This window comes from Idiotropiscis lumnitzeri, chromosome 14 (genome assembly GCF_059441095.1).
Source record: "Idiotropiscis lumnitzeri isolate Australia: NSW breed Sydney's pygmy pipehorse chromosome 14, RoL_Ilum_1.0, whole genome shotgun sequence".
Lineage (NCBI taxonomy): Eukaryota > Metazoa > Chordata > Actinopteri > Syngnathiformes > Syngnathidae > Idiotropiscis > Idiotropiscis lumnitzeri.
The window spans coordinates 933,198-1,186,963 of record NC_142404.1 but is presented as its reverse complement, the minus strand read 5'-3'; the positions used below and the strand labels follow the sequence as shown (position 1 = coordinate 1,186,963).

The window sequence follows — 253,766 nt, the reverse complement described above, 5'->3', positions numbered from 1 at the left end:
TAGCCGAATGGCCCTGAGGTTTTAAATTAAAAAATCAACAGCCTACAATTAGCCACCTTTCTTTTGTACATACAGTCATTACCAGCCAGATTAGCGGTGCTCACTGCTCAGAGAGAGCCGGCTAGCTCCCTACAATTTTACAACTGAATGCAAATCCATTTTCCATGCCTACTATCATGTACTGCAGGGTAATTATAATAGGATGAGAAATCCTATTTCTTCTGTAGTCAATACTCAAGTTGTCTTGTACCAGACATTTCTAAGAGACTGATTTGCTTCCAACAAACAACATAAGCAGTCACTGCATGAGTTTTTAGTTTACGTTTTTTTCTGATTGTATATTTATTTTTAATATGGGTCTAAGTGTTGTGTAGAAGGCTTTGCTACAGTTGAAGCTGTTGTGCTATATGAATAAATATGCATTGTATTGGATTTATTTATTTAAAAATTTTTTTTACAGTAGTTTGACCTGTTTTGCTGACAGAAAATATTGGTCAACGAAAATAAACGATTAAAAATACATATAAAGATAGATGGACTTGGTAAAAGTGTGGTGCAGTCTCAGACTTGTATGAATGGACACAGAATGCTGCTTACTGAATGGACACAGAATGCCACTTACTTGCCATCAGGAGAAGTGATGCCACCGGCGGCCATCTTAAAACCTATATTGATTAAATATAAGCTCTATAAAAAGCAAAAAAACTTTAAAGGAATTTAAAAATCACCTACTTCCTTTGGAGTTTAGAGTAGGGGTTCTGAGACTTTTTGTAGATCTTGGGCTGTTACATGTACCTTCAGCTTTTTAAGCGTGTTGATTCGTACAAGCAGGGCTGCTTTGCAAAAAAATTGTTGGGACATTATTGAGTCATATTTGTGAAATCACACAATAACCCAAATGAACATTGAAGCTGCTGTCAGGCCTGATGTTGTTGCTAAGTTTCATGGGTTTTTGTACAAGCTTATACCGTACAAAATAGTATTTTCTTGGCGAAAATAACATTGCCCTAGCAACAGTTTTGCGCGTCAATGCACAAGCTTCCTGTTGCAGCATCATAAAGGCGAAAACACTCTTCCGATTGAAAGATTGTATTATGTTAATAGTATTAGCTTTAGCAGCTGCCAGGATGGCCAAGTGGTCTAAGGCGCTGCGTTCAGGACCCAGTCTCCCCAGGAGGCCTGGGTTCGAATCTCGAATTTCCCCATTGTGGGACTAATAAAGGCAATATTATTTACGTGGCAGAATGTCAATCATTAACAGGTTCATACTTCCTACAGGTGTGAAGCTTTTATTAATCAAAAGCATTTATCAAATGAAACCAGAAGTACCGTGCACAGTAATGAAATGTGATTGTGTTTGCTGATTATTTTATTATTCTCATATGATAGATTATATTACTGAGGTTGAAGGTGTTTAATAACGTAGACTTCATGAATTGCACTCCACATTTGCAACGCACACACAGTCAGTCTGCATGTAACAACAGACGATAAACAGCACTTCATAGACACAACAAAATTGATAAAGAACATTTCCCACGTAGACAGTAGATCTAAAGACAACAAATTTGGCACTGGAGTGGTCACTAGGACGCCATTGAAAAAACATTTTAAAGACACAACAATTTGAGATCTGATTACAGACAAGATTGCAGGAGGATGCCAACCCTTGGGATAAACCGTGGAACCAGATGCGAACCGGCCTTGGGATAAACCATGGGACCAGACGGGAAACAATCTTCCAGATGAGAATCAACCTTGGGACGACCTGTCCTTGGACTTGGACCCGTGTGGTAGGAGGGAGCGAGGAAGACCGATTTCAACCAACATCTTCGACATGAACTCTGAGAGAGAATATGTGAGGGCGGCAGTTTAGAGAGCGTAATTTCTCGACTGCTTCCAACCATGGATGAGGGTCCTCGCGAAAATAAGAAAATCTGCCCAGTTCTGACTTTTACTATTTTCCTGAACTCTAGAGAATTGCAGACACGTCGTGAACAAAACTTGGATCAGTTGTTTGAGTCTTTATTTGACTGTTTTCCTCTAATATAAAAATGAACATGTACATTTAGTTAATTAAAGGTTTATTCCCTAGTAATTCACATTTATTTGGTAACTAATTCCAACACATCAATTGTCTGCCGCTTATCTGGGGTCGGGTCGCGGAGGCAGCAGCTTCAGCAGGGAAGCCCGGACTTCTCTCTCCCCAGCCGCGTTTTCCAGCTCCTCCTGAGGGATCCCCAGGTGTTTCCAGGCCTGCCAGGGGACATAGTCTCTCCAGTGTGTCCTGGGTCATCCTTGGGGTCTCCTGCCAGTGGGACATGCCCGGAATACTTCACCAGGGTGGCAGAACAGAATGGAATTGGTGACCTTCCAACGGACCCTCTCTCCAGCACCCCTGAATAGACCTTACTAGGGAGGCTGAAGAGTGTGAATCCTCTGTAATTGGAACACACGCTCCGGCCCCCCTTCTGAAAAAGAAGCACTACCATCCAGGTCTGCCAATTCAGACGCACTGTCCATGCAATGTTGTAGAGGCAGAAGAGTTAAAGAAAGCAAATATACTTTATTCTAAAAATGTGCAAAATGATGGAAGACTTCACGAATATGCGTATAATTCTTGCGCCTAGTTAACCATCATCATCTGGGAATCAGAAATTTCCAACGGCAAAGCATTGCCCTGCTCCATTGGTCGAGGGCCACCTCAGTTCTAGGCCAATCACAGTCAACGACAAACTGCCAAGCTGCTCTTATTGGTAAACGCCCAACTCTGCTGCTCCTTCTTTACCGCTGCGCTTTGAAACTTTATTCAGCGCGCATTTCAATTGGGCAAAGACGTACATTCTCACACATTCTCTACTTTGTGTTGAAGTAACCAGTGAATTTCACCATTTTAGTAAGTGTCCTTAATACATTATGAGCGAGGCATGTTTATGGACGGCCCGAATGTACATATTGAAAAAAAGTAGCCTACTGCAGTTTCGGTTGCGCACACGATTAAAATGTGGTAATACCAACATAATTTTCTGCTCTTTTTTTCTCCTAAATTCGAAATGAAATTGATATGTTAGTTTAAAAAGAAAATGTTAGTTTAGCACTGAAAATCAGGTGCATCTGATGTAGCTACTGTTCATGGGCGAATGAACGAACGCAAACGTATGAATTTCTGAATAAAGTACTTCAGTTTCGGGTGCACACAATTAAAATGTGATAAAACAGAGGTAATTTTCTGCTCTTTCCCCTCCCAAATATTGAAATGTTAGTTTAATGCTGTAAATCAGGTGCAACTGATGTACATGTCTGAATTAAGTAAATACAGAGGTTCCAAAAGTAAGGTATCTTACGAGGGCACATGAATGAAAGTCACGTATTATATATTTTCAAGGCAAAGATTAGAAAATGAACCCAGTTTAACACATTTTTTTCATGTGCAGAAGATGTATAGTGGTGGGGAAAAATGTACTGTTGATAAAAGTAAGTTGAAAAGTCATAGGAAGTGTTATGACCATGTCTGTCTGTATGTGGGGGTGTGTGTGGGGGGGTGCGCGTGTGTGAGAGTGACAGTTTCTGTGGAAAGCAATGGATTTCATGCCGAACTTTGTTTTTTCTACCTCATGCAGAGAAGCATTTGCAGCTGCAATGCACTGCTGAGGCAACAAAGCTGGCTCAAGCGTACAAGTACTGAAGAATTGCATTATTGTATCACACTCGTATCCTATCCAGTTGGGGTGTAAAAAAAAATAATAAAAAAATTAATTTCTGTCATTTGTGTAACATGCCACGCGATACAATGACAAAGTGTTTGTGATCGCAAAGATGCAATTTTGAAGTGGACGGATCCACCTCCTTTGTTGTTGTAGAGCAGTGGTTCTCAATTATTTGCTGTCACGCCCCCCCTACCGAGAAGAAAACAATTCGCGCCCCCAGACCACCATATTTTTTTACATTTCGTGCTAATGTACATGTTCTTTGTTTATTAATGTTAGATTGTCAATAAAATATCCCTTAACAAAGCTAAATTGATAAAAAAAATATCATTTTGATAACGATTATTGTGAGGATCTCAAAACTCAGTACTGTTGTGAAAATATTGATGAGATGGTAAATATTTATTATACGTTTTTGTTTAGTTTTTTTTAACTTTATTAACATGAACAAACCAAAGAGTTATTAATACATAATATAGAAAAGACAAAAAGAGCCAGGGGGATTTTAAACAAAAATTCTATATGAATAACATAAAGCAACAGTTTTAATGTTTACTATTCGTTTTTTTTAATGTTTACAATATGTCTGACGTCGAACCTCTTTGTTGTGATGTTCATTTCAGTACTCTCACCATTACAGTACTTTTATCATTGTAATATCTTTATCATTGCAGTATTTTCAATCATTCAGTAGTTTTTATCATGACAGTGTTTCCCCCTCTGTATAATGGACAGGCATTAGGAGTGTTTCCTTACACTAGATACGTTTATACTGTGTATATTTGCATGCTTTTTATGAATGTCTGCTGCTAATGTTACACATTAACGGCTACATTACGCCGCCGACTCTGTGTGATCTATATCTTTGCTGCTGTAACACTTCAAATTTCCCCATTGTGGGACTAATAAAGGACATCTTTATCTTTAGCCATTTCCGTGTTCCAGCCTGAGAGCGTCTCCTCAATTGCTAACGTCGCCGTCGTCTTATTTTATATTTAAGCTGTGTTTCATGCATGTGTCCGAAACCATTACTATGAGTAATTCCAACAGCTCTTCCATCAACATGCCTTTTAGAAGTAATGACAAAATTGACACCTAATGCGGACTGCATTGCTTGGAATGATGTGTACGCTGCGATTAAGGCAACGAAAGATAAGCCAATCTTTTCTACCGATGTGGCAGTGGCTAACTTTACTTGTGTTAATCTCACAGGAACACAAGTGGTGTAAGACAACTGTACTCCAAGCAGGTACACTACTGCCACGCAGCGATGTGTGGTGGTGGTGCGGGGTACTAAATTATTTGATTCATTAAAGGACGCAGTTGGAACTTGTGCATTGGTGTCACTTCTCTTACTAGTGTCTATTTTTCCATCCACAGCAAGGGATATTCAAAGAGCAGTTGAAGCCCACGAATTCCCCTATTATTACGCCAGGAAAAGACGAAGTGCTTCCTGGAGGGATGGTGATGTGACCTATTTGGATGCAATTGGCCAACCAAGGGGCGTGCCAGATGAGTATGAGTTGGTAAATCAAATCGCGGCAGGGTTCGAGTCCATTCTTCTTTGGATTACACCGAATGGGAATGTGGATCGAATAAATTACATACACTATAACGTGCGAAGATTGGGGAACTTCATTGAAGAAGGATTTATAGCTATTAAAGAACAAATGGTCCTACGTCGTCCTTCCATCTGGGGTGACGTAAAATTGGTCCAAAAGAACAATTGGCAGCAACATCACTCATGGCATTTCAAAACCGCATCGCGGTGGACATGCTGTTGGCAGAGAGAGGAGGGGTTTGCGCCATGTTTGGGGACGAATGTTGTACTTTCATTCCTAACAACACTTCTCTGGAAGGGTCCCTCACAAGAGCCATTGCAGGCTTGCGCACCCTGAAGCAAAAGCTGAAGGAACACTCAGGTGTGACTACCTCTGCATGGGATGAGTGGTGGAACAAAACGCTTGGTAAATATAAAAATATGGTATTTTCTGTAATGATTTCTATAACAATGTTCAGCTCAATCCTTGTACTGTGTGGATGTTGTTGTATTCCCTGCATTCGCGTTTTGCTTTTCCGATTTATCTCAACAGCTCTCGCTCCAGCAAATTCCAAACGACAGGAAATATATCCTTTGATTAATTACAGAGGTACTGGTGATGGAGGAGACACTGATGACCAAGTTGATGACGACGACTGAATTTACCTGGGAGATACTATTCGTTAATCCAAAACGCTCAAATACATTAAAAATAAACAAAGAAAAATAGAGGGGTTTACATTTGCTATCAAGCTAATGATTTGATGGAATTAAATCTTTGGAAATTCCATTGATGATAATATTTGGGGCAAATGTAGAATAAACAGGGGGGAATGTTAGAATAATATTTGGAGGTTATTATACATTTGCCATGACGCAACTTTATTTCAATACATGGTGCACATATCATGTTGCAAATTAGTGGCGTGGACTATGCTTGAGTGTTTACAGTCAGAGTGGAGGTACAGGAGGACATCTCTACTGCAGAGAGGTGCCTGCAATTGGCAGGGCGGTGGCACTTCTTCAGAAGTGAGGATGAAGTAAACAACGTCGTGATGAGTCCTGATAAAGAAGTTGGCCTCAAAGTCTGAAGCAAGCAACATCGTGCTAGGTCCTGATAAGAGATGCTGACATCAAAGTCAGCTGCGACCCACGACGGCACGCTCATGATAAACCGGGCTAAACCAGCTTTTGAGAAGACGAACTGTACTACCCTCTAATGTAATCTGATTTCTCGAAGTGTAATCTGATTCCTCGATGTTATAAAAGGGAATGTATGAAAAACATCGATAAACAGAAGGGAGATGAAGTTGCCAAATAAACTTTGTTAACCTTTCTGTCTCCACTTGGGCTGCGTGTCTCTCCTTTCAGCTATGAACCCTATATGTCAAATTGGCGAACCTGACACAATACAACATTTCTGTTCATAGCTGATGGCTCTCCGCCCAAACGCGGTTCGAGTCAGACTTCTGTTAAAAGTCGAGCATACATCGAAGCAATTCATTTTAGTGATTAGCGCGCTTAGCGCTGCCTTGCTCGCCTCCTCATTCCCAACGCTACTTGTTTGCGGAGTCGTTTATTTGTCATCACGTAGCTTGTTGCTTCTGCTGTGCACGGACTTACATATAGTTCAAATAAAGTCTGTTCTGCTGCGGCGGAAGTTAGCTTGGCGCGGTGCATTTAAGTAGCGGCGCAAGAAATCACTTCCGGGTCAACGAGCGACAGGGCGACACTTTTTTTTTTATCAGTACTGTGTGACAGGGCGACACTTTTTTTAAACCAGTGCCGCGTGAACTCAGGGCACAAACAGCTTTGACAAGCTCAAACTCGCGTTGTCTGAGATCGCCTTTTTCTGTCCCAAAACTATGCAAAAAAACATTGTTCCCCACTATTTGAGAATCACTGCATTAGAAAGATGTGGCAATTGTCCTGTGGAATTTGCATTACAAAATATTATTAGAAAAAATGCTGACTCATCTTAATTTACATAATGTTGAAAGGCAACATGCCAACGTATAGCAGCCATTTAACTAGCTGATATAATCACTCAACATGTTCGGCGCGCTCCACTATTTGAGAATCACTGTTGTAGAGTAAAATCTGTTGTTACTATCACCTGCAAGAGAGCTGTGCGGGTGAAGGAGGAGGGCGTTGTAGCATATGGCCGTAAACCAAACTGCTACAAAATGTTACAGCAGTGTCGCAAAGTGAGAGCTGAGTGAACGTGTACAGTGGTTACGGGAGTAGAAAATAAAGCATTGGCGAAACAAGTCGTCGTATTCAGATTCTCAGAGACAACATTTTGGTGACGAGGATGAACTTTAAATTTGCCCTCGCTCCTCACACTTCCCGGTGAGCCGCCAGTCCCATGGTCCCACTGGTATGACTCTTTTACGACGTATCTAGCGGCGATTGGACTAAACGAGGTGAGCGATGCACGACTAACGGCTCTGCTAGTGCATAACTTAGGTAGCGAGGGAGAGCGCTTTTTTTGTACTCTGACCTGCACAGACATACGCAGACTGAGTCACCTTATTGGCTGGACTTTTCGCTGCTCCGCAGAGTGTTATAGTCCGGCGGATTACCTTTCGCCAGCGACGCTAACACTCACTTGAGCTGGTACATCACTGCGTCGCCGACTTGCGGTGCTTGGCGAGCCTCTGCAAATTCGGCCGGAGATCGAGATGATTCGTGACCAGTTAGCAGAGCACACGATTCATCCTAAGCTACGAGCGAAGCTCTTACGTTCGCCGGATGAGCTCAAGCTGTCGATGGCTATGGAGATGGCGTTCCAACTCGAGAACGCAACTCAGTTGGCAGCGCGGCTCGCGGATCCCAATCCACCCACCGCTTCACGCTCTCTTGCACTGGCACAGACTGCCACCCCAACAGCACAACTCTCAGACTCTGCCTCCACCTTCGACGGTGCCGAGGTGAATGTTGCCGGACGTTAAGGGGCTGTCACATATAGACCTTGCGCCAACTGTGGCTCTACCTCATACCCTACACGTGCACCTGCTTGCAAGGCCACCAGACAAAGATGCCAGCGCTGTGTGACGATAAACCACTTCGCTGGGATGTGCCGCTCTGCTCCCACATCCACAAACTCTTCATTCCATTCACCTGGCCGGTCGAGCCCAAACACCATTCACTCCGTGGGCTCCTGCTCCAAGCCATTCAAGTGGTGCACAGAGGAAATGGATGGCGTGTGCTTGCCACTCCTGCTCGACACTGCAGCTTCCAAGTCTGGACTGAACATGTCCACAGTTAGACGCCTTTTTCCACTGTTCTCCATTAAGGCCAACGCCAAAGACCTGTTCGGGTATGGTGACACTAAGATTGACATGGTGGGCACCGCCACCTTTAGTGTGCGCTACAGCTCTAGGACTCTCCCTGCATTCACCTTCCAAGTGTCCTTTTATTGTGCCAACCTCTTGGGCTTTGATTTGTTTTGTGCACTTGGTTTCTCCGTCACGGACAACATGGGCTCCAACATCCTGATGGTGACTACATCCTGGCAGCACCGTTGGCCCATGTTCTTTACAGGATTGGGCTGTCTCACTGCCTTCAACCACCAGCCACTTATTGACCCAGCTGTGCCCCCCGTGATCCAGCCTCTTCGCTGACTGCCCCTCGCCCTACATGATGACATCTCAACTGAGATACAGAAACTCCTTGATTCTGGCATCATTGAGCGGATCCACGCATCTCCATGGATTTCAAACCTGGTGGCAGCGAAGAAAAAGACGGGTGGTCTGCGGCCCTGCATTGACTTCAGGATGGCAAACAAAGCAGTGACCTGACAAATACCCACTGCCCACATGGAGGAGTTCGCTGCCAAGTTCCATGGGTGTACTGTATTTACAAAACTGGACCTGCGCCAAGGTTACCTACAGGTTCCCCCCCACCCTGAAAGTCGTAACCTTACAGCCTTTGTGACCCATATGGGGGTTTTTCGCTTCGGCCTCAGCTCTACACCCAGCTGTTTTCAAAAGATCATGTACACCATCTTTGCAGGCATCCCAGGTGTGGTTATGTAGCTGGATTACATTGTGGTGCATGAGGAGACGTGTGATCTTCACGACGAACGACTCTCCAAGGTGCTCGAATGTGCTGGTCAGCCACAACCTCACACTCAACGGGGAAAAGTGCATCTTTGTGGTGCCAACTATTGAGTTTGTGGGACTTCGTCTGACCACTGATGGCCAGAGTCCGCTACACTCAAATGTTGATTCCATATTGCACCTCCTAGAGCCCACATGCCCTGCGCAGGTGGCCTCCTTCCTGGGCATGACAGCTTAAGCTTTGTCATTTTCCAGAGGTCGAGGGTTTATCCTTTTACCGCCTCTGGGGTGCCGTTGTGTGGGCGTTGTGTAGCAATTGGTCGCCTAAGCTTAACAGGGAGCACCTCGAGAAGGTTTGCTACTTGCTCCCCTGCGAGAGCCTGTCTGCGGGAAAAGACCTCCCAAGACGTCACTGGGCCACGCTCAACCGCGCACGAGCCAAGGTTGGCAAGACTGGGGATAACCTAGTCAAGTGGGGCCTCAAGAACAGCGCTGACTGCCCGTGCGGAAACCCCAACCAAACGATGGCCCACATTCTCCAGGATTGTCGCCTGAGCAGCCCGTGCACAGACAATGACCTTAAGCTAGCAAATAACACCGCTCGTCAATGGCTATCAGTATGGAGCGATAAGATATGATGATGATGATGACAGCTTTCTACTTACGCTTCATCCCCAACTACTCTGATACTACTGCGCCACTGCGTGCCCTCCTGAAGCAGGACACCCCATGGTCATGGACACCAGCATGATCATCTGCCATCCGCCGACTAAAAACACAGCTCACCTCCCCACCTGTACTCGCTCATTTTGACTTGCGAAGCCCCACATTTGTGACCTGTGACACACCTAACATTGCAGTTGGGGCTGTGCTATTCCAGCTCCATAATGGGACTGAGCACCTGGAAGCCTTCGCGTCGAGGTCGCTCCCCTCAGCTGAACAAAGGTACTCGGTTGGGGAGAGGCAGGCTCTAGCTTGTGTTTGGGCATGTGAGAGGTGGCATATGTACCTGTATGGACGGCACTTTACACTCTGCACAGACCACAAGGCCTCACGGCCTTGTTAGATACAACTGGATCGGGGCACAAGTCGCTGCCGCTGTATAGGTGGACTGAGCGACTGCAAACATATGATTTCAACTCTCAGTTCACCCCAGGGAGGGACAATGTGGTGTGCCTGATGTTATCACGACACATAACGGGCCTCAGTTCATCTCAGCAGACTTTGCGGCTTTCACAGAGGGGAGGGGGATAAAGCATATCAGGACCGCCTTGTAACAGAACCCTAAAAAATGGACTAAGAGCACACCTCACAGATGGCCTTCCCTTTTCTTCTGCACTCCAGGGCACTTAGTTGCATTACAGAGCAACGCCACACACCACAACTGGAGTATCCCGAGCTCTCCTCATGCTGAGACATGAACTGCAACTTCCCCTCGACCGCCTTCGACCTCCAACTAAGGCCACTCCAGCATCGGAAAGCAGAAAGACCCACAAGATTAAGCGTCTCATCTAGCAGTCTACCTGGTTTGCTCATGATGGGCTTCGTTCTAGCATTTGTTTTGTGTTTAGTGTTGTTGTTGTGTTGTAGTTTTCCAATTTCCATTAAGAGGAGAGGTGTAAATGAAGCATTTGGCCGTAAACCAAACTGCTACTCAATGTTACAGCAGTGTCTCAAAGTGAGAGTTGAGTGAGCGTGTTACATCGGTTACGGGAGTTGAAAATAAAGGATTGGAGAAACAAGTCGTCATATTCAGATTCTCAGACACAACAGGCGTTGCTTGTGTTGTGCGTGGCATGGGAGACCGAGTGTGTAGGCAATTGGTGCTAAGTGAGACCAATCTCCAGTTTGGCCAGTCCCGCGGTCAAAGTTTCAAATGGCTCCTGAGCCATGACGTGGGCAATACGTGCATGGTCTTGGCTACTCACCAGAAGGAGCTTGAGAGTGGCGACACATCGAAGTCACCCGTGAAAGCCACTAAAGATGTCCTGGCATCTTACGCTCACCACTTCCCGTAAATGTCCGCTGCCATCCGGCACCGGATGCTGGGGGGTGCCGGTGGTCAGGGAGCTGGATGTGCGGCTGTTGGGATGGGAGCGTTTTCAAAAGAAACTTACCCTTTTCAATATGGGGAAGTTGGGCTTGTCTGCCTCGCACATGTACAATTTAAATGCGTACATAATTGGAAAAGACAATGAGGCAAAGTACAAGGTGGTTTTTCCAATTGCATTTAACGACTAACGCCCAGCCACCCACAGTTCCGAATGAGCCCCAGATTGTTGCCAGGTGCATCGGGTACAAGTCAGCAGCTGATTTGTTCGAACCATCAGAATCTTTGCTCCTCCAAGCTGCCGTGGAAGTGGAGTCTCCGCGTGAGTGACTTGAATTTGTCCGTGGGAGAAAAAATAAAATGGAGTGACAGAGAAATTGATGTGAGGACTGACTTTATTTAAATTTGATGATTGACTTGATTTAAATTTGAAGCACAGCTGCCTCATCACCTGCAGTGCACGATGCCCCCATTGTCTTGTGGGTCCGTGGCAACGCGTTCACCCGGCCACAGCTCCCGGCACCAAAGCAGCAGCGGCTCCTCCCAAAGAGCTGGCAAAGCACTCTGCCAGAGAGCGAAGATGAATGGGTGCATTTTTTAAGGGAGGGCAGAATGGAAAAGCCGTCCTCACCACTCAACTACAGCTCTGGTGGGAGCCCCCCAACTTGCCAGCATATTTTACGCAGCCCCCTTCGTCACATAGGATTTTTTTCCATTCCAAATTCTTTTTGTGGGTGCCATACAAGATGTGAGGGCTCAAACTGGCCTGCCCCAACTGCAGCCACCGGAAGACTCTTTGGTGATGACGACCTCTGCCTCTCCCCTCGTCTTTCTAGACTTGCCTGTGACAAGGTGGTGCTTGCACACATGAAGATGCACACAATGGGCAGCAGTTCCTCTCTGTTGGGTCACCAGTCATGACTCCATCCCACCAATGCAGCCGCTGCCTGGCGTGCCCTGGTTCCTGGCGGCATACTTGAGGGAGGTGCTCCCCATCCTCACGGACATCAAGGCCCGTCTCACGTCCATCTTCGGTAACATTTTGAAGTTAATCTCCACTAATAAGGTGCATTGTTCACTGACCATACGTACGGTCTGGGGTGTGTTTGTGTGTGTGTTGGCGTGTGTGCGTGCGTGTGTGTGGGGGTGTGTGTCACGCTGACGTCGTGCATGTCTTCTCTTGCATATGACGAAGTAGTTGGCAGGGGAGGCTGCCGGAACAGCCGCCTGGGTCACAAACGTGGGCAATGAGTACGGCCAGGTCCTCATGTCGGTGCTCACAGCGGCGCAGGACGAAGGGCTTTTGGTCATCGCCGACATATTGGGTCGACGATACAGGGACGCAGAAAAGCCACCTCCCGAGGTCCAGTACGTTGACCGCAACTGTCGGGAATTGCAAAGTAAGTGATTTTTGCGGCAGGCCTGCCCATACTGTTACATTTGTGTATGCTGTAAAATGGACCCAGTAAATAATGGCAGATGTAGACATCAATCAAATAGAAATTCATTCAAGCAAGGGGGAGCATGTCGGACACGAGTAAGAAAAAATAAGGAGAAAAAAGCTACACTTAATGAAATAAAAAGAGGAATCAGCCGCTGAAGTGATTGTGGCAGGCAGGTGTGGAGGAGAATGATGTGGAATTCCTCCGCTTGCAAACCCTGTCGGCGGAGTCCCAGGGTCTCTTTGACAGTGTGCCTGGCAGCCGGAAGTTATCTCTCTCTCTCTCTCTCTCTATCTCTTTTTCTCTCTCTCTTTTTTTTTAACGCAGGAAGAGTGTGGTGGGTCGGGTTTAGGGGGGCTCGGGCAAGATGTTTATTGTTTACAGTTCTCTGCCAGTTCCAGCCAGGCACGCCTCCGGCTTGAGAGGGCGTCGGCTCCTGCGCACCTGCTGCTCATCAGCAGTAATCAACACCAGGATAAGACCCAGCCGCACCAGGAGCCAGACGCCGGATTATCCCGTTTCCTACGTGGTATTGGCTCATGTCCCTGCACGCTGCAAGTTCGCCCGATCGTCTCGTCGCTCGTTCCCGTCTGACTTCTGTATCGTCTTGTTCTCCCTCCAGCCGTCCAGTGCCCGTCCGAACCCGAGCTGCCCGTGCCCATCTCCGCGTTCCTGATCAGCGTTCGCCTCGCCTGCTCTCCCCCCACCACGCCACTCGCCTGCCTCTTCCGCGCCGCTCCCGCTGCTTCTCCGCCAGCCCGCCTCCCGCTTCCAGCGCTCGCCGTCTCCCCGCCTGCCAGCCAATCGCCGTTCCCGCGGTCGCTCCCGACCCGCCGCGTCGCTCCACTCCCAGCTCTCCGGTGCCGGCTCCCGATCGTGCTGCTCCCTCACATCCTCATTCAATAAATCCTATTCACATCACCCCGATCGCTCTTGGGTCCTTTTTCCCCAGCTCACGGTTCCCCGAACCGCAGCAGAATAATCCGGCCACTCCAATGGACCCAGCGACCCCGGATCCCCTCAAGGAGGTGCTCGCCCGCCAAGAGGAACAGCTTGGGCGCCATGAGAGGATGTTCCAGGAGTTTACGGACTCTTTACAGGCACTCCACCGCCAATTTACGCACCTCTTCACCCAGGTGGGTTCACTCGCTCCCTCCTCCTGCTCTCCCGGGGGTTCGTCCCCGGCTCCCCCCGCTTCCGTGACGTCACTCCCGGTCAGCAGGGAACCTCATGTTCCCCCGCCAGAACCCTACTCCGGGGATTTAGGCTCTTGCAGCCAATTCCTGCTTAGCACCTCGCTTGTCTTCGACCTGCAGCCCCTTAGTTATTCCTCCGACCGGGCTAAGATCGCCTACATGGTCAACCTGCTCCGCGGTCGCGCCGCCAAATGGGCTACGGCATTGTGGGAGGCTTCATCGCCAGCAATGTCATCTTACCCCGAATTCTGCCAAGAGCTGCGGCGCGTGTTTGACCACCCCGTAAAAGGACGCGAAGCGTCCCGGAGGTTGCTTCTTCTCCGACAAGGCTCCCGTTCGGCAGCCGAGTTCTCCGTCGATTTTCGCATTCTGGCTCACGAAAGTGGGTGGAACGAGCCCGCTCTCCGTGAGGTCTTCCTTAACGGGCTGACCGACTCCCTCAGGGACGAACTGGCTGTCCGCGACGAGACCTCCTCCATGGAGGAACTAATCGTCCTAGCCATTCACGTCGACAACCGTTTACGGGACCGGCAGGTCGACCGGTCGCGGCGCCCGACCAGGCCAGTCGCACGTCCTGCCGCGCCCTGCGCCGAGGCCAGCCCTCCCGGTCCGGTCCAGCCCCCCGCGGGCCCGGTGGAACCCATGCAGTTGGGGAGGACCCTTCTGGACCCACAGGAGCGTCAGCGCCGCCTGGCCCAGCAGCTGTGCCTTTACTGTGGCAACTCCGGACACTTCCTCGCCACTTGCCCCGCCAAGCCAAAAGATCAGGCTCGTCGTTGACCGAGAGCCCAACGGCGAGCCTTCTCGCATCAGCTACGGGCTCTTCCCCCCGGATGTCGGTTCCTGCACGAATCCTTTGGCGACACCAATCCTTCCCTGTCCCGGTTCTGGTCGACTCGGGAGCCGATGGGAGTTTCCTGGATCTTGCCTTGGCGCGGCAATTAGGAGTCTCCATCGAACCTCTCGCTTCCTCCCGGCGGGTGGTGGCGCTGGATGGACACCTGATCGCCCAGGTCTCCCAGCAGACCACCCCCCTGACCCTCATCGTGTCCGGCAACCACCGAGAGTCCATCCAGCTCTTCATCATTAACTCACCCCAGGTTCCTTTGGTGCTGGGGTTCCCGTGGCTCCAAACACACAACCCGGCCATAGACTGGAGGAGGTGTTCCATCACCGGATGGAGCGAATTCTGCCACTCTCATTGCTTGCGTTCCGCGGACCCGGCTCCTTCATCTCCGTCTCCCGCTCCTACCCCTCCCGACGTCTCTTCCGTGCCCTCCGACTACCACGACCTCGCCCAGGTTTTCAGCAAGGACCTCGCCCGTACCCTTCCTCCCCATCGGCCCTACGACTGCGCCATCGACCTTCTCCCTGGGGCCCCTCTTCCCAACAGCCGCCTGTACAATATCTCCAGACCGGAGAAGGAGGCTATGGAGACCTATATCCGTGACTCGCTGGCCGCCGGGCTTATTCGGCCCTCCTCATCCCCCCTGGGAGCTGGGTTCTTCTTCGTAAAGAAGAAGGACTCCTCGCTTCGCCCCTGCATAGACTTCAAGCCCCTCAACCAAATAACCATAAAAAATAAGACCTCGCTTCCCCTCATCGACCCCTCCTTCGAGCCCCTATGCGAGGCCCAGATCTTTTCCAAGCTGGACCTCCGCAACGCCTACCACCTGGTACGTATCCGAGAGGGCGATGAGTGGAAGACGGCGTTCAACACTCCCCTGGGGCACTTTGAGTACCTTGTTATGCCTTTCGGGCTCACCAACGCACCAGCAGTTTTTCAAGCCCTGATGACAGATGTGTTTCGCGACATGCTGAATCGTTTTGTGTTCATTTACCTGGATGACATCCTCATTTTTTCCCGCTCTCTCCCAGATCACCACCGACACGTCCGTCTAGTTCTCCAGCGCCTCCTAGAGAACCGCCTGTTTGTAAAACCCGAGAAGTGTGAGTTCCATGTTCCTTCGGTGCACTTCCTGGGGTACATCATCGCCCAGGGACAACTCCAGCCTGACCCCGCCAAGATCCAAGCGGTGGTAGATTGGCCCACGCCCGCCACCCGCAAGGAGCTGCAGCGTTTTCTGGGGTTTGCCAATTTTTACCGCCGCTTTATCCGTAATTACAGCAAAGTGGCCAGTCCTCTAACCGCGCTCACCTCCACGTCCACCCCGTTCCAATGGACTCCGGCGGCGTCTCACGCTTTCGCCCTTCTCAAGGAGGCCTTCACCAGTGCTCCGGTGCTCAAACACCCCGATCCCTCCCAGCAGTTCATCATCGAGGTGGACGCTTCCGACACCGGAGCAGGAGCCGTCCTCTCCCAACGGGATCCCGTTTCCCAGAAGGTTCACCCCTGTGCCTTCTTTTCCAGGCGCCTGTCTCCGGCCGAGAGAAACTACGACGTCGGGAATCGCGAACTGCTGGCGGTGGTGTGGGCTCTCCAAGAGTGGCGACACTGGTTAGAGGGCACCACGATCCCCTTCCTTGTGTGGACAGATCACAAGAACCTGGCCTACCTGCAGTCCGCCAAAAGGTTGAACCCTCGCCAGGCTCGTTGGTCCCTTTTTCTAAGCCGTTTCAATTTCACCCTCTCGTTCCGACCCGGTTCCAACAACGGCAAGGCCGATGCTCTCTCCCGCCTGTTCGCGCCTCCCGCCAGCCCTGAGACGCCCGAACCCATCCTGCCCGCCTCCTGCCTCCTGGGTGCGGCCGCCTGGGAGATAGAGCAGACCGTGAGGGACGCCCAGCAGCAGCAACCCGACCCTCGGCCTGACCCCTCCGACCGCCTGTACGTACCCGACGCCGTGCGGTCTCAGGTTCTCCAATGGGGGCACTCGTCCTCACTCATCTGCCATCCGGGCGTTACCCGCACCCTACGGTTCCTACAACAGCATTTCTGGTGGCCCAGCATGGCCAAAGACACCCGCGAATTCGTGTTGGCTTGCTCGGTCTGTGCCCGAGGTAAGGCCTCTCACTCGGCTCCGGCCGGCCTCCTCCGTCCCCTGCCCATCCCAAGCCGTCCATGGTCCCACATCGCTGTGGACTTTGTCACCGGGCTTCCCCCCTCCAACGGGCACACCGTCATCCTAACCATCATCGACCGTTTCTCCAAGTGCGTACACTACCTTCCCCTTCCCAAATTGCCCTCCGCCTTGGAGACGGCCAAACTTCTTACCCAGCACGTTTTTCGACTCCATGGTATCCCGGTAGACATCGTCTCCGACCGTGGTCCCCAGTTCTCGTCACAAGTCTGGCGAGAGTTCTGCAAGCCGGTGGGTGCCACGGCTAGCCTCTCCTCCGGCTACCACCCACAGACAAACGGGCAGACCGAGCGAGCCAACCAAGACCTGGAGGCGGCGTTGCGGTGCGTGGTGGCCCGTAACCCCGGGTCATGGAGCGAGGCCTTGCCCTGGATTGAGTACGCCCACAACTCCCTCTCCTGCGCCGCTACAGGTATGTCCCCATTCATGGCCTGTCTTGGTTACCAACCCCCTCTGTTCAGAGAACAGGAGCACGCCGTGGCTGTCCCCTCCGTCGAGGAACATCTCCGTCGGGTCAGAGGAGTCTGGGCCGAGGTAAAAGCTTCGCTCACTCGTGCGGCGCAAAGGAACAAGCGCCTGGCCGACCGCCATCGGTCCCCGGCCCCAGACTACAGCCCCGGCCAGATGGTTTGGCTCTCGTCCCGCGACCTTCCGCTGCAGACCGAATCACGTAAGCTGTCGCCTCGGTTCATCGGTCCCTTCCCCATCGATAAGATTATCAACCCGTGCTCCGTCAGGCTCAAGCTTCCCGACTCCCTGAAAATCCATCCCACTTTTCACGTCTCCCTGCTCAAACCTGTCTCTTCCAGCCCTCTAAGCCCTCCGACCATCTCCCCTCCACCCCCCCTGATTATCGACGATCACCCGGCATTTACGGTCTCCAAGGTGCTGGATGTGAGGCGCCGAGGGAGGGGGTTCCAGTATTTGGTGGACTGGGAGGGTTATGGCCCAGAAGAGCGCTCCTGGATCCCTCGCAAGCTCTTCCTGAGTGATTCCCCGATCCGGGACTTCTATGCCTTACACCCGGATAGACCGGGTAGGACGCCAGGAGGCGTCCGTTGAGGGGGGGGTACTGTGGTGGGTCGGGTTTAGGGGGGCTCGGGCAAGATGTTTATTGTTTACAGTTCTCTGCCAGTTCCAGCCAGGCACGCCTCCGGCTTGAGAGGGCGTCGGCTCCTGCGGACCTGCTGCTCATCAGCAGTAATCAACACCAGGATAAGACCCAGCCGCACCAGGAGCCAGACGCCGGATTATCCCGTTTCCTACGTGGTATTGGCTCATGTCCCTGCACGCTGCAAGTTCGCCCGATCGTCTCGTCGCTCGTTCCCGTCTGACTTCTGTATCGTCTTGTTCTCCCTCCAGCCGTCCAGTGCCCGTCCGAACCCGAGCTGCCCGTGCCCATCTCCGCGTTCCTGATCAGCGTTCGCCTCGCCTGCTCTCCCCCCACCACGCCACTCGCCTGCCTCTTCCGCGCCGCTCCAGCTGCTTCTCCGCCAGCCCGCCTCCCGCTTCCAGCGCTCGCCGTCTCCCAGCCTGCCAGCCAATCGCCGTTCCCGCGGTCGCTCCCGACCCGCCGCGTCGCTCCACTCCCAGCTCTCCGGTGCCGGCTCCCGATCGTGCTGCTCCCTCACATCCTCATTCAATAAATCCTATTCACATCACCCCGATCGCTCTTGGGTCCTTTTTCCCCAGCTCACGGTTCCCCGAACCGCAACAAAGAGGACGTCATGGGGCTAGACGGCAAAAACTGGTGCAGCTGCACCGCAACATGTTTGTGACACATACCCAAGTGTTGAAAATAAAAGCCATGTGGCAGAAGCTGGCTGACCACAACAAGGCTCCTCCTGCGGCCCTTCCACCACGCCAAAAGACGCTTGCACAAGGCCACTTCAAAGCATATGCAGGTGTCCGCGCGTGCCGAGCATGTAGGTTTCCAAAGGGTATGTGGAAAATGCCAGAGCCGGTCTGGTCCTATAATGTGACAGGATCTCTGTGTAGTCTCTTCATTGGGAACGGCACGGAAGAGGCACCCTCCCCACGTGCCAGCAGAATGGTGGAGGCCATCTTCATGGACCTGTGCAACATCCACAGACAGATGTACGCATCAGTCGCTGGGGCCTGGTCATGTGCAACTACAGCTGCATCAGAGACCTCTGTGGTAGCAAAGAGCTCCTGGTTGCGGTTCCCATCTACCTTGTCACGGTTGACCACCGGACCCTCACTCAGTGCTGCGTAAGACTCTCTTACTACCGGCATCACCAGGCCGAGGACAAGCCTTTCAATGGCCATGTATTTGTTTCTGCTCAGGCACAACCAGAGGAGCAAGAAGGCGAATGCTCTAAGAGTGTGCGCGGCGATTCCGGCCCCAGCGGCGATCTGATGGCAGTGGACCACGGCCACGCCCTTGATGAACGCCCCAGTGCTGCCTCAGGAGCAAGTGTTTCAGCTCCCGGCGGTCACTTCCGGCATGGCGATAACGGTGAGTGGGCCTATCATGCTGGATCTTTTCTGGGTGCTGCATAAACCTGTGGGGTCCATTTCTGTGCCTGCTGCTGTCTCCACCAGCGCCACAGAATCAGAATCAGAATGCCCTTTATTGTCATGGTAGTCAGTGTACATCGAGATTGGTTACTCCATGTTTTTGCAGAAGTGAGTGTAGGCCTGATAGTAAAACCTATTTCCATTTCGTAATTTCTAATAATAACCTCTGCAGTATAGATAGTGACTCTTTTCCTGTGCACCATGCGGTCACTGACTAGCGCGCCCACTCCAATTTGTTCGCTGGCCAAAGCGAGAGTGACATGAGATGGGAAATGTTTTCTGCAGGTCTGTCGTTGTGTTTTATCACTTAAAATAACATCAAAGACTCTAAACCAGTGGTTCTCAAATGGGGGTACTTGAAGGAACTCTAGGGGTATTTTAAATAAAGTAAACAAACTTGTAAAAATCCTTACAAAATAATTATTGAATTAATTAAATGTTTCAGTTAAATACAAGGAAATAAAACAAATTTTATTGGTGAGGGGGCCTAAAAATTAAAAAATTCATTTGTATGTTGAACAACAACAACAGTGCGAAGTGCAGCACAACTAACAAGCTAGTGAGTTGGTTACCTCCAATTTTAAGCCCTCGTTTTATTCTCTTGAACTCAAGGGGGGTATAAACATGAGTGGGGGTGCTGGACCAAGTAAGAAGACAAAAACGTATCACTTTAATATGTAATGGGAGGAGGAGTTGCTTTTCACAATGACATTCGAAGTTCGTTTGCCTCATTTGCCAGTCGACCATTGCAATACCAAAGAAGGGAAATGTGGTGCGGCATTTTCGGACTGTTCATGGAAAATATGATACAGACTTCCGCCAAAAAGCGAGCTGTGGAAGAGAAAGGTGAAGGAATTAAAAAGCCAGTTGTCAGGACAATAATCATATTTCAGTCTACATACATTGTACAAAAAACTCTCTCTCCCCCTCTCTTTCTCTCTCTCTCTCTCTCCCTCCCTCCCTCCCTCCTAATCAATGATTAACATATCCAGTAAATCTCAACCGACTAAATGTAATAATTGACATTCTGTCCTGTAAGTGTTTAAAATAATGCCACTAATTGTATTACAATGCATCACTACAAAATTTCCATCGATCTAGGCGAAACGTGCAACTGGGCTGCTTTTTTGAAAATTTCTTAGGGGCAGTAGCTTTAATGAATAAAACATTGATGATTTTGCAAGGCCTGAGTGGGTGGAAAGTTTCATGATTTTTAACACTTATTTAGTATGTCAAAATAAGCATTGTTTTATTGGCGAACTATGAGTTACCACACCCACAGCTTTTAGCGAAAAATCACAAATTTCGTATTTTGACATCATGAAGGCCTAAATAGTCTTCCGATAATAAAACTTTGAAGCCTCGCCTCCGTCATATAGTATTTGAAAAACTAAAAAAAAATGTCCCAGTGTTTGTCTCAGGTCTTAAGATGCTACAACCAAAGCTTGAAGTCATTTGGATGAATCTTCTAGAATCAGGTTGAAAAAAGAATGACCCATGTAAATGTGCAAAAATGGGCCAAAATTGGACATTCACAAATCCATAACTCACTACCTGTTCATTTTAGATGGTGGCTGTAATGGCCTTTTTTTATGTCTGGGATGCTTCACGTGCCGACTAATTTTATCAGGCCTAGAACAAACGTACCGGGATTGTGTTTTATTGTTTGCACCGACTTTAAAATATCAAATTTTTTCACCAGGCCCGATGAGATAGCAGTTTTGTGAGTTTTCGTGCATATTTAGCGTGCCAAAATTACGATAAAGGATCGGAAAAATAATATTAATATAAGAAAAAGTAGAAGGATTCCTACAGAAACAAGAGGGACCTCGCAGCGGTCACTGCTTGGGCTCTAAATAGAGCTGCAATCAGCTAAAAAGGGCCCTCGCAGCCCTAGCAACATTGGGGCACTGGCACATTGGAATTGTAATTTTTGGGGAAAATTACATACATCCAAAAAAAACCCTGGTTTTGATAAAATATAATGCCTATAAAAAGGCCAAAATTTTGAAAGGAAATTAAAAATGGCCTACTTAAATTTGAGTTTAGAGCAGGGCTTCTGAGGCTTTTTGTAGATCCCAGGCTGTTGCATGTGCTTCCAATATTTGCTGGAGCTTGTTGACGTGTACATCCAGGCTGCTTGGCTAAAAAATTGTCAGGATGTTTTTGAGCAATTTTTGGGGGAAATCACGTAATAACCTAATGGAATATTAACACTAAGACCACCATTATTTTTCACATTCCTAGCATTGCCGTAGCTGGTCATTTGACTAACCCACCATGAAGGGAGGGGTGTGTCGGGAATAAGGCGAGCTATTGTTTTGGCAACTTCTATTAGCCCCAAAAGGAAGGTGTGAAAAGGCAGTGAGCCACATTTGTTATACAAAATTTATTGACCAGAATTTAGCCAAACTTGCATTTGTGAAATGTTCCCCCTTCCCGGTCCAAGCCTGAGCTTCCTAAGTTTTTCAAATATAATGTTTGACTTCATTTACAAACATACAAAAATTAGGTCTCTGATTAGTATATTGTGGCAGTCAAAATGAGCACAGACGACTGACTGTAATCACGTCTTTATTCCAAGACTGCCAACAAGAGAATAATGCACAATCACAAATTTGCGCCCCAAAAAATTTATGTGGTCGCTGCTCGGGCTCTAATAATAATAATATTAATAAATGTAAAAAATAATAATATTAATATAATATAATTAATACAAAAACAATAGGGACCTCGAAGAGGTCGCTGCTCCGGCTTAATACTACTACTACGTGGGATCGAGTCTGGCTCTGGCCTTCCTGTGTGGAGTTTGCATGTTCTCCCTGTGCCAGCATGGGTTTTCTCCGGGTACTCCGGTTTCCTCACACATTCCAAAAACATGCATGGCAGGTTGATTGGACACTCTGTATTGCCCATAGGTGTGAGCGTGACCATGGATGATTGTTTGTCTGTGCGCCCTGCAATTGGCAGAAAACCAGTCCAGGGTGTACCCCACTTACTGCCTGAAGACAGCTGGGATAGGCTCCAGTGCCCCAGCAACCATTGCGAAGAGAAGTGGAACAGATTATGGATGGATGGATGGATAAGTTCTACAAAAACAATAGGGACCTTGCAGCAGTCACTACTTGGGACCTAACAATAATAATATTTCCTACAGAAACAAAAGGGACCTTGGTATTTGCACGTCTGGCTTCATGTACATAGGACAATGTCCATTAGAAACAGATATTTCTTTATTTTAATTTTTTTTTATGCCTAGCCTAATATGTGTAGTTCTTGGGGTGTTACATATGCCTTCCAATTTTCACAGATCTACATGAAATGGGGAACCAGGAATGCTTCATTACAAATTTGAAGGTGACACTACTGATCTTTTTTTTGGAAAATAGTTCAAGAAATCTCTGAAATATTAATTATAATTCTAGGTCTATTGTGTGTGCAGTTTTCTGATCTTTCGCCCAGGTTTAAAACGTCAAAAACAGTATTTGTTTTCACTGTATACACTGCATCGCCATGACAAAAGCGTAAGACTAAATAAAAAGATGTCAATAACTTCATCTTAAACACCTTTAGTTTAATTATGAAATGCAAAGTTTGATGGTCTGACCCATCATATAGTCAGACAAAATTCAGACAAAGATTTCAATTAGTTTTCACCTTAAACATCTTTAAATTAAGCACACAAACCTTGAAGACTATTGAATAAATTCTCTAGGAGGAGCTAAAAGATGACCTCTATGAAGGGCCAAAAATAATAAAATAAGTCCAAAAAGGAAATTCAAAGTGGTGGATTTTCTGTCAGGTTTAGCACATGGCTGTAAAAGACGTTTTTGTAGGTCTTAGACTGTTACATACACCACCTAATTTTCATAGTGCAAGGTGAAACATACAACCCAGGATCCTTTGGGAAGAAGGAATTATGAAACACAAAGTTTGATGCTCAGACCCCCATTGCGTAGCCTTTCGAAAACGTAAAATATTTTTCCCTACTCTTGACCCAAGAGTTGAGAGTTGAGTACAACCCAAGTTTGAAGACATTCTGGTTTACTGTTTTGGACGAGGGGGCAAAAGTATGAGCCCGTTAAATGTGCAAAAATGGGCATAAATACTTATAATTCACTTCCTATACATGTTAGGGCTGGGTACCAAATGTTTTATGTACGTCTGAGGGTCCTATACATGCCTCCCAATTTTCATTGCAGAATGTCAAACTTTCAGAGGCAAGGCTTTGATGAACCTCCGATTCACCATTTTAGAGGGCGCTGCAGACCCATTTTCTAGTACTCGTGTATCACGCTGACAAAATCTAATTTTTTTTTTTTGCCAGGCCTAATGTGTGAGTCAAGTGTGGTGAGTTTTGCGGTCGCTGCTCGGGCCCAAATAATAATAAATATAATTTCTACAAAAATAATAAAAGATCCTTGAAACATTAGCTGTTCGGGCCGTATTTTTACGTCCAAAAGATGTGCTGTATCAAAGGGCGCAGCACCAGTTGAGGGTGCTATTTCTGTCTTTGATACTTGGACTGGGCGCGCCGCGCTAGCTCGCGCATGCTAGCTCGTGCGCATGCTAGCTCGTGCGCATGCTAGCTCGCGCGCATGCTAGCTCGCGCGCGCGAGCTATCACTCATGCAAACAGCTGTCAGCACCAGCACCTCAGCTCAGACAGATCAGAGATGCCATGGCAACACATCAAATGGAAAACCTCAGGGGAGGGATTTCCCTGGTCACCACACTCCTTAGAGCAGGGGTCTTCAATCCTGTTCCTCGAGGTTCCGGTGTCGTGCTCGTTTTCCACCTCTCCCTAGTGCAATCGTTATCTAGCTTCTACAGACCTTGCTGATTAACTGATCATTTGAATCAGCTGTGTTGCAGCAGGGAGAGATGGAAAACCTGCAGGACACCGGGCCTAGAGGAACAGGATTGAGGACCCCTGCCTTAGAGTCACGGTTACAAATCAAAACCAAAAATATCTCTGATCAGCACACAAGCAAACAATGAAACAAAGAAATAAAATTAACACTAAACATGCATCTCTCATGCCATTCATATCCCCAAAAGAAATAAAAATAACACAAAAACAGTACTTATGCATTCTGGGAGCCTCAGCCAATCAGATGGCTGGTTAGAGCTATGTGAGTGGTGTGCTTTGGGCAGTGTTTTTTTTTTTTTTTGCAGTCTGTTGTCTTAACCTGTGATGTTTCTTGCTTCCAATAACATGAATGATAAGACAGACTACGACACTGTGGACAGCTGCCCCTTTGTCCAGCTTTCTTCTGCACCATCACCCAAAAACTTTTTCACATAATGTATTTGTCACACTCAATTCGAAGCATAGATCTCTCAGCACATTGGCCAGCAGGGTGTGGTAACATGCACTATGCAATGCCCCGAAGGGATCAGGCTCAATGGTCGAGAGAGTTGCTCAGTCTATACCAGGCATCACCAAATGGCGGACCGGACCCATGGCCAATCTATGATGATTTTTTTTCAGGGTGCATTCGCAAACGGCGCTGCAATTCTAGTTAATACGGAAAAGACGTCATTGATTTGAGCCAATCAAAGCTTTTGTTTACGATCCACTGCCAATGGCGCAGCAGACCGGAAGAGAGTGCTGCTGACAGTATGCCTTGCTAAAAAGTTAGCGAGGTCGATGCGTCTTGTTTTAAATGAATGGACGGAGAAATTTAGTTTCGTTCTGGCTGCAGCGAATTCAAAACCAGTGTGCATCATATGCTCTGAAACCGTCGCAACATTGCGAAGCGCCACTACGAAACAAAGCACCGCCCTTTTGTGCACAGTTATCCGCTGACGTTTGAGGTGAGCGCACGCAAAAACATCGAACTTCGAGTGCAGTACAACAGATTTTTACATTTTCGTTTACATCCCAGCGGCATGCAAACAAATATTCAGTAAAAGTATCATGGATTTTGGGGAAACATAAAAAAACGTTCAAGTGATGGGGAAGTTGTGAAGCAGTGCTTAAATGCGGTTGCACAAACATTATTTAAAGGAAAACACAAAGCCCAGATGTGTGAAATAATCTACCAAATCCCAATGGCCCTGACTCCGTTCCAACCCAGATTTAAGTCACTGGCAGGGCAGTCACAAACTCTTTTTTCTCATTAAGAGAAGTTAAAAAAAATATTCAAAAGAAAAAGTGGTGTCAAAGCTCATTTTGAATTAGTTTTTGATGAGGACAGCCATTTTTATTGATTGTGTACTGAACTTGTTGACCTGGTTTACTTGGATAATGAGGCTTTCCGTTTTTTTTAGGCTGATAACTCTTTGATTTAAAAAAAAAAAAAAAAAAAGGTAAAGGATGTTAACTCAATGCTTAGCACTTGATATATTTCTGCAGGAGATATTTTACTGTTTTTTTTCTGGAAGTGGCACCCTTAAATTCCTGAAGCCACATTTTCTTGAATGTGAAATAAAGGCCTTATATTTGTTTGACTGGCAAAGGTGTTTAATGGGAACATTGCTAAATATTTAGTATATGAGTGCACTCTGTTGAAAATGACTAAATATTGAAACTATATAAAAATGTGAACATGGGCTAGACATTTCGGGAAGTTGGACTTTGGTTCGGACCTTTTAATTGGAAGAAATTTTCGTCGTGGACCTCTGTGACTTTTAATTGAATACCTCTGGTCTATACAATAGGCGCGTCGCATGACAAGGTGCCTGGTTTGTTTTGGGGGAAATTTGGGACTTTGAAGTGCGCCTTATGGCCGCGAAAACATTCGGGACCTCGCAGTGGTCGCTGCTTGGGCCCTTAACATTTTTAAAATTGTAGGAACAAAACAGTAAATACATGAATCAATGCGTGCCGAACCGCAAGTATGCAGGGTTCCATTGTAGTAGAGTAAACATAATTTAAATATACTATGTGAAATTCTAAATTCCCCTCCCCCCAAAATCATATTTTTAAAAATATTAGACCCCCGATTTATTATTTTAATTGCAAATTGAGCAGAGGACCCGCGGTCCGCCCGTTGCCCTACTCTAAGACATGGTCAAAAAAGGGTGATCCCTGTAAATACAAACTAAACTAAATTGGCTGAAATTGTACATTCCCAAAAAAATCAGCGCTCACTTCTGTGCACAAATGGCTTCTGATGACTCATTTGCATACATCTCAGGATGCTCCCAATTTTTGTAGCCCTAGGTTTGGGATATGGCTCCAAGAGACATTTTGTAGGTCATGGGCTGTTTCATGTCTCCCAATTTTCCTTGAGCTTACGTGAAATGTACAGCAGCTGCTTCGTTAATTATTTGTAGGGGGCCCAAATGAGCCTTTATCGATCTGCAATGAAGCTATAAAATATTTATTTGCCTGGCCTCATGTTTTTGAAAAGTTTTATGAGTTTTTGTGCATATTTAGGCCTTCTCATCCAAAGAATACTGATAAAGATAAAAGATAAAGATGTCCTTTAATAGTCCCACAATGGGGAAATTTGCAGTGTTACTGCAGCAAAGATATAGATCACACAGAGGCGGCGCCATAATGTAGCCGTGAATGTATAACATTAGCAGCAGACATTCATAAGAAACATGCAAATATACACAGTATATACGTATGTACACAAATCCCCATGTATATACACACTTACATCCCACAACATATACAAGTGTAAGGAAACACTCCTAATGTCTGTCCATGGTACAGAGGGGAAATAAATAAAAACGCTGCAATGATAAAATAAAAAAAATAACTGAATGATAGAAAATACTGCAATGATAAAAATACTGCAATGGTAAAAGTACTGTAATGGTAAAAGTACTGCAATCATAAAAAAAATACTGCAATGATAGAAAATACGACAATGATAAAAGAACTGCAATGGTAAAAGTACTGCAATGATAGAAAATACTGCAATGATAGAAAATACTGCAATGGTAAAAGTACTGTAATGATAAAAATACTGCAATGATAGAAAATACTGCAATGATAAAAGTACTGCAAGGGTAAAAGTACTGCAATGACAGAAAATACTGCAATGATAAAAGTACTGTAATGGTAAAATGACTGCAGTGATGTAAAAGATATTGCAATGAAAGAAAAAACTGTAATGATAAGAATACTGTAATGGTAAACAAAATACAGCATTGGTCACTATTTAAGTACAGCATTGGATAAAGCACAGTAGTAGTGTGTACTGCATCCTAGGACTGCACAATTGCACTAATGCCCGCCCGTTTGTAGGCCTGACCTAATGTTCTTGTTAAAAAGTCTGACAGCAACTGGCAGGAAGGAGCGGCAAAATCTCTCTTTTGTACAGCGAGTGTGTAACAGTCTATCACTGAAGGAGCTGTGGAGTGTTCTCAGAGTGTCATTGAGTGGGTGGGGTGGGTTGTCCAGCATTGATGACAGTTTCAACGTCATCCTCCTGCCCCCCACTGAGTCCACAGAGTCCAGGGAGCAGCCCAGGACAGAGCTGGCCCTCCTCACTTGGTTGTCCAGTCTCTTTTTGTCCTGGCCCGAGATGCCTCCTGCCCAGGAGACCACTCCATAGAAAATGACCGATAACACCACCAAGTCATAAAAGTTCCTGAGGAGTGTCACCTGAACGCCAAAGGACCTCAGCCTCCTGAGTAGGAAGAGTCTGCTCTTGCCCTTCCTATAGAGAGCGTGTGTTGTCGCTCCAGTCCAGTTTATTGTTCAAATGAACACCCAGGTAAGTTGAGACCCTCTCAACATCTGTTCCCTGGATATTCACTGGTGCAGGTGGAGAGTGCCGACGCTTGCAGAAATCCGCCACCAGCTCTTTGGATTTCCGAGCGTTGATTTGGAGGCGGTTCTGCTGACACCAGTCCACAAAACCCTGAGTAACCCCTTTGTACTCCGATCGTCACTGTCAGTGATGAGGCCGACAATCGCAGAGTCATCAGAGAACTTCTGCAGGTGACAGGTAAAGAAATTGTATTTGTAAGGCAAAAACAATTAATTCCTTCATTTACAAAGTCCTCCACTCTTGTAGCTGCCCGAGCTCTAATGATATTAACTAGAGCCTGAAGCCGCTATCGAGGCGCTTCACAGGCCTAGCCACATTGGGGTAATGGCACAATCGAGGTCCATTAAAAATGAAGGAAAATGCAGATTACATATTCCAGGCTCCTAATAAGTACCAACAAAATTTTTTTATGTGTTTTGGAATGAGAAAAAAATACATTTTACTGTTTCTTACTTACATACAGGAATAAAACCAAGAACTTATCCGTTCATGAGAAGGAGGCGGCAGGTGGATTGTGTGGGTGCAAGGCAGCAGCAGATGTACACTTGTTTTTGTGATTATTGTGGCTTGTCATTGTTCAAAAACACAGAGAATAAAAAAAGATGCAACATTGAAAATGTGTTGATATTTTTATACATATGGTGCAGGGTCACTAAATGCCTGGATAATTGTTAACTGGTGTAGACAGTTTCTTTTTTTCAAGTCTGTCCTGAGTTGTAGCAAGTGGTCACGACTGTATAGCCTGTATAGTCACATATTCCCTTATATTTTTTATTCCCAACAAATTTCCCAGGACAGTGGACACTGCAGACAAGTTAGTATGTAATCCTACCCCTGTACTGAGAAGGAGAAGGTTCACTTGATCCTGACTTCAGGCACTCACCAGCTCAGGTGTCCATTTTTATGGACCTGCATGCCGAGTGGCAGGAGAGGCAGATAATAGATCTGTATTGGAAAAGAAACACATGGTGGGAATAGCCACTAGAAGAGTACAGTTCAATTTGGATTGTGTCACAATGATGAAGCCCTTTGCCCAGATCAGTAAGTGTGGACATTTAGTACATCTCAAAGTGCTTGTATTTGTCTTTCCTTTTCTTGAACATTTCTGGTGGTTTATCTCTCTTTGTAACATATGTCTGAACAGTTATAACCATTTAGAACCCATTCCTCCTTAAGTGATATTTATTTTTTACAGATCCTGAAAACAACACCACTGTGAATGAAACACCAACTCTCTCAACAGTAAGAATATCAAATACAGTGTTATGTAAAGAAATGCTATTCTAATTCAGCAAAAATTACACGATTCATTTTTTAGAAGTCATGGTATTGTAATTATTATACAGATAATATTGCACCAGACTTTTGCTTGAGAGGGATTTCATGCACTCAAATCATTAAACTATTTTGTGTGTCTACAAGTTTTTGAACATTGGTCAGTAATGCCCGATATTTCTAGTTTGACCAGTTTAAAGTTGCATCACGGTCATTATAACTTTGAAACTAAATTGACTCATCTAGAAAGTGATGTGCTACTAACTAGGTTGCACTGATCAATTTTCCATGGCAACAGCTGGTGTAAAAGTAAACCTATAGCGCACGCACACACACACGCACACGCACAAACGCACGCACACACCCCAACACACACTCACACACGCACATTTAAGCCAAATTCAAACACTGTACCATATTAGCTGGACATCTTTAGCATATCTTCTCAGAACAAAACACCCTGCTCAAGTTACCACTGGGTCTTGCAAACAACATTGCTGCAGTGTGGGGCTTGCGGGCAGAACTAAATGTACTGTATAAGTTTAAAAATACCTTTAAACATGACTCCATTTAGATCGTATTCAAGGATCAAAGGAAACTATTTGAACAGTCTTTGAATTAAAATATACTTAATATTTGCTAATTTTACATTCATTCCAAAAGCATTCCAGGACATGTTCATTATTTACGCCGTAGTACTTTGTCCGTCAAGCTGCAAGCAATTTCCCCTGAGCAGGTAAACTGCCGGAATCGTACTGAGCCAAAATCGATTCCTTGTTTTTTTTTAATTTTTTTTTTTTACTTTGTATCCCGCTTCGCTTAATCGGATGCATATCACTCTCCTCCACGGTCATTACCGCTCTTCTTCATTTGGATGACATGATCTACAGACCTAAATGTAAATGAATGGATTTTAAATATTTCACAATTTCTGTAAAACATGTCGCCAATTTGGATCCGATCATGGCGGCGCAGTTTAAGTTTTTCCGTTGTATGGAGTGGGAACTGCTTGAGTTTGCACTACTCTGGGCAATGCATAAATTTCCGTATATATATATATATATATATATATATATATATATACATCCATTATCTGTACCGCTTCTCCTCACAATGGTCGCGGGGGGTGCTGGAGCCTATCCCAGCTATCTTCGGGCAGTAGGCGGGCTACAACCTGGACTGGTTGCCAGCCAATTGCAGAAAATACATAAACCAACAACCATCTGCACTCACACTCACACATGGGGGCAATTTGGAGTGACCCATCAACCTGCCACTCATGTTTTTGGAATGTGGGAGGAAACCGGAGTACCTGGAGGAAACCCACGCAGGCACGGGGAGAACGTCCACTTGGCCTCACAGTTTTGAGGCACAGGGTTTGATTCCGGCTCCGGCCTTCCTTTGTGGAGTTTGCATGTTCGCCCCGTGCTTCCATGGTTTCCTCCGGGTACTCCGGTTTCCTCCCACATTCCCAAAATATGCATGGCAGTTTCATTCAGCTTGATTGGACACTCTAAATTACCCCTATGTGTGAGAGTGAGTGCAGATGGTTGTTTCTCTCTGTGTTTCCTGTGATTGGCTGTCAGTGGCGGGCCGTGTATTTCATACGTAGGCCTTCAGTGAAGTCCTACTTAGTCCGACTTAAATAAATCCCCCTCATATTACCATCATTTATGACACCACGGCTGGAGAAATAATGAACAGAAAGACACACACTACTGAGCGAGTGTTGGATGACCTAGCTTCTTTTGAAAAGTCCGACTTGAAAAGTCAGACTTAAAAATGGCGTCGCAAGTGCATCTGCAATCAAATCCACAATTTTCCCTCCTTCAGCCATTGTGGTTTAAAAAAATAAAGAATATATTTCAGATTTTCGAGCGGTCGCCAGTTACGACTTTCTGTTGTGTTGATTCAGCGTAACGCTGCCCCCTCACAAGTGAGTATCCAATCACAAGACACGTTCTTCACTTTCAACGTAAGGCCAGCGAGAAGGCTTACTGTCATCAAATCGTGATCCGATTGGCTATCGCAATTGTCTTATCAACGGGAAAAGTGCCCTTGAGACACGGAACAGACGCCCGCACGATTGGACCTGAAGGCCTCGGACGAATAGTGCGTGCTACTGGTATCATGAAATCTGCCTGGCAGCATGTGGTATCTGAATTCTTTTTTTTTTAGAACTTGTATTTTATTAAGGGTTTTTCTTTACAACAACAGAACATTCACACAATCATATGCATCCCAAAATACAATAGTAAAAAGGTCTCTAAGGTGATACAGTCATTACCAAATCCAGTCTCCCTGTCTCCCTACGCACCGGTAATCGAAAGTATTTACCGTGATCCAAAAGTGGCACAACCAAAGACACACCATAATGCACCCAAGGCACAACAAAGAGACGAGGGAAAAAAAAGAAAAAAAAAAACAACATTGCCTATTCCTCCATTTGTATTAGATCCTCCATAGGGCCCCACATCTTTTTGAAAGTATTTAGTTGAAGCCTCAGCAAATAAGTTATTCTTTCCATTTTTGAAGTTCTCTCAACTTTAAAATCCATGAATCAAAGGAGGGTGGATCTGTTCGCAATCATTAATAATAATAATTTGCCCTTTATTAGTCCCACAATGGGGAAATTCGAGATTCGAACCCAGGCCTCCTGGGGAGACTGGGTCCTGAACGCGGCGCCTTAGACCACTCGGCCAAGATGTTGTGATACACTTCAGAGCGGCTTCAAAAAAAATATTCAAGAGGTATTTTGCTGCTCTTCCCTGCATCCCTGGTGGTGGAATTCAGAGTATGGATTTATTATTTTGGGAGAACCTGATTTATTGCTTCATATACACCGTCCCAGAAACCCTGTATTTTGAAGCATGTCCAAAAGACATGCGTGTGATTTGGCACCTCCGTGCCACAGTGTCGCCAACACAAGCTAGGAACATTCGGGTTCATCTTTGCCACAATATCTGGTGTCCTGAAATATCTACAACATATTTTCCATTTAAAATCTCTCCATGTAGTCAGGTGTGCCACTATCAACCTCTTTCCACTTTTCATCCGACACAGCCCGTACCGCCTCCGCCTCTCATCGGTGTTTTGCCTGAATGGGCTTATTTTGAGCCATTAACACAAATATCTTGTATAATTTTGCAATAATTTTATTGCCTTCGTGTGGTTTTTGGATTTGAATTAAGAATGCTTCTGTTGGTAATGGATCTGATATTTTCCCCATTCTTTATGGCATATCAAAAAAGATTGTATTTGCAGGTATCTAAATAAATCACTTTTTGGAAGTTGGAACTGACTCCATATCTGTTCAAATGACGATAATTCCCTCTTATCAACCAACTGATGTACATAAACAAGGTCATGTTTTGCCCTTTTCGAAAAGCCCATATCAAGGCTAACTGGAGTGAAGGATTTCAAATACCTGATACTAGCCAGCGCAGAAATCTAAGTTGGTAACTTAAAAGCGACTCTAACCCTCTTCCAGATGTCAAGCATGGTTTTGGTCCATCTTGCCAGGCCCTCAACCTGAGTACCGATGAATGGCAATGCTTGTAGTGGTACGGAGCACATAGATTGTTTGATGCCCACCCACCTTGTATGCGCGTCGTTTTGCATCCATATAGCCAGTGCTCTTAATTGTGCCACTCAAAATACAATTTCAAATTAGGTAAATTAAGTCCGCCTTCTTCCTTCACTCTTTGAAGTGTTTTATATTTAATTTTAGGGCGTTTCTGTTGCCATATGAATTTAGAAAAACATTTATCCATTTCTGCAAATTTTGATCTAGGAATTCCAATTGGTAACATTTGGAATACATACAAAAACCGAGGCAGGACATTCATACGGACAGCTTCAATACGTCCAAAGAGGGAAAGAGGCAACGCTGTCCATCGGTCGAGATCACTTTTGACAGTATTAATTATTCTGGCATAATTCGCCTCGTACAGATTATCCAGCAAAAGTGGAATATAAATCCCTAGGTATTTTATGACGTCTTTTGGCCAACGAAAGCCACTTTACCATTTTAGCTCTGATGGGATATTCCCCAGTACGCCCATAGCCTCCGTTTTATCTACATTAATCTTATAACCAGAATAATACCCATATAGTAATATCTGATTCATGAGACGTGTAATTGTAGTGTGTGGCTCAGTCAAATATGAGGACATCATCCGCATACAGGGATATCTTATGTACTTCCTCACCTATTGATACTCCTTTTATATCCACATCGTCTCTGATAAGTTGAGCTAGCGGCTCGATACTAATGGCAAAAAGATGGGGTAACAACGGACACCCCTGGTGACATCCATGCTCCAAGTTAAACCTTGCTGACCTACACCCATTGACCCTAACAGCTGCATGTGGGGAAGAGTTAATTATATCAATCCAGTTTATGAATTTGAGACCAAATTAAAATTTTTTGAACCTATGCATTAACTATTTCCATGATACTCGGTCGAATGCCTTATGGGCTTCTAATGATAACACTGTTGTCGTGATTTTACTCTGTTTTTGGTACAATAACACATTAAGTAACTGCCTCAAGTTGTTACCGTAGTGTCTACTTGTAATGAATCCAGTCTGATCAGGGTGACTATTCTCAGTTATTATATTGTTTAACCATTGTGGCAATATAGGTGTCAAAATGTGGACGTCCCCATTCAGCATTGACAGGGGTCTGTACGAGCCACAGTTAGTAGGATCCTTACCATCTTTGTGTAGTACAACTATCGTAGCTTCTGACCAGGATGGCGCTGTTGTTTTAGTTTCTAATAAATGATAATAAGCGTTCAATAAAAGGGGAGTTAATTCTTCTTGAAAACATTTGTAGAATTTGTTTATAAATCCATCTGGTCCTGGGCATTTATTATTTTTAAAGGATGAAATGGTCCGTTTAATTTCCCAATCCTGGATTGGTACATCCAGAGCCCTGACTGCTGTTCCAGTTCGCTCAGTTTTCTCTATATCCTGTAAATACTGTGCTATTTTTTGTGTCGTCGGTGCAGGTGTCAGTGTTTTGATAGAGCAATTTATAAAAGTTTGCAAATACATCGGCTATTTCCTCAGGCTTGACCACCACTTTAGTTCCCTCTTTGAATTTATGTACGGTATTAGAAGAACCTAAAAGGTTAAAGTCTACTCAGACTCAGAGGTATTCAATTAAAAGTCACGGAGGTCCACGGCGAAAATTTCCTCCAATTAAAAGGTCCGAACCAAAGTCCAACTTCCCTTAGTGTCTAGCCTATGTTCACATTTTTATGTAGTTTCAATATTTAGTCATTTTCAAAATAGCGCATTTATACACTAAATATTTAGCAATATTCCCATTAAACACGTTTGCCAGTCAAACAAATATAAGGCGTTTATTTCACATTCAAGAAAATGTGGCTCCAGGAACTTAAGGGTGCCACTTCCAGAAAAAACTGTAAAAAGTGCTAAGCATTGAGTTAACATATTTTACCTTTTTTTTTCTTAAATCAAAGAGTTATCAGTCTAAAAAACGGAAAGCCTAAATATCCAAGTAAAACAGGTCAACATGTCAAAATGGCTGTCCTCATCAAAAAGAGCTTTTACACCACCTTTTCTTTTGAATATTTTTTTAACTTCTCTTAATGAGAAAAATGAGTATGTGACTGCCCTGCCAGTGACTTAAATCCGGGTTGGAACGGAGTCAGGGCCATTGGGATTTGGTAGATTATTTCACACATCTGGGTTTTGTGTTTTCCTTTAAATAATGTTTGTGCAACCGCATTTAAGCACTCCTTCACAACTTCCCCATCATTGAATGTTTTTTTATGTTTCCCTAAAATCCATCATACTTTTAGTTAACATTCGTTTGCATGGCGCTCGGCTGTAAACGAAAATGTAAAAATCTGTTACACTGCACTCGAAGTTTGATGTTTTTGCGTGCGCTCACCTCAAACTTCAGCGGATAACTTTGCACGAAAGTGCGGTGCTTTGTTTCGTAGTGGCGCTTCGCAATGTTGCTACGGTTTCGGAGCATATTATATTATAGCCAGAACGAAACTAAATTTCTCCGTCTATTATATTTAAAACAACACGCATCGACCTTGCTAACTTTTTAGCAAGGCATGCTGTCAGCAGCACTCTCTTCCGGTCTGCTGCGCAATTGGCAGTGGATCATAAAAGATTTGATTGGCTCAAATCAGTGATGCCTTTTCCGTATTAACTAGAATTGCAGCGTCCACGTTTGTGAATGCGCCCTGAAAAAAAATTCATCATAGATTGGTCATGGGTCCGGTCCAAACCATCTGTTGGTCCGGATCCGGACCGCGGTCCGCCATTTGGTGATGCCTGGTCTACTCGCTCTATTCCCATGTTCATAATACTGCTGCCTAGTAAATCTGAGCCTTCCCTCTACCTTTTCAGATAATAGCTCCTGGAGTTCCTTAGAGCTATGCTAAGTTCTGTAAAATGATTAGGTGACAATCCTTGTTTGTGTTTGTGTTCCAACACTTTAATTTTCTCCTCTTAATTCCATTTATTTAGAATTTTTTCCACTTTTTTGCCTTAGCATAAGAAATTATTCTTCCTCTTAAATACTCTTTTGTGGCGTCCCAATCCTTAAATACGCTTTTGCGCAGTCCCACAGCACGATTGGAGAGGTACCTGGAATATTATTGGTATCTATATAACTCTTGAATTTGGTTTTAATTAATGTAACAAAGACCGTATCATTAAGAAGAGAGGCATTTAATATCCATTGCTTTAAAGTTGGTGTCAGATCTAGATCCCACCGAAGCATGACTGGGGCATGATCTGAAATTGTGATGGGCATAATACTTATATCTTCTACTCCATACAATTCAGCTTCAGGAGTAAAAAAAATAGTCAATCCTTGTATATGAGGCATGTCTATTGGAATAAAATGTAAAATTTCTCTCTTTAGGAAGTTTAGTAAGATGCTTAAGCGTTTTCCCCATTTTTGTTATGGAAGTTTTTGATGGAGGTTTCTTGTCTTGTGACATCACACAGTTAACATCTCCACCCAAAAGCAATCGACCAAAACTATGCTCTGCAATCCGGTTAAATATCGATTTAGGGGCATACATATTAACAAAGGACACTTCTATACCATCTAGTATCCCATTCACTATTATAAATCTGCCCTCCTCATCTTTATGTATTGATGTTTCAATGAAATTAACTTGTTGATGTATCAATATTGCCACGCCTCTTCTTTTTCTAGAGCTATGAGATGAATAATACACTTTATCGGCCCTGGATTTCTTTAATTTCTGGTGTTCCCCATCTGGTAGAAGTGTTTCTTGTAATAGGGCTACTTGACATCTTAAGTGTTTGAGCTGTAATGATATTTTCCGTCTCTTAATTGGGCTATTCAAACCCTCACATTATAGCTCATGGTTATCAGTGGGCTCATGGTTTAAGAATTAGTGTTGTAACAATAAGGCGTAGTAGAGATTGCTTGGGTCTGAGACATGCCAGTTATAGTGGGCCAAGTGGGGTGATATAATATAGCAACCACATATGGAAAGACAACACAAAACAATTTTTTGTATGCATAGGAACGCTCCATTATAAAAACATTTGCACTTAAGATGACACCATAGTACATTAAAAATGTAGGATTTGTTGGCCGTGTATGTCACGATCCGTGTCTGTCATGCCATGTGTCTTTTGTTTTGACAGCTGTGTGGGCGTTCCTCCAGCGAACGTCTCGGGCCGGGCCATCAGCAGCTGCGAGACACGCCCACCAGCTCCACACCGGACTCCTATTCACGCACTGATTGCACGCACTATTTAAGACACTTACACTGACTCCCCAGCGTCGGATCGTTATCCCACATCGCTCATGTTCATGTTCCACGTTCTAGTTCGCTCTATTGTTAATGTGTATCTTGTTACTGCGTTTTTGTGTTTTCGTCTCCGCCAGCTATTGCTCAGTGCGCTTTCTGTTTATCACTTACCTGATTGGATTCCCCTTACCCTTGTGCAGTAAGCTATTTGCGTTGTTTCTTTCTCTTGCCTTTTGCAAGTGCTTTTCGTTCCTCCGTATTGCCTTTTGCGTCCTGGTGTGAATCCCCACCAGCGCTTTCTGTTTTCCCTCGTCGATAGTTATTTTTCATTGTTGCTATAGCCGATAGCCCCGGCTAGTTCACGATTGTATATTGGAGATTGCCTATTCTAATTATTAATAAATATCTTTGTATCACCTATTTTCTCGTGTTTGCGCTTGGAGAGTCCTGCTCCATCCACCAGCGTTGCTGGTGGATCATAACAGTGTAGACAATAATAGGGCGCAACACACAACATAAGAAGAAACTTGAGCATGAGGAATGGGGAAAAAAATGGGAAAAGTCCCTGTTGGAGCAGTTTTTTGAGTAATGCAATATGGCAACACCACCACTAGGGCAATTGATGACGTCAGCACTGGTTGCGCCCATATATCAATAACAAATGCAGCACAGGTGGGGGAACGCTGGTGGGATACCGTTTTTCAATCGCACTTACTCAAGACGCATTACTTAATATACACGAACTTGGTGAAGATAGAAAATGGTATTATATATTGATTACTGCTTATGCGCGTATGTTTTTTATTTTAAGTTAGGAAGACCGTAGCCATTTATTTATTTAATTTACTTGACCTCACGGCATGACATCTGTACTGAAATGACTACGATTAAGACTAACCCTTGACTGCTTGACGTCACATACATAACCACACATCAACATCAAGACCAGTGAAAACAAGCGAACAACATCGCAACTTCAATCCATTGTGAGTGAGTGCGCATTAAAAACTTTCTTTCACCAGCGTATCATTGAAACAGGCTATAAACAAAGTTAAAAAACGTCTGAGAAGAAAGCAATTGACGAAAGAAATAAAAGTTTGAAGACGGAACGCTGTCGTGTGGATAGTGGAGTGGTCGCTTGGAATGATTGATTGTTTATGAACAAAGTGGATCGTTTAGTGGTGATGATTTAACCAAAGTGGAATGAATTGACGCGACGCATTATTGAAACGCATGCAGTTGACATACGCTTAGAGGTAGATTTATGACTTATATTGTTTTTTTATGTCAACAATAAACGGTTGGAAATGTTAAACGAGGCACAAGTGAACGTAAACATTACAAACTCCTGTATTAACTTTGCCGATTGTATATAATGATAGAGACGCTATTCTGTGAACAACAACCGAGCCAATCAAGTCACTGTCACATCAACCGCTGCTTTGTTGATATAGGTTGCGTGTACGCATATTCGTGAAGTTAACACAATGTCTCACACCAATGAGAATAATGGCAATCTCAACCAAACTGTTGGAATTTAGGATATTAATAAAGGCAGAACCCAAAATGACATCGTTAAATGTCTCGCCATTGAAATGGAAGAATTTGATCCCAATTATTCTGACACTGATAAAATGGCAGGTGACAAAAATAAGACATCACAACCTGAGAAAGTGACCCCCAAACCAGTCGGACATGGGAAAAGAAAACCCAAACTAACTGAGAAGGCTCTGAAGAATAAAACAGAGGGACTAATAAAACATAAATCTGCTAAATATAGTAAATTAACATCAAAGATGAATTACATTGAGTCCATTATGCAAGTAGGATATGATGAAATCGAAATAATCACCCAATCATACAGCAATTTCAATGAAATAACTAAAGAATTTACAACCATTCAAAAAAGAATTTATGAATTGCTCAAAGAGAAAGAAAAGAGATGTGGATCACACACATTGGTACCTGCCCAAAGCTGCTTAGCTCCGTAAAACAATGGCTGCAAAAGGCAACAACAGTTGAACAGTGGGTGCAACAAAGTGCAGAATTTCCTTCTAAACAACAACAACATCTGAAGAAAGCAAATGGACAACAAACACAGTCCAATTGTGAAAAGGAGAGTCAGGATTCTTGTGTGTAGTAGTAGTAGTTTCGTGTGGTTTTCACACCTCCTGTCTCATCCCTGAAAGCCAATTCCATTTTTGAGGTGTGTAGTCGAGAGCAAGTTTTAACGCTTGGTTCGACCACCAGGGTGAGATTCCTCTTAGTCAGGCCCCCAGAGTGCTAGCTGCACTCCAGGCAGCCGCTCAAGCCTCCACACGACGGCAGCGTGGGAATCTCGGTCGTGGAGGATTCTTGTGTGTCACTGGGAATGATGAGCAAATTAGGGTGGGATACCAAAAAGAGCAAATGCAACAGCTGCTCATCCTCAACCAGGTGCACCGCTGAAGTGGAGAGAGCTGCACTTTTAGTCCAGGTTGAAGGTTTAAAGAAGGCACAGGCCCTTGAACGAGATGAAGCTAAATTAAAGGCGAAAAGAGAAATGTTGGTTCTTGTAATGCAACTTGCTGCTGCAGATGCAAAACTCAAAACCTACGAGGTCATGAGTTTAAGTGTAAAGGGCAACAAATTAAGGCCAAAGAAAGAACTAGAACTCCATTATGGTAATGGCGAATGGGATATTGATGACGACAGTGTTACGGAATCTGACGATGTTGATGATGTATATGACAATGATGATGATGAGCAGAGTGGAAAATCAGGTGGGCAACCACAACCATTTGATTGTTTTAACAGGACCAGGCCTCAAACACCATTGTCCACACACAGCAAACCCACCAATGCCAGGCTGACCCAGAAACCAACTGATTCCAGTTCAGAGCTATTGAAAAATAATGCAAAAGCAAAACGAAACAACCAAAATGCTAATTAAAGAGCAGAGACTTTCCACTTTACCTGCAAAGGAGCTCACAATATTTAAGGGAGACCCCCTGCATTACCATACATTTATACGCACCTTGGAGCACTCCATTGAAAGCAAAACAGACAATGCTCGTGATTTATTACTCTTTTTGGACCAATACACAGATGGTCAACCAAGAATACTTGTACGAAGCTGCATTCATATGCCACCAGCCCAAGGAGATGGAAAAGCAAAAAGACCGTTTCAGAGACACTATGGAAGTGATATTCTCGTTGCATCAGCCTACCAAAGGAGAGGTTTGAACTGGCAGGTGCTTAAATCAGAGGACTGCTTGGGACTGAGGGAATATGGTTTATCCCTGCGCAGTTGCGCAAATTCTTGATTTCCGGTTCCGGCGCCGCGCGAGTGGCTGCCTGTTTACAGCAGCGTGGCTCACTATTGAGCCTTTTTCGTGTGTTTTTTCCCTTTACCCTTTTTTATTTTATTTTTACCTCACCTCAGCAATGGACATCCAACTTGCGGTGGTTTTACTACTGTTGGGGGCTGTTTTTTGCGCGATCGTGTCCGGAGACGAAACTCGGAGCTACGGATCGATCGTGTACACAAGAGATCAGCTGTTAGCACTCCGTGCTAACCCCGCGTGGGCTCCCGGAGCGAGACCCGATATTCCCCGCGAGCTGAGGAGGAAGAGACGGGGATGTCGTGCGGGGGCTAAACGCCAGGCAAGGAGGAGACGATATCACCCCGTCCTCCCGTCCGTTATTATGGGGAATGTTCGATCACTCTCCAACAAAATGGACGAGCTAACAGCGCTAACCCGGCACGAGAGGATTGTCCGGGAGGCTAGCTTGCTGGTGTTCACGGAGTCGTGGCTAACAGAGCTAACGCCGGACGCCGTCGTGGAATTGGACGGCTTCCAAATACTACGCGCGGACAGGACACTGGAGAGCGGTAAGAGAAAAGGGGGAGGGCTGGCTGTGTTTGTTAATGATAGATGGTGTAACCCTGGGCATATAACTGTTAAGGATCAACTTTGCAGTCGGGACATTGAGATGATAGCTGTTAGCATGCGTCCGGTCTCTTTACCGCGAGAGTTCAGTCATGTGATCGCGATGGCGGCGTACGTGCCTCCCTCTGCTAATGGTGAGACAGCCTGTGATGTACTGAATGCAGCTGTGAGCAGGCTACAAACACAGCACCCAAATGCCTTGTTCCTTATCTCTGGAGACTTCAATCATGCTTCTCCTTCCTCCTCTCTGCCTTCATTCACACAATATGTAACATGCCAAACCAGAGACAATAAAATATTGGACCTCTTCTATGCCAACACCAAGGAGGCGTACACGTCACTGCCCCTCCCCCCGCTGGGCAAAGCTGACCACAACTTGGTTGCTCTCCTGCCTGTGTACAAACCTCTCGTCCGCAGGCAGCCAGCTGTGACACGCACAGTTCAGCGATGGTCCGGAGAAGCCGAGGAGGCCTTGAAGGACTGTTTCAACACAACTGTGTGGGAGGTATTCAGCGAAGCTCACGGTGAGGACATTAATGGTCTAACAGACACAGTTACAGACTATATTAACTTCTGCATGGAGAACACCATTCCCACCAGGACTGTAAGATGTTTCTCCAACAACAAACCCTGGATCACACCGGACATTAAAGCTCTCCTGAAGGAGAAAAAGAGAGCTTTTGTTTCAGGCGACAAGGACGAGCTGAAGAGAGTGCAGCGTCAGCTGAGAGGGAGGATCCGAGAGGGGAAAAAGTCCTACAGGATGCGGATGGAAGAACAACTGCAGCGGAACAATGCCAGGGATGTCTGGAGGGGCCTGAAGACCATCTCAGGCCACGGACAAGCAGGTAAGACCCAGAAGGGGGGGGGGCCTCAGTGGGCAAATGAGTTGAACCTATTTTTCAATAGGTTTGATCAAATGTCTGACCCCGCTCAGGCTTCCCTGATGCAGCCCCCACCCACCCCTCCTGCCACTGCGAACAAGACCCTCTCTCCCCCTCTCTCGCCCCTCTCTCTCTCCACAGGCTCCAGTTCCCAGCCTCATCAGACAACCACCACTTCCTCCTGCTCAGCCTTTTTCCTCACAACATCTCAGGTGAAGAACCAGCTGAGGAAGATGAAGGCGAGGAAGGCGGCAGGCCCAGATGGGATCAGCTCCCAGCTCCTCAAATCCTGCGCAGACCAGCTGAGTGGAATCGTCCAGCACATGTTCAACCTGAGCTTGAAGCTGGGCAGAGTCCCCCAGCTGTGGAAAACATCCTGCCTGGTTCCGGTTCCAAAGACACCCCATCCAAAGGAGCTCAACAACTTCAGACCAGTGGCGCTGACGTCTCATCTGATGAAGACCCTGGAGAGACTGGTCCTCGTCCATCTGCGCCCCCTGGTCAGCTCCTCAATGGACCCACTCCAGTTTGCATACCAGCCTGGCATCAGTGTGGATGATGCCATCACCTACCTGCTCCACACTTCACTCTTCCACCTGGAGAAGGCGGGGGGCACGGTGAGGATCATGTTCTTTGATTTCTCAAGTGCTTTCAACACCATCCAGCCCGCCTTATTGGGAGACAAGCTGGAGCAGGCGGGAGTGGCCCACCACCTCATCACATGGATCCACGACTACCTCACAAACCGGCCACAGTACGTGAGGACACAGGACTGTGTGTCTGACGTGCTCCTCTGCAGCACGGGAGCGCCGCAGGGAACTGTTCTGGCTCCCTTCCTGTTCACCCTCTACACCTCGGACTACAAATACAATTCCACAACCTGTCACCTGCAGAAGTTCTCTGATGACTCTGCAATTGTCGGCCTCATCACTGACGATGACGATCGGGAGTACAGAGGGGTTACGCAGGGGTTCGTGGACTGGTGTCAGCAGAACCGCCTCCAAATCAACGCTGGGAAATCCAAAGAGCTGGTGGTGGATTTCCGCAAGCGTCGGCACTCTCCACCTGCACCAGTGAATATCCAGGGAACAGACGTTGAGAGGGTCTCAACTTACAAGTACCTGGGTGTTCATCTGAACAATAAACTGGACTGGAGCGACAACACAGACGCTCTCTATAGGAAGGGTCAGAGCAGACTCTTCCTACTCAGGCGGCTGAGGTCCTTTGGCGTTCGGGGAACACTCCTCAGGAACTTCTATGACTCGGTGGTTTCATCAGTCATCTTCTATGGAGTGGTCTCCTGGGCAGGAGGCATCTCGGGCCGGGACAAAAAGAGACTGGACAAACTGGTGAGGAGGGCCAGCTCTGTCCTGGGCTGCTCCCTGGACTCTGTGGACTCAGTGGGGGGCAGAAGGATGACGGCAAAACTGTCATCAATGCTGGACAAACAAGCCCACCCATTCAATGACACTCTGAGAACACTTTACAGCTCCTTCAGTGACAGACTTTTACACCCTCGCTGTACCAAAGAGAGATTTCGCCGCTCCTTCCTGCCAACTGCTGTCAGACTTTTTAACAAGAACATTGGGTCAGGCCTACAAACGGGAGGGCATTAGTGCAATTGTGCAGTCCTAGGATGCAATATTAACTACCACTGTACTTTCAGCCAAGGGTGTACTTAAATATTGACCAATTATGTATTTTGTTTACCATTACAGTATTCTTATTACAATACTTCTATCACTGTAGTATTTCTACCACTGCAGGATGTTCACTATTACAGTACTTTTATCATTGCAGTACTTTTATCATTGCAGTATTTTTCTATCATTGCGGTACTTTTACTATTACAGTACTTTTACCATTGCAGTACTTTTATCATTGCAGTATTTTTCTATCATTGCGGTACTTTTACTATTACAGTACTTTTATCATTGCTGTACTTTTATCATTGCAGTATTTTTCTATCATTGCGGTACTTTTACTATTACAGTAGTTTTAACATTGCAGTACTTTTACCATTGCAGTACTTTCATCATTGCAGTATTTTTCTATTGTTGCAGTACTTTTACTATTACAGTACTTTTACCATTGCAGTATTTTCTATCATGCAGTACTTTTCTATCATTTCAGTACTCTTACCATTACAGTACTTTTATCATTGCAATATTTTTATGATTGCAGTATTTTCAATCATTCAGTAGTTTTTATCATTACAGCGTTTCCCCCTCTGTATAATGGACAGACATTAGGAGTGTTTCCTTACACTTAGATACGTTTATACTGTGTATATTTGCATGCTTTTTCTGAATGTCTGCTGCTAATGTTATACATTAACGGCTACATTACGCCGCCGACTCTGTGTGATCTTTATCTTTGCTGCTGTAACATCTCAAATTTCCCCATTGTGGGACTAATAAAGGACATCTTATCTTATCTTATCTTATTCTATGGCAGATGTAAAGGCCCTAAATGACTTAAACACCACCACTCACCTACGCACCGTAGTTTCAAAGCTTCCCTTTAAGCACAGGGATAAATGGAGAAGTGTAGCCTTCGAGTACCAAGAACGTACCAAAGCCAGAGCCAAGTTCAAGCAGCTGGTAAACTTTGTTGAAAAGCAAGCAAAGATGGCATGTGACCCGACATTTGGGACTATCCAAGACACTGCCATACCACAACTGAAGGATGAAAGGAAAAGGTCCCTCCTAAAATAAAACCTGTCTCAACGGCATACAAGAGCAGCTTCACCGCCATGGCAACCGAGGAGTCGGCTCAAGGTCAAGCCCCAGACCTAGCATCCAGAAAAGTATGTCTGTACTGTAAAAGGAACCATGCAATTGAAGACTGCGAAGAACTGACTAACAAAAGAGGGAAGACAAAGTTGAGTCCATTAAAACAAATGGTATCTGTTTTGGCTGCATGAACAAAGGTCACATTAGCAAGGACTGCAGAAAAAGACTCACCTGCAAAATCTGCACATTGAAGCATCCTACAATGCTACCCATTGAAAGGACAAAGACAGACGACAAGCAAAAGACACCAGCCGCAGGTACAGATAAGACACCAACAGCAGCCAGTGCTCCTGTGTCTTTAGAAAAGCACCTTCATATCGGGGCCGGTGACACTCAGACACTCGCCATTGTTCCTCTTAAGGTGAAAATGTCAAACAGCAATACTTGTGTACAAACGTACGCCTTTCTGGATCCAGGTGGCACAGAAATGTTTTGCACAACTGCTCTGCAAAGATGACTAAATGTCAACGGAAGGAAAACGAGAATTCTATTGAAAACGCTTGGACAGGAGAAGACGACAACTGTGGAAAAAATCTCAGACCTTGAAGTTTCCAATGAAGAAAATGACTTCATAAAGCTGTCAGCAGTATACACCCAAGATGATATACCTGTAACAAAGGAGCAAATTCCAACATCGGAATCAATGAAGGAATGGGATTACCTTAAGGAGGTGAAATTGACCCGTATTGATTCCAATGTTGACCTTCTGATTGGAACAAACTCGCCTAAAACCATGGAACCATGGAAGGTAATCAACAGCAGAGACGGTCCATATGCTGTTCGAACTAGATTAGGATGGGTGGTTAATGGACTTCTGAATATTTGCAATAGCATAGATGATCAGCCTCCAGAGATACACAGTCATCGAATTTCAGTAGTGAATTTAGAAGATCTCATGAAACAGAACTTTAATCACGACTTTCCTGAAAAATCATATGAAAAAAAGGCAGAAATGTCCATCCAGGACAAAAGGTTCATGGACATAATGTCCTCCTCGGTTGAAATGAAGAATGGACATTACTAGAAAACCAATATTTTTATGCCTAACAACAAAGAACTGGCGGAATGCCATGCCCGGAGCTTAAAAAACAAGTTGCGGAGAGATTTGCATTCTCACCAAAAGTATAAAACATTTCTGTAAGAAGTCATCAAGAAAGGTCATGCGGAACTTGTGCCACAGGAGCAGTTGGTGCTGGAGGAGGGAAAGGTTTGGTATCTTCCTCTCCATGGTGTGCGACACCAAAAGAAGCACTAACTGCGAGTGGTTTTTGACTGCTCTGCCCAGTTCCAAGGTGTTTCACTTAATGACGAGCTGATTCCAGGACCAAATCTCACTAAGACATTGTTAGGAGTACTCACTCGGTTCTGGCTAGAGCCATTTGCATTGATGGCGGACATAGAAGGGATGTACCACCAAGTCTGAGTGTGCCCAGATGACGTAGATTTTCTTAGATTTTTATGGTGGCCAGGTGGGGACACCACAAAAGCCATTACAGACTACAGGATGACTGTACATTCGTTAGGCGCGACATCCTCTGCAAGCTGCGCCAGCTATGCCTTTAAAAGGACGGCTGAAGACAACAAGGAGAAGTTCTCTAAGGAAGCTATCGAAACAGTGGCGCACAATTTTTATGTGGATGACTGTTTAAAGTCGGTATCGACTGAAGCTCAAGCTACAAACTTATGTGAGGAGTTGACCTCCCTCTGTGTACAGGGGGGATTTAGACCTGCCAAATTGGCTTGTACCAGTCAGAAGGTGCTGGCACACATACCAGAAGTTGAACGTGCCACAGAAGTATTTTGATTTGGACAAAGAACGCTTACCCGTTGAACGAGCCCTTGGGGTTGGATGGAGCATTGAAGATGACTTTTTTGTGTTTCGTGTCTTCTTAAAGACAAAATCATCTACCAGAAAAGCTATCCTTTCCATTGTATCCTCAGTCTACGATCCGATTGTGTTCCTTGCTCCTTTCACATTTACCGCGAAGTACATTTTGCAGGAACTGTGCCAACTGAAGTGCGGCTGGGATGACCCAATACCCAAAGCCTTTGAGCTGAAATGGCAACAGTGGTTGGCGGGTTACAGCTAATGGAGAACTATAAAGGTGGAAAGGTGCATCAAGCCGAGAAACATCACAGAAATTACTACGGCCCAGCTCCATAGCTTCTGTGATGCAAGTGAGAAGGGTTATGGAGTTGTGACTTATCTCCGACTTACCACCCCTGATGGCGTTATACACACAGCATTCCTCTTCGGGAAAGCAAGAGTAGCACCCCTAAAGAGGATGACAATACCACGGCTGGAGTTGACTGCAGCCTTGCAGACTGTCAGGATTGATAAAATGCTGAAAATTGAGATGCAGATCCCACTAAAAACATCAACATTTTGGACAGACAGCACTTCTGTCCTGAAATATATAAGGAATGGCATGAGGAGATTCCATACATTTGTTGCCAATCGCGTTGGAGTAATCAGAGAGTCAACTGAGTGGACTCAGAGGCGATTACATTAACACTAAAGCCAACCCTGCAGACTGTGTCTCCCGTGTTATGACCGCCAAAGCTTTTTTGAAGCTAAATACCTGGGCTAAAGGACCTCTGTTCCTACTTCGTGCAGAGGAACACTGGCCACACGATCTCGTGGACATTGGGTCAATCCCCAAAGATGACCCCGAAATCCGGGACTGGAAGGCCACAGCCAATGTGATACTGACATCAGAACCAAATGCGACTCATGGGCTCTTTCATCATTTTTCAACGTGGGCCAAACTCCAAAGGACAATTGCATTGTAGCTGCGTTTAAAGACATTTTTACAAAGTTTGAAAATCAAAAGGAAGGAAATAACTATCACTGTTCAAACAAAAGAGAAAACCAAACAAAGCAAAAGCTCATGATAGAACTTGAGTTGAAGGCATTGAAAGATTCCATCCGAGCACATAAACTTGCCTTGGAAGACCTGAAGTCAGCAGAGATGGGTATTGTGCAGTTTTGTCAAGAACATATGCAGAGGAAATCAAGGCCTTAAAGCATATATGTCAAAGTCAAGGCCCGCGAGAGGAATTTATTTGGCCCTCAGGATGATATTAATTTATTATTAGAACCGGCCCGCAGGCCGCTGGTGTTTCATGGGCGCCAAAACTACATTTCCCATAATGCAACTGTGGCGTGCTGAATAGGAGATGGGAAGCATGCTGTGCAAGGCCGCCTCATTTCATTATTCATCAGCAGTGATTATCATAACCTCGCCTGCGTTGTGTGCGAGCAGCGTGGGTCACTTCCCACTCAGTGACGGTGTCTATGTCTGCCCTGTGACTGGCTGGCGACCAGTTCAGGGTGTAGTGCGCCTTTCACCCGTAGTCAGCTGGGATAGGCTCCTGCACCCTCCCGCGACCCTGTACAGGATAAGCGGTGTGGATAATGACATGATTATCATAACAGCAAGTGTCAACTTTCAGATACCCATCAAAAATGCAGCACATAGTTGTGTGAACAACTGTTTTCTTTAATGAAGCTGAACAAAACATCACACAGAAGTCGACTTACAGCTGAACACCTTCACTCAATCATGAGGGTATCCTCAGCTCAGAGCCTGACCCCAAACTTTGATGAACTTGTACTAAAGATGAGACACCACCAAGTATCATCCTGAGCCTCAAACAAGTGAACATCACTGCAATAACATATTTAGATTATTTTACTAAGTTAAAATAAAAAAAGTTAAATATAATTAAGATAAATATTAGTTTTCATTGCACATAAACTTAGAAGAAAGTGTTGTTTTTCTCTTATGAGTGGATTTTTGCACTTTATTTTGTTTTTACTCAGGCAGAGTTAACTCAGTTAAAGTTGAAAAGTTCAAGTTAAATATTTGTTTTCATTGCACGTGTGACTTTTCTTTGAAGAAAGTGTTGTTTTTCTGTTATTAGTGGCTGTTTGCACTTTATTTTGTTTCAATTCAATTGTTTTAAAAATATTTCAGTTGGGTGACTGATAAAAAGTAAATTTAGCCTACTTTTGACTTTTCATTTCCCTGAGAAAATAGACTGATGGTGATTTGAATAATACCGCTTCATTCATTTACTGTGCATGTTATAAGGATTTTATAAAGTTTCTTTTGTGCCTGTTGAAAATTAAAAATTATTGACAGAGCCATAACAAAATATTGCTTTATTTGTCCGATCCAATCATATAGTATTATACATGTTAGGTTTTCAGTACGTTCAATTAGGTCCACTTCACTATGTGTGATAATTTTTTTTTTTTTTTAATGAACATTCGATCAGTCCAGCCCTCGGCTTCTTGGCAATTTTTTAATTTGGCCCCCTGTCTATTTGACTTTGACACCCCTGCCTTAAAGGATCAAGTAGGAGCATCAAATGTCAAAGCTCAATTTTCAAGCTCGACCCACTGCCTAATAAAGGCATATTGAGAGTCGGAGGATGACTAAATAGGCTAGCAATGCCAGAAGGCATGAAGCACCCAATCCTTCTCCCAAAAGGACACCACATGTCAAGACTCTTGATGGAATATACTCACAGACAAGTAGGGCATAGTGGGAGGAACCACACGCTATCAGTCTTGAGACTGAAATATTGGATCCCCTGTGCCAAAGGTCATCAATGACTGTGTAGTATGCAGGAGGCTTAGAGGCAGTACTGGTGAGCTCAAGATGGCAGACTTACCAAAGGACAGGATTACTCCGGATCTGCCACCATTTACTAAAGTTGGAGTTGATTATTTTGGCCCCCTTGAGCTCAAGAGTGGTAGGAGCATAATGAAATTGTATGGAGTCCTCTTCACATGTTTGGCCAGCCGTGCAATACACCTTGAAGTGGCCCATTCGCTTGATACAGATTCTTTCATAAATGCCCTCAGACGTTTTGTCGACGAGGTCAAGTGAATGAACTTTGATCCGACAATGGGACTAATTTTGTCTCTGCTGAAAGAGAATTGAAGGAAGTGATTGGGGAGTGGAATCAGGATCATATCACCCAAGCCATGCAGCAAAAGGGCGTAAAGTGGACCTTCAATCCCATTGCCGCTTCCCACCATGGATGCGTGTGGGAAAAATTAATCAGGATGTTGAAAAGGACTTTGCTTTCAATTACAAGGCAGCAAATTCTGGATGATGAGAGCCTCGTCACCGTCATCTGTTAGGTGGAAGCCATCCTTATGTTTGCAATTCAATACGACATGCAATGGTCTTACAATAAAATAAGCAATCACTAATAGTACCTTCTGCCCATCTATACTGTGTATTCAAGAATGTGACGCTTAACATAGACTCCCAATCTTCTGTCATTAGTGACAATTACAGATAGGAAGGAAAAAATACAAAGTAAATAACTAGAAATACATAAATGAAAAAATAATAATAAAATATAATGGACAGAAAATAAGAAATATTAATAACAAAAAACTATTTACTATCTGAACGACTTTTAATCCCATTGTATATATATGTAGAAGAAAAAAAAGAAAGAAGAAAAGTAAATAAATACAAAAAAATCCAACCACAATGCATTGTACGATAGCAAAAAAACAACGAAAAAACACTTTACTAAGTGTAACTGATATGACCACGTTTAATATCCTTTGGCTACACGGTACCTTCAGATTACGCTTCAGTCCCAGAAAGGATGGTATGTAAGGTCTGTATGTAGGCCATGGCCTTGGCAGGATCTCAAAACTCTCGGCTCTCATTCTTAAAAGTAATTTAAAATCTAGCCGGGTAGAATAATCCAAAACGAACATCACGGTGTCCTTGCAAAGCACTCCGTGCGTCTGTAAATGTGGCTCATGCTTTTGCCACTCCATTGGTAAAGTCCGGAAAAATATAAATCCTTTTGCCATCATAAATCAGCGGTGCTCGCTCTCTAGCTCTTCTGAGGATGTCCATGGCGTTTCCATCTAAGTGGATTTTAGCGACAATCACCTGTGGTCTATCAACTCCTGGCTTACGGGGTGTGGATGTTCGATATGAGCGGTCAATTTTCACATCCTTGTCCAGCTGGAGAACTGTTTTAATAATTTTAGACACCTCATTTGGAGTACTGGAGCTTGGATATTCATTAATGCCCACAATGCGAATATTGCCCCACCTCATTCTTCCTTCCATATCCTTGTTCTTTTCCCGCAATGATTTTATCTCGCTCTGGAGCCCATTTACCATAGTCTTCAGCTCAGTTATTTCCTCCGACCAAGAAGACATGTCAACTTTCACCTCTTGGATGTCAGTTTCAACCCTTCAAACCGAGTGCTCATTACACTGGCAACATTAGCCATTTCGCCTTGCGTAGACTGGATCTCAGCTTTGAGAGTGGCGAAATCACCCGCCAAGGCATTTTTAAGTTCTTCTCTTATGATTTGCGTTATGTTGCTGCTTAGCGACGTTAATATCTCGAGTTTAACATCTTCTACCACGTCCGCCTTCGCCGCCGGTCTCTGAGAGATGCCATTATCTGTCTCGGCAGCTTGTAGTCTTGTGTTGGGCCTTTTCGGCTTATCGCTAGCGGCGTCGTACTTAAACCTCTGGAGTTCCTCCACCATGTGTAGAAAAATTAGCCACGGGATCCAGTCCGTTCACGTCCAAGGTCATTGAAACACAAATGTGGGCATCAAAGTAACAAAGAAAATGTCGATTTAAAGTGTGAAATGTCCGAAAGTCTGCAGGAGCATTGAAACACACAACCTTACACCATCCTAGCTCCACCCCCCCAAACTATCTGAATTCTGATTGGATAAAAACTCTAACCTAAAAATTAAACACTCGGATATAATATGACATCAATTTGAAGAATACAGGGTGACCCAAAAAAAATGGGCCCCAACTTTAATTAGGCCCCGTTTCTTAGTGTTTTGTCCGAATGAAATGAAACTTTGGTCAGAACTAGTTTATTATATTCAAAATATCACATCAAAACACTAAGGTCTTTGGCCTTTTTTTCTCCGTTCTACAGCATATGTTCTAGATGGCCTCCATTTAGCACCTCAAACCTGTCCCGAGATTGGCTGAAAGTGAACTTCGGAGGCCGACTGATCAGTCTCAAGACTGATTTTGAGTGGGCACCCCATAGCCCGGACCTAAGCCCCCCTGATTTTTTTCTTTGGGGTTATCTTAAGGACACAGTCTACAGAGGGAAACCCAAAATCATCACGGAACTCAAGAAAGCCATCAGGGAGGAGATGAGAGCCATTACCAATTCAGTCTGTAAGAACGTCATGGACAACTTCGTGCTGTGCCTCAAGAAATGCACGGAGCTAAACGGAGGCCATCTGGAACATATGCTGTAGAACGGAGAAAAAAGGCCAAAGACACTCGTGTTTTGATGTGATATTTTCAATATAATAAACTAGTTTTGACCAAAGTTTCATTTCATTCAGATAAAACACTAAGAAACGGGCCCTAATTAGAGCAGAGAACGCCTTGACCGTCCGCCACCAACTATCTTCTTCTTCTTTTCCTTTCGGCTTTTCCCTTCAGGGGTCGCCACAGCGAATCAGTTGCCTCCATCTAACCCTGTCCTCTGCATCCTCTGCTCACCCACCAACTATTTTCATGTACTCGTTAATTACATCCATAAACCTCTTTGGTCTTTCTCTAGGCCTCTTACCTGGCACTTGGAAACTCAGCATTCTTCTGCCAATATACTCTCTATCGGTTCTCTGGAGTTGTCCAACCTCTCTGACTTTATCTCCAAAGCCCCTAACATGTGCTGTCCCTCTGATGTACTCATTCCTGATACTATCCATCTTGGTCACTCCCATCTTAATCTCTGCCACGTCCAGCTCTGCCTCCTGTCTTTTCCTCAGTTGCACTGTCTCCAGACCAGACAACATTGTTGGTCTCACCACAGTTCTATAAATCTTTCCTTTCATTTTAGCTGAAACTCTTCTATCGCACATCACACCTGACACTTTTCTGCACCCGTTCCAACCTGCCCGCACACGCTTCTTCACTTCTTTTCCACACTCAACATTGCTCTTGACTGTAGACCCTAAATACTTAAACTCGTCCACCTTGTTGGTCTCATTTCCCTGTAAACTCACTCTTCCTCTTGGGTCCTTCTCATTTATACACAGAATCTCCATCTTGCTACGGCTAATCTTCATTCCCCTCCTTTCCAGGGCAAACCTCCAAGCCGCCAGCTTCTCCTCCACCAGTTCCCTGCTCTCGCTACAGATCACAATATCATCTGAAAACATCATAGTCCATAGAGATTCCTGTCTAACCTCGTCCGGCATCCTGTCCATTACTATAGCGAACAAGAAGGGACTCTGAGCTGATCCCTGAAGTAGTCACACCCTCACACCTACAGCACACCTCACCACTGTCTTACAGTCCTCCTACATGTCCTGCACCACTTGACCATACTTCTCTGCTACTCCAGACTTTCTCATACAAAACCACAGTTCCTCTCTGGGCACCCTGTTATAAGCTTTCTCCAGATCTACAAATACACAATGCAGCTCCATCTGACCTTCTCTGTACTTCTCGATCAGCATCCTCAAAGCAAATATTGCATCTGTTGTACTCTTTTTTTGGCACAAAACCATACTGCTGCTCACAAATGTTCACCTCTGGCCTCAGTCTAGCTTCCACCACTCTTTCCCACAGTTTCATTGTGTGGCTCATCAGCTTTATTCCTGTAGTTGCCACAACTCTGCACAAAATGGGCACCAGCACACTTCTCCTCCATTCCTCAGTCATGATGATGATGATGATTTTTATTCAACATACAAACAGAACAAAAATGAATATAGTCATAAATAAAATATTTAAAAGGAAAGAGGAAAAAAATAAATGTCATAAGCACATGTCTACATGTTCAATAGGGAGTAGGAAAAAGTAGAGAGTTTATCTAGTCCTACCCCCTGTTCTCAGTGCATTTTTACTTAATTTAAATTAATACAATAGATCGTCCATATAAAATCTAATAATATATAATGATACATTACACTCAATGTTATTCAGAATACAAATTTTACGATTTAGGCAATTTACTTACATTTGATTTATGTAGTTTTTTTGTACTTTGAACATATTTTTGAACACAAGTGATTTACACCTTTTCAGGTCCGTTTCAAAATCATTCCACAGAATAACACCTTTTACAGAAACACACCTATGCTTAATGTTTGTTCTTGGTTGTTTTATTTCTACAAACTTGTGCCCCTTAAGTTGTAACAACTATCTCTCATTGCGAACAGCTTCTGAGTATTGCAGAAGATCATGTTATGTACTTTATACATTATTTGCGCGATTTTAAATTCAACAAGATCATAAAATTTCATAGTGTTTAATTTGATAAATAATGGATTTGTAGGTTCATTACATTTTTGATCGAGTAATAATTCTGATTGCTTCTTTTTGCAGCTTGAAAAGAGCTAGAGTGTTGCTTTTATAGGCATTTCCCCATATTTCTACACAATAAGTCAGGTATGGTAATAATAGTGAACAATATAATGTGTATAGAGACTTCTTATTTAGTACACCCTATGTTTTATGTAAGATCCCAATAATTTTTGACATTTTATTTTTTACATTATCCATATGTGACTTCCAGGATAATTTGGCATGTCAGAAATCAGAAATCCCTTTATTGTCATTGTACAGTAAGCAATGAGATTAGAGAGCTCCCCCCTCCAGTGCAGTACAACAATATTTAATCAAATATATACACTAGATAAATAAAATAATAAATAATGAGAAGGAAAATAATACGTAATTGGATAAATAAAACACATTACGTTGCTGTTCTGCAAGGTAAGGGTGGTTGTGTGTGTGTGTGTGAGAGTTCAGAATGGAGATGCCTCTCGGAAAGAAACTGTTTTTCAGTCTATTAGTCTTTGATTTGATGCACCTGTAGCGTCTGCCAGAGGGCAACAAGTCAAACAGGTGTGAGTTCGGGTGAGTATTGTCTTTGACTATATTGAGAGCTCTGCTGAGGCACCGGGTGGTGTAGATGTCCGACAGGGAGGGGAGAGGGCAGTCAATAATCCTCTGCGCGCCGTTTTGACTGTCCTCTGGAGCCTCACTCAGTCTGCCTAAGTGCAGCTGCTGTACCAGGTGGAGACACAGTAGGTCAGCAGGCTCTCGATGGACGAGTGGTAGAAGGCCAGCAGCAACTTCCTGTCCAGGTTGAATTTCCTGAGGACTCTCAGGAAGTGCAGACGCTGGTGGACCTTCTTTACCACTGTTGTGGTGTTGTGTGTCCAAGAAAGGTCATCGGAGATCTGTACTCCCAGGAACTTGAACGTGTGGACCCTCTCCACACACACGCCTTCGATGCAGAGGGGGGGCGGCACCGTCTTGTTCCTCCTGAAGTCGATGATGATCTCCTTTGTTTTTGCAATGTTGAGTTGCAGTCTGTTGTCCTCGCACCAAGCCGTCAGTCTCTGGACCTCCTCTCTGTAGGCTGTCTGGTCACCTTCCGAGATCAGACTGACCACTGTCGTGTCGTCAGCAAACTTGACGATGGTGTTGTTACCGTGGGCCGGGCTGCAGTCGTAGGTGTAGAGGGCGTATAGGAGAGGGCTCAGCACGCATCCTTGAGGGGAACCGGTGCTCAGCGTACGGGTGGAGGACGTGTACGGGCCGAGCAACACTGTCTGGGGTCTGTTGGTCAGAAAGTCCTTAATCCAGATGCGTGTGAGGGCAGGGAGGCCGAGAATGTCCAATTTGGCGACGAGGATGTCCGGCATGATTGTGTTGAATGCCGAGCTGTAGTCCACAAAGAGCATCCTTGCATAGCTCTGCTGTTGTTCCAGGTGGCCCAGCACAACATGCAGAGCAGTGTTGATGGCGTCCTCAGTGGATCTGTTAGCCCGGTATGCAAACTGGTAGGGGTCCAGAGTGGGAGGAAAGCAGTCCCTGATGTGCTGGAGAACCAGCCTTTCGAAGCACTTCATGATGACTAGTGTGAGAGCAACAGGACGGTCGTCATTCAGTTGGACGGCGGGTGACTTTTTGGGGACAGGAATAATGGTGGACGTTTTCAAGCAGGAGGGGATGACTGCTTGAGCCAGGGAGCGGTTGAAGACCCTGCAGAAAACATGTGACAGTTGGTGGGCACATGCTCTGAGGACCTTGCCTGGTATTCCGTCGGGTCCAGTAGCTTTCCTGGGGTTGATAGCCAGGAGCGTGCGCCTCACATCGTGTTCCTCTACGGTGAGTGGGGGGGGGTTGAGGCATGAAGTGCGGGGGTGTGACGGTTGGGGCTAGTCAAAGCGAGCAAAAAAGCAGTTAAGCTCCTCTGCCAGCGATGCACTCGGGTCTACAGAGGTCGTGCTGCTGCCTCGGACCTAAACACCCAGAATACCCAGAATAAGACCATCGTGCGAATGGAAAATGCACTGGTTATTTGGATCCATGATTGTAGGGCGAAGAAAATCAGCCTGGATGCAAACATAATCCGAAGTAAGGCTAAATCTTTGTTTGATGCTATGGTGCCTGAGGGTGGTGACGACGACAACGTTCAAGATGAGGAAGAAGACGACGGCGACGAAGATGATCCTCTGCCTGGTACCTCAAGCCAGACTAGCCCACGACGACCACGTACGACTTTCGTTGCCAGCAAGGGCTGGTTTGATAGATTTAAGAGGCGAGTCGGACTAAAAAGTGTGTCGTTGTATGGAGAGGCAGCCTCTGCAGACGAAGCAGCAGCGAGGAATTATGTTGAGGATGTGTTTCCGGAAATTATAGAAGAAAATGGCTATGTCCCGGAGCAAGTCTTTAATATGGATGAAACAGGCCTCTTCTGGAAGAGGATGCCGTCCCGAACATTTCTTTTCAAGGAAGAACTTCTAAAGACAGGTTTCAAAGCTCACAAGGATCGAGTGACTCTGCTCATGTGTGGCAATGCTGCAGGATTCATGCTGAAGCCCGGCCTTATCTACAGGTCACAGAATCCTCGAGCATTGAAAAACAAGAACAAAGCCTTACTGCCAGTGTGCTGGATGTCCAATAAAAAGGCATGGATCACCAAGGCCCTCACACTTGATTGGTTCCTTAACTCTTTCATACCACAGGTAAAGCTTTACCTGGCTGAAAAGGGCCTGCCCTTTAAAGTGGTTCTCTTCATGGACTGTGCAGGAGGTCATGCAACTGATTTGCATTATGAATGGGTACAGGTGGAGTTCCTTCCCCCCAACACCACTTCCCTTTTACAGCCCATGGATCAGGGGGTTATTAGGGCCTTCAAAGCCCTCTACACTAAGTCAACAATGGAGGGTCTCATCTCCTCCTTTAAAGAGACAGACGACACCTTCAGCATCAAATCTCATTGGAAGGACTACACCATAGCTACGTGTCTGGCTAATATTCAGAATGCCCTAAAGGACATAAAAGAACAGACACTCATCTCCAGCTGGAAGAAATTGTGGCCAAACAAAATCACTCATGACTATGAGGGTTTCACGCCGAACGAAATCCATCACTCTGCCGTTGATGAGGCTGTCAGGCTGGCTGGTTGGTGCAGACTGAAGGCTTCTCGGATATGACGGCTGATGAAATTACAAATCTCATCGACTGCCACTCAAACCCACTGACAGAGGAGGACCTACAGGAAATGACCAAATCGGCGAGTGAGGAGGAAGACGAAGCTGAAGAAGGTGGCCTTACATTGCATAATTTACAGGGCCTCTTCAATGTTGCCAAAGACCTCCAAAAAAGGGCCAAAGAAATGGATGATAACATGGAAAGAGCCGTCGAATTCAGCAATCGTATTGATGACGTCATGGCTGTTTATAGGCGCATCTTCATCGACAAAAAAAAACAACGTTCACAACTCCCAATAACGATGTTTCTTACGCGCAAAAAAACAGCAGAAGATCCTCCTGCAGCCGCTACACCGCCTCCTGCATCCCTTACGCCACCTCCTATAGCCGCTACACCGCCTCCTGCATCCCTTACGCCACCTCCTATAGCCACTACGCCGCCTCCTGCAGCTTCTCCTGCATTGTCTGCGGCGTCATCCGAGGAGCAGTAAAGCTCTTCATGCCCCTGTGCAGTCATTCATCGTTATTACCTCATCGTACTGCACAGGTCTTTTCATCAACTACGCTTAGAAGAACTTATTGTAAGAGGTAAGTTAAATGTTGTTTTATTGTTTGATTGTTTAACACGAATCTCTCTCTCTCTACACCCATATTCTATATGGGATGGTACAATTTTATTCATGTACAGGTATTACTGTAATCTTAAACCCCCAGAAATAGAAATTATAAATGTTAATTTGTTGCGCAAAACGACGGACTAATTATGTTAGCTAATTGTAGTGTTTGCTTGTTTTTGAAAGCTGATAACGATAATTGGTTGTTTGTAAGTAAATTGTTCGGTAGAACAGTGTTCCAGACCCTCAATTGTTATTGTAAACAGACAACATATTTTACAGGTTTTTTTTGTTATAACATGAATTTCACTCTCTCTCTCTCTCTCTCTCTCTCTCTCTCTCTCTATATATATATATATATATATATATATATATATATATTCTTTTTTTTTTTTAAACATTTCTGAAGGTGCGCCGCTACTTCGCGGATTTTCAGTTTTCGCGGGTGGTCTCGGCCCCCATTAACCGCGATAACCGAGGTACTACAGTATTTGACCATGACTAGAGAGTGTTTTGCATGTGGACATATTATATTTTATTGTATTGCATTTTTGTAATTGTATATTTCTGTCAGTTTTTCACCCAAAAATTTTGTTCATCAGCGATGGATGTGAAAAATAAAAGCTGTTGAAGGTAAATTCGACAAGTCTTTCTGAATTTGGAAGAAAACCTTTCGGAGCAGTTACAAAACCCATCATGCTACATACACCAAACATAAATGTGTTAAATTTGACACATTTTAATATTGGTGACAAATTGTGCTGTCAGGCGATTAAAATATTTAAACATGATTAATCACATTTTTCATAGTTAACACTTAGTTAATCACACATTTTATTCATTTACTCTATATCTTTGCTGCTGTAACACTTCAAATTTCCCCATTGTGGGACTAATAAAGGACATCTTTATCTTTATCTTTAAATTAATAACAATATTAATTAATTATTAATTGTAAAAAAAATCCCTCCCATTTTTTGCATATTATGTATATAATTCAATATGTTATTGAATTGCAATACCTTTAATATATGAGAATTGATTTTTTTGTTTTTATGCAAATACTTTTTTTTTATTGAAAAGACAAAGCATTGGATTTGACTCACACAAACAAAGTCACATAAAACAGCCTCGCAACAGCCTTTCTAAGGGATCAAATATGAGTAATATAAGAAATCTAAAATGCCAACAAACTGCAAATGAAATGGGTCACAATAATGGCCTGTCATACCTACGTAGTTGTAGTTACTGAGAGAAGTCCAGTAATCACCGGTGAGCGCGACTGCTTCCGCCTTCTCCGCTTCCTGCAAGTCTTGAATATGGGATGCAACAGTGTATCTCGAGGACAATTCGTAAGTGCAGTCGTTGGACGCAATGCGAAGTATTTCAGCCAGAACTTCGTCCTCCATGATGCTAACACGCAGTGGCTACCCACTTAGCCATGGCTTCGGTGAGTCTCTTTTTAGTTGACCCATCCACCGGTTTCTGACACAAATTATCCATGGATGCCTGGGGTTGATAAGGGGCTGGAGAATTGGCATCAGCGGTGTGCTTACTGCAGTCAGGCCAGCCTCCACTCGTGCATACTTGAGTTTCACAGCTTTTATTTTGAAGGTGGCCATCAACAAGCGCTTTTGGCACATTACCGTAATGCACCGTGTTGCACAGTATTGAAAATAAGAATGGCGGCTGGCTTGACTGCAGTGTGTGCTTGGCCATCAAATGGTGTTTTAAACTGGACGTGCCGGGATGGTAGTTGAGTTCACGATGGCAATACATGCAAATGACTTTACTCTTATCAATGACATAATTAGGTAACTTTTAAAAAAACCTTGCCCATCAGAATTGAATTTGCGTCATTTTTACCACTCCCATGATGCTTTTAGTTCTATAAACCCGCGTAAACGGTGGTATGACAACTGTTTTTGATAATTTCATGGAATATGTCACTTTTAAATTTGTCTGAACAAGCAAAAAATTTGTTCATTAGTTGCATTTATAGAACACCTGGTCCAGCATTGATCAATTTAATATGAAGCTTTTTGAATTGTATGAAAAAAACAACGACAAGGTGATTGTTCTTTTTGTGATGATTTCAATTTTGATTTGTTGAAATCAATCAATCATTCCAATGATTTTAAAACCTGGTAGAAAAACTAAGAAGAGTGCAACATTGCCAATGTTTATATAACTTGTGGAAGATAAAACATGGATTATTAGTGACCGTGTGACCATTTACCAGTTTGTGTATCGCAAGCAAATTCCAATGCATTTTTTCTTTATACAAGGAAACCATAATTGAATTTATAAATGTGCACCTTTTTACTTTAAAATAAATACAACATAATACAATACTATACAACTTCATGCATATAGCTCAATTCCCAACAGCTGGAGCTGTTACAAAGCACTTTACATACGGTGCAATACAAATTATTAGAACACAAATTAAAACACGTCTTAATATTATTTATACTTAAAAATGTTATTGTTTTGTTCCCCCCAAAAATAATCAATTAAATTATTGTGGTTTCAATTATTACTAAAATTATGATCATTTTATTTTTCATAATGGCACAACCCTATTTGGAGTTACATACGATTGCAACATACTTCGTAGAGGTCTCTAAAAAAAAAGGAACGTGTATGACTCTGATGTAAATTATTTATGTCTGGATTAGGGTCTGAGTTAACCTCCGTTCACAAATAACTTCATTGTTAAATCTTACTATTACAAATACAACACCATTACCTGTCACCTACGATCAGGAGTACAGAGAATTTACTCAGGGTTTTGTGTACTGGTGTCAAAAGAACTGCCTCCAAATTAACGCTGTGAAATCCAAAGAGCTGGTAATGAATTTTTGCAGACATCGGCAGTCTCCACCTGTATCAGTGAATATCCAGTGAACAAATGTAAAGAGAGCCTCAACTTCTGTGTTCATCTGAGCGATAAACTGGACTGGAGCGACAACACATTATCTCTATAGGAAGGGTCAGAGCAGACTCTTCCTACTCAGGAGGCTGAGGTCCTTTGGGGTTCACGGGACACTCCTCAGGAACTTTTATGACTCGGTGGTTGCACCGGTCATATTCTATGGAGTGGTCTCCTGGGCAGGCGGCGTCTCGGGCCGGGACAAAAAGAGGATGGACAAACTTGTGAGGAGGGCCAGCTCTGTCTTGGGCTGCTCTTTGGACTCTGTAGATGCAGTGGGGGGCAGGAGGGTGATGGCTAAACTGTCATCAATGCTAGATAACCCATCCCACCCCCTCCAGGGATTTTCTAACCGCACAGCAGAAAAGATGGACACGTATGATTAAGAAACATTTGACTTGATATAAATCCACTCTATTCATACATTCTTATAGCTTGTCTAACATGAGATAGATGCAGACGGTATGCTCCTTTTGTATCACAAGACAGACAGCAGAAGTCAAGTCTTTCTCTTTGTTTGAAAATTGGCTTCAACGACTACCCATCTGTGAATTTTTTTTTTTACATTATTTACTTTAGTATATTGAAATAGCCAAGTATATATGTAAATGAAAAAATACTAATCAGACACCTAATTTTTGTATGTTTGTCAATGAAGTCAAGCAATATCCAGGAGATTCAGGGAGAATGAGGCTGGGATCAGGGCATTAGGCTACAAGTTAGGCTTAACCCAGGGTGTCAAACAACTGCCCGTGGGTCGGATCAGGCCCACAAACGGGTTTAATCTGGCCCGTGAGATGATTATGCAAAGTATAAAACATTTTAATTAAACTGCTGTTCCAATTGTGTCCACTGGATGGCACAATAGCAATTGCATACCATACTGTTAGCATTATATGCTTTGTCAACCTCATACCCCAATATGTCGTTGCCAAAAAAGATAAAAGTGGACATAAAGTGCAAGAAAAATGGTCGTCCTCCTATTTTTTCACAGACGTGAATGGGAAAGCATAATGTTTGCTGTGTTTACATGTTGCAGTGCTGAAAGAATATAAGCTTTGTCGCCACTATATTAGTGTTCATGCCGACAAATATGACAACTTTCAAGGACAGCAGAGAAAACAGAAGATGGATGAACTGTTGTCTGGTCTGAAGAAACAGCAGTCTGTTATTACTCACAGCCAAGACACCAGTGACGGTGCGGTGAAAGCTAGCTAAAAATAAAACGCAGTGGTTTCAAAACCATTTAGTGCAGTGTTGTTTTTGGCAGGGGTGGCACGGTGGCTCGACTGGTTAGCACGATGGCCTCACAGTGAGAGACAGCATCGGTCGTGGGTTCAATGCCGGCTCCGGCCATCCTGAGTTGAGTTTGCATGTTCTCCACGTACCTGCGTGGGTTTCCTCCGGGTATTCCGGTTTCCTCCCACATTCTAAAAACATGGCAGGTCGATTGAACACTGTAAATTACCCCCATGTATGAGTGTGAGCGCAGATGGTTGTTCGTCTCTGTGTGCCCTGGAATTGGCTGGCAACCAGTTCAGGGTGTCCCCCGCCTACTGCCCGAAGATAGCTGGGATAGGCTCCAGCACCCCCCGCGACCCTAGTGAGGAGTACAGAAAATGGATTGGATGGATGGATGTTTTTGGCAAGCATTTTAGATTTAGTCTTAGTCTTAGGCATTTGGATGAAAATGCTTTTTAATTTTCGTCAGATTTGCTCATTCCTATTCATGATAGTTTTAGTCGAGTTTTAGTTGACAAAAACTCAAAAACGTTTGTCTAGTTTTTGTAAATTTATTAGGCCAAAACTCCAAAAGGTTTTAGTCCATTTTAGTTTAAAAAAGGCATTAAAAATTTCCACCCAATAGCAAAGACTTGATGCACTATTAAATATTATGCATTACAAACAGATAACGTAACAGTGCAATCAATAAGCCGAGAAACAAAACGCTTTATTTGGCAACTATTGTGACTTTATTTCACTTACCGCAACATAAAATAAAAATGTTTTAACAACACAGACTTGTAGTAGACTTGTTCTGTAGTACAGTAGCACAAGTACAAACTATTAACCATATGACTTGTTTACTTGTACCATCTTGCGGAAGTTGCCTTGCCTTTACTGTCGCCATGGTCGGTCAAAGGAACGCGTGTCAGTGTGTATGGCGGAGACGAATGACCGCAGATATGTTCGTGCGACACTAGTATTTGTGACAGGGCATGCGCGGCGCATGCGCCTTGTGTGCTGTCCCGGTGGTGGGCGTGCCCAAATGAAGGATAGGTTGCACCAGCATTACATTTTTTGAAAGACAGATTACATGTACAATAGGAAGGGATGTCATAAATTTTGGACATCTGACGAAATCTGACGAACCTCACGCTAACAATTTTGTCCCATCTCGTTTCGTCAACGAAAATTTCATGTACGTCACGTTAGAGCTGGGCGATATGACCTAAAATGAATATTGCGATAAATTGAGCAATTTAAATAAATAAATAAATGCACGATAAATTCCCCCCGTGGACCAAAATCAAAATAAATGCAGGAAATGCATATTAACTGCTTTTTTTTTATTGACCAACTGGTACACGTTACTTTCAATGTTTTATTGACCAACTGGTACACGTTACTTTCAATGAAAAATAAAAGTACAAAAATCATTAACATTCCAAATAGCTTGCTTTGCATGACTTGAACAATGTCACAAAGAACAGGAAAAAACGGTACCTCTCACAAAATCTTTTTCTGCAAATAGATTGCGCCGAGATGCTGTAATGCCATTTGCAAAGGCCTAGATTTGTGTAAAGGTATCTTGTAAACAACATAAATAATGCCATGTGCAAAGGAGCTAGTCACCTGTAAACAAAATGCTAAATAAAATGAAAAAAATTGTCAATGGAATGCCAATGCCAAAGAAACAAGTGTGCTTCATCAGGAAAATGTGCCGTCTCGAGTACTCTTGTGCACAGTCGCCACTTGTCGTCTATGTAATGCACATTCAGGCTCAAACAGGGATCCATGTTGCGACTCGACCACAAGTCGGATGTGGACGCAAAATGCTTGACATGTCTACGCTCCCGTCCCGATGTTGTCCATATCGGGATGTGCGGTTTGCGACAAATATTTTCGTACCTCTTGTCGGCTACTTTCATGAGGCGTTTAAATCCTGTGGTCTCCACTGTAGCCAGAGGAGCTATATCTTTAGCTATGTGCTCTGAGACGTTCTCTCGTATGGTGTCGCCCTCGTTATGGGCTGTTGTCACTTGTCAAACCTTGCTTCTCACTTTAAACTTTTTGCACAAGCCCCAAGTCAACAGCATGGTTGTGTTGTGGGTGGTGAAAAAGAAAAGGTTGGACCTGCTGTTTCGGGTGCTTACGACACACTTTGTAGTTCATGTTCTTTTTCTCAAACATCATCTTTATGGAACCCAAAACATTTCCAAACGACAGATGTCGAATTTCTTTTCGGGACAAGCGCGACAGGAACAATTTCAACTAATGTTACTTCGTCTTCGGCCATGTCAGCCGCTTCTGGATTTGAATCGCCAGCTACGAACGCGTCTTCTGTTTACTTTCATGTTCAGATGGGTGGAGTCACATGACTACACGCGCTGGAGCTGTCTTAAAGGGGCATGAACATCGCCGCAGACAGAAAATACTTTTCTTTTTCTTTTTTTTTTTTTAGACACCAAATTTACCGACATGGGCAAAATGATGTCGGTCATCATAATACATCTCGATAATGGTAAATTTTTGGTTTATCGCCCAGCCCTACGTCACGTCATCTTTTCGTCATCTAATAACATCGTTTTGCTCGTCATTGTCTCGTTATCGTCATGAAAAAAAGGGCCGTTAACAAAATATTTTCGTCATCATCATTGACGAAGACAACACTGATTTAGTGAGGGTAAATTCATAAAAATATGCATGGTGAATCATCGGAGATTGTGTGCCCTGAAAAGCAATAAGCTTTTGCAAATAGCCTGACAAGAAACACCATCGCAGACAGGATTTCCCATTTTTTAGTGCATTCGGACTGCCAGTTAAAGAACAATTGCCTTTTCTGTTGCAAATGATGAAAGCACGGGCATTGCAGATGTTGCACATTTGGCCATTTTTGGAGTTGATGACACAATGACGGTCCTCACTTTAACTCTTGTGGTTGGCTTGCACATTGGAATGGATGCAAAATCATTTATTGCATGTTATTTGTAACCATGAAATCAAAATGCCGCAGATTAAGATGTTGCAAACTACAGGGCTCTGTATGCTAGTGAGCACACAGCACATCAATTACTACGTTTCAATTACATGTTGTCTTTTCCATGACAAATGTTTCGTTGGCACTTCATATATAGTATAAATAAAGACTGATTTCCCTTATTTATTTCTGCTATTTTAATATGATTCTTTTAGGAATTGAAAGCTGGAACATCGGAAGAACGAAAGGCCTCCAGTATCGAAGTGGTTTCTGTGATAGAGGAAGACCTTCCCACTGTTAAGACACCAAACACAATAAACATCATATCCTTGGGTATCTTAAATACTGGTTCACTTTCTGACAACTTCAGAAATCCTGCAGACTCTCAAATGGCATCATGTCCAACCATGCCAGTCACCAAGGTTCAGCCATTTATGAATGGTAAGTACTAATCCAGTGGCAAAGAATACCAAAATATTTGTACATTGTTAAATGTACCACCCACTGGGTGAATGACAGCTGGGTGGAGTTCCTCAATGCACTGGATGTTTTAATCTGTTCTGGTTGGCACGGTGCCTCTAGATGGCAAAAGGTGGGTGGTCCCCCACTTAAAAAAAGTAATCAGGAAGTCATCATTTCTCCGAGTAAATTTTCAGTTTCAATTTTGAGGTAGGCTTCATTAGGCAATGATCTTTAACCCTCACCCAACCGCACGTTAAAATATACGTGTGAACTGGCTGGAATGAGTATAATTTCCACTAATCTGAGAAAATAATCTTCAAGAAAATCTTGTAAATCTAGGTATCTGTATCAAGAGGACCCAGTTGAGGTTTCTTAGGCACCTGGTCAGGATTGCTTCTGGAAGCTTTTGTGGTGAGGTGTTTTGTCCATGCCCCCCTTGGACGAGACCCAGAGGAACACTGCAAGGCTTGAAATGTTTTTTGTTTATTCGCAGAGCAGTTTTGTGAATCAATTGCTTAATTTGAGGAGCGACTTTACAATTCTTTGGGCAATTTGGGAAGTTTGTTTTGCAGGTTAATCCTAGGGAACTCAAGCAAGGGTTTCATTAATTAATAAAAAAAATATCTTTATATTAGCAACAGTTTTTATTATTATTAAATTATTAAATTCACAATCTATGGTAGCAAAGCATTTTCTTATTTAGGAGCAAAGCTATAATAATAAAAACAAAAAGATATGATCTACTGTTGTGTAATTTTGAGAACAGTCAAAATCAAAACTCAGGACTGAATTGTAAAAGAAAACAAATAAAATGGCAAAAAAATCCTAGCAGAAAATTACTGATATTGTAAATATTTTATATCATAAGAATGCAATTTTAACCTTACAAGCCAGTGTTCGTTGCCAACCTACGGCGCTGCGTTCATTTCGAGTTCAGAATCTGTATAGCGAGTAAATTTTCAAAGAGTTCATACACTTACTAATTTGCCTATTTTACAGTTCCAAGTTGAATGTTCTCCACTTTAACATGGTCCGGCCAGATGTCTGTGAAAAGTGGACTTGATTACCCAAGCACTTAATTCCGGTGATAAACGAAGCTCACTCTTAGGTATGATTAGCAATCGGCATGGCTTCTCCCTTCATTAGAATGCTACTTTTCAGAAATGTAGCTTATTCGCTGGCACAGAGGTGATGAATACTGAGCTCAGAGCAACTCAGTAACGTGTTTAGCCGCAGCAGTAGCTTGCTGAAGCTTGTTGCTAGCTAGCAGTTGCAGCATAAGTAGAACTAGCTGTGCCACAACCTCTGCCGATCCAGGGTGGGTGATTTGAGCGACACAGCACCGCAAAGCTTTTTTTGATGTCTTGGAGGTTGATTCTCAGTGTTGAAATTCAGTGTGATTTAATGACGCACGAAATGCTATTTGCCTCACAAACTACGATGCGAGAAAACTGTTTCTCAGCTGGTCAGGGAATGTCTCAGAATTTACTTGAAGAGCTGGACAAAGTTGTGGTCGGTCTATCTGCTAAAGCCTACCCCACTGAACGGTGGACTATTGTGAGTGTTTGAGAAGGCAACGAATATTGCTTCCTCATCAGGGTTCATGCAGGGTCGCAAATGGTCACTAAAGGGCCGCCATATGTGCGCATGCACTTTTCTTAAAATAAAAAAAAAAAAACACAAACTTTTGCCATATTGGTGAATATTTTTGCGAACATTTGCAACAGTGAATCCTGACAAATTCTTACATGAACCTGCAATATTCTACCTTCAACATCAATCGTAATTGTTCACCCCTAGGTGGAATAGGGCTTTAGAAACAGAATCACTTTTATTGGACAAGTATGTAAAACGCACAAGGAACTTGTCTCCAGCAGTATGAGCTACACTAGTATTATAGTAACAAGGAACTATGATAAACAAAGACGTGAAATACAAGTATAGAAAGTGTTTCCGTAATGTAAGGGTATCATTGTGCAGTAGTATGACAGCTGTGCAACAATTTGGAGAGTCGTCCGACAAGAGATAAAATGATCAGTGGTGCTACCACCCTTACCATGCAGAACAGCATCGTGATGTGTTTTTATATACCCTATTCAGTATTATTTTCCATTGCACTCTCTTATTTATCTAATTTATATATTTGTCTGTATTATTGTTGTATTGCCCTGGAGAGGGGAGCTCTCTAATCTCGTTGCACTCTTGAGTACAATGACAATAAAGGGATTTCTATTTCTAATTCTAATTCTAATTCTAATTCTATACTTGCAATATTATGATGGTTGTGAATATGATATTGACAATCGTTACATGGCGATAGGGAAGAAGCTATTTGAATGTCTGCTGGGTTTGGTGTACATGGTTCGATAAAGATAAAGATGTCCTTTATTAGTCCCACAATGGGGAAATTTGAGGTGTTACAGCAGCAAAGATATGTTGCCGTTAATGTATAACATTAGCAGCAGACATTCATAAAAAGCATGCAAATATACACAGTATAAATGTAGCTAAGTGTAAGGAAACACTCCTAATGCCTGTCCATTATACAGAGGGGGAAATGCTGTAATGATAAAAACTACTGCGGCCACAAAGGGAGAGGACGTCACTTTCGGCGCGACAGGACGTCACTTTCGGCGCGACATCTTTTCCTCCGCTTTTATCCACCGGGCGAGTAAACGCAACTATGGTTTCGTGCACCACCACATGCAACACTTGCACCTTTCTCATGGAAAGACTCTCCCTGCTAGAGGGACGTGTCCGCCAGCTAGAGCAGAGTAATGTGGTAAGCGTAAACGTGGCGGACACGACTGTTAGCACGGGTTGTAGCCAACCTGCTAGTCTGTTTAGCATTGGCCGTAAACGGCTTGCTAATCGCGGTGAGCCTGTTAAGACACATAGCAGTTCCATTCCACCTCGGTCTCATGGCTCCCGCACCTTAGTGATAGGTGACTCCATTACCCGCAACATTAAGCTTGAAAATCCAGCCACAGTAATGTGTATTCCTGGGGCCAGAGCACCCGACATAGAAGCTAATCTTATGGAGCTAGCGCGCAAGACACCTATACACCAGCGCTGTGCAAACAACGCTAGCTATTCAGATATAGTGATACACGTTGGCTCCAATGACACTAGGATGAAGCAATCAGAGATCACAAAGAAAAACATAGCAAGGACTTGTGATCTCGCCAGAAAGATGAGTCGGCATCGAGTAATTGTCTCTGGCCCCTTGCCTGCGAGAGGCAATGATGAGAGGTTTAGTAGATTATTCTCGCTAAATAAGTGGCTGGCTAGTTTTTGTAGTGAGCACGGACTGCAGTTTATAGATAACTGGCCTTCTTTCTGGGGCCGACCCGACCTGCTGAGGATGGACGGCCTTCACCCTAACTGGGAAGGCGCCATCACTCTTTCTAGAAACATAGATTATTGTTTGAGCCTTCCATGACTATTCATATTAGAGCAGGTCGGGCTGCAGGCGAATAGTGAGCCTGTAAGGAAGGGTATGGAGTCTGTAAGGCTAGAGCTAACTAGCGCTATGCTAGACTTAGACAACACACATAGCTTTTCTTCTAGATTTGAGCGCTACACACCATACGCTGGTAGATCTCATACTGATATAATTTCTACTGAGGTGGCAATACATGATGGGTTTAAGCATTCCTCCTCGGTCGGTTTTATTGACGACGAGCCGTTCTCTCAAAATAATAGCACTCGAAAGCTGGTAAATAACTATCGGATTCCGACCGTCAGAATTTCTCGCCGCGTTTATAGTCGCTCGAGGTACAATCCGGGACCTAGGCAAGGCAATCTCCTTAATATTATGACCAGGAGTCCTGTTGCGCGGAATAACTTAGATAGACCTATTTTACTGAAACTCGGTTTTTTAAATATTAGATCGCTTTCATCGAAAGCCTTGTTAGTTAATGACCTTATTAGAGACCATAATCTTAACATGATTGGTCTTTGCGAGACCTGGTTAAAACCAAATCAGTTTTTACCGCTAAATGAGGCTTCGCCTCCAAACTTCGTGAGCTCGCATGTTGCGCGCCCTCAAAAGAAAGGCGGGGGTGTAGCCCTCATTTCCGAATCTAACCTAAAACTTAGTCCTCGTTTTAGCAATTCCTTTAAAACATTTGAAGTTCTCATTATGCGATCCTCAGCCGAGCTGCCGTTTTATCTTGCCGTTCTTTATCGTCCACCTGGCTCTTACTCCGGCTTTTTAGATGAATTTTCTGAATTCGTAGCTGATTTAGTAACTCATGCGGATAATATACTTATCATGGGCGACTTCAACATTCATATGAATCTCCCGTCGGAACCACTTACGGTAGCGTTTCGGACAATCATTGATATGTTTGGTTTCACGCAAATAATAAATGAAGCAACGCATATAAATGGCAATACGCTAGATTTGGTATTAACCCGAGGCTTAGCATCTTCAAAAATAATTGTATTACCATATACCAGTGCTATATCTGACCATTACTTTATCAAATTTGAAGTCTTGGCTCACTGTCATCGTTCTGACCATAATCAAAATTATAGCAGCCGTAACATTAGCTCCTCAACCATCGTTGCGCTCTCTGAGCTACTCCCTTTAGCAACTGCTTCGTTTCCTAATTATATTGGTACGATTGATGATCTCACAAACAACTTTAATGTCGCTTTGTTAAATGCGCTTGACTCCGTCGCGCCTTTAAAAACTAAAACTCGTCCAAAGAGGCTTACTCCGTGGTTTACAGAGGAAACGCGCGTACTGAAACGATCTTGTAGGAAGCTTGAGCGCAAATGGCGTGCGACCAAACTTGAGGTCTTCCGTCAGGCATGGTGCGATAGTTTACTAATATACAAAGAAGCGCTTAATTTAGCCAAAACTAATTATTATTCTAGATTAATTGTCTTACATAAAAACAATCCTAAATATTTATTTGATACCGTAGCAATGCTAACGCAACAGCGACCAACCTCGGATAGCTCTTCCTATTCAGCTCACGATTTTATGCAATTTTTTACTCAGAAGATAGAATGTATTCGTGATGAGATTAAAGACACTGTTCTTAAAATTCCGTCGAATTCCGCGATAAATTGTGTTAATAGGGACATTAGGGCTGATAACTGTCCGATAACCTTATGTCAATTTAAAAAAATATCTCTTGAGAGCCTAACAAAATTGGTTAGTGCGGCAAAACCGACAACTTGTGTGCTCGATCCGCTTCCTGGCAAACTAATTAAAGAACTGTTTACGACCCTAGGACCGTCTGTTTTAAATATAATTAATCTATCACTTACCACGGGTGTAGTACCAGCAGCTTTTAGGACCGCCGTTATCCGACCGTTACTTAAGCAACCAAACCTTGACCCAGAGAGTCTCATCAACTATAGGCCGGTTTCAAATCTTCCGTTTATTGCAAAAATTCTTGAAAAAGTCGTAGCGCAACAACTTAATGAATATATGACTGTTAATAATCAATTTGAACCTTTCCAATCGGGTTTTAGAGCCGACCACTCTACTGAGACGGCCCTTGCTAAAGTTACTAATGATCTTCTCATAGCTATGGACGCCGACACCTCATCAATATTACTCTTACTCGATCTTAGTGCCGCTTTTGATACCGTTGATCATAACATATTATTAAAACGCCTTGAAACGTGTGTTGGCATTTCAGGTTCAGCGCTTTCTTGGTTTAATTCGTATCTGTCGGAGAGGACGCACCGTGTAATTCATGGCAATACGACTTCGGATCTTTGTAAGATCATATGTGGAGTTCCGCAGGGATCGGTACTTGGACCTCTATTGTTTAGCATCTATATGCTACCGCTTGGTGATATTATACGGAAATATAACATTAGTTTTCACTGTTACGCTGATGATACGCAATTATACATGCCGTTGGATATAACGAATCCCCGCGACTGCTATAAATTAGAGGCGTGCCTTGCCGAAATTAAACAATGGATGTCTTTCAATTTTTTGCGTCTTAACTCAGATAAAACCGAGATGCTCATCATTGGACCAGCGCGTCATCGGTACCTTTTCAAAGACACCACTCTGAATATCGATAAATGTAATATTATCCAAAAGGATTCAACAAAAAATCTCGGTGTTATATTTGACGCAACTATGTCTTTTCAAATGCACATTAAAAATATTACTCGAACTGCGTTTTTTCATCTGCGTAACATTGCTAAAATTCGCCCAATTCTATCAACGTGTGACGCGGAAATCTTAATCCATGCGTTTGTTACATCTCGCCTCGACTATTGTAACGCTTTGCTCTCGGGTCTCCCCATGTCGAGTATTAAAAGTCTGCAGTTAGTTCAAAATGCAGCAGCTAGACTCTTAACTAAGACGAGAAAGTTTGATCATATTACCCCGATATTAGCCAATTTGCATTGGCTTCCGGTCCACTTGAGATGTGATTTTAAAGTTCTGCTACTTACTTTTAAAATATTGCACGGCTTAGCACCTTCTTATCTCGTTGACCTCGTGGTACCATATGTTCCGTCCCGAAACCTTCGCTCACAAAATGCTGGTCTTTTAGTGATCCCGCGAGCCAAAAAGAAGTCCGCAGGTTCTAGAGCGTTCTCTATTCGGGCACCAATGCTTTGGAATGCACTTCCCTCAGATATTAGAGGCGCCACCTCAGTAGAAATGTTCAAAACACTATTAAAGACGCATTTATACTCTTGTGCATTTAGCTGAAATATTTGTTGGCCTGTTTACTGCCGCTTTTTTTTCTTTTGTTTTCTTTTCTGCCCCCTTTTCCCCCGGCTGGGGGATTAGGTGACGGTGACCCACTAGGAAGTTTAAGGCATTGACCAACTGGGCATGCACCTGTTCCAGTGATGTCGTCTTCCTGCAGCGCGACATTTGATCAATTTATTTATATACTTTAGCATCTAATTTAATTATTTGTTGGCCTGTTTACTGCCGCTTCTTCTCTTTTCTGCCCCCTCCTTCCCCTGCTTGGGAATTAGGTGATGGGGACATGCTTTGAAGATTACGGCACTGACGAACCGGGAAGGGACCTGCTCTGCCGAAGTCGTCTTCATGCAGCGCCTTTTCTGATTTCCTTATATTTCAGCACTTCATTGAACTACTTGTTGGCCTGTTTGCTATTTCTGTTCTTTCTTTTCTGTTCCCAATTCCCCGAATTAGGTGATGGCGATTCACTTGGAAGTGGCTGTACTGAATTTACACCAACTGACCGGTACAAGATCGAAGGCTCATCTTCGGATATGCTGCCATGGATATTACGGCCCTGGATGAGGACCCACTCCACTGAAGTCATCTTCCTGCAGCACTTCATTCAATTGACTCTTATATTATCTCATCTATTATTGCATAGCATCATTGTATGTGCCAAATGTTGCCCAGTTGGCATCCATTGCAGCCTGGTCATCCTGGAAGGGGGATTCCCCCATCTGTGGTCCCTTCTCAAGGTTTCTCACTTTTCCCCTAATGAGGTTTTGTGAGTTTTTCCTTGCCCTCCTGGGGGTTAAGATCGGGGATGTCGATTGTGGCTATGTAAAGCCCTTTGAGACTGTCTGTGATTAAGGGCTATACAAATAAAATTGACTTGACTTGACTTGACTACTGAATGATTGAAAATACTGCAATGATAAAAATATTTCAATGATAAAAGTACTGTAATGGTAAGAGTACTGAAATGATAGAAAAGTACTGCAATAATAGAAAATACTGCAATGATAAAGGTACTGTAATGGTAAAAGTACTGCAACGATTGGGCCTGCCCGAGGGCAGGAGCTGGAATAGGTGGTGGTCAGGGTGTGGGGGGTCCAGGAGAATTTTCTGTGCCCTTTTCTTGGTTCTTGAAGTGTGTGAGTCGTCAAGAGTGGTATTGGTGCATCCATAATTTTTTTTTCCACAGCCCAAGCTGTCCAATAGATTTTTTGTGGCGGCACAGAACCAAATTGTGATGGAGGATCACAGGACTGATTCGTTGATTGCTGTGTAGAACTGTCTCAACAGCTCGTGTGGCAGGCCGTGCTTCTTCAGCAGCCTCAGGAAGTACATTTGTGTTCAAATTTCCTGCTAATTCATATTACACCATATGGAAAGCGCTTTGTTACAGCTCCAGCTGTTGTGAAATGCGCTGTATAAAGTTGTATTGTATTGTATTGTACTGTATTGTATTGTATAATTTACTGGTCTTAATTCAGGATATAGTTGATGTTGTCCTCCCAATTCAGATCCTGAAAGACTGTGATTTCCAGGAGCTTGCAGGTCTTGATGGTTGACACAGAGCAGTTGGACAATGGGAGGGGCAGCTGTGGGGAAGCATGTTTCCTGAAGGCCATGATCATCTTTATAGTCTTCAATGTGTTGATCTACAGGTTGTTTTGGCTGGATCATTGCGCCAGTAGCTCCACTTTCTGTCTGTACACAGACTCATCACCATCTTTGATGAGGCCGTTCACTCTGGTGTCGGCTGCAAACTTCAGGAGTTTGAGAGCTGGGTCCTTTGAGGTGCAATCATTCGTGTAGAGGGAAAAGAGCTGTGGAGAGTGGACGCATCCTTGCGTGTTGATCATGTTTTGTACCTCCCAACCTCACACAGCTCCAGGGATCTGTTGAAAGTCCCTGTGAAGACCCGAGCCAGGTGGTCAGTGCAGACTTTAAGGCAGGAGGTAGACACCCCATCTGGCCCCTGTGCTTGAAGAGCCGCCTCACGTCCTGTTCGTTCACCAAGGCCGCGGTAGAATTATGGGCTGTGAATGAGGTAATTTCTGGCAGTGAATTAGAATAAGAAATCAGAAAGCCCTTTATTGTCATTGTAGTCAGTCTGCAACAAAATTAAAGATCATAGAGATTAGTTAAAGATTAAATAATTAAATAGAAAATAAATACAAAATTGGAGAAATAAAAACATGTGTTGCGGTTCTGCAAGGTAAGGGTAGTAGTGTGTGAGAGTTCAGCACGGAGATGGCTCTCGGGAAGAAACTGTTTTTCAGTCTATTAGTCTTTGTTTTGATGCACCTGTAGTGCCTGCCAGAGGGCAACAGGTCAAACAGGTTTGAGCTCGGGTGAGTATTGTTTTTAATGATTTTCAGAGCTCTGCTGAGGCCCCGGGTGGTGTAGCTGTCCGACAGAGAGGGGGGAGGGCAGCCAATAATCCTCTGGCTGTTTTGATTAGTTCTCTGGAGCCTCACTCTGTCCGCCTCAGTGCAGCCGCCGTACCAGGTAGAGACACAGTAGGTCAGCAGGCTCTCGATGGACGATTTTTATTTTTGCTTGTTATTGCAGAATGAGCGGAAGGTCTTTGTTGGAACACACATTTCCTCACAGAAATTGATATATGATATTACAGTGTCGGTTGATTCATCCAGGCTGCAGGAAGTTTCAAAGACACCCGTCAGTGCAATCCAAACATTCTTGTAGTGCCAGCTTTGTTTAATCAGTGCATCATTTTTTTTTTACATGTTTTCTACCCAGTTTTGCTCATTTGAATCTGTACCTGTATGTTGGGATTAAGTCTATGAAAGAGAGCTCAGACAAGCCCAACGTTGCATGGGCAACAGACCAGTAGGAGTCTCTAAGTGTTCTATAGCAAAGGTCCGGAGTGCTGCCTTCTCTGGTGAAACAACCAATGAGCTGAACTACTCTAGGTAGTTCATGTTTTAGTTCAATTCATCCAGGTTGATGAAGGGTGATTCTGTGTGCATTACTCAACTCAACTTAACTCAAATGTACTTTAAGACCACCAAGTAAGTAAGTGAGTAAATCAAAAAACAATGAACAGTACAACAAATTAATAATGAAGACAGTAAAAAGCACCAAAACAGTAAGTAAGTCATGCTGAGGCAAAAGCCAAAGAATAAAAATGTGTTTTTAGAAAGATGGGAACCCCCTGCTTCCCTAGCATTTTGCTGTAGGTCAATCCAAAGAGAGGGACTGGCAATAAAAAAGGTTTGATCCCCTCTAAGCCTTCGCTTACTCCTCAGTACCTCTATTAGCAACTGGTTCACAGACCTGCGGAATGTGCGGAAGGGTGGAGGAGCTCAGAGAGGTAAGGTGGGGCAAAACCATTAAACGATTTGAAAGCAAATCATGGAATCTAAAAAATAACTCTAACATGTACAGGAAGCCAATGAAGGGAATGTATTCTTTGGTTTTTGACTCAGCATGAGACTTAGTTATTTACTTAGTGTTTTTGTGTTTTTTTTTTAACGACTTCATTCTTAATTTATGTTATCATTTGTTGTTGTATGAATTGCTTTTGCTCCATGTACAGTACTTTGTATACAGCGGTGGTGTCACGGGTTGAGGAACCGTAATGGAGAGAGGAAAGGAACCCAAGAGCAACCTGGATATGAGATGGAATTTTATTTGTGAGGAAGCGGGTCCGGAGTTCTGCAGGGCAGGCGAGGGGGAGGTAGACGCGGCGGGAAGCAAGCGCAGGCAGCGGGTCCGGAGGGCGCAGGTCGGGCGATGAGGTGGGAGACGCGGTCTGGTCTTCTCGGGAAGGCGGTGGTGTCACGGGCTTGGGCGGGCAGGAAGAAGGCTTGAGGAAGCACATAAGAGAACGGAGTTATTACGAGCACCAAGGACAGCGCCAACAATGCCAAGCTGTGTCATGCAACTGCGGCCAAAGTACCACGGGTATAACGGGATAATCTGGCGCCTGACTCCTGGCTGCGCTGAGCTTTTATGCTGTTGCTGATTGTGCTGATGAGCTGCAGGTGCCCGGCGCCAGAACTTACAGGGGCGTGCCTGGGCGTAGGACCAGGAAGTTGCCCAAGCCCTGCAAGACAAGTCATAGACTCCACCAAACATTAAAAGCACAGGACATCACAGTACCCCCCCCCTCAATGGACGCCTCCTGGCGTCCTACCAGGCTTGTCAGGGTGAGCCGCATAAAAGTCATTTAATAACGTATCATCCAAGAAGAGTTTACGAGATATCCATGACCGCTCCTCCGGACCATAACCCTCCCAGTCCACCAGGTACTGGAACCCCCTTCCCCGGGGCCTCACATCCAGCACCCTGGAGACTGTGAAGGCAGGGTGGTCGTCAATGATCCGGGGGGGTGGAGGGGGAACGGCCGGAGGGCTAAGAGAGCTAGAGGCGACAGGCTTGAGGAGAGAGACGTGAAAGGTGGGGTGAACCTTTAGTGAGTCTGGGAGCTTAAGCCTGACCGAGCATGGGTTAACAAGCTTCACTATGGGAAAAGGACCAATGAATCGGGGAGTGAGCTTACGTGACTCGGTCTGGAGTGGAAGGTCACGGGATGAGAGCCAGACCATTTGTCCGGGCTTGTAGTCAGGCGCTGGAGTTCGATGAAGGTCTGCCAACCGTTTGTTTCTCTGTGCAGAACGGGCAAGAGACGCCTTAACCTCCCTCCAGACTCGCTTGACCCGCCGGAGGTGTTCTTTCACCGATGGTACAGCCACCGCATGCTCCTGATCCCCGGAAAGTGGTGGCTGGTAGCCAAAACAAGCCATAAAAGGGGACGTGCCTGTAGCAGTACTGGAGAGGGAGTTGTGGGCGTATTCGATCCAGGGAAGGACTGAACTCCACGACACCGGGTTACGGGCCGCCACACACCGTAGCGCCGCCTCAAGGTTCTGGTTAGTCTGCTCGGTCTGTCCATTAGTTTGCGGGTGATAACCAGAGGAGAGACTGGCTGTGGCGCCCACCGCCTTACAAAACTCCTTCCATACTTGCGACGTGAACTGGGGTCCTCTGTCTGATACAATATCCAGTGGAATGCCGTGGAGTCTAAAAACATGATTTACCAGGAGCTTGGCAGTGTCCAGAGCAGTGGGTAATTTGGGGAGGGAAATGTAATGCACACATTTGGAAAAGCGATCCACGATGGTGAGTATAACACTGTTTCCTTCGGAAGGAGGAAGGCCAGTGACAAAATCTAAGGCGATGTGGGACCAGGGTCGGCTCGGGATGGGCAGCGGACGCAGCAAGCCAGATGGAGGTATGTGGGAAGCTTTTCCCCGGGCACAGACAGAGCACGCTAACACGAATTCACGGGTATCCTTGGCCATGTTGGGCCACCAGAAGTGATCTCTGATGAACCGGAGAGTCCGAGACACCCCAGGGTGGCAGGTGAGCGTGGAGGAATGCCCCCACTGAAGCACTTGGGACCTCACCGCATCTGGGACAAAAAGGCGATCAGAAGGTTCTGTCCACCAAACATTAAAAGCACAGGACATCACAGGTGGTTGCTTTATAAATACAGTCGAGTTGAGTTAATTCAAGAAAGATTTTAACTGCATATGCACTACGTTTCCTCAGATTTTTTTCAATAAAAGGGAGCTTGGAAATGGGTCTAAAAATTTAACAGTACTTCTTGATCAAGGCCAGGTTTCTTGAGCAAGGGTTGCACCACAGCATGTTTAAATTGTTGGGGTACTCCACCAGAAGACAGACTGCTGTTGATAATGGCCAAGACCGACTTACGAATACTTGGGAGAACTGCCTTAAAGGGACGCTTCAATGGCGTTAACATTGCTACTTATATAATGAAACATCAGGACTAAAATGCCCCCCAAAAACACTCCGTAGTGATTTGCAGGCTTTTTATGTGATGAGATTTACGACAAATTGGCACACCTTCTTTTGAAGCTCGGCTTGTTATTTTTTCTGGTTTCAGCATCTACGTCACAACAGGGAGGCAAACGAGTAATATTGCTCAAACTGTCACTTCCGTTGTCTAAAACGGCGACCGATCGGCACTAAAATGCAAATGCACATTACTACTGTTGTCCACTTCAACCTGTGAAAGTATAAAAGCATTCTGCACAATAGTTTGGAGTTATTGACATCAAACGTGAGCTCATGTGATCACCTCCACAAAATCAAAAATACCGTGCCGATCGATTCTCCACTTACACAGGCTGAAGCATCCAAAAGCAACAATGCCTACACAAACCCCAAGTAGTTGTATTTTGGATATTTAGTGACGCTAAAGTCAACTCTGCCGAGACAAAAGTTCCATGACGCGGTCTAACCTGGTGAAGACGGTAAGTGTTGCGTTGGTGCGTTCCATGAGCCATGGAAGCACAGCACTGCAGAACCTGCAAAGGTTTTGTTGATCCTTGTGAGGAGAAGAAGTTCATTCATCTTGTTTGGCAGAGAACATAGGTTAGCAAGATAGATCGATGGGAGCGGTGTCCGAAAATCATGCTGTCGGAGATTGACAAGCACACCGGCTTGTTTACTCCCTTTCCAGCGTCTCCATAGTCCGTGTAGTGTAGCCATAGTTTGTGTAGGTTGGTGAAAAATGTCAGAGAGTAAACTCCCTAATGCTTAGCAATTCTTCTCTCATGCAAGCAAACGGCGTAGGATCACAAAACGCAAACGAAAATGACAAAAACAAAGACAATATTAGAGATGGTCGCCTCGGAGATGCTCACGTGACGTGACCCTGAACAAGCTAAAGAAAATGTGTGAAATAACAAAAGCACTGCTGACAGAACACATTATCTCACTGAAATATCCTCCATAATCCCCAATCAGGAGGTGACACCAGCTGCAATTAGAGCATGCTTTGGTTGGGTTGTGTCAAATGTAAATTCATTCTTTGCTGACAGGTTGACATTGACCTGAATGGTACCTGTGTCTTTGCAATATTTCCTGGTTTTAGAAAAGGGCCTGAATCAGCTGAAACAATAATTTCCCTGTTTTAAAATGTATTTACACATCAAGTCTTCAGAGTTCTGCTTGTCCAGATTACTTTGCTATTGGTATGCAAAACAACCCATCAAGCAGGTGAAGAGTGATTAAAATTACCAGGAGCACTTTTTTTCTTACGTTTGTGAACCAAGGTAAAAATACAGCAACGTTGCTGTAAATCATTTGACATTGGGTTAATATACAATAGTTTGAGCTTGATCTAAACCAGGGGAGTCAAACTCCAGTCCTTGATGGCATGTTTTCCATCTCTCACACCTGATCCAAATGAGCAGGATACTTATCAGGCTTCTTCAGAGCTTGCTGATGAGCTGATCATTTGAATCAGGTGGGTTGCAGCCGGGAGCGATTGAAAGCATGGAGGAAAGCGTCCCTCCAGGACTGGTTCTTGACTCCTCTGATCTAAAAAAATAACAGAGGCACATTCAACTGTTCACGATAGCAAATGTGATCCAGAAATTGTACAAAACCTGTGTTGTATTAAAAAAGTTGTCATTCTGTGTGTGTGTACGTTTATTTCTGAGGGTAAGCCATACAATAAAATACAACTTTGTTTATATTGCGCATTTCACAAAAGATGGAGCTGTAACAAAGCGCTTTGTTGCATTGCATTTTTTAATCCTAAAATGCAGAATTTGAGTGCTACTCATTTCTGATAATGATGTTGAGCCACTCACCTTGACTGATCAGTCTGTCACTGCTGGGCGTCCGTTTTGTGTTGACTAGACAATGACGGGACTCTTTTAAAAAAAGACGGACCAAGCAGTGAAAGAAGTGGATTTTTTGTGCGTCAGAGTAATCGTCAGTAATGGGGCAAGTCCCGGCAAACCTCTTTGAGGGTCGGATGTGTGACTAGATGTACTGACAGATCAAATAACAGACTGCTGGACTTCCAACGGACTAACTGATGGACTGACCAACTCTACGATTACAATTCGGTTCGGCTTGTAAAAATGACGGACCTGACGAATGACGGACGGGTACCCAGGTTGTGATGAATGGCGGACCGGCAACATTTTGTAAAATGCCCACCTCTGGTTTTGTGTATACAAACTTTGGGGTGAAACATTTAGCTTTTTGTCAATATATAAGGAGAGAGTGTTTACGGTTACTTTTTTGTACCCAGTAAAAGACTCTGTACCTATACTCTTTCAACAGAGGGTGATTTGGTGAAAGGCTGGAAAGAAAGACTACTGGCCCATCGCATGAAGTTGATAATTGCAACGTGTATCACAATGGTCTTCATTCTTGCTCTTGGTATTGGCCTTGGAGGTGAGGAACATGATGATGGTCTACTTCTTTACTTCTTCCATTTCAGGTTTTCAGATAATCATTTAAAATAAAAATTCTCAGTTTTAACAATTCTTCTTATAATTAATGTATTATGATTCTTCAATAAGGAGGAGGAGGTACAATGCCGTTTTATGTCCAAATTTGATTGATGATCTCCTTAATGACCCGGAGGTGACATCCCCTTACCTCAGCGTCAGAAGTTGATAATTAATGATGGGTTCACATCCTCATTGAATGATAAAATAGTAAATACACGTTCACTTGTTTCGTTCTGTGGGACCTTCTGCCAGTTTTTTTTTATCTTTAATGCATGCTACGCTAATAGTAATTTCCAGAAGACTTCATAATCTCAGTTGAACTATTTAATGGACGCCAGAAGGGGAGCGACACACCCGTGGAGCCTTATCTGCGAGATTGAGGAAGAAGGTCTAATTCCCTTCTCCAGGATTCCTACTCTTATACTCTTGGCTGCCGACCCACAAGGAGGCGATTCTGCCTAGCCCATGTGTCAATGTGTGACTCTATGGCCTTAACTGAAACTGAAGTCACCTAAGTGTGACTTTTTTTGGGTTACTTTCTGCAAAAACAACTCATAAAGTTGGGTCAAATTGGTGCATCGGTCCATTTTTTTTACCCTAAATTGTGTTTGTAATACAACTGTTTCTAGAGTGTAACATTCATTGGCATGCCCAGTGCCACCGCCTCTGGCAGGTGTAAACAATGCATCATTGGCTTGTGATTATACTGCAATAACCCATGTTCGTCACTAGCCACATAGAGGATTGTGGAATTACTGTATGAAGTTTGTATATGTTTTTTTATATTTTTAAGGCCGAAGCAGGGAGCACTGCAAGGGCACTATTGTTTTCGTAGAAATTATTATTATTATTAGGGCCCGAGCAGCAAACGCTGCAAGGACACAGTTATTTCCTTTGCAATTATTATTGTTCTCTGTAAAGATTCACATTTTTGAGGAAGTAAATGTGAACAAAAACTTACCAAAGAAACAAAAGCACACACATCGTGGCTGGCAAACGATTTGTCATTTAATGTCTCCATACACGAGTACAAAAAAAATGGGTCTGGAGCGCCCCCAAGAGTTTTACCGGAGAGGTTTGCCCTACGGCTACAAAAACTGGGAGGCACCTATTTCACCCTCATATGTACATGAAAGACTTCTGCGTACCCATCCCCTAACATGTACGGGAAATGAGTAATGAGTATTTGGAAGTCCATTTTGACCCATTTTTACACATTTACTGGGGGCATACTTTTTCACCCATGTCCTAGAGTACGCTGTTGCGATGACAATGTGCCATTTGCAAAGAAACATAATGCTGCTTTTGAGGTTCTAAACCGAGGCGAAATACCTTTACACACGTCAGGCCTGGCAAAACCTTTTTGATTATATATATTTCTTGATCGATGCGCAAGAACCCCAACGTGCAAATATCCCAACGTGCAATTACCCCAACGTGGACATTGTTGCGAAGGCCTTAGCTGCTTGCAGCTCAAATTAGCACTTGAACATTGCATTTTTCCCATATTCAAAATCAGCATTGTTTTATTGGTGGACTGCGCATTGCCAAATATGAGATATATCTGGGTAACCACTGGTGGAAAAACATTCATTTATTCTCTGGCCAAATTTTCCTTGATATAAGTAATACGTACAACCAGGTTGCGTTTTTAAAAAAATATTCATACGGGGCGCTAACCTGCCATCTTTTAAAAATTGCACAATTAGCAAGTAAAATATTAATGAGTTTGCCAGGCCTGATGTGTGTGCAAGTTTCACGAGTTTTTGTTTATATTTACAACCTCGAAATCAGCGTCGTTTTATTAGCGAACTGTGCAAAGCCGCGCCCACAGCTTTTCACCCAAAATTCGAGCAAATATGAGGTTGACCTTGTTAACTTGCTCGGAGAAAAACTAGGTTCAGGGTGTAAAAGAATGACCTCTGTAAATGTGAAAAAATTGTCCAAAATTGGACATTCAAAAATTCACAATTCACTTCCTTTTCATTTTAGACCATGGCTGAAGACGACTTTTTTTGTACGTCTCGGGGTGCTACACGTGCCTGCCAATTTTCGTAAACCTAGGTCAAACAGGCCGGGATTGTTTTTCATTTTGCCACTCTAGGTGGCACTACAAAGCCATTTTGTTTGCGTCGCTTACAACTTCAAAATATCAAATTTCTTGCCAGACCCGATGAGGACTGCCAAATTTGGTGAATTTCTGTGCATGTTTAGGGGGTCAAAAATGCAATTGAACGCGGAGGGAAAAAAAAAAAGAGAGAAAAAGGCCATCCCAGCCCTGGAAACGTTGGGCTACTGGCATGTTGGAAATGTGATTTTTTTTGTATATGTGTATATCAGAAAAAAAAACAATTTTGATCAAATATCATCCATAGAAAAGGCCAATATGCCTACTTCCTTTTGAGTTCCTTAGACTTTTTTTTAGATCCCGGGCTGTGCCTCCAACTTTTGCTGGTGGTTGTTTACACGTATAAAAAGGGCTGCTTCACAAAAAAATTCTAATGGCGTAATTGAGCCATTTTTCATTTTTCAAATCACACAATAACCTCAAATACCAATACTGCATTTGTTGCATTAAGTGTTTATTTTTGTACCGTATTTTCGCAGTCATAGGACGCGCTGCCTCAAAGGGCGCAACACCTGTTGAGGGTGCTATTTCTGTCTTTGAAGCACACACTGGGCGCGCCGCCTTACAAGGCGCTAGCTCAGCTGCTTTTAGCATAGCAATAGCTCGGCTGCTCAAGGCGCTAGCTCAGCTGCTTTTAGCATAGCAATAGCTCGGCTGCTCAAGGCGCTAGCTCAGCTGCTTTTAGCATAGCAATAGCTCGGCTGCTCAAGGCGCTAGCTCAGCTGCTTTTAGCATAGCAATAGCTCGGCTGCTCAAGGCGCTAGCTCAGCTGCTTTTAGCATAGCAATAGCTCGGCTGCTCGAGCTGACTCAGCCCATGGCAATTCACTTTGCATCAATACCATAAGCAATCGCCACATTTCAAAGACAGTTACCATGATACCATTGACAATCGCTATCATTAACAATGAGTCTAACCAATAATAGGTATCATGGCAATAGTCTATGTCAGGGGAGGGACTTCACTGGTCACCACACTCCTTAGAGTCACGGTTTCAAAAAAAAAAAAAAAATAAAAAATAAACTCAGCATACAAGCAAACAATGAAACAAAGAAATAAGATTAACACAAAACATGTATCTCTCATGCCATCAATATACCAAAAAGAAATAAAAATAACACAAAATGATATTGTGAGGAACGCTGGGAAGCGGTGTGGGTGGACTCTTAAATCGCAAACAAGGGAAAATATGGTGGAAACAATATTTATTGTGGCCGGCAAAAAACAATTGGCAGGCGATAGGCAAGGAGAGTTGCTATCAGAGACAATAGAGGGTCTATACTTACAGACGTCGGGAGACGTGAACGAAAAACGCTGGGGGAACAATCTTCCCCCAGGAAAAGCAAAACGAGTAACAAAGGAGCTTGCAACGCAAGAAAACCGAAAACGAGAATGTCCTTCCTCCAAAGGGTAAGGTTGAATCCAATCATCGAAAAAACACAAAGCGAGCCGAAACGTAGCTGTAGAAATAAACAAAGAGACAACAAACACGATCAACACACGGAGCAAAGTTTGGCAAAGACTATAGCAAGGCACAAGGCGAGAGCAAGTAGGTCAATAATCCGACACGCAAGTGTGCGTGTCGGAGGCTTAAATAGTCCACAATTAAGTGATGATGGGTTGCAGCTGGGGAGTCTTGTGAACGCGTCCGCTCGCGGCCGCGTCGCCGAGCAACGCGCCGTCGACCACGCCCACTCGGCTGCAACACAAAGGCACGATCGTGACAGTACGCCCCCCCTTAACGGACGCCCCTTGGCGGACTACCTGGTTTCGTTGGGTGGGCGTTGTGGTTATCTCGTAGTAGAGATGGACACATGATCCAGGAGCGAGGGATCCATTGCCGTTCTTCTGGGCCATAGCCCTTCCAGTCGACCAGGTACTGAGTCCCCCTTCCCCTGCGCCTGGAGTCCAAGATCTCCTTCACCGTGTTGACCGGGTCGCCGTCGATGATCCTAGGAGGTGGTGGTGGGGCGGCGGGCGGCACCAGCGGGCAGGTAGGGGCCGGCTTGATGAGCGAAACGTGGAACACGGGGTGTATCTTCATGGTGGGGGGTAATTTGAGGCGGACCGAGACCGGGTTGATGATGGCTGCGACTTCGAATGGGCCCACGTAACGTGGCCCAAGCTTGCGAGATGATCCAGCCAGATTGAGGTCTCGTGTAGACAGCCATACCTTGTCGCCGATTTGGTAGCCCGGGGCTGGACGGCGGCGACGGTCAGCGATGCGCCGGTTCCGCTGCGCGGTGCGTGACAGGGCGGCCCGAGCCTCTTTCCATGCCCGGTGGGCTCGCTTTAGATGCTGCTGGACCGAGGGTACCTCTTCAGAACCGGGTTGGGACGGAAACAGCGGAGGTTGGTACCCGTAGGCGGTCTGGAATGGCGATCGACCCGTTGCTGAGGAGATCAGGGTATTGTGAGAGTACTCGATCCATGGCAGGTGATCGACCCAGGTGGCCGGCTGGTCCATGCAGACGCAGCGGGGCGCGGACTCAAGGTCCTGATTGGCGCGCTCCGATTGACCGTTGGTCTGCGGGTGGTAGCCTGAGGAGAGGCTGGATGTCGCCCCGAGGCACTGGCAGAACTTCTTCCACACCTTGGAGACGAACTGCGGGCCTCGGTCGGACACCAAATCGTCGGGGATGCCATGGAGTCGTACCACGTGTTGGACCAGCAGGTTGGCTGTTTCGAGGGCTGTCGGGAGCTTAGGTAGCGCAACGAAATGGGCGGCCTTGGAGAAGCGGTCCACTATGGTCAAGACGACAGTGTGCCCGCGGGAAACGGGCAAGCCAGTGACAAAGTCCAATGAAATGTTGGACCAGGGGCGCGCCGGAACGGGAAGCGGGTGCAGTAGGCCCGCTGGGAGCTGGTGCAACGCCTTGCTGGCAGCGCATGGTGGGCAGGCTTGTATGTACGCCGTCACGTCCTTTTTGAGCGACGGCCACCAAAAGCGTTGGGCGATCAGACCCAGGGTACGGCGTATGCCCGGGTGGCAGGCCAATTTGGAGGCATGGCCCCACTGGATCACCTCCGCCCGGTCTCGAGTCGGCACGAACAGGCGCCCGGAAGGACACTCCGCTGGGGCTCCACTTTCTTCCTGAGCCTCTCGGATTCGCCGCTCGACCTCCCATTGCAGGCCCCCCACCAAGCGATGACTGGGCACCACGCTCGCCGGCCCCTCCTCGTCTTCCCAGGCGTCGTGGATGCGTGACAGTGCGTCGGGCTTGGTGTTGCGTGCCCCCGGCCGGTAAGTCATTGTGTAGTTGAAGCGGCTGAGGATCAAGGCACACAGTGCCAGCCGGGGGTTCAGTCTTTTCATGTGGCGAATGTATGACAGGTTCTTGTGGTCCGTAAAAATGATGAATGGCTCCTGGGTGCCCTCCAGCCAGTGCCGCCATTCCTGCAGGGCCAGGATCACGGCCAGGAGTTCCCGGTTGCCCACATCGTAGTTGGCCTCCGCTGGGGAGAGGCGGCGAGAGAAGAAGGCGCAGGGGTGCAGACGTTGGTCGACCGGGGACCGCTGCGACAGGACGGTCCCCACTCCAGAATCAGAGGCGTCCACCTCTACATTCATTCATAGCTTATCAGCCCATCTTTCCACCCAGCGAATGGCAGTATCGGTGGCATCTCGTAGGTCTTCTTCTGAGCACCTTGGGCCTGCTGGGCAGTGTCGAAGCAGATGGTCGAGGGTTTGGATGGCTTCGCCACACTCGCATCTTGCGGAGTCGGCGAATCCCCATCGGTGCAGGTTGTCTCCCGTCTTGGCAACCTGAGAGCGCGCTCGATTGAGCGCGACCCAATGTTTCCTTGGTAGGTCTGAACCACGGGGTAGGTGTTCAGAAGGGCTAGGTACACTGATGTTCTGGTACTCGTAGCTCTCCTGCCACCTGGTGTTACGGTAGTTCGTAGGTGTCCTTGCACCAAGTTCTCTAACGGTGTTGAAGCCACGTCGTGAAGGCAGTCTTGCTTCGATCTCCTGGTGACCGAACAGAGGGTGACGATGGTCGTCGAGCTGCTTCTGACGTTCGATTTTACTAATTGTCTCCCTGCGGATGTCAGGAGGGGCTATTCCTGATAGAGAGTACAAAGCCGGGAGTGGTGTTGACTTTAAAGTGCCTGTGATAACACGGCAGCACTTATTCAGTTCAACATCGACCTTGGAAGCGTGACTTGAATGTGCCCAGACTGGTGCACAATATTCAGCGGTGGAAAAACACAGTGCTAAAGATGATATGCGCAAAGTGTCTGCATTTGCACCCCACTTAGTGTTGGCTAAGATGCTGACTAAGTTGTTGCGAGACGATAACTTTTTTCGCAGCTTGGACACATGTTCGCTAAATGTTAGCGATCTATCCAGAGTCACGCCAAGGTATACTGGGAATTTGGTTTTCTTCAGGGGGACCCCGTCCCATTTGATGTTAAGCTCTCGCTTAGCGAGATAGTTCTTTAAGTGGAATGCGCAAGATTGGGTTTTACCGGGGTTGGCGTTTAGAAAATTGTCCCTGTAATATTGTGAAAGTTGTGACAAAGCAGATGTCAGTCGCTCTTCAACAACTTCAAAGGTGTTCGCCTGTGTGGCAATGCAAAGGTCGTCGGCGTATATGAAACGTCTGATGTTCCGGAACTCTGGCTGGTCATTTGTGTACAAATTGAAGAGCGCAGGTGCAAGCACAGAACCCTGGGGCAAGCCATTTTTCTGATCACGCCATCTACTTTGTTTTCCACTCATCTCGACGAAGAAACGGCGGTGTTTCAGGAGAGACTCAATAATCTGAACGATGTTCTTGTTCTTCATGACTTTCGCCACTTTAATCATTAGTCTCCTGTGGTTGATTGTATCGTAAGCGGCGGAAAGATCGACAAAAACTGCCCCAGTGATCTTACCCTCCTGGAAGCCATCTTCAATGTACTGTACCAAGTTTAGTACTTGGCCACAGCAGGATCTTCCAGCTCTGAATCCGGCTTGGTCACGAGAGAGGTGTTCCTCAACTGTCGGAGTTATTCGTGAAAGTATCAGACGTTCATAAACCTTGAACAGGATGCATAGCAGACTAATAGGCCTGTAGCTCGATGGGAGAGATGGATCCTTCTCTGGTTTCAATAAGGCAGATACCTTTGCCTTACGCCAGATCTTCGGTATAGTCTTGGTGGCTGCGCAGTTGTTGTAGAGGGTGCGTAACCACTCTTGCGTCTTGTCACCAAAGTGTAGGATCATATCAGGAGATAACCCATCAAGACCACACGCTTTGCCAAGCTTAACATGCTTAATTGCATTAATGAGTTCATCTGGGGTGAATGGGAAGAACTCCTCTGTGCAATTCTCCATCGTCAGACGCATATCAGCTTGCATAGCCTTTAGGTATGAGCGTTCACGGGTGCATGGTTTCCCATTCAATAGTAACTGTGTTGCTACCTGGTTTGGTGTTACTTGCGCACACCGCTGCTCAGGTTGCGAGTTACTATTAAGCTTGTTGATGGTCTTCCAAGCTTTTTTGCTATTATGCGTCATATTGATTGATGTCACAAGATTTTCCCATCGTTCTTTCCTTGCCTCCCCTAAGGAAGTTAGTAGGGATTCACCGAGGTCGATGGTCTCAGCGGCGAACGGGTCATTTTCGTATGCTCTATTATATTGAGCATAGAGTTGTTTTGATGCATCATCAAGTCCAGGGACATACTGCTTAAAGTATCCTCTTGGGATCTGTTTCTTTGCTGTACTCCACACCAGAGAGGTGAAAGCATCGTAGTGTGAGGGTTCAGCTAGAATTACATCAATTTGGGAATCGAGATCTTGCGTGAATCCCTGCCAGTTGGCTCTACCGTAGTTGAACCTCATCAGTGGTTTCGACTCGATAGGTTTAACCACTGGCGAGAGTTCAAGGACAAGCGGTCGATGTTGAGACCTGGGGACTGGCTTACCAAGGGATTTCTTAAATATGTTCTGGTATCTTGACGACACAAAGGCGAGGTCGGGGTTATACCCTCTTTTCCACCTTGCGCTATGGAAGGATGGTTTATCCTTAGCTGAGTGGAGGAGAGAGAGATCGTTTGCCAGCGCCCACTCTTCAACTCTCTCACCGTCTGAGTTGTTAGAGGGGTAGCCCCAGGTGGTATTGTGACTGTTGAAGTCTCCTATAACAACACACACCTTGTCATCAAGGTTCGTATTGGGCCAGCAAAAGGGTGTCGGTGGAGGCTTATACACAGAGAAAACTCTGATCGAGTCAGTCTCCAGCATCAAGACCTCAACTCCGTTGATTGAGAGGTTATCACTTCTTTTTACAAGCAAACAGTCGCGCACAAAAATTGCACTACCGTGGGTCTGGCTTTCTTGAAAAATAACAAGGTGCATCCCATTTATCTTTGCTGGGGTTGCCGCCTTGTGCGTTTCTTGGATGCAGACAATGTCGGCATCCATCTGGGAAATCAGTTCAGCCTTTGCAAGGGACATGCCCTCCGCGTTGAAGCTGATAATTTTTAGCTTCGACATCTCAGCGGTCGAGGGTCGATCCTTTTACCACCGCTGGATTTTTGGATGGAATGAGATTGTAGCAATCGGTCTCCGGTTAAGGATTACGAGGGACACCACGGGAAGGTTTGCTACTTGTCCCCCACCTCTACAACAAAGGGGAGATCGGTGTTAGGGTGGTGCAATACGGGTGGGTTTGTGAATGCCTCTTTTAACCCCGCGAACGCCCCCTCAGCTTCCCTGTCCCAGGCGAAACGGACCTTCGTTGAGGTGAGGCGAGTGAGCGGCAGCGCCCGGCGGCTATAGTCTTTAACGAAGCGGCGGTAGAAATTCGCGAACCCTAGGAATCTCTGCAGCTGTTTGCGTGTAGTGGGCACCGGCCACTCCACGACGACGCGCGTCTTGGCCGGGTCGGCCTTTAATTGCCCGTTCTCTACAATGAAGCCTAAGAACGAAACCGAGGTCTTGTGGAATTCACACTTTTCTGCTTTAACGTATAGTTTGTTTTCCAGGAGTCGTTGTAAGATGGATCGCACATGGAGGTGGTGTTCTTTTAGGGACCGAGAGAATATAAGGATATCGTCCAGGTAGACAAAACAGCGAACATTGAGCATATCTCTGAGAACGTCATTAATGAGGGCTTGGAACACCGCGGGTGCATTTGATAAGCCAAAGGGCATGACCAGGTACTCAAAATGTCCAAGTGGGGTTTTAAACGTGGTCTTCCACTCATCCCCTTCTCTAATGCGGACCAAGTGGTACGCGCTGCGGAGGTCTAATTTGGAAAAAATGGTTGCGGATTGCAGAGGAGCGAAGTCCGAGTCCAGGAGGGGCAGTGGGTAGCGTTTTTTTACAGTGATCGCGTTTAGTTCCTTATAGTCTACGCAAGGGCGGAGGGATTTATCTTTCTTTTCCACAAAGAAGAGCCCGGCTCCTACCGGAGATGTGGACGGTCTTATCAAACCCGCAGCGAGGGACTCCGATATGTAATCCTTCATAGCCGCCTGTTCGGGTTGCGAGACCTTGTACAGCCGTACCGACGGCAGGACGGGGTCGGGCACTAAGTCGATCGCGCAGTCGTATGGGCGGTGCGGCGGGAGCGATTTGGCTCTTTCTTTGCTGAAAACCGCGCGGATGTCATGATGAATGCTAGGCACGTTTTCAAGCTCGATTTCTACCTCGGGGACCGACCTGGGCCGCACGCCCTCCCCGGCTGACCGTAGGCAGTGCGCGTAGCAGAATGGGCTCCAATTCTGGCGGGAGAGCCGGCTCCAGTCGATGACCGGGTTGTGTGCGGTTAGCCACGGGATGCCCAACACGACTGGGGCGGACCTGGCGGGCATGACAAAGAACGAACGCCTTTCGATGTGGTTGCCCGACAATTTTAACGTAAGGGGTTCGGTCAGCCGTCGGATGTCGGCCAGCACGCGACCATCGAGGTCATAAAGTTTCTCCGATTTGTTGAGCTCGGTGACCTCACAACCGAGTTGGGACACTAAGCCCGCGTCTATAAAGCAGTCATCGGCCCCGGAGTCAATCAGCGCGCGAATCTTAACACTCCCGTTAAGCCCTATGATCTCCCCGTCCACCTCAAGTCTCAGGGGGGTCCTGTCCCTCCGCCACGCTGGCGGGCTGTTCTTGCCGGGGTCCTGGAGCCGCGGAGGTGCGTCCCGCGGACTCACAGTGAGCGGGACGGCGAGGGGATGACTCTCGGCGGGCGGCCATCTCCGCGCACTCTGCTACTCGGTGTCCCTGCTGACCGCAGTAGAAGCACGCCCCTGTGCTGCGCCGGCGCTGCCTCTCTCGAAGGTCCGGACGTCGCGGAGGCTCGTCGGCGGGCGGCCACCCGGGGGACCGGGTGCGTGGATGGGTCGAGCGGCGCTGCTTCCACGTCTGCTCTCGAGGGTGCTCCCGCGACGCCAGGCGGCTTGCCCCCATCTGCATGGGCTCGTCGGCGGGCGCAGGTTCGGGGAACCGGAATCGCGGTGGCTCGGCGCGACGCTGCTCCACCCCTCGCTCTCGACGACGCTCTCGCAGGCGGTTGTCCAGACGAATCGCCAGGGTGATCAGCTCCTCCAGCGTCTCGGCGTCGTCGCGGGCTGCCAGCTCGTCTTTGAGGGCCGGGTTCAGACCCCTCCGGAAAACGGACCTCAGGGCGCAGTCATCGAAACCGCTCTCCGCTGCTCGGGTGCGGAAGGTGATCGAGTACTCGGCAACTGACCGTGAACCTTGGATACAGTCCAGTAATTCCGCTCCGGCCTCCTTCCCGCGGATCGGGTGGTGGAACACTCGTCGGAACTCGTTCAGAAAGGTGGGAAACGAGGAGCGGATCTCGGGACGCGCGTTGCTCACGGCCATGGCCCATGCACTCGCTTGACCAGTCAGGAGGCTCATCATGAACGCTACTTTCGAACTGTCTAGCGCATAGGTTAGGGGCTGCTGGTCAAAAATCAGCCTACAATGATGAATAAATGGGCCGCAAAGCCCGGGCTCTCCGCCGTAGCGGTCGGGATGAGCCAAGTTAGGCTCCTTAACCGGGTAACCTGGGGGCGGAACCCCGGAAAGGGGATCGACCGGGTTGGGAACCGGCGAGGCAGGGTGAACTGGGGTACTCAGTCGGGCCCCTAGGCTCGTGAGTTGCTGGGCCAGTTGGCCGACCGCGTCGCGCAGGGTCGCGAGCTCAGTCGCCTGTTGGCCCACTAGGCATCCTTGGCTGGTCAAGGCATAAAAAATTTTCTCCTTGTCTGCAAATCCATGGTCGGATTATTCTGTGAGGAACGCTTCCCAGCCAGGGCTGGGAAGCGGTGTGGGTGGACTCTTAAATCGCAAACAAGGGAAAATATGGTGGAAACAATATTTATTGTGGCCGGCAAAAAACAATTGGCAGGCGATAGGCAAGGAGAGTTGCTATCAGAGACAATAGAGGGTCTATACTTAAAGACGTCGGGAGACGTGAACAAAAAACGCTGGGGGAACAATCTTCCCCCAGGAAAAGCAAAACGAGTAACAAAAGGAGCTTGCAACGCAAGAAAGCCGAAAACGAGAATGTCCTTCCTCCAAAGGGTAAGGTTGAATCCAATCATCGAAAAAACACAAAGCGAGCCGAAACGTAGCTGTAGAAATAAACAAAGAGACAACAAACACGATCAACACACGGAGCAAAGTTTGGCAAAGACTATAGCAAGGCACAAGGCGAGAGCAAGTAGGTCAATAATCCAAGTGTGCGTGTCGGAGGCTTAAATAGTCCACAATTAAGTGATGATGGGTTGCAGCTGGGGAGTCTCGTGAACGCGTCCGCTCGGCTGCAACACAAAGGCACGATCGTGACAGATATAGCAATGGCTTCTTGGGAGCCATTAGAGCAATGCCTTCTGGGAGCCACTCAGACTCAGCCAATCACATGGCTGTTTAGAGAGATTTGCATGGCTGTTTAGAGAGATGTGCTGTTATGCTTTGGGCTTTTTGTCTGTTGTCTAAACCTGGGACGTTTCTTGCTTGCAATAACATAAATGATAAGACAGACTACAACATTGTGGACAGCTGCCCTTTTGTCCAGCTTTCTCCCACACCATCACCCAAACACCATAGTCACATAATGTATAGTCATGGTCACTTTGAAGCAAACTGTAAACACTCAAGCATAATCCACTCCACTAATTTGCAACATGTCATGCGCACCATGCATTGAAATAAACCTGCGTCATGGCAAATGTATAATAACCTCTAAATATTATTCTAACAATAGATGTCTTTGGTTTACAACTCTTTATATACATTTGGATTTTTGCCTTTTCTGTTGCTGGTCCTTCCCTATGGAATGACCTTTCATTGAATGTTAGGCAAGCCCCCTCTCTGGGCTTCCCCTTCCAGGATGATCAGGCTAGAATGGATGCCATGTGGGCAACATTTAAAGATAAAGATTAAGATGTCCTTTAATAGTCCCACAATGGGGAAATTTGCAGTGTTACAGCAGCAAAGATATAGATCACACAGAGGCGGCGGTGTAATGTAGCCGTTAATGTATAACATTAGCAGCAGACATTCAGAAAAAGCATGCAAATATACACGGTATATAAGTATAGACACAGATCCCCATGTATATACACACTTACATCCCACAACATATACAAGTGTAAGGAAATACTCCTAATGTCTGTCCATGGTACAGAGGGGAAATAAATAAAAACGCTGCAATGATAAAAAAAAATACTGAACGATAGAAAATACTGCAATGATAAAAATACTGCAATGATAAAAGTACTGTAATGGTAAGAGTACTGAAATAATAGAAAAATATTGCAATGATAGAAAATACTGCAATGATAAAAGTACTGTCACGGTAAAAGTACTGCAATGATAAAAAATACTGCAATGATAAAAGTACTGCAATGATGGAAAATACTGCAATGATAAAAGTACTGTATTGATACAAATACTGTAATGGTAAACGAAATACAGCATTGGTCAATATTTAAGTACAGCATTGGATAATGCACAGTAGTAGTATTGCATTCTAGGACTGCAGAATTGCACTAATGCCCGCCTGTTTGTAGGCCTGACCTAATGTTCTTGTTAAAAATTCTGACAGCAGCCAGCAGGAAGGAGCGGCGAAATCTCTCTTTCGTACAGCGAGGGTGTAACAGTATCACTGAAGGAGCTGTAGAGTGTTCTTAGAGTGTCATTGAGTGGGTGGGCTGGGTTGTCCAGCATTGATGACAGTTTTGTCGTCATCCTCCTGCCCTCCACTGAGTCCACAGAGTCCAGGGAGCAGCCCAGGACAGAGCTGGCCCTCCTCACTTGGTTGTCCAGTCTCATTTTGTCCCGGCCCGAGATGCTTCCTTCCCAGGAGACCACTCCATAGAAAATGATGAAACCACCAAGTCATAGAAGTTCCTGAGGAGTGTACCCCGAACGCTAAAGGACCTCAGCCTCCTGAGTAGGAAGAGTCTACTCCTTCCTATAGAGAGCGTCTGTGTTGTCGCTCCAGTCCAGTTTATTGTTCAGATGACCTCCCAGGTACTTGTAAGTTGAGACCCTCTCAACGTCTGTTCCCTGGATATTCACTGGTGCAGGTGGAGAGTGCCGACGCTTGCAGAAACCCACCACCAGCTCTTTGGATTTTTCAGTGTTGATTTGGAGGCCGATAATCGCAGAGTCATCAGAGAACTTCTGCAGGTGACAGGTGGAGGAATTGTATTTGTAGTCCGAGGTGTAGAGGGTGAACAGGAAGGAAGCCAGAACAGTTCCCTGCGGAGCGCCCATGCTGCAGAGGAGCACGTCAGACACACAGTCCTGTGTTCTCACGTACAGTGGCCGGTTTGTGAGGTAGTCGTGGATCCATGTGATGAGGTGGTGGGCCACTCCCGCCTGCTCCAGCTTGTCTCCCAATAAGGCGGGCTGGATGGTGTTGAAAGCACTTGAGAAATCAAAGAACATGATCCTCACAGTACTCCCCGCCTTCTCCAGGTGGGAGAGTGAAGTGTGGAGCAGGTAGATGATGGCATCATCCACACTGATGCCAGGCTGGTATGCGAACTGGAGTGGGTCCATTGAGGAGCTGACCAGGGGGCGCAGATGGACGAGGACCAGTCTCTCCAGGGTCTTCATCAGATGAGACGTCAGCGCCACTGGTCTAAAGTTGTTGAGCTCCTTTGGATGGGGGGTCTTTGGAACCGGAACCAGGCACGATGTTTTCCACAGCTGGGGGACTCTGCCCAGCTTCAAGCTCAGGTTGAACATGTGCTGGACAATTCCACACAGCTGGTCTGCGCAGGATTTGAGGAGCTGGGAGCTAATCCCATCTGGGCCTGCTGCCTTCCTCACCTTCATCTTCCTCAGCTGGTTCTTCACCTGAGATGTTGTGAGGAACAAGTCTGAGCAGAAGGAAGTGGTGGTTGCCTCATGTGGCTGGGAACTTTAGCCTGTGGAGAGAGAGAGGGGAGAGAAGAGAGAGGGGGAGAGAAGAAAGGAGATAGAGGGGGAGAGAGGGTCTCGTTCGCAGTGGCTGGAGAAGTTGGTGGGGGCTGCAGCAGGGAAGACTGAGCGGGGGCATGCATTTGATCAAACCTATTGAAAAATAGGTTCAACTCATTTGCCCACTGAAGGCCCCCCCCTTCTGGGTCTTACCTGGTTGTCCGTGGCCTGAGATGGTCTTCAGGCCCCTCCAGACATCCCTGGCATTATTCTCCTGCAGTTGTTCCTCCATCCGCATCCTGAAGGACTTTCTCCCTTCTCTGATCCTCCTTTCTGAGCTGACGTTGCACTCTCTTCAGCTTCTCCTTGTCGCCTGACACAAAAGCCCTCTTCTCCTTCACGTGAGCTTTAATGTCCGGTGTGATCCAGGGTTTGTTGTTGGAGAAACATTTTACTGTCCTGGTGAGAATGGTGTTCTCCATGCAGAAGTTAATATAATCTGTAATTGTGTCTGTTAGACCATTAATGTCATCCCCGTAGGCTTCGCTGAATACCTCCCACACAGTTGTGTGAAACAGTCCTTTAAGGCCTCCTCGGCTTCTCCAGACCATCTCTGAACTGTGCATGTCACAGCTGGCTGCCTGCGGACCAGAGGTTTGTACACATGCAGGAGAGCAGCCAAGTTGTGGTCAGCTTTGCCCGGCGGGGGGAGGGGCAGTGATGTGTACGCCTCCTTGGTGTTGGCATAGAAAAGGTCCAATATTTTATTGTCTCTGGTGTGGCAGGTTACATATTGTGTGAATGAAGGCAGAGAAGAGGAAGGAGAAGCATGATTGAAGTCACCAGAGATAAGGAGCAGGGCATTTGGGTGCTGTGTTTGTCGCCTGCTCACAGCTGCAGTCAGTACGTCACAGGCTGTCTCACTGTTAGCAGAGGGTGGCACGTACGCCGCCACCGTGATCACATGACTGAACTCTCGCAGTAAATAGTACGGACGAATGCTAACAACTATCAGCTCAATGTCCCAAATGCAAAGTTGATCCTTAACAGGGATGTGCCCAGGGTTACACCATCTATCATTAACAAACACAGCCAGCCCTCCTCCTTTCCTCTTACCGCCCTCCAGTGTCCTGATAGCTGTCCAATTCCACGACGGCGTCCGGCATCAGCTTTGTTAGCCACGACTCCGTGAACATCTCGTGCCGTGTTAGCACTGTTAGCTCTTCCATTTTATTGGGAAGGAATCTAACATTACCCATAATAACGGACGGGAGGATGGGGTGGTATCGTCTCCTCCTTGCCTGGTGTTTCGCCCCTGCACGACATCCCCCGTCTTTTCCTCCTCAGCTCGCAGGGGATATCGGGTCTCGCTCCGGGAGCCGGCGCGGGGTTAGCACGGAGTGCTAACAGCTGATCTCTTGTGTACACGATCGATCCGTAGCTCCAAGTTTCTTCTCCGAACACGATTGCGCAAAAAAAAAAACCAACAGCGGTAAAACCAACGCAAGTTGGATGTCCATTGCTGCGATGAGGTAAAATAAATAAAACAGGGTGAAGGGAAAAAACACACGAAAAATGCTCAATAGTGAACCAAGCTGCTGTAAACAGGCAGCCACTTGCCGGAAGATATTGATGCATAAAATGATGCTATACAATGTTAGTTGAAATAATGTGGGAGTCAATCAAAGATGACTTCAGTGAAGTGAGTCTTCGCCAAGGTGATCAAAGTAGTAATCTCCATAGCAGTACCTCTGAGGATATGGTCAGCCTTTGATCTTGTACTGGTCAGTTGCTGTAGAATCATAACAGCTACTTCTAAATAAGTCACCATCACCTAATTCCCAAGCCAGGGAACTGGGGGTAGAAAAGAGAACAGAAGTAGTTAACAGGCCAACAGGTAATTCAACAAACTGCTGAAGTATGTAAATAAGTAAATCACATGAAGCGCTGCAGGAAGACGACTACCGTGGAGCAGGTCCCTGCCCGGATGGTCAATGCCGTAAACTTCATAGGGGGTCACCATCTCCTAATTCCCAAGCCAGGGAAGAAGGGGTAAAAAAAAGAATAAAAGTAGTAAACAAGCCATCAAATAATTCAATTGGATGCTAAAGTATATACATAAGTTGATCAGATGAAGCGCTGCAGAAGGATGACTTTGGTGGAGCAGGTCCCTGCCCAGTTGGTCAATGCCTTAAGTTCCATCGCGGGTCACATCACCTAATTCCCAAGATGAGGAAGAGGGGGCAGAAAATAGAATAGAAGAGGCTGTAAACAGGCTAACAAATAGTTCAGCTAAATGCACAAAGTATATAAACAATTTTTAGACGTGTTTAGAACATTTCTATTATGGTGGCACCTCTAATATCTTTGAGTAGTGCATTCCAGAGCAATGGTGGCCGAATAGAAAATGCTCTAGGACAGCGGTCGGGAACCTATGGCTCTCGAGCCATATATGGCTCTTCCGGAGACGTCATATGGCTCCCAGACAGTTTGGAGTTGAGGGGGCCAAAAAAAAATTAAAATTAAATTAAAATATATATATATTTTGGAACTGGTTTTAAAATACTAGTGATAATATTAATAATATTAAGTAATTTAAAATTAGTTTTAAAGATACATTTTAAAATTCAGGGGTGGGTTGCGGCACTTGCAATCCGCCGGTGACCCGAGGATCAGGTCGGGAACCAATCGATCGCAAGTACGTCACGGGTCATTGTCAATGTACGGAAATTAATATTATCACAGATAAAATTTCAACCCTTCAACCCGCTCAACCCTTGTAACAGAAAAGATGGCGAAAAGAAAAAAAGACGATGATTACCGTACATTCCAGGCTGCGTGGACAGAGGAATTTGCATTTGTGGAGAGAGCAGGATCCGCAGTATGTCGAATATGCAATGACAAAATTGCATCAATGAAACGCTCAAATATAAAGCGGCACTTCGATACGCATCATGCTTCTTTTGCATTGAAATATCCACCGGGGGACAGCAGGAAAAAGGCATGCGAAGAGCTGCAACGGAAAGTGCAGACGAGCCAGCAGCAACTGCGTGTCTGGACCACGCAAGGTGACGGTAATTCCGCTAGCTTTGCGGGTCCTTTGGCAATAGTGAAGAGTGGAAAGCCGTTCACAGATGGCGAATATGCCAAAACATTTATGCTTGATGTGGCCAATGAACTTTTTGATGCCTTTCCAAATAAAGCCAAGATAATCAAAAAAATAAGAGACATGCCACTGTCAGCAAGAACGGTTCACGATCGGAGCATCATGATGGCGAATCAAGTCGAGGAAACACAAATTAAGGACATAAAAAAAACCATGCAGCACCAGAAGTCGCATTAAAAGTAAACCTTTTATTATTTTTATTATTATTATATGTTTAAAATACTATATGGCTCTCAAAAAATATATATCAAGAAATAATTTGGTTTTATGGCTCTCCAGGTCAAAAAGGTTCCCGACCGCTGCTCTAGGACCTGCAGACGTCTTTTTGGCTCTCGGGATCACAAAAAGACTAGCATTTTGTGAGGGAAGGTTTCGAGACAGAACATATGGCACCACAAGGTCAATGAGATAGGAAGGTGCTAGGCCAGGCATCACCAATGGCCCATGGCCAATCTATGATGAATTTTTTTCAGGGCGCATTCGCAAACGGCGCTGCAATTCTAGTAAATGCGGAAAAGGCGTCACTGATTTGAGCCAATCAAATATTTTTTTACAATCCACTGCCAATTGCGCAGCAGACCGGAAGAGAGTGCTGCTGACAGTATGCCTTGCTAAAAAGTTGGCGAGGTCGATGCGTCTTGTTTTAAATGAATGAACGGAGAAATTTAGTTTCGATCTGGCTGCAGCCAATTCAAAACCAGTGTGCATCATATGCTCCGAAACCGTCGCAACATTGCGAAGCGCCACTACGAAACAAAGCATCGCCCTTTTGTGCGCAGTTATCCGCTGACGTTTGAGGTGAGCGCACACAAAAACATCGAACTTTGAGTGCAGTACAATAGATTTTTACATTTTCGTTTACATCCCAGCGGCATGCAAACGAATGTTCACTAAAAGTATGATGGATTTTAGGGAAACATAAAAAAACATTCAATGATGGGGAAGTTGTGAAGGAGTGCTTAAATGCGGTTGCACAAACATTATTTAAAGGAAAACACAAAACCCAGATGTGTGAAATAATCTACAAAATCCCAATGGCCCTGACTCCGTTCCAACCCAGATTTAAGTCACTGGCAGGGCAGTCACAAACTCATTTTTCTCATTAAGAGAAGTTAAAAAAATATTCAAAAGAAAAAGTGGTGTCAAAGCTCATTTTGAATTAGTTTTTCATGAGGACAGCCATTTTTATTGATTGTGTACTGCACATGTTGACCTGGTTTACTTGGATAATTAGGCTTTCCGTTTTTTTTAGGCTGATAACTCTTTGATTTAAGATAAAAAGGTAAAAGATGTTAACTCAATGCTTAGCACTTGATATACGTATTTCTGCAGGAGATATTTTACAGTTTTTTTTCTGGAAGCGGCACCCATAAATTCCTGGAGCCACATTTTCTTGAATGTGAAATAAACGGCTTAGATTTGTTTGACTGGCAAAGGTGTTTAATGGGAACATTGCTAAATATTTGGTATATAAGTGCGCTCTGTTGAAAATGACTAAATATTGAAACTATATAAAAATGTGAACATAGGCTAGACATTTCGGGACCTTTTAATTGGAAGAAATTTTCGCCGTGGACCTCTGTGACTTTTAATTGAATACCTCTGTGCTAGATCATGCAATATTTTTTAGGTAAGATGCAAAATTCTGAAATCACATCTCAAGTGGACCGATAGCCAATGAAGAACTTTCCTGTCCTTGTCAGGAGTCTTGCTGCCACATTTTGAACTAGCCGCAAACTTTTAATACTAGACATGGGGAGACCAGAGAGCAAAACGTTACAATAATCGAGGCGAGCTGTAACAATAAATATACAATACAATACATTACAATATAATACAACTTTATTTATATTGCACATTTCACAACAGCTGGAGCTGTAACAACGCGCTTTCCATATGGTGTAATATAAACCTGAACAACTGGGTTTGTCATTTACATCTTCAAATGTAACCACTTGATGACTTCTGGTTTGGCGAGCATGGAGTAGGCTGCGTAGCACTCAAGCTCCCGCTACTCAACTTTATAACCCACATTCCAAACTGCTTTTTGCTCTCCCCGGATTATATTTTTTAAGTTTATTCCGTCATTTGGTAGCACCTCACTTCATGATGCCACCTAATGCTTCCAAAGGGAACGGAAAACACAAGTCGGATGCTGCTGCTGCTGCTATCAGCAGGGCTGACTTGGCTGCGTCGCTAACCGAGCTGCAAAATTCACTGCTCACTGAGTTAAAAAAGTCTTTTGACGAAGTGAATGGGGAGTTGGATGGACTCCAAATGACTGTCAATAGTCATGGCGAGCGTATGGATTCCCTGGAAGGTAATGCCAAATCACTACACTAGCGCTTGGCTAAAATGGAGGATTGCTGTGAAGACTGCTGGCTGATAACACAAAGCTAACGTCGAAACTAACGGACTTGGAGGGGAGAAACAGGAGTAATAATGTCCGTCTTATTGGTCTACGCGGGGGAATTCAGGGTCCACAGCCCTGCAAGTTCTCACAATTGTTTCAGGACGTTTTTGGGCGGGACGTGTTCCCAACACCTCCAGAATTGGATCGTGCTTCGCTCCCAAGCCAGGTGATGATGATAAACCTCGCCCAGTTATTATCTGCTTCCATCGGTTCCAAAACAAAGATTTGGTGGTTCGTGAGGCACGGAAGAGACGTGACTTGACCTACCAAAACAGCACATTCAGGATCTACGAGGACTACAGCCCTGACGTGGTGATCCAAAGGAGGAAATATTGCACAAGAGGGGACTTAAACCTTCATTGTTGTTTCCTGTGCGGCTTCGAATTGTTATCACTGACGGCACGTACAAGACGTTTGGTTCGGTGACTGAAGCTGAGAAGTTCGTCGAAGATTTAAGGGACGTTTGAGCGGTTGGCAATGACTTCTGGACCCTGTGTGACTTTGCTTTTTTCCCCTTCTTTTTAAAATTCTTTTATATTACTATTGTTTTCTTTATATTTTTTCAATTTTGATTTACTGTTTTCATAGTGTAATTTAAACAAGGCATTCAGTTTATCTTTAAGGTTCGATTTTTTTTGGGAGGGGCAATGGCAATATATTTCTTGTGGAATTTAAGTTAATGTGGACTTATTCTTCTTTCTTTTTTTTCTCTGTTTGTCTCCAATTGGAATACTGTTACTTGGTGGGTTTTTGCTTACATTTCATTAAGCGGGACGATGGGATGTTATATAGGTAGAAGCAGATATGGAAGTATTGGTATTAGGTAGAGTAGGTGTGCTGCTTGTTCTAGCAGCTAGTGTAACCTGGGGGTTATGGGGTGGGTTACTGTCACTGTCACTAATGGACCAGCGTGCTGTATATATTTCTTTTTGTATAATTTTTGGTATTCTGCCAGAGTAACTGGGCTACAAGTGGTACACTGGATGTATGTGATGTATCGATTTACCTGCACATATGTTTATATCTATATTCTGTTCCTAGTTTGTTGAGAATGGCTAGTTCAATTAATATCGTTACATGTAATGTGAAAGGCTTGAATCACCCTGTGAAAAGGAAAAGGCTCCTTACACACTTGAAAAATGTAGGTGCCGGAATAGCATTTATTCAAGAAACACATCTGAAGAACTCAGACAATGTCCGGTTGAAATGTGGCTGGGTGGGACAACATTTTCATTCAACTTTTCAAGGTAAGGCCAGATGCTTTGCTATTTTAAAAAGTAGATTTGTTACCAGGCGGCACGGTGGCCCGACTGGTTAGCACGATAGCCTCACAGTGAGAGACAGCATCGGTCGTGGGTTCAATCCCGGCTTCGGCCTTCCTGTGTGGAGTCTGCATGTTCTCCCCATGCCTGCGTGGCTTTCCACCGGGTACTCCGGTTTCCTCCCACATTCCAAAATCATGCATGGCAGGTTGATTGAACACTCTAAATTGCCCCTAGGTATGAGTGTGAGCGCGGATGGTTGTTCGTCTCTGTGTGCCCTGCGATTGGCTGGCAACCAGTTCAGGTGTCCCCCGCCTACTGTCCGAAGATAGCTGGGATAGGCTCCAGCACCCCCGTGACCCTTGTGAGGAGAAGCGGTACAAAAATGGATGGATGGATGGAAATTTGTTACCTTTACACACCCCATAACTATAGCTGATCCATATGGCCGATATGTTATTGTAACCGGGAGACTTGGTAATGTAAATGTTGGCTAATATTTATGCTCCAAACTGTGATGCCCCTAGATTCTTCTCTCGTATCATTAATTTGGTCCCTTGTTTAAATTCGAACATACTCATTCTTTGAGGGGATTTTAACTTGTGTCTGGACTCTGTGTTGAATAGTTCCTCTGTCAGGCCTGGATATGTAATATTTAATGTGCCATCCATGTAAATTCCTTTCTTTCGACTTTCGAATTTCGGATATCTGGCGTTTTTTGCAAGCAATATTCTTTCTTTTCATACCGTCATCAAACGTACTGTCGCATTGATTATTTTTTTCACTGATAATTAATTGACGTCTGAAATTTTATCATGTGAATATCAACCTATAGTGGTATCAGACCATGCACCTCTTTTACTTAAAATTAAGATGCCCGATGTAATGGCTCCCAAACGGCTGTGGAGGTTTAACTCGCTTTTGTTATCAGATGAAAAATGTTTGGATTTCATATCTGGCCAAATTTCTTTATTTTTAGACATTAACATGACACCAGATGTCTCCCCTTCAATAGTTTGGGAGGCCCTCAAACCATACTTAAGGGGGCAGGTGATATCTTTTGTGGTTGGAAGGAGGAAGGCCTCACAGGGTAAACAAAAAGATTTGGAAAATACGATAGCTGATCTAGATAATAGGAATGCACAATCCCCTACCCCAGATCTATGCAAAGAACGGTTGAGGCTTACTGCAGAGTATGATATACTTACATCTCATTCAATTATATATTTGCTTCTAAAAAACGGGAGTAGTTTTTATGAACATGGGGAACGTGCAGAGAAGTTACTTGCTAACCAACTGAAGGGTGCCAGAGCGAAACAAATTATCAATGGTGCGAAAAACAAGGATGGTGTGACTGTCACTAACCAGCAAGGAATGATACATTTCAACATTAATACCTTTATAGCTCTGAGGCTCCATGCGACCCCTCTCTTATTTCGAAATTTTTTTGGGATTTGACGATTCCAACTTTGTCTCCAGCGCAGGTCTCTTCATTGGATATGCCAATAGAGCACCAGGAAATAATGGAAGAATTAGAATTAGAAATCCCTTTATTGTCATTGTACTCAAGAGTGCAACGAGATTAGAGAGCTCCCCTCTCCAGTGCAATACAACAATGATACAGACAAATATATAAATTAGATAAATAAGAGAGTGCAATGGAAAATAATACTGAAGGGTATATAAAAACACATCACGATGCTGTTCTGCAAGGTAAGGGTGGTCTCGTGTGTGTGTGAGAGTTCAGAATAGAGATGGCTCTCGGAAAGAAACTGTTTCTCAGTCTATTGGTCCTCGATTTGATGCATCTGTAGCGCCTGCCAGAGGGCATCAGGTCGAACAGGTGGGAGTTTGGGTGGGTATTGTCTTTGACGATGTTGAGAGCCCTGCTGAGGCACCGGGCGGTGTAGATGTCCGACAGTGAGGGTCATTGCAATCCCGCAGATCTCCTGGTTTGGATGGCCTCCCGACTGAATTTTATGTTGCATTCTCTCAGCAACTAACACCATTTTTCACGAAAGTATGTACAGATTCCTTTGCCAGGGGCGTACTGCCTGACACCCTGAACCTGGCCTGTATAACTTTGCTTCCCAAAAAGGAAAAGACCTTTTGGAATGCTCATCTCACTTCTAAATTGTGATTATAAGATTTTAGCTAAAGTATTGGCCCTTCGTTTGGAAAAGGTTTTGCAGTGTGTTGTATCCGTGGATCAGACAGGTTTTGTGAAGGACAGGCGTGCATTTTTTTTTGGCATTCGTCGTTTATTGAATGTTTTGTACACTCCTTGTCAATCGGACTCTGACTGCCTTATCTCCATGGATGCTGAGAAGGCATTCGATAGAGTGGAATGGAGTTATTTATTCAAAACTTTGCGTTGATTTGGTTTTGGTAATTCTTTTATTTCATGGGTTAAGTTACTGTATACATGTCCTTCAGCTGTGGTATGAACTACGAGTACACGGCAGGGCTGCCCTCTCAGCTCTCTTCTTTTTGTGTTGGCCATCGAACCTCTTGCCATTGCCATAAGGAATAACCATTCTATCCATGGGATTACAAGATATGGCATAGAACATAAAATATCTCTATATGCCGACGATCTGTTATATCTGTCCAGAGCCGGAACAACTATACCGCAATTTCAGGACCTTTTCTCAAAATTTGGGGAAATCTCAGGTTAGAAACTGAATTTGCATAAGAGCGAAATACTGCCTTTGAATATGACTTAAGTGGAATTACAGAACATGTCAGTGCCCTTTAAGATATCTGAGCATAGTTTATCTTATCTTGGTATTAGAGTGACAAGGAACTATTGTGATCTTTTCAAGTGTAATTTCACTGACCTACGACTTAAAGTGCAACAAAATATATCTAGATGGTCACTTCTTCCACTGTCATTGGTTGGAAGGGTGAACATTTTGTCGGTGTAATCATTTCTGTTCAGAATCAGAAATCTCTTTATTGTCATTGTACAGTGTGCAACGAGATCAGAGAGCTCCCCTCTCCAGTGCAATACAACAATAATTTAATCAAATAAATAAATTAGATAAATAAGAGAATAAATAATGTAATGGAAAATAATACGAAATTGGATAAATAAATCACATTACGTCACTGTTCTGCAAGGCAAGGGTGGTCGTGTGTGTGTGTGTGTGAGAGTTCAGAATGGTGATGGCTCTCGGAAAGAAACTGTTTTTCAGTCTATTGGTCTTTGATTTAATGCACCTGTAGCGCCTGCCAGAGGGCAACAGGTCAAACAGGTGTGAGTTCGGGTGAGTATTGTCTTTGACGATATTGAGAGCTCTGCTGAGGCACTGGGTGGTGTAGATGTCCGACAGGGCATCCTATAATCCTCTGCGCCGTTTTGACTGTCCTCTGGAGCCTCACTTGGTCTGCCGCAGTGCAGCTGCTGTACCAGGTGGAGACACAGTAGGTCAGCAGGCTCTCAATGGACGAGTGGTAGAAGGCTAGCAGAAGCTTCCTGTCCAGGTTGAATTTCCTGAGGATCCTCAGGAAGTACAGACGCTGGTGGACCTTCTTTACCACTGCTGTGGTGTTGTGTGTCCAGGAGAGGTCATCGGAGATCTGTACTCCCAGGAACTTGAATGTGTGGACCCTCTCCACACATTCACCTCTGATGTAGAGGGGGGGTGGCACAGTCTTGTTCCTCCTAAAGTCGATGACGATCTCCTTTGTTTTTGCAATGTTGAGTTGCAGTCTGTTGTCCTCACACCAAGCCGTTAGACTCTAGACCTCCTCCCTGCCTCATCACCTTTCGAGATCAGACCGACCGCTGTCGTGTCGTTGGCAAATTTGACGACGGTGTTGTTACCGTGGGCCGGGCTGGAGTCATAGGTGTAGAGGGCGTATAGGAGAGGCCTCAGCACGCACCCTTGAGGGGAACCGGTGCTCAGCGTTGGGGTGGAGGACGTGTAGGGGCCGAGCAACACAGTCTGGGGTCTGTTGGTCAGAAAGTCCTTAATCCAGATGTGTGTGTGAGAGCAGGGAGGCCGAGAATGTCCAGTTTGGAGATGAGGATGTCTGGTATGATTGTGTTGAATGCCGAGCTGTAGTCCACAAAGAGCATCCTGGCATAGCTCAGCTGTTGTTCCAGATGGCCCAGCACAACATGCCAGAGCAGTGTCGATGGCATCCTCAGTGGATCTGTTTGCTCGGTATGCAAACTGGTAGGCGTCCAGTGTGGGAGGAAGGCAGTCCTTGATGTGCTGGAGAACTAGTCTCTCGAAGCACTTCATGATGACTGGCGTGAGAGCAACAGGATGGTAGTCATTCAGGAGGACTGCGGGTGACTTTTTGGGGACAGGAATATTGGTGGAAGTTTTCAAGCAGGAGGGGATTACTGCTTGAGCCAGGGAGCTGTTGAAGATCCTGCTAAAAACATGTGATAGTTGGTGGGCACATGCTCTGAGGACCTTGCCTGGTATTCTGTCAGGTCCAGTTCAACCTCTTGATAATCCAAAGCCAGCTTTTCCTCCAATGTGGCGTAGTGAGCCAGCAAGGTGGCACGCTCAGTTTCGGCTTCATTGTGTTTTTGTGACGATCTTGATGTCATTGCAGAAGCTTGGGATGCTCTTGTTGTTTGGCTTCGAATTTCCTCTTGTCTTATTTCTTTATCAAACTGAGTTACCTAAGTTCCCAAATTCGATAGGGATATGGCTGAGCCTTTGGTAAACCTCAGCTTGGAATTCATCCATGGAGGCCAATTTAGGTTTGAACTTATTCAAGTCATCATCAAATGCCCCCTCATTTTTTAAACCTTTATTTAACCAGGAAAGACCCCTTGAGATTTAAAAACCCCAACTTCATCTCATATCATGAGACGTTCATTCTTGCACGGACTTCTGTGTTTCAATGAATCGCTCAATAATGTCATCCTGCCTTTCTTATTGCTTCGTTATGGCTTTCACACTTGAAAAAGTAAACATAAATGGTGTCATTATGTTCTTGACCATTGAGAAAATTCTAGGTTTTGCCTTCCCATCACAAGTTTGAGTTATTATTTTTTCCTTTATACCTTCAAGGGTAGGTTTTGGAACTCTTTTTTTTTTTTCTTTGGTAGTGGACAATTTTTCTTTAAGATTTAACTCAGTTGAAACACATTTTTTTATTGATTGAGCTTTCATTTAGTTTCATTTTATTCATGCACAATGGTCTTGACTTCAAGTTCGAAAACAAAATTCTAAAATTTGACAGTACATATGGATCAAGGCCAGGTTTCTTGAGCAAGGGTTGTACCACAGTATGTTTAAATTGTAGGAGCACTACACCTGAACACACACTGCTGTTGATTATGGCCATGATCAATTTACCAAGTTCTAGTTGTTGTAATACTTGGGAAAACTTACTTAAACAAATTTGGAGGAACAGAGACCTAAGGGCTTAGTCTAGCAAACCAAATATTCTAAAAATGTCAAACGCATTAATTAAAATTTCTGTGGTCGTGGTTGATAGAATTAGACGAATTTTAGCAATAATGCGTAGTTGAAAAAAATGCAGTTGTCATAAAATTTTATTGTGCATTTGAAAAGACTTAGTTGAGTCAAATATAACTTTTTTTTATTGAATCACTTATCTAATGATTATATAATATATTATTATGATTTTATCTGAGTTAAGAAGCAAACAATTTGAAGGCATTATTTAATCTCAACAAGGCATGCCTCTAGTTTACAGCAATTCCGCCGATTTATTATTTTCAACGGCATATATAATTGGGTAGTATCACAATAAATGTCAAAACTAAGGTTATATTTATGTATAATATCACCAAGCGGTAGCATGTAGATGCCAAACAATAAAGGTCCATGTCCTGAATTGACGCAGGTTTTTTTTTTCTATTGTCCCATCTGGTACATCAAGACCGCCGTTCTACTGGTGCTGATGGGAGCTTTCAAAAATATCACAATATTCCAAGGAATTTCACATGTGACATTACAAAACTCAGAAGCCGTGTTGCCATGAATTACATGGTGTGTCCTCTCTGACAGATAAGAATTAAACCAAGAAAATGCTGAGCCTGAAATGTTATGTTATGTTATTTATGTCATGTTATGGTGGACATTAGTGGTAGCGCTCTAGAATGGTTTTGATCCTATTTTGACTGGCAGAACCTTTTTTGTTTGCCTAGGTTGCCCCTTTGTCGTATGTTGTTCCACAAGGTTCTTTTTTGGGGCCCTTGCTATTTCGTTATACTTGCCGCCCATGGGTTCCATCCTACAAAAACATAGAATTTCCTACTTCCTACTTGCTATGCAGATGACAGTCAGAACTATGGTCCGCTGAGCAAAAAAGACACTTTCTCCTTGATACCACTTTTGACCTGAGTAGAGGAATTTAAAATTTGGATGTCACTTAATTTCCTGAATTTCAATGAAAAGAACACAGAAGTTATGGTTTTTCTGTCCCAGTGGCCCTTCTACTCTCAACCCTGTTGACCTCGGGCCCCTGAAGCCAACAGTCTCAAATTTGGGTTTTAAACTGGACAATAATTTCAAATTAGATCAGCAAATCAGTGCTGTTGCTCGATCCAGCTTCTTTCATCCTAGGCAGATGGCTTATCTTTCTTTCCCAGCAGCACTTAGAAACCGTAATCCATGGCTTCATTACATCAAGGCTAGATTACTGTAATGCACTTAATTTTGGAGATCGCCAGCCTCCCTCATGAGCCTCCAACTGGTCCAAAATGCTGCTGCTCACCTTTTAATTGGCGCTCAGAAGATGGATCACATAACCCAAATCATGGCACCTCTTCACTGCACTTTAGAGTTCAGTTTAACATACTTCTGTTTGTCCTCAAAACTTTAAATGGCCTTGCCCCAGCGTACCTCTCTGAGCTCTTCCACCCCTACGCACCTGCCCACTGCCTCAGGTCTGTGGATTAAATGCTGCTGGAGGTGCTGAGGACTAAGCAAAGCCTTGGGGGATTGTGCCTTTTCTGTTGCCTGTCCTTCCCTATGGATTGACCTCCCATTAAATGTTAGGCAAACCCCCTCTCTGTCCCCTTTTAAAACACTTTTGAAGACACGTTTAGCTTTCGACTCAACATGAGACTGTCACTGTTCTCCTGTTCTTCTGATATGTATTGTACAGTGAACCCCCGGTTATCGCGGTTAATGGGGACCGAGACCACCCGCGAAAACTGAAAATCCGCGAAGTAGCATCGCACCTTTAAAAAAAAAAAAAAAAAAAAAAACGTGTGTGTATATATATATATATATATATACTTCGCACCTATATATAAATATATATAGGTGCGAAGTAGCGGCACACCTTCAAAAATGCTTAAAAAAAAAAAAATATATATATATATATACACACACATATATATATATATATATATATATATATAGTATATATATATACGGGTAGAGAGAGAGAGAGAGTGAAATTCATGTTATAACAAAAAAAATATGATTAAAACGTATTATTTTTTTATTCCCCAGCCATTATTTTTGTATTTATTCAATTACTTCTTTTTGTATTTATTTAATCACTTCGACTTTTACCTGCTGGTACGCAGTCCGGTGTGCCCTGTGAAATGAAAGGTGGCATTTTTCATTTATTTATTTATTAATTTATTCATTCATAACTGACAGCCTCGCGCTCCGCTCACGCACGCCGGTGTCGTGCCAAAGTACTTACCCCCTGCCAAAATCTGTATACCCTGCGCGCACGCATTGTCTGAAGGCGGCGCGATGTTACTACGTTTGTTTTCATTGAAAGGCACGAAGAATGTATGAGTTTGTGTTTTTCATTTGCTGTAATTTAAACTAGGGTTTCCATAAAAGTGGCAGTCTTAGTCGGTGTGGTTTTCAGCACACCATTCGCTACAATTCAACACGTAGAGTAAGCGTTTGGCTCGGGGGGAATTACCTGCATTTGCATTAGTTAGACCAAAGAAATTTCGCAATCAATGAAGCTACCATAAAGGAATTTCAGTGATCAAAACACGATGAAAAGGGGAGAGGATGAGTGAATTGGGCGATCGTGTTTCCAGCGAGATCAAATTAAGTGTCAACATACACATAGGTGGTATCCTGTTAGAGAACACGTAATTGTATTCCAATTGACTGATTTGTTTATTTTTTATAACCACAGATAGCCGCGTCAAGAGTAGCAAAAGAATAAAAAAATAAAGTCACTCGCGTTCTGCGTCGGACTCGAGGTGCATTCATTTACCACTTACGCAGTAGGAAAGTTACCAGGGGGGGGGACTGATTCTGGCAGCCTCTGCCACAATAAGTACCCCCCCCCAATCACAAAAATTTACCCCAACCATCAAGTGACTTATTCTGTGTACCTATTGGATCATTTTGAGTATGTGTGGCAAATTTGAGCAGGATCCCTCTTTTCTAGGCAAAGTTACCAGGGGGGGGCTGCCAGAATCAGTCACCCCTGGTAACTTTCCTACCGCGTAAGTGGTAAGTGGACGCGCTGCGTCACCCGAACATTGCCCAGAAGCAGCAGAAGTGGAAGGAGCAGCTGCCTCCTTTTTTCTTATCTCTCTTGGCCTTCTAAACCTGCAAGTACAACAATTTTAGTCACGCTCCTTAATCCAATCCCATATATTCCTTTTCTGATGTCGTGCAAAATTAGGTACAAAATGTGTTCTACTTAGGCCGATTAGCATTTTTTCATTCATGGACTATTTCGCCTGATGTCTGCCACTGGAAGGTGCACGCCCTTGTGGACGGCCAACTGGAACAGCTGTGTAATGTCGACATTATTGGATGGGTCACTGCCGGAAGTCTCACTCTATTCACGTCTCGCCCTGGCCACATAGACCAGGCCTGTCTCCCCCTTCCCCACCTGAAAGACACAGCAACATCGACCCCAACGGGCCAGAAATATCTGATGCACGGCACGGCCAATCTCACCTGAGGTGTCCCCACTTAGCTGGTGACCATCATGCTGGTCAGCAGGTCTGGCCTCGGCCTCAAGTGAGGACAGTTCCTCTTAAATAAATTTTGTCCCGCTCGTAACTCTGTATAAACCTCTTAGTCTGGTGTCTCCTTTGTAGGAGATTTCAACCAACGTGACCTTTTTACAACGTGTCAAATAAACCAATGTTGACCTTTCTGCTATCTTTACAGCTGTGAGAGCTGTCACTAACACTTCCTTCCCCCTTGGGTAATTACAAATGTCTTATCTTCAAACTTCTTACAAGCACCCAGTATCCTGGCTTTACTAGATTACTGCCCCTGCTGGGAGACAGAAAGATCCTGGTCACTCTAAATTTGCGCCTGTCTTTTGTTTTCCTAACACTTTTCACATATGGTCAGCTAAAGTTGCTTCAACATCTATTTCCCATTTGCTCTTAAATTTGAGGTATTCTATAAGTTCTTCCAAACAGTGTTTTACAATGTCTTAGTCCTAAATACAATGAACTACGATACAATGGAAAATATCAGAATAACATTCAGGGTCATTTGTGTCTGAAATATCTCCTCTACAACAACTTACCCTTGCGTTAAGTGAGTAATTTTCCATAAAAACAGTGCCACTAATTCGACATTAACTTCAAATATCACTGCTGTGGTGCTGTATTATATGAAAAAGTCTGAACACTCCAAGAAAAGTTTGCCCTATCCTTGACTGGGCGTGTGTTATCTAGTCGCGCATCCAATGTGAATAATCATCAAACCTGTGGGGCACATGAACAGGCTAAAGCAACAACTATATTTTAATCTGTACCGTGGACCCTAAATTAGAATATCTCATTTCTCCCTCCTTGTTGAGGAGAACCTCTGGGATGGTAGTGGTGAGGCGCTATTTGAAGCATTCTCTAGCCTTCTGGTCACACTGGTCACATGTCACCTCAAACCTGTGGAGATAACTGGAGGTGTGGCAATTGCCAGTGAGAAGAGACAAATTATCTTCCTTCCAAAACTTTCAGTTTTGCATAAATTTTGTGTAATAACGTCAATCAATCATTCACTTGATGCTTGAATTTAATTACTCCAATCTTTCTCCAAAAACAATTTGAAAATCAATACTCGGGAGTGCAATAGGGATTCAGGTTGATCAGGCCTGTCCACCCATCGCATCCTAAGTACTGTAAGGGCTTGCCGGTGACCTCAAACAATTTTCTGTCCTGAGGCCCGTCCCTTAAACATTCACTCAAACCACATATGCATACAAACACTTTTCTTTCACACTTTCATTCACCAAACAATACTTTCCAATTCCACACAGAGACCCCTCCCTTGGCGCGTCCGCCTTGATTTCACTGAGATTTGTGCTGGCAGATCCATAATTTTGCCTTAATTTAGCCAGCGTATGCCAAAATTTACAACTGTGGGTCTCTGGATTTTCCCATTCACTCCCCGTGAAGTTGTTTCTCCTCTCAAGGACGTAGCTGACGAAACTGCACCTGTGACATCAAACAGCTCATAGATGCGAATGTTAGCAGTCTGGTATTTATGGAATGATGTCATATCCTCTAAAATTGTCATGTCAGCGTTTGCGTCGTACAGTCAAAAAAAACATCTGTCTTCCACCTTTGTCACATTTAATACACATCAGTTAATAAATCATCTACAAAACTATTTAGTCCAACTTTATATTTGGTAAACCAATCTCCAATGGCTAGATATTCCCCTTTCCAAAGATTTTCTTTCAACATGTTCATAGAATGCTTCACTTAAAACTTATCCCAAAACCATAATCCCTTTGCTTAAAAATTTAAATTTTAATAAGATTGTCGCCGCCCTGCTGTTCCTCAGGCATCCCCTGCATGTTTCAGTGTTTAACTTGTGTTCTAATTCCCTGCTAATTTGTATTTATTGTTAGGTTGAATACATATATTTTATCCCGTACCTTACTACACTAGCACTGTAAAAACAAAACTGCTCCACACCTCAATGAGAGGCAGATGCCTGAAGATTAGATCAACGTCTGCAACATCGAGGGGGGGTGCTGAGACACACCTCTGAAACAAAAGGACTGTGACCTTCTTTCGAGAGCACCAAAAGGCATATCTTCCTTTTCAATCAGTTAACGACTGCCATTGATGCCTGTTTTTCCTCTTGTGTCTGAAATGTTTACATGTTCCTGCTGGTGCTTCCCCCCCCGGGGCCAGCACGGGCGTCTCCACACTCCCCTGCTGTTCTCCGCGCACCCTCTCTCTCATTATTCACAGCCTGTTCGATCAATTGTATGGTCGCTGGTGTCATCTGTGAATCGTTATCTTTTGCATCTCAAACCATTCTGCTCCCCCCCCCATTAATGGCGCCGTCGGATCGGGCGGCGGCTCAAACACATACTGTTGCGAGTCTGGCAACTGTGGATAAATGCCTCTCAGACATTCCGTCTTTTCTTCCACTTTTTCAATCACTTCATCCTCTTTCTCTGACTTCCTCCCCCTACTTGGGAACGAGCATCTAACTTCAAAGGGCTGTTAACTCTTTGTTAGAGCACACTCATGATTTTACGATTACACCTCTACCCATTGCCTTCTGTAAAATCTTTCTCACTCTTATTTTTTCCTTTAATTTTCCAAATTCACTGTAGCCTTACCAAAGCCACTCAAACAATCAAGGTATCAAATCACAAACTACAAAGTCAGGAACCACCTATGCTCTTGCAAAGTTTTCTCATGCTCTCAAAAGCTTCATTCAATTATGATTTCATAACACCAATCTTTTTTTCTTTGTGTCATTTCCATCTGTGCATTTCATTCCAGTTACTAATTACAGTTACCTTAATAGAAAGACCATCAACTAAAGTATGAAACATAAAATATTTATTTCTTCAATTCCTCCTTACAGCAGACCCTAATTCTTATCCTTTTCATTTGTTCAAGTCACACCTTCTTCAATACTGCCTGTTTCATCATCCTCCTTTCAATGGAACATTAATTGTTCCTTTCTCTTTTCTTATTGAACTTCCAATCTCTACACTGACACAATTTCTTCTCTTTTCTCTAGCTTTCTTTCTTTCTCTTTTCTTATTTCATCCCTACTTCATGTTTTTCTTCTCTTTTTTATGTTTCATTTTTATGAATTTATCCTTAATCTCCGTGCCACACCCAAGACCACTATCACACTTACTCTCCTTCGCCATCTTGAAATCCACTCGTGTGTGTCCCAACCACTTCTTACGCAGAACAATTTTAGCCTTCACATTCACACAGCTTCCACACAGACACGTAAATCCCAGATTTTAAACCGTGTCCCGATACGTAAATCCCAGATTTTATACCGTATCTTAACCACGAATAGTTCCAAACTATTCTAGTAGGTAAATCCCAGATTTCAGACCCTACTAACGTCCACACTGTTACACTTTTTATTATTTTTTTTTAACTATACTACTTTACTTTTGCGCCATTAATTATGCTAGAAGGTAAATCCCAGATTTTACACCCTAATAGCGTCCAACACTTTTACGCTTACTACGTTCCGCTCCTCCTTCCTCTTATAATTTAGCGTTGCCAATGTGCAGAATTTGAAAGGGTTCTGCTTACCTTGTTTCACTGTGGGCCCAAGAGGAAAGATGGTCGGATGTGTGGCTCTTTTATACTTTATCCTTTCTCAGGTCGTCACCTGGTGTGGACGTGCGAGACCCAGTCTCATGTGGTTTTTCTCGAAGTTCCAAACTTCTTTTACCTCTCATGCATCGCGTCGGCGTCACCATAATTGTTGGAATTTATCTTTAAATCAATGTTAGAATTTAATTTTAAACCAATGTAAACTCAAATTAATAATCTGACTCCAATTTGTGACTTTACCCAACTCTCACTCATCAAACAATATGCGCGCTCGTTCTGCAATAGAAAGGTATCAGGAAGCCGGCATTTTCACACACGAGTGGATTTATTCCTAACACACAAATCTACAACTTGAGTTTGGGTCCCTCTCAATACAGCTCTCTTTGTCTTCGCTGTTCAGCATTAATTTATAGACACAATATGCAAATGACACAGAGACAAAGGCATCCTGGCATGATTCTATTGGCTATGTGTATGCTGCAGTTAACTTTAGCTTGCTTCTCTTGGTCTTTCTTCAAGTGGTGGCCCCTCCTGCTTGTGGCTGAAGGGTCCAGTTTCTTGTGCATCCCTTCCCCCTCGAGGTATCTGTCTGCGCCAGGCACCGACCTAAAACCTCCCAAACCTCACATTCTTTCACTTTCTTTTTCCAACTTCACCAGCCACACACACAGCATTCCACAGAATAACAGTGACACAAGATGCAGGACATCGAATAAAACTAGCCAGGTTTAAACTCTTCCACTCCTTTACTTTCAATGAAAACAAACGTAGTAACATCGCGCCGCCTTCAGTCAATGCGTGCGCGCTCCCGCGACAGGGGACGCAGATTTTGGCAGGGGGTAAGTACTTTGGCACGACACCGGTCCCGAACGAAACGGGCGGAAGTTGTTCCTCTCCGGCTTGACTACCACGCACGCACGCACGCCGGCCGGTCTCCTCCGGAACTCTCGCAAGGCCCCGAGCGAGGCGAAATGTCGCTCTTCTCTGTCCACTCTCTTCTTCGCCCACGCTCTTCTTCGGCGCACGCCGGCCGTCTAACCGCTCCAGCGCCCCCTTGTGCCGCTCGGCGAAACTACAATGCCCCCGAATATCTTTTAGACCCGCGAAGCACTGAACCCGCGAAAGGTGAACCGCGAAGTAGCGGGGTTTCACTGTATATGTCATGTCATGTCATTATCCACACTGCTTATCCCGTACAGGGTCGCGGGAGGGTGCTGGAGCCTATCCCATCTGACGAAAGGCGCACCACACCCTGAAAACAGGTCGCCAGCCAGTCACAGGGCATATTGTATATGTGTTTATGTCGGGTTTAAATGCCCTGACGCCTTTAAGTGACTGAAATAACTTACTAAAGGTGGCTGATCACAAGGGGAAGCAGACATGGCTGTTCATCTTTACCGGTCGACCGAGAGAGAGAGCAAAGCCAGAGAGCGAGCAAAGCCAGAGAGCCATCTTGCTCCTTTCAGCTCCGTGCACTCTCTCTGCCCTAGCTCCTCCCTGCAGCCTCTTTTTATTAAAGCTTGAAGCAAACTCAAAACTTAGCGGACAATGGGAGTCTGCCTCCAGGAAGACAGGAAAACATAAATAACTAATCACCAGGAGAACGGCGCCCAGCTGACAATGGTGGTCTGTTTTAGACTAAACTAATTATCAGAGACTCCAGTAGGCAGGAAATCATAACTCACAGCAAAATAGATACTTATTAGACAACAGAAGCAAAAATGTGTGTGTGTGCGTGTGCTAAAGCATAAATGTCAGTGTGTGTGTGTGTGTGTGCAAACATTAATGATACAAGTAGTATATAAAAACATGATTAGAAATACACAAACTAATTACATAAAGTTACTTGAGGTCATGTGATCCTTAGCCCATCTTACAGTTTGTGTTTTAATTTGTGTTTTAATTTCCCGATAATTTATATTACACCGTATGTGTGAAACGCGCTATATAAACAAAGTTGTATTGTATTGTATCGTATGATCGACGGAGTCAAAAGTGGCACTAAGATCGAGTTAGAGTAATATTGATGAGATGTCATGCGCCACGCCCCATCACACATACTAGTGTCACAGGAACACATCTGTGGTCATTCGTCTCCGCTCGCACACACTGATACGCATTCCTTTGACGGACTATGGTGACAGTGACACGTGCTAGGCTACTTCTCTCTGATAACCGCAAGCTGGTTCTAGTAAACAAGACATATGGTTGACAGAGTTTGTACTTGTGCTACGGTACTATAGAACAAGTCTATGTTGTTAAAATGTTGCTTTAAGTGAAATAAAGCCACAACAGTTACCAAATAAAATGTTTTGGTTCTCGGCTTATTTTGGAGCAATGAGCATTGTTTCCACCGTTACGTTATCTGTTTGTAATGCATAATCCTTAATAGTCCAAAAGAAAGTCTTTGCATTTGGGTGGAAAATGTGTATGCCTATTTTTAACTAAAATGGACTAAAACCTTTTGGAGTTTTGGTCTAATAAATTTACAAAAACTAGACTAAAACTTTTTTTTGCATTTCCATCGACGAAAACCGACTAAAACCTTTTTGAGTTTTCGTCGACTAAAACTGACTAAAACCTTTTTGAGTTTTTGTCGACTAATAGGAATTACTAAATCTGAAGAAAACTAATAAGCAACTAATTTCATCTAAATGACAAAGACTAAGACTAAATCTAAAATGCCTGCCAAAAACAACACTGGTCTGAAGATCGCTGGGAGAGGCTCCAGCACCCCCCCCCGACCCTTGTGAGGAAAAGCGGTACAGATAATGGATAGATGGATGGATGTATTCATTAAGTTGTTGTGCTATGACTTTTTCAAGAATTTTTGCAATAAATGGAAGATTAGAATGTGACTTATAATTACTGAGACTCTCTGGGTCGAGGTTTGGTCGCTTAAGTAGGGGTTGGATAACAGTAGCTCTAAAAGCTGCTGGTACAGTGCCTGTGGTGAGCAATAAATTAATCATACTTGAAATAGAGGGTTTTAGGGTTGTAAACAGTTCTTTACTTATTAGTTTGCCAGGAAGCGGATTGAGCACACGAGTTGTCGGTTTTGCCACACTAACCAGTTTTGTTAGGCTTTCAAAAGATACTTTTTTAAAAATGAGATAAAGTTGTTGGACAGTTATCAGCCAAGATGTCTCTATTAACACCAGTAATTGCAGAATTCAAGTGAGTTTTAGGAACAGTATCTGTTATTGCCTGTTTCAATGATACGCAGGCAAAAGAAAGTTTTAACACGCACTTACTCACCGAGGGTTGAAGTTGCGTTGTTGTTAGTTCGGCTTCAATGGACTTGATGTTGATGTGTGGTTAAGTATAGGTTGTCAAACAGTCAAGGGTTAGTCGTAATCGTAGTCATTTCAGTCCAAAATTCATGTTGTGAGGTCAAGTAAAATAAATAAATAAATAAATTATTAATATCTATTAATTTTCACTTTCTCAGGTTCCAATGTTTTATTTTTGTTGTGTGCCATTTTATCAGTGTTAGAATAATTGGGATTAAATTCTTCAATTTCAACAGCGAAGCATTTTACGATATCATTTTGGGTTCTGCTTTTATTGATATTCTCAATTCCAACCGTTTGGTTGACATTGCCATTATTATTATTATTTGAGCAGGACATTGTGTTAACTTAACGAATATGCATACACGCAATCTATATTGACAAAGTGACGTCTGTTTTGACAGCAACTTGATTGTCTCGTTCGTTGTTCCCAGAACAGCGTCTCTATCTCTATATACAATCTGCAAAGTTAATTCAAGAGTTTGGAATGTTTCCGTTCACTTCTGCTTCATTTAACATTTGCAAGCGTTTATCGTGACATAAAAAATATACAAGTCATAAATCTTCCTCTAAGCGTATGACAACTGCATCCGTTTCAATAATGCGTTACGTCAATTCATTCCGCGTTGGTTCAACGATCACCACTAAACGATCCACTTTATTTATAAACAATCAATCATTCCAAGCAACCACTCCACGATCCACACAACAGCGTTCCGTCTTCAAACTTCTACTTCTTCCACTAATTGCTTTCTTGGTCGTTTTTCAACTTTTTTATGGCCCGTTTCAATGATACACTGGCAAAAGAAAGTTTTAACGCGCGCTCGACCACCATGGGTTGAAGTTCCGTCATTGTTCGTTGCACTTCAATGGACTTGATGTTGATGTGTGGTTAAGTATATGTCATCAAACAGTCAAGTTTTAGTGGTAATCGTAGTCATTGCAGTCCAAAAGTTAATGCTGTGAGTGTTGTGTCTGAGAATGTGAATTGTCAGGTTTAAAATGTCCTGACGCCATTTTTAGACTGAAGGTGGCATAAATCCAGACCAAACCAGTTAGAGTTTTGTTTTTGACCATTTGCGAAGGGGAGAGGGGGCCAGGCAGGAACGAGCGTCCCGCTCTGTTCAAGCCCCTGCAACCTCTGCCTTTTTTCCACCCCCCGCTTATTCGCAACCTAAGCAGACAATGGAGGTCTGTCTGAAATTCTAGCAGGCAGGCAGGAAGCAATCAATCACAGTAGTCAGTCGTGTGTTCCAGTTGTGCGCGTGTGTGCTAAAGCAACAATGTGAGTGTCTGTGTGTGTGTGTGTGCAATTATAACTGATACAAATAGTGTATGAAAACATGATTAGAAATACACAAACTATTTACATATCCTCATCCCATCTCACATTCCCCCCTGTTTGTGGGTTTAAATCATGTCCTTACGGCTTTAAGACAGATCATCATAATGAAATCATACAACAGTGTGGTCATCCGTGGAGGGGCGAAAACCCTCAGTAGGGACAAAATTCCCCTCCTCCCTTCCGGCGTGGAACGAGATTCTCATGGTATGTTGGCCACTTGGGAATAAAACATATAAAAAAAAACTTCAATATACCTAGTGAAAAATAACAAAACTGTCTCCACGCAGAGCTTGTTTCTGCGGCGACTTGATGGAGGCCCTTGCCTTGTTGCAGGAGGAGACAGCCGTCCTTACCTCCCAGATCTTCGTGTGTGGTGTATGTGTGTGCATGTGTGGGGGCAGGGGCAAAAGGGTCCATGTGTTATTTAGGTTTCAGTGTCCAGTTCGAGTTTGTCATTGTCCAGTTCGAATTCGTCATTCTCAACATCAATCAGGTTGTAATGGTACATTTGGGCAACAAACATGCAGTTAATCATGATCTTTGTCATAAAAATAATGTAACATGAACAGACTACACATAACAAAAATGAAAACCATAATTATCCCGATATATTGTCTTTCAAATTCTTCATAGTGGTCATAACATCAATAATTGTTTCATTTTTATTAAAAATTTAAATGCAGTAATGTTCTCCAATCGAGGCTAAAATTTCTTTATGTACGTCATTAATTTCCAAACAATATCTAATCTTTTTGTTCTGTGGCTTCAACATTCGTATCTGTGGCTGGTTGTGTGGTTCTGATGTGCGTGTGGTCCGAGATTGTGACTCAGGTGGGCTCCTGTTCGAGGGATTCGCGTTGCTAGGCCTTTAGCTGGAAACCGGAGAAGCTTGTACTGAAACTGGTGGATCCAGCTGCCAGCCCCGCGACCTTTGCTGCCGTCGGGGTCACTGCCATCATCTGGCGAGGGCCATCTCAGCATTCACTTGTCCCAACGAAGTCGTTTCAGCACCTTGAAGAAGAGTTGGTGTCCCACGCGGACGTGATTTCTCTGTGGTTCAGAACACACTGACCAGTAATTGCGTCTTTTTTTTTTTTGGTCAAAACATGTTTGCCATGTGGACTGGGACCGATGTGCCAGTCGCTTGTGGTTCTGATGAACCTGAGAGTCGATAGGGGATAGTGTCCTTCCTTCGGCTGGCACTATCCTCATTGCTGTGATTGAAACACAGTCTGGCCATTGTCTCCTTTTTTTTTTCTTTGTCTTGATAAGTCTGGCCTTAACAGTTCCATTAGTGCGATCCACAAGTCCTGCAGACTGTATGCACAATGACGCTTTGAGACAATTTTGCAACAACTGTCTCACTTGTTACAACATCAGTCACAAAATGCATCATTTTCACTTCAAATCACTTCTTGAAATTCCAAATGTCAGGATAATTTGATTACACAATACTTTTTCCAACTGTTTTAGCATCATCATATGTTGTCGGAAACAACTTAATGCATTTTGAAAACATATGAATTACAACCAAACAATATTGCATCTCAAACAAATAACACTTTGTCTAAAAAAAGTTTTGTTTTATTTTTTTTGTTGAAAAGTCTGTATGTGGGAACAATTTCATATCATACTTCCCCTCTCTTGACACATGGTTATGCTCGTGTGTCACTCTTATTACTTTTCCAATCAATGAATTAGGCAGCCAGGATTTGCCATCTGCCAATTTGCTGATCCTGTCCTCAGCAATGTTTGCACCTTTGTTCTCCCAATGTGTGCGTTCAATTACTGGTGCCTTTTTCCCTGGCGTGAGATTAAATTGTCAAGTTGATTTGCTGCGTGTGTGTGTGTGTGTATGTGCGTGTGGGGGTGTGTTCATTTTCTGTTGAGTGAATTTTGCATTCGCAAATAACTATTTAGACGTGCTTTATGCACAACTTTTCTTTTCCTGTTGTGGTTTTTAAAGCCCAATGTCGACAGAACGCATGAACATTTATCTTGACTGTCAGTCCACATTGTAACCATACAACTCATACAAGATGGGAAACCCCAAATTTTAATTAGCTCACACCCGCCTACGCTCTTCCTGCTTATCCTAACAATTTCTCTCTTACAAGTTATCTGTTGGTATCACAATGCTAGTACTCCCATCGCATAAAAGTCAGTGTGATGTCAGTCTGTGACCTTGGTTCTCAAACACTTTTACTTCTTATCAGTCTGGAATGCGCACCTGGTCTGTGTTACAAGTCTGAGTTCCTCCAGTCGGGAGGAAGGTCAAGTCGTGGTTTGGTGTTAATTTGGACGGCTCCACAGTCGTGTGGCGCCTTCTAGATGATGCGGGGAAAAAATGACGCTGGGCTGAAATGCACCGCAACTTATCAGTGTAATGTGTCCCTGTGACAATTAGATCGCCCTGCAATGTGAATGTGGTGGAAAAAGAATGTCATTTTTTGATTCCTTAAATCAGCAGTGAAAGCTCTTGATCACACTCTAAGTGGTTCTCTGCCACGAAATCCAAATTGTTGTGACTAATATGCAAATGACTTCATTTTGCCCTGGTTCCTGCAGTAACCCAGGCTGATGAAGTCATTTTTTGCAGTCACTGTTTTGCTCAAATGGCTTATAATAATTTGGTAGTGCGTTAAGATGCTTTGTCGATACAATCTTGTAGTGTATCTTCATAAGTTCCAACATACACAACCCATTCCATGGCCATGACGATACTGTTGTTTTAAAGATTACCAAGGCTTGTTGGACCTTTCTCTGCCACATAAATTACAGCCCTGAGAGGCACTGGGCCTCAACTTTATCTATGAAGGGTCAGGGATTTAATGGGGGTCACCGAAGCGCCCCAAGGAAGGTGTTTACAGAAAAGTGGTCTGGCAATATCTTTTTTCTTTCTTATCACTGACAATGCGCCCCTTTAAACTTTTTACATTTGTTTGAATTCGCCCTTGCTTATTAATTCTATTAAAGTCCCATTTTGTCAGTGTATCACGGCCTAATAAGTAAAACGCATGTTGATGTAGTTATCTTTCTACACACACTTTTTATATGTTTGTTTTTTACGTCACGTGATCCTCCGTTGCTACCACAACTCGTCCTGAAAATTTAATGTTTGTAACAAGACTTACTGTTTCCTCCTCTTTTTTTTTTCTTTTTCCTTCCTTCTGCTCAACACGTTCATGCCTTTTGTGCATAATTTAGAATTTTCTTTTCCATTTTACAAGTTGGCCAATTTAAATTAGGTTGTTTTATTTGAAAAGCCTGTAATTCTCTTTTTTCCCCTTTTTACCTAATCACAAATTTCTTATCACAAAAATGAACATGTTAATTCTATTTTATTTCCTATTTTTCCAATCTTGTGACTCATTTCACTTCAACCAGTTCTACCTTAAAGTGGACAAGTACACATCAATGTTTTTTGTAGTTTCTAATTTCTTCTCTGCTTAAATGAAAATTATAGCCCTTCTAGCCAAATTTTTCCCTGTGTCATTTCTATCTCTGCATTTCATTCCATTTCTGGCCTACCTTAATACAAACATCATCAACTGAAATATGAAATATAAAATATTTATTTCTTCAATTCACCAAAAAGCAGAATCTAATTCCTATCCTCCTTCTCTCATTCAAATGGCACATTCCTTAATCACTAACATCTCTCTCTGACCCCCCTTCTCCTCACTTGGGACCTCTTCACAGAGCTGTTTCTTCAACACGCTCATGATTTACGATCACACCTCCTCCTTGCCTTTTGTCTAACCTTTCCTCTAACTTCTCTCTTTCCCTAATTTTCAAATTCACTGTAGTCTTGCCAAAACCACTCAAAACTATCAATGTGTCTAATCAAAAATTACAAAATCAGGAAACACCTATGCTCTTGCAAAGGTTTCTCATGTTCACTTTCAAAAGCTTCATTCAATTGTTAAGTTTTCATGACACCTACTTCTCCCTTTCTGAAGGAGACACAAGTATACAATTGAGTAAAAACCATCATCAAAATGATATACCTTGTCTGTTGGATCATGTAAGAATACATTGTCAATACTAATCTTTTTCTGTAAATTAATCACATCCCCACAACTTGGGCTCTCATTGTTTTGTTAAAATAAAACTAAGTTCAATTCATGCAACCAACTCAGTGTCCTTCTGGGTACTTCAACTGCTGTTGAAATGGCCCATTTACATTACATTTTCCTGTAGCCCGCTGTGATTTTTAAACACAGCTGCCATTCTGACTTTGTATTGCTCAAAAGTGTCATCATCCTTTCGCTCTTCCCATTTTTCTTTTATCTTTTTTGGGGTCTTTCTTTGTCTTTCCTTGTCTTCACTCATCTTTCTAAACCAGCCTAGGCGTCTGGGTTCAATCTTTTCATAAAACGCACATCAAACTATTTTTCTATCTCTTTTCTTTGAGCCTATCCCATCGTAAAAGTTATTTTTATTTTATTTTCAAATTGGAATATATGTCTTTTCCCCTTTATTGATTTCTTTATGTAAATTTTTGAATTATTTTCCTCAATAAGATCTCATCACTCCTATGTAGCCTTTCGTTGGTTACTAATCATTGATTAAATTTTAGCTTTACTTCATCAATCCTTTTAGCACAATTCCAACCACTTTTATCACTCTCCCTGACATTTAGACACACAGACATATACACGGGCCCACAAAACGACACACACACAGTTCTCAACACTGAACAACTACAAACAATAAGAACATGTTAGTAATAACAGCAACACAATCCATCTTTATCTTTGGCCAATAATAAGTCCTTTAATTCAACTAGTATCTCTCATTATTATGTGTGTGCAGCCCTGTAGGGCCAGTGCAGCCTCTGCCACAAATGCACACTGCCACTTATACGCAGCACATAGAGGTGAGCGCATTTTAGATTCATCTATCTTTTTTGGGGGTTTTCCTTTTTTTTTTTTTATCGATGCAGTTCTGTCTGATCTAGTTGTCATTCTATGTGGCGTTACCTGATAATGTGGAGGTGGGGGTGACTCAGGATACAGGGGGCAGTTGCACCCCCCCTTCTTTACCTTCTTCAGCAACTTTTTTTCATTCTCAATACTGGTCCTGTTTCATCATCCTCCTTTCTATGGAACATTAATTGTTCCTTTCTCTTTTCTACACATTCTCCATCTCTCTTTACATTCCTTCTCTTTTTCCTTTGTTCCCTTGTTCCAGCCGCAGAGAGTCGTTGCGTGGAATCGAATGAGGCAGGAGGGGCCGTTTGTGAGGAGCGGGGAGTGTCATTTTTCTCCTCGCTCTCCAGGGGTGGCATCTCATCGTCACTTGGCTTTTGTTTTAATACCTTCCACTCTCTTCTTACTCTGTTCTACCCACTTTATGATAGCCCTCTGTTGCCTGTCCACTGATTTAGTGTTTTCCCCCTTTCTTATCTTCCTCTTTCTTTTTTCCATCAACGCACTTTTCACTGCTTCGAAATTCGCCGGATCTTTCAGATGTGGCTTAAAGTCATTTTTCTCACCCACTTCTCCAGAAATTGGCAACAATCCGAGTCAGTACCCGTTCATAAACTTAACATCTGAATTTGCTTTCAACTCTTTGGCCACGTTTTTTGACCTATTTTCCGTTGTTGTCTGAAGTCTGTTATCTTTACTCACCCACACATAATCTTTCACACTCATCCACTTCTCTCTCTCTCTCACACAGCTGCGCAGCTCACCATTCACACACACACATACACTTCTCAAGCAGTTTGTTTAACAAAAAAATTCAAATGAAAAAATAAAAACCACAGAAAAATAATGCCTTATTATTCCCTAAATTTTAATGTGAAATTGTGAGTAGCCTTCTCCAAGTCGTCGATCATTTATCTATTTATCGACACAGAGGAACCTTTAATAGACACTACCGTGCTGTCGGTTTGAACGAGTTACGACCTAATTTCTTTTTTTTTTTATAACTCCCTAAACAACACGATCCGGTTTAGACGTACCGCAGGACGTTCTTTTATACTACCGCGTTATCCGTAATGTTCAGTTGAGATGTTTAACCCTGTTTCGAAACGAGTTACGGCCTAATACTATTTGTAACTCCTTGAATAACGCGATCCGGTTTTTCCTCTTTTTTCTTATTAGACGGACCGCAGAACCGTCAATTTACGCTACCGTGCTATCCTTAGGGGAGATCCAGCCTCCCGAGAAGTCCAGCTTCCCTTCAGCTCAATGAGTTATGGCCTAATTCGCTATTTATATAACTCCTTGGACTAGCACGATCCAGTTTCTTCATTCTTCAACCGCACTACTGCAAAACTGGATCAGCCTTGTCTGATAGGGAACCGACATCCGGGCAGACGGCCGCAGCAGGAACTCGGAGGCCCGCTTTCTTTCAATTGGAAAGCGCTGATGTCAGATTCGGTGGCGTCCAAAATATCCAGCGGCGACGAACGCCCGCCCGGGTGTGGCTCCCAGGTTTCGGCACCAAGAAATGTCAGGTTTAAAATGTCCTGATGCCATTTTTAGACTGAAGGTGGCATAAATCCAGACCAAACCAGTTAGAGTTTTGTTTTTGACCATTCGCGAGGGGGAGAGGGGGCCAGGCAGGAACGAGCGTCCCGCTCTGTTCAAGCCCCTGCAACCTCTGCCTTTTTTCCACCCCCCGCTTATTAGCAACCTAAGCAGACAATGGAGGTCTGTCTGAAATTCTAGCAGGCAGGCAGGAAGCAATCAATCACAGTAGTCAGTCGTGTGTTCCAGTTGTGCGCGTGTGTGCTAAAACAACAATGTGAGTGTCTGTGTGTGTGTGTGCGCAATTATAACTGATACAAATAGTGTATAAAAACATGATTAGAAATACACAAACTATTTACATATCCTCATCCCATCTCACAGAATACGGCAACTTGTTTCTCCAACGGTCTTTAGTCCAACAGCCGTAACAGATCTACATATTCACTCAATTCTCACTTTGCAACATTGCTGTAACATTGTGCAGCAGTTTGGTTTACGGCCATATGCTACACCCCCCGCCCCTCTTAATGGAATCTGGAAAACTTCTCAAACAACAATAAACAGAAAATAATGGCTAGAACGAAGCCCACCATGAGCTGAGCAAACCAGGTAGACTGCTAGATTAGCCGCTTAACCTTGTGGGTTATTCTGCTATGCAACAGGCTAAGCACTGGCTAATATCTTAGTATTAAAAGTCAATAACGTAATCGTCCACATAACGAGGTCTAAGTCGGGCACGAGCTGGATGGGGCTCTGGTTTCTCAGGAACTGCTAATTCATCATGTTCATGTCGAAGTCTAACCGATGTTCCAGGACATGTATTAGGAAGATCACAGTTCTTGTCTAAGAGGTCCAGATCTGCTAAGGACCCCCCATTCAAGGGTGTCAGTGATGCCACTCTTCTGTGACCCATCAACATGACGGAAGGTGGTCGATCCTAGTTGGCTGGTAATTTAGATTGGCACCGTCCAGAATGAGCTCAATTTGTGAGAGCGGCTGGGCCGTCGGGTATGGACCCAATCCGACACGGTGTGTGTGGGTCGCTTCTCATCAAACTGCTGCTTCATAGGCTGCTGCTTACCAGCCACCCTGCTGGGCGGGGAGGGCGCCGATGCTGGAGTGGCCTTAGTTGGAGGACGAAGGCGGGTGAGGGGAAGTTGCATTTCACGTCCCAGCATAAGGAGAGCTGGGGATACTCCAGTTGTGGCTTGTGGTGTTGCTCTGTAATGCAACAAAGTGCCCTGGAGTGCAGAAGAAAAGGGAAGGCCATTTGCCAGGTGTGCTCTTTGTCCATTTTTTAGGGTTTGGTTGAACCTCTCTACACCGCCGTTGGCCTGGGGGTGATACAAGACGGTCGTGATATGCTACATCCCCCTCGCCTCTGTGAAAGCTGCAAAGTCTGCTGAGATGAACTGAGGCCCGTCGTGTCGTGATAACATCAGGCACACCCCAAAGTGCAAAAAGAGAGGACAGCAAGTCTGTGACACCTCTGGTCGTGACAAACCCGGCTGGCAGAACCTTGGGCCACTTTGAGTGGAGGTCTGGATATGAGTCCATGGGCTAGTTGGCCATGCTAGGGGTTGCAGAGGAGGAGGCGGGCTTCGACCAGTTTTGCCACTTGTGAGGCATGATGCACAGTCCTTGACCATGGCTTCTTCATCACTGTCAATGCCTGGCCACCAGACCAGTCCGCTGCAGTGTTGTTTTACCCAGGTGTCCTTCGTGAACCATAGTTAGGATACGGGGCCTCAAAGTGTAGGCAACCACAGTACAAAGCCCCCAAGCCACACAGACGTTGTTCCAACAAGAAAGCTCGACCTTAACCCGGGAGAAGGGTGCAAGTTCCTTCGAGAGTTTTGCGGACAGCTCTCCTGAATGTAGGTGCGGAGCTTGGTCAATGAAGGGTCTATTTCAGACACTGCCTGAAGCGCTTGCAGTGAGCCGATAGCTTGGAGGGGTGCGTGCAGCATGAGGATCAGTCCTTGTTCCAAGGTGTCATGGTTGGTGTACGGTGCAGAACTGGCGGTGGCAGGGGAAAGCATGTCCGCCACTACATTGTCCCTCCCTGGGTGTGAACTGAGTGTTGAAATCGTATGCTTGCAGTTGCTCAGTCCTCCGATATAGTCGCAGTGGCTTGTGTCCCAACCCAGTTGTAGCTAACAAGGCTGTGAGAGCCTTGTGGTCCGTGCGGAGTGTAAAGTGCCGTCCATACAGGTACATACGCCACGTCTCAGATTCCAAAACACAAGCTAGCCCCTCCCTCTCCCCAACTGAGTACCTTTGTTCAGCTGAGGTGAGCGATGCGAAAACTACTGGGTGCTCAGTCCCATTATGGAACTGGAATAGCACAGCCCCAACTGCAGTGTTGGATACATCACAGGTCACAAATGGGTCTTTACAAGTCAAAATGAGTGAGTACAGGTGGTGAGGTGAGCTGTGTTTTGAGTCGGCGGATGAAAGACGAGCATACTGGTTATTATCAATTCTGAGAAATTATTGCGTAGTTAAGGTTAGAGCAGCTTTTGTTGTCAAAGCCACGTCAAACATTGAAGTGAATTCAAAATGGCCAACTTCCTGTGCAATTTAGCATAAGGCTCAAAGAGACTTTTTTGTAGGTCTTGGCCTTGTATATACATCCTTTTAATTTGAACATTTCTAGAGGGTGCAAGCGAGCCATATTTTGAATACCGTATTTTTACGGCCATACGACGCGCTGCCTCAAAGGGCGCAACACCAGTTGAGGGTGCTATTTCCGTCTTTAATGCATATACTAGGCGCGCCGCGTTACAAGGCGCTAGCTCGGCTGCTCACGCTAGTTCGCTCACGCTAGTTCGCTCACGCTAGTTCGTTCGCGCTGGCCGCATTCGTGCTGGCCGCGTTCGCGCTAGCTCAGCTGATGCCAGCTAGCCAGGACTCAATCCCATAAAGAATCGCTGCCAGAGGTATCACGCCATTTCATTGACAGATGTCATGAAACTAATAGGGACCACTGTCAATAATAATGACTCTAACCAATAAAAGGTGTCTTGGCATTAGCCTACTAGACAAGGTCAGGGGAGGGACTTCACTGGTCACCACACTCCTTAGAGTCACGGTTTCAAATCAAAACCAAAAAAAACTCAGCATACAAGCAAACAATGAAACAAAGAAATAAGATTAACACAAAACATGTATCTCTCATGCCATCAATATACCCAAAAGAAATAAAAATAACACAAAAAGATTATAGCAATGGCTTCTTGGGAGCCACTCAGCCTTAGCCAATTACAGAAATGGCTTCTTGGGAGCCACTCAGACTCAGCCAATCATATGGCTGTTTAGAGAGATGTGCATGGCTGTTTAGAGAGATGTGCATGGCTGTTTAGAGAGATGTGCTGTTGTGCTTTGGGCTTTTTGTCTGTTGTCTAAACCTGGGACGTTTCTTGCTTGCAATAATATAAATGATAAGACAGGCTACAACATTGTGAACAGCTGCCCTTTTGTCCAGCTTTCTCCTACACCAGGGGTGGGCAATTATTTTTTCCATGGGGCCACATAAGAAACATAAAATATTGTGGAGGGCCGGGCCAAAAGGCTGAACTCAATTCTGCATAATATTAATTGTATTTCTTTTTTAAAACGCAGTAAATAGCACTGTTTTGACAAGCTGGCAAGAGTATATATTAAAGTTAAGCAATGAAACTAAATACCAAATAAACTGAAAAAATGAGGTTGCCTTACAAAAATTTATTCATTCAAATTTCTCAACACAATGGTAGACAAAATATTAAATTTTTTTACTATTTGTGACTCATATTAGTAAACATATTCTGTCACATTCACTTCAAAACACATTTTGAGTTCCATATACTGTTGGATAGTTGTGTAAAGGTTCTGAGCATTTTAAAGACATCACAATATTGTCTTTTTGCACCAAACATTAAGCAAGATACAACATATTGACTGTCACTGAACTGTGATTTTGAGAAAAAGTGTCCCAGTTCATTGTTATCTGGTGCCTTACAGTAACATGCCTACATTTCCGTAATCCTGAAGTCCGGCGTTATCCCGCGGACAAATACGAGTAGCTGGGCTGTGTCGCGGACATCACAACTCTCGTCCAGAGCCAAGGAGAAAAAATCAAAACTTGGCACTTCACGTTGCAGCTGTAGCTCCAGATTCCCCGCAATGTCCTCGACCCTTCTCGTCACGGTTCGCCTGGACAGCGGGACTTGCTCAAATGCCGCTTTTTTTTTCAGGGCATGTTAGTGCTGCCGAGTCTACCAAGCACTCTTTCACGAACTCCCCCTCTGAGAATGGCTTGCTGTTTTTGGCTATTTTGTGGGATATCACAAAGCTGGTCTTGGTTGCTGCATCCCGGGATGCATGAAGCCCGGTAAAAAAGCCTTGCTGCGTTTGCAGCTTAGCTAGCAAAGCTTCCGATGTCTGCGCTCTTTCAGCATCAGTTAGGTTTTTATATTTCTCTCCATGTTTCGTCTGGTAATGCCGACTCAAATTGTAGTCCTTCAATACGGCGATCTGCTCCCCGCAAACTAAACACACAGCTTTACCTCTAACTTCAGTAAATAAATACTTCGCTGTCCAATTTTTGTTGAAAATTCTACATTCGGCATCGCTTTCTTTTTTTAGCCTGAGCGGACATTTTTGAGGGCGAAAGTCGTCTTGTGATTCAATCACGCATTACGTCATTATGTGCAACGCACATTGTGCGGGAATTAAAAAAAACAATTTCAGAATAAAAGCTGTGCAGCTTTAGCCCATGAATGAGGTGAAATTAAAAAGTATGTTTATTTTGAAATTTCCAATTAACCTTACACTCGCGGTCAGAGTCAACCAAAGGTATGTGGCCCGGGCCATACAATGCCCAGGTCTGTCATACGGGCCAGTCAGTGCCACCCGGAGGGCCGGATGTGGCCCGCGGGCCGTGCAATGCCCAGGTCTGTCCTACACCATCACCCAAACACCATAGTCACATAATGTATAAGTCACGGTCAATTAGAAGCATAGATGACTCAGACTTTGACCAGCAGGGTGTGCTAACATGCACTCCGAACAGCCCAGTGAGTAAAAGGGTTGATGGTCGCAAGTGATGCTTAGTCCATATAATGGGCGCGCCGCTTTACAAGGCGCTTTGTTTGTTTTGGGCAAGATTAGGGACTTTAAAGAGCGCCCTATGGCCCGGAAAATACGGTAATTGCACAAGAACCTAACGAAATATTGATGATTTTGCCAGGCCTGATGTGTTTGCAAAGTTTTAAAAGATAAGATAAAGATAAAGAGATTATTAGTTTTTGGTAAGTTTTAAAACTTGAAATTTAGCGTTGTTTATTTGGGAAACTGTGCGAAGACACACCCACAGCATTTTACGAAAAATAACAAATTTCGTATTTCACATTTCTACACTGAATTGTTTAGTCATATTAGAATTTGTAATTGTATTTGTTTCAGCATGAATTGCCATTTAAGATCACACCATCGGTGGTTAATGTGCTTATTTGTCCACACCCATGTAAAATATGCCTCACATTTCCTGCTTGATTTTTTTATTTTTGCCATTGTTTGTGTTCTGTGGTGGACTGTATAATAAAAATAAGACGAAACAACTCAATTTTAATTATTTATAATCATAAACAAACATTCAGGAGTGGGGCTGTCAAACTAATCTTAATTTTTGGAATTAACCAAGTCAAATGATTTGACGCATTTGCATCCCATAATCCCGCACAGAAGTGAGCACAAGAGTGGATAATGTTTCAGTGTTCTCTGGTAATGCGTTTTTGAGAAAATCAAAGCTGTGTTTTTTTTTTTAAAGGGCTCTGATCCCCCACGCTCACGAATCAGCAGCATATTATAGTAAACGGGTCACACCACCCAACACCGAACTAGTTAAAGATAAAGATGTCCTTTAATAGTCCCGCAATGGAAAAATTTGCAGTGTTACAGCAGCAAAGATATAGATCACACAGAGGCGGCGTTTTTTTCTCTACAATTATAGGTCTCCAAATGATATTTTTAATCAATTTAGCTTTGCTAAAGGACTTTTCTATTTATTGACATTAAAGTTTATATTTATGTAAACATAAAATGTACATTAGTACAAAATTTAAAACATTTTGGGGTTTAAAAAAATGCATTTCAAGAATTGCACAAATACACAACTCTAGTTGATGGCAAGCAGTGCAGTAGGTCTTGCCTTACATGAAGCATTTGTAAGGATTGCCACGGTCACAAAATTTCTTTCCTGTCCTTGCATTTTTACAATTATAGCTTTTATTGTTTTTAACAGTATAATGGCATTTAATGTCATGTTTGTAAATGTCACGAATAACTTTTGAAGAAAAACACAAATAAAATCTGCATCGCATCATCAGTCAGAAAAATTCCAATACAATTTCCCCTAAGATTTTCAGCCCTAGCGGACACATGCATGCGTACATGTAAACATTGCAGAATGCAGGTTTGTCTTCTGGGTGGGGAATTACAATAAATAAATAATACAGATAATAATGTGCAGGTAAGGGCGGCACGGTGGCCGACTGGTTAGCACGATGGCCTCACAGTGAGAGACAGCATCGGGCGTGGGTTCGATCCCGGCTCCGGCCATCCTGTGTGGAGTTTGCATGTTCTCTCCGTGCTTGCGTGGGTTTCCTCCGGGTACTCCGGTTTCCTCCCACATTCCAAAAACATGCATGGCAGGCCAATTGAACACTCTAAATTGCCCCTAGGTATGAGTGTGAGTGTGGATGGTTGTTCGTCTCTGTGTGCCCTGCAATTGGCTGGCAACCAGTTCAGGGTGTCCCCTGCCTACTGCCCAAAGATAGCTGGGATAGGCTCCAGCACCCCCCGCGACCCTAGTGAGGAGAAGTGGTACAGAAGATGGATGGATGGATAATGTGCAGGTAGTGATTTGCACTCATGGCGAGAAAGAATTCCAGTTGTACCACACTTGTTCAAGTTTGAATTACCATCCCAACGCAAAGCACATGTTCATTGTATTTATGTATGCATAAGATTTGCTATATTTTGGAGGGATTTCGAATTGCAATTAATTACGATTAATTAATTTTGAAGATGTGATTAACTCAATTAAAATTTTTAATTGTTTGACCGTTCTAGTTGGGAGCCTTAATCGCATATACTTTAAAAGAACGATCAATAGCCACGGCAGTCAGACACCTCATGCAGCGCTATGAATACAATTTAAAAGATGAGAAACAATGGGGGCTTTTTGAGATGCAGGTTCTGGCAAGGCCGACCATCTAATTACATTTGCAGTAAGATAAAATTCGCTCAGTGTAAAACGTACAGATACGCAAAAATATTAATCTACACTTACAACCGTTACATTTGGGCTTTATAGAAAGGCAGCGTGATCTCTATGAGATTATCTTCAATATTCTGTTGTCTGCCGGGGAAGAAGTACCAGTGCCAGGGATTAAAAAAGAATCATTAAATTCAAGAAGGCTGGTGACATCGTAGGACCGAAGACTGAGCTGTTTGGATCAGTGAGGGACTTCTCACCATTTTGGACAATCATTCAGATACTCTCCATGACAGTCTGCACTCGCCGTCTTTTCTGTTTAGTTTTGTTAGAGATGTGCTCTCATATGTGTTGCTACGTTGTTGCATGTATGTTTGTTACGTAATGTTTTTTTGATTCTTTTGTCAGCTTCCACTTACCCGCAGGACTGATTGTGATTAAAGTCCTAGGCTGGCTCACCATCCAACGGGTCTGAGGGTGGTGGGGAAGAAAGTTAAAGTAACCCCTGCGCCCTTTTTTCCTTAAGTCGGCGTCGAGGCAAACTCGACCAGGTTCGCTAACTGCTTTTTATGTATATATGATGAGAAACCGCACAGAATCGAGAGCTGGCGATGCGACCACTCCGTTTTTACGGCAGCTTCGCCTCTGTGAATCTATTGCATTTATTACTGACCTAATTGGTTTAACTGTCCTTATTAGGACCGTACGGATTTGTTTTGATTTTAAGGCGGAGTAAACTTTTTAATTGATTCTTGGTTGTCGATGGTAACGGGCCCCGATGTCACCGAGGGGGGTCCTGGCCGTTCGTTCAATTGCTAAGGGTTGAGTGGTGCGAATGAATCAAATCATAAGAATCACAAAGAAATCAAATACATTTTTTTAAGAGATTTAATATGAATACAAAGACTCATGCGACATCCATCAATTGACATTTCCCTTCCGCCAGTCGCGGGATACAAGAACGGGACAATCCAGAAATATCACAGAGTCACCGCATCCACATCGCGAACAAATAAAACAGTAAGGAAAGAATAGTAAAACTGTGTAAAGTGAGTAAATGCATTTAAATCATTGTCAAATTTCAGGTGAGCTTTCTAAGAGTAATCATTTCCCAGAGTGCCCGGGGTTCGAATCGGCGATAAGGTAAATTTGGGGAAAAAAACTGAAATAACTGGACAATTGACTAGGCTCTCTCTTCTTTTCTAAACACGCATCACTTATATTATTTCTTTTACCTTATCGAAGCTAAGCTTTTTAGAGATGTCCAATTGATAGAGAAAAGATCCATCCCGCCGAGGGATCTAAATCCGAGCCGAGAAAAAACGTAAGTCCCGAAAAAGGGAAAAAAAATGCAAAAACAGAATCCTCCGTCAAAGTGTCCCCATGAAATGCACGAAGAGCCCTTCGTGCTTCTTGGGTGAGATTTATATAGCCCTGCTTCTCCTCAAAGTTTCCATGACTCAGAGTCACGAGTGGAAAGTTCCACACTTCTGGTAGCTTCTCGAAGCATCTTCACTGACTCATACATGTGAGTGGAAAGTACCCTTGCCGAACGGTTCTTTCCCCTCTCGTGATTTAAGAGCAGAGCGTGTCCAATATTTTTATATCATCTCACCCCTAGACAGTGCGTTGACTTGTCTTTCTCCGATGCTCTAAGATCACCAGTTATACTCAAACAATGTAATACTTTATACCACATATAAAATGCAAGCTCAATACATTTGAAAAACATATGATAATACATGTTGTTACATTCTCTCTTTGTAATCAACAGGATATTGAACTTTGTTCATTTCTTCAACATCATGTGTCATCATTAGAGAGTAACAATGCACACAGGTCATATTCATACACAAAGCAGTTTCAAAGCAAAGCCATTTTGTACATCATGGCTCAATAAGGAACTTGATTATCCTACAATAGTTTTGTGTTGTTAGTACATTTAATAGAAAATAAAAACAATAATCATTCCAACATTTAAACAGCAAGTCATCCTGACTATCTGTCTTGTACAAACTGCAAGTCACTCTGACTAACTGTCCAGTACAAACTTCAAGTCATTCTGACTAACTGTCTAACTAAACAGCAAGTCACTCTGACTGACTGTCTAACTAAACAGCAAGTCACTCTGACTAAGTAAACTATGGAGTTTTCCCCAACACACTCATGTTATATGATTCATAATGAGTCATGTGTAAAACATAAATTTATCGTAAGGCATTGACTTTGGTATGTGTGTGTTCTAACTACTTTTTAACAATAACAAGGCCTCTGCTGATCTGGCATACTGGACTGGGCTGAATCGGCGTGCCCTCAGTACTATCAACATCTAGTGTCTATACTAGAGAATGTCTATTAAGGCTAAATTTGGTGACCTTTCTACTAGGTCTTAGCCCAAATCATACTACACTATCCCCTATTTGTCCCATTACTTTACCTGACAAGGCGCATCACTCGACACCTTGTTGCTTCACTTCTTCCACACCGCCAAACAATACAGGTTGTGTGTATTATTCCTCTGTCAATACAGAAATTCTAGTTTGTTGATCCTTATAATAGTCGGACACAATACTACTGCTGCGTAGTACCACGCTGCCATTAGGCTATGGGCCCAGAATCCGACTGAAGTTGGACAAAATCAGGAATTCTTGGACTGTACCACCAGAAAGAAGCCGCAACGTACTGCGAGCGTAACTGCGAGTAAGCCAATGGCTAGCGCAATGAATCTACGACCGACTGAAATGAGTAGCCGCTGGAGTAGACTCCTTTTTGACAGGGATGAGAAAAACTATGACCTGTGGGAGACAACGTTTTTGGGTCACTTAAAATTACAAAGGCTCAAAGACGTGATTTTGTCCAATTCTGCTGAAAATAAAACAGATGATGAGGATGATAAAACAGCCATCATTGAAGCAAAAAATGCCGAAGCATATGCAGAGCTGATACAATTTTTGGATGACAAACATTTATCGCCGGTAATGCTACGAAGACACCAAAAATATGAGAGGACCAGCATCTGCGGACAATGTGATAAAGGCACAAGGACGACCGAGTAGTACAAAAACAGAAAGTTGAGTTTTTTTAAATGTGGCCGAAAAGGAGATAAACCTAGAGAGTGTCAGCGTAAGCAGTGGTGCAGTTTGTGAAAGAACGCCACGCACCGCGACTCAAGATGCAGGCGTAAACAACCTTCAGATAACGCACAAAAAATTACAGACGCCAAAGATTACGCGTAATCCAGCCTAGATGTAACGAATGCACGGATTACTGTTTCTTAGTGTTGTTGGAAAAGAAAGGGCTTTCCCTTTAACTAGCTGCCTGAGATGAAAGAAACTGGATCGAACGACAGCACTGATTTGCTCATCTAATTTAAAATCACAGTCCAGTTTAAAACCCTAGTTTGAGAATGGTGGCTTTCGATAAGATCTCATGGGCCGAGGTCAACAGGGTTGAGAGTAGAAGGGCCACTGTACCTCTGTCTATTTTTCATTGAAATTCAGGTAGTTAAGTGAATAGAAGAGAAAAGAATATCATTCAAAACTCGTAACAGGGCTGAATCCAAAAAGAATCGTAACTGCAAGTACACCTCGTTTTCCAAGATTTTAGAAATAAAAGGCAATTCGGAAATGGGTCTAAAATTTGACAGTACATCTTGGTCAAGGCCAGGTTTCTTAAGCAAGGGTTGCACCACAACATGTTTAAAATGTTGGGGGACTACACCTCAAGAAAGACTGCTGTTGATAATGGCCAAAACCAATTTGCCAATACTTAGGAGGACTTCCCTAAAGAACTGAGGAGGGACAGCGTAATATGGTGAGCCGGATGGCTTAATATAGCAAACCATATCCTCCAAAGATGACAAGGAGATCGCCTCAAAGGAATCTAACACTGTGGAATATGGAACGTGCACAGAGGGGTCAAATGTAGCACTCGAGTTCCGTTGCAGTGCTTGTGTATTTCATGAAACACAAGAGTGACACAGTGCAAGCCACTGAGAAATTCCTGACAGCTGAAAGGCGCTTCCAAATCTAGTTTAGATCGTATTCAAGAATCAAAGAAAGGTATTAGAACAGTCTTTGAACTACATCATATTTGGTGATTTTGCATCAATTCCAAGATATTATTCAAGTAAATATCTGTTACCACCTTCACAAAAAATAGTAGTTGAAAAATGTGATTAATCATGGAATTATTGGTGATTAATTCGTTAAAAAAAATTCATCACTTGACAGCCCTAATATATACACATATATACAGGTATACATACAGTACACCATATAGAATACGGGTAGAGAGAGAGAGTGAAATTCATGTTATAACAAAAAAACCAAATTATTATTAAAACTTATTATTTACGGGGTCCCACAAGGATCTGTGTTGGCGCCAACATTGTTTAACCTATACATATCTGACTACCCGCGAACAGAGTCTCAGAAATTCGGCTATGCCGATGACCTAGCAATAGCCACGCAAGCTGCCAGATTTGAAGTGTTGGAGGAGACGCTGACACGTGATGTGGACGCAATGCACTCCTACTTTCAGAGGTGGTACCTGAAAATGAATCAAACGAAGACTGTGACTTCCGTCTTCCACCTAAACAACCGCCAGGCAAGGCGTGGTCTGGACGTGAAGCTGAATGGGAGTTCTCTTCCTACAGACGCGCACCCAAAATACTTGGGCGTGACACTAGATAGGTCTCTAACCTATAAGGAACATTTGAGAGGCATAGCCGCAAAACTGAGAAAGCGAAATGGCCTGATAGGGAAATTAGCAGGGACAACTTGGGGTGCCTCCCAGGCAGTGCTCAGAACTTCTGCAATAGCCCTGTGCTACAGCGCAGCTGAGTATTGCGCATCTGTTTGGGGGCGGAGTGCACATGTCAATAAAGTGGACGTGCAGCTGAACCAAGCAATGCGCATCATCAGCGGATCTCTAAGGTCCACACCGCTTCCTTGGGTGCCCGTCATGTCATCTATACCACCTCCCTCCCTCCGACGCGAACAGGCAACGCAAAGGCAACACCAACGCATCCGAATAACGGAAGCTGATACACCACTCCGGAAAGTAATGAAGGACGCCCCCCTAACGAATAGGCTGTCCTCAAGAAGACCCTTCTACCGCAGTGAAAAGCTAGACTTCTCAATCAACGAAGCCTGGAGGTCAGAGTGGTCAAACTCTGACACGCGAGGGAGACACTTAGTCGCTGACCCCAGCCTCGAGCTCCCAGGTTTCTCCTCCCTGACCAGGAAGCAGTGGACTTACTGAGACAGAATCAGGTCAGGTCACGGCCGCACCGCTGCAAACCTCCACAGATGGGGATATCTCGACAGCCCCCTTTGCCCACGATGCCACAATCACCCGCAGGATATGGACCACCTTGTCCTGCACTGTCCGATAACATCAATAGCTGGAGGATATGCCACCATTCACGAAGCGGGCACAGAATACAAGGAATGGATTGAGGAGCTACAAATAGAGGTGTAGCCATACGAAACTACTATTATTTTTTTATTCCCCAGCCATTATTTTTGTATTTATTCAATTACTTCTTTTTGTATTTATTTAATTACTTATAATTATAATTATGACTTTTACCTGCTGGTACGCCGTCCGGTGTGCCCTGTGAAATGAAAGGTGGCATTCTTCATTTATTTATTTATTCATTCATAACTGACAGCCTCGCGCTCCGCTCGTGCCCGGGCGGAAGAGGTGCTCCTCTTCGGCTTAATTGTCACGCACGCCGGACCTGCTCCCCTGAAGCGTGTCTCCTTTCGGTTGAACTCGGTTTCATTTCGCCCCGCCCGTGCCCGGGGAAGGTGCTCCTATTCGGCTTAACTGTGACACACGCCCGCCCTCCTCCCCCGGAGCTTCCATTCGGTTAAACTTAGGGGCCGCTTGGCACCGCCCGTGCCCGGGGAAGGTGCCCCTCTTTGGCTTAACTGTGACGCGAGCATGCCCTCCTCCTCCGGAGCTTCCATTCGGTTAAACTTAGGGGCCGCTTGACACCGCCCGTGCCCGGGGAAGGTGCTCCTCTTCGGCTTAACTGTGACGCGAGCATGCCCTCCTCCTCCGGAGCTTCCATTCGGTTAAACTTAGGGGCCGCTTGACACCGCCCGTGCCCAGGGAAGGTGCTCCTATTCGGCGTAACTGTCACGCACGCCGGCCGGCCTCCTCCGGAGCTCTCGTACGGTCCCGAACGCGAGTGGCTGCCTGTTTACAGCAGCATGGCTCACTATTGAGCCTTTTTCGTGTGTTTTTTCCCTTTACCCTTTTTTATTTTATTTTTACCTCACCTCAGCAATGGACATCCAACTTGCGGTGGTTTTACTGCTGTTGCGGGCTGTTTTTTGTGCGATCGTGTCCGGAGACAAAACTCGGACCTACGGATCGATCGTGTACACAAGAGATCAGCTGTTAGCACTCCGTGCTAACCCCGCGTGGGCTCCCGGAGCGAGACCCGATATCCCCCGCGAGCTGAGGAGGAAGAGACGGGGATGTCGTGCGGGGGCTAAACGCCAGGCAAGGAGGAGACGATATCACCCCGTCCTCCCGTCCGTTATTATGGGGAATGTTCGATCCCTCCCCAACAAAATGGATGAGCTAACAGCGCTAACCCGGCACGAGAGGATTGTCCGGGAGGCTAGCTTGCTGGTGTTCACGGAGTCGTGGCTAACAGAGCTAACGCCGGATGCCGTCGTGGAATTGGATGGCTTCCAAATACTACGCGCGGACAGGACACTGGAGAGCGGTAAGAGAAAAGGGGGAGGGCTGGCTGTGTTTGTTAATGATAGATGGTGTAACCCTGGGCATATAACTGTTAAGGATCAACTTTGCAGTCGGGACATTGAGATGATAGCTGTTAGCATGCGTCCGTTCTATTTACCGCGAGAGTTCAGTCATGTGATCGCGGTGGCGGCGTACGTGCCTCCCTCTGCTAACGGTGAGACAGCCTGTGATGTACTGAATGCAGCTGTGAGCAGGCTACAAACACAGCACCCAAGTGCCTTGTTCCTTATCTCTGGTGACTTCAATCATGCTTCTCCTTCCTCCTCTCTGCCTTCATTCACACAATATGTAACATGCCAAACCAGAGACAATAAAATATTGGACCTCTTCTATGCCAACACCAAGGAGGCGTACACGTCACTGCCCCTCCCCCCGCTGGGCAAAGCTGACCACAACTTGGTTGCTCTCCTGCCTGTGTACAAACCTCTCGTCCGCAGGCAGCCAGCTGTGACACGCACAGTTCAGCGATGGTCCGGAGAAGCCGAGGAGGCCTTGAAGGACTGTTTCAACACAACTGTGTGGGAGGTATTCAGCGAAGCTCACGGTGAGGACATTAATGGTCTAACAGACACAGTTACAGACTATATTAACTTCTGCATGGAGAACACCATTCCCACCAGGACTGTAAGATGTTTCTCCAACAACAAACCCTGGATCACACCGGACATTAAAGCTCTCCTGAAGGAGAAAAAGAGGGCTTTTGTTTCAGGCGACAAGGACGAGCTGAAGAGAGTGCAGCGTCAGCTGAGAAGGAGGATCCGAGAGGGGAAAAAGTCCTACAGGATGCGGATGGAAGAACAACTGCAGCGGAACAATGCCAGGGATGTCTGGAGGGGCCTGAAGACCATCTCAGGCCACGGACAAGCAGGTAAGACCCAGAAGGGGGGGGGGCTTCAGTGGGCAAATGAGTTGAACCTATTTTTCAATAGGTTTGATCAAATGTCTGACCCCGCTCAGGCTTCCCTGATGCAGCCCCCACCCACCCCTCCTGCCACTGCGAACAAGACCCTCTCTCCCCCTCTCTCGCCCCTCTCTCTCTCTCCACAGGCTCCAGTTCCCAGCCTCATCAGACAACCACCACTTCCTCCTGCTCAGCCTTGTTCCTCACAACATCTCAGGTGAAGAACCAGCTGAGGAAGATGAAGGCGAGGAAGGCGGCAGGCCCAGATGGGATCAGCTCCCAGCTCCTCAAATCCTGCGCAGACCAGCTGTGTGGAATCGTCCAGCACATGTTCAACCTGAGCTTGAAGCTGGGCAGAGTCCCCCAGCTGTGGAAAACATCCTGCCTGGTTCCGGTTCCAAAGACACCCCATCCGAAGGAGCTCAACAACTTCAGACCAGTGGCGCTGACGTCTCATCTGATGAAGACCCTGGAGAGACTGGTCCTCGTCCATCTGCGCCCCCTGGTCAGCTCCTCAATGGACCCACTCCAGTTTGCATACCAGCCTGGCATCAGTGTGGATGATGCCATCATCTACCTGCTCCACACTTCACTCTTCCACCTGGAGAAGGCGGGGGGCACGGTGAGGATCATGTTCTTTGATTTCTCAAGTGCTTTCAACACCATCCAGCCCGCCTTATTGGGAGACAAGCTGGAGCAGGCGGGAGTGGCCCACCACCTCATCACATGGATTCACAACTACCTCACAAACCGGCCACAATACGTGAGAACACAGGACTGTGTGTCTGACGTGCTCCTCTGCAGCACGGGAGCGCCGCAGGGAACTGTGCTGGCTCCCTTCCTGTTCTCCCTCTACACCTCGGACTACAAATACAATTCCACAACCTGTCACCTGCAGAAGTTCTCTGATGACTCTGCGATTGTCGGCCTCATCACTGACGATGACGATCGGGAGTACAGAGGGGTTACGCAGGGGTTCGTGGACTGGTGTCAGCAGAACCGCCTCCAAATCAACGCTGGGAAATCCAAGGAGCTGGTGGTGGATTTCCGCAAGCGTCGGCACTCTCCACCTGCACCAGTGAATATCCAGGGAACAGACGTTGAGAGGGTCTCAACTTACAAGTACCTGGGTGTTCATCTGAACAATAAACTGGACTGGAGCGACAACACAGACGCTCTCTATAGGAAGGGTCAGAGCGGACTCTTCCTACTCAGGCGGCTGAGGTCCTTTGGCGTTCGGGGAACACTCCTCAGGAACTTCTATGACTCAATGGTTTCATCAGTCATCTTCTATGGAGTGGTCTCCTGGGCAGGAGGCATCTCGGGCCGAGACAAAAAGAGACTGGACAAACTGGTGAGGAGGGCCAGCTCTGTCCTGGGCTGCTCCCTGGACTCTGTGGACTCAGTGGGGGGCAGAAGGATGACAGCAAAACTGTCATCAATGCTGGACAAACCAGCCCACCCATTCAATGACACTCTGAGAACACTTTACAGCTCCTTCAGTGACAGACTTTTACACCCTCGCTGTACCAAAGAGAGATTTCGCGGCTCCTTCCTGCCGACTGCTGTCAGACTTTTTAACAAGAACATTGGGTCAGGCCTACAAACAGGAGGGCATTAGTGCAATTGTGCAGTCCTAGGATGCAATATACACTACTACTGTACTTTCAGCCAATGGTGTACTTAAATATTGACCAATGATGCATTTTGTTTACATTACAGTAATCTTATTACAATACTTCTATCACTGTAGTATTTCTACCACTGCAGGATGTTCACTATTACAGTACTTTTATCATTGCAGTACTTTTATAATTACGGTATTTCCTATCATTGCGGTACTTTTACTATTACAATACTTCATCATTGCAGTATTTTTCCATCGTTGCAGTACTTCTACCATTATAGTACTTTTATCATTGCAGTATATTTTATCATTGCAGTACTTTTACCATTACAGTACTTTTATCATTGCAGTATTTTCTATCATTGCAGTACTTTCCTGTCATTTCAGTACTCTCACCATTACAGTACTTTTATCAGTGTAATATCTTTATCATTGCAGTATTTTCAATCATTCAGTAGTTTTTATCATTACAGTGTTTCCCCCTCTGTATAATGGACAGGCATTAGGAGTGTTTCCTTACACTTAGATACGTTTATACTGTGTATATTTGCATGCTTTTTATGAATGTCTGCTGCTAATGTTATACATTAACGGCTACATTACGCCGCCGACTCTGTGTGATCTATATCTTTGCTGCTGTAACACTTCAAATTTCCCCATTGTGGGACTAATAAAGGACATCTTTATCTTTATCTTTTATCTTTAAATGTCGCCCCGCTCGTGCCCGGGCGGAAGGTGCTCCTCTTCGGCTTAACTGCCACGCACGCCGGCCGGCCTCCTCCGGAGCTCTCGTACGGTCCCGAAAGAGGCCTCCTCCGGAGCTCTCGTACGGTCCCGAACGGAGCGAAATGTCGCCCTACTCGTGCCCGGGCAGAAGGTGCTCCTCTTCGGCTTAACTGTGACGCAAGCATGCCCTCCTCCTCCGGAGCTTCCATTCGGTTAAACTTAGGGACCGCTTGACACCGCCTGTGCCCGGGGAAGGTGCTCCTATTCGGCGTAACTGTCACGCACGCCGGCCGGCCTCCTCCGGAGCTCTCGTACGGTCCCGAACGGAGCGAAATGTCGCCCCGCTCGTGCCCGGGCGGAAGGTGCTCCTCTTCGGCTTAACTGCCACGCACGCCGGCCGGCCTCCTCCGGAGCTCTCGTACGGTCCCGAACGGAGCGAAATGTCGCCCCGCTCGTACCCGGGCGGAAGGTGCTCCTCTTCGGCTTAACTGCCACGCACGCCGGCCGGAGCTCTGGTACGGTCCGACCCGCGCGAAACGTCGCCCCCGATCGTGCCCGGGGGAACGTGCTCTTCTTCGTCCACTCTCCTCTTCGCCCACGCTCTTCTTCGGCGCACGCCGGCCGTCTAACCGCTCCAGCGCCCCGTCGTGCCGCTCGGCGAAACTACAATGCCCCCGCGGAGCGGAGCGAATGGAGAACCCCGATCGTGCCCGGGCAAAAAAGTTTTTAATTTTTGAATATTTTTTTAGACCCGCGAAGCACTAAACCCGCGAAAGGTGAACCGCAAAGTAGCGGTATATATATATATATATATATATATATATATATATATATATATATATATATATATATATATATATATATATATACTCCCTGGGCAGAGACAATTGTCACAGTCTCCACTGCAAGTTCACACAATCTGTGATATACTCATCAAAATGGACTTGAACTACTCATAAATGATTATGAATTGAATTATTGAATTGGGAGAAAAAAATAAAATCTGTTTTTATTTCTCCTCTGCGTGTCTATAGTGGGTCTGAGCTGTGTTGGGAGGTTTCGCTGTGGCTTTTCCTCTCAGTGCATCAGAAGCTCAGCACAGTGTGATGGAGAGGTGCAGTGTGACAATGGAGAGGACGAGCTTGGCTGTGGTGAGACACACCGCCACCGCCAGAGGCGCTTCCGAAGTCCCGTGACTGCTGACATGGACTTAAGTTTAGCAGCATTAGAGTGATGGGACCTTACATAATTTTATTTTTTTTCCCTTTAGTGCACAGCACTCGCTAGACATATTGGGCCTGATTTACAAAATTAAGCTATAATAGATTGCGTGCACGGTTTGCGCTTCATTTATGAAATTTGCAACCTCATACACTGATCCCAAATAGGAGGTACGAAATCTGTGTTCACTCATTCAAACAGATCACACAGCTGCAGTGGTAGAAGCCATAAAACCCATGTTTTGTTTGATTTAACTCGTCACAAGTGCATGGCAGTTGGATTTACAGACATTGCATAACATTACCTTTACAATATTGGACGTTGGACAAATTGATCAGGACAAGCTTTGAGATGTTCATTGTTTGTTTTGCATTTAAATAATGTTATTCTAATATTAATGATAAATGCAAAATTGAAATTCAGACACTGAAAAATGCTGTACAGAAGTTCAAATCATAAAAACATGAGAAGGACATTTTATGAAAGTATGGATATGTTTTGGGAAAAAGTTTCAAGACATACATCTTATACTCAGATTCCAAATAGCTGGTACTAAATTGCGTATTCACTCACTCAAATTATATAGCTTGATGGCAGGAGGCGTAAGACCATCCTATATAAATTTCAAGGCAAGTCAAATTTTTATATACAGTCTTTCATCACAAAAAAAAAGTCTCAAAGGGCTTCACATCCCCACAGTTGACAAATATTAACGATATCCCTTGACCTTAACCGCCAGAAGGGCAGGAAAAACGATAAAAAGAATAACATCTGGGGGTTCAATAAGAAACCCCAAGAAGGGGCCGTAAATGGGTGAATCCCCCTTCCTGGATGATCAGGCTGCAATGGATGCGGAATGGGCAACATTTAACACAATATCGTGCTAATGTAAGAGTCCATTTAATAAGATTAAACGCTGTAGGAACACATCTTTGGAGAGGTAGTTCTGTCCTGAAAACCCGCCCGTCAATAAAGAAATCTCCACAGCAGGGCCTCCGAGAGGTGGTCCACCTTGGATCTTGTCCAGATCCGTCAGTGCAGATCTTTTTCAGAGCATTCCGGAACGGCAGATTTAACAACAGCAAAGGAAAAGAAGACATCAAAGAAAAAAAGTTTGGGACAGAACATAACGTGCCATTAAATCAACAACATGGGAATGTGCTACGCTGTGAAATATTCTATAACTATCTTAACAAAATCTTTAAATCACATTTCAAGTGTACCCCGCGGGAGCCAATGCAAGTTGGCTATCAGGGTAATATGATAATACCAGATATGGGAAGTCCAAAGGGCAAAACGTTGCAATAATCAAGGTGAGACCTGACAAACGCATGAATTATGATTTCTGAAAAGAGAGAGTTGAGTCAAATAATGCCTCATTTTTTGCTGAATCACTTTGGGTAACAGTACATTTATCCAAACTCGGAGGATCAACATCTCGGCTTTATCAGGGTTTAGAAGCAAAAAATTTGATTAATCTCAGTAAAGCACATCTCTAGATTAGTGCAACTGCATAGATTTGTTATTTCTAATGGCATATATAACTGGGCATCATCAGTAAAACAGTGAAAACTAATGGTAAATTTACGCATGGTGTTACATAGTGCTTTCAAGAGATAAAAAAAAATTGTGATTTATTCATTCTGATCCGTCATTAATTAATCTAAATAATCTCTTTTTAATCTCACCAAACAAAATATCAAAGAAAACCTTCCACCAGATTAAAAAAAAAAATGTAAATAAATTTTGTTATTGTAGCAGATCAAAAGGATTAGAATAGAATAGAATAGAAATCCCTTTATTGTCATTGTACTCAAGTGTGCAACGAGATTAGAGGGCTCCCCTCTCCAGTGCAATACAACAATAACACAGACAAATATATAAATTAGATAAATAAATAAGACAGTGCAATGGAATTCAGTACTGAATAGGGCATATAGAAACACATCACAATGCTGTTTTGCAAGGTTAGGGTGGTCTCGTGTGTGTGTGAGAGTTCAGTATGGAGATGGCTCTCGGAAAGAAACTGTTTCTCAGTCTATTGGTCCTTGATTTGATGCATCTGTAGCGCCTGCCAGAGGGCAACAGGTCGAACAGGTGTGAGTTTGGGTGGGTATTGTCTTTGACGATGTTGAGAGCCCTTCTGAGGCACCGGGCGGTGTAGATGTCCGACAGCGAGGGGAGAGGGCAGCCAATAATCCTTTGCGCTGTTTTGACTGTCCTCTGGAGCCTCACTCTGTCCGCCTCAGTGCAGCCGCTGTACCAGGTGGAGACACAGTACGTCAGCAGGCTCTCGATGGACGAGTGGTAGAAGGCCAGCAGCAGCTTCCTGTCCAGGTTGAATTTCCTGAGGACTCTCAGGAAGTGCAGACGTTGGCGGACCTTCTTTACCACTGCTGTGGTGTTGTGACTCCAAGAAAGGTCATCGGAGATCTGTACTCCCAGGAACTTGAACGTGTGGACCCTCTCCACACTCACGCCTTCGATGCAGAGGGGGGGCGGCAGCGTCTTGTTCCTCCTGAAGTCGACGACAATCTCCTTTGTTACTGTACAACAAGAAAAAAAAGTGGCTTCAGTCATTTATTTTCTTGTGCAAATGCTATGTGTTGCCTGCAAACTTACTTTTGACCATATGGAGAAATAGTGCTATTTTCTTTTGTCAAGTAATTAGAAACTAACATTAGAATAAAACATTGTCTACATAAAGAGCTGATGTTAAGACATTAGAAAAAATACGGCTTTTCTGAGCAATCCTAGCATTGAACACTGAACTTGTGTCTTTTACTCTGCTTCACGTATAAGTCAAATCAAATTTATTGATATAGCCCTTAATCAGAGAAGGTCTCAAAGGGCTTCACATACCCTCAGTCGACATCCCACGATCTTTACCCCCAAGGGCAAGGAAAAAGTCAAAACTCCATCCGGGGAAAAGTGAGAAACCTTGAGAAGGGACCACACATGGGAGAATGTCCCTTTCAGGATGATCAAGCTGCAATGAATGTCGAGTGGGCAACATTTGACACAATACAATACAATTCAACTTTATTTAAATAGCGTGTTTCACAACAGCTGGAGCTGTAACAAAGCGCTTTCCATATGGTGTAACACACGACTTCATGGATCTGGCTCCCTCAAGGAAAAGGATTATACCTTTTTCTGGCGGGGGAAACCCTCTGATGAAACCAGGGAATATGGAGTAGGGTTTGCTGTCAGGAACACACTCCTGGGAGCAGTGGTACCACCCACAGGCGGCTCAGAGAGAATCCTTGCTCTCTGCCTCAATACATCCACAGGACCTGTCCACCTAGTGAGTGTGTATGCTCCAACACTCAGCTCCCCACAAGAAATAAAAGACCGGTTTTACGATGAACTCGAAGCGTCTGTGAAAAACCTCCCCAGCCGAGAACGCCTTTACCTCCTTGGCGACTTCAACGCCATCCTCCTGGCCATCCTGCTTGGGACACCATGGTATCGGTAAACTGAACGAAAACGGGCAGCGCCTTCTGGAGTTCTGCACATACCATCACCTCTGCATCACCAATACTTACTTTCAGTCCAAACCCATCCACAAAGTCTCTTGGAGACACCCACGCTCAGGTCACTGGCATCAGTTAGACTTGATCATAACACGCACGCCTGATCTCAGACGCATCCTTCAAACACGCAACCTTCACAGTGCAGTCTGCGACACAGATCACTCGCTTGTGCTCTGTAGAGTCAAGCTACAAGCAAAAAACCTGTACAGATCCAAACCCAAAGGAGCCCCCCGCATCGACAGCAGCAGTACGTACAACCCAACCAAAGCTAGAGCCTTCCTCCGTGCCCTTGAGGATTCTCTCTCCGACCCACCCCTGTACTGCTCTGCCCAGCAATACTGGGATGGCTTGAGGGATGCCATTTGCAACACAGCCCTGACAGTGTTTGGCAAAAAGCAGGGTAAGCCAAATCACTGGTTTGACGCCAACCAAACAACATTGGCACCAATTCTTGAGGAAAAACGCATCGCCCTCACAAATTACAAGTTCACTCCAAACACGCAAACTCTACCGGCCCTCCGAACCTCTAGGCGGAAGCTCAGACAAGCCTCTCGATGCTGTGCCAACGACTACTGGCTTCAGCTCTGCAGCGATATACAATCAGCTGCTGACACAGGCAACATCAGACTCATGTTTGACGGCATTAAAAAGGCCCTCGGACCATCACCCCGCACAATCGCCCCACTGAAATAAGCCTCAGGAGAAATCATCGCTGACCGCTCTAAACAGCTGGACCGATGGGTGGAACACTACTCAGAGCTGTACGCTAGGGACAATAGTGTCTCTGATGCAGCCCTCAGGCTTGTAGGACGCCTACCAGTCATGGAAGAGCTCGACATGGAACCAACGTCTGAGGAGCTAAGTAAAGCCATCAACAGCCAGACCAGTGGGAAAGCTCCAGGAGTCGATGGTATAACCGCTGAAGTTCTTAAGTGCGGGAAGCCTGACTTGTGCATAGACTGCATAGGCTTTTATGCCCGTGCTGGAGAGAAGGCTCTGTCCCACAGGACATGAGGAATGCAAACATTGTCACCTTGTATAAGAACAAGGGAGACAGGAGTGACTGTAACAAGTACCGCGGCATCTCACTACTTAGCATCACCGGCAAGCTCTTTGCTCGAGCTGCACTAAATAGACACCAAGTCCTCGCAGAGAAGCTCTACCCAGAGTCTCTGGCAGGGTTCAGAGCAGGAAGATCAACTCTTGACATGATTTTCACCCTGAGACAGCTGCAGTAGAAGTGCAGAGAGCAACGTAAACCTCTGTATATGGCCTTTGTCGAACTAACCAAGGCCTTCGACCTGGTGAGCAGGAGTGGAGGACTCTTCCAACTGGTGGAACGGATCGGCTGCCCACCTGGACACCTCAGCATCCTCCAGTCTTTCCACACAGATATGAAAGGTACTGGCACCCACTCTGTTTGGGATATTTTTCTCTCTCCTCCTGCGCCAAGCTTTTGGAACATCAACTGAGGGGGTTTACCTACACACCAGGACAGAAGGAAAACTTTTCAATCCCTCCCGACTGAAAGCAAAAGCAAAGGTCAGACCATTCAGCATCCGGGATATGTTGTTTGCCGATGATGCAGCATTGGCAACACACACCGAGGAACACTTGCAGATTCTCCTCGACCGGTTCAGCCAAGTATGTCAAGATTTCAACCTCACCATCAGTCTAAACAAAACCAAGACAATGGGCCAGGGGACTACAGCCCCACCCTCCATCACCATCAACAAGTACACACTGGAAGCTGTGAGTAGCGTTACCTATCTCGGGTCCACCATCACCAGCAATCTGTCACTCGATGCTGAGGTCAGTAGTCGGATTGGGAAAGCAGCTTCCACTTTTGGGAAGTTAACATCTAGAGTATGGGAGAACAGCAGGCTCACCATCCATACCAAGGTACAAGTGTAAAGAGCCTGCGTTGTCAGTACTCTTTTGTATGGCAGCGAAGCCTGGACTCCCCATGCACACCATGACAGGAGGCTAAACTCCTACCATCTGCGTTGTCTCAGACATATACTGGGAGTCACCTGGCAGGACAGGGTCACAGACAGCGCTATCCTGGAGAGAGCACAGCTCCCCACCATGTACTCCCTGTTGAAACAACGGCGTCTCCGCTGGCTGGGCCATGTCCGTCGCATGGATGATGGCCGCATGCCAAAAGACACTCTGTATGCTGAGCTACAGTCAGGGAAGAGGCGGGTAGGCCGCCCACTGCTCCGATACAAGGATGTCTGCAAGCATGCCCTCAAATCCTTCAACATCAATCCAGCCACATGGGAAGACGTCGCACTGGACCATTAGAAATGGAAAGAAGCTTTACGAAATGGACTGCAGACCCACGAAACCGCCCTGGCTCTACACCGAGAAACAAAAAGGAAGTTGAGGAAGCAAAAAGCCACCATGACTACACTAGCACCGGTTCCAGCCCACACTTGCGCCGTCTGCGGCCGTGTCTGCCTCTCCCGAATTGGACTCACCAGCCACAGGAGAAGCTGCGTGAAGAGCTAACCTCCTCCAGACACAAGAAATCGATGGTCTTCCGAGACTGTGATGCCGATGATGATGAATATACATTAGCGGGTAATTATAGTACAAATTGAAACACATAAACACATTTACATTAGATACCAAAAGAACAACAGAAAAGGGACAGTCTCATGTTGAGTCGAAAGCTAAAGAATAAAAATGTGTCTTCAAACGGGTTTTAAAAGTGGACAGAGAGGCGGATTGCCTAACATTTAATGGGAGGTCATTCCATAGGGTAGGACCGGCAACAGAAAAGGCATGATCCCCCACTGAGGCTGTGCTTCGTCCTCAACACCTCAAGCAGTGGGCAGGTGCGTAGGGGTGGAGGATGCTGGGGCAAGGCCATTTAAAGCTTTGAAGACGAACAGAAGTATCTTCAGGCCAACTCTAAAGTGCACTGGAGCCAGTGACGAGAGGCCAAAATTGGGGTTATGTGATCCGTCTTCTGAGCTCCAGTTAAAAGGCGAGCAGTAGCATTTTGTATGTATATATATATATATATATATATATATATATATATATATATATATATATATGTATGTGTGTGTTATTAATGGGATTTATCCAACCCCCTTTTAACGCTGTCAATTTTTTTAACGAGCGATTAAGACTCATCTTGGCCTAATAAACAATGAAATCCTATGACGTAGCGCTGACACTTGCGAGACCGGAAAAACCTGTGAAAATCAGTCATTAGTTGGAAGGCTGTTACATTTAGAGGATTTGAGATTGTTTTATAATCTTAGATTTTCATAACTTTTATTTAAGCACACACACAGTACGCAATGTAGTTTTATGAGGTGATCATTTATTCTTTAAATTAACATGGGAGTTAGGAGTCATAAGAAAACTGACTATGGTGAAAAGTGTGGAATAGAACGAGCATATAATTGTGAAATAAAAAAAAAGAATAAGAGCAATAAAAAATAAATGATATTGGCACAAGCTAGTGTTAACGTTCTCAAAATTTGGAGATGTGTATCCATGACTAACTTAACTCCCCTTTAAATAGATTCTAAGCGACGAAATTTGTTTCGTACCCTGATAATTTGCACTCACTGATTGTCCTTGGGATGGATGAGCTGTGAGGTGGTCGTCCTGATTCGAGCCTTGCACTTAGGCTGACCAAGCGGTGAAGACAGGTGGTGTCAGGAACAGTTGAAGGTAAAAAGGAAAAAGGGAAAAATGAAAAAAGCAGCAAAAAAAGAAAAAAAGTGGTCTGGCATCTCACGTTCAGACTTGCGGGCGCGGTAAAGTAGGCTGCTTGATGTCTCAGGCCCTCCTGCGCAGGAGCACTGGACAGCGTTCTGAGCGCTTGCTGTGGCCAACGGTTATGTTAGGCTCGGTAAGCATGCCTTTTGGTGCAGCGGATGTCTCTTCATCCACGACGCCATGCTGAGACCCATGAGGACTTAACTCTGCTCATAGTGGAAAGATTCCTTGAAAAACGGCACATGCCCGAATAAAGATCCCTGGCTGTGCACCCACGTGGTCAGGAGAGAAACAGAGGCCACAAAGAATAAGACAAAAAGAAGAGGAGAGCAAAAAGAGAGGGCACAAAAAAGAGAGCGCACAAATGAGAGCGAGTGACAGGAAGTAGCTTCAGCTTTATACTCTGTGTGGCCCAAGTCAGCCCACTCCTGAAGGCTCATGTGAGATAGGGAGTTGTCCTCATGGACACACCAACCTAGTATAAATAAAAAGGGAATATAGAGTTAATCACGGCCACATCTTTGGTAATATATTTTAGGAATATACTTTGGGTACAATAAAACTTTGAAATTTAACAAATGTTCAATCAACCAAGCACAAAGTATTCAGAAGAAATTGACACATTGTAATTCAAAACTTTTCTCCCAATTAATTAATCCAGATAACGCACTGTGAAGAACATGATCAGACATTAAACACAACATGAAACCCCTTTTCAATATATAATATACGGGATTATCAAAATTGCATACAAATGAATTTCAAGTCCTGTTTGAGTTTGTTCTCTTCTTGAACATAGGATGAAGGCCCCTTTTGCAGTTGCAGAGTGTCACAGGATGTCGGAATTCTGGTGGGGGATGTTCCTTCACTTCGCCAGAACTTAATATTTCCTGGGAGACACACCAGTGTCGCTATTGATAAGGAACAGGATGTAGGCAGGTGAACACTGGATTGAAATCACCAGAGTCCCATTTCAGATGCTCTGGCCGGCACCTCAAGTCGTGATATCAGCAGGTAGGCAGGTGAACACAGCATTGCAATTACCAGAGTACATAGTTGGTGCAACCCACCCACCTTTTGCCTATACAGAATATTTGGAAGTGTGTTCCCTTTCGTATTACAGTCTGGGGTCGGTGGGTGTTGATCGTTTGGGAAAAACCCAACATACCGAAAGATTGAGTGAGAAGAAAAAGCAAAAGAAGGAAAGGGGAAGTCCTATTCACTTCTCCTGTAAGGACAGAAAACGCAAGTTTATCTTGAGGCATTCTTAGAACCGTTATGTCTATGCACTTAATTGAGGGACGGAATTTCTTGTCCTATCTAATCATTTCTAAATAATTCTGAATCAAAGAAACAAAAGTTTCTTGAAGACTCTAAAGGTGTAAAGCTGGCGAGGGTATATGTGTATATGTGTGTGTGTGTGTGTACATATATATATATATATATATATATATATATATACATATATAGGTAGTGTTGGAATTTACCTTTAAATCAATGCTAGATGTTAATTTTAACCCAATGTAAACTCAAGTTAGTAATCTGACTCCAATTCGCAACCTTACCCAACTCACACTCATCCAACAATATGCGCGCTCGTTCTGCAATAGAAAGGTATCAGGAAGCCGGCATTTTCACGCACGAATGGATTTATTCCCAATCACAGATTTACTACATATGCAACTAGATCTCGGATCCCTCTCAATACAAGTCTACACCTCTCGTGCCACCAACAGAACAGAACTTTTAGTTTTTCCAGTAGTCATTCATACTGTACAATATGTAAATGTAACAGAGACAAAGGCCTTCTGGCATGATTCTATTGGCTATGTGATGTTGCAGTTAACTTTAGCTTGCTCTCATTGGTCTTTCTCCTCCCGCCGAATCCCGTGGTGGCTCCTCCTGGTTGTGATCTTTCGATGGCTGCTCCTTCATCTCGTCTCGCTCCCTCCTTGATGCTATCACCCTTTGTCCTGAAACATTCCACTCGTGCACGCTCTTGCAACCCCCATTCTGTTGCGCTCCACCAGTCACACCCCCACATACAGTTTCACACCCCCACATACAGGATGTCGCGACATACCATGAACTACGCCACGCTCCAACTCCTACATTCCTTTATTCCCTCTCATGACCTCAGACACCTGAGGTCATTACTTAAACACCTTATTTCATTGCTGCACACGAGCTCGACATCACTTGCCATAAAACTAAAACACATCAAACAATTAGTAAGAGAATAAAAATCAGTAGAAAATTTCATTCCAGTAGAAAATTAGTGAAGATTAGTACAAAAATGTCATTCCAATAGAAAATTAGTAGAAAAGTTCATTCCAGTAGAAAATTAGTAGAAAATGTCATTCCCTCCTTATGGCCTCAGGTCCCTGAGGCCATCTTTCCATACTCACATCCTGGACTCCCGGAGGGCCACGGCTACCCCCGCCTCCTGGGGGTCCTTTTGAGGGATCATCATGTACTGACCACCCGGAGGGGGTGGCCCCAACGTGCGTTCTATTGTCTTAACAGTCAATGATCTGATACATGGAATACAGCAACATCCGCATAACACCATAATAGCGGCAAACACTGCGATAGAAATCAGTACTGATGCAATCAGGCTTTTATATTTACCAAAGATGTTTAACCAGTCAGAATACCAACTGGTGTCCACACCTGAGTGCTCCTTCATTTTGTTACTTAGCGTGCGCAGGCCCTCCAATGCCTTGGTAAGGCGACCGTCAGGAGATGTATTGTTGGGAATCAGAGTACAACACTGATCCCCAAAAATACCACACACTCCTCCTCTTTCGGCCAACACCATATCTAAGCTTATTCTGTTCTGGAATGCCATAAGTGACGTGGCAGCCAATTGCTCATGCACTGCCTGGAGTGCTGAGGTGGTAAAATTCGCCAATCGTTGGACATTATAGTGGACATAATTAATCCGATCCACATTTTTGTTTACTGTAACAAACAGGAAAAGGCTCTCCCATCCTGCCGCAACTTGATCCACCAATTTATACTCATCAGGGACCCCTCTTGGGACTCCAATTGCATCTATATATGTGGGATCCCCTGCATTCAACCATTCTTGCATGTCCCTTCTCTTCCTGTTAAGGAAGGGGATTCTCCCCCATTGTCCAACACCTTCCCACTCCATTCTGGCCAGATCTAAGGCTGTCACACTAACTGGCATGATCAGCGTTACCAGTGCGCACTTACCTGAGGCATTGGTGGGCAGTCTATCGTACAGTACTTTCGCTCCACACCACAGCCAAACATCAGCACGCGCGAGAGGGATTCCTGCTGGCACAGACACATTTTCACTACACCATGACTCCCGTATATTTCCAATCCCAGAGCCAGTCCCATTTAACTTTAGACAGGTGAAATTTTGTTTTGCAACTTGGGTATCAAAAATAGGCTTTTTCTTTTCCGTTCCTGTCAGTGGAAAAGTCAAGTCCAATTGGCTGCACTCTCCTTGAAGAGTCTTATTATACAGGAAACCCATGAGGCAAGTTTTCGATATGGCAGTTGCTGCCACAATTTTCAGAACTGGTCTTGCACCTAGGCACACCAGACAGTTCTCGTAAGTATTATTCGCTGCCTGCTCAGCCATCAGGAGCCAATTATTAGTGACCATCGAAATACCTGTGTGGATCATAAACCAGTCATCTATCGTCACTATAGTCTTTGCAGTCGCTCCCCCTGTAACAGTATACTTACTCATTAACGGTGCATCTCCTCTTTTCATAGTAGTATCTTCACAAATTATGATAGGAAAATATGGATCCTTTCCTGATGTGTACGCCCATAACAAGAATCCCCAGCATGACTTATTTACAATCATTATCTCCTGCTGTGGGTATGCAATAGATGTATTCCCCATTGCCACCTCTAGTTTCAACACTTCCCCCTCTTTGCTCAAAGTCACTTTATGCCTATAGTACTTACTTATCTCACTCTGAGGGGAACTCCAGTAATCACCTACCTGTGTTGTTATTAGCGCATCCCAACCGAATTTTGTCACATGCCCTGTCAAATACCACCAATATCGTGGAAACATATCCCCTGTTACTTCAGACTTTGCTATCCATGCTGAGGAGTACCATGCTTCTTGGAACCCTCTCAATGCTTTTATTGGCACCTTAATTTGGGTGGTTGTGTTCTGAGCCACTGTAAACCGCAACGAGTTATTATATGCCCACTTGACTATCCATGGCTGAAATCCCTTTTCAAATTGGTCCCAGTAATCTTGTCCTGTCTGTCTTTTCACTTTTCGGGTTAATGGAGATTTCACAGGCCACTCTTGATGCTGATGCTGATAATTTCCTAACTTATAGACTACATCATTCCACGGGTGTGTCCAATTAAAAAGTGTCACCCAAGTGTTCACCTGTGTCGGTTGTTTACATTTCAGATTTAGCAGTAGTTGTTGTGTCTGTGTCAGCATCTTACCACCATCTCGCTCTGCTTCATACCATACCGTTCCATTACAGGAATAGTACACCATCACTCGTTCTTCTCTCGCTCCATCACTCCTGTCATCCTGCATCATATGTTCAAACACATTCCATACAAGGCACACGCCGGCAAGCATAATAGTCAATACGGTTAAACGTTTGCATCGTTGTCGTCTTTGTTCCGTCACTTTTGGTTCCGACTTCGGTCCAATTCTCACCATAGTCACATTCCCTCTCTTGACCTGCCCATCCGGGCGGTCAACCTTCAAGCTCACCATTGGCAGGCACAAAGTCTGGGGCCGGACGCAATTGTGAGCGATGGTACCACTTCTGTCCTTTAGTTTCCAATTGGACGGCGTGTGAGGTCCGAGCCCGAACCCTAAACGGTCCTTTCCAGCGAGGTTCAGTCCACTTTCGGGAAAGCACCCGGAGGTAGACGTATGGTGTGATGTCCGACTTCAGTGATGCTGATGGCGAATCTGCAACCGCCTTGTTTGTAACCTGCGCAGACACACTAGATACAAGTGAATGAAGGTACTTCCAGTAAGCAGCGTGTGACAAATCAGGTGTCAATACGTCAGCTTGCGGGACCAAGGTGGATGCAGGCCCTGGCATGAGGCGCCCGGTTAACAGTTCGAAAGGCGCAAAACCTGTCATTTTGTGAACTGTTTGGCGGACGACCAACAGGGCCAGGGGCAAGGCTTGCAACCACGTCATCTTCGTCTGTGCCATGATCTTGGCCAATTTTTCTTTCAAATTCCTGTTAAACCGTTCTACTATGCCTTGACTTTGGGGGTGGTACACACACCCAAAGCGATGCTTCAGCCCCAACAGCGCCTCCACTTTAGCCATTGCTTTGTTGGTAAAATGTGTCCCATTATCAGATCTGATTAACGCAGGGAAACCATGTGTAGGAATATAATGGTTTACCAAAGCTTTAATGACCGATGCGGTGTCCTCCTTTGCACATGGATACGCCTCCGGCCAGCGTGAATAAGAATCCACAATGACCAGAAGGTACCGCTTCCCGTTGACCCTGTCAATCATGTCCGTGAAATCAATTACAATTTCTGCCCCAGGCCAGGCCACAGGGGAGAATGCCCCTGGCTTGGGTTTCAATGTCGGTCGTGCATTAAATGTTTGACATAATTCGCAAGCCGCCACAAACTGCCAGACCACTTCCTGTAACCTTGGATGCCACCACTGACGGAGTTTTGGAAGCATTGCCTGAGGCCCCACATGCGCCACTGTATGGGCCTCAGCCAACACAGAAGTCATGAGTCGTCCTTCAGGGAGGACTGGCTGGCCTCTGGGACCCACCCAGAGACCATCTGAACGCCTGACCGCCTTTGATGCGATCCACATCGATTTTTGTTCCGGCGATGACTTACCTTGTGCGTCCATAATGTCCTCCAGTGCGACCTCGGGCGCCACTGGAGGATCCGGGGGTTCTCCATCCCAGACCATAGCCGGGGTTATTAACACCATTTCGCACTGCGGAGTGTACCCAGCCACTTCTTTCGCGAGGGCATCCGCCCTCTCATTACCTTTCGCCACCACGGTGTTGGCCTTTGAGTGTCCCGGGACCTTTACAATTGCCAATTCTCGGGGACCCTTAATTGCTTCATACAGTCGCTCCATCAATAGTCTATGGGCAATTTCTTTGCCTTTCGCTGTTAGCCAGCCATTGTGCAACCACCCCTTTAGGTCAATGTGAGCAGCCGACGCTGCATATGCCGAATCAGTGTATACAGTTAATTGTTGTCCTGGACACTGTTCCAAGGCCAACACCAGAGCCAACACCTCGGCCGCCTGGGCGGAGGGCTTTGTAGTCAATTTCTGAGCTGTCACCGGGAGGAATAAAGAACCTTTCCACTCCACTACAGCCGCAGCCGCGTGAAGTGTCCCCTCCTTGGCACGCCAACAGCACCCGTCCGTGAACATAACCCGTCCACCTTCCAATGGTTTTGCATACAAGTCCTCACGGACTTTTTGATCTTTTTGTACTTTTAGAGCGCACTCATGCGCCCCTTCTAGGAGGTGATTAGCCATGTTCACGCCCTCATGGACATATGTAACGTTCGGTGCGGTCAATGTTTTCATCATCCGTGTTTGTCTTAACGGTGTCAGTGTAAACGCCGCCGATGCTACGAAGGCAGACACCGCGTGGTCCGTCAGCACCTGGACGGGGTATCCCATGACCACATGTGCCGTTTTCTGGAGGACCTTTGCCAGACCCGCCACATACCTAACGCAGTCTGCTTGTTTCTGTTCCATTCCGTCTAACGGCACACTACAATACAATAACACCGCCCTGTTTGTCCCGTGTCTTTGATACAATGCCGCATTCACTGTTTTCCCACTACTTGCTACATCTAAGTGAAACACCTTAGTGTAATCTGGGGTCGCCAAAGCCGCTGCTGATGCCAATTCCTGAATTAGTTGCACAAACAATGCATCATCCTCTGGGGTCCACTGCAACGTGGCCTTCAAATTTCGGACCCCTTGTTGTTTGACCAGGGCCCGCAAGCCTCCTGTTTTATCCACATAACATGGGATGTAGGCTCGGCTATAGCCACACAATCCCAAGAAAGACAACATGTCCTGCACTGTTTCTGGACGTGGATGTCGCAAGATGGAGCTGCGGTGACTCGGGGACATGGCCAACCCTGCTGGTGTGATGACCCGCCCCAGGAAAACCACAGACTTACGACAGCACTGTAACTTCTTCCTCGACACTTTGAAGCCCATATCAGCAAGCTTCAACAGCACTGCTCGTGTGGCTTCCACACACTGGTTGGATGTTTTGGCCGCAATGAGGAGATCATCCACATACTGCAGGAGCACTGAGCCTTTGGGTAGTTCACACGAAAATAACAGGTCCTTCAGGACTTGATTAAAAATTCCTGGCGAATTCTTGAAGCCCTGTGGGAGTCGTTTATACTGCAATTTCACCCCTTTATAAGAAAATGCAAACACGTGGCGTATTGACTCGGCCAGTGGTAAACAAAAATATGCATTTGCCAAATCAATTACTGTATACCATTGTTTCTGAGGATCCAGGGAGGACAGGATGCGATGGGGGTCAGGAACTGGCAACACTGGAGTTAGAGTGATGTCATTCACTGGCCGCAAATCGTGGGCCATCCTCCATGTCACCCCGTCAGCCTTCTGGACCGGCCTCAGAGGTGTGTTCCAAGAGGACGCCGATGTTTCCAACACCCCCGCATCCCATAATCCTGCCACTGTGTCCTCCATACCTTTGTCTGCTTCCTTCGGCCAACGATATTGAGGACGGCGGACTGGAATGGAGCAAACAACTTCCAATTGGATTGGTTCTACCGTATGGCAAAAACCCACATCAAATGGACCCTGTGACCACAAGGTCTGTGGCATTTGATCCAACATTGCCTGTGCAGACTCATGGTCTGTCTGTTCCCGCCCATGATGGCGGTCCAGGAAGACCAATTCAAGGTCTGACTCATCTACCATTTTTGCCATTATCCTGTAACTTTTGGTTGCAGCCGAGTGCCACACATCTGGAATCTCAGTCATCACCCAATCACATTGTCGTGTTAATCGTTTCACCATGGGCCCCAATCTGCGGGGCTCGTTGCCTGGCGACACAGCCAGCGACACGTGAGGCCAACCCTCCTCACTCATTCGATACCAATGCTCCTGCTCCAGCGACAACTGTACATATGCTGCCACCCCTTCGGGGCCCACAAAGATGCATGGTGAGTATAATGTCCAATCATCTCCCTCAATTTCTTCAAACGCATCTCTATATATGTCATCCGATTCTCTATCATAATATAGAGTGCAATGCAATGGATCCAGTGGGGGGTGGTACGGCGCCAATGTCTGGATCCACGGTTTCCACAAGAGGTATGTGGAGTAGACACCTCCCCCAAGTGGGGTCCCAGGATTCAATCTAGCCCAGTAGATCCGTGCTGTTTCAGGTACTGTGGGGAGTGGTGCCATCAACCACTGACCCCTAGGTGTCACAGGCTGGAAGCATTCCAGTACCTGTCCGTCAGGAAATGTCACTGTAAGTCCTTTTGTGCCGCACAATATCTGGGCTCTCAATGCTGACAACATGTCTCTGCCCATCAAATTGATGGGTGTATCCATTGCATGAACATATGAATGATACAGTTTCTGTCCAGTGTTTGTGATCTCCGTTTTCAGTGGCCGGGTAAAGGGCAGAGTTTGAGGACGTCCCGAGAAGCCGACCAACGTTGTAACTCGCTTCGACAACGCTGTACTTGGCAGTGGCATGTTGATTGATGAATGCGTTGCTCCTGTGTCCACCAACATCTGGACCGGAGTGTCCGCCACTGTCACCTGAAGCATTGGCTCTGCCTGGCCAGTGCTTCCCGAGCTTCCCAGGCCCCCCTATTCGTCCGGGCCGTCCCACGAGTCGACTTGGGAATATTGACCCCGTGGATTTGGCTGAGGCCATGGGCGGGGCTGCTGCGGTCCCCTGCGGTGTGGTGGCCCTGCTAGCTGGTTCTGCTGCTCCACCCCTGGTGGTGGTTGGTTGCTGTTACAATCTCGTGCCCAATGACCAGGGGACCCACAGTTGAAGCAAGTTTCTTGAGCAAACGCATTGCCCCCCCGGCCTGGGGGGGCGCCACGACCACGCCCTCTGTGTCTACCACGGAACCCTTGGCCTCGGTGCCACCCAGCCCCCACTGGAGTCTGATACATCTGTTTTTGTTTCTCCTTTTCTTGTTTTGCCTCACCATGCAACTTTGCCAACTGTAGTTTTACCAAACTGGTTGCCAGAGCATCAGTTTCCTTTCGGTCTTTATTTGTTTTTTCCATGTAGATGCGGCAATGGTGTATCAAGTGCCTTTTAAATCTTGGTTCCGGACAGATCAGAATGTCCGGGTCAAGTCTCAGAACCTCTTGCACCTCCTTTGGGAGGCCGTTCAACATCGCCGTCCTGAACATCATCTCAGCTTCAGGATTGCTGCCGGGGTGTTTACCTGTGGTTTCAATCCACTGCTCCAATGCCTGAGCATAATATTGCTCGGGAGCCACATCTATTCTGTAGTTAAAATTTGTAGGCACCACATCCACTGGGGAGGGAAAGGCCGCCCTCAGCTCTCGGAACAATGCCTCTGAGATCTCAGCCAGGGGCGTTTCTCTTCCCAGCTGACGGGTGCCAGCTGCCCCCTCAATATTCTGTAACTGAATCAGGGAACAGGATCCCAAAATGGCTTGTCTAAAATCCCCCAATGCTACTCCCTGTCCTGACATGGCAGCTAAGAATTTAGTAATCCAGGCTCGTGCCCCTTTATGCAGAGGAGGCAATTTTTCCACCACTGCAGCCACATCCCGAAGCACTAAAGGCTCATAGTGGCGGCCAGCATGAGTCACCACTAAGGGTGCCATTGTGTGCGGCTGCTCCTGCTGTATCATCATTTTATTTTTACTTCGCGTATTATAGCCTCCACACTCCGCCCTATTTATGCTCGCCTCACTATCGCCCAGCCTCTCTCCTTCACTCAATGCTCTGAGCATCTGCCGCTGTTCACGTAACACCTCCTCGTCTTCCTCCTCACTCTGCCCTTCCTCCTCGCGGGGGTCAGCGTCGTTAGGCATTGCCTGCCCCCGCTTCCGTGCCCCCGTCATCACCTCCAACATCTCTCTTTCCTCACTCTGCACCCTTTGTCCTTCCAACAACTTACGCGCTGCCTCCTTCCTCATCAGCTTTGAAGTTCTCCCACTCCCCGCACTCGGGGTGCCCCCTCCTTCTGCTCGTGCCGCCCCCGGGGCCAGCACTGGTGACTCCACACTCCCCTGCTGTTCCCCGCGCATCCTCCTCCTCTCATTGTTCACAGCCTGTTCGATCAATTGTATGGTCGCCGGCGCCATTCGTGTATCATTATCGTCCACATCTAGAACCATTCTGCCTCCCAATGTGACTACAGGGGCCATCACTGGCGCCGTCGCATACGGCGGCGGTTCAAACACATATTTTCGCGACTCTGCCAACTGTGGATAAATGCCTCTCAAGCATTCCGCCTTCTTCTCCATTGTCTCAATCACAACACCCTCTCTCTCCACCACATTCTCACTCTCTTCCTCATTTATCGCCGCCAGCGCAGTTGCAATAATTGCCAATTGGTGAATGCCTCGTCTCTCTTTCTCCAATTCCTTCACTTCCTTCTCAAGTTTATGACGCTGTAGCCATCCGGCTTGGCTCTGATCCTCCTTCATATCTCGAATATCTGCCAACATTCTGCTTTCCTTGTTCTGTAACTGCCGCGCTAACTTCAACATGTTCCATGTTCCGGGCTCTCCGCGAAACAATTCATCCTTTTTTAATTTCAAAAACAACTTCTGACTCCGTTCTTTTTCTTTCTTAATTTTCTTATTTTCTATTCCACTAATCAACTGTGATTCCAGTTTAGCATAATGACCCTTTATCTCCGACCAGACTTCATTCCGTTCATCTGACGTGCCACACCCGAGATCACTATCACACATCCACTCCTTCGCCATCTTGAAATCCACTCGTGCGTGTCCCAACCACTCTTATGCAGAACAAAATTAGGCTTCACATTCACACCGCTTCCACACTGATGCTTTACTCGTATCGTAACCACGAATAGTTCCAAACTATTCTAGTAGGTAAATCCCAGATTATACTCTACTATCCGTCCACACTGTTACACTTATTTATATATTTATTTAATTATTTAACCATATATTTTAACGCCGTTCCGCTCCTCCTTCCTCCTATAATTTAGCGTTGCCAATATGCAGAATTTGAAATGGATCTGCTTACCTTATGTCACTGTGGGCCCAAGAGGAAGGACGGTCAGAAGTGTGGCTCCTTTATCCTTTAATCTTTATCAGGTCGTCACCTGGTGTGGACGTGGGCCCCAGGCCCGAGTCTCAGACTCTTGTGGTTTTTCCTGAAGCCCCAGGCTTCCTTTGAGCCCCAGGCTCTTGAAGCCCCAGGCTTCTTTTCTTTTCTTAGAGCCCCAGACTCTCTTTGAAGTCCCAGACTTCTATTACCTCTCATGCATCACCGTCGGCGTCACCATAAATTGTTGGAATTTACCTTTAAATCAATGCTAGATGTTAATTTTAACCCAATGTAAACTCAAGTTAGTAATCTGACTCCAATTCGCAACCTTACCCAACTCACACTCATCCAACAATATGCGCGCTCGTTCTGCAATAGAAAGGTATCAGGAAGCCGGCATTTTCACGCACGAATGGATTTATTACCAATCACAGATTTACTACATATGCAACTAGATCTCGGATCCCTCTCAATACAAGTCTACACCTCTCGTGCCACCAACAGAACAGAACTTTTAGTTTTTCCAGTAGTCATTCATACTGTACAATATGTAAATGTAACAGAGACAAAGGCCTTCTGGCATGATTCTATTGGCTATGTGATGTTGCAGTTAACTTTAGCTTGCTCTCATTGGTCTTTCTCCTCCCGCCGAATCCCGTGGTGGCTCCTCCTGGTTGTGATCTTTCGATGGCTGCTCCTTCATCTCGTCTCGCTCCCTCCTTGATGCTATCACCCTTTGTCCTGAAACATTCCACTCGTGCACGCTCTTGCAACCCCCATTCTGTTGCGCTCCACCAGTCACACCCCCACATACAGTTTCACACCCCCACATACAGGATGTCGCGACATACCATGAACTACGCCACGCTCCAACTCCTACATTCCTTTAGTAGGTAGGTAGGTAGGTAGGTAGATAGATAGATAATAATCGAGAGAGAGAGAGAAATGTGAGAGTGAATCAAATGGAGCGCTGTAGGAAGATGACTTCAGTGGAGCGGGCCCTCGCCTAGTTCACCAGAGCCGTAATCTCCATAGCTGCATCTCCGAGGATGTGGTCAGTGTTCGATCTAGTACCGGTCAGTTGCTGTAGAATTAAAACAGCTACTTTCAAATGATTCACCATCACCTAATTCCCAAGTGGGGACAGAAACAAGAATAAATGTAGTGAACAGGGCAACAAATAATTCATTTGGATTCTCAAGTGTATAAATAAGTAGATCAGATGAAGCGCTGCAGGAAGATGACAGGTCCCTGCCCACTTGGTCAATGCCTTAAGGTCCATAGTGGGTCACCATCACCCAATTCCCGAGGAAGAGGGGGCAGAAAAGAGAATAGAAGTGGCAGTAAACAGGCCAACAAATAGTCTTTAGTCGTGTTAAAACATTTCGACTGAGTTGACGCCTCTAATATCTGTGGGTAGTGCATTCAAGAGCATTGGTGCTCGAATAGAAAATGCTCAAACACTTCTTTTTGGCTCTCGGGATAACTAAAAGACCAGCATTTTGTGAACGAAGGTTTCGGGACGGAACATATGGTACCACGAGGTCAACGAGATAGGAAGGTGCTCTATAATATTTCATGGGTAAGTAGCAAAACTTTGAAATCACATCTCAATTGGTCCAAAAGCCAATGCAAACTGGCTCGTATTAGGGTAATATGATAGAACGTTCTTGTCCTTGTCAGAAATCCAGCTGCCGCATCTTGTGCTGCAGACTTTTAATACTAGACACAGGGAAACCAGAGAACAAAACATTACAAAAATCAAGGTAAAAAAAGGTATGTTTTATAATTATTTAAGAATAAATAATACAAATAATGCATTAATATTGCATACTGCAAAGTTCTTTGTAATGAACAATGCAACGAATTAAGTTAAACACTAATGCAAGGAAGGAAGATAAAAAATAGTTTTGGTTATGTTAGTTCCTTTTGCAGTTTTTTTTTTTCAAGAACGTAAGGCCTGCTGCATTTAGTTCAAATCCACCTTGGGTAGAAAAATAGCAAACAAACTGTTCTAAGAGGACTTGAACGAGAACCAGGAAAATAATTGTTGGGATCAAATTCATCTTCTAGCCACAATCTTTCGTTATTTTACCCATATGAAATTATGACAATGACCAACGGTAAGTATTCTTCTAAAATGCAATGTATATACTGTATTTTGTAACAACAGCAAAGCCGCTCTATTCAGTATGAATAAATTTGGTTGGGCATCGAAGACTGATCACTCAGTGTAGTTGCTGGGCAGAGACGAGGTTCATGCTTGGATCCCCAGCAGAGGCCTCAGTTTCAGGCATGTGCCAATTGCTGGACCCAGGCACATCAATAGAACCGAGAAGTCCACCCACTATTCTCAACCAAGCATGCTCGGAAGTGCAAGTCTTCACCCTTGCTACAATATACTTCGTTAAGTGCATTTGTTTGGTTTGGCGGAGGACAAGTCTTGCTCGCTTCCAAACCTGGAAATATCTTTCGGGTGTGTGTGAAGACAGCCTGTGTGAGGACTGCTGCATTCAAGTGTGTCATGGAACATTGATAACTCTACTACTCCTGCAGAAAGATACGCTCCGGAACTGATCCAAATCTGTCACTACTCCTACTCGATTTCCTTGGAACACAAACACCTCACAGTTAAATAAAACAAATGGTGTCATCATCCACACCGCTTAACCTATACTTGGGTCACGGGTGGTGCTGGAACCTATCCCAACTGACTATGGCGAAAGACAAGGCGCACGACACCCTGAAATGATTTGCCATCCAGTCGAGCTTAAATTTAAATTTAAAAAAATAATTTTTAAAACTGCAATGTTATGTATCAAAAATGCCATATCTGACACAATGTTGCCCGAGGCTTGATCTCACATCTTCTGTCCAGTGAAATGAAAGTCATGCTGTGCTGAACATGAGCCCTGGTACCAAAGCCCCAGCACCCTCTTTTGTCAGGATTTCAACAGTCAATGAAGGTTCAGCCACAATCGGAGGAACTGATTCCTCCCTTAAATGTAACAATCTACAGTTATCCATAGACGACTCAAAGCCTTGGCACGTCTTGTAATATCATTTGATTTTGCCGTTGGCCACAATGCAGAGCTTCTGTTTAAAGTAAGCCATTTTAAACTTAAAAACCTTTTGCGTTTCAAGAGTTAAAACAGTTGCAGGAAGTGTGCTGCTGATGACTGTACTTTAATAGACTGGTAAAACAAGTGTTTCATGCGACACTGACAGGTCGTTCCATGTGGAACATTTTGCCGCAGTAGGAGTGCTCGTTGGAGAGAGAACAATTATTTCCCTCACCTGTATTCTAAGCTTTTATTTTTTGCTCTGGTACATCATGGTGCATAGACGTAGTAAACATCCTGCCCGATGTTCTTGTCTCCCTTCCACCATCTGTATCTTGGCTCGTTGTCCATGTGGGGACGAGTGAAACAGTGCGTCGACAGTCAGAGCAGACAAACAAGATTTTAATGCCCTCTTTGACTTGCTTAAAACAGACTGTCAACCTGGATAAGCGGCATTTTGCCGACGCTATCCCACAGCAACGAGCGCTTCAGTCGTCTTTTAAGCCTGAACACATGGCTCATACGCACTTGCGAACGTCTCGATTTTGCTTGCATTGACAATATTCACCTATTTTGGAATTGTCGTTCTTTTTACCAGTCGGACAGTTATCATTCAAGCTTACTGGGTAGCTTGATTTGAGCAGCTAACAATACATTACAACTTTATTTATATAGCGCATTTCACAACAGATGCAACTCTAACAAAGCGCTTTCCAAATGGCAAACATCCATTATGCCGTCATCACTTGCGCTCCTAGCTGACTCCTCTGGACAAATCACACAGCCCATGTTGTTCCAACTCCTACCTCTACCAGTAACCACTGCAATAACAACCTTACTACACCCAAATACAGGCCAATCTCAGTTTCTCTCAATCGCGGTCCCTACAGGCCCCCATTATAATTACCACCCACCCCGGATAGCTTCTCAATTCAAACCATCAGACGCAGACACTTGACTCCCACACACAAATAAAGTGGTTTTAACAGTGACAATGTTTTACATGTTAACATGTCACATCCATTCGACCATGAGCGCACGTCCAGTACAAACATTAACCTAGCTGTAGTTTACTATGAAATATAACAACAACCCAAATCCTACAATAAAACTGTCAAACAGGCAAGAACGTCTTTTTTTTCCAATCTCATTACAGGTAATAAAAATAACCCAAGATAGCTTTTCTACACCTTCAATCTTTTATCTTAATCTTTTAATCATTTCACTTTTTATCTGATTTCAAAAGTTCTCACAGACATCAACAGACTCTCTGATGACTTAGCAGACCACTTCAGAAGTAAAATCTATGACATAAGATCCAGTCTTTTAGCTTGTCAAAATGTATGTTTTATTAACCCAGGACAGTCATTTTTACTAGAGGAAATCCAATCCTCCCATCGCTTTAAGGCATGTTATGGATTTTTCGAGGAACATATTTGAAATACAGTTAATTGTTCTGATGATGATTGATGGGTGTCTTCTCCACTGACTGTGAAGCCCCCTCTAAAGAAGAGCAATTCAGACCCCAGTGTTTGAAATAATTACAGACCTGTATCCAATTTACCATTTTTCTACAGTTAAATTATTTTTTAAACACAAATAATTTTAGAGAAATATCAATCTGGTTTTAGGATGGACCACAGTACGTAAACAGCTCTTTTTAGTATTTTAAATGATTTCAGGTGCTTTGCAGACGTGAAGAAACTCACAGTCTTGGTGCTACTGGATTTAAGCGCTGCTTTTGACACAGTACATCACCACATTTTATTAAACAGACTTAAAAATCTGGTGTGCCTCTCTTCTACTGCTTTTAACTGGTTTTATTCCTATCTCACAGACAGACGTTTATTTGTAAGTATACCTGTTCATTCAAATCCCATGAAATTAAATGTGGGGTTCACAGCTGTTCAATTTTTGGCCCAATACTTTTTAATCTGTATATGCTTCCTCTAGGGGACATCACAGCATCAGCTTCGATGGCTACGCTGATGACACACAGCTGGTATATTGCCGTGTCTCCTGATGACACAAGGTCTATTGATACCCTTTTAAATTGCATTTTAGATATTAAGTCTCGATTCCGGCTCCGGCCTTCCTGTGTGGAGTTTGCATGTTCTCCCCGTGTCTGCGTGGGTTTCCTCCGGGTACTCCGGTTTCCTCCCACATTCTAATAACATGCATGGAAGGCTGATTAGACACACTAAATTGCCCGTAGGTATGCGTGTGAGCGCGGATGGTTGTTCGTCTATGTGTGCCCTGCGATTGGCTGGCAACCAGATCAGGGTGAACACACCTCCCACCCAAAGATAGGTGGAATAGGCTCCAGCACCCCCCGCGACCCTAGTGAGGAGAAATGTAGTACAGATGATGGGTGGATGGATATTAAGTCAAGGATAGCAGTGAATTTTGTACAGCTCAATCAAGAAAAAACAGAGGTTTTAGCTATTGGTCCTGATTGTCAGAGAGGGAAACTTTTACCAAAACTAGAAGATTTTGAACCCTCACAATGTGTGAAGAACCTTGGTGTCATTTTTTACACTGAGCTCATTTTTATTCCTCCTATTAAAAATCGGTCCTATATTTTTATCAACTTAAGAATGTAGTCATTGATAACATTTCCGACTTCCGGTGGTAAGCAATGGAGTACGCAGCAAGTTGTTGGCGCCCGTCAATTAAACGGTCTATCCCCTGCATTATAAACACATATCTGCTTATCTTGATTACTTTTGAACTTGGGAGGCACGACTGCTTGTGGAGCGATATCAAGAGCCACCAAAGACAGCAGGAGAGATCAGCCAACGGAGAACTTGGCAGGCGTTAGCAAAGCTGGTATAGCATTAACGGAGTCGCATGTTGCGGAATTGCTCAAAACGTTTCGGGTACAACTCGCAGCCGATTTTAAATCCTAGTTTGCAACTCTGGATGGCAAGCTGGATGATATACAATCAACGGGCTCGGTGCACGGATGACGTATCCGCGACCACGAATTGAATGCTAACAATGTTAGCCAACGCGTAGAGCAGCTCGTATCTACGAAGTGAACAGGCTGCAGAGGCTGAAACTTTCCGTCCTTGAAGGGAAAAGCAGACGTCAAAATATTCGATTGGTGGGCCTACTCCCGGAGTCCCTTGAGGGTCCGCGGCAGACGGCCTTTTTTTTTCGCAGCTTATGAATATCTTCGGGGACTGTGGTCTGTCTTCTCCACCTGAGCTGCATCGGGTGCATCGTGTTCCCATGTCCAAGCCGGGAACGGGTGGGCATCCCCGTCTTGTTATCATCCGCTTTCACCGACTCCAAACAAAAGATGTAATCGTAAGAGAGGTGCAGAAACCTGGGACTGTTGAGTATCAGGGTCATAAGCTTCTCTTCTATAAGGACCACAGTGCAGATGTGCTGAAGAAACGGGCTGAATACCGAGACATCATGGCTGAAATGTATAAGAATGGGCTTCATCCATCTCTTCTTTTCCCAGCCAAATTGTGCGTCACATTCCTGGACAGTGGGAAGCGGTGGCTTACTTCAGTCTCTGAGGCTACTGACTTGATCAAGTTAACAGAAGACGGTACTGTAAGTCTGGTAGTGTTCAGCCAGCTCGTTCATGAATGTTTCTGTCTTCTTCTCCCTCTGTCTTGCATCTTTGATAAAGATGGCGTGAGCTGATGTTCTCAGCGACCCTCTTGATCTATCGGATTTCTGTGCGTTGCTCACGGACTCGCAGCTGGTGTATGATCGCTAGTCTCTGCTGGACCTACGGTGCAAAGTTGGCGATCCAGCTGAGTTCGAGCATAGTTGGGGTAAGACGTTGCCTGGTGACATCCCGGCGGAAATCTTCCGCGTTTATGGGCTCCCATCACTGCGGAAGCGGTGCCGCGGCAAACGCGGTGGCCGGCTGACAAAGCTAAAAAGGGAGCTGAAACACGCTTTGTCCCCTGCTCGTCCCGAACGCATGGACGTCCCCCACATTCAAGAGCCCTGCTTGCTACCATTCATCGGCTGTCCAGAGGAGCTTTGGCTGCGCTGTCATCCATGTGTCGTCCGACGCGGCGTCGATCAACATCTTCTGCATGAGCTTCCTAAAGCTCGCGGATTGGAGGAGCTACGCAAACCTGTGACACCTGTGTTTGTCGTTGATGACCACAACGTTTATCCTGAGGGTGCTATTTCTACAAAATGACTTGGATTTACTCTGCCTGACGGAGACCCGCACGAGCCCAAGTGAGTGCTGTGCAATGCTGTAATTATTACCGCCTGCATTACTTGGACGCCCCGAAAACGTCAGATTGTGGTGGAGGAACGTCAACTATTTTTAAAAACAAATTTGAATGTAAACAGTGTATATTGGCCACATCGATCACCAGCTTCGATGGCCCGCTCTTTAAAGTTGGCAGGGCTGCTCCTGTGCTCTGCTCTGTAATCCACAGACCTCCCAAATACAACAAGGAGTTTCTGAATGACTTTTTAAATATTTTTGCCGAAATCATGCTAAAATATGATCTCATCCTGCTGATGAGGGACTTTAATATTAATGTGTGATGTTCTGAAAATGGACTGGCAAAGGTCTTTTGAAGACACACAGACTTTCAATTTGGTGCAATCCGTGTCTGGCCCCACTCATAAACATTATGCCTTGTCCTTACTTTTGGTTCATCGATCTCAAATTTGAAAATGTTGGACAATTTTATTTCTGATCTAATGACAGTGCTCTTTGATGTTGTGTTTTCTTCTGCTTCTGTAAAACCTACGACCAGTGAATGCAAACTCCGGATTTTTACCCCCCTCACTGCTAGTTGGTTCTGTGTGCCTTTGATCAGCTCTGTGTTCTCTCCCTCATCAAACACAGAGGGACTCAGCTCTTGGTTCCACTCTTTATGTACAGTATTGTGGATTCTGTGGCTCCATTAAAAAAAGTATGACCGGACCAATGGTACAAAGAAAGAACTTGTGCAGCTAAACGAAAATGCCGCGAAGCTGAACGCAGGTGGAAAAAAAACAAGTCTCGTATCAAATCCTAAAAGACTGCTCGCACAGTTATCAACACAAGGTGATCTTATTCAGGCAAATTGTCATAATCCACGAGCTCTATTTAATACTATCGATTCTGCACTTAAACCCTGTCAGCCAAATTGCACAGACTCGTCCACTGAAATGTGTAATAGATTTTTGCAGTTTTTTATGGACAAGGTTGTTACAGCTCGGACTGTTGTTTCAAACACCACATCTGACCCCTCTGTTCACGTTCCTTGTTCCCCAGTGTTAGACTCCTTTGAGGCGATCTCCTTGTCATCTTTGGAGGCTATGGTTTGCCATATTAAGCCATCTGGCTCACCATATGATGCTGTCCCTCCTTAGTTCTTTTAGGAAGTCCTCCCAAGTATTGGCAAATCCATTTTGGCCATTATCAACAGCAGTCTTTCTTGTGGTGTAGTCCCCCTTCATATTAAACATGGTGTGGTGAAACTCCTGCTTAAGCAACCTGGCCTTGACCCAGGTGTGCTGTCAGATTTTAGACCCATTTCCAAATTGCATTTTATGTCTAAAATTTTAAAAAACGTGATGCACATGCAGTTACAATCCTTCTTGGGTGAACTCAATGTCATGGAGGTTTTCCAGTTAGGTTTCAAGAAAATGCATAACGCTGAGTCAGTCCTGTTACGAGTTTTGAATAATATTTTCCTGGCAAACGACACTGGAGACTATGTGTCTCTTGTCTTATTAGATCTAACTGCAGAGTTTGACACGGTGGACCACAGTATTCTTCTGGCTCGTTTACAGCACCTGGTGGGCATTAGCGGTAGCGCTCTGGAGTGGTTTAGATCCTGTCTGACTGGCAGGACCTTCTGTGTTCGCCTAGGTTGCAATGAGTCCCGCTCTGTCCCTTTGTTGTACGGTGTCCGTTTTGGGGCCCTTGCTATTTTCTTTTTATCTGCTGCCCCCAGGTTCCATCTAATGAAAACATGGAATTTCCTTCCATTAATATACTAATCACAGCCAGATCTATGTCCCGCTAAGCAAAAACGGCGCTTTCCCCTTGAGACCACTTTCGTCCTACCTTAGAGGAAATCAAAATCTGGATGTCACTTAACTTCCTGAATTTCAATGAAAAGAAGACAGAGGTTATGTTTTCGGTCCCAGCGGCCCTTCTACTCTCAACCCTGTTGACCTTGACCCTAGCCAACAGTCTCAAACTTAGGTTTGTTCTTTTTTTTCCCCATCATCTTTATACTGTCATTTTCTTTGTGCAATTGGTTGTGTATGAACAGTAACCATGTCTGGCTTAATTGCCTTACAAGAAACACACTTGAGGGATCAGGACCACTTGTGGTTGCGGAAATGTTGCTTGGCGGAATGTTTTTAATACAGTTTTGGCTCAAAGGCCAGAGGCGCGGCTATTTTGATTTGTCAAAACATATATTTTGTACCTTCTAATATTATTTCAGATGACAATGGCCGATTTATTATTGTGTCAGGCAAACTTGGTCATAAACATGTGACATTGGCTAATGTTTATGTGGCCAACTTTGACAATGTTCAATTTTTCCAGAACTAATTTCTTCAAGACTTTCATATTACCGACTCATGGCGCTTTTTGTGTCCACATGGCAGGGACTACTCTTCATTCTCTCATCTTCACCAGACTTAAAACAGAATTGACAACTTTTTTTTGTTTTGACAATTCATTGCTTCTAATTCTCAGGTCTTGTGGCTATGAAAGCATTACAATCTCTGATCATGCCCCTCTTGCTCTTGGAATGGCTGTCCTGGGGCGCAATGTTGTGGGAAAGCTTTGGAGACCTGATCCATTATTGCTCACAGATGTGGAATTTGTTACATTTATTTCTTCCAAAATAATAACTTTTTGGTCTGAGAATACGGCACCAGTTATGTCCAGTAAAAGGATTTTAGGAGAAATTATCTCATTTGCGGCATTTAGGAGAAAATGTTCTATGCGAAAACAAAGGGATCTTTCTGATCAAATTTTGGATATAGACAGATGTCCATATCAATATCAATATCGTCAAAGACAATACCCACCCAAACTCACACCTGTTCGACCTGATGCCCTCTGGCAGGCGCTACAGGTGCATCAAATCAAGGACCAACAGACTGAGAAACAGTTTCTTTCCAAGAGCCATCTCCATTCTAAACTCTCACACACACACACGACCACCCTTACCTTGCAGAACAGCAACGTGATGTGTTTTTATATTTCCTATCCAGTATTATTTTCCATTGCACTAACTATTCTCTTATTTATCTAATTTATATACATACCTGTCAACTTATACGGTTTCCCCGTATTTTATACGTTTTTTGGCAATTTCTAATCACATACGGCGTATAACGACTTTTATACGGGAAACCACAAAAAAGTTAAACAAAAAAAAATCCCAATGACGTTTCAGTCCAGACCGATATCGACTCGCCATTCGGTAATGATTCCTGGCGCGTGAGGCTGGTGCGGAGGGGACGGTTTCGCCCGCTGACGAGCGGGCGGGCCGGCCCGTTACGCCCGCCGCGCGCCGGGGCTCGCCGCGACCCGGAGCCGCATCCGTGGCGGTAGGTTCAGGCATGCAAGGAGTAGGTACCGGGACCCGTGCGGTAGTGTGGCCCGCGGGGACGGCTGTAACGGGGCCGGGGAGTGGGGATTGCGGGGGCTGCACGCGGCGCGAGTCGCGTGCAGTTATCCGTTTAACCTCCTCGAGGAAGCGGGGGCTGCGCGCGGGGCAAGCCGCTCGCAGTTATCCGATTCCTTTTCCCTCGGCCCAAACTCGTCCGTCCCCCGTCTGGATCGCCCCGTCCCCGCCGCCTCGTCCCGCCCCGCTCCTGCTTGTTACGTTCCCGCCGTCTCGGGTACTTGTCTAAACCCCACTAGTCTGGCCGGGCCACGGGCCAGGGGGGTGCTGGGGCTCGACCGCCCTGCGCTACTCCCCCTCCCTCAGCCCCGCAGCCGTCGGTGTCAGCGGGGCCTGGCCGCCCTCGGAACCAAAAACCAAGTCGCCGGGTACCCAACTCTTGCCCCAGACTTCTCAGGATCAAAGGTAAATTCCCAAAGAATTTTGGCCTAAATTCTTTGAGCTGAAAACTGGATTTGGCCAAGAGCGTTTCCCCCTCATCCGACAGCTCTACCAAGTGCTCCTGTGCCTGCCTCATAGCAATGCTGACAGTGAGCGTGTGTTCAGCAACGTCAGAAAGATTCACACCGAATATAGAAAGACAATGGGCACTGACACTCTTACAGCTCTACTCCAGGTGAAGTTAAACTGTGATGACCTATGCTTCAAAGTTAAACCATCTCGGGAGCAGATTATGTCAGCAAAATCATGCACATCGGAATATAATAAAAAACATTAAACGTTAACACTGACTATGAAAATAAAGGTGAAATTGTTTATTTGAATACATGCTGGGCCTGGAAGTACAATGCAAGAATGTTATGCATACTGCCTTTATTATTTTCCATTACATTGTCTTTCTTGCTAAATACTTAATAGTGATAATAAAATCTAATTAAAAAAACGCTGCGATTGTGTTTATAAGGTTTTTTATCCATTTATAAGGGGAACTACACTGGTTTATAAGGGGAGTCACTGTCCGAGGTTGACAGGTATGTATATATTTATCTGAATTATTGTTGTATTGCACTGGAGAGGGGAGCTCTCTAATCTCGTTGCACACTTGAGTACAATGACAATAAAGGGATTTCTGATTCTGATTCTCTGATTCTGATGTCATGCCCAATCATTATCTCCGTCTTTATATAAATAATGGTCGAGGCTGTGGACCGAATTGAACATAATCTCTACCCGTCAGGTCATAGGCTGTCTGATTATAGCGAAAAGTGTTTTTTATGAACACAGTGAGGAAATTTTGGCCAACCATTCACGGGGAATTAGAGCGAGGCAACTGATTCCTGGTATTAAGACTGATGGTGGGGACACTTCAACCGATCCTAAAATAATTACTGATCATTTAAAAACATTTTATTCCAGGTTGTACACACCTGAATCTGTTTTAAGTTTGGGCGATATTGAGGCATTTTTTGACTCTCTTGATGTTCCCTCACTTTCTCCTGATTTGAGACAAGCTTTTGAAGGTCCTATCTTTCAGGAGGAAATTAAGGTTTCTGTTGCGCCCATGGAGTCTGGAAAGGCACGAGGGCCAGATGGGTTTTCGGCTGATTTTTTAAAATCATTTAAACTTTCACCCTTCTTGCTTCTAGTTTTTAACGATTCATTGGGGACCAATGCCCTTACCTCTATGTGTTAGCAGGCCTGTATTTCAATGTTGTTAAAGAAGGACAAGGACCCATTAAACTGTGCCTTGCATAGGCCTATATCGCTACTAAATAGTGATATGAAGATTTTGGCAAAGCTGCTGGCTCTTCAATTGGAAAAGGCGCTTCCTAATATTATTTCACCAGCCCAGACTTAAAAATTGCCATTCCTTTTATAATCTTTGTCCTTCTATTGGCATTATTTACCTGTCCAATAATCTTCAGGCAGAATGTGTGGATGTAGAGAAAACGTTTGGTAGGTTTGGTTGGGATTATTTGTTTTTTGCGTTGGAGAAGTTTGGCATTGGCCCTTTATTTTGCGCATGGATAAAATTATTATATGCTCACCTATGGCCTCAGTGTTAACGAATGGCCACTACTCAGAATATTTCAAACTGCACCATGGAACAAGGCAGGGCTGCCCTTTAAGCCCCCTACTATTTGCTTTAGCAATTGAACCACTTGCAATCTCGATTCGTAACAGCAGGGCGATTCAGGGCATTCGCAGTAGTGGTTTTGAACATCGGGTCTCGCTTTGTGCAGATGACTTACTGTTGTATGTGTCCGACCCACTTAGGTCATTACCTGCAATACTGCAAGCTTTGAATGGTTTTGGAAAAGTATCTGGTTATAAAATAAACCGAGACAAGACAGAATTGTTTCTGTTTAATGACAAGGCATTTGAACTCGATTATGGTGGCTTTCCACTCAAGCATGTGTAGGAGCAATTTGTATAGCTTTGTGCAGTGTTTTTCAACCACTGTGCCGCGGCACACCAGTGTGCGAGATATTGTCAGGTGTGCCGTGGGAAATTATCCAATTTGTGTGCCTGTGCGGTCTAGCACCTAGCAGAGTAAGTAGTAAAATGTAGTACGCTTCCATACCAGTAGACGGCAGCAGCAGCAGGTAGTGAATTGCCTTGTGCTTGGAGACAAGCGAATTAGTGACGCGCGAATGCAGCGAGAAGTGGATAGCAGAATAAAAAAAGTGGATAACAGAACGACGGTGAAGGTTTTTGAAGAGGAAAAAATGCTGACTCTGAACTAGACCCTGGACAAAATCCGGACCTAGATGAAGGCCCTAGTATGAGTGGAGGTTAAAAAAAAAAAGCAAAGACGTCTTGCAAAGTTTCTGCCGCGAGGCAATACAGCGAACGCTATCTTTCATTTGGATTTACTTTTACCGGAGATGCAACGACACCGACTTCGTTGTGCTTGGTATGTGGTGAAAAGCTCTCCAATACTTCCCGCCTGCAAAGCCATTGTAAATGAGATGCTCGGACCCGAAGCGGCTAAAGAAATAGCCAAAGTCATGCTCTCAGATAACACAATTTCCAGACGTATTAATGACATGTCTGCAGACAAAGAAAGTGTGGTTTTGGACAAAATCCGTTATCAGTAATAAATTTGCGTAGCGACTTGATGAGTCCACTGATATGTGGACACGCTCAACTGTTGGCCAATCTGCATTTTGTAGATGGAGAAACAATCAGAGAAAACTTTCTATTTTGCAAGGCTTTGCCATAAAAAACAACAGGAGAGGAAAATTTTCGGTCACATCAGAATATCTGGAAAATGGAGGACTTAAGTGGGAAAACTGGACGAGTGTCTGCACTGACGGAGATGCAGTCATGGTCGGGCGCGCCAAAGGCTTTGTAAGCAGAGTGAAGGAAAAAAAAACAGTGGTGATCATTACGCACTGTTTCTTATGCAGCGAAGCCCTTGTAGCCAAGACTATACCAGCAGATCTTGTTCCTGTGTTGGATGATGTTGTGCGCATGGTAAACTTTGTGAAGTCACGACCTGTGAAAAGTCGCATATTTGCGGCTTTGTGTGAGGAAATGGGAGCGGCGCATAAAGCCTTGCTGTTTCATACGGAGGTCCGATGGTTGTCTCGTGGCAAAGTGCTGGCCCGTGTATATGAGCTTTGAGAGGAACTCAACGTGTTTCTGACAAATGAGGGGTCCGATTACACAAACCTGATTGTAGGTGATGAGTGGTGTTCAAGGCTGGCATACCTGGCAAATATTTTTCATCATCTGAATGAACTGAACAAACGAATGCAAGGCCGAAATGAAAACTTGATTACCAGTACAGATTTGTTATTCAGACGGGATTTTTTTCAACTCCTCCGATTTTAAAAAAGGATTCGGAATTGCGCCATCACATTTTTTTTTAGGTATCTGCAGGTCAGGCATTATGTGCAAAGTATGACACCACATTTTCCTTGTAAACCTCCGGATAATCCCCTTGATGCTTTTTTAATCTATCAATCCCACTACCAAAGGTGTGTTGTCTAAACTTTATTATTTAATTTACAAACTGCATTCTCCATCTCTGGAAGTCATTAAAGCTGTTTGGGAGCAGGCTTTACAATTCACTTTCACAGATTATGTTTGGGATTCCATTTTAAATCAGGTGCATTCATCTTCAATCTGCGCTCGCCATGCATTTATCCAATTTAAAGTTGTTCACGGAGTCCACGTTTTCAAAACAGCCCGTATCTATCCGACTGTGGACCCGACGTGACAAATGTTGTGGCGAACCTCTCATTCTCATCATTACTTGCCAGATGTATTTTGTCGAGATGGAAAGACTCCGCTCCACCTTCTCACGTACACATAATGCAATGTATGGACTTGGATTCACGGTCCAGGGCACTGGAAATGGATTCTACAAGGCTTGGCGTCCCTTCCTGACTTTCTTCAAGAAACCTACCACGGCTGTTTATTAGTAGAAAACCTGTCATAATTTTTTTAAATCTCATTTTGTTTTGTCTATGAGTGGATAGTATATTAGTTACGGATCATTTTGGGATTGTGATTTTTTGTCGCATTCACCTTTGCTTTATATGAGTATTATATGTACAATTTATTGTACGTGTGTGTGCGTGTGTGTGTTCGCTGTCCGGGGATCTGGGGGTTTGTTTTATTAAAAGAGCAAAAACGGATATACGTGACTTATATGGATTTTTGTCATTGTGTTTTTGAAAATTAATAAAAAAGACATTTGAAAGAAGAATGTAGCCAGAGTCCGCCCGTTTCTCTCTCAGGCTCTTAACGGTCTTATTTATTTGACCTGCTCTTATCATCTCAACCGTCGTGGACCCTGAGGTCCTCTGGCTTTTAGTTATTCCAAGGGAATAGCTTGCCAGAGGACATCAGGTCCGCAGAGACTGCTGATATTTTTAAGAGGAGGCTCCAGACACACCTTTTTAGTTTGTCAAGTGAGTCACAAGTTGAGATAAGTCCTCTAAAAAGCCAGAGTAAGGACCAGCGGGACGGTAAATAACTGGAAGATAAAATGGCAATTAGGCTGTGGGTTGTAGAACGAGAACTTCAGATGGTTTGAAGGAATTGTTAGAGCAAGGGCTATGTTGGAGAACAGATTCGGAAATAACGGCTACACCCCCACCCTTCATACGAGGACGTGGAACATGTGCACTCACAAAGTTTGGAAGCGAGGCTTCATTTCGCGGTAAAACCTATTAGGTTTTAACCAGGTGTCACAAAGTCCAATCTTGTTGAGATTAAGGTCTCAAATGATGAGATGAACTAGCAGGGCTTTCCAGGAGAGTGATCAAATTGTGAATAAAGTAGCCTGATTGGAGCTATTCACCATTATAGGATTTCTAATCACAACATTGCACTAAGATTGTGTTGCCCGGATCCCATATTGTACTTTGAGCTACTATAGGCGCGAAGGGAGGTTATGACCTTAGGAATCTGTTATTTGTCAGATCTCAAGTACTTTTATTCGGAGCAAGCACCACGTCATTGATAAGACCGGCCAAGGAAGAATGCCTAAGCTCGTCTTGTAGCACCACCTCACTGGAAAACATGTCAGTATGCAATGCAGCAGTAGGTGGTGAATCAGTATGTATTGTGTGACACTCAAATCTACATAGAAAGATATGTGTTGGAAGAGTCTACCATAGCGCTTTAACCTCGCCGGCTTAAATGTGAACTGTCATGGAAGGCTCAAGCAGATGTGAAATGTGCTGTATAAATAAAGTTGTATTATATTGTGATATGTTTAAAAAAAGAGTGATAGCACTCTCCCAGTTTGGGTGAAGGCCATCCAACCTCAGCAGGTCGTGTCATACCCAGAGAGAGGGCTAGTTATATACAAACTGCGGTACCTTCTCCCTACAAAAGCTAGCCAGCAAGAATAATCTGCTAAACTCATCATTGCCTCTTGCAGACAAGGGCCAGAGTCAATTACTTGATGCTGACTCATCTTTCTGGCGAGAAGTCCTAGCTATGTTGTTCTTTGTGATCTCCGATTGCCTCATCCTAGTGTCATTAGAGCCAACATGTATGACTGTATCCAAGTATCTAGTGATGTTAGTTCGTGTTGTTTTTTCGCAGGTGTCTAGGGCTGATGTTTACCACCTCCCTACGATTAGCTTCAATGTCGGGTGCCCTACCACTAGGAATACACATTATTGCAGATGGTTTTTTTCACCCTCATGTTATGAGTGATGAAGTCATTAACAACTAACGTGTAGGAGCCAGTAGACAGAGATGCAATGGCAATTATATTACTATTAATATGGAAAGAAAAAAAACTACTTTGATCAGGATTTAAATTTACATTCTGTGACATTTCATCTCGAATGGACGCTGGGAGGTCAAGACGGACAGGTTCACTAGGGCAGCAATCTTGTAGGGACCAATGTACCTGGGCGCCAGCTTCTTGGACTCAACCTTAAGGAGAAGGTTACGTGAATTAAGCCAAACCACCTGGCCGAATTTGTAGTCAGAGGCTGGGTTGCGACGGAGATTGGATTGTACCTGAGACTTTGACGATGCACGGAGCAGGCCAATCCCCAAACCTTGACACACTTGTCTGGGTGGCTCTTGACTGGAGGGAAACAACGGGGGTTAATAGGTACACGTAGTGGCCACAGTGGGTATTGAAAGCCGTCTTCTATTCGTCCCCCTCCTTAATGCGGACCAGGTGGTAAGCCAGATGCAGGTCCAGCTTGCTGAAGAAGGTGACACCATGGAGTGGGGTGAAAGCAGAGTCTATGAGTGGCAATGGATACCTGTTCCTGACAGTAATGCTATCAAGTCCTCTCTACTCCACACATGGTTGCAGGGTCTTGTCCTTCTTTCCCACAAAAAAAAGAAGCCCACACCCAAAGGTGAGGAGGAGGGTCAGATGATTCTAGCAGCCAATGACTCAGAGATGTATTCTTCCATTACTTCACGTTCACGTGGTGGGTATGTTGAACAGCTGACCACAGCAAAAGGGCGGACCGGGCTCAAGGTCAATTCTGCATTCATACGGCCTGTGCGGCGGTAAGAAGTTGGTGTAGTCTCCTGATTAATCTTGCAGAGTAGCTGTCCATTAAGAGCTTCAGCCATAATGGGGGTGGACAGGAACAGAAGGTCAATGCCCATCTGCTGCACCAGACTGCGATCTATCAAGGTTATCATCTGCCCGGAATCAACAAGAATGGAGAGAGGCATTGACACATTCTTCCAACAGAGTGTAGAAGGGAGCTTGAAATGTACAGAGGATTAAGTATTAGAGGTAAGACTCACCAATTTGTCCTTAGCGACAGGAGAACCCACCCTTCCTCCAGGTCGCAAAGTGCAATAGGCAATAAAGTGTCCTTTTCCTCCATAGTAAAAGCACAAATGGGCACTGCATCTGCACATTCTCTCCTCTCTGTGAGCCAGGCACGTCCCAGCTGCAAGGGCTCACAGTTACCGCCAGTGGGAGTCGATACCTGTGCCTCATAAGGGGAGACGACAGTAAACTGCCGTGGAGAAGGGAGCGTAGCAGGCTGTGTACGCAGCCTGGAACGTTCCCTCTGGCGCCCATGGAAATGACAATCAAGCTTGATTGCGACAATAATGAGTTGGTCAAGGCTAGTAGGCTCACCTCAAGAAGCTAGTCCATCTTCAGGTGTCTCAGTTAACGCGCCCTGAAAAAACTCTGGAAGGGCCTTGTCGTTAAACTTGTTCTCAGCTGTGAGCATAGACAAATCAGTCACACTGTGAGAGTCTTGCCATATTGACATGAGCCACTTGGCAACCTCCCTGCCACGGACAGGGTGATCAAAAATTTGCCTTATCTCCTCCGTGAATGCAGAATAAGACGGGCAACCGGGAGACTCTTCCACTCAGCTGTGGCCCATAACAAGGAAGAACCCCGCAGACAGCCAATGAGATAAAGTTTAGCCTGCTCAGTGGAGTAGGAAAATAGTTGCCGACCAAACACTAGCGAGCACTGAACCAAAAAGGAAAGACAGGTGCCCAAATTGCCACCATAGGGGGCTGGTGCTGGAACAAATGGTTCCTTAGGAGCATGGCAGCAAGTGCGGGCTCAGAGTGTCCACGGAGCTTTAGAATCAGAATCAGAATGCCTTTTATTGTCATTGTACTCAGTGTGCAACGAGATTAAAGAGCTCCCCGCTCCAGTTCAATACAACAATAATTTAATCAAATATATAAAATAGAATAATGAAAGATTAAATAATTAAATAGAAAATAAACACAAAATTACTTTAAAACACTTTATTTCACAGTTCTGCAAGGTAAGGGCAGGTCTCTGTGAGAGTTCAGCATGGAGATGGCTCTCGGGAAGAAACTGTTTTTCAGTCGGTTAGTCTTTGTCTTGATGCACCTGTCTCGCCTGCCAGAGGGCAACAGGTCGAACAGGTGTGAGCTTGGGTGAGTATTGTCTTTAATGATATTGAGAGCTCTGCTGAGGCACCGGGTGGTGTAGATGTTTGACAGGGAGGGGAGAGGGAGGCCAATAATTCTCTGCACTGTTTTGACTGTCCTCTGGAGCCTCGCTCTGTCAGCCTCAGTGCAGCCGCCTGCTAGGTGGGGACACAGTACGTCAGCAGGCTCTCGATGGACGAGTGGTAGAAGGCCAGCAACAGCTTCTTGTCCAGGTTGAATTTCCGGAGGAAATGAGATAAGGAAGTGAAGACGCTGGTGGATCACTGCTGTGGTGTTGTGTGTCCCCGAGAGGTCATCGGAGATCTGTACTCCCAGGAACTTGAATGTGTGGACCCTCTCCACACACACACCTTGATGTAGAGGGGGGGTGGCACAGTCTTGTTCCTCCTGAAGTCAATGACAATCTCCTTCGTTTTTGCAGTGTTGAGTCGTAGTTTATTGTCCTCACACCAAGCCGTTAGTGTCTGGATCTCCTCCCTGTAAGTTGGCCCGTCACCTTTTGAGATCAGACCGAACACTGTCTTATCGACAGCAAATTTGACAATCGTGTTGTTTCCATGGGCCGGGCTGCAGTCATAGGTGTAGAGGGCGTATAGGAGAGGGCTCAGCACGCATCCTTGAGGGGAACCGGTGCTCAGCGTTCGGGTGGAGGACGTGTAGGGGCCGAGCAACACAGTCTGGGGTCTGTTGGTCAGAAAGTCCTTAATACAGATGCGTGTGAGGGCAGGGAGGCCGAGAATGTCCAGTTTGGAGATGAGGATGTCTTGTATGATTGTGTTGAATGCCGAGCTTTAGTCCACAAAGACCATCCGGGCATAGCTCTGCTGTTGTTCCAGATGGCCCAGCACAACATGCAGAGCAGTGTCGAAGGCGTCCTCAGTGGATCTGTTTGCTCGGTATGCAAACTGGTAGGAGTCCAGTGTGGGAGGAAGGCAGTCCTTGATGTGCTGGAGAACCAGTCTCTCGAAGCACTTCATGATGACTAGCGTGAGAGCAACAGGACGGTAGTCATTCAGGAGGACTGCGGGTGACTTTTTGGGGACAGGAATAATGGTGGAAGTTTTCAAGCAGGAGGGGATGACTGGGAGCGGTTGAAGATCCTGCAAAAAACATGTGATAGCTGGTGGGCACATGCTCTGAGGACTTTGCCCAGTATTCCATCGGGTCCAGTGGCTTTCCTGGGGTTTACTGCCAGGAGCGCACGCCTCGCATCGTGTTCCTCCAAAGTGAGTGAGGGGGTGTTGAGGCATGGAGTGCGGGGGTGTGGCGGTTGGGCTGAGTCAAAGCGAGCAAAGAAGCAGTTTAGCTCCTCCGCAAGCGACGCACTCAGGTCTACCGTTGTTACGCTACCTCCTCTGTAGTTGGTGATGCGCTGGTCACCTTGCCACACCTCCCGTGGACTGTTGCTGGCAAGGTGGGACTCTAGCGTCTTCTTGTAGTCCGTTTTGGCCAGCTTAATGCCTTTTTTCAGGTCAGCACGGGCCACACTGTACAGGGCTCTGTCGCCTGACCAGAAGGCAATGTCACGGGCTTTGATGAGTGAACGAACCTGGCTGGACATCCAGGGTTTCGTGTTTGGGAAAGTCCGAATGGTCTTGTTCAGGGACACAGTTTCCATGCAGAACTTGATGTAGTCCAGTACACATTGTGTGTAAACGTCAAGGTCCTGATGATCAAAGAGGTTCCAGTCTGTGTGATGGAAGCAGTCCTGTAATTGATACATGGCGGTCTCATGCCATGTTTTAACAGTTCTTGTGGTGGGCTTGAGTCTGCATCTGAGAGGGGTGTACGCAAGTGTGAGCAGCAAGGAGAGGTGGTCTGACTGGCCGAGGTGGGCGAGGGGAATGGCTCTGTACCCGTGCTTGATGTTCGAATAAACATGATCAAGAGTGTTCTCTCCCCTTGTTGGGCACTTGACATGCTGGTGGAACTTCGGGAGTACAGTCTTCAAATTGGCCTTATTTAAGTCTCCCGCTACTATATGAATGCCATCAGGGTGGGCCCGCTGTTGTTTAGTGATGACGCAGAGAGCGCCGTGCTTGTGTTAACATCGGGAGGGATGTAAACAGGAGTGCCGATCAATACTGTTAGCTCACTCGGGAGATAATAAGGCCGACATTAAACGGACATGAACTTGATGTCGGGGGAGGAGAGTTTCTCTACGACCATACTGTTGCTGGACCAGTCCTCATGCACGTAAATGTAGAGAGCCCGACCCCAGCTCTCACCGGTGTCTCTCGTCCGATCCGCGCAATGAAGCGAGCACCCAGTTAGCTGGATGCTAGCGTTGGGAACGTTGGAGTTCAGCCAGGATTCCATTATGATAATCATACAACTGTCCCGAACATACCGATTTCCCAGGACTTGTAATTCCAGATCGACGATTTTATGGACAACGGATCTGGAGTTGGTGAGGTAGAGACTTGGCAGTGGTTGCTTGTGGTGCTGCTGTCGTAACGTTACTAGGAGACCGGACCTGCAGCCCCGCTTCTGCTTCTTCTCCCTCCGTCATTTGGTCGCCTCCCGGTCCCGATGACAATCCACGGTGAGCCGGGCGGCCTCGCTAGTTCGTCAGGAATTTTGCGATCATAGCAAAATTCCTCTAAGACGGTTATTTTATATTGATAAACAATGTCCAAGATGTCCTGACGGGTGTATCGATACTCAGCCACAGTCGGTGTTCATAATACCGAACATTACATAAATAAAAAGTAATAAAGAGTGGAACTGGAAGGGAGAGCCGTTAGCCGCTGCATCTATGCGCGCCGTCATCTTGGCAAAAAGAAAACAAAAAAAACGGAAAGGTCTTTCTGGACCATAGTGAGGGTGTGTGAGAATTCACGTAACTTAGCCATCATCATGTTGAGTACTTGGTCATGCTGGTCCAAAAGTGCACCTTGTCCAGCAAGTGTCTGCCGGACAGGGTCAGTCTCTGCTGGGTGGCCAGATCAAGCTGTTAGGTTGCTGACAGTGTAGGAACCAAGAGCAAAGTGGCAGATGGGTAAGAAGAAAAAGGTGATGATTTTATTTAGTAAAGGCTGCTGCAGGTGTTGGCTGTCCAGTGAGAGCAGTCCAAATTCAAAAGAAAGGAATCCAAGGGGTTGCAGGGTACAGGGTTGGCAAGCAGGGAGCAGAGGACAAACGATCTGTGGAACACAAGGAACAAAGCAAGGTCAGGATACTAAAACACTTGTCGGGTACACAAGGCAAACTGGCTGGATGTACAAATTCGTAAGTAAATTCGTAAGTGAGAGTGTTGATCTGGTCAGGGGCGCAACTATCTACTTTCTGGGGTGTATGCAGACACATAACAGGCGCCCCCGCCAACATAAATAAATAAATACCGTATTTTCCGGGCCATAGGGCGCTCTTTAAAGTCCCTAATCTTCCCCAAAACAAACAAAGCGCCTTGTAAAGCAACGCGCCCATTATATGGACTAAGCATCACTCGTGACCATCAACCCTTTTACTCATTGGGCTATTCGGAGTGCATGTTAGCACACCCTGCTGGACAAAGTCTGAGTCATCTATGCTTCTAATTGACCGTGACTTATACATTATGTGACTATGGTGTTTGGGTGAGGGTGTAGGAGAAAGCTGGACAAAAGGGCAGCTGTCCACAATGTTCAATGTTCAAGATGGCGGCGCGCATAGACGCAGCGGCTAACAGCTCTCCCTCCCAGTGCTCCTTATTACTTTTTCTCTAATCTCGTTGCACACTTGAGTACAATGACAATAAAGGGATTTCTAATTTCTAATGTTGTAGTCTGTTTTATCATTTATGTTATTGCAAGCAAGAAACGTCCCAGGTTTAGACAACAGACTGCAAAAAGCCCAAAGCACAACAGCACATCTCTCTAAACAGCCATGTGATTGGCTGAGTCTGGGTGGCTCCCAAGAAGCCATTGCTGTAATTGGCTAAGGCTGAGTGGCTCCCAAGAAGCCATTGCTATAATCTTTTTGTGTTATTTTTATTTCTTTTGGGTATATAGATGGCATGAGAGATACATGTTTTGTGTCTTATTTCTTTGGTTCATTGTTTGATTGTATGTTTTTTTTTTGGTTTTGATTTGAAACCGTGACTCCAAGGAGTGTGGTGACCAGTGAACTCCCTCCCCCGACGTTGTCTAGTAGACTATTGCCCAGACACCTTTTATTGGTTTGAGTCATTGTTATTGGCAGTGGTTCCTAATAGTTTCATGACATCTGTCATTGAAACGGGTGGTACCTCTGGCAATGATCCCTTAGGCTTAGGGGATTGAGTCCTGGTGAGCTGGCATCAGCTAGCGCGAGCAGCTGAGCTAGCGCGAGCAGCTGAGTTAGCGCCTTAGTTGGCCGTTAAAATACGGTAAATAAAATAATAATAAAATTATTAATAATAATTTATGTTTTTATATGTAGCAATTTTTGGGGGAACATACAACTTTTATTCCAAACTTTTATTGAACGTTTTATTTTACAGTAGGCTGAATCAATCTTTATTTTATTTATTAATAAGTTACTGATTAGACACTGCATCTGATCAGTATTCAGACTCATTAGATACAGTGGAAAAAGGTTTTTGAACGCCCTCATGATTACAATCTCAAATACTATCAAGAAGCATTTCTTGGAATTTTCCTGTCTTAAGAACCTTGTTTAAATGTGTTGGTCCTTATTAGACACACACGGACACAGCCACTGAATTTATATCATGCCACGTTTTTGACATGTGTATGCATGATACACCCCCCCCCCTTACACCCCATCGTAAAGCCATTAATGTTCTTCTCATGATCTCTTAGACCAGTGGTCCTCCCTCCTGTTCTCCGAGGGCCGGTGTCCTGCAGGTTTTCCATCTCTCCCTGCTGCAACAGAGCTGATTCAAATGATCAGATAATCAGCAAGGTCTGCTAGATAACGAATGCTCAGGTGTGTTGCACCAGGGAGAGGTGGAAAACGGGCAGGACACCGGCCCTCGAGGAACAGGATTGAAGACCCCTGTCGTAGACTGTAAATACTGTCCAGTACACAGTTCAAAGACAACAGTAACTTCATATTTTGCTTCTAGCTTTTTCGCTAACTTGATTATTTAAAACTAATGTGTGGCTCTTACTACGTTGACAGATCACAACTTACCTACCGTCTTTAAACCACTTTGAAACGCTGCTTCTCAAGCCTGCATAATCTTTTTCCCTCTCCCTCTTTCTTTTTCAGTTTTGTGCCCCTGAGTACGTTCTATTTTGCTTTTATTTTCCATCTTTAGCATCATCAGACGTTTGAATTGGAAACACCCGCCGCACACGTACTCGAGGGTGCACGCACTGGACTCTGTGTGTGTGTGCGTGTGTGTGTGTGCGCGCAGCGCGCAGCGGGGGGGGCTGCAGGTGACAGTCACGAAGCAGAGGTGCGCCAATTAGTGACATACCTCTATTAGTTTTAGTGATTAGATCAAACCATACCCGTGAAGAAACAACTCTTTAATACATTAAAGAGCTTTGGCGCCCCTATGCGCCCCATACATACTTTTTGCGCCACTGGATCTGGTGATGAGGTGGAGCCAGGGCCCAGCTTAAGTATTCTTGGTGTTAATTGCTTGCACCTTCTCCGGCAGCGCAGGCTCCGTGGCCGCCCTCAGACTTTCCTCCAGTGGCGTAGGCTCAGAAGCTGCCCTCAGACATTCCTCCGGCTGCCCAGGCTCCGCGGCCACTCACTGACCTTCTTCCAGCAGTGCAGGTGCCGCAACCGCCCTCCAACAACCATCCTCCATCTGTGCAAACATTGTGGCCAACATGCGACCTTGCCCCAGCAGTGGAAGCCCTGCACCTACCTCCTGTCTCTCCTCATTTGGTGCAAGCCTCAGCCCTCCGGACCTCTTCTAGCGACACAAGCCGTGCAGCCTCCCCCTGACTCTGCTCTGGTGACACAAGCCCTGCAACTGCCCTCTGACCCTGCTCCAGCGGCACAAGCCCTCACTTCTCATCTGGCCTCGAAGACTGCCACTGGATTGGCCTTGCAAAGACCCTCTTGTCCGTCTACCGGCATGGCCACCAGACTGGCCGCCTCAAGAACCTCTCGTCTGGCCTCCGGTTCGCCACCGGACTGAACCCGCCAAGAATCTCCCTTCTGGCCTCCGGGTCACCTATTGGACTGGATACGCCAAGAACCTCTCTTCATGCCACTGGGTCACGCACCTGACTGGACCCTACAAGACCTTCTAGTCTGGCCTTCCCTGATTGGTCGATAGTTTTGCTTTTTATTTAGAATTAAGTTTCATGTTTTACTTGTGTTTTGTTGTATGTCTCTGTCCCATTAGATTACCGTGTCCATATTTTGCCTGATCCTTTGTGTTATCCATTTAACTCCCTCTAATACTTTGTCTTGTCCAGTTCCACGTGGTCTCATCTGTTTGTATTTTGTTCTTAACTTTCTGTTTTTTTTGGTTCCCTGTCTTTGTCACATCAAACTGCTGTTGTGAGCTGTCTTTGTCGTAGTCAAGCAGGTTTCCCCCGCTTATGCTCGTTTACCCAATTCTTTGCGTTATCCAATCATACCCCTATACACTGCGTTTTGTTCAGTTCTTCATCGTTGTCTACTCCGTTTGTATTTAGTTTGTTTTCATACCGTCTTTGTTGGGTCATTGTCTTTGTCAAGTATACCTGTTGTTTGTTTCGCTGTGACGGGCCTGCTCTCGCTGGCTCACTCTCATTGACTGGCTGGCTCGTTTTCGCTGGCTGGCTAAAGATTTATGACGTTCAACATATGCCTCAGAAGAAGACATGTTTACAATTGTCAAATCAGCAATAGAGCATGAGATTCTGGCGAGGACCTGACTAGACCGGGAATAATTATATTCTGTCCGAGTGATCAACCTAATCCAAGCAGTAGAGAAGGCTGTTACTGACCTCACAGAACTGAACGATGCCGGTGCAATAAAAAACCCATTGGCTGCACAGACTCCAGAAAGTAAACTTCCTGACTTTGTGAAAAAGGATTGGAATTTCCGCATGATGGAACCAAGCAACCATTTTGACATGCTCATCGCGTTCTTTAAAAAGTAGGAAGACATGCTCGAAAACTCGGAACAAAAAAAAATAGAGAAGTCTGATAAATTCCACAAAAATGAAAAGCAGTTTGCTTCAAACAAGGCCACAAATAGTTCAAGAGGACATGTGGTATGTGTGGGGATGACATGTGGTGTGTGATGATGAAAGTCACTACAACAAACTCTTTTTCTGCAGAAAATTCAAAAGTCTTTGTGTTCCAGTGAAAAGAGCCATACTGAAACAATTAGGAGCATGCAAGATGTGTCTTGGTTGGCTTACTAGGAGGGAGGACTGTAAGGACTTTTGCATGAGTCAAGAATGCAGGAAAGGAGGTCGTCATCAGAAGGCCTTAGAGAGGATGCTCTAAAGCTCTTTGAAGAGTATGCGGAATTGAGTCAAATCGATTTAGGGAGAAATCTAACACCGGCAGATTGAACAAACAACCCTGTGGTTGTGATCTTCTCTCATGGAAGTACCAACACCTAGGCAGTTTTAATGTGTACCAGATGGCACACAATTGATAGTTAAAGCTTTTTTTTTTAGACTAAGGCTAAACTAACACCACTGAACCAGAAGGGTGAGACTATCAACACTGAATTCTGTGGATCTGTTTTTGCTGTCCGAATTCACAACTACTTTGGGAAACAGCAAGGATGCAAGTGGAACAGTAGCTACATCCTGTGGACAGCCATACTGTACTAGGAGTCATTCAAAGAGACAGCTATGGATATCAAACTTTCTTCGCAAATACAGTTGCTGAGATTCAAAAGTCTGCGCCTGCAACAGATTGGTGGTGGATACCCTGCGACTTCAACATTGCTGAAATCATAATTAGAGGGTGCTTAGTGGAGGATTTGAAGGAGAAATCTGTGTGGCAGAAATGTCCAGATTTTTATTTTTTGTTTTAAATGGCCGTTGAATGAGCACCTCATCCAAGAGTAAATGTAGACAAGCAAAGAAGGTGTTTTGTATCTGTTATCACCAGAAGCAGCAGGACTGACTTTCACTGAGTGTCAAGAATCCCCCATCGAGCTTTTTTGATAGCCCAAGAAGGTCAGATCCTCCCAAGCTCAGCTCACATCCGTTTGGTTGTGTTCAAGGATGACAATGGACTTCTAATGTGCGGTGGACAAGCCCAGCTCTTTGCTGATGAATGAGCAGTTGTTCCAATTGTCCCATTCACACATTGAATTTTCTCCTTGCTCGCCAGAGAAGCTCACAATTGAAACGACAAGGAAGGTGGAGCCCAATGTAAGAGTTGGTCCCTAAAGCTCCCAATTCACTGCACTAATTGGCCAGTTTGACACAGGTGAATTAACAGGGTTAAAACAGGTGCATTGGCACACTCCCATTCAGCGCAGAGGAAGAAGTGCAGGGACGTTGTTTATGGGGTATGCTTGATATTCAGTGGGTAAAATGCTCTAACAGAAGTGGATTGAACTTTGCCCCCCTTCCAGTGTATTCTGCCAACAAACACATTTAAAACAAACACACACATACCTATGCCATACCGTACTGAAACATCCATACAAAGTACATTATTTTGATCATGTCAGCTTCACCTGTTTTTAAAAAGGGAATGTAATCATCAGTGGCTGGACAGTTTTATAAATGTTAATTTTTAGCTCTGCTCTCTGGTAAGAATCACATGATTGAGGCGGAGCTCAGTTACCGACTGATTTACTTGATTAAAACTGAGTAAATTACGGCTGCCTATGTCCCCGTCTTTGCCAATGCACTCACGGGTATTGTCCGGGTCGTTCATGTTGTAATATTCATGTTGGTTCAAAACCTTATGAAACAATTTAAGTTAATGAAAACGGGAGGAAGTGGTGCATGATGATGATTATGTGCTTGGCTCAGTCTTGCTTGTATGTGTGAACTAAAGGAAGAAGCTCTTTAGGTGGCCATTTTAAGTTGCTTCCTGCCTCTGATAGGGTTGTGTTTGTTGAATATAGAACTGTATAATACGCTAATGATTAAAAAAAAAGATTAAAAACAATCTTTTAAGATGAAAAGCTTTAAGAAATTAATTTAAAAAAATACTACTTTATTTCGTCATTACTTTTAAAACTTGTTTGAAGACACATTTTTATTCTTAATCTTTTTTCACTCAACATGAGACTGTAACTGTTCTGGTGTTATTCTGCTTTATATTGTATGTGTGTTTATGTGTTTTAGTTTGTGCGCTAATTTCCTGCTAATTTGTATTACACCATATGGAAAGCGCTATGACACCGCTCCAACTGTTGTGAGATGCGCTGTATCAATAAAGTTGTATTGTATGTACATTCTGTTACATTTCTTCTTTAGATGAGACCATTTGTTTAATCTAAGGCATACATTTAGAGAGGTAAAATTAGTTCACTGTAAAATATTCCCATTTAATTTCTTGAAATGAAAAACACTCCAAACCTGCAATTTACAAAACATTTTCATGAAAGTTTGAAATGCTGAGTTGACCTTAGGTCCTACATTCTTCCTGTCCATCAAGCTGGACCAGCACTACAAAAGGAATACGCATGATAAGGGGCAGCATAAAAGGAAGGTGAATTTGTCAGGGAGTTTAAATTTTAGCTTGAAAAAAATAAGTCATTCTTGTGAATGTGTGTAGAGAATCTGGCGATGTGTTGGCGTCTCAGAGCATCTTAAATAGTCACAGATTAGGCAGATGGAAATCACCTGCTGACAATGCCAACAAACCAAACCTGCAAAACAATTGATGCATGCACATGCATGCACACGCACACACACACGCACACACACACACACACATGTGGGGCAGCACACCGGACACATGTAGTCCACCTAGGATTATGCAATGCCAGCAAATATCACCACATCTCATACAATAATACAGTCAGTATTTGGAATAATAATTTGCAAATAAATTGTAAACTGTTTTTATGTCAAGTGCGTCTCAGTGGGCAGAGTTCTGTCCTGCAAGTCCAGAAAGGCGGCGTGTGGAGGACAATCTGCTCAGAGAACTGGAATAACTTGCTGGGACTGTCTGCATGCAAACAGTTGGGATATACCAGGTTTCCTTCACTTAAAATCACACATTGTTGTAGCTTTGTTGTGATGCATGACCCTTTGTTCAATGTACTTTTTGAAAGTGCTATTCATTGAAAAAAAGAAACGAAAGAAATATTACGTGTCGGTATAACCATGCATGGATTTTCTAAGCCATTTCTCCTCACGAGGGTCACCGGGGTGCTGGAACCTATCCCAGCAGTCTTCGGGGAGTAGGCGAGGTACACCCTGATCTGGAGACAAACAACTAGCTGCGCTCACACTCATACCTCGGGACTATTTAGAGCATTCGATCAACCTATCATGCATGTTTTTGGAATGTGAGAGGAAACCGGAGTACTCTGCGAAATCCCACGCAGGCACGGGCAGAAGATTCAAACTCCACACCGGAAGGCCTAAGCCGGAATCAATCCCACAACCTCTGCACTGTGAGGTCATTGTGCTAACCAGTCAGCCACCATGTTTGTGCTTGTTTGCGTGAGTGTGCGTGTGTGTTTGTGTGTGTGCGCGTGTTTGTGTGTGTGTATTTATTCATTTATTTGATGCCCTCTCCCCTCCCTGAAGAACATCTACACCACCCAGTGCCTTAACTATATAAATAAAATTGTATTGTATTGTTTTAACAGAGCAAGGACAACACTCACCAGGGCTCATGAATCTTTGACCAGTTGCCCTCTGGCAGGTGTTACAATACAAGGACATACAGACTGAAAAACAGTTTCTTCCTGAGAGCCATCTCCATGCTAAACTCTCGCACACAACTATCTTTGCCTTGTACAACCGCAACATAATGTAGAACCCATTACACTTTTTCCACACTGATTTTGTTTGTTTTTATTTTTATTTATTATATTTATCATTTTATTTATATTTGCACTGGAGAGGGGAGCTCCAGTCTCATTGGACACTGAGTATAATGACAATGAAAGGCATTCTGATTCTACATTTAACTATATATATATATATATATTAGGACTGTCAAAATTAATGCGTTAACTCAGGTGATTAATCCAACATTTTTTAACTCAGTTAAATATTTTAACTCAATAACTTACTTCATAAATAATTTGCATACTTATATATATATATATATATATATATATATATATAGTCACTGATGGTGTCGTGGTACAGCTGCCTGACTTGTGCGCGGGCAGTGTGGGATCGGTTCCCACATGGTGACGGTGTCTATGTGTGTATACAGTAATACCCCGGTTATCGCGGTTAATGGGGACCGAGACCACCCGCGAAAACTGAAAATCCGCGAAGTAGCGGCGCCTCTTCAAAAATGCTTAAAAAAACCTATACAGGTATACAGTATACCCCCCTGTATACAGTACACCATATAGAATATGGGTAGAGAGAGAGAGTGAAATTCATGTTATAACAAAAAAAAAATAATAATTATTATTAAAACTTATTATTTTTTTATTCCCCAGCCATTATTTTTGTATTTATTCAATTACTTATTTTTGTATTTATTTAATTACTTCGACTTTTACCTGCTGGTACGCCGTCCGGTGTGCCCTGTGAAATGAAAGGTGGCATTCTTCATTTATTTATTTATTCATTCATAACTGATAGCCTTGCGTGCCCGGGTGGAAAAGGTGCTCCTCTTCGGCTTAATTGTCACGCACGCCGGACCTACTCCCCCGAAGCATGTCTCCGTTCGGTTGAACTCGGTTTCATTTCGCCCCGCCGTGCCCCGGGCGGAAGGTGCTCCTCTTCGGGTACTCCGGTTTCCTCCCACATTCCTAGAACCTGCATGGCAGTTTGATTGAACATTCTATACTGCCCCAAGGTCTGAGTGTGAGCGCGGCTAGTTGTTTGTGTGCGATTGGCTGACTACCAGTTCAGGGTGTACCCCGTCTACTGGCCGAAGATATAGCTGGGATAGAGATGTGAGAGAGAGAGAGAAATTACGGAAAGTGTAGTGCGCCATGTACAAATGATCCACACACTAAAAGTACATTTTACCAGTCCCATATTACCTTATCTTGCTTCCTGTTTTTGTTTGTCTTTGGCAGTTACATCGAGTCATTCTTCATCTCCCTGTCTTCCATTGAGCAGGACCTTCAGTACAATCTGGTGTCCATCAGTATGAACCAATCACAATTCTTGAAGCTACAAAACGCCACAACCTTCAGGTACAGAGAATGTAGTCATTATTTAATAATGTTATTAAAATGCGTGTAAACGTAACAATGAATTACAAACCAGCGTGCGCATGCACACACACGCACACACATTTTATATATATCAGTCGTCGGACGCAATGCGAAGTATTTCAGCCAGACCTTCGTCCTCCACGATGCTAACACGCAGTGGCCACCCACTTAGCTATGGCTTCGGCGTGTCTCTTTTTAGTTGATCCATCCATTGGTTTCTGTGCAAATTATCCATGGATGCCTGGGTTTAACAAGGGGCTGGAGAATTGGCATCAGCGGTGTGCTTGGCCATCAAATGGTGTTTTAAACTGGACGTGCCGCAATGGTAGTTCAGTTCACGATGGCAATACACACAAATGACTTTGCTCTTATCAATGACACCATTAGGTAACTTAAAAAAAAAGTGCCGTTCAGAATTGAATTTGCGTCATTTTTACCACTCGCCATGATGGGTTCCTTTTACAGATGTTTATTCTTCAACACACCATAGAACTAAAAGTTCAGACGTACAACATAAAACAATGTATGTACGACAAAAATAGCTTTGCTTCAAATCAAAGCTAATCACAATAAACAATGCAAAAATAATACTGACCACTTTGGCCTGCTCTCAATAAACGGCAGTCTTCTCCCGGAGCAAATATTGACAGTCAAAAACTGTGATGCTTCAAGACTTCTTATATTTGACTTATATATTCACTTGGTTTTGGCAAACAACGAGGAAAAAATAGCTGCTGAATGTTTCTTGGATTGCAACACTAACACAAGCGTAAATGCAAATGGTTAACGGCGCATGCGCATGTCATGCTTTATCAAAAATACAGAGCTTTCGCACATGTGGATGTTCCACCCACAGGAAGTGAAGGGTCAGCAGCTTCCTGTCTTCTCAAAAGCCGATTTTTTTTTTTTAATTAAAATTTTTTTTTGCCCGTACAAAAGTCGGTATATGGCGTACATGATTTGAAATGATAAAAAAACTTACAAAATACCGGGAAAACGTATAAGTTGACAGGTCTGATAGCAGATCAACTTGACAAAATGCGCAACGGCAAGTGCTTCGCGATCTCTATAAAGCTGATGGAAATTCTTTCAAAATACAAGGCAAGGTATTTCAAAATAAATATGGCAGCATTTACAATGCTTTTAGTTCTATAAACCGGCGAAAACTCCACACAGCAAGCCCAGGCGTGTGCTAAATTTCGTGAGCTTGATGTTTTTTTCCGGTCTCGCAAGCGTCAGCGCTACATTGTTTATTAGGCCAAGATGAGTCTTAATCACTCGTTAAAAAATATTATAATAGATAGAAATAATATATATATATATATATTATTATTATATATATATATATATATATATATATATATATATTATAATATATATAGTGGAAGTGGACTCCAATATAAATATGGCAGGTCCAGTTTCCCACCTCCAGTCAACTGACCTGAGGTTCCTGCATTCTTTTCCTGTTCATTGTTTGTAAAATTATCTTGGTTTTGCATCCTTTTGTGTTCAACTGGTTCACTAGTTTTTCAGCGCAAAACAATGGATTGAGGTATGTGTATGTCTGAATATCCTTGCTCCCCTTATCTACCTGCTAGTGAAGTAGCAAAGCGGCTGTTTTTTACCTTTTATTGATTTTTGTTCAAAAGTTCAATTCTCCTTGTGATAGTCGTTTTTGTTGTGATTTGATCTTGAATGTCTCAAGTCTGATTATCTTGCCAGTTCTCTATCTCTTAAACTGAGCTTTGACACTTTTCCTGGAGTTTGTAGTGTTGTTTGGATGTACTTAGCTTTCGGCTTGATAAGATTTTGGGATTCCCCAAATATTGAATACATAACTTGCACTGTCGTGCAGGATCAGCTCAAGTTTATTGCATTTTAATACTGCCTTACATTTCCCATCCTAAAATTAAATTGTTGTCCAGTTCAAGGATCTTTCCAAGTGAACAGAAATGTTCACTTCAAATCAAGTCAAGTTAACAGGGCTCCCTCCAAACTACGGCTCGTAAATTAATAGGTGGAAAGGCTCTATACAAGTGAAAGACCATTTACCATTAATTTAAAATGTTAGGGTTACAAACAGTAGATTTAGGGGCACACAATTTAAGTCCCTTGCAAAGTAGATATTTTATTTTCATTTCCTCTCCTTTTCACTGTATGATTGATTAATACTTTGACAATATATATAAAAACTACAATGTATTAAATTCACAACTACTAAGAATGTTAAGTTAATGTTTTGGCTGGCAGTGCCAGAATTAGCAGCAAATTTTGTGTCCCCCTCGTGTTTTATTTATTTTATCTATTAAACTTTTGTTTATCCAGCTCAGACATCTGAGAACAGAATCTCATTTGCAATGCCAACCTGGCAATGTTAAGGATATCACTAAGAGAAATTGCAGTTCATTGGATGAATTGTCACAGCCATGGGAAATAGAATAACCATATATTATATAATTATAATACAAAACTAAGCACTGGTAGCCTTTTAGCCGTTATATTAACAACAAGCTATGTACAGTCAGGGCCCCAGTGAGACTCATTTTCAACCCTGGAGTTTCAGGGCTTTAGTTTAAGTTTGAATGAAGATACATCATTTTACACTTTTAATGTATAAATATAAAATAGCGTACAATTTCCTCCAACGATATTCATATAGCCTTCAATCAAATATCTAATTTGCAATTAAATGTCCATGCAATATGATCAGTTTATTTGAACAATTTTGAGAATATAAATAGTTAAAATGGAGAAAATTATGAAAAGGGACCAAGAGGCAAGTATACATAACAGAGGATAAGATATTTTACACCTAACAAAGATCATTTACCAAACAATCTTAATCCAGTAATCCTTGTGAACTAGTTCCACTTTCGGTGCACTACTTAGTCGACTGATGCCAACTTTAAGACAGCCACTGCAAACGTAGAAAGGTTTCCTATCATGCTTTCTTGCCATTACAATTAACATTTGTGACTGTGTCTTTTAAAATAATTTTTTTAATTTATAAAAAAACGCCCCAAATTACGTTCTTTGGGGGGAGGTGGGAGTTCCTTCCAAAGTTGACATATATTTTTTAACAATTCGAACTTTTCCAGCAAAAACTGTTCCACTCCCAAAATTATTTCAAAATTTCAAAGTTTTTTAAAAATTCTATCGAGTATGTAAAAGGCTAAGACCTACAAAAAAAGTCTCTTGGAGCCATGAGCTAGGTTTTACAGGAAGCCGGCCATTTTGAATTAACTTTAAAGGGGGCATGTCACTTCAATGGACAAAATGCTTAATAACTCCCCTGCACATGCTCCTAAAAATCCAAAACTTCACCTGCACATAAAACGTCCCGACCTGAAGACATCTATTTTTTTATTATATTGTTATACACACAATGCCACCTCATGGTATAAAAATATATAATTTTTTGCTGTTTAATATAGTGCAGGGAGGCCTTTTAACTAAGCCGACTGAAAATTTGTCAGAATAGCCTCAAGACGTTGATCTTAGTCTAAGCCGAATTTTGTGACTTTTCGGCAAAGGGCGTAGCCATTACGGTGCCGCAGAAAATGTGTTAATCTCAGTGGCAACAAAAGCTACCGTAACATGAATAAGATGATCCGAACTTCGAGAAATGTTTCAAATTTGAGGATAGTCCAACCCTGAAGACATCTGCCAACTTATTTTTCATCGTAGTGGTAGCGCCACTTACTGGTTAAAGCAAATACAAGTTATTTTTGTTGCTATTTTTCTCAGAGTAGGTTAACAAGTTCTCTTATTTTGAGGTTCGAAATTTCAATGAAAACTCATGAAACTTTGCATGCAAATCAGGCCTGGCAAATTAATCAATATTTTATTAGTTTGTCGTTTAATTTTTTTAAAATGGCTCGCTATCGCCACCTGAACATTTGAAATAAACAGCCCCGGATCTGTGTTTCATCAAACTTGTTGAAAATTTGATGAAGCATGTACAAAGCCGAGACATAATATGAAGTGTCTGGGAGCCACATTCTAAATTGACAGGAAGTCGGCCATTTTGAATTTACTTCAAACATTGACGAGGCTTTGACAATGAAAACTGCTCTAACTCTAACTCCGCAAAAATTCCTCTTGAAATCCCTCACGTTATTTCTCGTAAATATTTCACATTTTCAACGTGCCGGTACCCCAACGTTGCCAGGGTTGCGAGGGCCCTGTATAGCTGCTCGCAGCTCAGAATCAGAATCAGAAATCCCTTTATTGTCATTCTACTCAAGTGTGCAACGAGATTAGGGAGCTCCCCTCTCCAGTGCAATACAACAATAATTCAGATAGATATATAAATTAGATAAATAAGAGAATAGTTAGTGCAATGGAAAATAATACTGGATAGGATATATAAAAACACATCACGTTGCTGTTCTGCAATTATATTCTGTTATACACCTTGCGCTACCCAGTGGCGACAAAAAATATCATTTTTTACGTTTTGACCTACTGCACGGAACCCTTTTAACAAATCAGAAAATTGGCTAGAAAAGACTGAAGACATTGATCTTACTCTATCCCGATTTTTGTGACTTTCCGTCGAAGGGCGTGGCTATTACGGTGCCGCAAAGTCTGATTATTCACAGTGGAAACAAAAGCTCCGGCAAGATGACTCAGATGATCCTATCTTCTTGAAATTTTTCACATTTGAGGATATTGCAGCCCTTAAGACATCTACCAACTTATTTTTGATGGTAGTGGTAGCGCCACCAACTGGTCAAAGCAAATACAAATTATTTTGGTTGATGTTTTTCTCCAAGCAGGTTAACAAGGTCGCCCTCATATTTGCTCGGCTGAGTGTTTAGGCCTTCAGGATGTCACAATACAAAATTCGTCATTTTATGTGAAAAGCTGTGGGTGTGGCATCGCACATATCGCCAATATTTCCGGTTCCGGCGCCGCGCGAGTGGCTGCCTGTTTACAGCAGCGTGGCTCACTATTGAGCCTTTTTCGTGTGTTTTTTCCCTTTACCCTTTTTTATTTTATTTTTACCTCACCTCAGCAATGGACATCCAACTTGCGGTGGTTTTACTACTGTTGGGGGCTGTTTTTTGCGCGATCGTGTCCGGAGACGAAACTCGGAGCTACGGATCGATCGTGTACACAAGAGATCAGCTGTTAGCACTCCGTGCTAACCCCGCGTGGGCTCCCGGAGCGAGACCCGATATTCCCCGCGAGCTGAGGAGGAAGAGACGGGGATGTCGTGCGGGGGCTAAACGCCAGGCAAGGAGGAGACGATATCACCCCGTCCTCCCGTCCGTTATTATGGGGAATGTTCGATCCCTCCCCAACAAAATGGACGAGCTAACAGCGCTAACCCGGCACGAGAGGATTGTCCGGGAGGCTAGCTTGCTGGTGTTCACGGAGTCGTGGCTAACAGAGCTAACGCCGGACGCCGTCGTGGAATTGGACGGCTTCCAAATACTACGCGCGGACAGGACACTGGAGAGCGGTAAGAGAAAAGGGGGAGGGCTGGCTGTGTTTGTTAATGATAGATGGTGTAACCCTGGGCATATAACTGTTAAGGATCAACTTTGCAGTCGGGACATTGAGACGATAGCTGTTAGCATGCGTCCGGTCTATTTACCGCGAGAGTTCAGTCATGTGATCGCGGTGGCGGCGTACGTGCCTCCCTCTGCTAACGGTGAGACAGCCTGTGATGTACTGAATGCAGCTGTGAGCAGGCTTCAAACACAGCACCCAAATGCCTTGTTCCTTATCTCTGGTGACTTCAATCATGCTTCTCCTTCCTCCTCTCTGCCTTCATTCACACAATATGTAACATGCCAAACCAGAGACAATAAAATATTGGACCTCTTCTATGCCAACACCAAGGAGGCGTACACGTCACTGCCCCTCCCCCCGCTGGGCAAAGCTGACCACAACTTGGTTGCTCTCCTGCCTGTGTACAAACCTCTCGTCCGCAGGCAGCCAGCTGTGACACGCACAGTTCAGCGATGGTCCGGAGAAGCCGAGGAGGCCTTGAAGGACTGTTTCAACACAACTGTGTGGGAGGTATTCAGCGAAGCTCACGGTGAGGACATTAATGGTCTAACAGACACAGTTACAGACTATATTAACTTCTGCATGGAGAACACCATTCCCACCAGGACTGTAAGATGTTTCTCCAACAACAAACCCTGGATCACACCGGACATTAAAGCTCTCCTGAAGGAGAAAAAGAGGGCTTTTGTTTCAGGCGACAAGGACGAGCTGAAGAGAGTGCAGCGTCAGCTGAGAAGGAGGATCCGAGAGGGGAAAAAGTCCGACAGGATGCGGATGGAAGAACAACTGCAGCGGAACAATGCCAGGGATGTCTGGAGGGGCCTGAAGACCATCTCAGGCCACGGACAAGCAGGTAAGACCCAGAAGGGGGGGGGGGCTTCAGTGGGCAAATGAGTTGAACCTATTTTTCAATAGGTTTGATCAAATGTCTGACCCCGCTCAGGCTTCCCTGATGCAGCCCCCACCCACCCCTCCTGCCACTGCGAACAAGACCCTCTCTCCCCCTCTCTCTCTCCACAGGCTCCAGTTCCCAGCCTCATCAGACAACCACCACTTCCTCCTGCTCAGCCTTGTTCCTCACAACATCTCAGGTGAAGAACCAGCTGAGGAAGATGAAGGCGAGGAAGGCGGCAGGCCCAGATGGGATCAGCTCCCAGCTCCTCAAATCCTGCGCAGACCAGCTGTGTGGAATCGTCCAGCACATGTTCAACCTGAGCTTGAAGCTGGGCAGAGTCCCCCAGCTGTGGAAAACATCCTGCCTGGTTCCGGTTCCAAAGACACCCCATCCGAAGGAGCTCAACAACTTCAGACCAGTGGCGCTGACGTCTCATCTGATGAAGACCCTGGAGAGACTGGTCCTCGTCCATCTGCGCCCCCTGGTCAGCTCCTCAATGGACCCACTCCAGTTTGCATACCAGCCTGGCATCAGTGTGGATGATGCCATCATCTACCTGCTCCACACTTCACTCTTCCACCTGGAGAAGGCGGGGGGCACGGTGAGGATCATGTTCTTTGATTTCTCAAGTGCTTTCAACACCATCCAGCTCGCCTTATTGGGAGACAAGCTGGAGCAGGCGGGAGTGGCCCACCACCTCATCACATGGATTCACAACTACCTCACAAACCGGCCACAGTACGTGAGAACACAGGACTGTGTGTCTGACGTGCTCCTCTGCAGCACGGGAGCGCCGCAGGGAACTGTGCTGGCTCCCTTCCTGTTCACCCTCTACACCTCGGACTACAAATACAATTCCACAACCTGTCACCTGCAGAAGTTCTCTGATGACTCTGCGATTGTCGGCCTCATCACTGACGATGACGATCGGGAGTACAGAGGGGTTACGCAGGGGTTCGTGGACTGGTGTCAGCAGAACCGCCTCCAAATCAACGCTGGGAAATCCAAAGAGCTGGTGGTGGATTTCCGCAAGCGTCGGCACTCTCCACCTGCACCAGTGAATATCCAGGGAACAGACGTTGAGAGGGTCTCAACTTACAAGTACCTGGATGTTCATCTGAACAATAAACTGGACTGGAGCGACAACACAGACGCTCTCTATAGGAAGGGTCAGAGCAGACTCTTCCTACTCAGGCGGCTGAGGTCCTTTGGCGTTCGGGGAACACTCCTCAGGAACTTCTATGACTCGGTGGTTTCATCAGTCATCTTCAATGGAGTGGTCTCCTGGGCAGGAGGCATCTCGGGCCGAGACAAAAAGAGACTGGACAAACTGGTGAGGAGGGCCAGCTCTGTCCTGGGCTGCTCCCTGGACTCTGTGGACTCAGTGGGGGGCAGGAGGATGACAGCAAAATTGTCATCAATGCTGGACAAACCAGCCCACCCATTCAACGACACTCTGAGAACACTTTACAGCTCCTTCAGTGACAGACTTTTACACCCTCGCTGTACCAAAGAGAGATTTCGCCGCTCTTTCCTGCCGACTGCTGTCAGACTTTTTAACAAGAATATTGGGTCAGGCCTACAAACAGGAGGGCATTAGTGCAATTGTGCAGTCCTAGAATGCAATATACACTACTACTTTACTTTCAGCCAAGGGTGTACTTAAACATCGACCAATGATGTATTTTGTTTACCATTACAGTATTCTTATTATAATACTTCTATCACTGTAGTATTTCTACCACTGCAGGATGGTCACTATTACAGTACTTTTATCATTGCAGTACTTTTATAATTACGGTATTTCCTATCATTGCAGTACTTTTACTATTACAATACTTCATCATTGCAGTATTTTTCCATCGTTGCAGTACTTCTACCATTATAGTACTTTTATCATTGCAGTATTTTCTATCATTGCAGTACTTTCCTGTCATTTCAGTACTCTCACCATTACAGTACTTTTATCAGTGTAATATCTTTATCATTGCAGTATTTTCAATCATTCAGTAGTTTTTATCATTACAGTGTTTCCCCCTCTGTATAATGGACAGGCATTAGGAGTGTTTCCTTACACTTAGATACGTTTATACTGTGTATATTTGCATGCTTTTTATGAATGTCTGCTGCTAATGTTACACATTAACGGCTACATTACGCCGCCGACTCTGTGTGATCTATATCTTTGCTGCTGTAACACTTCAAATTTCCCCATTGTGGGACTAATAAAGGACATCTTTATCTTTTTATCTTTTTAATAAAACAACACATATTTTGAGGTTCTAAATATGAACGAAAACTCATGGAACTTTGCACACACATCAGGCCTGACAAAATCATCAATGTTTCATTAGTTTCTCGTGCAGTTTTTTTTTAAAAATGGCTCTCTATCGCCCTCTAGAAATTTTCAAAAGAGCTGCACCTAGCTTTTTGAAAATTTTCAGATCTTCAAAAAAGTCTCTTGGAGCCATGAGTTAAATTAGACAGGTAGTCAGCCATTTTGAATTAACTTCAAAGGGGGGCGTCACCACAATGGACAAAATGCTGAATAACTCCCCTGCACATGCTCCAAAAAATCCAAAACTTCACCTGTACATAAAACGTCCCAACCTGAAGACATCTATATGTTCTTATTCTGTTATAAACACAGTGCCACCTAGTGTAAACAAAATTATTATTTTATTGATTTTTTTTTACACAGAGCCCTTTTAACGAATCCAACTACATATTTGTCACAAACGCCTCAAGACATTGAACTCTGACGAATTTTATAACTTTTCGGCGATTGGCATGGCCGTTACGGTGTGTACTGCACGGAGCCCGTTTAACACATCTGACTGAAAATTTGTCAGAATAGCCTCAAGACATCAATCTTCGTCAATGACGGATTTTGCGACTTTTCGGGAAAGGGCGTGGCCACGACGGTGCCGCAAAGTCTGATTTTTCTCTTTGGGAATAAAAGTTCCTGTAACATCACTCAGATCATCCTATCATCTTGAAATATTTCACATTTGAGGATAGCCCAACCCTGAAGACATCTCCAAACTAATTCTTCATCGTAGTGGTAGCGCCACCAACTGGTTAAAGCAAATACAGGTTATAGTAATACTGGAGAATCCAAAACAATCATTCTCAGACTCTCAGCAGATTTTTCATGTGAGCCTGTCTGCACCACACGCAAACCTGAAAACTCAAACATTGTTTCACCTCTACATGTCATTTTGATCAAATTACATAAGTAATCGTACACATTTCGGAGACAACTAAAGTAAGCAATGACACTTTTACCGCCGGCATCTGGCATTCCACAGGTATTGCGGGCATGGGAATCCAACACTGCATACTGTCTGTTTTGACTAATAATTGCACATGTATAACAGCCCATGGTCAACAAACACGCCTCAACTTGATCAAAAACTGCACACAATCCATGTAAAAGAGTTATGCCTTCACCCTCCACAATCTTGGTTTTGTCAACCATGCGTAGGGATTTCTAATTCTAATTCTAATTCTAATAACCCTGTGCTAATATCACATTGTCAAATCGAAATGTATTTCCATTTTGAACGAGCTGCTCAGGCAAATCATCCCCATTTAAATAATCGTGAAAGGCGCTAATTTTAATGTTGTTACGCAAATGTGTGTACAAATTGTCACCTAAAACAACAACTTTGTCTAAGTCTTCTGAACACCATGCAAACACATTGCTAACTGTGTGCTTTGCTAGACCCACATAAGCGATAGCCATACATTGCTTGCCTGGATGATTCAACCGACTGTCTCCCTGATGAAAAGATCCATGCAAGCTTCTGTCATGACACTCTGAGGTGTACTTTGGAGCTCCAAATTAAAGTGGAAGGGAATAGATGTTGGATCCCTTGGTGTGTGCATGATTACCAACTGTTATTTTGGAATTAGTCTAAGAATCTAGTGTAACACCAGCCCCCAAAACAAAGCACATACCCGTTGATACTTTGGCATATACATACATATATATATATATATATATATATATATATATAAGCAAATACAGTTTACATATATATATATATATATATATATATATATATATATATATATATATATATTGGACTATCCTCAAATTTGAAAACTTTCTAGAAGTTAGGATCATCTGATTCATGTTACGGTAGCTTGTGTTGCCACAGAGATTAATGAAGTTGCGGCAGCGTAATGGCTACGCCCTTTGCCGTAAAGTCACAAATAAAAACATCTGAAGATAAAATAGCACACAATTTGTGCATGTGGAGTACAAAAGTAAAATACACAAGTGTATAACTGAAAGAATATAGTACTACAGCATGTTATTACTTTGTCGAAACGGCAATAAAAATTACAATTTGCACGATATTTTTGTTCTAGTGGAAGACAATTTTTAATGAAAAACATGACAGACCTGTGTAGAATACTTGGACTTAATATCATTACTTAAATGAAAAGACAAAGTACAGCAATGCATTGAATAGATATTTTTTACCCACCCATTTTACACATTACTATTTAGTTACACCACACACGCGCCTGTTTTACTGCTCTCTCTCCCAGTCCCCCGCTGCTCTGCTTGGAGTGCAAGTTAGGTGGATTCTGCACCAATTGGCCAGGACAAAATCTGATTCATATCATTAATTAATATTTCATTAGTTACATGAAAAGACAAAGTACAACAATGCACTGACTGAGCCAAGTCCTGAAGAAGATTCACTTTCCCATTTGGATTTTTTTAGAGCATGTGCAGGGGAGTTATTAGGCATTTAGTTCATTGTGGTGACCCGCCCCCGCTGCTCGGGCCCTAATAATAATGATAACAATAATAATATTTTCTACAGAAACAATAGGGACCTCGCAGCCATCGCTGCTTGGGCCCTAATAATAATAATAATTTCTACACAAACAATAAGGACCTCGCAGCGGTCATTGCTTGGGCCCTAATAATAATTTCTACAGAAACAATAGGGACCTTGCAGTGGTCGCTGCTCGGCCCTAATAATAATGATAATAATTATTAATATTTTCTACAGAAACAATAGGGACCTCGCAGCCATCGCTGTTCGGGCCCTAATAATAATAATAATAATAATTTCTACACAAACAATAGGGACCTCGCAGCGGTCATTGCTTGGGCCCGAATAATAATTTCTACAGAAACAATAAGGACCTCGCAGTGGTCGCTGCTTGGGCCCTAATAAGAATGATAATAAAACACTTTATTAAATGTGACCGTTTAGTACCCTTCTTGGTTTTATTATTGTTTAGCGAGAAAGTAGAAGCATCATCTCATGCTTGAGAACAACAAAATCACTTGCCAAGGCATTTTTAAGTACTTCTCTTATGATTTGCATTATATCGCTCCTTAAAGGCGTTAATATCTGAACTTTAACGTCTTCAACCACGTCCGCAGTCGCCGCCAGTCTCTGGGAGTCTCCTTTATCCATTTTGGAAGCTTGTAGCCTCATGTTCGGGCCTGTTGGGCTTATCGCTAGCGGCATCGCACTTAAAAGTGACCGCGCCGTGTCTGGAGTTTGGCGAGTAATAAAATTGCATTACTTTAGAATGGGGCCGAAAGTCTGTCACTCGAGAATAACACCAGAGGTGTATTAAGCCGAGTATAAGCTTACTAAAATAGCATTTAGACACATCAAAGCGTTAGCAATGGGGCTTTTGTAGGCTAGGCTACTTGGCAATGCTAGCTTACCTTGTCAGCGAATGCGACGAAGTGGAAGTGGTGCAATCACACACCGGTTTCCGGTAATGTTCTCGTGACGTTGCACAACGGCTCGTCAAAGAATGAGTTTCTTGGTTTTATTGTTGTTTAGCGAGAAAGTGTACGCTCCCGATTCAATGAACGTGAATAAGGAGGTTGTGGTATTAAATACCTGTACAGTATTATTTTCGGCACAGATGCTTGTAATTTCGATCAATCAGTCGAAAGTGCGCCCCACGCTGTTAAAAAGCTTTCAATTGAGACGGCTGTATTTAAATGTCAGTACAAATCAAATCAGATCAAAATCAGTAAGTCAAGACAATACAACTTTAAAAATATTGAGCACCAATTGAGCAGCTCAATTGTGAAGTTGGAATCCGTATTAAATTACTCTGGCAGCTGTTAAGCCTTGGAGAATTAATCAACATTAATCAAAGTTCGACACTACTAATAAAAATAATCACACTACTATTGAGCGTGTACGTTGGCTAATGTGAATGGGCTGGCCTCGGAGGGAGGGAAATATTTTCACCTAATTTTTGCAAAAACTTGTCTTGAGTAATAGTGGATCAAATGCTGATTTAAATCCGACGTGTAAATATGTAACACAAAATTGATTCAAATCAAGAATCAATGTGATGAATTTTCATTCATCAATTAACTTAATCTCCAGCAGATAATTGATTGTCAAATTATAAGGTGCTTAGTTAAGTATAGTGTACTTTTCTGCACAACCGTTATATTTATCAGAGGCTAAACGATGCTCAGGAGATTTGGATTGATCGACAGATTAAACCAATAACTCAGAGAACAGCATTGTGTGCAACTTGAACCGTGAACTTACAATTTATGTTGTTTTATTTCACAAATATATCTCTTTTGGAAGAGGCATGTTGCGGGTTGATCGTGAGTAACACTTAGTTTTGATAAGAGGATAGTGTAATCAACCATCTTATGCAACAAATGCGCCCGAGTCCGTCTACTTCCAAGCGGCAGAGCACAGTATGCACTGTTACATGCACTCCTGTGCCTTCGGAAGTGAAATGTGGACTTTTGGAATGTTTGACTCTAGGTCTCGCCTCGTTCTTTGCTTATTGGTGGATAGTTCTTATTTGATAAAGATGGCTGATCTGGTCCTTTTGTTTTGCAGCGACAAAAGCCTTACCTTTTCTCACCATGTGCTTTCGGTTAGCTTAGCAAAGCAAGTCCGCAGAAAGTATACCGTGACTCACTGTTAATTCTTTCTGTGCAGAGATTCGTGCGCTGAGATTTTCCCCATCTTGTAACGTGAACAGGTCGCTCAGCTGTTCAACTGACGCAGGGTTGAATGTTTCTAATACTTCCTCAGATTCCATAAGAATTGCCCACCATGTGGATTACATGAAACAAGGAAACAAATTTACGCCAGTTTAACTGGGGCTGGGCTTAACATCTCTTTTCTATACTCCTCTTTCTATAAAGTGCGTTAAAACAGGGCGGCTCTGAAGCATAAGTAGAGTTTCTATTGTATCTGACAATGCTGTATTTCCCATAATACCAAATAGTACACGATGCACATAATAGGTACTGTACTGTTACTTGTGTGTGTTTGAATCAAAGATGCAACTTAAGTTTCCCTCACATCGGGGCATCATTCTGTAGCGATTATCATATGGTTTATTTTAGTTAATTAACAGCGGCTGAATATTACAGCCTGCAGTACGCTCAGTCGGCACTAGGGGCACCACATTGTTTTTTCTTTTCTTTATTCAATTCAAAATGCTTAAACAGACAAAAAAACAACTACAGCAAATGTGATCAGGGAGATCGGTAGGAAAGTCCTCCTGATAAGGAGACTTGGTGGTGGAATCAGGAGGTGCAGAAATGGATCCAGAGAAAGAGGTTAGCTAAGAAGAAGTGGGACAGTGAGAGGACTGAAGAAAGTAGACAGGAATACAGGGACATGCAGCGGAAGGTGAAAGTGGAAGTGGCAAAGTCCAAACAAGGGGCTTACGATGACTTGTATGTGTACGTACGGAGTAAGGAGGGAGAGACCAATCTATACAGGTTGGCAAGGCAGAGAGACAGAGATGGGAAGGACGTGCAGTAGGTTAGGGTAATAAAGGATAGGGATGGAAGTGTGTTGACAGGTGCCAGTAGTGTGATTGAAGATGGAAAGAGTACTTTGAAGATTTGATGAATGAGGAGAATGAGAGAGAACAAAGAGAAGAAGAGGCGACTACTATGGACGAGGAAGTAGCAAAGATCAGTAAGGATGAAGTGAGAAGAGCATTGAAAAGGATGAGGAGCGGAAAGGCACTTGGCCCTGATGACATACCTGTGGAGGTATGGAAGTGTCTAGGAGAGATAGCAGTAGAATTTCTGACTGGGTTGTTCAACAGGATCTTAGACAGTGAAAAGATGCCCGAGGAATGGAGGAGAAGTGTGCTGGTGCCCATTTTTAAGAACAAGGGAGATATGAAGAGCTGCGGCAACTCATAGGAATAAAACTGATGAGCCACACAATGAAGCTGTGGGAAAGAGTGGTGGAATCGACACTGAGGGCAGAGTTGAACATCTGTAAGCAGCAGTATGGCTTTATGCCAAAAAAGAGTACAACAGATGCAATATTTGCTTTGAGGATGCTGATAGAGAAGTACAGAGAAGGTCAAATGGAGCTGCATTGTGTCTTGGTGGATCAGGAGAAAGCTTATGACAGAGTGCCCAGAGAGGAACTGTGGTTCTGTATAAGGAAGTCTGGAGTGGCAGAGAAGTATGATCAAGTGGTGTAGGACATGTATGAGGACTGTTAGACAGTGGTGAGGTGTGCTTTAGGAGTGATGGAGGAGTTCTAGGTGGAGGTGGGACATCATGGATAAGCTTTGAGTGCCTTCTTGTTCGCTATGGTAATGGACAGGATGACAGACGAGGTTAGACAGGAATCTCCATGGACCATGATGTTTGCAGATGACATTGTGATATGTAGTGAGGGCAGGGAACAGGTGGAGGAGATGCTGGAGGCATGGAGGTTTTCCCTGGAAAGGAAGGGAATGAAGATTAGTCGTAGTAAGACATAGTATCTGTGTGTAAATGAGAGGGACCCAATAGGAAGAGAGAGCTTACAAGGAGAAGAGACCAAGAAGGTGGAGGAGTTTAAGTATCGAGGGTCAACAGTCCAGAGCAATGGAGCGTATCGAAAAGAAGTGAAGAAGCGTGTGCTGGCTGGCTGGAACGGGTGGAGAAAAGTATCAGGTGTGATGTGCGATAGAAGAGTTTCAGCTAAAATTAAAGGAAAGATTTATAGAACTGTGGTGAGACCAGCGATGTTGTCTGGTCTGGAGACAGTGCCACTGAAGAAAAGACAGGCGGCAGAGCTGGACGTGGCAGAGATTAAGATGCTGAGGTTCTCTTTGGAAGTGACCAAAATGGATAGGATCAGGAATGAGTCATCATGGCATGGCAACCTCGTAGAACGAGGATCAGTCCTCCTCATCTGTTCGTTCACTTTCCTTTTTGATATCTCCGTCTGTGTGCCTGTTGGTGACTATAGAGTCCAAGGTGTGAGTGGAAAAGTCGAGGACAGTCTGGACACGGAATTGTCGGAGGTGGACGGGGTAACAAGAGGCGTTGGTGTTTCTGTCGTCTTTTCCCTTCAGCTGCTCGTGCCCGGCCTTCTTCAAACTTTATGACACCATTGGCTATTGTGTCTCTCCACTCTGCGCGGTCTGCGGCCAGAGCCTCCCAGTTGTCCACGGAAATCTTGCTCTTTAGGAGCAGCTGTTTGAACTGGTCTTTTAGCCGTCTCTTTGGGCCCCCTACCAGTCTAGAGCCATGAGCCAGTGCACAAAATAACATCTGTTTGGGTAGGGAGGAGTCTTTCCTGCGACATAAATGCCCAAAGAAGCGCAGCTGGTTCTTTGAGATGATCGCTTCTACGCTTGGGAGGCCGGCACGGGTTAGTACGTCGTTGTTGGTGATGCATGCTTTCCAGTCAATTCCCAGGATTGCCCGCAGCTTTTGCTGATGAAATCTCTCCAAGGTCCTGATGTTTTTCCGATAGAGAGTCCAGCTCTCCGACCCGTAGGTGAGGGTAGGAATCACAACAGCTCTGTAGACATTAATCTTGGTCTGTGCTGACAAACCATGTTGTGAGAACACACGGTTATAGAGCTTACCAAAGGCTTGATGGGCAAGGCGAATCCTGTTGTTTATGTCTTCGCTTGGGTCATTGGTGTTATTGACCATAGACCCGAGATAGCAAAATCTGGGGACCTCTTCGACTGTATCGCCGTGGATGGATATGTCTAAAGGATGGAGAGGGTGGGCAGGATGGAATTGCGCCAGGACTTTTGTTTTTCCAACATTGACTTCCAGGCCTGCACTCTCATATGCTTCCACAAACTTTGCTTAGAAAATAGGGATCCTGCTCAAATTTGCCACACATACTCAAAATGATCCAATAAGTACACAGAATAAGTCACTTGATCTCTGGGGTTAATATTTTTGTGATTGGAGGGGGGTACTTATTGTGGCAGGTGCTGCCAGAATCAGTGCCCCCTGGTAACTTCGCTTAGAAAAAAGGGATCCTGCTCAAATTTGTCACACATACTCAAAATGATCCAATTAGTACACAGAATACGTCACTTGATGGGTTGGGTTAATATTTTTGTGATTAGAGGGGGGGTACTTATTCTGGCGGGTCCTACTGCGTAAGTGGTCATTGAATGCACCTCGAGTCCGACACAGAACGCGAGTGACTTTATTATTATTTTTTATTCTTTTGCTACTCTTGACGCGGCTATCAGTGGTTATAAAAAAAATTAACAAATCAGTCAATTGGAATACAATTACGTGTTCTCCAACAGGATACCACCTATCTGTATTTTGCCACTTAATTTGATCTCGCTGGAAACGTGATAGCCCACTTCACTAATCCTCTCCCCTTTTCATCATGTTTTGATCACTGAAATTCACTTATGGTAGCTTCATTGATTGCAAAATTTCTTTGGCCTAACAAATGCAAATGTGGGTAATTTCCCCCCAATTTCGGCGGAATCAAACACTCACTTTGCATGTTAAATTGTAGCGAATGGTGTGCTGAAAACCATACCGACTGATACTACCACTTTTATGCAAAACCTAGTTTAAATTACAGCAAATCAAAAACACAAAATTATACATTCTTCATGCCTTTCAATGAAAACAAACGTAGTAACATCGCGCCGCTTTCAGTCAATGCGTGCGCGCTCCCGCGACAGGGGATACAGATTTTTTCGGGGTAAGTACTTCGGCACGACACCGGAACCGGAACATGTATTATAAATTATTAAAATCACTAAGTACTAATGCTTTACTAATATCCTTATTAATGATGAGTAAAACATTTGTTGTGGTATGTACAAACCATATGCAAATGATTATACATGTCAGAAACAACGATTACTTTAGTATTTACAAATGCTTAGCTAATGTTTTTTACTGTGTACTTATTATAAAGTGTTTCCAAAAAACTAATTGGCCCGCAGACCCTTTCAGGGCAAGGTTCTGCCGCATCTGGGGAAATGCAGTTTGTTTCTCATTTGTCTCTCTCAGCTCTCTCTCATTGTGCTCCATCTTTCATGTTTCAGTTCATCTTTGCCAGTATCTAAATTTACCTGCCAAATCATTATTTACCATGTGTAACCGGTGTCCTTTTATATTAGTTTATTTTTATTCTCTTTTGCACTGACTTAAGTAAAATTTTATTTTGAACCATTTTTAATTGGCTGAGTCTTGCAATTGAGTTCTGTGGTCTTACATTCCTATGCATGTTTAGATTTACACAACAGCTAAACAGACACACACATGGAACTGAGCATTTATTTTGTGGTTAAGAAGATAAAGTACATACTGTGCATGCATATTATTTTGTGCCAAAAAACTATTGTATCTACATGATGTAGACAAGTAATGATCAGGCCATTGCAAAGTTATTCTCTATGCCATACTTTATTTATATAACTTTATTTTAATATTCTTATCATTTAAACTGTCAAATGAATCATGCTGTCTGATTTTTATTACATATTTATCTAACCTGCTTGCCTTTGGTCATCACAGTAAAGCCCGCTGCAGCTCAGGAAAAGTGACAACGCTGAAATGTCTGGGTGAGACACTTAAGTGTGTGGTCCTGTACAGTGCACGCACTTATTAATTAACAGTTTGTTTTTCTCCGAATAGAATGACTTTTTTAACATTGCACAAGTCCAACAAAAATGAGGTATGCAGTTAAAAATATAAAATCAGTTTGTCAGACAATTGAAAAAGAACATTAAAAACTACAGAAATTCCTTACAAATAATTATAGTACGACAAACTAAGAACTTACATACAATATTGAAATACACCATATATTTGTTGCAGCTTGTGTTTACACCACTCTTGATCATTAGTTAGTGCCTTACTCGCATTCTCATAAAAGCCATTCCTGAGTCTTCATGTTCTGTCTTGCTTTGAGTGCCGTAAAAACGTAGACACTCAAAAAGTGCATGCACTGTTTGAGAAGATTCCCTGAGGTTTTGTTTGGACCTCTTAAGACAGTACTGGTGATAGAGATCGTTAAGGGAAGTTTATGTTTTAACATGTTCTAATTTCTTGATAATTAATATTACACCATATGGAAAGCGCTTTATTACAGCTTTATCCAGCTATCAAAATAGAGATGCATTGTATTGTTATATATATATATATATATATATATATATATATATATATATATATAAATATATATATATATATATACACACACACTCACACGACACACACACATCTGTACTGCTTCTCTTCACTAGGGTCGCGGGGGGTGCTGTAGCCTATCCCAGCTATCTTCGGGCAGTAGGCGCGGGGCACCCTGAACTGGTTGCAGGGGCACACAGAGACGAACAACCACGCGCTCACACTCACACAATTAAGAGTGTCCAAACGACCTACCATGCATGTTTTTGGAATGTGGGAGGAAACCCACGCAGGCACGGGGAGAACATGCAAACTCCACACAGGAAGAGACCGCTGCGGTCTCTCACTGTGAGGCCATCGTGCTAACCAGTCGGGCCACCATGCCGCCGCTCTCTATCTCTCTCTTTCTCTGTGTGTGTGTGTGTGTGTGTGTGTATATATATATATTATGAAGTCTGCTTTGTCTTGGGCACTTGTAGAAGGACACTAGCGGTGTTTCTGGGCAATAATATTTTTCCTGACCAACCTCAGGAAATAAAGCATGGCTCTGGTGTTGGCGCTCCAGTTCAGGTCGTCTTTGATCTGCACACCCAGAAACCGAATGGTGGAAAGCCTCGCCACACATTCTCCACCGATGGTAAAAGGCTGCAGGTCTGAATTTTTCCTGTCTATGACAACTTCTTTCGTTTTAGTGGTGTAGAGGAGGAGTCTATTTTTTGCACACCAGACAGCCGTTCCACTTATCTCCGGAACTCGCAGCTTTTCATGGATTCACAGTGTGCGCCTCACCTGAAACCCCTCTACCACAAGAGTGCTACCGCAGCAGGCGGATGTATGTACTGATGCCGTCTCCCGTAATGGTACCTCAAAGCAGGCGAAGAAGTTTAGCTCCTTTTCTGGTGATGCCAACAACAGAAAAGGCGCGATCCCCCTGAGGCTCCGCTTAGTCCTCGGCACCTAGATCAGCATTTGGTCCACAGACCTGAGGCAGCGGGCAGGTGCGTTTGGGTGGAGGAGCTCAGAAAGGTACGCTGGGGCGAGGCCATTTAAAGCTTTGAAGACAAACAGTAGTATCTTAAAGCAAACTCAAAAGTGCATTGGGAGCCAGTGAAGAGAGGCTAAGATTGGGGTGATGTGATATGTCTTCCGAACGCCAGTTAAAAAGCGAGAGGCAGCATTTTGGACCACATGTTTCAAAACAATGCCAAGCAGAGTCAGCCCTGTTACGAGTGTGAAATGATATTCTTCTGGCAAACAACACTGGAGACAATTGTATGCCTTGTCTTGTTACATCTAACTGCAGCGTTTGACACGGTGGTCCACAATATTCTTTTGACTCGTTTACAGCACCAGGTGGGCATCAGTGGTAGCGCTCTAGAATGGTTTGGATCCTATTTGACTGGCAGAACCTTCTGTGTTCACTGAGGTTGCACTGAGTCACGCTCTGCCCCTTTGTTGAACGGTATCTCACAAGGTTTCGTTTTGGGGCGCTTGCTGTTTTCGTTATACTTGCTGCCCCTAGGTTCCATCCTATGAAAACATGGAATTTCCTTCCATTGTTATGCAGATGACAGACAGATCTATGTACCGCTGAGCAAAAACGACACTTTCTCCCTGAGACCACTTTTGTCCTGCTTAGAGGATATCAAAATCTGGTCACTTAACTTGCTGAATTTCAATGAAAAGAAGACAGAGGTTATGGTGTTCAGAAAGTTATCATTTTCCTTATCTATCTGTATATAATCTTACACAGTATTTGTAGTGCCTGCGCAAGATTAAAAATGTTTCTCACTATTATTTATTTTCAAATGTTTAAAAAGGTGTTTCCATCTGTACAAATTACACCGAAAGTGTACAACTTGACCGGTATGGGAAACACACTTATGTTTCATTTTCTTGCTAGTTGTAAACTGGATATGAGTATGGTGTGCTCAGCAAGTCACCAACTGAAGTGGACACATTACAATACAATACAATACAATACAATTTTATTCGTATAGCGGATTTTACAACAGCTGGAGCTGTAGCAAAGTGCTTTCCATATGATGTAATATAAATTAGCAGGAAATTAGAACCCATAAACACATACAATAGATACCAGAAGAAAAGCAGAACAGTGACAGTCGGGTCCTCCTCCTCTTCAATCCTCCACCAAAGCCTGACAGACGAGGTGGATAGAATTCATTTGTAAACGTCATTCAAGATCACGGTGTCACATCAAAAACATCAAAGCTAAAATTATTAGACAGCAAACTGAAGAGCATACTCACAAATAATGAAACAGAAATAATGCTTTAAGTAATGAGACCAAACACAAAGCATGTATTTTAAATGCTGTACTTTACGAGTACATTACAAGATTTAATTCTGCTCCGAGTGCAAAATGGGCGTCTGTCCGGAACAGTTCTGTCCCAGGGGACGAAATGCCCATCTCTACAAAACAATATAGCTGATATGGTTCACGGCCAAAACAATAAGGCTGATATGTACCAATTCTGTCCACAGAATGTGGCTCCAGACCTAAGTACTTGACGCGTATTGTTGGAGGAAACATCTCCCAGTCAGGCCAGTTTCCCTGGCAGGTTAGCCTTCATTTCAGCAGTGAGCACCTCTGTGGAGGCTCTATCATAACATCTCGCTGGATTCTCACAGCAGCACACTGTGTGTTTGGGTAAGTCACACACATTCATCTGTTTTGGAAAATGTATTCAACTTTTCCCTGATGGTAACATTTCAACAATCCTGTATGTCGTAATTTTACAATAAATACTGGTGTCATAGGACATAATAACCTATGTCATGGTGTATTTATCCATATATGTGTCATGTCTAAATATTGGCTCACTGGTCAGCACATGTCTTGTGTTGTTTCATTTTACTGGTGCAAACTTGTTCACAGACAGTTTTCATAGTAAAGCACACTAAAAATTATTATGGAGGATGGTTCGTGTGGCTGGGCTCATTACTTGTTTTATCTGTTACCAGATTTACAGATCCTTCCTTGTGGGTAGTCCATGTGGGAGAGTTAAAGCAACCAGACCATGATGCCCAGTCTCTTGCAGTGGAGCGGATCATACATCATGCTCGCTATCACCCCAAAGGACTGGATTATGACATTGCACTTGTGAAACTCACCAACCCCCTTGTTTTCAATGGTATGGTGTTAGTTGATGCATTTAAAGGCATATTCTTTCGTGTGTTCAAGTCAGAAAAGGTGCACAGCTACAGACTTCACCTGTTGTGTTCCGGACAAATCTGACCGTTTTAAAAGTTGTATCCATGAAAGTTGTAGGTAATTTGTTTGGAGATATATATATACATACATATATATAGATATATACATATATATATACATATATATAGCGCGGCACAGTGGCCGATTGGTTAGCATGATGGCCTCACAGTGAGAGACAACATCAGGCGTGGGTTCGATCCCGGCTCCGGCCATCCTGTGTGGAGTTTGCATGTTCTCCGGCCTCACAGTGAGAGACAACATCAGGCGTGGGTTCGATGCCGGAGTTTGCATGTTCTCCCCGTGCTTACGTGGGTTTCCTCCGGGTACTCCGGTTTCCTCCCACATTCCAAAAACATGCATGGCAGGCTGATTGAACACTCTAAATTGCGCCTAGGTATGAATGTTAGCGCGGATGGTTGTTCGTCTCTGTGTGCCCTGCAATTGGCTGGCAACCAGTTCAGGGTGTCCCCCGCCTACAGCCCGAAGATAGCTGGGATAGGCTCCAGCACCCCCCGCGACCCTAGTGAGGAGAAGCGGTACAGAAGATGGATGGATGGATGGATATATAGACCTGTGCCCCTTAATTTATAGCAACTTTCTCTCATTTCGAACAGCTTCTGAGTATTGTGGCAGTGCATGTTATTATGAACTTTGTCCATAATTTGCACTATTTTCAACTCTACCAGATCATAAAATTTCATGGTGTTTAATTTGATAAATAGTGGATTTCTTGGTTCAGTATATTTTGGTCAATCAATCAATGATAGTTTTTTTTTGTAGTTTGAAAACAGGTAAAGTATTTGTTTTACAGGCATAACATAGACAATATCCACATATTTCCAAGCAATAAGTCATGTATGGTCATAATTGTAATATCTCACCACAGCTTGCTTTGGCTTTTTAATTAAAGGTGACTTAACATCTTACAACAGGTCTGACAGACAGTTCATAGTGACTGCCTCTACTACACTTTCATAACTCTGGCATTTATAAACCACTAGTACCCTCTATGGGTAACAATCTGCACCTCAGCCTAATCACTTCATAACATCCCTCCCTTATTAAATCTGAACTATACAATTATCAGTTAAACTCAAAATATATGTAAGCATGTTTAGCCATGTAGTTGTTAACAAAGGACAACTAGACATAAAACTCCAATCAAGGTGCATCAAGTTAAACTCTCCCACTCTCATGTCAACTACATAAGTCTCTGCTCCATTTTTTTTTTTTTGCTGGCATATATTTTACTTCACAAAAATCAGTCTTATAGGCAGGTGGTAATAATAATAATAATTTATTTGTTTATGTGTAGCCTATAAATGTCATTTTTGGGGAACATTGAACTTTTATTAAAAATGTTATTGAACATTTTATTTAACAGTAGGCGATTGGCTTAAGCAATCCTTATTTTATTTTTTAATTAATAAGTTACTGATTAGACTGCGTCTGATCAATGTCAGACTAATTGGATACAGAGGAAAATAGTTATTGAACGCCTTCATGATTACAATCTCAAATACTATCAAAAAGCATTTCTGGGAATTTTCCTGTCTTATAAACCTTCAAATGTGTTGGTTCTTATTAGACACACACGCACACAACCACTGACTTTATATCGTGCCACATTTTCTGCATGTGTATGCATGATACGCCACACCCCCTCCTACACCCTATCTTAAGCCATTAATGATCTTCTCTTAGACTGTAAGTACTGTCCAGTACACAGTTCAAAGACAACATTAACTTCATATTTTACTTCTAGCCTTTTAGCTAACTTGATTATTTAAAAGTAATCTGTGGCTCTTACTCCACTGACACATCACAACTTACTGTCTTTTAACCAATTTGAATAGCTGGTTTTCATGCCTGCATAATCTTTCTCCCTCTCCCTGTTTCTTTTTCGGTTTTGTGGCCCTGAGCACTTTCTATTTTGCTTCTCCATCTTTAGCATCATCAGACGTTTGAATTGCAGACACTCGCCGCACGCGTTTCGGACCTGCCCCGTGATTTTTTGGATAGACAGCGTCTCCAGGAACAAAACTGCGTTCCTTGGCGTGTCTGTCATGATAAGCTTTTTGACTTGCTTGTTTCTCTGCCACTCTCTGTTTCAAATCAGTGAGTATGAGATTAAGTGTACAGCTCAACTTCCTTCCCATCATCATCTCAGCAGGTGACAGTCCAGTTGTTGACTGGGGAGTGATGCGGTAACTAAACAAAGCTCTGTTCAGTTTTGTTTCCAGAGTTACCCCGGCACTTTTTTTGCATGAGTTCTTTGAAGGTTTGTTGAGTTCTTTCCGCCAACCCGTTAGATGAGGGATGGAACGGTGCAGAAGTGACGTGTGTGATTCCAATTCGTGCCATAAACTCCTTAGCTTGTTCACTCACAAAACACTGGGCATTATCAGACACAACAACAAGTTGCCCAGTTGGCATCCATTGCAGCCTGGTCATCCTGGAAGGAGGATTCCCCCATCTGTGGTCCCTTCTCAAGGTTTCTCACTTTTCCCCTAATGAGGTTTTGTGAGTTTTTCCTTGCCCTCCTGGGGGTTAAGATCGGGGATGTCGATTGTGGCTATGTAAAGCCCTTTGAGACTGTCTGTGATTAAGGGCTATACAAATAAAATTGACTTGACTTGACAATAATTTCTAGAATACCATGTGTACTGAAACTGTTTCTCAAACAGTTTACTGTTGCTGATGACGTTGCTGAGTTGACGGGATGAACGTCAAGCCACTTGGAATGTGCATCCACAATCACTAAAAACATTTTTCCCATAAATGGACCTGCATAATCAATGTGAAGTCTCCTCCATGGCTTCTCGGGCATAGAGGTGCACATGCAGGTGCCTTTCTGTGTTCTTGGCATGTGGTGTATGACTCATTTTCCACATAACTGTCCATTTAAGGCCACCACATATCTCTTGCCAGTCCTTTCATGCGGCTCATCCCAGGAGGTGACTGATGTAACTGCTCCATCATAGAACCTCTTCCCCTCTCTGGTTTCACAATGCAGGCTCCCCACATCACACATCCACCTTGCACACTCAACTCAAGTTGTCTCTGTTTATAGGGCAGTCTTGATCCAGATTGTTTGGCCAGCCTCTCAAAATGAACTCACTTCCTGTGGAAAGTACAGGATCTTTTGTTGTCCATTTCTGTAGTTGGTGTGATGTCATCAGTGCAAGCTGTTCTTGATCCAGCATTAACAGCACTTCCTCAGATGATGGATCATTGGGTGTCTCTGGCAATGGAAGACGACTGAGTGCATCAGCGTTACCATTGTCTTTACCTGCTCTGTATGTGATAATATACTCATAGGCTCTCAACAAAACAGCCCATCTGATGATCCTTTGCGAAGCCATCTGTGGTACTGCTTTCATCTCATGGTTTAAATTTATGAGAGGTTTGTGAGCTGTAGAAATAACAAATCTTCTGCCATATAGATACTTGTGGAAATACTGTACTCCAAAAATCACTGCAAGTCCCTCTTTATCAAGCTGGGAGTAGTTCTTTTCTGTCGCTGAAAGTGTTCTTGAAGCAAAGCCTATGGGTTTCTATTCTCCATCACTCATTCGGTGAGCCAGGACTGCTCCCACTCCATATGGAGATGCATCACAGGACGATAGCAAGTCTTTTTTTTCATCGTAGTGTACTAACACAATCTGCTAGACTGCAAACATTCCTTCGATTGCTTGAAAGCCTTTTCTTGCTGTGGGCCTTAACACCACAATTCATCCTTCTTTAATAGTTTGTGCATAGGTGCCAGCAACGTAGACAAGTTTGCATGGAACTTATTGTACAAGTTCAACAGTCCCAAGTACCCTTAAGCTCTGTTACAGAAGTGGGTGGAGGTGTCTCCTGTATTGCCTTCACCTTTGCTGGCAGTGGATGTAGCCCTGTCTTGTCCACTGTGTGTCCCAAAAATGTCACCTCGTTTTCCATAATCAGGCACTTGCTCCTTTTCAAACGAAGTCCTGCCCTTCCCAGTCGCTGCAGGACTTGATCTAGTGTGTGCAGGTGATCGTTTGCATCAATTATACACCAAGGAATTTATTTTCACACTGCACATAATGATATATATTTTTTAAATAACTTTTCATCCATTGATATGCTAAACCTCTTATGCCATTTTGCACTAATTTATTTAGTAATATACTATGATCTATAGCAGGCATCAAATGGCGGACCTCGGTCTGCACCCGAACCCATGACCAATCTATGATGAATTTTTTTCACGGCGCATTCGCAAAGTTGGACGCTGCTATTCCAGTTAATACGGCAAAGGCGTCACTACTTTGACCCAATCAAATCTTTTGTTTTCGATCCACTGCCACTCGCTGTCAGCAGCACTCTCGTCCGGTCTGCCTTGCTGAAAAGTTAGCAAGGTTGATGCATGTTGTTTTAAATGAATGTACGGAGAAATGTATTTTCGTTCTGGCTGCAGCCGATTCAAAACCAGTGTGCATCATATGCTCCGAAACCGTCGCAACATTGCGAAGCACCACTACAAAACAAAGCACCGCCCTTTTGCGGAAAGTTATCCGCTGAAGTCTGAGGTGAGAGCGTGCAAAAACATTGAACTTCGAGTGCAGTATAACAGATTTTTACATTTTCGTTTACAGCCCAGCAGCATGCAAACGAATGTTCTCTAAAGGTATCATGGATTTTGGGGAAATTGTGAAGGAGTGCTTAAATGTGGTTGCACAAACATTATTTAAAGGAAAACACAATACCAGATTTGTGAAATCCCAATGGCCCTGACTCCGTTCCAACCCAGATTTAATTCACTGGCAGGGCAGTAACAAACTCATTTTTTTCTCATTAAGAGAAGTTAAAAATATATATTCAAAAGAAAAGGTAGTGTCAAAGCTCAGTTTCAATTCGATTTTAATTAGAACAGCCATTTTTATTGATTGTTTACTGAACATGTTTACCTGTTTTACTTGGAAAATTAGGCCTTTCGTTTTTTAGGCTGATAAATCTTTGATTTAAGAAAAAAAGGTAAAAGATGTTTACTCAATGCTCAGCACGTGATTTATTTCTGCAGGAGATATTTTACTTTCTTTTCTGGAAGTGGTACCCTTAAATTCTTTACCTGGAGCCACATTTTCTTGAATGTGAAATATAAGGTGTTTAGCCTTACATTTGTTTGACTGGGAAATGTGTTTAATGGGAACATTGCTAAATATTGAGCATATAAGTGTGCTCTGTTGAAAATGACTCTTAATATTGAAACTATATAAAAAGTGAACATAGGTTAGACAATAAGGGCAATTGGACTGTGATATCTTGAGATATCAATGAAGAGATGCGCCCACACAACGGCTCACTTTATGTCGGCTGTTTTAATGCAGCACTGAACATCATACAACAGGTCTGACTAACGGTTGTTGTTACTTCAAGTTCCAGACCTTCCTAACTCTGACATATATAAACCACTCGCACCCTCTATTGGCAACAATCAGTAACTCCGCCTAACCACTATATAACATCCCTCCCTTCTTAAATCTGAAACATACTATAAACAGTTAAACTCCAAAATATACGTAAGTGTAAGCATGTTTAGCCATGTAATTACTAACAAAAGACTACTCAGCCCAAAACTCTGCCACTCCCATGTAAACTACATAGTCACACCTTTTTTTTTTTTTTTTTTTATGCACATATTTTACATCACAAAGTCTGTCAGATAGGCCGGGGGACTCTTGATTCGTTGAGATCGCCGCAACTCATGTGTTGGTGCACTGCTGGCCTCACTGCACTCTTCCTCTAGAAGCACTGGAGGCCCAACCTCTTTCTCCACTTGTGATGAACTCGCCTCCTCTCTCCGTGCACCAGTGATTGGCGCTGGCAACACACCGCCCTCCTCACTTGTCGAGTCCCGTAGCCGAACAGACGCCTCTCCGGTTCTGTCGAACAGTTGATCCACATGTCGCCGAATTATCTTCCCGTTTCCCAGCAGCACTGTATACGACACCGGTCCCGTGGACTCCTTTATGAGTCCCGGTATCCATTTTGGGCCTGCCCCATAATTCTTGGTATAGACAGTGTCCCCAGAAACAAAACTGCGTTCCTTGGCGTGTCTGTCATGATAAGATTTTTGACTTGCCTGTTTTGCTGCCACTCTCTGCTTCATATCTGGGTGTATGAGATCAAGTGTACACCTCAACTTCCTTCCCATCATCATCTCAGCAGGCGACAGTCCCGTTGTGGACTGTGGAGTAATGCGGTAACTAAACAAAACTCTGTTCAGTTTTGTCTCCAGATTTTCCCCGGCACTTTTTTTCATAAGTCCTTTGAAGGTTTGTACAGCTCTTTCCGCCAACCCGTTAGATGAGGGATGGAACGGCGCAGAAGTGACGTGTGTGATTCCATTTCGTGCCATAAATTCCTTGGTTTGCTCACTCACAAAACACTGGGCATTATCAGACACAATCATTTCTGGAATCCCATGTGTACTGAAACTGTTTCTCAAACTGTTTACTGTTGCTGATGACGTTGCTGAGTTGACTGGATAAACGTCGAGCCACTTGGAATGCGCATCCACAATAACTAAAAACATCTTTCCCATGAATGGACCAGCATAATCAATGTGAAGTCTCCTCCATGGCTTCTCAGGCCACTCCCAGGGATGGAGCGGTGCACAGGCAGGTGCCTTTCTGTGTTCTTGGCATGTGGTGCATGATTTTACCATATTTTCCACATCATTGTCCATTTGCGGCCACCACATATATCCTCTTGCCAGTCCTTTCATACGGCTCATCCCGGGATGTGACTGATGCAACTGTTCCATCATGGAAGCTCTTCCCCTCTCTGGTATCACAATGCGGGCTCCCCACATCACACATCCGCCTTGCACACTCAACTCAAGTTGTCTTTGTTTATAGGGTAAAAAGGCCTTATCTAGATTGTCTGGCCACCCTCTCCAAATGTACTCACGTACTCTGGAAAGAATGGGGTCTTTTGTTGTCCATTTCTGCAGTTGGTGTGATGTCATCAGTGGAAGATGTTCTTGCTCCAGCATTAACACCACATCCTCAGATGATGGATCTTTGGGTGTCTCCGGCAATGGCAGACGACTGAGCGCATCTGCATTACCATGGTCTTTACCGGCTCTGTATGTGATAACATACTCGTAAGCTCGCAACAAAACAGCCCATCTCATGATCCTTTGTGAAGCCATCTGCGGTACTGCTTTCATCTCATGGAATAAACCTATGAGAGGTTTGTGGTCTGTATAAATCACAAATTTTCTGCCATATAGATACTTGTGGAAATACTGTACTCCAAAAATCACTGCTAGTCCCTCTTTATCAAGCTGGGAGTAGTTCCTTTCTGCCGCTGACAGTGTTCTTGAAGCAAAGCCTATGGGTTTCTCGTCCCCATCACTCATTCGGTGAGCTAGTACTGCTCCCACTCCATATGGTGATGCATCACAAGACAATATCAGTTCTTTTTTTTCATCGTAGTGTACTAACACACGGCTAGACTGCAAACATACCTTTGATTGCTTGAAAGCCTTTTCTTGCTGTGGGCCCCAAGACCACAATTCATCCTTCCTTAATAGTTTGTGCAGGGGTGCCAGCAACGTAGATAAGTTTGGAAGGAACTTATTGTAGAAGTTCAACAGTCCCAAGTACGCCTTGAGCTCTGTCACCGAAGTGGGTGGGGGTGCCTCCTGTATGGCCTTTACCTTTGCTGGTAGTGGATGCAGCCCTGTCTTGTCCACTCTGTGTCCCAAAAAGGTCACCTCGTTTTCCATAAACTGGCACTTGCTCCGTTTCAAACGCAGTCCTGCACTTCTCAGTCGCTTCAGCACTTGATCCAATGTGTGCAGGTGATCGTGGTCATCTTTGCCTGTCAGAATAATGTCATCCAAATATACGGCAACTTTTTTGATTCCTTGCAGGACCCCTTCTATGGTACGCTGAAAAATGGCTGGACTAGAACTTACGCCAAAAGGTAATCTGGTGTATGTAAACAGTCCCTTGTGAGTGTTAACTGTTACATATCTTCTTGATTCTTCATCCAGCACAATCTGTTGGTATGCGTGGCTCATGTCTAACTTAGAGTACTTCTCTCCTCCCGTTAGACAAGCTATCATATCTTCCATTCTGGGGATGGGGTACTGTTCAATGGCTGAGCATTTGTTTACTGTCAGCTTATAGTCTCCACAAATTCTCGCTCGTGAGTCTGGTTTGAGAACTGGTACAATGGGTGCTGCCCATTCAGAAAACTTCACTGGCTCAATGATTTTCTCCTGTAAAAGCCTCTCCAACTCCTGTTCTACTTTTCTTTTCATGGCAAAAGGAACGGATCTTGGCTTGTAAAAACAGGGTGTGGCATTTCTAGGTACATGGATTTTAGCTGTGAAGCCCTTCAGCATCCCTAGCTCATCTTTAAATACTTCTTCATGTTTAGACAGTATTTCTTGGAGAGGAGTTTCTCTGTCCTCTACTCTGTGGACCTCCTTTGATCCACCCACGCCCTACTAGACTCGCCCCAGTACCTCTAACCACGACCACCTCTAACATCTTGAGGGTACCTTCATGTTCAACTTTCACTTTCGCTGCACCTATCACCGGCACTTTATGGCCACCATATGTCCTGAGCTTTATCGAGCACTTGGCTAGCTTTGGCCTCTGATTGTCAAACAGCTTGTAAAAAGTCCTACTTGACATTATGGTGTATCCACATCCAGTGTCCACTTCAAAAATTACTTTTTTGTCATTTACTGTTAGCACTTTTTTAATTGGCTCTTCTCGAGGGATCACTATCACTTCAATATCCTTTATGTTGTACATAGTCTTGTTATCCTCCTTAAAGTGATACATAGTGAAAACTTCTTCCTTCTCACTATCTCCCTCCTCTTCCTGTATGAAATTAGCTGCTTTACTTTTCTTCGGTCGCCCCCATTTTTCATGCGAACCTGTAGCCCTCCCCAATGACTTACTTCTGCATGCTCTTTTTATGTGGCCCACCTTACCACAGTTGTGGCACTTCTCACTGGCAAATCTGCAATCCCTCGCCACGTGGTTGTCTCCACCACACCGATAACACCGTGTGTCCCTCTGGGGTTCCGAGCGGGCCTCCTCGACCTTGTTGACAGACTCCATCGGGCGACTCCATTTGCCATGTTCCTTCATGCCATGCAAATCCACAACGTCCCTGTCTGCAGCCTCCATAGCCTGTGCCAACTTGAGTGCCTTGTCAAAAGTCAATGCATCCTCTGACAACAACCTCCGCTGTATCCTGTCGTTGTTTATTCCACAGACTAAGCGGTCCCTCAACATCGTGGTCAGCGATTCCCCATAATCACAGTCCAGCGTGAGCCTCCTCAGCTCCGCAACATAGTCACCCACACTTTCATCCATTTTCCTATTCCTGGAATTAAACTTCCACCTCTGCATTATTTCACTCGGCTTGGGGTGAAAATGATCCGTCAACAGTCTCACCAGTTCCTCGTAAGTCCGTTCTCCAGGTTTAGCCGGACTGAGCAGGTTCCTCATCAGTGTGTAGGCCTGGGAGCCCACACTACTCAGCAACACAGCCCGTTTCTTGTTCGCATCAACGATGTCGTTCGCCACAAAGAAATGGTCCAGAATCTCACAGTACTCCTCCCATGACTGTGAGTTGCCATCAAAAGGAGCCACCGAGCCGACCGTAGTAGCCATCGTCGTTCACAGGACGTATTCCGGACACACGTCGAGGCAAAAAAAAACTAGCCGCTCACGTTGCTAACACGCACCGCTTCCGTCATCCTGTCACTTCAGAGACACGTTTTCTCCGCTCTCATCTCAGGCATGTATCCACGACTTTCATCCTCGTCGCCATATGTGATATCTTGAGATATCAATGAAGAGATGCGCCCACACAACGGCTCACTTTATGTCGGCTGTTTTAATGCAGCACTGAACATCATACAACAGGTCTGACTAACGGTTGTTGTTACTTCAAGTTCCAGACCTTCCTAACTCTGACATATATAAACCACTAGCACCCTCTATTGGCAACAATCAGTAACTCCGCCTAACCACTATATAACATGGACTTTGGTTCGGACTTTTTAATTGGAAGAACCTCTGTGACTTAATTGAATACCCCAAATCTTTTATGTCAAATGTTTTTTTAATTTATTTTTAGATCTATGAAAATCCCAACAGGAAACTTTTTGCTATCTAAACTAGTGGCTGTTGCATCCAAAGGTTCCATCACTGCCATTGAGGTCGTCCGAAACCTTTCGAAAACTTTGAGAACTGTGGCAATAGTGATACATTACGTATTCCCACCTACGGACTTCTGCCAAACATAAATTCCCTCACCCGGAAAAAAACATGCATTCAATTTTCTACTACTATATTGCATTAACGATCGATTCCTCACAATGAAAATGCCGATATCAGGAACCTGGAAGCCATAGCGAAGCCCGCAGTAATGCAAACTCAAACATTTCCCGCTCCATACAACGGAAAAACTTTGACCGCTCCGCCATGAAAGGATCCAAAACGGCAACATGTAAATGGCCTCTTTGGCATGAGTTTTACTGAAATTGTGAAAGATTTAAAATTAATTAATTTCCGTTTACGTCTGCTGATCATGGCTTCCAAACAAAGAAGAACAGTAAAGACCGTGTAAGAAAGAGTGAAATGCATCTGGTTAAGCAAAGTGGAATACTGGCTCAGTACGATTCTGGCAGTTTACCTTCTCAGAGGAAATTGCTTGTGGCTTGACGGACGAAGTACAGCGGCGTAAATGAACGTGTCCTGGAATGCTTGAACTATTGTCGTGCTAAAAACCTCCCGCTAACTGGACCGCTAATTAGAGAGAAGGCTAGCTCAATTGCACTATCTATGGTCAAAGCGTCACACGCTACTCACACCTCTCATCAAACACAGAGGGACTCAGCTCTTTGTTCCACTCTTCATGTAGCAGTATTTTGGATTCTGTGGCTCCAAAGGTCACCAAAAGTAAGACCAGAGCCATGGTTTAATGAAAGAACTCGTGCAGCTAAACAAGAATGCCGCAAAGCTGAACGCAGGTGGAAAAAAGACAGGCTGCAGGTATCGTATCAAATCCTAAAAGACTGCTGGCACTGTTACTAAAGCAAAGTGAAAGAGTGCTAGAGGAAATAATTCAGGCAAATTGTCATAATCCGCGAACTCCATTTAAAATGATCGATTCTTCACTTAAACCCCGTTAGCCAAATTGCGCATCCCCTGAAATGTGTAATAGATTTTTTCAGTTTTTTATGGGCAAGGTTGCTACGGATCGTTCTTGTTTCGAACAATACATTTGACCCCTCTGTACAAGTTCCTTGTTCCGCAGTGTTAGATTCCTTTGAGGCGATCGCCTTGTCATTTTTGGAGGATATGGTTTGCCATATTAAGCTATCCTGCTCACAATATGACGCTGTCCCTCCTCAGTTCTTTAAAGAAGTCCTCCCATGTATTGGCGAATAGGTTTTGGCCATTATCAACAGCAGTCTTTTGTGGTGTAGTCACTCAACATTTTAAACATGCTGTGGTGCAACCTGCTTAAGAAACCTGGCCTTGACCAAGATGTGCTGTCAAATTTTAGACCCTTTTCGAAATTGCCTTTGATTTCTAAAATTTTGGAAAAGGTGGTGCATATGCAGTTATGATCCTTCTTGAATGAACACAACATCATGTGAGGTTTTCCAGTCAGATTTCAAGAAAATGCATAGCACAAGAGTCAGCCCTGTTAAGAGTGTTAAATGTTATTCTCCTGGCAAACGACACTGGAGACTATGTATGTCTTGTTTTGTTAGATCTAACAGCAGTGTTTGACACGGTGGACCACATTATTCTTCTGGCTCGTTTACAGCACCAGGAAATCAAAATCTGGATGTCACTTAACTTCCTGAATTTCAATGAAAAGATGACAGAGGTTATGGTGTTCGGTCCCGGTGACCCTTCTACTCTCAACCCTGTTGACCTTGGGCCTCTGACATCTTATCTAAAGCCAACAGTCTCAGACTTGAGTTTTAAACTGGACAGTGATTTTAAATTAGATCAGCAAATCAAGTGCTGTTGTTCTATCCAGTTTCTTTCATCTTATAAAGCAGGCTAAATTGAAGCCCTCTCTTTCCCAACAACATTTAGAAACAGTAAGCCATGCATTTGATACATCTAGGCTAGATTACTGTAATGCACTTTACTTTGGAGTCAGCCAGTCCTCGCTCAAGCGGCTCCAACTGGTCCAAAATGCTGCCGCTTGCCTTTTAACTGGCGCTCGGAAGACATAACACATAAACCCAATCTTAGCCTCTCTTCACTGGCTCCCGGTGCACTTTACAGTTCGCTTTAAGATACTTCTGTTCGTCTTCAAAGCTTTAAATGGCCTAGCCCCTACGCACCTGCCCGCTGCCTCAGGTCTGTGGACCAAATGCAAATGGAGGTGCCAAGGACTAAGCGCAGCCTTTTCTGTTGCCGGTCCTTCCCTAGAATGAGCCCCCATCAAATGTTAGGCAAGCCCCCTCTCTGTCCATTTTTAAAGCCAGTTTGAAGACACATTTTTATTCTTTAGCTTTCGACTTAACATGAGACTGTCACTGTATGAGACTGTTCTGCTGTATCTGTTTTAATTAGAGGTGTCAGAAAAACGCGTAATTAATGGGATTAATCCAACCCCCTTTTAACGCAGTCAATTTTTTTAACGAGCGATTAAGACTCATCTTGGCCTAATAAACAATGGAATCGTATGACATAGCGCTGACGCTTGCGAAACCGGAAAAAAACATCAAGCACGGGAAATTTAGGACACGCCTGCATGGGCTTGCTTTGAGGAGTTTTCGCCGGTTTATAGAACTAAAAGCATCATGGCGAATGGTAAAAATGACGCAAATTCAATTCTGAACGGCAAGTTACCTAATGGTGTCATTGATAAGAGCAAAGTCATTTGTGCGTATTGCCATCGTGAACTGAACTACCATCGCAGCACGTCCAGTTTAAAATACCATTTGATGGCCAAGCACACCGCTGATGCCAATTCTCTAGCCCCTTGTCAAACCCAGGCATCCATGGATAATTTGCAACAGAAACCAATGGATGGATCAACTAAAAAGAGACTCGCCGAAGCCATAGCTAAGTGGGTGGCCACTGCGTGTTAGCATCATGGAGGACAAAGTGGCTGAAATATTTTTCATTGCGTCCAACGACTGCACTTACGATTTGTCCCCGAGACACACAATTGCAACCCGCATTCAAAACTTGCAGGAAGCGGAGAAGGCGGAAGCAGTTGCTCTCACCGGTGCTTACTGGACTTCTCTCAGAGACCACAACCACCTCGATGTGTAGCCCATTATTTTGACCCATTTCATTTGCACTTTGTCTGCATTTTATAGTTCTTATATTACTCCAATTTGATCCCTTAGAGAGGCTGTTTAGATGCTCTTTTGTGTGACTCTGTTTGTGTGAGTCGAATCCAATGCTTTGTTTTTTCAACTAAAAAAAGTATTTGAAAACAAAAAAATAAATTCTCACATATTAAAAGTATTAAAAAATATTGAGACAAAAAATGGGAGGGATTTTTTTTTTTACAATGAATAAAGGGATTTTTTTGTGCCATTAACTACAAGTTAACTATGAAAAATGCGATTAATTATGATTAAATATTTTAATCGCTTGACAGCACTAGTTTTAATTTGTTTCTATTCTTATTTTTTTATTTCTAATTTCTAATTACCTGCTAATTTATATGACGGCATATGGAAAGTGCTTTGTTATAGCTCCAGATGTTGTGAAATACAATATAATATGAATCAAATTGTATTCTATTGTATTATAACAGTCCGTAAACTTTTTTTTTTGTCATTTTACTATATTTAATACTTCACTATCATTTACAACACTAATGAACATAGTGGCGGAGTTCTTTTTAATGTATCTATTTAAAAGGTGTTCCTTGGTTCAGGAATTTCTTTTGCTCGGTTGCTTCTAATATTGACAAGATTTTTGTTAAATTCATTAGCTATTTATGAAGTTTTTTCGATAACTGTATTTGTGGCTTGTATAAAATATTTTGGAAAGTCTTTTTTGGGAGCAATTTTTAATTACATTTCTTGTGTGTTGTTTTATTTTTGCTCTAATAATGTATGATAATGATATCTCTGACTTGATCTTAGATTTACTCATTTATTTTTATAGGTCTTGTACTTAATATTGGCATCTTTTGTTTTCAATTGAATAAATGTTTTATATAAAATGTTTTTCTTTTTGCATGCATTCTCTACACTTTATTACCGTATTTTCACGAGTATAAGGTGCACCAAAAGGCTTAAATTTTCTACAAAATTGACGGGGTGCCTTATAATGAGGAGCGCCTTACTTGTGGACCAAGTTCCAAAAATTTGTAAAAATGTGACTTTTATGAGTGCTCTGCTGGACTGACTGGGAGTACTTCCTGCCAACACGCTGCTTATATCGAAGAAAGGCGGACGTTCCTGATGACAGCATGCGGACTAAAGGGTGAAAGGTGGGCGTCAAAAAAGACCATTCATTAAAAATGAATGCGGGAGACAACAATTAGTGTAAAAACCGATCTCACTTCCTCATTTGTCAGTTGAGACACACAACACCCGCACAACTTCTCCTATACTTTATAATACTTTTTATTTGTTTATAATAAAAAAAAATTGCTACTTTTTAGCCTCTTAATGGCCAAATCAATTTCCTCTTTTGTTATCGCAGCAAGACGTTTATCATTATGTTCATCCGTCAAAGTTGGTAAATCTAACTGTGTTAAGAAAGATTCATGACGTTCATCATTGTCTGTGCAATTCTGAGAGTACAGGTTACTGTAATAGCTTTGGAAATATGTTTAATTTTCTCTTGGTTCATCTCCAATTTGTCATTCAAGGGATTTATAATTTTGAGTATTGTTCTCTCCACTTGATGTTTCCTTAGTTTATAGGACACAATTTCAAAGATCTTCCACCTACCTCATAGTATTGTTGTTTTATAAAAATACTTTTTTTCTGTACATCTAAAATGTTAATATCGTCTATTTCTTGTTTAGATTTTTGCATTTCAGATTTTACTTCACTTTTCAAATTCCTAAAATGTTCTTGTCGAAGTTTTAACATTTTTTCTTCAAGACATGCAAGTTTGTGGTGATTATTTTTCTTAGGTGAGCTGATAAACTTATAATTTTACCCCTCATGACTGCTTTAAGAGTATCCCACTGGATTCAAGGGGAAACCTCATTGTCATTAAACATAAGGAGTTCTTTAATGGCATCCATTAGTTTACATTTGTAGTCAGGGTTATTCAAAATGTTATTAATTCTCCAAAGAGTACATGTTTTCTTACTTGCAAGGCAGACATTAATAGTGACAGGATTATGGTCCCAAATTGTACAAATTCCAATATCACAACTCTCTACCAACTCAAGGTAGTTTTTAAACATAAAAATATAGTCTAATCGGGAGTAGACATTAGGTAGATGAAGTAGTGGGTATATTCCCTTTTCATTGGGTTGTGCTCTCTCCATACATCTACCACCCCTATCTCCTCCATAACTTGCAAAATCTTTTTCCTGATCTTTTTACGGCCACCTTTGCTATTTGAAAAGTCAATTGTGTCATTGAATATTATGTCAAACTCACCACCACATATTAAGGTTCCTTGACTATTTGTTATTAACTCCAACATATGACCAGTCACTGCCGCGGGGGGAGCATACACGCTAAGTAGAGTTACGAGATTACCTGAAATCTTTCCAATTGTAATAACATCCATCTCTCCATCTTCTGGACCGCTTCTCTTCACTAGGGTCGCGGGGGGTGCTGGAGCCTATCCCAGCTATCTTCGAGCAGTAGGCGGGGGACACCCTGAACTGGTTGCCAGCCAATCGCAGGGCACACATAGACGACGCAGGCATGGGGAGAACATGTAAACTCCACACAGGATGGCCGGAGCCGGGATTGAACCCACGACCGATGCTGTCTCTCACTATGAGGCCATCGTGCTAACCAGTCGTCCACCGTGCCGCCCTGTAATAACATATCTGCCTTTTTTATCATTAATTTTCGGAAGATGGTGCCAAGGGGAAGTTGTCAGATAAATAATAGGGGGCCCCGGGCTGAGCCTTGGGGTGAAGGAGCAGGGAGGGAGTGATATGCATGGTTTGCAGAAGAAATAGAGCTGGGTGTCATCCGCGAAGTAATGAAAAGAGATATTGAATTTTCGGAAGATGGTGCCAAGAGGAAGGAGTTAGATAATAAATCATAGGGGGCCCAGGACTGAGCCTTGGGGCACACCTGAGGTGTCTGGGGGGGGACTTGGATGAGAAGGATTTTAGCTGATCTTTAAAGTTTGAATGGAACCAGTTGAGGGCGCTGTGGGTGATGTCGATGGAAGAAAGTCTATTGAGGAGGATGACAATGGAGAGTGAACCGGAGTCAGCTGCAATGAGGAGATCAGAGGTGACTTTGAGTAGTACAGTTAATTCAGTGCTGTGGAGGGCACGGAAACCGGACCGAAAGGGCTCATAAAGGTAATTGCATGTTAGATGAAGGTGGAGTTGAGTGGCGACTACTTTTTCTAGGACTTTTGAAATAAACGGTAGGTTGGAAATAGGGCGGTTATTGTAGTTGTTGGGGTGTTTTTTTTTTTTTTTTCAGAATGGTGGTGACAGCTGCATCTTGAACAATGATGGTACAATGATGGTGAGAGAAGAATGGATAATGGCAGAGATGAAAGGAAGTAGTGAGGGACAGCAGAATTTGTCTTGGGCTGTAGGGAGGGGATTGAACAGGCAGGTGGAGGGCATGGATATGTGGATAAGTTTAGCAAAATCAGGAATTGGGGCATGCAAATGTAGAAAGAGACTGGCAGGAAGATAGGGGTTCAGGTGTGGGAGGAAAAAGTGCATCTGTGTGGGGGTGTTGGTGGATATTCATTTTTTTTAATGAAAAATAGATTTATGGAGTTGCAGGTGTCACTTGAGTACATTTGTAGTGGTAGGGAGTTGGGAGGTTGGAAGTTATTGTTAAGAAAAGATCTTTAGTGTTGCTGGCAAATGATGAAATGAGACCAGAGAAGTAGGTTGTTTTGGTTCTAGCAATGTTTTTTTTTGTATAGAGTGCAGTGTTCCATGTGCATTTGTTTGTGGATAAAGAGACCAGTTTTCCAAAAAAGTCGTTCCAGTTGTTGACATTTTGATTTCATGGCTCTGAGCTGCTATGTAAACCAGAAGGCAGTTGAAGAGAAGGAGACAGTGCGTGGCTAGGGAATTGAGGATGCTGATGAGTTCATTGTTATACTGGACTGCAAGCGTACCGGGCTTGAAGGAATTTTCAGGGATGATGATTTTATCAATGTTGGAGCAGATTATTTATGTGCTTTATATTACGGAATGTGAGATTGTGTGGGAACTTGGGAAATGTTTCTAAGCGTTCAAAGAGGACTGCCTCAATTACCTCAGGTGAATCATAGTTTTTGTCTGAGCATTGCCAAAAGCGCTCAAGGCCATCTTCTGGATTGTTCACATGAACTGCGTGACTCACTGTTGAGCCACTTGGTGACTATGTCAAGCTCTTCGCTGGCTTTAAGGCCAAGGCCTGCAATGGCATTTTGGAACAGCGACTTCAAGGACCAAAAGGATTCTGGCCTATTGTCAAATATTGTCAAAAAAAATTTCTGTTGTAAGTACGTCACGACGCACTAAGAAGACTGCTAGGTCTGACATATCATCAGTAAAGAGACAGCACCCCCTGAACCAACTGAAATCGCTAACTCTGCACACAGTCATACGCCACAACCGGTAATCACGAGACCTGGACGTGTCAGCAAGCCTGTCATGACACTTAATCTGTAGGTACATGTGTCCTGTTTAAACCTAGAGGTGGAATGAAACACCAGACAATGGCCTTTGGGGGGAAAAAAAAACGGGAAAAAAATGGAAGCTTGTTGTGATACGAATGTTGAGGTTTGAGTGTTGGAACAATTTGTCTTGTTAAGAATATGATTGGGTATCTAAAATGCTGAGATATATAGTTGAATGATATTTGTTGGTTAGTATATTGTGTATAAATTGTATTAAAAAGGAAAAAAAGATCAGATATAAGTTTGAAAGATTGCTGTTCAGAGTAGCAAATGGATATTTGTGACAACCGCTGTTCCCGATTATTTCAGGATGAATTGTTAATGACTGGGAAAAGGGGAGTGTCACATGTGCTATAAATGAAAATGCTTTGCAGCTGTGTGGGGACACCCCCCTTCAGCATTACGGCAGTTGGATTCATGCGCCAAACTCCTGTCAATACCACTTGTGACACTCAATTAAGAGACTGAAAGAATAACCTTGACTCGGATCATTCTACACAAGTAATAAATACAACGGCAACAAAGCACAGTCTCAATCGGCACTTGCGTAAATTGCAAAGGATCGCCAGATTTTGAGACGGCAATCGAGGGTGCGCACCGCGCACAACACCATAAAGTAACACAAATAAATAGGTCTTTTACCAGGCTGTACACGAGGTCAAATGTTGAGCGCGAGTCCAGAGAGCAAGTGGCATTCGCCTGTCAAATAAAGAGCTGTCCAGTGAGCCACGCACCAGATGAAGCCTCCGTCCATAACCCGACATTTAAAGGGACCGTTTGGTCAAATACCGTATTTTCGCGACCATAAGACGCACTTTAAAGTCCCAAATTTCCCCCAAAACCATAGAGGCACCTTGTCATGCGACGCGCCTATTACATGGACTGAGCAACTCTCTCGACCATTGAACCGGATCACTTTGGAGCATTGCAGAGTGCATGTTAGCACACTCTGCTGGCCAAAGTCTGAAACATCTATGCTTCGAATCGACTTGACAAATACATTATGTGAACAAGTTTTTGGGTGAGGGTGCAAGAGAAAGCTGGACAAAGGGGCAGCTGTCCACAATGTCGTATTCTGTCTTATCATTCATGTTTTTTCAAGCAAGAAACATCCCAGGTTTAGCCAACAGACTGCAAAAAAACCAAAAAACATACTGCCCAAAGCACACCTCTCTTTCACATCTCTCTAACCAGCCATCTGATTGGCTGAGGCTCCCATAATGCATCAGTGCCGTTTTTGTGTTATTTTTATTTCTTTTGGGGATATGAATGGCATGAGAGATGCATGATTTGTGTTAATTTTATTTCTTTGTTTCATTGTTTGCTTGTATGCTGTTCAGAGTGGTGACCAATGAAATCGCTCCCCTGACGTTGTCAGTAAGCTGTGTTGCCATGACATCCCTCATTGGTTAAAGGGGCCGCTACTGTCAGCCGTCCCTTATTTGAATGCGTGCTGGCTTGCGCAAGCTAGCATGCATGCGTGAGCTAGCATGCGCAAGCTAGCATGTAGCTCGCATGCGCAAGCTAGCATGTAGCTTGCGAGCTAGCATGCGCAGGCTTGCATGCGCGAGCTAGCATGCGCAAGCTTGCATGCGCGAGTTAGCATGCGCAAGCTAGCATGTAGCTCGCGAGCTAGCATGCGCGAGCTTGCATGCACGAGCTAGCATGCGCAAGCTAGCATGTACCTCGCGAGCGAGCATGCGCCCAGTCTAAGTATCAAATACATAAATAGCACCCTCAACTGGTGCTGCGCCCTTTGATGCAGCACGTCTTTTGGCCATAAAAATACGGTAAGCCCAAACGCAACAAACACGCTTAACCAATAGGGGTGCAACGATACGTGTATCTGTATTGAATCGTTCGATACAGTGGTCACGGTTCGGTGCGCACTGGATCGAACAATACGCAAAATGTTATGATGATGAGGAGCAGCGCTGTCTACTCCGCCTTTTTATATGCTGCATTGGCGAGCTCAGAGCAGACCCATTCAATTCACGTTACTACCCCTCCCACATTAATTGTCCCAAGATGCATGGGAAGCTCGCTAGCGGTTGCAACATGGTTACAAGCATACCTGAAGTGGAAGAAGCTCCACCAAACATCACGTCTAGTGTTTGGAAGTAATTTAGTCTTCAAGTAGGCAGCATACGGAAAGCGTGTCGTGGACTTCAACTTCAACAGTAGGTCGGATGTGTCACACAACGCTTAAAGTACGTCGGTAGAAGTACAACAAACATGGTAACATTTTTACGCCGACATCACTTCGATGTGAAAATGAGTGGAACGTCATAAGGTTCCTGCGCGGACCGATTTCACCTATACTGCAATTCCTCATTTGTACAAGACGAGAGTCAAACTGGCAACGGCTTTGTCAGCAGCCCCCGCTGCGCGAGCTGACTGTTACGACACTTTACGTCACTGCCGAGTGGGACATCAAATGTAAACGTTATTCAGACACGACTGCTCGAAAGTCACACGACTGATGATTTAACCAGAAATCTGAAAGAATGTTTTTGAGTTGTACAATGCACGCCAATACATCTTTATTTGGATACAAAGTACAGTGAGTTAAAAAAATAATTTAAGGGATAAAGTGTTTATTTTCTGCCTATACTAAAAATACAGTCAAGCACCCACGATGATACACATCTGTATTTGGATGAGTTTTGTGTTACAATGATTCAAATTTTAAAAATGATGTTTCAAATTATACAATATCAAGGAAGATAATTGTTTTTTTATGTATAGTTGACTGATAAATATGAATTGCAGAAAAATATTTTTAGTTTTATATGTAAAATAAACTTTAAAGGTCCTGTTTTTGTTTAAGAAGTTGCTGATGCTGAAAATAACTTTTATTTGTTAAGGAGCTGTTTATTTGTCAAATATGCTGTGTTGAGAATGCACCACAGAAGATGGGTCATTTCTCAGATAATTTATTTTGTATTAGTACAATATTCTTGTATTTTTCACGGTGCTTTTTTTTTTTTATATGTTGCGAAGTATGCACAGCAGAAAACGAATCAGGTGTTGCTAAAATAGATTTAATTAAATGGAAAAATGTGTGCTTTTGAGTTTAAACAAATGTAAGTCGCTTCAATAAATATAAATATAAATTTAAAAAAAAAAGGGTAGCGAAAAAATATCGAACCGTGAAACTAACGTATTGAACTGAACTGAACTGTGAATTTTGTGTATCGTTGCACCCCTAATAACCAACTCCAATCTTCATCACTCAGGACGATACTAGCTTCGCTCTCCTATTTTACTTTAACACTTAGTGAGACTCCTTTCATCTGTTGCAGGCTCCAATAAAGTTTTGAGATATATTTTTGAGTAGGGCCCCAGGCATAAGCATCAGTAAAGATTTTTAAACAAACTTATTCCATCGTTCCTGTATGGCTTTCTTCCTAAATTGGTTTACATAGTGTCTGGTTTGTAGGTACCTATAAAAATCCTCCTTCTCCAATCCATTTTGTCTCTTTGAACTCTGAAAACTATCCATGGCCCCTTGCTTCAAAAAATTACAACATGCTGTCAAATCTTTAGCTACCCATCCCTTGAACCTTGCACAAAGTCCATGTCAAACGCACTCCACCTTAAAACTTTAATTACTTCTGTCAAGTGATTTTGAGCTGATAACCTGTTCCACAAATTCAGTGGCAAAGGGGTTTCCCAGATCTAATATTCTAGTCATCAGTCTCTTATCCCCCAGCGCTGCCTGAATCGGGAGCTCCTGGACCTATATTTCGGGTTACACCAACATATTAACATATTTTCCAACTGAGCAGCATTAAAATAATCCTTCAAACATGGGAGTGCGACCCCGCCCCTATTTGTTGCTAATTGCAAATTCTTGAATTTGATTCTTGGTCTGCCCCCGTCCCAAATAAATCTCGACATGATCTTATCCCACTCTTGGAACTGTTGATCTGATATATGAACAGAGAAACATTGAGAAAGATATTACAGCCTTGGAAGAACAAACATTTTGATCAATTGAATCCGTGAGCCAATATTCAGATGAGGCAACAACTCCCATCTCCTTATATCATCTTTAATCCTGTCGATCAGCGGGACAAAATTGAGGACGAATAATTTTGATAATTTCCTAGGTAAATTGACTCCAAAATAGCTGATGAAATTGTCTTCCCATTTCGAATTATACCTCGATCTAACATTTATTGAGGGGCTATCATTGAAAGTAAGAATTTGTGTTTGCAATATTCATTTTGTACCCTGAATAAGTACCATATTGGTCCAAAGTTGAAAATAGCTGTCCCAAAGAACATTATGGGCTGGATAGTGGTAACAATATATCATCAGCAAACAAAGAAATCTTTTGTTCTCCTCCCTCCAAATGTATTCCTTTAATTTCTCTATTCTGTATAATCCACTGACTCAGTGGCTCCAAAAAATAAAAATAGTGAATAAGAGGGGACCAATTGGGCAACCCTGCCTCGTTCCAGGTTCCAATATAAAGGTGTCTGAAACCCCTCTATTTAGCTTGCCCTTGCATCCTTGCCCTCAGGTTATCATAAAGGGCCTGTATCGTTTTGATAAACAATTAATGAAAACCAAATTTTCCTAGTACTCTGAATGAAAAGGACTAATTTACCCAATCAAAAGCTTTTTCTGCATCCAACCCCACCAATACTGCCAGAATCCCGCTATTGTTGATGTGACTTATCATGTGTAAAGTTTGTCTGATGTTGTCTTTTGTTTGACTCTGACCCATAAAAAACATTTTGATCCAGACTTGCAATTTCTGGCAATAGTTAATCTATTCTCTTAGCCAGTATATGTGTGAAAAATTTGTAATCCTGATTCAATACAATAATTGGTCTATATTATCTGCATTGCGATATATCCTTCCCTTCTTTTGGGATAAGGGAAATCGATGAGGGAGGTACCACGTTCTTCATTATGGCCCAATTGAATGATGACTGTAAGATAGGGATCAATAAATCCCCCTCTCTCTCTCTATACCACTCCAAAGGGAATCCGTCTGGCCCTGGACTTATACCTGTCTTCAAATGTGAGATGGCTGCTTGAATTTCTTCTTCCCTAATCTCTTCAACAAGGCGGTTGCTCAGTTCAGTACTTAGGGAGGAGGAATATCAACCAAGAATTCTTCATTTTTTTTTAACATCTGTCTGGGGTTGTGAATATCCATCCGTCCATTATCTGTACCGCTTCTCCTCACTAGGGTCCCTGGGAGTGCTGGAGCCTATCCCAGCTGTCATCGAGCAGTAGGCGGGGTACACCCTGAACTGGTTGGTTGTGAATATAGTTTGTGAAAATATATCTCAAAACATTTCTGTATTCCCTCTAGATCAGTGGTGGGCAAACTCCGGCCCGGGGGCCACATGTGGCCCGTCAAACGTTTTAATCCGGCCCGCCGAATTTGAAAAAAATTAAATGACCTAATCTTGTTAATGTTGTATTTTCAAAATACTGTGGTTTTTCAAAGACATATCTATATATAAAGTTGAAATGCTTTTGTTCACTTTCATTAAAATGTATTTTTTTCTCAGATGAGGTGAGGTTACCAAAACACTCCATCCATCTGCTCCGGGTCCGGCCCCTCTGTCAAATTTTAGAACTCATTGTGGCCCGCCAATCATAAAGTTTGCCCACACCTGCTCTGGATTATGGTGCATTACGTTAGTGATTGGGTGTCTGATTTTGAGGAAAGAATTCTCCCGTGCTGTTTCTTGAACCTGAATGACAGCATTTAACTCGCCTTTCCTCCCCCTTCATAGTACATCTGTTTTGTAAATATCAACTTATTTTATTTCTCTTTCATATATTGCATTTTATTTTATTTTTTTCATCTTGAGAGTTTCTTTAATCCTCTCCTCATTAGTGTCCTTGTGCCTTACTTCTAGATTTGCAGTTCTGCCTGTAGTAGGTCCAGTTCTTTTTGTTTTTGTTTCTTCCAGAAAGCGCAGGATCCAATAATTTTGCCTCTGAGCACTGCTTTACATGTATCCCACAGTATTGGGGGTGCAACCTCACCATTATCATTCAATTCCAGAAACTCAGAAATGTCCTTTTTAATTTGTTCTTTCATCAGGTTCAATATTTTTTTTCAATATTTTTTTTGCTTTTTCACACATTATACACATGACAATAACAGAAAACAAAACAGAAAAAAAAAATAATAATAATAATAATAAATAAATAAAATAAAACAGGCAGCTTCACATTATGTTATAGAACAGTAGGTGGTTGAGCGCCCCACTGGCCCACAAAGTTCTGCAAAGGTTTCCACATTTCCTCAAACTCCTCTGCTCTCCCTCTAATGACATACGTCAGTTTTTCCATTGCCACATTATTTGTCAGTTCTTTTATCCAGTGATCCAGTGAAGGTGCGTCCATTTTTTTCCAGTATAATGCAATAAGCCTTCTGGCCTGTAGTAATCCAAAGTCAATCAAAGTAGTAGTTTTTGTGCAAGCGACAAAGTCTTTGGGGTAGATGCCCAGCACAAAAAGTTTCACAACATGGGGTATGTTAATTCCAACTATAGTTGACAAAATCTGTCCTACTCCTCTTCAATACTTTTGCAATTTCGGACATTCCCAAACGCAATGAAAGAGGGAGCCCCGTCCTTCTACACATTTAATACAGGTGTCTGGTATATCAGGAGACCAGGTGTTCAGTTTTACAGGTGTAATGTATGTTCTCCTCAGCCATTTATACTGTAATAGTCTCATTCTTGTATTAACAGTTTGTTTCTGGGCTTTAAGCCATGCCCTGTGCCATTCTTCCTCTGTTACAGCATCCTCAAAGTCAGAATTCCATGCCTGTAAATCTATCAATAGAGGATTCATCATCATGGGTTACCAAAAGGTTGTAGTACACAGAAATTAAACCTTTATCCTTACTGTGTGAAAGTGTCAGACGTTCCAAATTTGAAAGGGGAGGTTCCATGTTATTCATTTTGTATTTTGCAAATATGAAATGTTTGAGTTGCGGATATTTAAAGAAATGTTTTTTATGAATTCGAATTTTTGAATTTATGTACAAGTTCTTCAAATGTAAGCAATATACCGTTATTATATAAATCACCCACACTTCCAATACCCTTTTCTGCCCACATCTTAAAACCCCCATCTACCCTTCCAGGCAGAAAATTTAAGTTACCCCTCAAAGGGGTAAAGTATGAAATTAGAGGGGTGTCCTTAATATGGTGATGTGCTTTATACCAGACATCTATAGAGTTTTAACGGGTTTTTAGTCTCCTTTTTTAGGGTTTTAAGGTTTGCTGAATATAGATAGAGCTTTAGGGGAAGTGACACTGAGGCTTGTTCGATAGACAGCCATGATGGATTCATCTCATTGGTAAAATAAAACACCATAGATCGCAATTGAGCAGCCCAATAATACCATTTTAAATTCGGAAACCGTTGTCCTCCTCGTTCATATGGGAGGTAGAGTAGTCGCAATCTCAACCGTGGTTTTTTACCACTCCAAATAAATGTGCTAAAGGTATTGTTAACCTTATTAAAGAATGCATTTGACAGTTGCAGTGGAATTGACTGAAATAAATATAAAAACTTTGGTAGTATATTCATTTTTATCAAATTAATCCGTCCAATTATTGATATAGGTAAAGTCATCCAACGATACAGCGTTTCCTTCATCTCTGCAATCAAAGGGTCATAGTTGGAAAGGACCACTGTTTTAATTGAAGGTGTTATTTGCACTCAGAGTAGGGCTGGGCGATATTGACCTAAAATCTATATCGCGGTAAATGGGGCAATTTGACCTCAATAACGATAAATGCACAATAAATTCCCCCTGAGGACCAAAATCAAAATAAATGCAGGAAATGCATATTAACTGTTTTTTATTGACCAACTGGTACACATTCACTTTCAGTGAAAAATAAAAGTACAAAAACCATTTGTATAAACATTCCAAATAGCTTGCTTTGCATGATTTGAACAATGTCACAAAGAACAGAAGAAAAAGGGTACCTCTCACAAAATCTTTTTCTGCAAATAGATTGTGCCGAGATGCTGTAATGCCATTTGCAAAAGCCTAGATTTGTGTAAAGGTACCTTGTAAACAATATAAATAATGCCATGCGCAAAGGAGCCAGTCACCTGTAAACAAAATGCTAAATAGAATGGAAAAAATGTCAATGGAATGCCAGTGCCAAATAAACAAGTGTGCTTCATCAGGAAAATGCCGTCTCGAGTACTCCGGTGCGCGGTCGCCACTTGTCGTCTATGTACTGCACACTCAGGCTCAAACAAGGGATGCATGTTGCGACTCGACCACAAGTCGGATGTGGATGCAAAATGCTTGACATGTCTCCGCTCCCGTCCCGATGTTGTCCATATTGGGAAGTACGGTTTGCGACAAATATTTTCGTACCTCTTGTCGGCTACTTCCATGAGGCGTTTCAATCCTGTGCGCTCCACTGTAACTAGAGGAGCTATATCTTTAGAGCTATGTGCTCGGCTATCGCGTCCACCACTGAGACGTTCTCTCGTATGGTGTCGCCTCGGTTATGGGCTGTTGTTACTTGTCCAAACTTGCTCCTCACTTTGAACTTTTAGCACAAGCTCCAAGTCAACAGCATGGTTGTGTTGTGGGTGGTGAAAAAGAAAAGGTTGGACGCGCTGTTTTGGTGCTTACGATGCACTTTGTAGTTCATGTTCTTTTTCTCAAACATCGTCTTTATGGAACCCAAAACATTTCCAAACGACAGATGTCGAATTTCTTTTCGGGATAAGCGCGACAGGAACAATTTCAACTAACGTTACCTCGTCTGCAGCCGTGTCAGCCGCTTCAGGATTTGAATCGCCAGCTACCAACGTGTTTTCTGTTTACATTCTTCTACAGCGCATGAGTCACGTGACTACATGCGCTGTAGCAGTCTTAAAGAGGCATGAACATCGCCGCAGACAGAAAAGACTTCTTTTTCTTTTTTTTTTAGACACCGAATTTACCGACATGGGAAAAATGATGTCGGCCATTGTAATACATTTCGGTAACGGTAAATTTTCGGTTTATCGCCCATCCCTAACTCAGAGTTAAAGAAATCCTTCTTTTGCGTTAATAAAAGGGGTTTTTACGGTTGGGTTTGACCTTTCTTCCTTGTTTAGAAAAAAGTATTGATGATTTTGAGTAATTAATATCATAGCAAGATAATTTTCCAAATACGTCTATATAGCAAATATTTTTTTTAAATTGTTAAAAAAAGAATGACATCATCGGCATATAATGATATTTTGTGTTCCTGCCCCCCTAGATTAATGCCTTCTATACTTGTATGTGTTCTAACCATCATCGCAAAGGGCTCTATGGCAAGAATGAACAACATAGGTGAAAGAGGACATCCCTGTCTAGTAGATCGTTCTAAAGTGATTGGCTTTGAAGTAGGGCTGGGCGATAAACCGAAAATTTACCGTTACCGAAATTTATTACAATGACCGAAATCATTTTGCCCATGTCGGTAAATTCTGTGTTTAAAAAACAAAAAGAAAAGCCTTTTCTGTCTGCGGCAATGTTCATGCCCCTTTAAGACCGCAACAGCGCCTCTAGTCACGTGACTCCACCCGTCTAATCGAGAAAGAAAACAGACGTCGCTGTCGTGGCTGGCGATTCAAATCCAGAAGCTTTTTCACCACCCACAACACAACCATGCTGTGCTGAAAGTTCAAAGTGAGAAGCAAGGTTCGACAAGTGACAACAGCCCATAACGGAGGCGACACCATACGAGAGAACGTCTCAGAGGTGGACGCGATAGCCTAGCACATAGCTAAAGATATAGCTCCTCTAGTTACAGTGGAGCGCACAGGATTTAAACGCTTCATGAAAGCCGTATTTCCCGATATGGACTACATCGGGCCGGGAGCTTAGACATGTCAAGCATTTTGCATCCACATCCGACTTGAGGTCGGGTCGCAACATGGATCCCTGATTGAGCCTGACTGTGCATTACATAGACGACAAGTGGCGACTGCGCACCAGAGTACTCGAGACGGCACATTTTCCCCGATGATGCACACTTGTTTATTTGGCTTGCATTGACATTTTCTTTCATTTTATTTAGCTTTTTTTTTTATTTGCCATGATTTACATCATGAGAGCATCTTGCCGCAATCTACTTGCAGAAAAAGATTTTGCAAGAGGTAACCTTTTTCTTTGTGACATTGTTCAAGTCATGCAAAGCAAGCTATTTTGGAATTTATACAAATGATTTTTGTACTTTTATTTTTCATTGAAAGTAATGTGTACCAGTTGGTCAATAATAAAAACAGTCAATATGCATTTCCTGCATTTATTTTGATTTTTTTTAGTCCACGGGGGAATTTATCGTGCATTTATCGTTATCGAGGTAAAATTGGTCAATTTCTCGCGATATTGATTTGAGGTCATATCGCCCAGCCCTACTTTGAAGCAAGGTTATTTGTTAATATACTAGCCATCGGGCCAGTATATAGCAGTTTTACCCAACTGAGAAAATTAGCACCAAGTCCATATCTCGGCAGTAAACTAAATAGATATGGCCATTCTATTCTATCAAAGGCCTGGCTGACATCTAGTGACAGCAATGCCATAACCTTAGTATTGTACTTTTCATGTATTATATTCAAGACTTGTCGTATATTATGAAATCCCTGACGCTTCTGTACAAAACCGTTTTGATCATGATGTACCAGATGTGGTATGTGTTTTTCCAACCTCTTAGCCAACAATTTTCACAATATTTTAGTATCACAGCTCATTAAACTTATTGGTCTAAAAGATGAACATTCCATTGGGGTAGGGTTCGCGGTTAACTTTAAAAACTGCTTGCCCATAGGGCAAGTGCCACTAAAATTTGCCTTGCCCGAGTGGCCAAATTACTTGCCCGACTTGGGCAAGTGACAATTTTTTTTCTCTAAGAATAAAATGTTTATGGTTGTAAAATGTGCGCCACAAATGTAAATAAACATATAATCTGATAAACATAAATTAATCTTGTTTTCATCATCAACCATGAAACCCTACTCACAACAGCAAATGTATCATCCTGTGCAGTTATTGAAAATGTTAATTGTAGTTTTAATAATTAACAAATCTGCATGTTAAATTGGGAAAATGATATTACAGCAATCCAGATTATCAATTTTAAATCCAGGAGAGCCTATTAATTGAGGAATCACATGAGTAAATTATGAGTGTGGGAAATTTGTGTATTCCTTTAAGACCAATGCCTGTGGTGCTGCCTCCATAAGTTTCATAGCATAAACAGAACACAGTCACTGACCCTATGTCAGGTCACATCATGGAGCTAATGAATTAACAGCCAATAATCAAATATTACTCCCTTCCTTACTCACAACTGAATTGTCTACTTAAAAATATTCGAGCTATTTTAGTCATGTCAGAGGAATCCGAAATGTTCGGATTTGAACGAACTCGTCGCCACTTGTAAACATGCGCAGAAGGTAAGAAAACCTCCGGCTGTCAATTTTCGGCCGAAATATCGTAGGTTTTTGTTGTGTTTTTCAAACTTCAAATGAGGATGCAACTACAGCGAGTTCCAATACTGCGGGATTTATTGACGTCCACTTTAACTCGACATTCACTGAACTAACTGATCCCCGTGGCGCCCGCCCATTGCCCCCGATAAGGCCAATGGACCATACCACAACATAAGGGGTGTCTGGGTTAAACCATCACCATACAGTGCACACAAACAGATCACACCACAGTTTTCGTCGAAATTAAAGAAATTTGGGTGCTTTAAAAAATGCTTGCCCGTTCGGGCAAGTTGCCCATAATTTTACCTTGCCCGTGGCCAAGTTTCACTTGGCAATCGGGAAGCGGTTAAGCGCGAACCCTGCCCTTCTCAACCACAAAAGACTATTAGCTACTCTATCAGTTGACAATTTATTATATTCAGCTCTGAGAAGGAACAGGTCTCTTTCTTGAGCAGGATCATAATTTATATTGAGATTAGTTTCCAGCTCTTTAATGTGTTTTTCTAAACCATCCATCACTATTCTTTTTTGTCTCAACTTAAAACTCGTATAGCTGTTAATTTCTCCTCTGATGTAGGCTTTGCCTCCCATCGTATACCAGCCGAAGTTTCATGAGTATTCAATTCAAAATAGGTATCAATCTTACTTCCTACATGTTTGACAAAATCAGCGTTTTGCAGCCATATCACTTGCAGATGCCAATTCGATGGATTATGAAAAAAATTCTCAATGTGCACAGTTAATGCAGGATGGCCGAGTGGTCTAAGGCGCCGTGTTCAGGACCCAGTCTCCCCAGGAGGCCTGGGTTCGAATCTCGAATTTCCCCATTGTGGGACTAATAAAGGGAAGATTATTATTATTATTATTATTATTATTAATGAGATAGCGGCGTGGTCACTGAGTAAAATACCATCATACCAGCAATCTTTAATGTTGGATATAAGAGCCAGAGAAACAAGAAAATAATCAATGCGGGAGCGAGACTTAAATGCGGCTGAATGACACGAGTATTCTTTTTTTTCAGGATTGCGTTCCCTCCATATATTAACCAGGTTTAAATCATCCATGTACTGTTTGATTAATTTCCTAGTCTGAGTCTTAGTGGTTTCAAGGCCTGTAGAGCGATCAATTGCGGGGTTCAAAGTGCAGTTGAAGTCTCCCCCAATGATAAAACTTCCAGGTAGTGTAGATATAGTCAGAAAAAAATCTTCAAAGAATTTAGAGTTATCCTCATTAGGGCCATATAAGCATGCCAAGTTCAATTTAAGTGAAAGTACTTTGCCCTGAACAATAACATATCTGCCTCCCCGGTCTGGTATTGTTTTTTCCAATTGAAATGGTATAACCTTATGGATCAAAATAATAACCCCTCTTGCATAATTATTATATGACGCATGTAATAGCTGTCCAGGCCATCGATTACTAACAAATCTAATGTCTGAGGGTGTCAAATGGGATTCTTGAAAAAATACTATATTGGATTTAATATGCTTCACCCTATTCATGATCTGTTTTAATTTGCTTATTTGTCCCAATCCTCTAACATTCCAGCTTGTCACCAATATATTTCTAAGGCTAGGTAGATTTCTTTTTCCATACATTGTGTTTGCAACAATATAGAGAACACTTTACATACATTGTTTTCTTATCAAATGAAGTAGCCTGACACACATACACACAAAATAACACACGTACAAAACAAAAAAATAAAGACACAAATTTAACATTTAAAGCCCTTATTCAAAACTAAACTATGGGGGTAACACTGATCCACCATGAGGAGGAGCAGCTAGAGGTATGGTAGCCCGACCCTGGAGTTACAAAAAAAAAATCAAAAGAAATGTGCCATGCAACCCTGCATATTGTAGCATTGAATATACAATTAACCCAAAGATGTTAATAGACGATAAATATATATAGATTGTGAAACAAAAATTGGAACGATTTTCAAGTCATATGCATTTAAGTACCCAGATAAAAAAAAAAAGAATAAAATTAAGTGAAAAGAGAAAGAAAAAATTTTTTCCAGCAGTTCCACTAAACTCTTGCTCACCGCAGTGTTATTGTTTGTCATCGCATCTATTTTCACGATGGAACTCCTCTGCAGCTTTCGGTGATGAGAAAAAAAGAACCTTTCCTCTGTGGAGGACCCTTATCTTACAAGGGTTGTATGTAAATCCACGAAATGTACCCTTCTCAACGAAGACTTTTTTATGTCATTGAAGTCGTACCGTTGTCTCAACCTCTCTGCCGAGAGGTCCTCCGTGAAAAAAAGCCTGTCACCGTCGTGAGAGATGTCACACCGTTTGGCTGTACGAAACACCAGTTCCCGATCTTGATATAGTAAGAATCTATCTTTGATTCAAGAAAAGAAATGCGTTTCATGGCTTGGGATAGATCTTACTTTTTTCCAGCTGCTCTTCTGCTGACACAATCCGGTTTTCAGCTTCCTCCATTTGAGTGGCATTAGCGGCCATGTTTTTTTTTAACTTCCGTCACATTGCTTTCCAAAGCAACTACTAAGGTGGTCATTTTCTCCAGATGTTTGTTAATATTGTCAAGCTTGGATCCAAATCCTCCAAATTCAGCGCGGACTTCAGTCCGAAGTGATTTTAGCTCCACAAGCACCGTCGCTAGTTCCGACATATCGGCGTTGGCCTCGTCGTTTTGTTCGTTCGGCGCGGCACTTTTTAACTTCTGAAGGGCGCGTTTTCGGGATAATATTTCACAGTCCTTAACTGGGTTGGCTTTAGACATATTTGTCCGGTGATGCTAAAAGTATATATTGGGTCACCAAGTAGTTTTCTTGCAGGGTTGTACAGAAACAAGAGGCTAAGCAGCCATCTTGGATCGCGGCTCCACAGCGCCCCCCTCATGTCAATTTGTCAAGTCAAGTCAATTTTATTTGTATAGCCCTTAATCACAGACAGTCTCAGAGAGCTTTACATAGCCACAATCGACATCCCCGATCTTAACCCCCAGGAGGGCAAGGAAAAACTCACAAAACCTCATTTGGGGAAAAGTGAGAAACCTTGAGAAGGGACCACAGATGGGGGAATCCCCCTTCCAGGATGACCAGGCTGCAATGGATGCCAACTGGGCAACATTTGACACATACAATGATGATATGCAATAATAGATGAGATAATATAAGAGTCAATTGAATGAAGTGCTGCAAGAAGATGACTTCAGTGGAGTGGGTCCTCATCCAGGGCCGTAATATCCATGGCAGCATATCCTAAGATGAGCCTTCGATCTTGTACCAGTCAGTTGGTGTAAATTCAGTACAGCCACTTCCAAGTGAATCGCCATCACCTAATTCGGGGAATTGGGAACAGAAAAGAAAGAACAGAAATAGCAAACAGGCCAACAAGTAGTTCAATGAAGTGCTGAAATATAAGGAAATCAGAAAAGGCGCTGCATAAAGACGACTTCGGCAGAGCAGGTCCCTTCCCGGTTCGTCAGTGCCGTAATCTTCAAAGCATGTCCCCATCACCTAATTCCCAAGCAGGGGAAGGAGGGGGCAGAAAAGAGAAGAACCGGCAGTAAACAGGCCAACAAATAATTAAATTAGATGCTAAAGTATATAAATAAATTGATCAAATGTCGCGCTGCAGGAAGACGACATCACTGGAACAGGTGCATGCCCAGTTGGTCAATGCCTTAAACTTCCTTAGTGGGTCACCGTCACCTAATCCCTCAGCCGGGGGAAAAGGGGGCAGAAAAGAAAACAAAAGAGAAAAAAGAAAAAAAAAGCGGCAGTAAACAGGCCAACAAATATTTCAGCTAAATGCACAAGAGTATAAATGCGTCTTTAATAGTGTTTTGAACATTTCTACTGAAGTGGCGCCTCTAATATCTGAGGGTAGTGCATTCCAAAGCATTGGTGCCCGAATAGAGAACGCTCTAGAACCTGCGGACTTCTTTTTGGCTCGCGGGATCACTAAAAGACCAGCATTTTGTGAGCGAAGGTTTCGGGACGGAACATATGGTACCACGAGGTCAACGAGATAGGAAGGTGCTAAGCCGTGCAATATTTTAAAAGTAAGTAGCAGAACTTTAAAATCACATCTCAAGTGGACCGGAAGCCAATGCAAATTGGCTAATATCGGGGTAATATGATCAAACTTTCTCGTCTTAGTTAAGAGTCTAGCTGCTGCATTTTGAACTAACTGCAGACTTTTAATACTAGACATGGGGAGACCCGAGAGCAAAGCGTTACAATAGTCGAGGCGAGACGTAACAAACGCATGGCTCATCAGGTTCAATATATTTAAATTCAATCTCCGTATGATATTTCTCCGATCATGTTCGAGATTCACTTCCAAATAGAGGGCTATGGTCTGAAAGGTCCATAATACACACTTCACAGACAACCACCTTATATATATCTTTACGAAAAATTAAAAAGTAATCAATTCTTGAATATGTCCTTTGTGGGTTTGAAAAAAATGTACAGTCCCTCTTTCTAGGATCTATCGCTTGCCAGACATTTATCATACCAACTTCTTCCATTGTCGATTTATTCTTCTTATTCACTCGAGTAGGCTGTTTAACCTGTTCTCTTGACGAATTGAATTTAGAGTCAAATATGATATGTCACGATCTGGCTGTTGTGGTTCCAGCGAGTGGGCGTGGTCCAGCGGCTCCGCTCCGGGAAGCGGCCACGAGCGGGACGCGCTCCCGATTGCCACAGCTGCGCGTCATTAAGACTCTAATGAATGGACTATTTAAGCAGCCGACGCGGACATACCCGCGTCGGATTATTATCCTGCGTGCTCGTGCTTTTGCTCATGCTCTTGTTCATAGTTTGCTCTCCTCGTGATTTGATCTCGTTTTGTTGTTTGCGTATTTTGTATTTTGTTTCTTCTCAGCTACTTTACGGCTCGCTTTAAGTTTCTCGTTCCAATTGGATTTGTCTTCACCCTTTTGTGGTAAGCATTGCTTTTTCGGTTCCTTGCGTTGCAAGCGTTTTTTGTTCCTTCGTTATCTATTTCCTGGAGTGACCCGGTCACCCAGCGTTTTTCGTTTCGCCCTCCCGGCGGTTGTAGTCATAGAACCCTTGCGGTTAATAAATTGATAAATATTCATCCCATAGTGATTATTGTGTGTTGCTTGACGGGCTTCAATAAACACCCTGTCTATCCCAACCTCCTGAGTCTGCGCTTAAGGGTCCACCTTACACCGCTTTCCAGCCTCGGCTGGGAAGCGGCCCTGACATGATATTGAAATCCCCCCCACTCCCCACAAATTAGCAGGCCTTGAGATTCTGCGTATCATTAAATCAAATATCTGTCTATAAAAGCTCCAGTCTGAGTTAGGGGGAGCATATATATTTAATAACGTTATCAGGGTCCCACTTAAGTTAGCCCTAAAAATATATATCTTTCTTCTGTATCTTTTTTCTCAAAATGGAGCTCAAAATTAAATAATAATACTGGATATTAATATTGCCACCCCGTCCTATGGCCAGCCCTATATGATGATGAGAACTGAAACTTAAAACCCATCCTTCTTAGTTTAGGATGTTCTTGTTCTGACAAATGTGACTCCTGCAGGAAGGCCACTTCTACTTTATCTCTTTTAAGTTTAGTCAAAATTTTGCTCCTCTTGATCGGATTGACTAATCCATTCACATTATCGGTCGCTATCTTAACTGCATTTAGTGATTTGTATTGTATAGAACGTAATATTTGTAAAATATATATATTTATGTGTATATATAAAAAAATTTAAATAAAATATACAAAGAAAACAACCAAGTCAAAAGGACACAAGAGGGAAAAGGAAAAAAAAGTACATTCCACTCCTAGTATACTATAATGGTTGGATTTATCCCAGGTAATACCCAAACAGCTGTAAAAACAGTAGCCTAACACCCCCCCAAAAACGCACAAAACAACAATAACAACAAACCAGAAAACTTCCAATTCTCCCAGACCCAATATAAGCCCAGATGACAAAAGGGCTTCAAGGGAAAGCCTCCCCTACCCGCCCATATGAGAGGGCCCTCAGTCTTTGTGCACTTGTCAAACCACATGTCGTGTGAAAACCCAAGTCCCAACCTCATCTTAATATCCTGTATTAATGCCCAAATAAGACAAGAAAGAAAAAAAGGAAATGTATGCCGACATATATATTCCTGCATTCTTATACCTACGCATACATACGTGCAAGTGTACATACATACATGTGCCTAAGTACAAACGCATGCACATACACATACAAGCACACCTACACTTATGTATGTAACATATATAAGCGCATGCATTCATACACACGCACACACACGCACGCACACCCCCACACGCACACACATTTGACTGTATTATTGTTTTATTGCACTGGAGAGGGGAGCTCTCTAATCTCGTTGCACTCTTGAGTACAATGACAATAAAGGGATTTCTAATTCTAATTCTAATAAACATGTTCATACATTTGCTCACATGATTGTCTACACTCATCGTTTTTATTTGGGATCTGCCCATCCCTCTCTTTGAGTTACCCTGCCCTCCTTACTTGCCCTCCAAACTTAATTTACGATTCGCTCTTTGTCACTTTGAGTCGTAACGTCTAGGCTTGCAACTTCTATTAGTAGTTTCCTCCTCTGCCCGATCTCTCCTGGTTACCAGGTCTCTTGTATGCCAGGTCAATCGCCGTATCTGCTCCAAAAGAGACTTTATGACGATCAACGGAAATCCCCTTTTCGCCATGTCCCCGGTCGCTTCTTCCGCTGCTCCATGCAGCACGGTCCCCTCGGGATATAAAACCCTCAATTTGGCAGGGAACAGTGTTTGGAATCTTATTTTCTTCTCCGTTAGCACCACTTGGCCATATTCTTTTCGTCGTTTCAGAACTTCCGGTGCATAATTGTGGTCCAGATTGATCCTTTTATCATGCAATTGGAAGCCGCACTTCTGCCAAGCCAGCCGTAGTATCTCATCCTTCCTCCTGTAGCTTGACATTTTAGTCACAATTGATAACGGCGAGGACACAGAGGGCGGCTTTGGCATCAAGGCACCGTGTGCCCTCTCAACACGTAGCTCGAAGGAGTCCGGGACTTCCAGTCCTTCTCGTAACAAGCACTCCACATTTTCCAACATTGTCAACGATTCTCCCTTAGCTCCCTCCTTGACACCGTGGATTTGAATATTCTCTCTCCTTGAGCGACTCTCCAAGTCAGTCATCTTTTCATCAAGATGAATCTGCAGTTTCAACAACTCATCTTCTCATCATCTCATCCTCTGTGAGTTGCATCCGAGTCTCAGCCGTGTTGATTCCTTCTTCAGCCTCCTCAATTTTTACGTTTGTTTTGTTTATTCCTTCTCGAATTTCTTTGAGCTGTTGACCATGATCCATCCTAAATTCTCGCAGTTCTTTTAGTAGGAGCTGTAATCCCTCTTCTTCTCTCTGCTTGTCTTCGTCGCCATGGGTGGAGTACGCGTCCATGTCGTCCATTATGCTAGGCCTGGGCTCACTGCTAGCGCCGTCTTACTTTGGTAACTCAGATTGCTTTACCTTCCTTGCCTGTAATTTGGGCATTTTAGAGGACCCACTATCCTACAACGTGTATCCAAAGTTTTAAATGTATTCGGGTTGTGGTAGATATATTTTCAACGAATGGTCGGGAGCCGTTCCTCGACAAAGCCATCTCTTTACTTGCCTGACCAAAAGTGACAAAAATTTATTCTATATCAGTACAATGTTTTTCAGTGATGTAGAAGCAAATTTCCACCTCTTGTTTTCACCACAAGATCCACAACACAGTCCACATGGTGAAGTTGGAAGTTGGGCAGTTGCAGTGTCCCATCTGGGATGTGTTCACTGAGCCAAGTTTCAGTAAAGCAGGGACATGCAAAGTTGTTCTTGGTCCTTGCAAGGAGAAGAAGCTCGTCCACTATTTTGTCTGGCAAGAAGCCTAGATTTGCAAGATGTATAAATGGGAGCGGAGTTCAAAATCCTCACGCATGAAACGTAACCACCTCAGCACACTTCCTCGTCCACCTTCGGCATACCCCGCATGTGCTGTAGAAGGGTGCCTTCACTCCACTGGTTAATATTTCTGAAAAACTTTGTGGCTCTGTGAGGGTTGGCGAAAAAAGATCTTGGTCGAGTTAAATGTTTAGCAAGTCTTCTCTCGTTGAGTCTCTAAGCTGTGTATAGTCGCCAAAGATGGATGAAAATCACTTGAACAAAGGTATACTAGAGAGCACATAATCGAGGCAACTAAACACCTCTGTGCCATCATGGTGATGTAAAAAAAAAACAAAAAAAAAACTAATCCAAGATTAATTAACTCATTCGCTACCATTGACGGATATAGACGTA

The 253,766-nt window shown here is 44.0% G+C and overlaps 5 protein-coding genes, 1 long non-coding RNA gene and 1 pseudogene across 8 annotated transcripts in view; 5 read left to right on the top strand and 2 right to left on the bottom strand.

The window, feature by feature from the left end:
- Positions 1–18,302: 18,302 nt before the first annotated feature.
- Positions 18,303–28,496, top strand: LOC148323105 (uncharacterized; annotated as a pseudogene). The gene is made up of 4 exons (XR_015846441.1): positions 18,303–19,272; positions 19,348–19,519; positions 22,892–22,938; positions 28,312–28,496. The product of XR_015846441.1 is annotated as an uncharacterized LOC148323105 (transcript).
- LOC148323103 (uncharacterized) lies at positions 27,026–59,690 on the bottom strand. 2 transcript variants are annotated; one of them, XR_015846442.1, is made up of 3 exons: positions 59,340–59,690; positions 29,151–29,263; positions 27,026–28,482 (listed from the first exon to the last, which is right to left on the bottom strand). It is a non-coding gene; the product is annotated as an uncharacterized LOC148323103 (long non-coding RNA). The 2 variants fall into 2 exon arrangements; XR_015846443.1 differs by having other exon boundaries at positions 29,202–29,263.
- LOC148323101 (uncharacterized) lies at positions 28,477–203,520 on the top strand. Its single transcript, XM_088315645.1, has 10 exons — positions 28,477–28,495; positions 29,514–29,560; positions 65,456–65,681; positions 80,530–80,643; positions 144,017–144,133; positions 191,748–191,871; positions 193,894–194,013; positions 199,980–200,410; positions 200,578–201,353; positions 203,515–203,520. Exons 3-10 carry the CDS (start codon positions 65,630–65,632, stop codon positions 203,518–203,520), a joined length of 1,740 nt encoding a protein of 579 aa, XP_088171771.1. The 5' UTR covers positions 28,477–28,495; positions 29,514–29,560; positions 65,456–65,629.
- On the top strand, positions 40,283–46,246 carry LOC148323104 (uncharacterized). The gene is made up of 4 exons (XM_088315630.1): positions 40,283–42,160; positions 42,338–42,408; positions 44,937–45,005; positions 46,172–46,246. The coding sequence occupies exons 1-4, from the start codon at positions 40,651–40,653 to the stop codon at positions 46,244–46,246; spliced, it is 1,725 nt and encodes a 574-aa protein (XP_088171756.1). The 5' UTR covers positions 40,283–40,650.
- Positions 137,467–143,930, top strand: LOC148323102 (uncharacterized). Its single transcript, XM_088314792.1, has 4 exons — positions 137,467–138,101; positions 140,034–140,596; positions 140,776–141,392; positions 143,892–143,930. The coding sequence occupies exons 1-4, from the start codon at positions 137,467–137,469 to the stop codon at positions 143,928–143,930; spliced, it is 1,854 nt and encodes a 617-aa protein (XP_088170918.1).
- An 84-nt stretch (positions 203,521–203,604) lies between the features above and the next one.
- Positions 203,605–205,923, bottom strand: LOC148323100 (uncharacterized). Its single transcript, XM_088315644.1, has 4 exons — positions 205,770–205,923; positions 203,972–204,292; positions 203,687–203,869; positions 203,605–203,618 (listed from the first exon to the last, which is right to left on the bottom strand). Exons 1-4 carry the CDS (start codon positions 205,921–205,923, stop codon positions 203,605–203,607), a joined length of 672 nt encoding a protein of 223 aa, XP_088171770.1.
- A 44,304-nt stretch (positions 205,924–250,227) lies between these two features.
- LOC148323099 (transmembrane protease serine 3-like) overlaps positions 250,228–253,766 on the top strand; it is a 56,517-nt gene continuing 52,978 nt past the window's right edge. Inside the window, exon 1 of the mRNA XM_088314324.1 lies at positions 250,228–250,372. The gene's annotated coding sequence lies outside the window, so the exon portion shown is untranslated. The remainder of the gene's footprint in view (positions 250,373–253,766) is intronic.

What these genes read in the sequence shown, in the direction of transcription:
- LOC148323104 (XM_088315630.1), top strand. Translation starts at nt 40,651, where the DNA reads ATGGTTTATCCCTGCGCAGTTGCGCAAATTCTTGATTTCCGGTTCCGG. An exon ending in TTTTCCTCACAACATCTCAG is followed by an intron (nt 42,409 to 44,936) that starts GTGAAGAACCAG and finishes ACGGCATACAAG; the next exon opens with AGCAGCTTCACCGCCATGGC. An exon ending in CAGACCTAGCATCCAGAAAA is followed by an intron (nt 45,006 to 46,171) that starts GTATGTCTGTAC and finishes CTTGTGCCACAG; the next exon opens with GAGCAGTTGGTGCTGGAGGA.
- LOC148323101 (XM_088315645.1), top strand. Translation starts at nt 65,630, where the DNA reads ATGGCATCATGTCCAACCATGCCAGTCACCAAGGTTCAGCCATTTATG. An exon ending in GGTTCAGCCATTTATGAATG is followed by an intron (nt 65,682 to 80,529) that starts GTAAGTACTAAT and finishes CTCTTTCAACAG; the next exon opens with AGGGTGATTTGGTGAAAGGC. An exon ending in CAAAACGCCACAACCTTCAG is followed by an intron (nt 194,014 to 199,979) that starts GTACAGAGAATG and finishes TCTCGTCCGCAG; the next exon opens with GCAGCCAGCTGTGACACGCA.
- LOC148323102 (XM_088314792.1), top strand. Translation starts at nt 137,467, where the DNA reads ATGCACTCCTACTTTCAGAGGTGGTACCTGAAAATGAATCAAACGAAG. An exon ending in CTCAGGCCACGGACAAGCAG is followed by an intron (nt 140,597 to 140,775) that starts GTAAGACCCAGA and finishes CTCTCTCCACAG; the next exon opens with GCTCCAGTTCCCAGCCTCAT. An exon ending in TCACAAACCGGCCACAATAC is followed by an intron (nt 141,393 to 143,891) that starts GTGAGAACACAG and finishes CTCCACTGCAAG; the next exon opens with TTCACACAATCTGTGATATA.
- LOC148323100 (XM_088315644.1), bottom strand. Translation starts at nt 205,923, where the DNA reads ATGAGGCTACAAGCTTCCAAAATGGATAAAGGAGACTCCCAGAGACTG. An exon ending in ACTTAAAAATGCCTTGGCAA is followed by an intron (nt 204,293 to 205,769) that starts GTGATTTTGTTG and finishes TTTAATTTGGAG; the next exon opens with CTCCAAAGTACACCTCAGAG. An exon ending in CAATGTGATATTAGCACAGG is followed by an intron (nt 203,870 to 203,971) that starts GTTATTAGAATT and finishes GATTGTGTGCAG; the next exon opens with TTTTTGATCAAGTTGAGGCG.